Source organism: Carassius carassius, chromosome 9, assembly GCF_963082965.1.
Source record: "Carassius carassius chromosome 9, fCarCar2.1, whole genome shotgun sequence".
NCBI lineage: Eukaryota > Metazoa > Chordata > Actinopteri > Cypriniformes > Cyprinidae > Carassius > Carassius carassius.
Window position 1 is genome coordinate 9,790,463 of NC_081763.1, and position 283,275 is coordinate 10,073,737.

Genomic DNA, 283,275 nt, shown 5'->3' on the forward strand with positions numbered 1-283,275 from the left:
TTTGTCTCCCTTTGTTCATGAGATTTAAGTCTTGTTAAAGTATTCTCCAATGTCTCCTCGTTCCTCTCTAGTGGATTGTGACATAAACATGACTGTTTCAGTTTTTAATCATACTATCTATTGTTCTGACTTGTTCTGTTTTAAAAAATTTTTTTTTTTTTTTACTGAACAATGCAATATAGAACAAAGGTCATAGAACAAAAACACTGTGAAAAGAGAGTGAGGTAACCTATGGTGCCACAGCTCAGCATGTACTCAGGACACAAGTAGTGTTTGATAAAGCTGAAAATGTGCTCATAAATATTTATTTTAATGTACCTAAGCTAATTACACACTTTGCCTGGAAAATGTCACTGTTTATGTGATTAATGTTACTTCATGGGAATCAGCAGGTTAGATAAATACTCCTTGTCGATAGACTCAATAATGAGTTTGTAACTGTTTATGCCTATATTCATTAGCTATAGCACAATTCACCAGAAAAAAAACAAAACAAATTGTGGGTGAATTATTCCTTTCATTTGGTCCTTGATCGGTTGGTTAATTTTGTACTAAAGCCCCAAAACAGACAAGTATTGATTGAAAAGTAGCTACAGACCCTGTTGTGACAACAACTATTAATTTTCAAATCAAAGCAATTAAATTGTCATTAAGGTACATTATGAACAGCACATGGGACCTTTCATTAACATCGACCGTATTGTAATTTTCCTCTCATTATTTAAGCGCATATGCTCTGCGTGAGTCAGCTTAAGTTTGGGTGAGATTTGTTTTCAAACACTGAAGTGTGTTGAGAATATATTAAAGGCATCCACAGCTTCCATCATTTTATTTCCTTAAGAAATGATTAAAATCCTCCTGTCTGACTGAAAAACCCTAGAATAGAGTTGTTCATAATGCATTAAGGTTTACAGAGCAATGTCTTTGTGGAAAAATGAACACTTTTATCACACTAACAAAGCTTGAGAGAAACAATGGAAGAGCGATGATAGAGGGCATACAGTTCATGTTAGGAACCAAATTCCTGTCTGAGAGTGGATTGTGTAAATGAGAACATGAAATTGTTGTTTTGTTGTTTTGTTGTATAATGCAGTAGGAAATATTCCCAGTGCTCAGGGCATCTGTTCCAGGGAATTGAATTCATCCGTGACAGGTCAGAGAACTGCTCCAATTACTGTCTTTCTCCCTTACATACTTATACACTCAGAACAAGTATTCGCATGAAGTAGGCCTATTTGGAAATGTAAATATATATATATATATATGAATTATACTGCATTTCATTTCACCAGATCACAACATTTCAAAACAGGTGGTATCTGCAAACAACTGAGATTACTTTTTTTTTTAGCTGTTTTTGCAATAACCTTTAACCTATTAATTTTAATGACTAGCATTTAAAAAAAAATCTCTCTCTTTTATTAAAGAAATACTTATTTAGCAAGGATGCATTAAATTTGTCAAGAGTTACAGTAAAGACATTTATTATGAACTTTTGAACTTCTTTCGAACTTTCATCATGGAATCCTGAGGGGGAAAAAGTATTTTCCACAAGATTATTAAGAGGCACAACTGTTTTCAATATTGATAATAAGAAATGTTTGTTGAGCCGCAAATCAACATGTTTGGATGATTTCTGAAGGATCATGTGACACTGAAGACTGGAGGAATGATGCTGGAAATACAGCTTTGTTTCACAAGTATAAATTACATTTTACAATATATTAAAAAAAGACGAGTTATTTTAAATTGTAATAATATTTTACAATATTACTGTTTTTTTATCAAATTAAAATAGTTGTAAAACTTTAGTTATAAATAAAAATATATAAATAAACATTAACATTTTTACTCCACAAATCTAAAAACACTGAAAAAAAGTTCTTTACATGGAGTAACAGTTCTATTTAAAACCATATTAGCCTCAAGAACCTTTTTTCCCTCTGAAATGTTCTCTGTGTTGGGGTTTAGAGTTCTTCACTCCTACATTTTTGTTTTTAAATCTGCAAAGATCCAAGATCCTCTCAGATGCAGTACACATGACAAAGATGGCCAAAGTCCTTTTAAGGTTCTAGCAGCAGAACCACATTTTTTAAAGTCATTTTAGTGCTGCTAAATGTATAAATAACCACACTTTGGAAGATGAATAAATTATATTGCATATACAAACAGCATTCAAAGATGACTGAACATGCTACAGTATCTGTACAGTTCTTCTGCTCTGAATTAGCTGCAATATTCTTGAAAAAGATGTGTTGGTGATTGACGGGAGTTGTAAAAAGGTGGGGACAAACTGTATTTCAGAGCATGAGACAGCTGGTGAACACAGCGGGACCCGCAGAGACGCTGCACAGTGAGTCATTATATATATATATATATATATAAAACTATAACATATCTCTTATTAATTCTCAGTTGACCTTCCCCTCCTAGGTGTTGTTTAATGAGCTAATTATTCCAATGGATAAAACCTACACGTAGCCTAATTCCAGGAGGAGTCCGCTGGAGATCAGCACATTGCTCAAGGGCAGAATGGGAACAGAATAGAGAATCCCAAATATGACCTTAGTGACTGTTTAGTTTCATCTGGAGACTGATTAGGTGTCTGCTTGCATGGTCATGCAAACCCCTTTAAATCCAGTAGAATAAATGAATCGCTTCACAATCTTAGCGAATGCTTTAATTCTTCCAGGGGCTCTTTATCATCGCTGACTGCAACATTAATAGCTCGTATTATGACTTCGTATTCATTTATCATACTGATTTTTGCATACTTTGTAGCAGGGATGGATTGCAAGGAGCGTACGTGGAGGAGATGTACCACTTTTATATGGATTGAAATCAAAAGGGCTCCCAAATTGGAGCCAGAATGAATGCTTTTTCAGCAAGGGTGCATTAAACTGATCAAAAGTGGAAGAAGAGACATGTTTACAGTAGAGCTCTATTTCAAATAAACGCTGTTCTTATTCATCTAAGAATCCTGAGAGAGAGAAATTATTACATAAGACGGGGAAGCTGTTTTGAAAACATTGTGCATTTGCTTCTTAAACTGTTAGTGCAGGATAATGATGAATAAATTATTCAGAAGCCATCTCCCCCCAGGCTAACTTTCAATAGGACGTTTAAATTATTTTTGACATGATTCTTTTTCATATTCATACGTTTTTAAAAATGTCATTAATGTAAAAAACTAAATCAAGTGTTCTGTTTAGAATAGTGTTTCGACAGTTTAGCTGAATAACTGAAGAACCGATGACAGGCGAAGCAGAATCCAGCGAAAACAAACGTAGTAACAACACTTGGGGCTGTCTGTGATTTGACATTTTGAAGATTTCTGGCTCTCCTTCTTCTCCAGTAAGGACTTTGATAGCATGGCCTCTTGTATTTGACTCATTTCGAGATCAAGACCTAGAGCTTGTGTAACCAGGATGACCCGAAACACTGTGGATCCTGAATGTTCATCACATTGCCTCACGATGGAGTGTGACTCAACATGAAAAACACTTATTGATTGCTCAGAGGAAGAGAGGCGGTGAACACAGTCTACAGCGGCGCTTGCAGACTTGAGTCATGCCAATATTTAATGAGGTTTGGCCAGATAACAATGCCAGATTTTAATCATTGTAATATGCTTTTCAAAGCTTCGTGCTTATTGTACTCAATGAAATGTGATGAATGCAGACAGTACTTCTTTCCTGGAAGCGCTCTGTGTTCTTGCAGGTCTGTAGTTATCTTTAAAACAGACCACCATCTCTCTGCTGAAAATCCTCAATCATCGTTTATCAAAGTTCCCTTCAGTACTTCAAACTACTCCTCCGCTCCTGCTTTATTCCACGGGGAACTCACAATAGTTTAAAAGTAGATTATTTTAAGCTCACCGTGGTAGTAAATAAACTGAAAGAAATGAGTTACGCAACTCAAAGCCACTGAGTGCAAATCTTGGGGAACATTTGGACGATTAAACTACCGGTTGTGTGCATCCAGCTGATGTGTTTTGTCCACTGAGGATTGTGAAAGCTCATTGCTAAACTGTGACCGAAATACAAAAACTCTTCTCAAAATAACTTTGACAGAAGTGGGCTGTATAATGCACTTTCTTTTCTAACTGTAATAGGAAACCCTATTTGACCTCTGCATTCTGGATACATTTATATCCTGCTTGGATAGAGGAAATAAAGCTTCTGGAACTTAGATTCTTTTATTTCGAGTCTATAAACTAGCGTTCAAATGATTTGGGTTGGTAAGATTTTATAAATGTTTCTGAAAGAAGTCTCTTAGGCTAGGCTGCATTTTATTTGATCAAAATTCAGTATAAAACTGTAATATTATTACAATTTAAAATAGCTGATTTTATATTCAAATATATTTTAAAATGTTAGTTATTCCTGTATTTTCAGCATCATTGCTCCAGGCTTGGTGTCACATGATCCTTCAGAAATCATTCTGTTATGATGATTTGCTGCTCAACAAACATTTTTTATTATGATCATGGTTTAAAAAACAGTGCTGTTTGTATTTTTGTGGAAATCATGATTGTTTTTTTTTTTTTAGATTCCTTGAAGAATATAAACTTCAACTTACCGACATTTGTTTGAAATATAACTTTTTGCAAAAAAATAAATAATAATAATAATAAAAATGAGTGTCCCCAACTTCATAGATGGCATATAGTTTTTACATATTAACATTAACTCTGTTGAGTTGTAGTGTGTCTATGACTTGTAGAAATTGGACCTCTAAAAAAATATTATTTATCTATTTGTTTGTTTGTTTATTTGGTCTTTGAGCTGAGATATGTAAATGGATTAAATACAATTATCAAGTCACCTTTATTTCACTTTATTTCTTAAGTGCTTTATACAACACAGATTGTCAGCTTATGACAACAATTATGACAATTACTTTTTTCTTTTCTTTTTCTTAGAGAGAGAAAGAAAAGGAAGTTGTCATGAAAACACTGGTATTTCAGGCAAGCTCAGGTTGTTTCTTTAAAAATGCCCCAGTATAGCGAACCGTGTCTTCATGATCTTTCTCTTCTCAAGCTTCTTCCCTTGCTTCCTTCCTTTTCCACTTCTGTCACAACCGATGAAACCCTAAAAGAGTGTGTGAAGGTGCAGTGAATGTGTAGTCAAACTGTTTGTCTTTCCTCTTCCTCGGCTGTGCTGCTCCTGGCATACATTACTGGCAGTAGATTCATTCAACTTTTAGCCAACAAGGATGACGTAGGTTCCCTATTACTCAGTGCTTTTACTTTAGTGTGTTTTGTGCATGCATAAGATCTGCAAAGTTACAAAGCTTCAAGTCTCCCACAGACGGGGTTTTTTCTGTCTTAAGGAGAAGGCTGACACAGACCGGATGAAAACACCTCGACTGAATTCAATCTCACTTATCTAAGTCACTACTTATACATACTTGCATAATGCCACCAAAAACGATTGAATACCTAAGAGGTGTCGCTCGACTAGTTTTGAATAGGGAATAAAAAACTAAAAGAGTGTGTGAAGGCAATGTAATGTACTTTTAGAATAAACTATAGAGGATCTGCACAATATGTGAAAAATAATGGATGTTTTGAACATTAAAGCATTTCAACATATTCTATTACACCCGAGACACTGACTAATGAGCTTTGAAAATAACATCATATGACCCCTTTAATGTTCTCAGATCTGATCGAATCATTTCTGAAAGTATTCCTCGCATGCGTCTTCTTTCTGTCTTTCTGTGTGATTTATAGATCTCCTCCATCTCCACAGCCCTGTTTTCTAATGGAGTGCGATTGTTATGCACCGTCTGTTTCAAGATGGTCAGACTGTCATCTGTCATCTGTAACTCCGCCACACTTAAAAACCCAGGTTCCTTCTACAACTAATACCGTTCTAGCGGTCAGTGCGCCAAAGCACTTCAGTGTGTTGCTTCTTGTTCTGGTGGGAATGGGCGTCTGTAAATCTCCAGGACAATTGAGAGGAAACAGCTTTCAGTGGAGCTATCATGATCCAATAAGAAGCTCAGTGCTTCTCCTGGCTGTTGTGCTCATGAATCGAAGAATTCATCACCTGTTGTGAATCAAGAGTATGGATGGAATTATTAATTCATGTGGAAGTTGATAAATGATTGATGTGGGTGGTAATTAATGGACTGCAAGTTGCAGTTTCAAAAGATTATTCATCCGTGACATGTGCAGCATTCATAGAAGTGTGCAGGTCATAAAGTTACCCAACACATTTATTTTTTGTCAACACGGATGTAAGCCACTTTCTGTGAATGTGCGAGACTTTCGGTTCATTAGCTTCTGTAGGGGAATAACTAGAAGAACGGCAAAGTGCTGTAAACGGTTTGGAGTACAAACCAGTGCGTTCATAATTCATAATTAAGATAATATATTAAAATAATATAGAAGGACACACCAATTTGAAACATCAAGCAACTAAACGAGCTGTTTTTTACTGCTAAATATAACTGGTAGGAGAGGAGACTGGAAGCCAGACACAGGAAATGTACAAATAGCAAAAAATATGATGGATAAAAAAAACTTCAGCAGCAGAAGTATCACCTTGAGTGTGCATTTTCTTCTCTTTTTTTTAAATTATTCAATGTCCCATTGTCAGCTACTCCTTGTATAAAATAATGTGTGTGTGTGTGTGTAACATCACGATGTTGAAGGAAACCTTGCTCATCTTCTTAAATACAAGTCAGAAGATGAGCGAAGCCTAAGCTAAGTTGTCTTTCGAAACTGATTATACCTCTCCCCAATTTCAAAATAAAATCCTCCGATAATTCTATAATTCGTGAAATTTCACAAAGCATAATTTCACTTCCACACTTGCAGTTTTCTGTCATCATGAATGGTACCCAAGATGTTTCTGGGAAAGCACATGAAATCGTTCTGTCTAGGATTTGTTAGTAGTGAGGAATTTATGAAGTGTCAGGAGAGAACCTGGCAAAGGTTTTGAGGGATGTCTTGCTTCGTCTTAATTTATCCATCACTGGGCTGAGAGGTCAGGTTTATGATGGTGCAGAAAACATGGGAAACATTCAGGGGCACAGGGCATCATCAGAGACTCCCAGCCACTTGCATTATATGCTCACTGTGTAAATTGCATGCTTGCAAAGCATCTCATGTTATTCGTGACTCTTTGCATTGGGTTCATGAAGTGGGAGTGTTGTTTGGACAATCTGTGAAAATTAAGTCAATATTGCGAGATATTTTAAAAAATCAGAAAGTCAGTGAGTGGATCTGTCAGAGCCATCAGACCTTTGTAGGAGGGAGAATCGCAGAAACAATTTCGGCAGTTTCAAGTAGCTAAAAATATTGAGATGTATGATAGCTTCTGTGTAAATATGTTTCTACATACAGTATACTTAAAAATGTACTTGCACTTTACATTAACTATTCCTAAACTTAACTTGAAGTATACTTCTTTTTGGTAAGGGTATCTATCTTCTTTTAGTGTTTTATTACTAATTAAATATTTAGTAAAATATAGCAAGTGTTTAGTAATATAGTAAGATTTAAGTGAAACATTAACCTTGCTGTGGCTTGGAATTCATTAAATGTTAATTAATATCTTTCCATTGCTGCACAGTTTTGCCTCAAGGCCACAAACCAAAGGGAAATGTGTTTTGATTGTACTAATTAGGCATGATTTATGACTATAACGTTGAATAAAACATTGAAAATCGAATGTGTCTTCATGTGTCTCTATCTGAATGAAGCACATTTTTAAGGTTACCAAAAAAAACATTTTTTTTTTTTTTTACAGTGAACCAATTTATGTTGCATTCTTTGTATCCATGCTGTGAATACTGTTTTTATTGTGCATTTATGTTGATTGTAACACTTGTGAAAGTGTCCATCAGTGAAGACATGTGCATGATGTTTGCCTGCTTCTTTAGAAATTACAGTAAGGATTTTTCCACTTTACATGGTTAAACAAAAGAAAGAGTGAATGAGCTCAATCAATATCAATCAAAAAGAAGAAGAAAAGCTTCTATTTTGTTAAATAATGGTGGCTGTTACTCCCATCGCCCCAAAAAACTGCTTTATACAGCCCAAGGCTACAGATCACACTCAATGCACTTCTTAGAAAACCTATCATTGCGTATTGTTGCAGATGCAGACCACAGCAATCTGTGCCATTGAAGCTGTCAAGGAGAAGCTGTCAGAAACGATGGAGATAGAGAAGAGATGGAATGCCATGCAGTCTACACAGAGAGTGAAATGCACTGCAGTGTAGTCAGGACCGAGTCTACTGCATCATCACTCATGATGAACAAGAACACAGCGCTTAAACTTTCATTTATTATTCCTATCATTTTTAATGTTCACACAGTTTTACATTTTTCAGTTCACATAGTGTCCTGCTTCATTTTATTCTGAATATAAAAACAAAATGTATAATTTATTACCATTTCCATCAAGGAATTTTAAATGTATTTTTTGTTGAAAGTGACTATTAATTCTTTTAAATACTGAACACCTGAAAAGTTTAATCATATATATATATATATATATATATATATATATATATATATATATGTTATTGATAATATATATGCATGATGCAATGACTGACATCAAATTTTATGTAAATGAATTACGTTTATACAAATATCCCATTTATTGTGTCTGGAGAAGTGCACACTGTTGGTTGCACTGATTGGCATCAGTGCAGGATGAGTCATCAGTCTTTTTGGTCTGTTAAAATGCAGCTTTCTAGCTTAAAGCAAGAGAAACAACTAATTTACATGTCCCCGTTAGCCATTGATTGAGCAAAAAACATTGGTCGAGTCATTGTTGTCGTGTAGAACTATACTTTTTTGAATTTCCCTATTGCCACAGAGACACAGAAATTAGTTTTCGATCAAATCAACCTAAGAATTTCTCTGCGTATTAAGATGCCATATGAAAGCGTAATACTAAAAACCTATCCAGCCAACAAAAATATGTTCCCGTTATGTTATGAAAACGTTATTTCTGAATGTTCAAATTGTCCTGATTGTTAAATGTTTATACCAGATCACTTTGAGCAAACATTCTGATAATGTTACTGGAAGAATGTTTGTTCAGAACTTTGAGAGAACCTTTCCAGAGCCAAAGTTCTGAGAACATTCCCTACACACCTGTTTATACTTCTACACTGTAGTTACATTGATACACTTATTCACGCACTGAATTGTTTGAAGCAATTTCTCACGCCAAAACGGGGTAATTTAGAAACTTGCTGGGTGAAGAAATATATACTTAATATCCTCTATAGTGTGTCAGCGACTAAGCAGCTCTTTATTGCAGCATTTGGATGAGCACTAACTAATATCCATATCTGATACCCTTTTTTTTTTTGATGGTCCAGTATACTGATAAAAGGCTTGAAACTCATGGATATTGGCACAACCGTCGTGAAAGGACGGCTCATTTCTATAACACTGTTTCAGGCCCTCATTGCGTCGTGAAACAGACACGACACGAGTTCACAGCATTTCCTAGAAATAAAACTGAACTCTGACTCAGGCTGGTTTCCTGTGGAAACACTATTTACACATTCATTATGATTCTTGACATGTATTTAGTTCACATATGTTCAGATAATTAGTTCCTCTCAATGGAGGCGCCTTTATACAGCCAGAGGAAGTTCATTGTATGTAGGCTAGGTGTTGCCTTTATAATGAGCCCTCATTAACAAGCATATGAAATAAAATCATACATTCATAGACAATTCTGCAGGCGTGTGTGACACTGGAGGGGGTGTTATGAAACTGCAAGACAGTCCTGTTTTTTCACTGCAATCTTGAGGAAATGGAGTGCTTTGAACTCCTTTGATGAGAATATAGCCTTCTTTTTACATTGATTTCAATAAAATAATATGCCCATAAAATGGGTGAAAACAATTTTCCATCCAAATTACGTCATCTCTTTTCAGATGAACAATGGCTATGTCCTATATTATTGTAGATCTGCATGCACACACACACACACATATATACACACAACTTTGCCATAACCTACTGTATCTTCATACCAATATTGAGTTCAAATAAAGGACATGTTGTGTGATATTTACATGTAAAGACTATTTAAATGATTTAATACACTGATATGTTTAAAGAGGACAATAAACATGTAATATCAAAAACAAGTAACATCACATACACATTTACACTGACATCAGAAACAAGAGTTGTGTTTCAGAACAGCTCAGAAGAACCATTTTCAATGACATTACAATACTTTTTCTTTTGAGGAAGAAGATGTGACGTTTGTGGACACAAGGAGAAAATAGACCTGTCATATTTATTTGCCTCTATTTTGCTTCTAAAATTATTTAGCTGCAGAGGAAAATTAATAATATAACTATTATTCATCAAGGACACATCAAATCTATCAAGATTTCTCTTTCAAATAAATGCTGGCCTTTTGAATTGTCATTCATCAAAGAATACTGAAAAAAAATGCATCACATTTTCCACAAAAATATTATGCAGCACAACTGTTTGCACCGTTTATATGAATCAGAATGTTAGAATAATTTCTATGTGGCACCGAAGACTCAATAAAGAAAATTAAGCTTTGCATCACAGGAATAAATACATTTAACATTTATTTTAAATGTATAAAATGAATCAATCAAGACTTGGTGAGCAAACGAGACTTTCAAATAGCCCTATTCTATAGAAAACAAATGGCTGTAAATGCTTCTGCAAAGTAACAGGGGTATGCCAAGAAAAATGTGCCTCTTCACAGATCCTATCAAACCAAGAACTGTTAATGAGCAGTTCTGTAAGACTCTTCATGACGTCTTTTGACCCGCATGCCTATTATAGACACAGAAAATGAGTTGAGCGTGAGTCAGTGGCATTTCAATGCACAGCCACAGTAACCGGCAGCAGCTCGCGGGAGGACTGAGACTGCTGCGCTCCATCAGGGGCCAGACGGAGACTCACACTCCCGTCGGCCAGGTCAACCCGGAAATCTTTGTGTGCTGGACGGATGGCTACGATGAACTGTCTTTTGAAGGTTTCACTCAGCATGATGTAGAGCAGCGGGTTGATGCAGCTGTTGGCGTAGCCCATGCTAATGGCGACGTTATAGGCGTACAGGAAGGCATAACTGGGCCGCTGCACGCTCAGATGTGCCAACTGTAAGATGTAATGAGGCGCCCAGCAAATGAAGAACGCCAGGCATATGGCCACAGCCATCCGAGTGACCTTTCTAGTGCGCACGCGAAGGCTGCGCTGGGGAAGCGGAGCCACCGTGGCAGCCATGTTCTGGAGGATCTTGAAAAACACCACGCAGATGATCACCAACGGCAAAGCGAACGCCAGCACAAACTGGTAGAGAGTAAACCAGTACGTATCTGTAGCCGGATTGGGAAGGAGCAGAGCGCATCCCACCGATCCGTCCCGTAGGGGCATGAGGCCGGAGAACATCCACACCGGCGTGATGGACAGCAGCGAGAGGATCCACACCAGGCCCACGACCGCCACAGCCACGCATGGAGTGCGCATGTGCTTGAAGCGGATGGGATGCACCGTGGCCAAGTATCGATCCAATGTCATGACCGTTAAAATGTAGGTGCTCACGATCTGACTGTTGGAGTCCAGCGCCGTGATGACAGTGCACATGGTGGCACCGAAACACCACGAACCGTTTCCCACCAGCTGGTGGATGAGGAACGGCATGCCCAGGAGAAACAGAAGATCAGCGATAGACAGGCTGAAGATGAAGATGTCAGGCACCGTCTGTTGTGCTCGGAACTTGTTTTTTTTGACGATGGTGTAGATGACGATGCAGTTACCAGTTATACCGACGAAGCAGATGACTCCATAAATGCTTGGCATGAGAACATTGTGATACTGTTCGTCAGTGTCTGCAGGAGAAAAAATGGAGGATTTTCTTAGTTTTATTTTAAGAACCATTCAAAAAAAAAAAAACATTTTCATAATTTTTTTAATTTTATTTTTTATTTTAGAGTTCAAACAAGCTTTCTGAGAATATATATATATATATACACACACATACTGGTCAAATGTTTAGGGTCAGTGAGATTTTTTTTCTTCTAAAGAAATAAAACATTTGATAAGATTTAGAATATTACGAAAGATTTTCCTTTCACATAAATACTGACCTTTTGAGCTTTCTATTCATCAAACAACTATCGCTGTTAAAAATATATCACTGTTTCCATACAAATATTGAGCTGTTTTTAACATTGGTAAAAATAAGAAATGAGCAGCGAATCATCATATTTGCTGATTTCTGAAGGATCACTGAAGACTGGAGTAATGCTGCTGGAAATTCAGCTTTACATCACAGGAATACATGACATTTTAAAACATATTCAAATAAAAAACAGTTATTTGAAAACATAATAATATTTCACAATAATACAGTTTTTATATCAAATAAATGTAGCCTTGGTGAGTCTAAAAGACTTCTTTCAAAAACATTTTTAAAAAATCTTACAATCCAAACTTTTGAACAGTAGTGTAAATACTTTTAATCACTAAATATGTATTTGACTGTTGTCCCGGTAATCTTTTTTTTCCTTTTTTTAATACATAACTGTGGATGAAAAAGAAAATCGTATGTCTTGTGTGCTGTGGTCTCATTATTTTCACATAATAAACTAATTTTAACAATATTTCTAAGCATTATGTGATAAGTAATTAGCAGGATATTATCACATAATAAACCCTGTCAAAATGACTCAGGTCCTCTCCGTCTCGGGGTCCTGATCTTCCTGCCGGGGTTTATATAACATAATGACTGAACATTATCCCAGCCACAAAGCCTGTGAGTCAAGAGCTCGACACAAGCAGAGAACCGCAAATTAATCTTTTCAAGAAAGTGAAATAAAAAAGTAAAATAAAATGACTTTTCTTGGTCCTAATTAGTCACATACAATATATGCTTGATTTTAATATAATAGATTCATTTGCATGACACACTCACACACAGAAATATAATATATTTACCTTCATTTAAATGTTGAGATGAGTTAAGCTCATCACTAGAATTATCAGTGGGGGTCACGGCGAAATCCATCACAATCTTGACCATAAAACACAATACACACAATATTAATAACAGGCTTCTATCAGTCATTTGAGACATGATTATGTTTCAAGACATTACAAGTGACATATTTAGAAAAATGCTTTCTGTGACGTAAATTAAACATATCTGTCAGGATATCTGATTACATAAGCTAATTCATATTCGTAACATATCTTTGTAAAATCAAATCTGGATTTTAAAAAAAGACTAGTTATCTTATGGATTTGTCCAAACCTTCAAGGCTTCTCAAGAATATAATTTGAGTTTGATTTTTGGATCATGCTTGCTGTTGCCTGCAGTCTGTTTTTTTGGTTTTGTTGTTGTTTTACTGACAGCAGTGTTCTGGCATCTTCACTTTTAGATTTTCACACTGGGGACTCACAGGGGGCCACAAGGCGGTGTCCACAGAAAAAATACAAAGATTTTATAGGGCGTCCGAGTTAAAATTGTAAAGTACTAATTAAATGTTCATTTTCTCACCTTTAATCATGCGAATCATGAAATCAGAATTAGTTTAACAATAAAATAAGGACAGCTGATACTGAATAGAAAAAAAGATGCACTGTCAACAAACAAAATACAATTTCTCAGGATCTGAATCGTCAGTTTTGCATTTAGTACATTATGTAAAATCAATCTTACTATCTAGCTCAGATAGTGTAAATGGGTCTGTGCGTGAAGATTGTATAGTGCCTTTCCTTTTAACTGACATATCATTTATACCCTCGCAAAGACATACACACAAAAAAACAATATTCATATACCATAATAGATGGTTTTCAATCATGATTCCGCTCTGCAAATTTTGCATGTCTCCCTTATTTAACACACCAGATCATCAGTTCGTTAGGAGAGATTTCTTGAGTGTCACAGATATAAAGAGCGGTGGATCATCAGAACTAGCACTGAAAGCCACAGTGAGCTATAAGGTACTTCAAGGAACATGGTAGTCTCATATTAAATATTAAACGATGAACTAATGACATGGTCCACAAACACTTTTTGTTTGCGTAAAACATCAGATGTCATCTCATTCTTCATGAACCTACCTTTATCTGATTATCTCCAGTGCTTTGGAGAACACTGAGGTCTCTCTTCGCCTTGGAGGTGTCCTCACAAACACACGAGAGCTCCTCAAACGCGCTCTAGACGCACCGTGATCTCCAACATCGCCAGGACGCACACTTGAACGCTTCATGGACTGATTAAGATGTCTCTCCGGCGAGGTTAAGGCTCTCGTCCCTGTCCAGGTGACAGAACATCTGTGAGGAGTTGTGTGTGCTCCTGAGGAGTCTGATTCGGTGCCTGATGGTGATGATCCTGCTGACGTGACGAACATCACCCATCTGGGCACTTTCAGCTACAGCACGGTTTAAAGAAAGCATAACTGCACACAACTGCTTGTTCGAGTTCATTTACAGCAACTGGTGCCATTTGGGATGTCATTTCAACAGCATCATTTGCACGTCTTTCCACACTGGGACTGTCCTTCAATTAGTGAGCGGTTGAAGCGAATACGAAGTGGAAACATGTTTACGTTGTTTTGCTCTAAACCAGGGGTTGGCAACCTACGGCACGCGTGCCAACAGTGGCACGCAGAGGGATAATCGCTGGCACGCAAGCAATAAGGAAAACTGTATAATGACGAACAGTTTGATGTAATAACTTCTCATAGTCACACAGCCTGTTAGGAGCTACAAATACTATTAAAGTGTGAGAATTAACTTGCATGGATGCACGTGCAAACACTGCACATACTAGGTGCTTCAGATCAAAGCCTCGGTCTAACAGCACTAGTCAATGTCAAAATCACTGAGATGGCCAATCAGATCAAAGTAGGCGGGGTTTACTGTTCACAGAAGCAGAGCGCGAAGCGTCAGTTTAACGTTAAAGAGAGTGAGGTAAGATGAAGCTGCAAATCAATTAACATTAGTCAACTTTTAATAATACGTTTTACCATAGAAATGTTAAATGACCTAAAGCTATATCCAGTGATGAAAAATTTTCTGAAATATGGCCATTTTGAGAGAAAGAAAGTGGGGGGGGGGGGGGTAAATTGTCTCTCTCTGCAGACAATGAAGCGATTTTGCCCCTTTGTTGTTGAGAAATATAATGTAGCGATTCAGTATCGATTAATAAAAGTAGCGTGACAACACTCATAGGTTTATGAGCTTCTGAATGCTACTTTTTGCACAGCACGATCTCAGATCTCTGTGTGCGAGTGGTGTGTGTGTGTGTGTGTGTGTCTGTGTGTGCACGTTCATCAATTAAAGCAGTGCATTAACGTTGATTAAACGTTAAAAAAAACTTTTTTATCGTATAATAAAAAATTGGGTATGTACCGTTTAAATACAGAATTATATCGGGGTGTGGGGGGGGGGGGGGGGCTGTGCACACTTGGCACAGTGGTTAACCATAAAAATAAAAAATGGCACGTCATGCCGAAAAGGTTGCTGATCCCTGCTCTAAACTAAAGCATGAAGAGATTGTTCAGCCCACGCGTGAAGCGCACGCGTGAAGCAGATAATCTATGCCTGGAATATATTTTCTTTAATACCTGCATAAAAGTGATAGAAACAACAAGACGTTTGCATTTTTACAAAAATGTTTCAGGAAAAATGTCATGCAAGTGTTATAGCTACAAGCATTAACTTTTGCCATTAATAATCCTACACATAGCCTATTAATATTCCACATATTAATCATAACTTTGTGTCTTGTAAACATCTGAATATACACTGTAGGTGAATGTTATTTTTAGTTATTTATTTTATGTGCGCATGTCCGAAGGTATAATCTGGGTAGACCTAATTACATAACCATAAAACGAAAAAATATGTGTGTAGATATAATAATTAAAATAATAAATCCTTCTATGATCTAAAGGGTTTCAGAGTTTATTTGTTATTTTTAAACTCTCAGTCAGCATTTAGCCTCTTTGAAAGACTAGCTATGGGGGGTGATTTTGCAGTTGGATCACATGCGGTGGTTTTGGTCTGATTTAGCATCATTTGAAAATAATTATTGGGCAATATAGAGGTTATATAGAGCTTAATCAAGTTAGACGTGAGGCTGTGATGGTTGACTGTCACGCACTGTGTAAAGGCCAGAACTCATTTTCAAAAATGTTGTTTGAAGTTTTGAAAGTGTTTTACAGATGCTTGTTTCCTTTGCTGAACAAACGGGATGCTGTTAAACAATGTGCGCACTTTATCCCGCATATCCTCGTTTTCAATCCTGTCAAATATGACTGATTCTGACAGAATGATCAAATTTAGCACTCTTAGGGAAATATGATAATGTTTTGTAATTATCATTTAAATCTGACTCATTTTCAAATTGATTGTCTTAAATAAACATCTCAAAAAAATCTGAATATGACTTTTTATGATGAAACAGCATCATTTTCATATGTGTTTTCTGCAGAGGACACCAGGACAAGCATCATGTTAACCAGACATCTTGGGAGAGACACAACAAGTCAAAAGGGAAAGAATATTATAGATCAATATTCCTATGAAATATGAGATAGTCTTATGAAAATGTTGCCAAGTTATTACTCCCATTATTACACTTATTTTTCATTAATATGCAAGAACACATTGATATGCAAATGTGTATAGATACATTGTATAAAATGGGAAAACCAATTTATGGACATTTTACACACATATTCCATAAAGTGCATCAGTAAGTATATCAAATCATTCTGTTATTTCTTTCATAACATAGTTGAGAATCATCTTTGTTCAAAGTCTGGCTAAAAAAGACCTGAAACCTAAAAACTGATTGGTGAATGAAAAAATAAAACTTTGTTTTTGCCTATACATGCCTTTTAATGTCTATTTATGTTTTTGAATAACGTAGTCCTGGCCTCCTCTACAAAAGACATAGAATAAAATATGAATAAAAATAAATAAAAAATTTCTCCATTTGTCTCTTATGCTCCAACCAATGTAATGACAAAGACAAATTCAATTAAATTCAATTAATTCACAAACTTGTTTTCTGGTTCTCAGGAGGCTATGCATTATGTAGAATACAAGTTCCACAACAATGCAGTGGGTAATGACAAGTATACACGATAGAATTGACACAATGAAACTGTGGAAGTTATTTCCAGTCATATTCAGACACTCTTTATGTTTGAACAGAAGATGGGGCTATGCTGCAACCTATTGGACATTATTGAGCTCAGTTTCGTGTAATGACACAACTCGTCCACCAGGGGCAGGCGGAAGCTGAACTCAAAGAGGAAACGGAAACAAACAGAAAATACAGCGATTTTTCACCATTTCAAGTCGGACTAGGTACAAGAGCTCAGCCTAATCAACGATTAAAGAGCAATTAGAGTGGATTCCGAGTTCTTTGAAACGAGAGAGCGAGTGTTGGCCCTCACAGTTGTTCTCAAGAGTGAGTATGTGACACTACAGCTGTTCTCTGTCTGCCAGCGTCAGTGTTTTTATCCTCGTTAACATCAGCAAAGGCCATAAGGCCTCGGTGCTCTTCTGTACATTACCACTATTCGCTATTGTTTATGGTAGTGAAGTCATGGATTTTATGCTTCTAGGCATGTTGACAAAAAAAGCTGACAGAAGAAACTCAGTCTCGTGTTGTTTATAAAAGTTATTTGACGAGATTTTTAAACAAGAGCCTTTGGAACTGTACAATGTTTTTGTTTAAACTATTAATAGAAATACTTGAACAGCTTTAATATAATATTTAGACTTTGAAATTGAGTTTTATGTTGCGTTGCTCTATATATATATATATATATATATATATATATATATATATATATATATATATATATATAATGTTAAACAATGTCACTCATTTCCGTTTTAAGTTAATATTTATTTTCTATGAATGTTGTTAACATTATATGGTTCTGTTGTATGATGGTAAGTCTTTGTTTCAAGATTCAAGTAGCGTTAGATAATAAACGTCGTTGTCAAATGCTGCCTGTTGAATTGCAGTAACGTTACTCTATAAGATAACAATATGATTAAAAGGTACGATAATACAGTTGCATGCTTTAAATAACATCCAAAGCATTTCCGGTGTCATTTACGCAATTTTCTCCGCTAGAAATCCGATATCGTTAATACATTACAGCTCGTCTATACGTTGACTCATGTCTGCGCAATTATTGATATTTACTAAAAATCTACTAATATTCTGTGGACGTTCTAAAGCTCTATGACGTGATCGAGCTGTGGGTTCGCGAACGCTGCGAAATTCTGACCGTTTATTGGTCGAGCAACTGACGGAGCGAAGCCAATTGGGTGTTGACGCCCCTTCTCGGGCTTTGATTGGCTGACGCCGTTTCGACGCGCTAATCTGATTGGACGGTCCGCTCTAGCAGCGGCGCGTAATTGGCCGCTTGAGACGTCAAGCAGACGGGTTTCCTTCCTCTATAGGGAGCGTTTGCTTTTTAATGCCAGTTGTATCGCGGGGCGCGGCCCATTGAACAATCTAGAACACTAGATCAACACTATCGAGCCCTCTCGGATTTTCTGAAAGACTGAAAGTGTTTTGTTCTCAGGTTTCTCGCCGTGGTCTTTATGTGAGGATCGCGACGGGAGGAGAGAGAGAGAGGCAGGTGGAGATCATTGTGTCTTCTTGGATCTGTGCTCATCATCGCTGTTGAGTTGTCATTGTCTGGTCCTCTGGTCCACAACAGAGATAAAACCTGCACTAGGAGGCATCTTCCACTGCTTTGAACCTAACCACACAGGTGTCCGTCAGGCTGAATCATGGAGGCCATAGCCAAGTATGATTTCAAAGCAACTGCAGATGATGAGCTGAGTTTTAAACGTGGGGAAATATTGAAGGTAAGTCATGATTATTTGAATGTGTGTTAATATAGATCCACGTGAGCACGTAACGTTAGTCGGGGCTTTTTATCTTGATCAGAATGTTTGTAAGTGCTTTATAGACTCATTACTAATTAACTACTGTAACAGTACTTACAGGCTATATTGCATCTGGACCATTTGTTTTGTTAGTTATTGATTAATTTTATTGTTTGGCCTTCTGTTCATATGACAGGAAAATGATTTGCTGTTTTGTGAAGTCGGATGAATGATTATGGTTTTGTGAATAAGGAAGTACTTTAAAAGTGTGTATATATATTTATTTTAGAAGATATTATTGTCTAAAGTGACTTTTGTCTAAAGGGGATTTTCCATAAAGCAGTTTATCGCGATCAGCATTTGAAATGAAGCATTTTACAGCATTTGTAAATCATGAACAAAAAGCAGTTTGTTGATTTTCTAGGACAAGTTCCTGTTTATTTCAAGATATTTCTCACTTCTAATAGGTTTCCCCCCAAAATTAATATTGCATATTTATGAACTCGCCTTCATGTCGTTCCTTCTGGAAAACACTGAAACATTTTTCTAAATATCTTCTTTTGTTTTCTGCAGAAGAACGAAAGCAGAAGAAATATGGTTTTTGAAATGACGAGCGCAAGTAAATCACGACACAGTTAAATTTTTCTTACTGTGTTTTGAAATGTGTCTGTAAGATTACATTAGCGCACACTGACATCCTTTCTTAATTTTTGCTGATCGCGGGTCACATTAATTCAGCTTTGTCTTTAAAAACTGTTGAACCCTGTCAACAAACGCTGAGAAATGTCATCGTTTCGTAAAGGACTTTATAGTGTTCAGCATTTAAGATTGAAAAAAGCATTTGTAGGTATGAGTGCAGAAATCATGAACAAAAAGCCATTCGTTGATTTCAAGTTCCTGTTCAAGATCTTTTTGTCATTATTTCCTCACTTCTAATATCTGTTTTGTGATATCACTGCAGGTTCTTCCGTCCAACCAGCAGCTTCTCAGTATGAGCATTTACGCAAGCACATACTTTCTCTTTCCTCTTGCGTCTGAATGCTAATCTCAAGCACAACATCTGTTAATCTGGCCAGACCTCACAGTTGTATGTCGCTGTCCAGTTTATGTAAAGCTGCGATCTTTCCTTCTCTCCCTAAGGAGAGTTCAAGCCGGCCCTCTTTGAGCTGGATTGCAACATATCAGCTGTGCGGAGGAAAGGGCTTGTACTCAAGTGTTCGGAGATTTAAATGCAATTATTCTAATCTCTCAGGTTGAATTTGAGGTCATCTTTCATGCATCATGCATGCATAAGCCTGTCATAAGCACGTCAACAGCATCATTCCTTTGATTTGATTAGCGGCCGAGATTATCATCAGGTCTTTGTCTTTGCAATGGGACGGGAGAGGCTCTAAATGAACCACGTCCTGAAGTAGTCTGGAGAAAAACCGGCAGGATTATGGTGTTCCTTTGGTCCTCTATGGGATTTTTTGTCCTCGATTTCAGATTATAGTGTTGGATAATGCATGCAGAACAGAAGTGTAGTTATGAATAATGCAACAAGCAATCATGTGTGTGTTTTACATAGCATATAGCCCGCTTGTATTAAGATGCCTATCTGACTTTATTTTGTGAGTAGGAAACTGTCTACGCAAGCTACTTCACCCAAAAATTAACATTGCGTCTTTGTGTACTCGCCCTCATGTTGTGTCAAACCTGTATTTTATTTTTTTTTCCTGTGGAATGCAAAAGAAGATATTTTGAAGAAGGTTTCTGTTGTTTTTGTCCATGCAGTGAACGTCAGTGGGTCCACTAACACTTTCTAAACTTTTTTTTTTCTGACAAAAGAACAGAGTTTCTGCAGGATTTATAAAGAGGCAGGGTTTTATTTATAGTCCTTTTTAAGACAAGTAAAGAAATCTAAGTAAAGAACTGAATGGATTCAGTACATTAGTAACTAAATGTCTTGTAATATCAATGCTTTAAAAGTTGGAAAGAATTTCCAATAGATCTCTATTACTTTTTACATTTATTTTAGCTGTGCTCCCAATCTCCAAATGGGGAAATAACTTCTTCTGGTCCTCTGCAAAAACTGCAAAAAAAGTAACGTTCTTCTTTGTCTTGGTTTCTTAAATCAAGATATATTTACTTGAGAAGCAAAGTGACATAAACTGTCTTGTTTACTGAGAAACTGATCAAAATGAATTGAGTTTATGATAAAAACAAGAACAAATATATGGCAGTGGGCTCAGGAAACTCAGAAATCTTAATTTGAAGGGATGACAAGTTCTAATTCCCCATTGACAGATATCTGTTCCCACTCGAAGCATAAACTCTATTTTTTCCTTCATATCTTAAATTTTCATCTCAAGTTAATGTATCTTGATTTAAGGGGAAAAAAACAAAGAAAAATGTAATGCTATGACTTTATGAATAAGATGTTCTGCTCTGATTTCTTGACCAGCTTAGACCTTAATTTGTGGAAGGGCGAATCCAGACTTTTTAAGACCCTTAGAAACCCTGAAGAAAGAGTTTGGAATGACATGAGGGTGAAATTTTGGGGTGAATTCTTCCTTAAATGTTTTGAAATGCATCAGGAAGAAAGCACACTAATATAAACCCTGCTGATCATTGACACAATTAACTTTATCTTTAAAAACACGGTTTGCTCAGCCTCGTCAGCGAGGAGTTCTGGATCTCTCTGACATGTTTTATTAGTGTTTATGAGCTAGTTCACACGAACCCAACAGCTATTGCAGTTTGGTGTTTGTTGGAACATTGTGCAGTAAACATCAAGTTACTTTATCGTTACAAACGTCATGAGTTTAGGACACTTACTGGCTCCGAATGCCTCCACTTCCTAGTCTTCTTTTTCAGTCTAATGAAATGTCCAAAGAGGAGCTTGTCAACACGTTCTTGTCAAGATGTTTAGTGCTGTGCGCTCTGATTTTTATAAGGAAGTGATTCTTCAAAGCATGCAAAAAATGGACCATAAGTCAAATATCCAGAAGCGAGAAGCTATCTTTAATATCCTCTGTCAGCGTTATATTTGAACTAGATTTTCATTCTGAGATGAAATGCGTGTGGTGTGGTGTTTGCACATGCAGAAATCACCACCACAGTTCAGCAGTGTTCTTGGTGGTTGTCAAGGTGATGCTTTTCTGTTGCTAAGGTCCTCTGGGTGGGTTTTTAGTACATCTGCTATGTAGGCTTTAGTGTGGTGAAGTCTGTGTTTATGCAAAGTGCCTCCGACTTCTGTACCTGATGATTGCTGTTCATCTCTTTCTTTAAGAACTTCTCTATCTTTGAGCTTATCAGCCTCTCATGTAAAAAATATGAAATCTAGCATAATATCCACGTCTGGGAATGGCGGTGATGTAGAAAACCCGCAGGTTATCTGTTGGTCTGTAGAGCTGGACCGACCCTTATCACTGTGCCCTAATTTCTTTCAAACTGAGGTTTCAGTGGCGAACGAGCTCAAGTGGTCTTTTATTGGTCTCTGTTATATTGCATAAGAGTTTTTCAATGTGGTGTTTTTATCAAGAAAAAAATAAAATATAACAATATCGTCAAATTAAAAAAAAATAATAATATATATATTATTTGCCTGCTGCCACAATAAGAGGAACAGCCCGGTTTTTCTTTTTAATGTACTTATTATTAGTAAGGTAAGTGTTGTATCCTCTCATTTTCACTTTCCTCTACTTGTTTCTCTTTTTATAGCTGATTGGATGGCAGAATGATTTTCTTAAATGGACAACAGTGGCTGTTCTTGTAATATATTGCAGATTAAACATTGATTGGCTGATAGCTGTCGCTGAAAGGCCAAGCGTTTTTGAATTGCCCTTTTCATTCACTCTATTAATTTCCTCCGTGGAGGCTGATTGAGCAGGACTGCTCGGTTTATTGGCTGTCTCATGTTTGATGAGATGGAGAGGGAGTCAAAATGTTTGCCCGAGGGGTCGTTGTCCCGCTGACACAAATGGGCCGAAGAGTTTGCACTGCTGTTGAAAAACACCCAGTGGCTGTCTGCAAGTCTTCCTGGGATAGAAGCGCTCTTAAATGAGTCATTATGCTCCAGACTCTTTATTCTAGAAATAACCTGGAACATTTGCTCCAAAAGGAATAGAGAAGGAAGAGAGTTTATTGCTGTAATCTTGAGTGATTCAAAATGCAATACAGCAGAGATAAAGGTTGCACTGAGAAGTTAACCCTAAGTGTTAAAGTTCAGCACGGAACTTGTCCTGCATTTTGTGTTGCAAACATGAACGATACTTAAATTTGTGTGTTGAAAACCGTTTTTAGAAATTGAAATGAACCTAAAATAAAATGTAAATAGCAGATTAAAAACAAATATTAGAAATGTTGCCTTAGAAATGAAATAAAATTAAATACATTTGTTGAATTACTAAAATTGCTAATACAAAAAAAAAAAATATATATATATATATATAAACTTAATTTTTTTTTTAAATACACCACACAAAATGTTTTCCTTGAATAAACATATGCACAATTGACTTAAAAAATATATATAATATAAAAATATATAAAACTAATAAAAAAACGAATAAAACTGATAATATAACATTTTATTCAAAATATGAATAAATGCTATATAGTAAAGTATAAATGAGTGTATATAGTAAAGTAAAAAGTGTATACATCAACATTACGTGTAGTGCTGGGCGGTTTGACCAAAAATGTATATGACGATTTTTTTCAAAATTATGCCGGTTTTCCGGTTTATGGTTTTTTTTTTTCCATGCATAATCAGGTGTACAATGCATCTTCTGCTGCTTGATATTCCAAGATGTGCTTGCGGCTAAGGTGCTAGAGCAAATTGTTCGTGTTGCCGCCTTTGGCGACAATTTTAGCCCGACAGCACTTGCATAAAATGGATGTTTGGTTGACGTCGGATTTTTGGAAACCAAAAACCCTCCAAACAACAGACCAGGCTCCTCTTTTTGGCTGTAACGCCTGTTTCACACATAATCTGCCTGGGGTGCATATGCAGTCCACAGCACGGACTCATTGTGCTTTCACACAGGACGTGTTTGCAGTCCGCTACTGATCCGCGTCTGTTTAGTCCACAAACATAACATTTGTTCATTGTTTTGATTTCATATCATGTGAAAAAAAAATTATATATATATATTAGTCTTTTATCACAGAACAGTAACAATCTTTCATATAGACATTAGTTTAAACTCAATAAATATAAACAACGCATTATTCATGCATTTTACTTCTAGGTTTGTATAATAAGCTGCTCAAGCAAGCGGCAAAACATTTAAACACAATAATTAGCCTACTTTTCTTGTTAAAATATTTAAAATTAAAACACCACAGACAGAAACAGTCTCGTGCATTTTGCATTTAAATCTTTATCCCAAGCAATCCCACGGGTCTTAATGAACTTTGTTTTTCTGCTTCCATTAAAGTGAACATATATATTGTTATCCTTGTTTATCTAAAAGTGCCCTTTTTCTTGTTTTAAACCTAGCCAAAAACCCATGTGTTGCGTGTGAAACACGGTAGGCTTTAATTAGTATACATTTATTGTGAAATGACTGCGTTTCGATGTCAATCCATGTTAATTTTTCCCACGAACAATGCGCTTTCACTTTAATTCAGCGTCTGCAGCACAGCAAAAATAGACTCAGTACGTTAACAATCGCTGCACTGCTGCAGAGCACCGCTCCTTGAACGCACTGTAGACCGCAACCTCGTGCAGCTGGAATCCGTTAATACACACTGCAGACGGAGTATGTGTGAAACGGGTGTTATAAAGTAACACCAGAGCACTGCTGAGTTTACCCTCACCACGCCTCGCAGTCGCTGTTTAGAAGTGCAACATTGTAAAGGGTCCGTCTGAAACAGTGTCCCGCGGCGCAGCATTAAATACACCAGTATGGCAGTATATTCAAAATTAATATCATTAACGAAAATATACACCGGTTCTCGGTATGAACTGTATACCGCCCAGCACTAATTACGTGTATATAATACATTGCCACAATACATTTTAATATTGTTATCAATATATTCCTAATTCATGCTGTGCTTTTGTTATCTAATGACTTTCTAATGAATTTTCCTGTTGGGCCAAAAGGCTGAAATAAAACGATGATTAAAGCCTGATTCTGTGTTTTATTGTTAGTAATTGGAGTCTGTCGGTTTGATCGTTAACACTATCACTTGTTCTCTAATCAGGGGTTAAACTGCTGCCTTTAAAACACGCTCAGAGGATTTTAAATGAGTCAGGTGTCAAAAGTCAGTCACAGGTTTACTAATGAGTTGTTGCAGATGTTGTCTGTTAACCTGGCAGACATATTTTTGGGGGTGTCATTTTATTCATCCACATAGTTTCGGTTTCTCCCTCGTGAATAAAGAAACGTTTCAGCAGCTGCCATTCAGCGTCCCTTGAGTTTGACCCCTGATGACCTCTCAAAGCTGCCGCACGCTTTATGAACAGTGCGCTAATGTCTGTCATTTGCTCTTGACATAGTTTGGTTTATCTGTCGGGACATTTGCCTCTAGCTGTGGAAATGAGCTAAAGTAATCACTGAATTTATAATAAAGTACCGTTTGCTGATGCCGCAATAGACTGACATCAATACCCTACACTTACTTTCAAGTGGTGAATCTTGCTTTCCTGCTTCATCCGTCTCTCTCTCTCTCTTTCCTCCCAGACTGTGACACATGCTCTGATCTTTTCCTTGAGATGAGTCAGTAGAGGCCAACATGATTTAACAGGCCCATGCTCCATTGCCCTCGGCCTCTAGTCAAGCTGAATTTAGCATGTCCGCTATTAGAGTCGATGGCTTCCCTCTCAGTTCATCTGCTCTTGTCTGCTCTGCTAGGAAGCTAAGAGTATAATTGGGGTACAAGCACACACACATCTAAAAAACTCTCACTTGCCTCGATTTGCTCTGACAAAACAACCAGAAGTCATTGGTTTTCAACCTTTGGTGGTGTGTTGACAAAGTTGAGCAGAGTTAAACATTACGCAGATGAGCAGCAATGCAACGTGGGTTAGGGGTGGATGGATACTAAAATGTTGGCTTCTGTGCAGTTCCAGCCCGTGGCATTAAATCAATACCTCAGGCAAAATATCTGCAAAAACAGTCTTGCGCAACCGATGAAATGAAACCATGAGTGTCAGTAGCTTCAGTAATGTCCTGTGCATTTTGAGGTTTTAGCAGCTTTCATCTGAATGCAGGAAAGCATGATCTCATATATATATAGGGCCTTTCGCACTGCATTAACCTTTTCATTATCCAGACTATGTCAGACTTCATACTTCAGCTCAATTTCAGTTAGCTTCTGTACTGAGTCTGAGATAGCGAACTATCTCCCAGTTTTCCTCTGGCTCCAAAATAGCCGGCCAATCAACGAACAGAGGGCGGGCTGAGAGCAGTGACGTAGAGGCCAAGCGCCGAATTTAGGATTGTAGTTTAGGTTAGGGAAATCGAAAACTGACACGGGATGCTATTCGCTCTGGTGGAGAATATCCTTGGCATTTCCAACTGAAGCCCGAACAAGAAGAGTGTTTGTTTAACATTTTGAAGGGAGGTGAAGTTGTGGCCCTACTCCCGAGTCCCGACAGGTTTTGGGAAAAATTTAATTTATCAACTGTTACCGATCGTTAGCAAGAAACTGGGGAGGCCAAAGTCCGGCAAGGCGATACTTGTGTGAACTGCCATGTTCACTCCGGTATTTCGCTCGATGGTTTTGTTTTCACAGCATTCCTGTGTTTACAGCGGAAGTTCAAGGCGGCTGAGCCGGTGAATAACACGCATCATATTCAAACTTTATGTGATTGGCTTACGGGTAACCAATGATTTTAAACTTTAGACAAGCACCCCCCACGAGAAAGAAAACGCTTGTCAATTATGCCCTTCCAGACTCTCTCTACGAAGCAAAGCAGCAGAGTTTGGTATTACCAGGCTACCTTTTCATAGTAACAGAACTAAATGTGGAGCTTCCCACTTTTGGGTGTTTTCGCACCGCTGGAACTAGGTATGATTTTAGTACCAAACTGCCTTTTTTCGAGAACCAAATTAGCTCCTACTCCGGAGCAGGGTCTAACCAGCGCAACTGATACAAACCGTGATGTAAGAATACATTAATTCGCCAGACGTGTTTGAAAACGCCCTCACCCGCCATGATTTAACACGCCATGTAACATACTGTAAACATTGTCAACTTATTTCACAAGTATGATGAACAGATATAAATATATGGATGCTGAAGTGCAGGCACTTGTGGCATATGTAGCACTGCCAGTTGTTGTTGGAGATTCTTAATACACTTTTACGTTCTTTCAATCGCTTTACGTATACGTTGACATTCCATGTCCATTATTGTGAAACCTGCGATACCCAACAAAAACACCGCTCCGATCACGGTGTCCTCCATCCTCCTGTTGTTTGTTGTTCTTCTTTGTTAACGTTGTTGAATGGTGTGCACAAATGACATTGCTTTTGACCGGCTTACATCACGTCCTAGTACACACTGTTGCGAATGCAATCCTTTAAATGGTACTGGGAAAGAGTTCACACAGAATCGTCACAGTACTTTAGTACTGTACATTTAGCTCTGGAACTAAAGCGGTGCGAAAGGCCCTAATGACGGAAAGTTCTGTCAAAGTCTGGGAAACTGTTAAAAATAGGTTCTTAATTTGCAGCTGTGGTTCCATTTAAGAACCTTTAACTTTCTTGGAAAGTCTCTGTTGCACAAAAGGTTTGTTTTAGTGAAAAGTTTTTTTATATTTTTGTTTAGATTAAATGTTCTTCAAAACAAGGAGACAAACGGTACTTTTAAGAACCGTTCAGTAAAAGGTTCATTGCGGAGCCAAAATTTGTTTTTATATGGCATTACTGTGAAAACCCTTTATGAAAACTTTATTTTTAAAATCCCTCTACAGTCACCAATTTTATCCTTTAAAACTCATCTTTGATTATCACAATGACACTTTTAGATGTTTGGTTCCTGTCGGGGGAAAATAAAATGCTGCATGCCTTAAAATGGCTTGAATATAACCCTACACCCTTACATCATTTAGTATACACGATTTATGAACATGCAAACTAGTCCCCGCCTCCACCCAGTCACACCAACTCAGACTTCCTGCTCCACTTTTACTAGTTTAACTGTAGTAAACGCTTCACAGTGGCAAATTACATTATTGGATTAATTCAGCTTTATATATTTCTACCAGATACTGATTCTGAAGAAGAAGAAGAGAGAATTATACAGGGTTGTATACAATTTTATGTACATCAGAACAACACTAGACAGACATGTAAACAATGTTTAAAACGTCATTTGTTTTTTACGACAGGGGGTCTTTAAGAGTGTTGTTTTGCATGAAATAAAGTATAAAAAAATTACACGGTTCCTGCATTTGGTTAATGCAGGAACATCAGCTATCAACCTATCATCAACATGGCAGCAGGCTTGTGGTTTCTTCCACCTGTTCTGGCATTTTCTGCAGTGTCCTAGATCTGGAGGTGGGGGCTGTTACCTCTTCAACCCAGCAGCATCCTGAACACATCATTCCTGTACAGAGCAGCTTGCATTGCAGGCGGCTTCAACGGGTTTGTTGGGCGTCAGAAATATGAAGTGAAACACGTTTTGATATTTAATTTGAATTTGATTTCTTTTTTTGCACAGGAATGCTCTTTGAAGTCTTTGTAATGAAGTAGGGGTGGGCGATATGGAAAAAATATCATATCACGGTTTCTTTTAAAAATAGCACGATTCACAGTTTTTACCACAATTCTTTGTCATGTTGGTTTTACCATTTTGCAAGTTGTCTGAGCATTACACTAATTTCCCTATTATAAAGACAAAGCCTTTCAAGGTAACAAAAAAAAGGAAAAAAAAGAAGACCAAAGGCCAAAGAGGGTGAAGATAAAAATCTTTGTTCTTATTTTTTAATAACAAAGAGTAAAGAATGACAAAGATACAACTACACACATTATACAAATAAAACAACCAGTGCTTTATTTTCAGGTACAATTTGTGTATTTAGCAGGAGCATTCAAGAAATTGAATGAAGAAATATAAAAATAAAACACTATATAAACTGATTCCTAAAGCAACTGTATAAAATGTCTTCAGTCACGAGCAGTGAGGGATTTTTCTCTTTGTGTTTTGTTGTTTTAATAACGTTAAATAGTTCACCCAAAAATAAAAATTGTCAGCTGTCTGTCAATTCTGCTATAGTGTTTTATATTTATACCACCATTTACTCACTCAAATGTGGTTTTAAACATGAATGAGTTTCTTTCTTCTTCTGAACATGAATGCTATTTTGAGGAACGTGGAAAACCAAACAGTTACTGGTCTACAGTGACTTACATAGTATTTTTTGCTGCTATCAAATTCAATATGGACCAGCAACTGTTTGGTTACCCACATTTTTCAAAACATCTTCTTTTGTGTTCAGCACAAGAAAGAAATTAATACAGGTTTGGGACAATGTGACAGTGAGTAAATAATGACTAATTAAATTTTGGGGTGATCTATCCCTTTAATGACAGTTGCATGTTTAATAGTCCTACTGTCCCTTTAAGACCTGCACACATATAATATACAGGCACGTATATGTTTTTCTCTCAACTGTTTACTTTTCATTTTAAACATGACCAACTGAGTCTACATGTAAAACTTGTGTGTTTTTACAGTATTAGCGCAAAAGATAACTTAGTTCAATAATCAGGCGCTGTTTGACAGGCTTTAGCGTGCGTGCTTCGGGTGCAGAGACAGACCAGTGCGCGAATGAAACATTTAAAAGCACATGCAAATAATGAGAGAGTAACTGTACCACTGAGTTAACACTGCTGTGAATGCATGTGGTGTTGTACAGTATACGATGGAGGCTCCAGAACTACAGCTGATAGAATGTGCACTGTAGCACCATACTACGATATTTCTTTAAAAGCAGATCGTGGAGACATTTTTATCGTCCACGATCAAAAATCGTCATATCGCACACCCCTATAATGAAGTCAGAAGCACTTCAAAGCTGTTTGTAACGGCTTAAGTAAACAAGAAATAAAAACTGTATGTAAGTTATATTGTATTACATTCCAAAATAATGCAAAACATTATAAAGAAGTATTTTAGTTTGTCTGATTCCACTAATCCTTCAAACTTAATAGTAATCAGAACAGGAGTTAGTGTATGTATGTATGTGTGTGTGTATGTATGTATATATATAATAATAATAATAATAATAATAATAATAATAATAATAATAATAAATAACAGTGGCATTCATTATAAGCAACTTTTTATAAACACCAAGCCTAAGCAAATTTATTCAAAGCGATACTGAAATTTCCAGCTTGTTGCATGTATTGCATGCTTGATATTAATTGTATTATATAAGTTGCTTTTGCAATACAAGTCTCAGCTCATTTCAGATGATTAAAAAACTACTTATTTGGAAAAAAATGTGCATAGTAATAATAATAAGATAACACTTCTCACTATTAGTTGCTTATCATGAATATAACTAGCATATTGGGTGTTTACTTATGAAGTACTCCTTAATTCCTTATTCTGTATGACCATATTCTACATCCCTCAATCCTACCCCCATACCTACACTTAAATATTAATGATCAGCAAAGTTGATAATTATTTAATTGTTAGAATTTGGACCCCAAAATAAAGTGTGACCAGTAATAGCATTATACATTAATAATAAAACATTATTGGCGTGTAACAATTCACTTTTTTCAATGCAGTTCTGACAATGCATATGCATCAATTTTGAAACCTGGATAATTGAATTGCAGATCATTTTAGTCACCATTTGATTTAAAATGCTAAAAATCGAATAAATTGCCAAATTAAAGTGTCAATCAAAGATTTTAAAATATATAAACATTTACTTTTTAATTCTAATCTATCAGATTTTAGATTTCCAGTCAATTTTGTAAATGTTGATAAAAGACATGGTTTCTACTGTGCACTTGGGGCTGGTCAGGTTATATTTATGAGGATAGGTTTGTGTAAACTCTTAGGATGATTGCTCGCTCAACAGTTTTACCTTGATTTTATCTGTGATCAATAGAGAGGCTCTTCGAAACTGATGGTGAGGCTTTGGCCTTGTGACCTACTCTGATTTAAATGTCCTTTCCTCAGCTGTCTTTGAGCAGAGCTGGATGTGATGGGGAACTGTTGGAAGCGTCTCGTTGCTTTACGTTATACTTGAGTCAGGACTGGCTGCTTGCAAACCACTTTTATGTTTGTTGGACGGATTTCATGCCACTAAGCTTTTCTGTTAATTTAGATAATGCATTTTGGCAGTGTCAATTATGCACAATTAAAAAAACCTAATTCAGCAAATAAAACTTTTTTTTTTTTTTCCTGCAGTGGGTAAAATACACCTTTTAAATGTACATTTAAACTACATTAGGTCATAGTTAGGTAATGTTGACATTCCTCTCGGCCCAAATTAACCACATCCTTTAGTTTTGGGTTGCTCTGTGAGCTGGGGTCCTGAGACTGAAGGCTTTCACGCTACAGGTGCACATATCTAAAAAATCCCCCTGAAGTAAGTCCGACACGCGGCCGTCAGTTCCTCCACTTCAGCTACTAATACTGAAGGTTGCTTATTACTGATCAGCCTCTTAGAAAGAAACTGTCATCACTTGTATCTGGAACACGGTCGGATTTTCGTCACTTCCCCTAAAACTGTCTTAAAATGTAATAAAGGGAAATGGAAAATGCCTTCTTGGGCTTAATGGAGGTTCTCTATCTTTTGCGCTGAAAGCCAAGTTTTCTTTTAAACTATTCATTACCTGTTGTGAAGAGCAGGAGCGAAAGATAAGGATATTAAGTAGTTGAGTGGCTTTGGATTGAGGCTGAAAACTCAAAGCTAGTTCTCTAAAGGTCCTAATGTTTAAAATAACACTGAGGTTAAGGACAGGAAAGAGGCGGGACGATGAAATGTTAATGTGTTCGTGTATAAGAGCGTTATGGAAGATGTTGTGCTGTTATTGAAAAGAGCCGTCCGTTCATTAAGAATTTTGGCTACTGTGATTACCTATTAAAATTAGAAACATTTTTGGTTTTGGTTTTGACCAAAGTAATTTTAGCATTTTAAGATGTATTTATAGGGGTTTTGCACAGGAAACTTATATATTCTGTAAAACAGGTGGCTAATTTTTTCCCCTTTGGCATTAATCGCTTCAAAGCTGAATTGAACAAAGCATTGAAACAGCAGATTTTTCAAAGCATGACTTTCAGATTTCCAGACCAATTTTTGTAATCCCAAAGCTGAAAATGAACCTAAAGCTGACTGTCAGTTTAAGAGAAACTTCTTATCGGTCTTGTTATTGTCAATAAGCCTTGTGTGATGTCTGCGTTTGGTGAGTTGACTTCCGTGCAACAGTCTTCTCGACCCATCTGGTTACAGACCACATTTCAGAGGCTTTTTAATGTAGATCATCATGACTGCTTGGGGCTCTCCTCTCTGAAGCAGACGTGCAGTGGTAACTGTGGCACAGCTTACCTATGTAAATGTCTTATGACTGTGCAAGTTATGATGCACTATCAATGTCTTTGGCAGTTCCTGTGATAAATTTGGTAGCAGTTTTTGTGTGGCACTAGCCAAATAAACCGCCCTGCTGGTGCTTTGATTAAATTGTTCAGCTCTTTAAACTCCCATTCTTTTGTTTTAAAATATATCAAGGTGGCCCCTACCTCAGTTTTTCCCCTCTCTTTCTTAGCTCATTTTTTAATATTCATTTGTCTGTATAATGAGTGTTTTGTAGGTCTGTTTTCTCCCCTCTTCACTCCCACTTTTCCACAGCTTTACACGCTCATTTCTGGAGTCTTTTTCAGATCTAAGGTGTGAAGGCATGATGTTTTGAAGTGGCTGTCATAATCAGATGTCATGGTGTTATCAGAATGATTTTTCGGACTTTCCCAAAAATGGACTCTCGTGGAAATTCTCAGCACAAGGCTCTTGTGGTTTTGAATCACACTGCCAGCAGAAAGGAGGAGGAACTCGTCTGGACGCACATCAGCTGAGCTCTGTTCTGATCAACTGTGCACATGTTGTAATTACATTCAGTGCTTTTGAACTTTTATTGAGATTCACTCATACACCCAGTGAATGACTTTCTACAGCATGCTTTTCATATCAGTTTTATCTCTCTCTTTTTTTTTTTTAAGTCAGTTTATTGTGGATATGTTTAGTCATGGAAAACATTTTGTGATTTATTAAAAATAAATATATGTAGACAATATGCATTCTTCTACTTTCAGTTGGCTCCAAAATGGTTTGAAATTTTACTTTTAAATATCAAATTATTTTTCTGTTTATCACTTCCTGACCCAGGCATTCTGGGAAAGAACATCAGCCTAAAGGGTGACTGAGCGTGAGCAACGCCGCCCTGGTGACATCAGCATGTGAGCTTGCAGACTTTGTTCTCACTTCCTGTTGGTGGGTACAGCTTTCACCCCAGCAACTTCCTGTCTCCGGCTCCACAGAGCTGCAGTGGAGTGCATTCGGCACACGCTTCACTCTCTAATCACGGTTCAGACATGTCCCGTCCTGCTTCAGACTCGGAACAAGTTGTTTTTTCTTTCTGATATCCTCCAGGTATTATTGGTGTTTCACGAGCTGTGCATTCATGGAATTTCTTGCCATGTTTATTCAAAGACTAGATTATTAAATATGCGGTGCATATAATTTGATTCTTTTGGTACAAGTACTTAGCTATTAGCTCAAATTGATGTAGAATTGTAAATATATTTATTTTTGATTGTACCCAGCTGAATAGTGGTATGGAAATGAATCCTTTTTTATGTATTAAGCACAGTTCATAACTGCTCCTTTAATTTGCTGTCATTAGTTTGTATGATTCGTATTTCAACCATCACACTTTCTCTAGTATCTAGTCATTAGTCACTGAAAGAGCCATATTGGTTGAGTGCTAGTGTGCATATTTATATTATACTCTTTAAATTCAGTGTTACTGTGTTTATCTGCGTTTATATGCATGCATGCTTTAGTATTTTCACAGTGGACATAATCTGTCTCTGATGTTAAAGTCGTTGAACAGCCTTTCTCGCTTTAATCTTTTCTATGTGAAGCATAGTAAAAGCTCTTGTGTGACGCATGAGTCTGTGAGCTCTGCATTAGCAAAAGCCGCTCTCATGCATTCTGCATGAATGTTTGCTGAAATGATGCATGCACTCAATTACCTTGCTGTGTTTCAAATGAGGCTCTAACCCGACTCGAGAAGAGAGTGAGTTATAGGTGGCGTCACAGATGAAGGATGAGGCTGCTGCCCTCATCAGGGCTGTTTCCAGGAGCACAGCAGTGTTATTGGCTGCCGGTATCTTTAGGGACTGAGTCATCATGGCGAGACATCCCTAGTAAGCAGTTAAGGTGACTCAAAGACGGCTCATTAAGCAACTCGTCGGCTCTTTGTGTCAAGAAACCACAGCCAGTCTCAACTAACAAGTTTCACTTTTTTTTTTTTTTTCTTTTTTTTTTTTTTACATTTTCTGAACTTGTCATACTTTGATTTTAGTCTGTTAAACTTTGTTTAGTCTGTTAAATCTCTAGAAAAATCTCTTTAATTAGGGGGAGCACACGAGCCCTTATCATAGAGACTTGTAGGGCTAGACTTTCTTTCTGAAAAGACTTTCAGACTTCATTAATTCCCTGAAATCTGAAGAAATGGATTCTCGGTGCACGAGTGCAAGTGAGCTGTAATTAATCAGCAATCACAAGTCTCCCAGCGGGAGAGCTGCGAGTCGGGATGAAAACGATTACTGCTGATCGACTCGTGCAGCAGTCTCTGATTGCTGAGCTCTGTAGTGAGTGAAAATGCTAAATGCCATTTTAAAAGTCGAGACGGACTCGTCATCATCTTCATTTAGAGTTTCCATTTTAGCATTTCCCTGTGAATGTTTTCTCCAGGGTCAGCACAAAAAGCATCGCAACTTCCCAAACAAACCCAAGTATAACAATGCCATTTACCCATAATCAGAGCCTGGTAATTGCTGTGATTTGCAGTCGTGACGTGACCTCGGCCTCTTCATCTGTAGGGTAATTCAGCGCAGTGACTTGACGTCTGAGTGCTAGTTCAGTCAATGTAGCCTCGGTAATGTGGTCAAACTTTATAATTGCGCCAGCTTCATTTAAATGGGTTTAAAATGGGTTTTGTCCATTTGTCCCACTGCCTGCAGTAATATGAGCTTTTTGAATAACATGCTGCCATCAAAAGTGCTCGATCTCTCAGCGCTTCGCTCTTTAAAGATTAAGATGAGGTGTTCTCGTGATTAGTTGATGTATGGGAGTATTGGTCAGATTGTTTAATCAAGACATTTCTCTCCATTGCTCTTTCTTCAGGAAGCATGTGCAGAACTGAACACTAGGGCTGCACGATATTGGGAAAAAAGGACATTGCGATATTTTATTTTTCTGCGATATATATTGCGATATGAAATCTAATCAATTTTCTTCTTACAAACAAAAATGGGGTGAGCTCTCTCGCTCTCTCTCTCTCTCACGCTCTCTCTCTCGCGCTCTCTCTGTCTCTGTTAGGGGTGTAACGGTACGCAAAAATCACGGTTCGGTACGTACCTTGGTTTTAAAGTCACGGTTCGGTTCATTTTCGGTACAGTAAGGGAAAGAAATGCAAACATTAAACTGCAGGTTGTTTATTACTATAAACTTTTTTTTAACAATTAGTTTTTTTATACTTTTTAATAAAATAAATAATAAAATATAATTTATAATAAAATAAAAAAACGCGAAGCAACTGACACGCAGCAGAAACGCCACGCTCACGCCACGCAGCCAGTGTGTCACCGGCCTTAGAATCAGCAGCAGTGCGGGATTTGCGCTGAACACGGAGACTTCCGCCACTTAATATGTTCGTTTGGAAACACGAAAATGTACTTATGTTCCGCAAACAAAATATTACTGAACACCAGAAGCAGCCCAGATCAGATACTCAGCTGGATGTGGTAAGTTTTTGTTTGGAAGGGTGACTGTGTTCAGATTGCGTCCCAGGATCAGGCCTGAGGTACTGGGTTGAGACAGATGACCTCGTATGGCTAAATGTATTCATTTTTTATTAAGTCTGTCTTTGATCCGTTCCCTTTCACTGGCTGTGATGTTAAAATGTCATGCTGAGTCTTTGAGCGAGTGTTTAACAGCCTGACAGCGGCCGTCCAGTCAGGCATAAGCAGAGGCTGACACTATACTGGTGTCTTTGTGAAAGCGGACGCTGGGATGAAAAGAAACCTTGTTGTAGTGCACATCAACGTCTGTGGTGGTGCAGCGTGCCCTGACCCTTTGTGAAGTCGTGGATGGCAGTGTTGATAACCGCACTTGGCTCACATAACAAAGCTCATTTCCTGCTTCCATGTCACCATTATCTGAATCTTAATTTTAATTTGCTTCAGCAAGCATCACTTTTATTATTGCCCATGCTTTGGGTCAACCCCAAGCATTAAACGCTGTGACGTGGTGGTTGGTTGCCACTGCCACCGGCGTCACGCACTCTAGAACAAGCATAAGGTTTGTATACAAGTATAATAACAGTAGTAGTTGCAAATTATTTTATTAAGAATATAAGTTTATGGTAATTCACAAATGACCTCAAACGCCATACACAGCATTTCCTTTAGATTGGCAGGTTTAAGCGCAGGAAAATACAGTTTATGCATTCAGCAAATTAACTTTCTTTTGGGCGATGGACCTTATTGGGAAACCAAATACTATATTGCTGTGTTTGTACAAGTTCTCCTGATCGCAGACGCCTGGCTGGTCAGGTTTGGTGAGGCTTTCTCCAAACTGGCCAAATATAAACGAGACCGCTACTTTCTTGTTTAACTGTATTATTTCGCGCCGGCACTTTGTGCTTGCAATTGAAGAGCATGCACTGCGAGCACAGGACCGTAGCACAGCGTGGCGCTGAAGTGAAAAATAGCACGCGTCTGAAACGTCTCTTGTTCTCAGTCAACCTGCAACTGAATAAAAGCACCTTAGAAGCAGCAGTTGTGAGTGGAGTGGCCAACCCTAGCCCAGCCCCTGCGTTAATTGCTTTAAATATTTTTAAGCGTTAAATTGAAAAAATGAATCGCCTGTGCTAACGTGCTAATTTTGACACCACTAATATATATTAATTATATATAGGCCTATACATTTATATCAACACAGCACCACCATCACAGTCCTATTTAATTTGAGAATTTATTGCATTTTATTTTTGTATATTTTTATTCATTTTTTTTATTACTATTTTAATATAATACTTAGGGTTAACTCTAAATATTAAACTTTAGAATTTCTAATTCAATATTTTTTAATTTTTTTTTAATTTAGATTTTTATTTTTGTTAGTTTACTAGATTTAGATCATTTTATTGTTTTAATTAGTTTGTTTTAATTAGTTTCTTTACATTGATGTTTTAGTTTTTATATTTAGGACAATGTGTTGTTCATAAGAAGTTGGCATAGTATTTAGCCGTTTAATGTTCCTGAATTGATCGCTTTTTGGGGGGATGGTCCACACACCACATTAATCCACACATTGAGAGAATCTACTGCCTTCATGCTTCGCAGTCCTCTCAGGATTGCATTGCTGCTTCTCTGTCAGTCTGTGAAAACTTCAGCCGTTACCCTCATCTGATGACATCAAATTGACCGCAAATGCGTAATTTCCAGCAGCCTTCTTATTCCAAACCATTGCCTCATTGAAACTGATTCAAGTAGAGGTCGTTGCGGTGCATTGTGGGTATCCTGATATGTCTTCTCATCTCAGACTGTGAAGCAACGGCTGTGGTTGGAGCAGAAGGCCACGACAGCTGTGGATGAGATTATCTCTGCCACACAAAACGAAAGCACCATTACTGTTGCGCCATAGTCTGATTAAAAGCGAGCTGAGCGCTGACAATGGATAGAGATTGTGTTTGTAAATGAGATAGAAAGTGTAGGCCGTGTAGAACGCTTGTGTCCACTGATAAAACTGCCAGCAAAACAAATCGTTCTCTTTCTCTCTGATGAGATGCTTCATGTTCAGCTGTGTGTATTGGGTGAAAAAAATATTACGGGTATTGAGTGACCGAGTTTTTTCAGTTAGATCTGAAATAAGTGACTTCATAAGGGGAGGAGTTAAAAGAGCCAATCACGTTTGTTTACCCTTGCATGTTCATTATCTCAACTAAAATACTGGGCTAAGAAAGCACAAATACCATTTTTGTCAGATTATTTTCCGAATTTGAAATCTGCTAAATGCAGTGATCTTAACCTACTTGTTGCAGTATACATCATTTCAAAATATAAAAATATAATTTTTTTTTTTATTTATAAGCTATACATTGGTTGACCACTTAACCACATCTTGTTTCGGTTGTAGCCACTTGTATTACATTGACTGCTTTTAACAAGTAAATGAGCAAAGTTTCTTTTTATTTTCTTACTACACTTTTAGTTAGACTTTTCATTGTATTTTTGCGGTAACTTGGTTTGTACTGGGCGGTAAGTTACTGTAACTACTTCTTTACAGTATCTTACCGCAAGTTCATTTTACAGTATGATGGCTTTACTGTATTTTAGTTTTACAGTATAACAATATTAAAGTAATTTTACTTTATCTACTGTTCATTTATATAAAAAAAGAATTACAGCAAGACCAAAAACATCATAAGTCGACTGTTATGATGGACAGATATTATTTAAATATGTCAGTTGTCACATATTTGTAAAGAAAATAATACTGGCAATTAGGAAAAAGTAAATGAGCTGGAGTGGCTGTGCAGCGCAGCAGAAATAGAAAAGGCATGTTTATCAACTAAACGCATCAAGAAGTGGCACGACTGACGCTTGACATCTCCACTGATTATAATTGGCACGATCTAATTTTGATCTGTCACAATGTAGGCGTAGTGTTATTTCTGTGTGTGAGAAGTGCAAGTAATGATAAGCTCCCAGCATTGGTATTTGAAAAACACAGGCATTTTGTTAAATGTCTTTGTTTTGTAGTGACATTCAGAACTTGATTGGGGGATAAACTGCTTGCTTTTGCATTTTCCATAAAAAGTGCACCATATGCAATATTGTGTGCAGATATTTGCAGTATCGTCAGTGAAATTATAAACTTTTGTGTATTTAATAATCATAGCAAAGACTTTGAGTAACCTTTGAGTGTATAAATATCGGTTTTCAACGTCCACTTTGTAACATTGTTGCTATTCTCTCCAAAGTCTTCTGGAAAGGGGCTTTGAGGTTTTGTAACAAATGCCATTTAGTTACTCTCAGTCTGAGGATAGTCTGCCTTTATGTTGACAGAAAATCTCAAACAAAAGAGATCTCATGCTTTTGCGTAGAAATGTTGAAGCTTAATGGCAGTTATGCAAGAACACTTGTGTAGTTCCCATGATGCACTTTTTAGGTTACTTTCATTTCCTCTCTACGATCATTCTCTCTCAGACGAGCGACTGAGGCCACTTCCATGAAGCTTGTTGGCTTGATGCTCGTTCACTCATAATCTTCCATATTGTTTCATTTGCAGCTGGTCCAGAAACTTAAGATCGAAGTATTTCACTTGTGTGAACACACTCTGTTCTTGCTATTATATTAAATGAAGCTTTGCAGTATTACAATACAACCATTTGGCCCCTAGACCTTTACACAGTCTTTCTTGATCTTGTGAACTTCTGCTCTTGGTCTTCTTGTTTTCTGGCCACTTGTCTAACAGGAAAAACTGAATTTGCAAAAGAGTTTAATAATGCACCTATCCATTTAGATGTCTACACTCGAGTCTTTCCTGTAAATATATATATTTTTATTTTAAATGAAAGTTTTAAATCAAATCACTTTATATGCACTACAGTTTTGGCTTATGATTAGATTTTCACCCTTTGTTGCTTTTTGTCTTTTTTTTTTGTCTGAGGCCTTTATTATGTATTATTTATTTATGCATTAGAGTAAGAAGGCTATTGAGAATTACTGGAGGGATTTTTGTTGTTTAATTGTTATTAAAATAGTGAAAATCAGAACTTAAGTTTGATATCATTTTAAAAGCATTATCCTAGGTTGTAGTATGAAAGGCTTCATTGAAGTCACTCTAAGGTCATGCGTGAGAAACATGTTTGTTGTGCGTGTGGTTGGGTAAATGATCTGATCCAAACATGAGGCAGCCAGTTAGCGAGATTGCGCGCTCTCTCTCTCTCTAAATAAATAATTGATGGCCATCTCTAGCTTTCACTCCAGATTGAAGCCGCTGAGTGGATGGTGTCAATCTCGTCGTTGTCTTTTGGGTTTAGCTGAGAGCTGTTAGCGCCCGGTTCTGTTTTAAGTATGCATCAGGGAGAGGAGTGCACGATCAATTCTCTCTGTATTTCTCCATGTGGGTTTGTTGCTGCACTGAAAGTGTCCCGTGAACCGCCCAACACGTCTTGTTTTCTCATCTTTTGCATGTGCACCCACTTAATTCCAGCTTTGAACACGGCAAATTGTATGCATGAGTCAAAAAACGACAAACATTGTTTGCAAAAATAGTATGATGTTTCCTGGGCTTTTTTTTATGTTAGTAGTATTGCAGAAAATAGTCAGAGATTGCATTAGTCAAAAATAACTTTTATTTTACATCTTAAAATGTGATTTGAAATTATCTGACAATGTTTAAACATTCGTTCGGTAAAAAGCTTGCATGTATGAAAACTGCCATATTTCTCACAGGTATAATTCGGCCTTCAACGAGACTGTTATACTAGTTGGATGGTAGATAGTTTTTCTCAATTCTTCACAAGCAAAAATATCAAGTAAAAGTGAACCACAAAGGTGCTAACCAGTTGCTTAAACCTCATATAGAAACCACTGCCATCATTTTCTGTGATCATGTTGCCATATAGAGTGAAAATGGGCATCAGGTTGGACATTTAGTGGTGGTTTCCAGATGATTGTAACCCATTTTTGGTCAACTGTCCATCCCTTGTCATCAGACGGTCTCGTTCTGTCCATTTCCTTTGGTTGTCTACCCATCAATCTTTGCAGCGGAAGGATGTTGCATGCTCTGTTTCCTCCAAACCGCAGTTTTGAGTCTGTTTTCTGGCAGACATATGGTCCTCCACCTTCCCTCCCACATTTGACTGCTATTGAAAAAAGCACTGTGTTGATTAATTCAAATGTAATGCTTTGCAGCGATTACATTTTTTATAAATCAAGGAAACACAATTTTGAGTAGAAATATTACCAAACGTAAGAATTAGACACTTCGACAATGTGCCAATGTTAACAGTAAAGAGATTCATGAATGAGACGCAACAGTGGAAAAGCAGCGCAATTGAATGAAAACCTGTAAAGAACTACTACTGTATGTCTGATATTTCATGTTTGCATCATGGTGACAGCAGGTTGAGAGCTGCTGTTTATGGTTTTTTACTGGTGTTATTTCAGTCATTTTGAATCTGAATAACCTTGACTTTCAAAAAAAAATTTAAAGCACTTTCCTCCTATATTCCTTTTGTTTCTGAACATATATATGGATGTAGGACAAGTTTGTACTATATGTAATTGTAGTTCATTGATCTTGTTTGTAAAGATATTCAACAGGTGATTTGTTTAACATGTACATCATGTTGACAACTTCATGTGTGCTGCACTTGGAATAGAAATGTTTTTAACTAGAGGGTTAATGATGAAAAATGACTTGAATCATGTTGTAGTTACATTTTCAAGTTGAAAATCGTAAAAATCAAGAATCGGTCAAATGGTCAAAAAAAAAAAAATCGATTTGGGTTTTTTGGTTTTTTTTGCCATATCGGCTGGCCCTACCAAATTTATTTTTTTTTCTTTTTGGTAGCATTTTTGCATTTTGAGGACTTTGTTTTCTTGGTGTTTTCTCTGAATTTATTTTTCAAAAGCATTGTTTATAGACATTGACAAAAACTATTCATTTTCAAATTTTGATGTTTAAATTAAGAGCCGCGGTACAAGTCAAAGATGAAACTGTTTTTCATGCGCTTTGCATGAGTTTCTGATCTGTGGAATCTGTGAGTATGTTATACGTTGCACCTTTAATCAGAGGGATGTGGTTCTCTAAAACCTAAACAGAAAAAGCATCAATCTACATAAATATTTAGCATCCAATCAGATTTCAACACCTCACCCCACTTCATGTTCACATGTAGGGATGCTAAAATTAGATAAGATGACCAGAATGCAGGTGGCTTGCACTGGGTGTTAGCATGACTACTCTTGCATTACACTTTCACACAGATGTTTGAAATCTTCAATGCTGGTCTGATGTTTCACTTTTTTGATGGTGGTCTTGATTAAAACGACTTGTGTGCTTGTGATAATTAGTCATGTTTAATCGATCTTCTCTTTTATTGGCAGGTATTAAATGAAGAGTGTGATCAGAACTGGTATAAAGCAGAACTAAATGGCAAAGACGGTTTCATTCCTAAAAACTACATCGAGATGAAGGCGCATCCGTAAGTATGCTAAGACACTTCAGCCACCACAACCTGACTTCTGTTTACTCCTCTTGCTATAAAACATAAGATCATTTACAGCTTTAAAGATGAAGTGTGTGTCATGTCTGTCACCAAAGCAAATGACACACAGTTCCCCTTTTTCCACCTTGAGAAATATTGCTTGTTTGTTTTTAGTCAGAATCACTTTTCTTTATAATTGTCTAAGTGACTTTGCTGAATCATGTGTCATGATTCAAACTCCATCCAACACCTCTCTGACATGACGTCTCTTCCCTAATGAAGGAGAAGCTCCTGTGATGTGCTTTCCTTCATTGCACACATCTGTAGTCTTTACGACTCTGCCAGTTTTATCGAAGAGCTTAACTAGAATCATGTTTCGAAATCTTTTAGCAGCAGTTATAAAACAAGGGACTGAGTGTCTCAAGTATCGCTCAAGAATTCAAACTGGCTTCAGAAAGCAAAATGAAAGTCAAAGTGAAGAGACTGCGTTCTTATTTATCAGAATAGCTTTAAACAACACCCAGACCAGCGAATCAGTGCTTTGAACTGATTCCTGGAAATGAATGGAACTTCCAAACTCCAAAGTTTCAGTAAAAACCAATTAAAATGACTGCAATATTTGCTTTCACAGCAGACCAAGTGTACTTTCTCCTCTGTCTGATTTGAGGCTGTCTTGTGAGCTCTGATCCGAACATTTTAATGATTACTTCTGGTTTCAGGTCACAGATTCTCATTCTCAAAATCTCTTCTTTTTTTTATCAGTTAACATCCTGATCATTTCCGTGGGAACGCTTTGTTGCCCTTTCAATACAAGACTGCTTGTTTGTATGTGTAGATGGTTTGGTTTGTTCCTCCCGCTCTCTTCCTCATTGGTCTCAATGCGAGTGAGATTCATTATTGTCTTGAACAGTAGCAAAGGCGGAAGGACGAATGAATGTATAATTGACTTATATTGACTGGAGAAATATTGAGAGAATTGAAACCCATGTAATGACACGCAGTGAAGCTCGTGAAAACACGATCCACCATTCAACGTCCCTTTTCTAAAATCTAAATAAATGTTGCTTAAAGGCACAATATGTATGATTTTTGTAATAAAATAGCCAAAAACCACTTGCACAGTGTGATAGTGTGATATATTTAATGTAGTTTTGTTCTTACATCATCCCAAAAGTTCCCAAGGGTTTGTTAATCCAGAGAAATTCCATTTTTAAATTGTCGCCCATCAATGACGTAATATCAGCACTGTGACAACACGCATGGACAAAAAGGCTGATGTACACTTACTCGAAATGCATTACAGCTGTCGTTAATAAAATGACAATGAAACGAAAAGTGTTGACTGCAGAATTAAATTTGGATCTGCTAAATGTTGTAGTTGGTTCTTTTTACGTGTTTTTACAGTGTTGTGATTATAACCAATCAGACGCGAGTCTGTTGAGCTTCTGAATGAAATGGCCAATCAGAGACACCAGAGATTTGTTCAGTGCGCACGCTCGCTGAGGGAATTCTCTCAGTGCAAAGTGCAGATGTACTCATGATGTAAGTAGGAGATTAATCAATCAAACAGTGTATCGACAGCTTTACTGAACATAAAGGGAGTTTTTTGAGAGTGCTTAAACTCGCGCCAGACTGAAGTCAGTCTGTTGCTTTCTCTGTAGAACTGACAGAGTTCAGTTTCAGAAACCATCTCCGTCTACACTACATAACAGAAAACGCATGTCATGTCACCATTCATGCACACTTGTTATGCGCGTAAAAGTTTAAACAAGAAGTCGGTTGCTAGTCACTAGCAGGTTCAACAATGAGCATGATGGCAAAGAAAAGCAAGGACGTCTTTGTGTGGACAGATGATGAGGTGGAATTGTTAGTCAAAGTAACTAATGATTACAAGGCAGCTGAAAATGTCTATGGGGAGTCATGGCAAAACAAATACAGGGACATACTCGACAGAGACATGATACGGTTACACGGTCATCAAGGATACATAGAGATCACGTGGGCAGCCACGCCATCGTTTTCAAAAGTCTCCGTTTTGGTCCGTTTACATTGAAATGCAACCACAGAGTTTTCTAACTTCAAACTTTTTTGCTGGCCCAAGTCAAATCAGCCAACCCTCATTTATTTATTTTTGCAAATATATATATATTTTTTTTACTTGAATAAGCACTTGTAGATGCAAATATCTGAAGGCCGCATTCCTTTATTTTAATATAGTTTGATTTATTTACAATAATAAGTCATGTTTTCTATAAAGGGGAGTTAATGATATTTGTTTTTCCTGTGGTGTGCTTCAGGGAGGCTAATTCAATATCGATCATTTGAATCCCTGGATCTGAAAACACAATGGCTTTTCACCATCAAACAACAGGTACACACGATTGGGCAGGTTTATGGTAGGAGCAGGCGGATGCCTCTCATCACGTGTTCAAGCATATTGTTGAACGGGATGCGGCGTGCAGACAGCGGTCGAGTGGAATTTGCCCTAAAGTGTTTTAATGCCAATTCCTGGTCACATGCTCTTTGTGTTTGTGTGTCTGTGGCTTTTGCAGTCCACATCAAAGTGGACAGGACAGATTAGGCAGGTACAGCGCAGACAGCCTGTGGTTTTATTCCTGACTCTCTAGGAGCAAACATTTATTAAATTTCGCATCTAAAGTATGAAGTAAAAATATCAGCTTATATCATTGATTAAACTAGATGTCCATTACTTCAATTTCATTTAATAAGGACATATATTGTTGGATGGTTTTTAAAATGTCTTGCAGCCAGCTTTCTTCTTGAAGAAAGAAGACATTTAGCTGCGTTTACATGGAAACTACTAATCCGATCGTAATAGGACTAGAAGCACAATCCGAATAAAAATGTCACATGTAAACACATCAATCGGATTGAATTGGCTTGATCCGACTAAAATTTCGATCGATTGTAAGGGGTGGTTTATCCCTTTTGTAATCCGAGCGTGAGGACATGTAAACACTTGATCGGATTGAAAACCGAAACTGGAAAGTACTGCGCATGCGCAGTGACATAGAAATAGCGTAATGACGTATGACGCTGAACGAGGTGTTCTTCCTGGTGAATAAAGTGTCATAAATAAGTGTCCGGTCATTATAAATCTCCCCTTTTCTCTCAGCGTATGTGAAGTGGAACAGGACCACGTCCCACCAGTCCTCGTTTAAGACTCATCAACAGACGACTAGTTTTGAATGCGGTGTTTGTTTGTTTGTTTTGCAAAGTTGAGCAGCACAACCATTCATGTGCAGGTCGTTGCCTAATTAGGACCAGAAGTAGATAAATATAACGTGTGCTTTTTAAAACAGCAGCGGGAAGCTCTGTATATTCGTGCAGTGTGCGCATGTCAAAAGAGTAAATCCGATCAGAAGCTTGTGACATGTAAACACGCACATATCAACCCGATCACTTTATTCAGCGTTCATGTAAACACTACGTTCGGATTCGTCAATCAGAATGAATTCTTTCCGATGGCAGCTTAAAGTGTCCATGTAAACGCACCTACTGGCAGACGTTTGTATGTCTGTCACAATTCACACACACATGCTGTCATGAAGCACTCTGTGCTGATCATCCGAACTTCTGTGTTTTCCTGATCTTCTAAACGTAGCTGTTCTTCCAAGCTGATTTTTCTCTGCGCTGCCCCTTTATTTTTTTTTATTGTTTGCACTCATCTTTGCCCGTGTTAATTGCTCTCTTGGCTTTCCATCAGACAGAAAACTGGCTTCTCAGTTTCCTAAGTTGCTTCTCTAAGCACCAGGATCTTCCCTCTTTCTCTTCATCCACACCTCCATGTAAATCAGTGAGAATCATCTTCTTGGCACCTCTTCCGTTTGCTGTGTCTTAGTTGTGATGTTGGTGTGTGTTCACAGGTGGTTCTTCGGGAGAATCCCCAGGGCCCGGGCGGAGGAGATCCTAAACAAACAGAGGCACGACGGAGCCTTCCTCATTAGAGAGAGCGAGAGCGCGCCTGGAGACTTCTCCCTGTCCGTCAAGTACGTCAACACGCCTCAAATCCACCTCTACTTATTCCCAGAATCATTTCTGTGTGCACTGCAGGCTTCATTTAGTCAGCGTCCTGGCCCGTATATACCTGTATTTCACCAGTGAACAACTGTATTAAATAAAGCTTGAAGTAGTCATGCAGGTTATTAGTGTTGTGTTGATAGTCAGAGTCTTTTATGTTGTTGTTGAAGGTTTGGCAATGATGTACAGCACTTCAAAGTGTTGCGTGATGGGGCTGGAAAGTACTTCCTGTGGGTGGTGAAGTTTAACTCTCTCAACGAGCTGGTGGACTATCACCGCACCACCTCTGTTTCCCGAAACCAACAGATCTTTCTACGAGACATCGAGCAGGTGACTCAGGTCTGTATGCTAGCTTTAATCCATGAAGTTTATGTGGATCACCATTAGTACTTCAGTAATAAGAAACAGGATATTCGGCCTAAGGGACATCCACAGAAAAGGAAAGTAGATTCAAAAGGAAGAGCAAGATACTACGTTCTGATTAAAGATTAGTTATTTTTCTTTGGAATAGCCTGCACTAGAATAGCTGTGTGCAATAAAAAAAAAATGTCCTGTAGACACTAAATGCTTTTTTTAAATCAGTAAATTAATGTTTTTTGAATCAAATGTAGCCTTTGTGCACATAAGAGACTTCTTTTAGAAACGTGGTGTTATTTACACGTGTCTTTTGTTTAACAGCAGCATCCAACATACGTGCAGGCCCTGTTCGACTTCGACCCTCAGGAGGACGGCGAGCTCGGCTTTAGACGCGGAGACTTCATTCAGGTCCTGGACAACTCTGACCCCAACTGGTGGAAGGGCGCCTGTCACAGCCAGACGGGCATGTTCCCACGCAACTACGTCACGCCTGTCAATCGGAACATGTAAAGGAAAAAAAACCAAGTGATTAGTGAATAAATTATAATTAACGTCCCCCTCACATTCACCTACAATCAGACTACCCTACATGTCCCCGTCAACACCCTTAAAGTCCGGTGAAAGTTAAAGAGGCGCCGAGGAATGGAAACCGTGACTGAAAACAAGGAGAAAACAAAAAAAGATGTCGCGGAGAGCTGGAGGTTTCCTCCTCTTCTGTGGTGCCCGGGCGAAACTATTATTCCTGAGAATTGTGATGTCTTCATGAACGCTTACAGTCCAGACTGAGCTGTTAAGAGTCTTAGCTTAGTAAACCACACACCAATTAAAACAACAGTGATTCTGTCTGTAGATTCATCCTGCTGCTTCTGGCTTCTTTTCTAGCAGTTAGAATAGTTTTTGTTCATTTTTTTTTTGTTTGTTTGTTTGGGCTGCATGTTTAAATCTCTTTACAGTAGTAAATCCTGACGCTGTTTTTAAAAAGGAAAAAAAAAAACATTAAAAAAATATATAAAAATGTAAGAGTAAGAAATTGCGAACGCATTGTACATCTGGGCTGTGGAGAAGAAAAAAAAAAGTCGCCTATTAAGAGAATCCATTTTTTTAAGAATATATATATTATATATTTGTATGTGTCTGTCTGTTTTACCTTTCAACAATTTTTTTTTTTCCAGTTGTACATTGTTAATTTTTTGGTGAGGCTGGATGAAAACGGAGTAGATCTGAGACATGCTAATTTTATGAGCATCTCAGACATAATGCCATAGTATTTAACGCATCATGTATTCCTTTTGACATCATTCTTTGTTTGAGAACCAATAGGTGAGTGGCTCCTTGGCAACAGCAATGCATCGCCGGGGAGCTTCCAATCATGCAGGAGTTGATCTAATGTGAAAAACCAGATGGCTAGCCACCATATTAAGCCCGATGTATTTATTGCAGCCACTTTTTCTTTGTCTTGGGATGTGAATGTAGCCAACATCACTCTGTAAGGACGTCAGATCGGAGAGCGGAACCACAGTTTCGTGATCTCAGAGATGCGTCTGTTTAATGATGTCCATGTGGAAAAACTGTCCACATAACGAAACGATTTCAAATCACGAGATCTGGGATTGAAAAACTGGTGTGTGCCAGTAAGAAGTAAGAAAGCAGAGAGTTTCCGTGTATTCGGAGTCGTCACATCGACTAATTTGATGCGTTCCGTTTGTTTTCTCGGACCTCTTTTGTCTTTTCAGTGTTGTATGTTTTAGCTGTTATGGCTCCTGGTGTATTATTGACTGACCCGCTCCTCCTCCTCTGTGCTTTTCTGTGATGTTCTCGTTTTCTCTCTGGATTAGTGCCTTTTTCTCTGGTGTGACAGTGTCTCAGGCTGGCTGCTTTAGCCTGGGCATTGGGCTGTGTGAGAAATCATGAACACACCTGCACACAGTCACTCCTATTTAAATGTCTCGCCTTTTTCTTAACCTTTTTTTGTTGCCTTTTTCCTTGTTTCTTTTGAATAAATGAAAAGAAAACACGTCTGTGTCAGATAATTTATATTGTGTGAATGTGGTTTTTCTAGCTTCATGTAATATACTGCAGATTCCTTTTAGGGTCACTTTTTATTTTTTGTGCCAATTCAGGTTTTTGGAGTGAAACTAAATTTTGTGTTCTGTGTCAACACTTACTGTTGCTTTAAACCTGTTTGCGTCACACTTCAAATTTTTCTGAATGTATTGTTTGATTATGAATTGGCCTTATTCGTTTCAAGGAAAATTTGACAAAAAAAATTAAATTAAATAATTGCTAAAAATCTACTCCCTCTCAGGCCATCCAGGATGAAGATGAGTTAGTTTCTTCATTGGAACAGATTTGGAGAAATGTAGCTTTACATCACTTCCATTACATCCACACGACTCCAGTCCATCAGTTAATGTCTTGTGAAGCAAAAATCTGTTTGTTTGAAAGAAAACAAATCCATCAAGGCATTTATTTATTTATTAACTATTGTTTCTGGCTCAAATATGAGACCATAATCCATAATACCGCTTTCTTCAGTGAAAAAGTTGTCATCTGAATCAGGAGAGAAATATGCACAGATCAAGGACCATGGCAAGCAAAACAACTCATAAGTTACAAACAAATATGTTGTCGATTTTGATGTGAGAGGACAACGGGATGACGTTTACACTGGAGGAAGTGTTACAAACTCTTATTTTGGCCAAAAGCGATAGTTTAATGTTAAAATGCTATAATAATGGATTTGTTTCTTACAAACACAGCTTCTCTTTTCACAAGATATTGATGGACTGGAGTGGTGTGGATTATTGTGATGTTTTTATCAGCTGTTTGGACTCATTCTGATGGCACCCATTCACTGCAGAGGATCCACTGGTGAGCAAGTGATGTAATGCTATATTTCTCCAAATCTGATCCTCTGAACAAACAAACTCACCTACATCTTGGACGGCCCGAAGGTGAGAAAATGTTCAGCAAATGTTTATTTTTGGGTGAACTATCGCTTTAAATTGCAAGTGTGTCACGCAGAGACCTGTGGGAAATATTTTTATTCAAGCCAACATTGTCAATTATATTGAATCTAGAATAATCTTATAGAACATATACAGTAATATTTGACAACCACAATACTTTTTTGACTTCATTCTCAACAGTATATCGTTTTTTATCGTTTTAAAAATGTTTGTTAAATGACTTGCTTTTTTAATGCACGTTTTTAAATGCGATTTGTGTCAAGATACTCTTTGAAACTCTTGTATAAAAAAAATGACAAGAAAACATCAGAAATCATACTTAATAAACGATCTGAAGCCATTATTGTGTTTCGGAACAAAAATGACAGCCCATTGACATTGTACTTAAAGTTTTTAAAATGAACTGGCACATAAGACAACTTCAGAGAAAATTATAATAGTAATGTATTATTGTCTTTCATATCTAAATCCTTGTCACGTGAAGTAACTAAGGCTTTAAAACTGTTAAAGCAGATACATGTATTTAGATGCCTCAAGTTTAAAGCGACTGAATATGTTACAGAGTCTAAAACCGGGTCAACATGACTCACAAACTCACAGACATGCCAAACTCAATTAAAGTTAACAGTTTGACTTTAAAAATGAGGATCACGTTTAGACTGAAGAGAAGGAGAGCCATCAGTACACAGCCAATAATATCGCTTTCTAAAAGGAAGCGAAACAATTCTTTACGATGAAAAACCTACACTTCCAAGCGTGGGGTCGGTAGGTTTTTTCATTTTTATTTGAAAAAAGGGTCTCTTGTGCACACAAAGGCTACATTTACTTAAAATACAGTAACATTAAAAATTATTATGATTATTTGATGAATCGGAAGTTTAAAAGAACAGCATTTATTTGAGATAGAAATATTTTGAACCGTTTGATAAATTTATACATTTCTTAAAATGATATTTTGAAATGATAATAAAAAAAACTTACTGACCTTAAACTTTTGAATGGTCATATAAATAACCGATTATTTTATATTATATTATATAAATAATTTCTGCCAACCTTTTCTTGTGGTTACCTTTCCTGATAGACAGCACGGGCTCTTGTGTGGAGAGGACACGCGCGTGTTGGGGTCACGCCAGGTGAGCAGCGCGTGCTCAGTCTCTTAGAAGACATAATGGCCCGGTTTCACAGACAGGGCTTAGACTAAGCCAGGATTAGACCATAGATCAATTAGGACATTTAAGTAATTTTTATAAACATGCTTAGAAAAAAAACATTACCGATGTGCATCTTAAAACTAAAAAGGCACTGATATATTTTTAAGATCAGTCAGTGCAAGTTTATTTCAGTGGAAACAGCTCAGACTTACATTTTAGTCTAGGACTAGTCTTAAGCCCTGTCTGTGAAACCAGGGGAAAGTGTTCCATTTCAGAATTGTGTGACATCATGAGGTGAGACAAAGTAAACCATGTGGACTTGTCAGTCGCACCCTATGCAAATGTGCTCCTAAATGCAAACGCTGATCTCTGGAACATTTACTTAACGTGTTATATACCTAATAGGTCATTCAGATATAAACACTGAGCCCCACAATATGAATTATGATCTTAAAGGGTTAGTTCACCCAGATAGCAAAATTATGTAATTAATAACTTACCCTCATGTTGTTTCAAACCTGTAAAACCTCCGTGTATCTTTGGAACACAGTTTAAGATATTTTAGATTTAGTCCGAGAGCTCTCAGTCCCTCCATTGAAGCTGTGTGTACGGTCTACTGTCCATGTCCAGAAAGGTAAAAAAACATCATCAAAGTAGTCCATGTGACATCAGAGGGTCAGTTAGAATTTTTTGAAGCATCGAAAATACAGTTTGGTCCAAAAATAGCAAAAACAACGACTTTATTCAGCATTGTCTTCTCTTCCGTGTCTGTTGTGTGAGAGTTCAAAACAAAGCAGTCTGGATATTCGGTTCGCGAACGAATCATTCAGTTCACCAAATCGAACTGAATCGTTTTAAACGGTTCGCATCTCTAATACGCATTAACCGGATATCCAGACTGCTTTGTTTTGAACTCTATCACACAACAGACACGGAAAAGAAGACAATGCTGAATAAAGTCGTCATTTTTGCTATTTTTGGACCAAAATGTATTTTCGATGCTTCAAAAAATTCTAACTGACCCTCTGATGTCACATGGACTACTTTGATGATGTTTTTCTTACCTTTCTGGACATGGACAGTAGACCGTACACACAGCTTCAATGGAGGGACTGAGAGCTCTCGGACTAAATCTAAAATATCTTAAACTGTGTTCTGAAGATAAACGGAGGACTTGCGGGTTTGGTACATGAGGGTAAGTTATTAATTACATAATTTTGCTATCTGGGTGATCGCTTTCCAGTTTTATTCGCAGTAAGATGACACGAAGGCGCCACCTGCTGGCAACTGAAATTATATATATTACTTCATTTACTACAACTACAAATGTCAAATCTGTTGTTCTTAATTAGTAATTAATTAGTAATTTTAAAGATTTTATTACAGCTAAACAATGATTTTAAGGTATTTATACATGAGGGTAATATTGAATTAAGATTCAAATTACATACAATTATGTTAATTAAAGAGATTCATTTTCATGTGTGTCTAACGTACATGTTTTGGACGTTCCTTGTCGTCCGTTCTCAATGCAAAAATGAAAATATTTCGTAGTCGGCAGGATTCGAACCTGCGCGGGGAGACCCCAATGGATTTCTAGTCCATCGCCTTAACCACTCGGCCACGACTACTCGAATACCTTCTGGGAATTGTATCAAAATAATCTCAATATTCCCCGGATATAATTACTTATGTTGTTGAGATTCGTTATCACTGTTCATAAGAAAATTTCTTCTCACTACACATTAATTCTGGAAGGACATGGAAGCTCGCGCACAGTGTAGTGTGCTTGTTACGTCATAACCGGCTTTAATAATAAGAGGCATTGTAGCTCAGGTTCAGAAGTTAGATCTGCTGGGTTCAGATCTACACACACCAAATAAAAGCGCAAAGCTCGCCATATGAAGCTTGAGACATCGTGCAGTTTATTTGACTATTATATATTTTTCCACACCTGACAATCCCAAGATGACCAGCAGAGGTCCCTGTCACTGCAGTATGATGACTGCTCTCTGTTCTGTTGCTGTGACCGGCTTCATGTCTGTCTTCATGGTACAATTGCTTGTGATTTATATAATGCTGCTGTTTATGCTGCTTCTTCTAGACCTGTGTGTAGCAGCTCTGTATGTTGGATTTCCTTTTTTCCATGTATTTCGACTCTGTTACACGACTTTTGTGTTGTAAATTCTGACATATTCTTGATCAATTTTATATAAACAAGCCGGACCAAAGGCTCAGCCATACACGTTTAAGTAATGTAAACACACACATACAAAAAAATCAAGTATCAAAGTTTTACACCCAACATCCAAGAAGCCATTCTGTTTCCATTTAACAAAAAAAGAAAAAATGAAAAAAAAAAAGAAATCTAAATAATAAACACATTATTGCTTTAAAAAAATAATAAGTTTGAAAATTCTGTTTTTGTTGGATACAAGAAGTGTTGTCTTCAAGGTGTACAGAAAGCTTTTTCAGTACTTTTTTTTTTACAAATAAAAAAAAACAAAAACCTAGCTACGTTCCAAACATATGAAACAAACATGAATATATAGATATATCTGCAGTGGGTATAGAAACGAATCAGCCCCCTTTAAAGGGTACATATTTATACACAGTTTCACCTAATCTCATGTTGATCTTGAGTACCTATAGAGTAGTACTGCATCCTTCATATCTCCAATAAGTCTTTATTTTTATCATATTGATAAAATAAATATACAGCTTTTCGATTCTTTCCGGAAAAAGCCGAGCTCCTGGAGGCGTGCCTTGAGCGGAGCTATAATACTGATGTTTCGTGTTGTTTCCATTAACATATATTCACTTATGTGCTGATTTCCAACAAAATACAGAAATCTGATGCAGTTGTACTTACATGAATGGAGTCTTTTATCACTGGGATCACTTGATGTTTTTAATAGCAAACAATGTGCAAATCCAGTGGCAACTTGGGCCTTGTTTATAAAACATTCATCACTCAAATGACCAGAACACAGAAACGCACTTGATACACTCCGTTGCTGTCCCAGAAAAACAAACTGCATCCACTGTTCATGTAAACGCTGGGTTCCGCTCTTGTCTACGTCATTAGATCCATGATCGGAAAAAAACACCCGGAACTTGTACTAACCCGGAAGTAAGATTTTCGGCACAGAAATTCTCAGTTATTCTTCTAAATTATTTTTTTAAACTTTGGCCATGTTTAGCATAAGAATCCATCTCTTTAACACTGTGAACAACTCTGAGCACTCTTTGTCATAAATTCCTGGCTGTAGCAGTTTCCTCCTGCTCTTTTATCCAGTTTGGAGGGACGTCCTGATCCAGGGAGGGTCAGTGTTGTATCTTCCACTTCTCTAATAGACTTCACTCCGCTTCTAGACACTGATAAAGCCTTTGAAATTGCTTTGTATCCATCTCCTGAATTGTGCCCGTTCACAACTTTATGCCGGAGATCTTTTGACAGTGCCATGTCACCCCATAGTTGATTGTTTGCTTCAGTTGCACTACCAAGGAGTGAAATGCTTCAGGAAAGCTCTTTTAATGCTGAGCTAATCTGTTTTCCAACTCAGTGATTCTGGTTTTAAAATTTTTTCCTGATATATTGGTGTTAAATATTTAAATCTTTTCACTTTCATAAGTAAATTCAGCTGGATAAAATAAAAAATGTGTCTGGATCTGAAAAGTGAAAAATGCTGCCTTCGGAGGTCGCATTCCAAGGTAGGAAGGCATCAAGGCACGTCCGAAATCAATGTCAGCTTAATTTCCTGTCTCCTGAGATGCCTTCGTCTGGACGGTTTTTGAAGGCAGCATAGATGTATCCCACAATCCTGTGCGTTCCATTCTGTGAGAGTTAAGCCAAAAAATAAATATGGCATTTGAAAGTTGCGGTCGGTCAGTTTGAGTGTAAATGTATGTTTTTGATCAACGTTTTCCACTTTTTATGTCATTTCTAGCGAGAAATTAATATTGCAGTAACAAAATATCCACTTAGTTATCACCAAAGCTCTCTATATTTTGCTGTAGATCATTAAACCATTACTCTGCCTAAGAAGCCTGTCCAAAATCAGTTTAATGAGGTGCCTTCATGCAAAAATGCTGCCTGTAAAATCATTGCCTGATGAGGCAGCAAGTCACCTGCCTAAGTTTTCAGATGCAGCCTGTGTCTCTTCATTTCAGTCTGCAAAGAAAAAAAAAGTGATAATTTTGAAGGGGGCTGATACTTTTCTATTCCCACTGTATAGAGAACCGAATATTCATCATCTTAGACAGCCGAACCACTGATCAACACAAGTGGCAGATATGATGTGAAATTCAGCATGGAAAAATCAAATATGATTATTATTGAACATAATTATTTTTACATAACATGAGAAAGAACGTTTAGATCAAAATAGGCTGCTTCATATACACATACAGAGTGCGTCATTTATATATATATATATATATATATATATATATATATATATATATATAAAATATAAAAAACAACATGTTCTTTAATACCATAAAAAAAACATACTTATAAATATTTACATCAGTATGTTACTCCATTCTATGGGTTTCTGTCAACCCTCCATCTCGAAGTTAACGCGTAAAGGAAAATGGAGAACAGATGACAAGAGCCGCTGCTCCAAAACAACTCTAAAACAAAGCGATGTACTCGCACAAGCACATTTTCACGTGCTTAAGAGCCTAATGATAGTAACACGCGCTCAGGAAGCGTGTTGACAAACGCGAAAGGAAACAAACAGCGCGGTGAAGGCGGCGAGCATCGCGTCGCAGCGCGGGTCACGTGACTCCCGCACGGGCCTGCTGTGTGTTGTGAGCGGACGGAGACGGAGGAAGAAACATGGCGGACACGAGCGATCTGAAGCGGCGCGCCGGGCGTTCGGTTTGAGCTTTCTCGCGTTAACCGAGACCGCGGCTCCGCGGGACTAGTGCATTCTTACCTGCGCGGGATCAACTTTGCAGTAGTGCCCGAAATTCCGGGTTTGGTGCGTGTAAAGTGCAGGCAAAACGCGAAACGGAGGAGAATAGATTTTTATCCATAATGAGGGGGAGACGAGGCAGGCCGCCCAAAGCGCAACTAACGCAGGAGCCCACGGCGGGGCCGGTGCGTGGTCTGAGACCCCGCCGGGGCTTGAGGGCGAAGCCAAAAGCGACCTGCGATGAGGATTATGTCACCCCTAAACGGGGCACCCATCATCATCCAACACGAGGCCGGAGGAAAGTGCGCTCCGCGGCATCCAGGGGCAGAGGAAGAGGCAGGGGGACGGCCAGGAGCAGGGGGCGGCGGAGCACCGCGAGCGGGGTGGTGTACGACGACCACGAGAGCGACGACGAGGACGAAGACGTGGTCAGTTTGAGATCGGAAGAGGAAGAATACACGGAGGAGCCTCTGACGGACGAAGAGGAGGAAGAAGAGGAGGAGGAGGAGGCCAACGACGAGTCCGACTACCTGGAGGAGCTGAACGATCTGGAGGAAGACGATGCCAGTTACTGCACGGAGAGCAGCCACGGCAGCAACGCAGGTAACGTTACGGTCGACTCAAGAGACCCCACGAGCGACTGACCCGCGAGGCGCGACGAGCGCGGAGTCCAGGCCGAATGAGCGCGCTTCTGTTGAGCAAAACACTCAAAATAGATCCCGGTGCTTCCTGAGCTGCCGAAGGCCGCGGGTTTAGCGGTTAGCTTGAGCGCGACAGGCGTTTATTGTGATAATCACATACACGGGACGTTATCAGCATAAAAACAGATTTAGAATTAAACACTGAACTTAAATATCGCATCTTCCCATTGTATAACAGTTAAGCCGTTTGTAATACATCATCAAAAAGTTCGCTTTATCTTTCAATTATGTATGTGCTAGCGTTAGCATCTTGGCGTATAAAATCAGACACATTCTGTAATATGTTTTAAACATCACTAAATCATTCCTTCTTGTTGTGTGATAACACTTTTATTAAGTTTAGACTTTAAAGAAAACGCTTTTTAGTTCACACGTGAGCACAGCGAAAGTTACGTACGTTCGTTAGCCCGTGATCTTGCTAATTGATTTCGAGTTGATAAGATAATTTATTAACAAAATGATCAGCATGTTCCACAGACTTTGATTAAAGTACGAGCAGATCTTATTTTCAATAGTCTCACTTACTCTCCAGCCTCATTTGCATGAGTCTGTGGCAGTCTGACTGGTGTTGTGGAGCACGTAGCCAAAGCTGAAGAGCAGCTAATGACAGGCAGCATGCGGCCGATTGTTTTGAAATCCAGCGCCAGCGCCGCTGCTCCTCACGCGGGGAGGAACTTTGATTTCGACCCGCGACTGTGTCAGGCTCGCATGTGACGTCATAGAGCCGCTTATGATGGAGCTTTTAGTGCTTGTCACGATTAATGACCCGTCTATGTAATTTAAATGTCTAAAATGTAATTTATTCCTGTGATAGTAAAGCTGAATTTCCAGCATGACTTCTGGAAGTGCCACATGATCCTTCAGAAATCAGTCTGATATGCTGATTTGATGCTCAAAAAAACATGTATCATCAGTGTTGAAAACCGTTTCAATTAAAACAAAACATTGATAATGACGAGATTTTTTTTTCTTGAGCTCAAATTAGGAATATTTTGAGGAAACTGACTTCAGAATTCTTTTTTTAGAATTTATTTTTATTCAAATTTATTTTTACAAAAAAATGTTTAGAATTTATTAATATATATATATATATATATATATATATATATATATATATATATTTTACAGCATTCTAAATGTCTTAGTGTTGCTTGTGATTAATTTAAATCAACACATTTATTTGTGGATGTACGGTTTGTCTGAATCAACAGTGTTTTTTTTCTGAAACTGGACATTTTATGCATGTATTATTGTATTCAATCATAAATCTAATAAACAGACACGCCATAACAACATTAGAGTTATTAGTATAATTGCAAATCGCATTGCATTATAAAATTGCATGGAGACTTTACTTTCCTTCTTAAAAAATGTAATGATGACTTTCTTCTGGGCAATCAAAACTGATTCTGACTCTTTCTGTTAGTAGGTCGTAAAAGACCAAGACCCAGGCGACCACCTTCTCCTATTCTGGAGCAGAAGGAGATTCCTCTTCTGGAGCTGCCCAGTTCCTCCGAGGACCTTCTCATTACCAACGAGCAGCTACTCAACGCTTCGGCTATTTACGAGGTCCTTCGCAGCTTCAGCACGGTCCTGCGTCTCTCTCTGTTCCGCTTCGAGGACTTCTGCGCTGCTCTGGTGGGACAGGAGCAGTGCACGCTGATGGCAGAGACGCACATCTGCCTCCTGAAGGCCATCTTAAGGGAGGAGGACACCTCCAACACCACTTTTGGACCGGCGGACCTCAAAGACAGCGTCAACTCCACGCTCTACTTCATCGACGGTATGACTTGGCCAGAAGTGGTGCGTGCGTATTGCGAAAGCGACCCCGAGTATCACCACGTGCTCTCTGACCTGGAGGGTGAAGACTATCCGTTTAGCCCTCTGGAGAACAAAGTCAAGGTCTTGCAGTTCCTAGTGGACCAATTCCTCACCACCAACCTGGCCCGCGAGGAGCTGATGTCCGAGGGGGTCATTCAGTATGATGACCACTGCCGGGTGTGCCACAGGCTTGGAGATCTCCTGTGCTGCGAGACCTGCTCGGCCGTGTATCACCTGGAGTGTGTCAAGCCTCCTCTGGAGGAGGTGCCCGAGGACGAGTGGCAGTGTGAGATCTGTGTGGCACACAACGTGCCCGGCGTGACAGACTGTCTGACCGAGTTCCAGAAGAGCCGGCCGTACATCCGGCAGGAGCCCATTGGTTACGACCGACATCAAAGAAAATACTGGTTTCTCAACAGGAGGATTATTGTGTGAGTTTTTGCATTGTATGAATGTAAAGATATGGTATAGCAAAAAAAAAATGCATCTCACTTTTCAAGCTAGGTTTTCATAAAAATATGGTTTAAAGTCCATAAAGGGGTCTGTATTAAATATATGTGACCTGTGCGTTTTGATCTGTTTCAGAGAGGAAGATGGTGAGGATGAAAATAAGCAGATCTGGTACTACAGCACTAAAGTCCAGCTGGCCGAGTTGTTGGAGGTTCTGGATAAAGAGTACTGGGAGAACGACCTGTGCTCTGTGCTGGAGGAGATGAGGGAGGAGATTCACTCTCACATGGACATTACTGAGGAGCTCACTAACAAGGCCCGGGGGAATAACAAGGCATACCTCACCGTTGCCAACGGTAAGAAAATACACATCATATAGCTCATCAATCAAATGCAGATTCCAAGATGGTAATAGAAAAAAAAAATGAATGCACATTCAACATTCAACGCAGTCTGTTTTTTTTTTTATCCTAATAAGCATGAAGCACTTTTTTTGGCAAATAATAATTTTAGATTTATTTTTGTAGCATTTACTTAAAATAAAATGCATTAAAGGTTTTTGTTTTTTTTTTGGTCGCAATTTTATGAAAGTATGAAATCAAGTTTATTATTTCTATTTATTTATTTTTTAATACAAAAATACATGCTGATATCCTGTACTTGTTTATTATATGCAGGTTTAATCTAATTCCATTTTAAACTGTTGTGTGAAGGCAGAAAATAATCTTCCTTATTTATTTTAATATGACCAGTGATAACCAATTAACATTATGCACCTCAGACGAGAAACTTTTTATGCGTTTTGACTGTTCGTTTACACGGAAATGGCATTTTGCGGACTGAACATGCATATTTTTAAAAACAGGTTTCAAAGAGCAAGTTTTGAAAATGTTGTGTATATGTGTAACTTTTTAAAAGCAAAAGGCAAAAACGTTTCAGTTTTTGACTACATCGTCATGTAAACGTAGCCTGAGTTTTTGCGTTTTTAAGCAGGCGATCATTCCTAATCTCTTACTAACTGAAGAACTTTTTTAAAGGACACACAGGTTGTGTAGACCTGTTGCAAATAAAGACTTCCAGTTCACAGATTTATTGTTAAAACAAGTTGTAAATGAAATTAATGTTCTATGCCTTCTTTTGATAACCAGAAAAATATGTAAATAAATACACAGCAGAATTTCTGAGGGGGAAAAAAACTCATAAGGCTACTCTAAGAAAAAAAGTGAATAAAATATTTTTTATGCATTCAAATAATTAGACATGTTAAAACACATAATTTGGCAACAAAAATATGGAGAGGCAAAAGACATCTCACACTGCCCTAAACATCAAATTTTTGTTATACTTTTAATAAATGTATAATGTTTCATGATTTTAATTAATTAGACATGCTTTTTGATTAATACAATTTAATAAAACTATTAAAAAGGAATCCAAAAAAAAAAAAACAGAATCCAGAAAAATTTATGTGGCATTTGAAAATAAAAAAAATAAAACAGAATTTGGGAAAAAATTAAGTTGATTTTATAGGGCCCTGTATACAGTAACTATATCTGACTCGAAAGTAGTTAATGTGATGGAGTATAGAATGATACATTTGGTTGTTACGCTAATCACTGTAAGGTGTCTTTCCGTTCAGCTATTTTTAGCAGTGCAAAAGCAGTTCCACCTGCACTACGGTGAGATTCATCTTGTGAAGTTTTTGTGGGAAAGTATTTATCAAGCTGCAGATGTTTCATGCATGCATTTTGCTTCCTGCATGTGAACTTTGATTCATGTGGTATTTTGAAATGCTAACTCGAGGCAAGCAAGTAGTTATTTTAAAACGTAATAACTTGTAAGCCACTGCATGTCAGTGAGTAAAGTGATAGTTCACCCAAAAATGAACATTTCGTCATCATTTACTACACCTCAAGTTATTCCAAACCCGTCTGAGTTCCCCTTTAACCAACTTAACGTGTGAGAGAAGGAAACGAGAATGATTTGTTTAGAGAAACAGGTTGGACAGCTGTTGTGGTGTTTCAGTATCTTGAGAGTATTCTTCTGTCCATTTCCTCCAGATGTGATCCTGGACCGTCTGAAGACCAAGCAGGAGGCGGAGCTTGAGGAGGTGAAGCGACGGGCCGCAGAGGAGGCTGAGAGGGCCAGACAGGAATCAAAACCTGTGGCTGGTGAAGCAGCTGCAGCCGATCAGATGAACTCGAACGGATCATGTCCACAACAAGACTCCAGTAACGGCAATGCAACGAATGAGCAGACTTCTGCAGATGGTGAGAGAGATTCCTGGATCTATTAGCCATATTCCATGATATTTCATGTGATTCTGGTCTGTTTAATTAATATTGTGTACATTTTTGTGCACATCATCTTCAGTATAGTGTAAAATGTTGTAATGTAGGGATGTAATGAGCCAGTTGAAAATCAGTACAAATCTTTGATGATTCAAATCAGTTGAGATTTTAAACGAATACATTTGCGGATGAGCGTTTATGTGAATGTATCTCTGAGGGGAACTGGCTGTCTTTAGAAAAGTTTAGATGATATTTTCTTTTCATCTTGTCTTTGTGTAATGCATATTAATGTAGTGTTCATTGTTGCGCTGCTTTGTTTATGGCGGTAACCAATGAAACGCTGTATCACTGCTGTTCTATGAGCACCACCTGCTGTCAGAGAGTGAATCTGCGTCTCATTCAGATCGTCTGTTTCGGTTTCGTGCAGATGTTTTATGTAGTTTAGTTTCACAAAACTAAAGTCAGAGCATTCTGTTTTTGTTTTAAAATTTAGATTTAATTTAGATTTAAAAACTGAAAAAAAACTCATGCTGGATGTATTCAGCATGATTCAAATGCAGTGGTTGCCTCTAATTTTGAATGGAAAGAGCACAGGTAGCCTTCGTTTATATTCTTTTTTTTATTACATTTGGTGTTTGTTTTAAAATTTCAATGTAGTTTTGTTATTTGACATTTCTGTTTCACAAAGAAAGTTGTTCACTGATAAGCTGCGCAAAATATGCACAAAATATGATTGTGGTTTTGCACAGCTTGTCAGTGAACAACGACTCTGTGTAGTAAATGCAGCTCCATGTGAAACCACGCAGGGAGTGATTTACCGATTACAGAACCGCCTTAACTGACAAGATGCGCATTGAACATCGCATGCGATTTATCATGCAGCCCTACAAAGAAATGTGCAGCATTTTGTCCAAGCAATAATAAAAGAACAACTTTTCATTTATAATTCTCTCTTTCAAAGACCTCTTGTATGTGTGCCTGCTTTGCTACAGAAAGTTTTTCTTCAACATTATTTGAATACTTGTAGTATATGTGGTAATCTTAGCTCCTCTCAAACACAGCTACGACCCTCATCATTTGTATTTGAAACTACAACCAAATCATTGCATCTCTCATCTGTTAGTGTTAAAACACTGAACGCAGACATTTGTCCATTCATATTTCAGCCTCAGTCTCCGCTGTCCCAACTGGTGAGGTGGGCAGTGCTGATGTTCCTGAGCTCGCTGCATCCATAACGATTAAATCTGACTCCCAGAATCCCACGGGAAATACCGTGACACTGTCTTCCAGTGGAGAGGAGAAAGGGGAAGGGACTGAAGAGGTGAAAGAGTTGTCAGGTAAAACGACGGCTTTTCACACGGTTCAAGTCACACGCTGTTTGTTACATTAAGTAACATGAGCAGTTTTTTTTATTTTTTATAAAAGATTATCTTTTGGTTTCACCGTATGCAAAAATAGTGTATGTGTTGTGGGAGTCTTCTACTCTCAACACGGCCAAAGTGTCACACATTACTAATGTATGTAATATATCTTCTGTCACTGTGTGTCCGTAAGGTAAAAGCTCAGAGTCTGCCGGTCACGGAGAAGGAGATTCTGTACTAGAAACTGAACCTGCACAAACAGCGGATGAGAACAGCTGCAGCAGTCATTTCTCCATCTCTGAATGCCTGCGAGGTCCAGAAGAGCCTGATCTGGTGGACCGGTCCTCACAGTCTTCTCTCAACAGCCAGGACGATACAGGTGTCTATGCACCCACATACACACCCATAACATGATTCTTTACGTTTGTTCATATTGTACACTTATTCATGTTAACTTTTTAATCTTAGGTGAGGGTAAAGCTAATGGAGATAGCGGAAAAACAGGATCGTCGCGCATGATTACACGACTACGAAACCCTGATAGCAAGCTAAGCCAACGCAAGGTCATGCAGGACAAAGATGGCAGCTCTCAAGATGGTAGCAGAGCACTTAAAGAGGTGGGACTTTATACTTTTGGTCATTAGTGGTGTTTGCTGAGGAATGAATCAATGTTCCTGTTGCTCATATTAAGCAAAAAAGATAACAGAGGTCTTGCTGTGAAATATATTGCACTGTAAAATTATGTGTGTGTTTCTTTTCAGACTCCTTCACTGTCATCCTTCGGCTCCTTTAAGAGAGATTCAAACAAGAGCAGTGGCTTTTTCAAACTGGGCCAAGAGGGTAAATTTCGTGTCTACCACAATCAGTACAGCACTAACACACTTGCACTGAACAAGCACCAACACCGTGAGGACCACGACAAACGCAGACACCTCTCACACAAGTTTTGCATGACCCCTGCTGGTGAGTTCAAGTGGAACGGATCGCTGTATGGCTCCAAAGCCCTGACTGTGTCCACACTGAGATTAACCATCATCCAGCTGGAGAACAATATCCCTGCGCCGTTCTTGCATCCCAACTGGGCGTCACACAGGTAAAAGTCTGACATGTGCCAGTAGGACTTTTATTTTTAGTTTCCGTAAGCAGTGTTTATCCATGTCATCCTGTAACCTTTTCCATTGCTGTAGGTCAAACTGGATAAAGGCTGTCCAGATGTGCAGCAAGGCGAGAGAGTTTGCTTTAGCTTTGGCCATTCTGGAGTGTGCAATCAAACCAGTGGTCATGCTCCCTATGTGGAAGGATTCTCTGGGTCACACAAGGTCAGTTTAAGTATGGATATTAATCTTTTTTTATGCTTCGAAAAAAAAGTGATGCAACGAAGATGAGCAGAGTTTAAATGTATGCAAAGAAATTCAATATTCAGACTGCCAGTAGGATTACAGACAGTGAAGCTCACATGATCTGATGCCACAGCTGTTTTACAAGTCTTTCTATAAAAGCAGCCATTAAAGTCTCTAATGGTATAAAATGGTTAGAATGAATATAAAAAATCATAAGTAATATTTGAAGGTCATACAAACCAGATAGATACGTAGATTAGTAGATTAAAGTGTGTATGTGATAAAATTGTAACTGAGTTGAAAATCATCTGAGCTATTTGTCTGTGGGATTTTTGAGATCTGCAACTGAATAAATCAAAGCATCGTGCCGAGTCTAGTGGATTGCAAGTTTTAGGAGTTGTTATAGTCGCAGGATTTCACTAGAAGTTTGTAGGATCTTGGCCTTGTTTGATATTCTGCAAAGGAAAAATTTCAGTTCGGTAAGAAAGTCATAATAACCCAAGTCATGTCTGGGCTGTGTTTGGTGGGTATAGCTTGAAAGCTTAAGAAGGATTTACTGTCAGAAAGAGCTTAGGGATTTAAAAAGAGAGAAAAAAGAATCCTACAGCCACAATTTTTACAATAGCAGTATGTTGGCTTTGTTAAGCCTACGTAATTGTCATTTGCAGTTTATTGTCAGGGAAATGACATTGTTGCTTCTAAATATGAAAGCATTTGTGTACTTGAACAAATTTCATGCTTGGGGCTTTACGAAAAAGTACAATGGGACCTTTATGTCCCAGTTTTGGTGAGCTTTGTTTTTTTTTTGTTCTTCGTCTTTCCACAGGCTTCATCGCATGACCTCTGTGGAGCGGGAAGAGAAGGAGAAGGTGAAAAAGAGAGAGAAGAAACTAGAAGATGAAGAGACTATGCAGCAGGCCACATGGGTGAAGTACACTTTCCCCATCAAACACCAGGTACGTCTGAACACTTGGCAGATGAGTGTTTCATTTGAACATTTTAGGAAATCACATCAGCTCCAGCCGTCTAGCTGGAAGCATTCAGTAACTGTCTAAACTTCTTCTGTAGGTGTGGAAGCAGAAGGGTGAGGAGTACAGAGTAACTGGGTATGGAGGCTGGAGCTGGGAGAGTAAGACGCATGTCCATCGCTTTGTCCCAAAGCTACCTGGAAACACCAATGTCAATTACCGGAAAGCACTTGAGGGTATGTTGTGTGCTCATATATAATTCTACAAAATGTAATCTGGAACAAAGAAGAGTCTTCCATTGGCAGAATTTCTCTCATACAATTCTTTTTTTAGCAGCTAAAAAGGGAAAGGACAATCAGGCAGTTCTCCCAGAAACTTCAGTTAAAACAGAAGAAATTTCATCTCAAAATGTGCCTGAAAAGAATGACGCCCAGGACATGTCACTGGATCCTTCTGAAGAAAAGCTACCTGTGGAGAAAGATCCCGGGTTAAAAGATGAAGAACCAAATGAAGAAAAAGAGAATGAAACGGCTGAAAAAAAGTGTGCTGAGAAAAATGAATCTGTGGAAGAAATGGATACCAGCACCTCTAACTCTGTGAATGATGAAGCAGGTATTTGCAAAGTTTAATATTCACTGTGCTTTAACCCATTCCAAGAACAGAAGTATATCAGAAATGATATAGCATGTATTGTAAAAAAAATAGTTCTCTTGTAGAAAATAGTTGCTAACGTGTCTCTGTTTTACATATTTGCAGCTAACATCACAAATCCTTTGAAAGGAGAGCCTTCTAGTTCTCTGAATCAACCCCAGCAATCCTTCTGGCATGATGTTGTGAATGTCAGTGAAGGCTTCTTGCTACGCACAGCATACAAGAAATTGAAGACATCAAAACTTGATGGCCTTTTGGAGAGACGGGTCAAACAGTTCACTGTAGAAGAGAAGCAGAGGCATGAGAAACTCAAGCAGGCCAGCAATTCAAAACCCTTGACTGAAGAGATAAAGGAAAACAAGGAGACAACCTTTGCTGCTGAAGACCAAAAGGTCAAGATTGAAGGAACTATCTCTGAAACACCAAAGTCTAGACAGACAGAGGGGGTAGCATGTCTAGCGATCCAAGAAAAAGACAATGTGGTCAAAAAGCTTGACTTTAACCAAGAGGATGAGCAGGTGAAGACAAACATTTCAGGACAGAAGAACATCCTGGATATCAGATTAAGTGACTCGTGTGACTTAGCCCCTAAAGAACATCAGCAGAAGTCTCCAGAGCCAGAACCTAAGACTACCAGTAGGGTGGCAATGTCTGAGCTTAATGGAAACTCACAAAGTCTGGATCAAAGCTTGAACGCTAAACCTGATAAAACGGTTACAGAAACTACATGTCCGTCTGAAGACTCTGAGAGAAAGGACATCATTGAAAACAATGAGAACGATCAAGACGTAAAGAGAACAGGGCCTGTGCAAGTAAATGGGAAGGATGGTCTTGTTGACACACAATGCAAGAATTTGACTGATAATGTTAACACAAAGGAGCTGACCAATACCGTTGGGGTGGAAATTAAAGCAATATCACCAAAGGAACCAGTGAAGTCACTAATGAATGGTGACGCCACTCAAGAGTGTCTTAAAGAATGGACTAATAGCACGCTTCCTCAGGTGAATTCGGATGAGGAGAAAGGACTTACCAAGCTTGACCCAGATTGTCCACCACCTCAGAAAGTGGCTAAGTTGGAAAACAACATCGAAGGACCTGTAGACTCCTCGGTTGGTTCCTCTGTACCCAAACCGTCTTCTTTAGCTTCCGAGCCAAATGCAAGATCCGAGGTGCCTAGTCATAGCTCAAAGGTGGAGCCGATGCAAGTTGAGGAGGCAAAGCCTCCGGTTCCTTCACCTGTCCCTTCAGCTGAAGAGTCCAGCTTAAGCAGTGACCTCACTGAAAACAGCAACAGCGTTAGTGAGATTATGACCGTCATTACTCAAGTCACCACAACTACAACCACAGTGTCCACAGAGTCTCGCATGGTGTTGACCTCACGTGACAGTCTTGCTTCCAGTAACCAGATCAGTACATCTATACCAGCAGATTCTAAGGTGGAGTCTACCAGCTCTGTTTCGACACTCTCCACTAAATCTACCACTACTGTTACCAAGGTTATGAACTCATCCCAGGAAGCTACTCTAACAAAAGAGTGCAAAGCCACTGTCACGAAAACACTGATCGATTCTATGTCTGGTCCTAGTGGTTCCACTGTAAAATCTATGACAGTGAGTCAAGAATATTCCACCAGGGACAGGGTACGACTGTTAAAGTTCTCTTGTACCAAGAAAACAAGGTCCGGGACGGCCTTGCCTTCGTACCGCAAGTTTGTGACCAAGAGTAGCAAGAAGAGTATCTTCGTTCTTCCAAATGACGAGCTGAAGAAACTCGCAAGGCGCGGTGGCATCCGTGAAGTTCCTATCTTTAATTATAACGCCAAGCCAGCTTTAGACATCTGGCCCTACCCATCCCCACGACCAACATTTGGGATCACATGGAGGTCTATATGTTCTTGTTTTTTTCCTCTGATCTTTGTCATCTCTTTTAAACGTTGTCTTTCTGAAAACATCACTATTATTATGGCTTATACTTGGGGTTAGAGCATTGGGATGTCCATTCCTGCTCCTGGATGGCCACCTTTCAGCAACATTTAGCTCTAGCCCTAACCAAACACACCTGAACCGACTAATCAAGGTCTTTAGGGTCACTAGAAACTTTTAAGCAGGTGTGTTGGAGCTAAATCTCGAAATTGGCCCTTTAGGAGCAGGATTGGACATTAGGATAGAAATTTGAACAAGCCCCTAAATTTAAGTATTAACTGTTATGCAAAAACATAACTTCAAAACTTTGTGTCTTGTTAAATAGACGTGTGCCATCACTTTCTATGCAGTCATTCACTTATGATTTTGCCTGGTTTATGATCAAACTGATCGTAGCATGTCCTGACTTGTAACTTAAAACAAGAATATCATAGAGGTTGGCTCTTTTGACTTGGACCAGTGAGCAGCCGCCTCCCAGTCTCCTAGCAACCATCGAGAACATCCTAGCATTGATGTAGCAATGCGTTAAATTATATCAAAAATCTTGGCAACCCCCTAGCACTTTCAGTGGCAGATTCACCTTGAAGAACCACTCTCTTTTTGTTCAGAGAATGTAGTAATCTAGTTTAACATATGTTAGTTTCCTTAAGGGTCTTTGAAGCGCTTTCCTGTTTTATTATTATGTTCTTGGTCCCAATTACTGGTATTGTCTATTCTCAGTGTTACTTTGGTGTCCAGAAAAAAATAGGGGTATTGATGCTAGCAGCCTTTTCTTAAGAATAGTAATAGTTTGCATGAATGCTTAGTTCTTTTAAACCTGGTTTGTAATGCTAATGAGCTGGAGGTTCTGTCATACAGGTATCGACTCCAAACGGTGAGATCTTTGGCTGGCGTGAGCTTAATGCTACGGCTGCTTTGGGCCTGTCTCAGATGGGACGATATGTCTGTCAAACCCTCACCCACAGGAGGAACAACACGAACAGGTTGGCACTTAACTGCTTGTCACATGTCACTTTATCATTTGGTGCTAAGCACTCAACCTTTTTTGTGTAACATAACAGAGACATCTGACACCGATATCACCACCACTGAGATCATCAAGCGGAGAGATGTTGGTCCTTATGGTATTCGTTCTGAGTATTGTATCAGGAAGATCATTTGTCCCCTTGGGGTGCCTGAGACTCCCAAAGGTAAAGCTGACTCAAAGAGTCCCTATGCCTGACAACCGATTAGTGCTTGTTTTTAAGACATTGAAAGTCTTCTATCTTGCCAGCCTTGATTGACCAGAAACACACTGATATTTGATCTGTCCATCATTCCTTTGAGCAGAAACTCCCACTCCACAAAGAAAAGGCCTTCGTTCAAGTGCTCTGAGGCCAAAGAAGCCAGAGCCAGCTAAGCAGACTGGGCCTGTTGTGATCGAAACCTGGGTGGCCGAGGAAGACTTGGAACTCTGGGAGATTCGAGCCTTTACCGAAAGGTGGTAATTACCTCTTTGTTTGTGAATTTACAAACCCTAAAACCAAATTTACTGATTCCTTCTGTCAAAAACTCCATCAATGCTTTCTCTGCAGTGAGATGAAGGGGGGTTGTAGATGAGACATGAATATATGCATATATTAGCTTATTTATTTTAAATATATTTTATGTTTCCCAACGGTCAGTGTGTCTCAGTTTTCTATGTTTTATTTGATCATTCGTATTCTTTTAAAGATTTTAAAACCTTCTGACTTCACAGGGTTGAGAGGGAAAAGGTGCAAGCAGCTGACCCAACTAAGGTTAGTGTGCAGAAGAAAGCAGAGGAAGTCAAGGCCCAATTGGAAGCTCAGCTAAAGCAGCAGAGATTGGCAGCCCAGCAGGTGGGAATGTAGACATGTGCCCACCTGGGGCGCCCCTTTTTATTAACCTGGGGCACAATATTCAATGAAATGGGTGTTCTTCCCAGTGGGCCTTATGATTTATTTATTCATTTTCATTTAATCATCATTTCACTCTTAATTTGGTTGGGTAAATTCATATAATTGAATGATCTTGATTTTAATTTTAACTTTATCTTGTGCCTTGTATCTTTGTTTATACTGTGAACTGTTCAATGACTATATTGCAGAAACGGCTGGAACAGCAGAAACCTAGCAGCACCAGCAACACGTCCACCTTGACCAACACGCCTACAACCCCTGGGACCACTACTCAAAAGGTGGTGGTGGGCTCGATTAGCGGTCAGGTAACTTCAGCGCCAAAAGTGGTTATGACCACCAAGTTGGGCCCTCCAGTGACATTCCAGCAAAACAAGAACTTCCAGCAGTCCTTTGCTTCCTGGGTCAAGCAGGGCCAACAAGGCAACTCAGGTCAGTCTATATAATGTTATGAGGAGGCATGGTTAATGTTGCTTGATGGCCTTTAATTGTAGAGGTTGTTGTTTGTTTGTTTGTTTTTGTGTTTTTCGCACGTCGGTGTATTCGGTTGGAAATTAGCTCCATTTTTTTCTGCCGTCCTGTTATGTTTTTTTTTTTTTTTGGTAAGTGTATTTGTGATGGTGTTTTTTTTAGTGCTTGACATCGTTCCGTAGTCCGTGGCGTACTTGGATTCAACCGCTGCTGTATTTCTTTATTGAGATGTGTATGTTAGGGTGGTGATCAGACCTGTGTCTTGCAGTCTCTACCAGTTCGGTTGTGACTGTGGCGGCGAGTAGCGCCACCGCGTCTGGGCAAACGTTCCACATCACTGCTGCTGCGGGGTCGATGGCCGGCAGCGTCATCGCTGCTAAACTACCTGTTCCAGCCAACAGCAAGATAGTCACAGTAAACGTGCCAACCACTCAAGGAGGTACGGCAGGCCTCCAACATCCATTGGCATGTGATTTTGCTTTAAGTTAGGCCTGCCTGCACGCAGAGATACAAAATATTGACTTGATTTTTTACTTCGTTTCAAATGATGAACAACATATTGTGAGCATCACTTAATACAGCCTGTTAGTTGTGTAAAAGGGTGTTCAGAGTGACAGCAGTTCGCTGCAACACTGCAATCGAAAGGCATTTAATTTCGATGAGAGGTGGTGGTTTAATCAAACATTCAGTTTAAATTGCTGTCATTGTGAACATCCACTAAAGTTTGGTACAATCTTTGTGTTTTACGGCTTTAATATTTTGAATTTAATTCAGTTGATTATCGTTGTTGAATACAAAAGATTACTGTATTTTTTTAAATGCTAAATTGTTTTGCTGCTACATTTACATTTAATCATTTTAGCCGATGCTTTGGACAAAAGCAACTTACAAATGAAAAGAGCAAATAGAAGCAATTCACACCAATAGGAAGGCAACAGTATACAAGTGCTGTAACAAGTCTCAGTTAATCTAGCACAGCACACATACAACCCCCCACCAAAAAAAGAGAAAATAGAATAAGAAAATCATTATAAAGGCAAGTGCTGATGATAAAGAAGTATCTGTAGACGTTTTTTGAAGATGGCTCTGTTTGTCTCACATTTAACTTACATTTTCCAGCATGGATGCATAAATAGTTTAAAAGTGACAGTAAAGACATTTCTAATAATATGCAGTAGAATTTATATTTATATATTTATCAAAGACTATATTAAAATGAAAAACGTTTTATTTCACAATATTGCTGTATTTCAGATCAAATAAATGCAGCCTTGGTGAACTTTCGAGACTTGTTTTCGAAAACATTTATTTATTTTTTGTAAATCTTACCAACTCGAACTTTTGACCAGCTATGTATCTACGTAATGCAGCATTCTTGGAGAAAACTAAATCCACTCATGGTCTCGGCAGGCTTGGTGCAGGTACAGCAGAAGGTGGTGGGCATCATTCCATCAAGCACAGCGGGCACCGCACAGTCCTTCCCTGCATTCCAGCCCCGTGCGGCCACCGTCAACATCAGACCCAACACAGCCACCTCCACGCAGCAGGCATGAGCTCTCAGTAAAATAATCCACTCTGGGGAAACTCAACGTTTTTTATTCCTGCAATAATGTTGTATGTTATGGTGTATGCCCAGGTCCTTACGACTGGAAGTGCTCTCCGACCAGGGATGACTGTGATACGCTCTCCTCTGCAACAGACCACCGCCCTGGGCAAGACCATCATCCGCACGCCCCTGATGGTTCAGCAAGGTATTCTCAACCAGGTTTCATCCTGGAAGTGAAATGATTATTCATTTTTTACATTTAATTCATTACATTTAATAAACCATTTATTCAATAGTATAATAGAGACAGGAAATGATAGACTCCCATTCAGTTAGTGGTCATTGTTTAAAAGATACAATTAAAGGTCTGTAATATTACTGATTTATCTGTGCAGCCGCTGTTGGATAAGAACACAATTTGAATCGTTTTGAGCTGAATAATAACACTAACTTTGCAGCATCAACATTATTATTGAACTGAAGTGAATCAGCATTGAACTGTCTTGAGCTGAAGCTGAATAATGTCACTATTGTCTGCCATAAAGCTGCTTATAGCTGAATTGAACTTTGCAATACTGACAATAACTGAACTTTAACAACACTGAACTGAATACAACCGAATAATGACACTATTGTCTTCTGTAGAGCTGTTTTATAGCCGAAAATTAAGTTTTTTTCATAATTGATCAACTTTGCAACTGATAGTTAGTGAGCTGTTTATTTCGTAATTGATGAATTTAAACATTTACACCTGTTCGTTACTGAAGCAATCTGTATTGCAAAAGTGCTGTATAATAAATGGGACTTTATTTGATTATACACACATATTTGACTGCATAATGCTACAGTTGTGATGTGCATATATAAATATACCACATTGTTAGAGTGTAAATGTGATTTATATCACACAGGTCAAGCACAACAGACAGTGCAAACAAGTTCAGGCGCTCAGGTGGTGGGTACTCCTCGCCTTTCCTCCCCAAACCAAGGCCAGACCCCACAGACAGCCTCTTCTCCCCGACCACAGCAGGGGCAGGTCAAACTCACTCTGGCCCAGCTCACACAGCTCACTCAGGGGGCTCAGGTTTGTACCAGTTTTAAGTCAGCTTGTTTTAATGTTCTCATTACTGCAGAAAATAAGCTCTGTGACCGACAAAGGTTTTAATGATTCATACACGTTTGGTTCATCATTCTTCACTCATTAACAACTTTTATGAATTCTTAAGCCCAAATACATTCGTCAGGATTAAAAAGCTGTATGTGGTATAATTGATGCATTTTATGTTGTAGAATAAAACCTGAAAATATTTTGAGCTTGTGTTAACCACAGACATTTTGCAAGCATTAAAAAGCAGCTTTGTGTTGTCGTTTAGGCCACACAGGTGATTGGTTAAAGTTAATATTGAAATAAACTCCCTCTTTCATTGTCCAGGGAGGGAACCAGGGCTTGACGGTTGTGATCCAGGGGCAAGGTCAGACCACCGGGCAGCTGCAGGTCATTCCTCAGGGGGTCACGGTCATTCCGGGGCCGGGTCAGCAGCTCATGCAGGCAGCCATGCCCAATGGCCAAGTCCAGCGGTTCCTGTTCACACCAATGGCCCCTGCACCTGTGTCTGCCCCCGCTGCCCCCTCTACAACAACCTCATCAGGCGTCCCAGCCACAGCTGCACCCGCTGCTGCCACCAGCACACCTCCAGCACACATTCAGCCAGGTCACTGTTTACTAGACACTTCATTCACACAAGCATCAGTGTGGAATATTGGCCAGCAATGTAACTTCTTAAGCCAGAAAAATGCAGATGCTGATTTACATAATCTCCCCCCAAAAAACGCATTAAATACACATGAGTGGATCTCAGAAGATATATGGAAAGAACCAGATTTAACTTACTAAAATCCATTTCATGTCTCGCGTATCCAAACAATCAGTGTTTTAGCTGAGGAAATATGACAATAAAACAGCTTGCTGTAAACAATGTCTCGTAATCACATAATTTTATTATATATATGAAATACTGCTGTCATTTTAAGACCTAATACACAGATCTAATATTCTGATACATATGCATTTTCTTTCTTAACGGATTACCTTCACTTAAGACATAACTGTCTATTTTAGAGTATACTCACTACGATGGGTGTTTTGATATAAACCTTTGGTTTCTACTTGCACTTGAGCAAATAAATACACACAAAATTAATATTTAAGATCATTAATGCAGTCCTTATTGTTTTGCTCTGTTGTTTAGACCTACCAGTTTAAATTTGTTGCCTGTTTCTGTGTATTATTGCTATTCCAATACATTTTCTCTTCTCTCTTTAGCTGCTCGTCTAGCTCCTCTGCCCCAGCCGCTGACCTCACTTCCTCCCACATCATCTGTCCCTCCATCACTGCCGGCTCAGCAAGCCCCCACCCCAGTCCCAAACACAGCTGTTCCCCAACCGATTCCATCAGTTCAGCCCCATCCACCCGTACAACTCCGACCTCAACCCCAGGTCCCTCCTCAGACTTCAGTCCCGCCTCCTACACCTGTCCCCACCCACCAAATAGCTCAGGTGACGGCCAGCGCACCTCTACAACAGGTCACCACCCTCCCCATCGCCCAGACCACCGTTACCAAAGTCCAGTCCCAGATCCAGCTTCCCCCTCAGCTCCTGAGCGTCCCCGGGCTCCAGCAGCAGGTCATCTCACACATCCAGAGTCAGGTCGCCGCCCAAATTCAGGCTCAGGTCCAGCAGGTCGGGACCACGGCCGGGATGCCCCAGCAGATCAAACTGCAGCTGCCCTTTCAGATCCAGCAGCAGGGCGGAGGGCAAGACCAGGCACATCAGATCCAGAATCTGGTGACCATCCAGACGGCCAGCGTACAGGAGCAGCTCCAGCGCATCCAGCAGCTCTGCGAACAGCAGCAGCAGAAGAAGAAACAGCAGGAGGCTAAGAGAGAGCAGACCCAGCAGCACGTCAGCCAGAGTGATCTGATACAGAAACAGGTCAGGACCCAGATCTGTGACTCCAGAATCATTTAGTTGGAGTTTAAGAAACATGGGATATTGTGTGAACCTTAGGTTACTTTCACACAGCAGCGATATACGATTGGTCATGATGGCAGTGTTAAGAATGGCTCTGTTCAAAATGATTTTGATCAATCAAATTTTAAGAGTGAGTTCAGCTTGTCTGTCACTGTTGTTTGAGGCATTACTCATTAGATGTATATGCATGTGTGAATGAATACACTGCATTGAGCTGTAGTTCTTCAAACACATGAACGTGTCGTCAAAATCCAATTTTGATCAACCTTTATTTCTTATGTATTGATTTGTTAGTACATAATCCAATTTAAATGCATATGTGTTTGTATTATAAATAAGATATATTTTTAAAAAATTAAAGTTTACCCTGTGATGCAAACCAGTATCTGAGATACCAAATGGATTTGGAACTTCAAGTCCTGTCCTACTTGATTCCCCACGAAATAAATACATTTACTGGGGAAACATGACATTACAGTAGAAACTATCTAGACTGATGGCGTTTCATGTTGTTTTAAAATGTTCCATCTTTATGGAGCATTAACATGTTAAACACTCGCTTTTTCCCACTTAGGTGGCTCAGAAGCAGAATGTGGTCATAGAACAGTTGAAACAGAAGAAAACCATGACTCCTGCTGAAAGAGAAGAGAACCAGAGGTAAATACTTTCTAGATGTTGTCCATCTCCCTTTTTTCCACTGTCCAAGTGACTTTTAGTGCTAAAAATTCACTCACTTTAAATGGCAACTAACATGAAGTATTATTTAGGCTTATTGTATTTGTGACGCGTGCACCGCAGATAAACCATAAGCAACTGAAGCCGTGTTCATGGAAGTCTCACTTAAGAATAGACTGGCTTTAATCAGCCCAATCCATTGTGTTTGGTCTGTCTGGGCAGGATGATCGTCTGTAACCAGGTGATGAAGTTCATCCTGGATAAAATCGATAAGGACGAGAGGCAGGCGGCCAAAAAGAAGAAACGGGAGGAGTCTGTGGAGCAAAAGCGCAGCAAGCAGAACGCCAGCAAGCTGTCGGCTCTGCTCTTCAAACACAAAGAGCAGCTCAAGGCTGATATCCTGAAGAAAAGAGCTCTGCTTGATAAAGAACTACAGCTGCAAGTGCAGGTGAGAGGAACAGGAAGTGCGCTAACTTCATCAAATGGATCTGATTTTCACTGATCTGAGATGTTTTTTTTTGTAGGATGTGTATACTATTTTTAACAAAATAAATTATTACGAATTAATAAATTCAGTTAAGTCATATGCATATGCTTTATATAATAACCAAATTTCATTTACAAATTAATAAATACAGCCGATAATAAGAAATGTTTCTTGAGCAGCATGTCAGAATGATTTCTGAAGGATCATGTGACACTGAAGACTGGAGCAATGATGCTGCAAATTCAGCTTTACATCACAGAAATAAATAACATTTTAAAATATTTTCAAATAGAAAAAAGTTGTAATAAATTGTAATAATATTTCAGAATATTACTGTTATTACTGGATTTTTGATCAAATAACTGAATCCTCGGTGGCATAAGAGACTTCTTTCAAGGACATTTAAAGCTTTTGACAGGTAGCGTATGTTCACGTTCAGTAATTAAGGAGTGTTTTCCCCATTTATGACAATCTTAGCAGTGGGAATCTGGCAAAAGCAACGAATGATTTCATTTCTCACCCAGATCTCAGCTTTATTCACACACACACACACACACACACACACACACACACACTATTAACACCACAGCAGACTTGGCAAATAGACAGCAGACGCTACATTGTGCTACAATGCTGAGTCATTTACATGTTTCCTTTCACTGTAGGAGGAGTTGAAGCGCGATCTCATTAAACTGCGGCGGGAGAAGGAGAAAGCTCAGGCTGCGGCTGCACAAGCTGCAGCGGCTGCCGCGGCCGCCAGCACACGTGGGCACAGCGGTCTCTCCTCGTACACGGCCACGTCCCCCTCCTCCACACACAAACGCAAGCGGGACGAGGAGAGAGACGCCTCCAAGTCCAAACGCAAAAAGATGATCTCCACTACCTCAAAAGACAGCAAGAGGGACATCAAGTTATACTGCATCTGCAAGACGCCCTACGATGAGTCCAAGTAAGACAATTATATTGGCCTGCAATTTTAAGGGGTTATCAGATGGGTTTTTGTTTCAGTTAGCTATTTTTTCTTTTCTTTTTTTTTTTCAAATATATATATATGTATATATATATATGTGTGTGTGTGTGTGTGTGTGTGTGTGTGTTTTAAATCACATCATTTTGAATCTCAAATTTCTGCCTTGAAAAATATAAACACATAATTAGATTTTAAAAGGAAACAATATACCCATTTGTCAGTTGTGTGCGTGATTTGTTAGATCATTTATTTTATTAATTTATTTTATTATTATTAATATTGATCATTTATTTATTTATTACACTATGTGGAGTATTTACATCACAAGTTCAATTTTTTGGCATAAAAAATATAAATATACATGAAGTTTATATATATATATATATATATATATATATATATATATATATATATATATATATGGATGTATGGTGTTATTTCCCTGTCAAATGTCGAGAGCGCATTATTGTAGCGCGAAAGTACATTAATATAATGCGCAAGCGCGAATCTCTCTGCTCGCGCACGGGAACTGGGCGCGCGCTCTCAGATACACGTTGCTCTTGTAAGAATTTTCTCTGGGCTCGCTCAGAGAGTATGCCTGAACTTAAAACGTGTTCATACACGCTTACTTTAAGCGAAGAGGAGAGATTCGCTGTTGCACTGAACACGTTTTAAGTGCAGGCATACTCTCTGAGCGAGCCCAGAGAAACTTCTTACAAGAGCAACGTGTATCTGTTCTGTGTATTTTGTTTCTGAGCCTCAAACAGTTGAACACTAAATAAAAGCATTTGGCTTAATTTAAATTTAAATCATACTACTTTTGCTGAAGCCGTAAAAATATGCATATGATTTTTTGTGAAAGACGTGATGTCTAAGAACATGTTGCTGCAGGTTCTACATCGGTTGTGACCTCTGCTCTAACTGGTATCATGGAGAGTGTGTGGGCATCACTGAGAAAGAGGCCAAGAAGATGGATGACTACATCTGTTCAGAATGTAAACGAGCTCAGGAGGGAAGCACAGAGGAGCTCTACTGCATCTGCAGAACTCCCTACGACGAGTCCCAGTAATCACATACCTGCAGTCTCACCACACGGCTTTCAAGAGCTGCATGACGAAGCAGAGTTTCTCATATGATTCATCTGCTTCTCAGGTTCTACATCGGTTGTGATCGCTGTCAGAACTGGTACCACGGGCGCTGTGTGGGCATCCTACAGAGCGAAGCCACACATATCGACGAGTACGTGTGCCCGCAGTGTCAGTCTACAGAGGATGCCATGACGGTCCTGACGCCGCTCACAGATAAAGACTACGAGGGGCTGAAGCGGATCCTGCGCTCCTTACAGGTTCGGATGGCAGCTTCTCAAGGCTGTTTGGAATTTTAGTGCAAAATTGTTTGATTGGTTGATTTTAACCCTTCATTTTGTTTGGTTATAGTCATAAAAAAGGCAAGCAATTGTCTGGTTGTAATGAACTTGACCTCTAAGCTGCTTTACAGAAAACCCTTGTATGGTATTGCACACTATTTAAATCACAGTTCACCCAAAAATGACAAATCTGTCAGCGTTTACTAACCTTCAAGACCATATGAGTGTCTTTCTTCTGTGGAACATATATTTTGAAGATATTTCAGTTCCCATCAGTTCAAAAAATGTAATGGAAAGCAATAGGAACGGAATCTTATAATCATTTTATATGTTTTATGTATGTTAGTCCCATAAAATGGCGTGGCCATTCCTGGAACCAGTGGATCCAAATGATGCTCCAGATTATTATGGGATCATCAAGGAACCGATGGGTAAGAGTGCTTGTTCTTCTCTTTTGTATGACCAGAATTATTTTGTGACTCGTATAATATTCTATTTGGTTATATGTACATTTCTGTTTAAGTTTTAAGGTAATTCTTAAACTGTTAATATACTATTTTAGATTATTTTTTATAAATAATTAGCATTTTGTCTGTGTTTTAGTAATGATTTTCCTCATTTTCTGCTTCCCTTGTGTGGCTGTTATCTGCAGACCTTTCTACAATGGAGGAGAGGATACAGAAACGCTTTTACAGCAAACTCACAGAGTTCGTAGCGGACATGACCAAAATCTTTGACAACTGCCGCTACTACAATCCCAGCGACTCACCTTTTTACCAGTGTGCGGAGTTCCTGGAGTCTTTCTTTGTACAGAAACTCAAAGCTTTCAAAGCAAGCAGGTAACGTCTGCTCACACGCATATCATTTAGGATGGTTTTTAGGATATTTAAGGATTAGTTCACCCAAAAAATTTAATTTCATTCACTTACCCTCATGTTGTTACAAACCGATATCAATTTAAGACCAAAACAGATGCAGATTATGTTTTAAGTGTCTCGTAACCGATATCCTTAATTGATTTGAGTTTTTCCTTCTCTATTTTTTTTTTATTAATTAAAAACATTCATTCATATTTATTTAAAATGTTAACCTAAATATTTTGAGTAATTACAAATGTCGTAAATATCGATTTTAAAAAATGGTCAAACCGATATTTCGGTTTACATAAAAGGGTATAACAGTGGTTCTATCACAGGTATGATTTCTTTTTAGCCATAGTGTTAGTTTTTTGTACTAAATTTGTCTGTGTTGTACTGTTTAGTTTGCTCTTGTGTTGATTTCACAAGTTCCATTAGTCTTTTTCATTGCATTGGCTTACACACATCCAGTTTTGTTTTGTATCTGCTTGTCTTCATGTCCATTGTTTTCACACTATGAATGTTTCTGCTTTAAATATATTTTTTAATTCAGAGGCAATTTAGTTTAGTTATCTAACCTTAGATTTCTCTTGCTGGCATTTCATCCTCTTGTTCCTGTCCTTATTTCATGACTGTATGCTAATAACATAACTGTTTGTGTTTCATGCATGTCATTCATTCAGTCCATTATCCTTTCTTGCAGATTATCATAAGTCATAGTGGCTGAAGGGGCGGAGTCATTCTGTATTAGAGAATCATGGAACTTGCTGTTTTATTAACAGTGGAAGCTGATGTACATTTAAGTCAAATGAGTAAAACTGTTTGGAGAACCTGTCAATAAAAGCAAGCCAAGACTCCAGTGAAGCCTTTGACAATCGGCAGCCATGTTGAACACACAGAAATCAAGGGAAATGCTGTCTGTGCATTTATGATCCTGTAATTTTTTTTATTTTTTTTACCCATTACGTTTGCTGATCACATGATGTTATTTATGATGTTTACATGAATGCATGATCATATTTATCACATGGATTGGCTGATTAAAGGCATTTTAAGACTTCTGTTCGTTTTTTTTTTTTTTTTTGTAATGTGCTTAATGTTTGTTTCAGCTGGTTCGCTGATCTGTCCAAGTTTTCATTGAGAGGACTAATGAATTTGCTGAAAATTTGTGCAACTTTATAACTTGCGCAGTTTCGGTTGGCTTGAATATGTAGCAAAATAAAGAGTTTTAAATCCTTTTATTAGGATTTCAATGTTGAAATAAAGGACCATGCTTTAAAAAAAAAAAGTTTAATTTGTTTTTAATTTCTTTTCAATTTGGAATTGAAACCAGCACCATATAAATGACTGAAGGCATTCCCGTTGTATTATGCCAACATGGCTGCCATTCCTTTAACCCCTGAGGCTATTTTTCCTCTGTGCTGTAGATTCAATTGTCCACATTTATTTGTGAATGTTCAATAAAACCAAAGGGCTTTTAATCTCATTCTCTCTGTATTCTCTAGGTCTCATAACAACAAACTACAGTCATCAGCCTCGTAGAATACAACCACATGCTATTCTAAATAAACATTGAACATTTAATTCAAGATGGAGCTCTATGCCAGTTAGCCAGCATCGCACATAGCCACAGCGTTTGGTGGGATATTGGACGTGAAAGCTGTGGGTTTGGATCAAGAATGGACGGTTTACATTTTTGGTTGTTGAAACAATGAGTTTAGACTGGGATGCTCTCCTATTGGATTTATTTGAGGATTAAATGCCTACAAAAAAAAGTTTTGTGCGTTTTTAAAACCCTCCGGGATCATGTTCCCATTTTCCAGGACAGCAGGAGTCTATCATGGGTGCACCTGTTGTTTTTTTCCCCCTTTATATGATTCAGCATACTACTTCAGAAGTGGAATGGGGACGCAATCTGCTAACTGGTTTTTAAGCAATGGGGTTGATCAAGGTACCTAAACTAAGAACGTGTTGCATCGAGGGCTGATGAAAGTACTAGTCAAGAAAGTATCCTGTTTGTATAACTTGTCTTCTTTTTTTTTATTACAACTGAAGAAATATTGATGTATATGAAACGAATAAATGGAGGGGACAGGATTCTCTCTTCTACATTAAGATGTTTCTATATTCTCTTCATTTGAAAACGTTTAGACCCCTAAACAATCTGGCAGTTCAGATTAAAAAAATAATAATCCTACTGGATTTCTTTTTTAAGATGGTGTATTTCTAGATACATAAATGATCTAACACGATTCTTAATGTTTTGTCTAGATTTTGGTGTTAAAAGGCACAAAATGAACCACATATTTTCTCATGATTATAGTTAAGGATATTCTAATTACAGTACCTTTTTTTGTGTGTTATATTTTTAAAGTGCACTTTTCCCATCTTACAGAATTTGTATGGCAATAACCATGTTTTGTTCCTATCTCTGATCTTAATAGAATTACAATACTTCTATAAAGACTTATTTCTCTTATTTGTTTGTATATTTTGGATCATTTGTTTCAAACATAGAATCCTATGCTTATACACGTATGATCTTCAAATCGTAGTCTAATGAATTGATTTAATGAATTAAAAGTTTCATTTACAACTGGCAAGTTGTGTGTTACCATTAACTGGTTTCTGAGTCGCTTTGACTATCAAACAAATAATTGCCTATTATAAAAATTATAATTACGCCAAAGAAGGGTTGTTTAATTTACAGGAATACTAAATACCTTTTTATTTTCAGTAAACAATGCGTTCTGTATACTGTAACGCGTGGTGTCAAAGGCTCTCTTTCTTCTCTTCCATCATAATTTTTTTAAATTTGAGAAAGCCACGCGTGGTCGCTGCTGACCAATCAGAACTAAGCTTAGAGCTGTTTAGCTCCGCCCCTTGTCACACGTAAATTTCCAAAGTGCTTTATACAGATTTATTTTTTATTTCAAACAGAAACAGTATATTTAATAATCATACCAGCACAGCACATCCTTTAACAGCCTTTATATTCACACAAACTGCAGTATTGTTTAATGTCATGATTTAAACAGTGGGTTAAAATAAAAATAAATAAATAAAAACTATTTGAAACCACTACTCCAGAGTTAACTGAAAACTTTTTAAATAATCAGGTTTTTGTAAACAACCCGTCATAAATATTTATAAGAGGTCATTAATTCAGATGAGCCGATGTCAATAATAAAAATGTCAAATATGAAAAATCCTAAATAAACAAATTAAGTGTTTATACAATAACATGTTTATTCGAAGGTCATTTCTTTCTAAATGATTAAATGACACCCTTAAAAAAAATAAAACACCCTTAGATAAACTAAAAAGAAATCTTATTTGGCGTTCTCGCCAAATCTCGCGTTAATACGTCAGCTCCGTCCCCACGCCAGCAGTGTGATTTTTCAAAACGGTCCAATAGGAAAATGCTTTTGCTCGAACGGACCAATGAGAATCTTCTTAGAGCGAATTTAAAGGTCTGTTTCATACTTCCACCGCCACAGTCCCTCGGTCAGAAAGAAAGGTAAGTGTCTCTTTAGTAGATTTATAATTATTATACTTTAATATATTATATTATAATTTTATGTAGTTTTTATTCTTATGTATCTAATTTCAGAACTGCGTGTGATACAACGTATGTTGATATTTTCGCAACCGTGTTTCACTGTTTCAGGTTGCGATATTACACTGTGATTAATCAGACCTCATTAAAATGTCTTCTGCTAATGAGAACAGCGCCCGACTCACTCAGTTCAAAAACAAAGGGAAAGATGCAACTGTAAGTAACTTTGCAAAACGATAAAACAAAAGAAAAAGCGTTTATATCGATTGTTTTCTTTCAAATGTGCCGCAGTAAAAGATAAATAAAAGATGCCGAATGCTTTAATGCAGGAGCTGAGACGTCGAAGGGTCGAAGTCAATGTTGAACTTCGCAAATCAAAGAAAGACGAGCAGATGTTGAAGAGGAGAAACGTGAGCAGTCTAGCGGACGAGGCCACCTCTCCTCTTCAAGAGAAGAGCCAGAACTGTCAGGTATGTGAGGATCCTTATTAATTCAGCACGTTATTATTCGGTGCTGATGAATGTATATGATATTTAGGTATTAGTCGTCATTAGACATGATTGTGTTTGACCAGGCTCCGCACTGGACGGTGGAGGAGATTGTAAATGGTGTGAACAGTAATAACTTGGAGACTCAGGTCCAGGCCACCCAAGCTGCCAGGTAGAGCCTAAAAGATGGCATTTGCATGCACCGAAATATGCATTCATTTAAACTGTTTTACATATGATTTGTCCATCTGAAATGCAGGAAGTTGTTGTCAAGGGAGAGGCATCCACCTATTGACCGTATCATCAGTGCTGGTCTGATTCCCAAGTTCGTGAGCTTCCTGAGCTTGGTTGAATCTCCTCCCATACAGTTTGAGGCAGCCTGGGCTCTGACTAACATTGCGTCTGGGACATCTGATCAGACCAGCGCTGTGGTCCAGGGAGGGGCCGTCCCAGCCTTCATCGGCCTCATCTCTTCACCACACGCTCATATCAGCGAGCAGGCAGTCTGGGCCCTCGGAAACATTGCTGGTGGGTGGCCAGTAGCATCTCTGTTCAATGAGATGTAGTGATTTTTGTTGACCTGGTTGTGTGAATTTATTTTTGCTCTTTTGTCCGTGTAGGTGATGGCTCTGCATACAGAGATAAAGTCATTAAACATGGTGCGGTTGCCCCCCTCTTAGCTCTGCTGGCTGTTCCTGATTTCTCTGTATTTCCTGTAAGATGATGATGATTATTTTTATTTATTTTTTTAATACAAGATGGTTCTTTTAAATTGATTTAAAATATAAGATTAGTGTTTACTCATTAAATATGGAAATTGTGTATGTATATGTGTGTGTGTATATGGTTTAAATATTACACATTTAGATGTTTTATTTTTTTAATGATGAAAATATTTATTAAATTAACCTTTCATAAAAAAAAAAAAGATTTATTTTTAATTAAATTAAACTATTTATAATAAATCTTTACTATTTTAAATAAGCTGACTTTTTAATTGATTCTTAACTGGATCGTTTTATCGATTCTTAACAATTTTGTGTGTGTTAATGGATGTACAAAAGAATTTTGAACACCGCTTTTACAGATTGTAAAACAGTTCATGATGATTTTACAATTTTAATGTTTCATAGTTTAATTAATTGGATTTTTTTTTTATTTATATATTTTGGTGTTCAGCACTATTGATTTTAAACCGCTATTTAAATTGTAGTGGGTATCCTTTACCAGAAGGTGGCCTCAAAGCTTCAGTAATTTTTTTCCTGACTAGTCTTTCTTGTTCTGCAGTCTGGTTACCTGAGGAACGTCACCTGGACCCTGTCAAACCTGTGCCGCAACAAGAACCCTGCACCTCCTCTGGACTCCGTGAAACAGATGCTGCCAACTCTAATCCGCCTTCTGCATCATGAAGATAAGGAGGTGTTAGCGGACACCTGCTGGGCAATCTCATACCTGACCGATGGACCCAATGATAGGATCGAGGTTGTGGTGGAAGCTGGCGTGGTTCCTCGACTGGTGCAGCTGCTGGGATCAGGGGAGCTTTCCATTGTGGTAACTTGAAGTAGTGATATGCTCAAAATTATATTTAAAACAAGATTAAATATTTAATTAAATGTTTGTTTTCCCATAGACCCCTTCACTGCGTTCCATTGGTAACATCGTCACTGGTACAGATGAACAGACCCAGGTGGTGCTCGACGCTGGCACTCTTTCCATGTTCCCAGCTCTGCTGCGCCACCATAAGAATAACATTCAAAAGGAGGCGTCCTGGACCCTGTCCAACATCACGGCTGGCAGAGACTATCAGATTCAGGAGGTCATCAATGCTGGCATTGTGCCTTACCTGGTGGAAGTTCTCAGACGGGTACGTTGCCACAAGAATACAATCAAACACTTGTGCGTGAAGCTGTGTCCATGATTTATTTTGAACTCCTTTTTCTCCCATATTTCTGCAGGGTGACTACAAGACCCAGAAGGAGGCCGTGTGGGCAGTGACCAACTACACCAGCGGAGGCACAGTAGAGCAAGTGGTTTTCCTCGTTCAGGCCAATGTACTAGAACCCTTGTTGAACCTGCTCTCCACTAAAGACAGCAAAACTATTCTTGTCATCTTGGATGCAATCAGCAATATCTTTTTGGTATGATTTTCTTTTGACATGGAAGAAGTCACGCCATCTATTTTCTGAATGCATGTTATATATCTTGAGACCTGCACAGATGAATTGTTGGCCCAAGTCTCAGGAAAAACTGATGCATAGAACATACATTATTTTATTTCTTTACCTCCATAATGTTTCTCTTGGATGTACATGACAATAGTTCCATCATAACTTTAAATATGGGATTATATTTACTTATTTTACATGTTCGGCGTCAAACCTGCCATTTTATTCATTGTTGTCTTTTTTTTTTTTTAGGCTGGCGAAAAGATTGGTGAGGTCGAAAAGCTGTCCCTGATGATCGAGGAATGTGGCGGCCTGGACAAAATCGAAGCTTTGCAGTCCCACGAAAATGAAATGGTCTACAGGGCCTCCCTCAACCTCATTGAGAAGTACTTCTCTGGAGAGGTTAGTTGAACGTTAAATGCATGGTCATGCATTATCAGAATCCCTTCATTAGCCACGTGCAAAGAATGTGACCAACATAAAAAATCTCTCTCAAAAAAAACCCACATCTATGGACCATATTATGCATCGTGTAGGTGCATGTTAATAATTGACTCAAGAAGTCTCTCTCAGCTTCTTCAAAGTGGTTTGACTAGCTTTCCTCGTGCTTTTTGTTTCTTATATTTCTTAGAAAACCTGCTTTTCCTAAAGTGATGCTTTTATTTCTGTTTCTCAGGAGGAAGAGGACGAATGCGTTGCCCCCGAAGTGACGACCGACGGCTATGCGTTCCAAATCAATGAAAACCAAAGCACTTTCAACTTCTAATTCTATAAACTGTGGTATATTCGTATGATTGTTCTGAACATTTCTGCCCAACACTTGTCTTGTTCATGTTTGTCTTTTGTGAGGACCTCATGTTCTGAGTTGTACATACAAATCTGTTTCAATTTTATTTGTTGTAAATAAAAAATGGAAAAGAACCAGTGGTTTTTCATTCGTGTGTGTATCTTCGTTATCAAAGATTTGAAGTCTAAACAAATGAGTGATTCCAGTCCAGCAGATATATATACACTCACCTAAAGGATTATTAGGAACACCTGTTCAATTTCTCATTAATGCAATTATCTAATCAACCAATCACATGGCAGTTGCTTCAATGCATTTAGGGGTGTGGTCCTGGTCAAGACAATCTCCTGAACTCCAAACTGAATGTCAGAATGGGAAAGAAAGGTGATTTAAGCAATTTTGAGCATGGCATGGTTGTTTGTGCCAGACGGGCCAGTCTGAGTGTTTCACAATCTGCTCAGTTACTGAGATTTTCACGCACAACCATTTCTAGGGTATACGAAGAATGGTGTGAAAAGGGAAATACATCCAGTATGCGGCAGTCCTGTGGGTGAAAATGCCTTGTTGATGCTAGAGGTCAGAGGAGAATGGGCCGACTGATTCAAGCTGAGAGAAAAGCCACTTTGACTGAAATAACCACTCGTTACAACCGAGGTATGCAGCAAAGCATTTGTGAAGCCACAACACGCACAACCTTGAGGTGGATGGGCTACAAAAGCAGAATACCCCACCGGGTACCACTCATCTCCACTAAAAAATAGGAAAAAGAGGCTACAATTTGCACGAGCTCACTAAAATTGGACAGTTGAAGACTGAAAAAAAATGTTGCCTGGTCTGATGAGTCTGGATTTCTGTTGAGACATTCAGATGGTAGAGTCAGAATTTGGCATAAACCGAATGAGAACATGGATCCATCATGCCTTGTTACCACTGTGCAGGCTGGTGGTGGTGGTGGTGGTGTAATGGTGTGGGGGATGTTTTCTTGGCACACTTTAGGCCCCTTAGTGCCAATTGGGCATCGTTTAAATGCCACGGTGTTTCTGACCATGTCCATCCCTTTATGACCACCATGTACCCATCCTCTGATGGCTATTTCCAGCAGGAAAATGCACCATGTCACAAAGCTCGAATCATTTCAAATTGGTTTCTTGAACATGACAATGAGTTCACTGTACTAAAATGGCCCCCACAGTCACCAGATCTCAACCCAATAGAGCATCTTTGGAATGTGGTGGAACGGGAGCTTCGTGCCCTGGATGTGCATTACACAAATCTCCATCAACTGCACGATGCTATCCTATCAATATGGGCCAACATTTCTAAAGAATGCTTTCAGCGCCTCAGAATTAAGGCAGTTCTGAAGGCGAAAGGGGGTTTAGGTGAGTGTATGTAAGTGAGGATCAGCGAGCGCTATGAAAAAGAAGTGGGTGTGATGTCACACTGGGCGGTTTTAGTGGCTCAGCAGATGCCAGACACCCTACAAACCACATTTCCTCAATTCCGTCGCCTGTAGCGATACTACTTTTCCCTCGAGGTCTCGCTGCACCGGCAGCAGAACCCGTGCGGGGACATGCGAAGAGCTTCTGGAGGTCTTTGTAAGCGGATTGTTTGAGGGGACGTAGGTTTGGTAGAACTACGAGGAGCGCGTGAAAGCCGCGGCGCGAGCGTGTGTTTATGTATGTAGACATGGCAGGGCTGTGCACATCCGGGCCACAGCACCGTGACTCCATTATTTTCTGTTCACTGTGAAACTGGCGTTGAGGGCAACCAGAAAGCAACTCTACAGCACATTCGACTCGTTTTCTGTAATAATCAGCCGGGATAAGGGTCAAGGACATGTCTAATCAAGGAGTTAGAAGAAACGGGCCCGTTAAGTTACGTTTAACAGGTAAGGAATTTGTCCCATCGTAGAGTTTCATCTGAAACTGGCTAGCTGGCTAGCAGCTATTGCTGTAAGTCATCGTGGGTTTCAATCTTTACATGTGGGCTTCTGTTTAGTAGGACTAATATCCAAATAATACTTACTTTATGGCGTATGCCGTGTATGATGTTAGCCAGTCTGTGTAACGTTATAACGGAGCCGCGCGAACGCAATAATCTCCATTTATTTTGCGTTCATTGTTTAAGTTGGTCGCCAGTGTCGTTAACGTATTTATTAAAACGAATACACTTCGCCACATACTCGCTGATCGGTGTTTTAAGATTAGCCATTGGCGCTGCGAATAGTGTGGCTTATTGACGTAAATTGTTCATAAGTTACTTATTTAACGTTACCGAACGCGCGAATTTAATGCGTAATGTTACTTTTTATGCAGTGATTTGCCAAATCAAATAAAATAAAAAATGTGGGTGTTGTGTTAATCACTTACGCTAGGCTGTTTAATCTCATTTTTGTATTGGAAATGTTTGTACCATGTGGCTCTGTAAACTATTACACTAATTATCTTACTGGTTAGTGGGGATTAACCAAATATTGTCGCGTGACTACACTGGTAAATATAACTGGGTGTTAGTAACGTTATACTGACCGATATTTTGTATCTTTAACGGTTTCTTAATATAGCTCTACTGATAAATCTGTTTTTTTTTTCTGCACCTTTGTCCTAGTTATTGTTGGCATTTGTTTACAAATTGCAGTTATTTACATGTTTAATTTATTAAAATATCCATACTGTATATGCTTTTGTTATTTCTTAGTTATTGTTGTCAAAGTAGTAAATAGTATTTCGAACTTAAATCTTTGAATTGGGTATATATATATAAAAGCAGGTCACACTGTAATTTGTGAGTACTATGAATCTTCACAATGTTATCATCTGTACCTGTGCAGTACAGGTTTATTTAATTATTAAAGATGTTTAAATGTTTTAACCAATGTATGATTAAATGGCCCTGGGGCCAGTTTTGGACAGTAGATGGATTTGTCACTGGTCTTATTGAGAATTGCTGTGCCCTGTGTCCTCCCCACTAGTGCCGTCAAATAATTAATCTGGTTCTGTGTGTTTATTTATTATGTGTATATAAATATACACACATGCATGTATATATTTTGGAGATATTTACATGCATATATTTATAAAAATATTTAATATATAAACATATTAGTCTTAAATATATACGTGCATGTGTGTGCATTTATATATACCCGTATATTATGTAAACAACTTTTATTTTGCATGCGATTAATCGTTAGTTATATTTGCACATGTTTTTAAAGCTTTGCCCATTTAAGCATTCAGTCAATTTAAAAGCATTAGAAGACATGAAAAGCACACAAAGCTTAAGGCATTATACACATACAATATAAAAGATTAATCTTTATATTTATACAGTAAAGAATATGCAATGTTATTTTACATTTAAGTATTTCATATCTGTACTTGAACACCTCCAAATCTAAAAATCTTAAGCAGTGGTTTTATTATTACTGCTATTGCTTGTGATTTGTTCTTATTTATTATAATCTTATAATGTTGGTGTCATATAAGCTTATTTATCAGAATGCATGGTAACATGGATCAACAACAATAACAACACTTTTAATGTATTTGTGTGTGTGTGTGTGTGGCAGGGCCAGTAAAAAAAACTGAACCACTGGCCCGACCAGGACAGTGGAAAAAAATCCTTATCCTTGAGCCATGCATAGTATGCGTTATGGATATTACACTAATAATCACCAATATTTTTCAAGTTTATTTGGCCTGCTGTGAATATTACATTTTAATTTAAAATTATTTTTTTTTACTTCATAATGAAAGTCTGTTGCATAAAAGATGAGCAATTTATGCAAACAATAAGTAAGTTGTGTTTCCTGTGAGCACTGCTGTTTCCTGTTGAACTCTTAGTTGTGTTGTTGTTGGGTGATGTTCTTTCAAGACCCACCAAATGGTCCTGAGACCAGATGTTGAAGAACCAAAGATGTGAATGTCGACGAAAATGATTGGTCAACCCAATGGTCAGACTGGCTCTATGAAAGATTTTGTTGGTGACCTCAGGGAGTGCTTTCCACAATGAAGCATACCGTGCAGTGAAATCAGCCTCCAAGTATGCAGCAGAATGTTGTAGTATTCATCATGACCCAGCGGTGCGGTTGTGGGAGGAAGCAGCAGTCTGTGAGACTGGGAGATTCGTCTGTGGGGCTCTAGAGATGTCTGGCTCTCACATATAGAAAGAGCTCATTTTCCTCCCTAGTTGCTGTTGCACCTTTAAATGAGCTATTTTCACTGCGCTGTGGGTTGGAATGAGGATAAAACTTTTACAATGACTGACCTGCTGTCATCTCACAGCTTCCCTCCGGCTCCCAGTGCTGCAAAATATAAGAGATTAACCTAGTTGCACCACAATGCAGCTCATTTTTCTGGAATCAAGACGTCCTGATTGGTTGAAAGCATTTTAATGTCTCTCTGATGTGTTTCTTTTAGTATTAAAACCTTTTCACAATGGCTGTTGCACATGTAGATTTAAATTTGGTGTAGAAACCTATTACGTTACACAAACAAATCTGTGTAATGTACAGCTTCTTTAGGCTACTTGATTCCTGAGCCCACTTTTAACTATGTCCACTTCCTAGTGATCTTACACTCTTTTTTACTTTGTACCATTTTGTCATTATTCTTTATTACGTAAAAGGCTTGTTGTCCCAGAAATCAAACTTAATTTATTCACCCTCACATCTTTCCAAACCTGTACGACTTTTTTTTTCTTCTTCTGTGGAGCACAAAACGAGAACATCAAGCTAAGCACAAAAAAAATCCCAATAATGCACCATTAAAAGTAACTTGTGAGTTGTATTTCAAGTCTTCTGAAGCTATACAATGGCCATTCCGTTTGAATGGAAAAGAGCAGATTAATATAAATATGTTCTTTTGTGTTCCACAAAAGAAACTCGTACAGGTTTCGAAAGACACAGGGGTGAGTAAATGACAGAATTTCAATTGTTGGGGTGAGCTAAATCTTTAAACCAATGCTTTGTATAAACACTCGAGTACAGCTAAGCTAATTCTTTCTTGCTTACTGAATCGTGTTGGAAGGTGAGGAGGATCTCGTGCTTTCTGAAACCATCTTGGTCTTGTTGCTAACAGATGACAACATTTCTGCTGTGATCCTCTAGGTCACTTTTATTTAGTTTGAGTGGTTTTGATGCAAACTGCTAAACATACACTAGGGGATGTTGAGACAGAGGAGCGCGGCCATGTTTGATGTGCCTCCAGGATCAGCTCTCCGGCAAATTCCAAGTCTTTCCACTCGTCGCGAGCAGCCAAATTAAATATTGAAGCTTGCGCTGTGTCTGATGAAATGAGGTGGAGAGGAGAGGACAATTAGAGCTGTAGTCTTGTTTACTGCAGCAGACTACTGTTCAGCGTCTGTTTCTGATGGTTAATAGCTGATATCATGACTCGGGTATTTTGTGGTGACGAGGGGCATCTGTGGAATGCAAATTCACTGAGGAAATCAAAAAGACTCCCCTTACCCTTTAAAAAGATTGCTTGTGTGGATTGATACAGATTCATCATTGTTTTATTTTAGGTCTGGACTGCATTGACTTCACGTCCCTTTGGAGTAGCTTTAGGTTAAGTGTCTTGCTCCATGGTGGTAGACGAGATTGTAATCTCAGGATCTCTGCTTTAGTTCTTCAGTTACATTTACTTGTTATTGCAACATTTGCATAACTAGTTACTTGACATTTAGCTACTGACAGTATGTGTGAATCTCACAAAGCCTGTTTGGATTTAGTCTATATCAAATGAAATCATCTTTTGCTTAAAGGAAATGAACTTTATTTTAGATCCATTTCAAATTTTAGCTATTGCTTTCTCATTGCTATAATGTAAAATAAACGGGATGGATTGATCTTGAAATATAAGTCATTTTGGTATGACTGTTTTTGGATTATTAAAGGTGGCTTTTAAATATAATGGTTATTATTACCTATGTTATCCTCAGAAACCGCCCCCCAAAAAAGTCTGTGCTTGTGCTTAATAGTTCTTGGTATCAGGTCAAAAGCAAAGTAAATGGCATCAACCATCTCTAAAAAACAAAAAATATTACTGCAGTACTTAGTTATTATCAAAGTATATTATTAAAATTGTTATCATACATCCTTAAGCATTTTATTTCGCTATTAATTTATTGTGATTACAAAAATACTGTGTAATAGGTAGGATTAGAATCACCATTGAGAATTATGGGAATTACACACAAATTCAGCATGGCTGCATTACAGTAACAAGATTTTGTGGCAAGCATGTTTAATTGTCATGAAAATAATTTTAAAATGTAAAAATCTCAAAGGTCTAATGAATAGGCTTTATTGTCATTATGCTAAAATATATATATATATATTTTTAAGTCTGACGACATTCGTCTTTTTAGTTGAACGCATGTAGAAGATGCAGAAGGAAAGGACTTATAAAAAAAAAAAAGATGAAAATTTGTCATATCCACAGAGCTGAAGATTTTGTGTGTGGAATTCCCTAAAGTTATCCATCACTTCTGTCATACATTCAGTGTGACTACGACAAGGTAAGGCCAGGGATATGCCTTTCATCTCACTCTGAGAAGCATTGTCATTCAGAGGTTTGTTGTGTGACTCATGGTTTGGCATCTCCTTGTCATTTCCTTCTCTGTTTCACTTTATGCCTCTGTTCAGTTGTATGTTACAATTATAGTTGTCTGGGCTTGATTTAGCATAAATAGTGTCCTTGTATTGTTACTTCCAGATTTAATAAAAAGTCTATAGGAAGCCTAGCGTTTTAGGTTTTAAAAAAAAATTCTAAAGCATTTGAACAAGCATTTGGCTTCGTAATCTTTAATCAAAATGTAATAGTTTGCGTCACCTCTGAAACGAATTTCCTTGTTGGGTGACATCATCAAGCCCTCTTGTTTTTCAGCCCCTCCCCCAAGCAAATCCTGCACAACATTGGTTTTGCTCATGTTACTCTCAGAGATGCATCATATTACTGAAGTAAATTGGGTTACGCTGACTGCAAGGATACAATAGCCAAATTTCCACTGTTGGGCCAGTGCAAGCCAGGGCTTAAAATGGGCCGGGCGGGGCTAATAGCCTCGGCCAGTAGCTCCACTGCACTACACTAAAACCGGCCCTTCACACGCCTCTCAGGAACAACGTCACGCAACCTCGTCTTTTCACCAACAAAGAGAGGTTATCAGAAAACTAAGAAATAAGTCACTGGAACTAGCACGATCACAAAACGAACACGATAAAAGCGGCCGTTTGTTTGCATGCTTTAAATTATCAAATTCAAAAGCATCGATGTTTTACTATAGAATAAGTGATACATTGATCATAATGAATTAATTTATCAGGACTCAAAATTAATCACACAGAAATAAATGTATTTCTATTTTATTTATTTTTAATGCTTATGAAAATAGCCTACTTATTCAGTCAAGTCTGTTTCTGTTTATTTGTAGCCACAGTATCCTATATACGTCACATTAAGAATGAAAGATAATATCTCTATTTTAATAAAAGCTCCCGAACAAAAAACTTTATTATATTTTTTTTGATAGGAAACGTGGAGCTAAACTCTTGAGACGAGAATTATGACAGATAATGTTAAGTTACTAAATAATTACACGATTGTCATAGAGAATAAGAAGCTGATGTCTGATTTCTCCTGGTTGCATTTACCATGTTTACTATGGTAACGTTAATGTTTAGCGTGCACAGTCTTTTACATCGCTTATAAATATTTCTGCGTTGTTTTGTGATTATAATCCACATTGGATCAAGTTATTTCAAACACTCGCTGCTTACTAAGAGTGAGTTTTGAGCTCAATTTATTTTACAATGTTTTTAATGCTGGTGTTATTGCTGTTATCTTTCTGAAATGATCCAATGGAGCTGATGCTCTCCAGACGCAGAGAAACTCAGCCTTTGTTCAGAACCACTCCTCTAACCCCAGCTGGCCCGCTTTGGCCCAAGGTTTTCGTCGGGCCAAAAAACCCTGGCCGTTGGCCCCGAGAAAGCCCCTACAAGGCACGATCAAGGACTGGAAGTGACAGTGGAAACGCGACTGACCCTGGCACGCGCTAGCACGCCCGCTTTTAGCCCGACAGTGGAAACACGGCTATTGTAATCTTAGTCCAACATGAAATTCTTATCTATAGCTGGGGTCCAAACATTGATATTAGAAAAGAAACTCAGTGTAGAGTATCTATCTGTAGGCATCAGACTGCTGTCTTTGTCTAATGTGATGTAATAGTTAATGGAATGAAACGAAAGTCATTTCATGTGGGTCTCCAGACGGAGCGGCTGGTAAAAACACCATGTTTAGCTGCATATGGCTGTCGACTCGGCTGCCAAATTTCCGAATTGCATTCTAGCTGAGAGTTTAAAGGGCAGGAGGGGAGAAAAAACAATAAATCGAAAGCAGGCAAAAAGAAAATGTAATAAATGCACGCCATTTGTAAACGTTTTCCTTCTCTCAACCGAATGATTGAAATTGTTCCACCAATTAATAGACTGAGACTGGATTTCCTGTTGGTTCAGCTGCTCTGCTGCAAAGCAAAGGCAGAGACGATTGTGCTTACAAGCCATTGCATCTGAACTGCAACTGCCAGATAAGCAAGACCGCTGCGAGACAATCGCAGAATCAGGCTGTTTAACCGCTGCGCTGAGCAATATTTCAGACCAGGTGTCAAGATGCCAGGAGTGTTTAGGTGTGTTTATCACAAATAATGATGTCTGTTTTTCCTTCTCTTTCCTTCTCCTTTTTTTTTTAAACCTTGATTGACCAGATTGGACTGGGGGAAATGTGATCCAGGATCAGGATCTGGCTTGTGGTCCGATGCCAGCTGAGACAAGTCTGCATATGACTTCCACAGCATGTCTGGCTGAAAACAAAAACATTTGGCGAGACATTGGCACGCTTTAATTCTGTGGGTCAGGAACCACTTTTTTAAGACATTTCACACGGTTTTGTGGTCCGGCAGAAAAATTTATAATGGTAAACATTTGTGTGTATAATGCATATATCTGCGCATAGGGATTTTGTTAAATGCACAGTGCCTGAATTTTTATATACCGGTTATAGGCCTCATTTTACTTGAAAAAAAAAAGCATCTCTCTTTTTGGTGTCTCTACCTACTTGATTGTGTCAGTAGTTGTGGAGCAAAGCAATCCACCTTTTGGGAAAGATTTGTCACTTTATCGTCAATTCGATATTTTCATAATATTATTATATTGTAGCTCATTTTGCCAAATTCGATCTGTGGATTACACAACTGTCCTAGAGCAACCCAGTCCAATCCTGCTTTGAATTTTCTGAAAGTTGTTCATGGAAAAAAGACAAATAATTGGAATTTTTTTTTTTCATTTGTAATCATTTTTAAAAAATATATCATGATGTTTTGTCAATACTTTGCCGGTTGTTTCCTTGAATTACAGTGTATTTCTAAGGTGACTTGAAGACCTAATCTAGACAGGTTTTGTGAGTTCCACCCATTTCGTCAGTAGTTAAATGTCAAGTAACTAGTTATATAAATATGTTTTGTTTAGTTCTGTTTCTGGTTTAAGCACAACCCTTAATACATTTTTTTAGATTTACACTTTAAAAAAAAACTATAAAATATATTCTTGTTTTTATTTAAAGTAAAATCCTATACAGGTTCTCAAGTCAGAAATGTGGTTATTGGCGAATGCGAATAGTTCAAAATTGGCTGTTATCATATTCTTCTTGTCGGTCAATTGGATTCATTAGTTCTTTAAGAGCAGTGCTGTTTATTGTAGATGACACTGATGGACTGCTAGGAAAATGAACTCTGCTAAACTACATGCTGTTTATGGGTGATTCAGATGGGAAAGTAATGCTGTGTTGATCAGATAGAGGCAGTAAATGGTTTACAGTTGGAAAAGCATGCTGGGTTGCTCTCTAGCTGGAATTAAAGTGATAAATGGCAATAGACTAAAATACACATCTTCATTTGACAAACTAGATTTTATTAAGCCTTCCGTGCTGGAAGATCCAGTTTAAACTGCATTGAATTTTGTGTGTGTGTGTGAAACAATGAAACGGCAAGTTACACATTGAATTGAATTTAAAATTTAGCAGTAGTATTTCTTCGTAAAACGTACCAGTTCTTTTATTTACAACTTATAAATAAAAAATTATAAACAAATAAATAATTTTTCACATTGTAGTTGCTTTGGAATATGTGAGCTGTTTTCTGATCTAGCTTTTTAAACTTCTAGCTAATGTTATTTTTGTAATTATTTGTTTTCATAATTAATAATTGACAGAAATCATAAGGACTGCGTAAATGTGCCCTATGAAATGTTTTATTTTTTCTCGCCATATTTTTAATTGTTACCAAATTCTGTGTTTTAGCATGTCTAATTATTTGAATGCATAAAACAACTTAATTCATTCAATAATAATTCAAGTAGCCATATGATAACCCCCCCCCCACCCCCGTAATTGTGTTTTCTTGTTAGCAAATGACGGCATAACACATTAATTTAATTTATATTTTCATTTTTAACAATTAAGCAAACTTAATATTTTGGCAAACAAAGAGGATTTACTATTAAAATGGAAAAAATGCTGTGTGATTATTCCTTTAAAAAATTATGTTTGTTTTATTTTAGTATTTGCAGTAGGCTATGTACATTCTACTGAAAAATAGTATTAGGCACAATGTCTTCAAATCAAACCGGACTTTTATTTTGACGGGTTGCTGCTAATACCTTACAGTTCTGTGTATGTGATGTGACATTAGTTTTACTCAAATCAAACGGTAAAATGCTCTTGAAGTGACTCTCGGAGCAGTTCTGGAGATGATGTTCATGTGTTTGTGTCCTCAATTAGTAAGACACAGCGAGCGTTACATGCTCTCCAGTGTGTGTGTGTAGTAGAGGTCTACACGGAGGACCAGAGACCTGACCCGGGATCTGTACGAGTTCGGGGCTCTATTTTGAATGGTCAGCCAGGTCCTGGTCGGGTCTCAATTAGGGATGGGCGTTTTCCACAAATATCACATTCGAATATTTGAGCTCACAAAAAACGAATATTCGGATATTCGTTTATTTAAATTAAGTTTAATGAGTCAGACTTTATTTTTCAGCAACATTTGTTTTTGTCATTTTAAACAAGCTTACAATAAACTTAAACATTACACATCGTGTTTTGTAGCTGAAAACCTTTAACAATGCGTGCAAACAAACAAAAGTACAGATTAAAAGCAAAAAAAAAAAAGTGAACAAAGAAAAAACGTAAAGCAGCCTGCAGCAATTAGGCTATTGTACAGAATGTAGCTTACACTTAACTTTTAAACTGTCAGCAAATCTTTTTTGCTTTTTTTTTCTATTGTTTCAAATGTTCTTGTTAAGAAATACGGGCATGTAAACATGATCGGGGGAAAGTCGGCTCCTTAGCCTGTTAACAATAAGGCCGGCCGCGGAGAAAACGTGCTCTGACGGCACAGACGTTGGCGGGACTCACAAATAACGGTGTGCTAAGCGAATAAGTTTTGTGAAGCGCTTCGTGTTCTCGTTTCACCACTGAATGGGATCCTCATCTGGTGGAATACATGGCTCCAGCAAGAACTGTCCCCACTCGTCTCGGCTGGACTCTCTGTAATCATCGCTGAAGAACTGACTCAGCCTTTTCCGACGAGTGAGCATTGCATCTTCATCGTGGCGACTGCATCCGCACCACTCGCATCAAGGAAAATGTTCTGATAATGTTCAAAAAAGTTTTTTTTCTTACTTCTCTCATGTTTTCATCGAGAAACCTGAGATGTTTGTGCCGAGGGTCTAGGGCAGACGCGAGAAGAGGAGTTTTCACTGCATTCTCCAAGTTAGCTGTGTTTATTCGTTGCTTGAGAGATGCTGCAACAATGTTCTTGGATCACTTTCTGTGACTCTCCACGGCATATTTGAAGTACTAGAAGACCGCAGTTCTTTTAGGGGGCGTTCACATATCGCGTCTTTTGCATGCTCAAGTTCGTTATTTCCAATGTAGGCGCGCGGTATGCGCGCTCATAATGTTTTATCGCGGTGCGACGCGGTCCCGTTTTTTTTTCAGGCGCGTCCGAACAGCATTGAGTTAAAAACATCTCAACTTTCAGAATGCCGCGAGCGCACCGCAGGTCATGTGACAAGAACTAAACATTCAGCTTCATCCTTTCCCTTAACAACGTTGAAAGCTCAGCCAAGATGAAGGAACAGCTGATCATAGCTGTATATGGATTGCCATTTTGAAATAAATTTAGTAGCAGAGCTACTGAAAGCGATTTTTTTTTTGTGCTGCAAATCCATTTATCCTTTGCTGAAAGTTCCGCGTCTTCATGGAGAGAACGCGTCGCCTCAGGAGCGCTTCTGACCGAGCGCTTTGGAAAGAAGGAGAAAGCGGCGCGCATAGCCTATTCCACGCCTTATTAGGCGCGATATGTGAATTTGCTTGCATACACCTTCAAATATGCCGTGGAGAATCACAGAAAGTGACCAAATTAGGTTTTATTGTGAACTTTTTTTTTTTTTTTTTTTTTTGCGAAATTCGAATATCATTTTTATTTATCGAATAATTAGAGCAGAACGAATATTCGAATGTTCGACTATCCGTGCACATCCCTAGTCTCAATCTATTACTTCGGGTCCCTGGTCTGTTTAACACTTTGTGTAATACCCGAGTCGATCGGATACTGAGAACACCTGGCTTTTATTAGAGTCAGTCAGCGCTGTGCGTGTGTTGTTTTGTAACTTTCAACTCGTAAAATTAGGATGAGAAAACTGAGAGTCGGTGACTTTAAAAAAAAGGTGAAAACAAAAATAAGAAAAATAACCCCAATGCAATGACTTTACCTTTGACAATATTTAGAAGGTGGGGGCTTCCATACCATCTCCTATTCTTATAATAATATTATAAACGAACTATCTTGTTGTGTTTATATATATATATATATATATATATATATATATCTTGGCTCAGAGAGCACAGAGATTAAAGCAAATGAATAAAGCTAACGTCAGCAACCATGTCACTGGACGAGAAATCGTTATTATAATCCAAATGGGCAAACAGTCTAGGTTATTAGACAAGTTGACTCGAGATACAAAAAATGCAAAACTGTGGACTTTTGAAGCTGGAATAATGAGTGGATTAAGCATTTAAATTGGCAAGAGAGTAATAACACGGATAGAACTTTCTTGGCGAGGAGAATTGTGTGCATCACAGTCAGGTACAAGGGAAAAGGCTTCTTACATTAGGTAAGACAAAAGTAAAATTTTCGCAACTAGGTTATCGACTTGTTAACAGCAATTTGTTGTGGAATAAGTGCCAATCCTGTTCTGTCCACTTGTCCTACCCTTTCAAATTGTGCTACCTCCCATTAAAACAGTGGCTAGTACAGTTCGACAATGAAAAATGCTACCTGTAAAGTTCTGGTTTATTAACGTCTACACCTACCACATCCCTAAACATATCCTTACAGTAATACAAATACAGTAATGATGTTTTATATTTGTGGTTGTAGCCAGAAGGCATACAGCTACAGGAAACAACAATAAATAATTTTATTTTTTTGTTTGTTTTTGGGTTTTTTTCACCTTATTTCAAATTACCGACTCACACTTTCCATGTTAAATTGTGAATTCCGTTTTTATGACTGGATTCCACGGTTCCGTCTGTGTTTTCTACATCACAGAAATCATAGGGCCCTACCTTTGCACTTCAGAACATTTTCCAAAGCAGTTTGTTTTTCATTAATACCATAACAGCAGCCAAAGGGCATTGCTCTGGGTTGGGTGGATTTAGTGTTAAATTTGATTAAATCCACCCTGCTGTGATTAGATGAAACATCCTCCATACCTTCATTATTTTAGGTCATCAAGTTAATCATTAGGTAACTATGCTTAAATTTTCATTCAACCTGAGTGTGAACAAACAGGCAATTTATTATTATATATATTTTTTTTGTACACCTCCAATAATGTTTTGTGGATTTTGTTTGGTTTCACTTCAACTAAAGTGTAAACGTTTCCCTTTTAAGACAGTTTGTGTCTTAATTTTGTCAACTCAACTTTTTTTATTCATAAATTGATTATTTTTTGTGATTCATAAATTTTTGTAGCCCTCTAAAATGCAGTTAAATCACGCATATGTGACAAAATCTTCACTATGAGCGACTAAATGATTTCCTCTCTTAGCCATTAGGACTGCAACAAACGATTATTTTAATAATCGATTAATCTAACGATTATTAGTACGATTAACCAACTAATCGTCAATTATTTTACTCAATCTGTTTGGACTTTGATTATTTAGCTTTTGCAATTAGTTAAAATATTGAGTTATGATATTCTAACAAATAAATATAGGTAATCACTTCAGCTTTTGAAAATCATTATTTGTAATCACAATTATTATACAATTAATTTATACAAATAAAAATTTGATACAAAATGAGATGACCGACAGAGAATTTCTCATTCACCATTTATTTCACTATATGAAAAAGTCACTAAATGACATCATTCTTCCTGGCATCTCCTTTTGTAAGTCATATGGATAAGAAACAAAATAAAGGTAAGTGATAAGGCATTTTATTTTTGGAATTTTATTCACAACATAATCTCTGTTAAAATACCTTATCGGGTTATGTAATCAAAACAGTCCTAAACTAGATCAAGTTTTGATCTCTGCAAGCCTAGCTATCACTTTAATTAAATATTTTTTCCCAGAGTCAGTAAAATGATTCAAACGTCCCATAACTAGTTTGCTCTGAAGTGCTGTCTTCTATTGAATTGCATCCGGGAGGGCTGCATTACAGTCTTGCGTTATACTGTTCAAACGTTATTGCAGGGTCTTAAACTTGGTCATATTAGATCAAACAACTACTCAACAAAAATATTTGTCAACAAATTTTTTTTTTGTCAACGTTGTCAACTAATCGTCTCAGCCCTATTAGCCATTGGCTTATAAATTCTTATAAAAAAGGAGCACTACAGTTTTTCTCTCTCTGTTAAGCGGTCTGTGCTATTTTTCAGTTCATTTCAATGAATGCGCAGCGTACCTGTATTTGACGTACCATAAACTCTAGTTTGATGGCGCACGACTCCCCGTCAATTTGCTGAGAGAGCTATTTCTCACACTCACAAAGACTGAGAGAGAGAGTCTTACATACCATGCAGAATTGACAAGCTACATGTAAACCATATTCTTTGTTGTATTTTCCTGTCAAAGTTATGAAGTTCATGTGGAAATCTTCAGCTTTTAAGAACAAGCATAAGATACGCCGGTTGCTCTGGTAGTGGGTGGAGCTAAGATGCAGACAGCAATCTCATTGGTTGGCGCTCATCTCTTACTGTCCCTATTTTGATTTCAGCAAATCAGTTCAAGCTAACGCAGACAACATGATGAATATTCATCAACTTAGCAGCTCATTAATCCATAGTGCGTTTTATATTTGTATTAGTAGTACAATTTATAGTATTATCTTATCAGTATTATTTTGTTTTTTTACCCTTTGTTTACATAAACGCTGAATGTCCATCAATATTTTACGTATTACCACCAGTCCTAAGTTCAGTTAAAACGACAGTTATGTATTCATACATGGTTAACAAGTCTTAATTCTAATTACTAAAGAATCAGCGAGTAAACAAAATTTTATACTAGCCAATGGCTATTATATTGCCAAGGTGTACGTAGAGGGTTGCACTGGTGATTGAAAGCATTGCAGGAAGGTTATGTTGTTGCAGTAAACCTATTTGTGACTGTAATTTTTAATATTGATTTACTTCTCTACAGTTAAACCACAATTTATGGTGCATTTCTGCTTTTTTGTCACTCTGTCAGTAAATTATAATTTTGATTGACTTGTCAAAGGTAAATGTGCTTGATTCAGACACTTTTCCTCCAAGTGAATTAAGTACTAAAGGTGAAAATGTTCTCCTTTTAAGCAAGCTTTCAATATCGCTTGATTTGCAGCCTGAAAGAACTGATTCATAGTCTGAGATAGAAACCACAGAGGAATTCTGGGATAGCCATTGATGGTCCTTAAGTCTCTTTCAGTCTTATGTGGCCTTCAATTTGTGACTAAGTGGTCTCTCAGACCTCTGACTAAGAGATTGACCTTTGGCACTGTAAAGAAGTTGGTGTAAAATGGATTTCAGAACTACGATCCAATCCGATAATGTATTTTTGTGCCTCCTGTAGCACTTATGATAACAGTATCTCGATTGGTCACTGAGTTCCCCGTTGATAAGCGCACATCTTGACTCAGATTTGAGCTCGGCCAAACAGGATGCCAAGAAATGGCCCTAATGAATGAGATACCAATCCAGTGAGTGAGAAAGTAAAACTAAATCCTTCCTTACTCACGAAAATCATGAAAGGGGGGAAACCGGAGAGTGTGGTAGCAGGAAACGAATTCGAGATTACACCTAGCTCTCCACTAACAACGAGACGACCTCTCCACCCTTCTCTCCTTTCCTCCGTCGTCTTTCCTGTACTGTTTTAAGAAACGAAGTAGGAAGGAGGTGCGGAGAAAAAGGAAGGTTTTTGTTTACAGACGAACAATGCTGCGAACAAGGGCGTGTGGCCCTAGACCTGGAGACAAACATGGCTGCAGACGGGCAGGGCAAGGCTGGGCCGCTCCGCAGATAGTGCGAGGGGAAGTGGTTTAAGAGAGAGAGAGACAAGGAGGAAGTAGGCCTGCATTCCAGTGAGATGCCTCAGCCTGTTTGGACTGGAGTGACTGGATTATACATTCAGAAAGTCATGGATGAACTCGTGAGCAGACCATTCAATAAGGCAAACGTTCAGTCAGACATCCATTTTGTTCCACTACAAAAGACCCCATGAAAACAAAATAGTAGCTTTGTGGCTTTTAGTCCATGTTTGTTAGCTTCTGTATGCTTCTGTATGCTAGTGACACAAACACGCAGATATGTATTGTATAATGTGTTATACAATATATATTAAATATAATCTGAAAAATACAAAAATTAATACATGTGTATTCGACGCGTGATTGCGCATAAATTGCAGTTTCCGTCCTTGTAACTCGAGAAATTCCAGGAAATATTTCTGTGCGAAAGATGCTCGGGACAGATTATGGAATGTATCATTTGCACATTACAATTTTTAACATTCAAATACTCAATTCAGTACTTGGACGCTCTCTGTGTGACTACAGAATAAAGTTGTGTTGCGCCTTATTGTCCATAAACAGCCAAATACATACAAAATAATGTAAAAATGACCGTGTTGATGAATATTAATGTAAACAGTCAATTTATACTAAACATGGTCACTATATAGGCTATTAAGTGAATGTAAACAGTTGAGAAACAAAAAACTAAATTCAGGCCCTGACACAGTCGTAGCATGGAAGACAAAAAATATCATGGCCTTCCATTTTCTTGTTGCTTTCTGTTGAAGACAGTCCATCTTTTTGTCCCTGTAGTTGATGGAAGGTCAGTTTTTCATCAAACGGTAATTACAGGACAATCTTACATCACACTAAACCATTTGAGCTTGTTAGTAGTTGAGCTTTGTAAACCTTTGAGGAACACTTCTCAAAGGAAAGGTGGGATTTGGTGGATTGTAGTATGGTAAATTCTCTTCACAAAGTGAATTGTCAGTATTAGCTGACAACGGTGACCATTGAGCCATAGCTGGCATGATTGGTGTGTTTTGACAGTATACAAAAGTGTTTTTCACAGCTAAGATTTGTGTTTTTGCTCAAGCGACGGGTCCAATCATATCCACTTCACCTCTTCTCTTTTCTTCTCTCTTGTTTTTGTAATGTATTCATGGAAAGCATGACACCAGACTCCCAGCATGACCAATAAAATGTTGATGTGCTGCCCCATGTGTGTGATAAACTCCATTGTCTTCTTTTTCCAAAGAAAGCTGTGATCGGCTTGACAGGAAATTGCCTAGTCATTGACGAGGAGTCCAATGCACAAGACATGAAGAGTGATAGCATCTAAACTTCAATGCTATTTTGAGCTCCTGTTCTACCTGATGACTTGTTATATGGATTAAAGTCAAAACCGTTGAGTACGTCCTGTTTTTCACTCGTGTTTAAGTTGTTTAGATGAGATACTTGGACATAGGAACCATCTCAAAGAGTTTCTCTGGCAGAAATCTTCACAGCATGATGGTTTCCTATCTACACGTTTTGTTGTCACATTTGGGCTTCGTTAAAATTGGTTTTCCGCATCACGTTTGCTTTTGTCTAATTCCAAGACTACTTGAAAGAAGATAAAACATTAAAAAAAGCAGTTCTTTCGCCACTTACAGAGTATGCATGTGATTCAGAGAACAAGAATGCACGAACATGACATAGAAAAAGAAAAGCAGAATGGAAGTAAAGGGCCACGTGTCATGTGAATGATAATGTATGCATCCTGTAGAGCTGGAAGCTCGTCGTCTGTGGGAACGAGGCCCTTTACAAAGTAGTTACTTTTCCAGAAGTCTCCGCAGAAGAGCGGCTCTTGTGCACCTCAGCTATTTTCACACTGCTTCTCGATGTCGATCCGTGCACGTTTGTTTTTCTGCCTTTGTTTCATTAATGCTTTCTTGTTTTTTTTTCCTCACTCTCTGTGTCTCGCAATTGAGGTCTTGAGATCTTCATCTTCCAGCCATACTTGATGTAAAAAAAGGCACACATTGAAGCCACTTTGTCCAGCTCTTCTAGACCCCTTAATGGGCAGAGGACAGAGCGATGTATGCTCGTACTGACCATGTCACTTCCTTTTCCCGGTACCAGACTGCTCTCTGTCCACCTCAGACCACTACTCTTTGCTTCTACAGCCTAAATTACCTACTATCTTGCCCAAGCACACACACACACACACACACAAAGCCACACAGAGCTGGACCAAGGAGAACAAATAGAGCTGTCTGACTCCTGCCAAGTTGAAAATGAATCTGAAAATGGCTTTGTCTTATTTAGTGAGTCAGTTACATCAAGTACCCTAATCATCTATCCAAGAACTGTGGGAAACCTGAAGCTGCAGCTCAATTTAAATTTTATCACTGCATGTTGGCTCTTTACGATGTTTTGTGAGACATTACCATGGGTATATATTCATTTAATGGCCTTTTTTAAATGGTGTTTGGCAAGACAACGATTACTATAATTATTGCTCCATGTATTATACTGTAGCAACACTTTTTGTTTTTTTTTTGTTTTTTTTTTAAACAGCATTTAGGTTGTCACTATATAAATAAACTTTCATTGTAAATTTTTTTATTTACTTACATTTGTACAATTGAGATTAATTTAATGCTTTAATTTTGTTTGAAGTTATTTCAAGATACATTAACTCGTGTTGACAAACTGAGCCTTATTGTGAAGTGTCACTGAAATAGATTTTAAATATATTTTGTTTATGTTCAGTTCAAAAGTATTTCTTTGGCTATAAAATATACTTGTCCTGTCCTCACAAATGACTGAAAAAAAGCCGATATCATTTTAATTAAATTTAAAATGAATATTTAAGAAATTTGAAAACATTTGACAATGGATTAAAAAATGTGTAAAATTAACATGCATTAGATGACAAAGTATTTTTCACCAATAAATAAATATTTGTGGGGAAAAAAGGAAGTAAACTGTAAACAACAGGGCACTCAGTATTCTGGGAAGTTTGTGTGCATTAGGAATAATATTTTTCAAATAAAGCAAGGGTAACACTCATTTTACATACAGCACACAGAGAAAATTACTTGAATATGACAGTGGGCAAATGCAGAAAGTGCATCTTGAAATCATGAGTTTAAAGTTTAAAGCATTCAATTCACACTGACACGGAGAACACATGATCATGCTGGATACACATACACACTTCACAAGAGCTGGATTCAACTAAGTTTGCAATGTGAAATTAAATATTCATTAGTCATTCATAGATTTGTTTAAATTATATAAATGCGTATTTGCTTAACGCTGATGGCAAACGAGAAAGTATTATAATGTTTGCCTTTCTGTTACTAATAATATAAAAGCAATCATTATAATACTTTTTGAATACATTAATTCCTTTGTTTAACCATTCTATCTGATTATTAGACAGACAGGCCGATATATCGGCCTGTCTGTTACTCCACCCCAAAATGAAAGTTTTGTCATTAATCACTTACCCCCATGTCATTCCAAACCCGTAAAGGCCGGGACACACCAAGCCGACGGGTTGACGGCGAGCGACAGTCGGGTAGTTTGTTTGTTGTGTTCCACTCATCGGCTTTTGTCAGGCTCACGTCAGTGGCAATTTGCCCAATTTAACATCTTGAATTGGTGTTGGGCGGTCAGCATGGGTGAGAGCTCTGATTGGATGTTCAGTTTAGAGAACGAGTCATTGCCCAAAAATTAAAGTGAAAGTGATGAAAACAAGCATGTGCACATCACCTGCTTAAAAAGATTAAAGTTAACAACATTATTGCTATTCAAAATAAGAACGCGCTGCTTTGTTAATGTTTTGTATATCTGCGTTTATCTCATATCTTGGTTTAGGTTTCTCCTTTTGAATGACGAATATATACTATTGATAGCTGCTGATATAGATAGTTAATTCTTCTTATGCATGATCAGAACGCACGTGTTAGTTTTGCTGTCGCTAGTTTCTTGAAGTCGAATTGACTTGTCCCATCCTTAAAAGCTTTGTTCGTCTTCTGAACACAATTTAAGATATTTTGGATTGAAAACCGGGAGGCTTGTGACTGTCCCATTGACTGCCAAGTAAATTACACTGTCAAGGTCCAGAAAAGTATGAAAGACATTCTCGTTGCTTCGTAATGTTACGGTTGAACCACTGTTGGCAGATGGACTATTCTGACGATGTCTTTCATACTTTTCTGGACCTTGACAGTGCAATTTATTGTAGGGCTGCACGATTATGACAGAAATCCTAATTGTCTATTATTCCTTGAAATTGTAATTGTGATTTATTAGTTAAGATTATCACAATTTACACTGAATGATGTTTATACCATTGTTTGATACAACTGCATGCCGTATTTTTATATGAAAATAAACAAGCTGAAAACACTAACTTAACTTTTCTATCATTTTAAGCCTCAATTGTCAACTATACAACAGATTGGTTTCTTCTTTAAATTAATGTTATACTAAAATTAAAATAACGGGAAAAACCCTAAAGATAACATGTTGAAAGAAAAAAACGCATCTTAAGCACACAGATTAACATAAGGCCACCCTTAAAAATATTCTTGTTTGCCGTAACCCGACCGACCCTGTCAATTTAGCACCGAATCAATTTTTTATTTTTTTTTTGCTTTTAGTCCGACCGACTTTTCGATTGTAAATTTGCGTTAAGACCGACCAATTTTTTTTACTCTTCAAACAACTAATACAAAAGCAATAAAATACTATCAATTATATTTAAGTATTGTAAATATATAAATTGCCTAGGCCTACATACAAATGAAGGCTATCTTCTTTAATTAAAAAAAAAAAACCCCGTGTCGTCATCTATGTTTACACTATTGGTTAACGGATGTCACACTATGTCCTGTGCGTTCGCTTCGTCTCCATAGTTCGTCTTATACCCTCAGTCAGAGTCAACGGTTCGCGCTTGGTAATGATGGCTGCGGCTGCAGTAAATAAAATGTTCCCGGTCTCTGTTCAAAGCCATACGGGTTCGGGCACCATAATACATCTAAAAAAAATGCATTAAAACAGCTCGACACCGCTTTAACTTGGCACGAAGTTCTGGAAAAACTGTGCCCAGATCTTTTCCCATCCCTTCTCCTATAGTCTAAAACAGTGACCGTGTCGACTGTCACTTTTATGTTCGAAAATCTATTGCACGAATCAAGCACGAATCAACCAACACAAGCTTCGAAAACGAAAATATGAAATTGATTTTAACGACCTTCTCTCGGAGCGCGTCCAGGTTTTTATTTATTTTTTCTTCTATTTTTTAATCAGGCGTCATAGAGCAACTGCAGCTTGGGCACCCTTTAGTTTTCTATTTAGCCAGGACACACATATGCATAACAGCAAAGAGTACTTCTGCACAATGTTTCTCTTTTTACAACAGAAATGTGAATTCTGCCGGTATTCAGCCAGTCTCATGCATACAGATACAGATTCGGGCTAGAATCGCCTAGGGCTGTCAAAATAGCTGAAAAACTCAATTCGAATTTTTTTACTTAAGTATGATCAAAATTCGAATTGTATTCAAATTTAAAATGCATAATTTCAGTTAGGGTGAAGAAAAGTTTTTGCTTCTCTTCTGAGGCCTCAAGATAGCGCATCGAGCAAAATATTACTGCACGTTTATTCAAAGCATTAGAATACATGACTGTGAACAAAAAACATAATATTTAAAATAATGTTTATGAACCGATTATTATTAATTAAGTTGCTTAAAGAACTATAAACAGCGTCATGTATGCATGCATTGTTAAATAAATAAAAAGGGCGGAAAACCAGTCACACAATAAATTTTTTTCATTTAAAAACATGAGATGCAGTGGGATGGGGAACAAAAACCCAACATAAAGTCTCGAGATATTTTTAGAAAATTAAATTAAATACATTAATTTTACATGTCTTCTTGTGCGAGACGCGAGTCCAACGGTGTCCCTCTAGAAAATGCGTGAAATATGCGAACGGCTTGGTTTCAATTTTGATGTAAACAAGATCTTCTCCACATTGATGTTCTCTCTCTCTCTTATTTTTATTTTTTTGTAGTGGCTTCAACTGGATAGGCTAACATAACCTTATAATGCAATGCCACATACATCGTCATCGCATCTCGTGCACCACTGATAAAGATCAAGTATATTTCGGCCGTCCGCACACTGTCCGCATTATGTACTTTTCGTCATCGGTGCGCGTACACGAGGTGAAAGATGAGACAGCAGCTACTGCGTGTCGAGCTCGTCCGCCTTTGAAAGTTGTGTAGACACGGCTGTGCGCGCGGCGAGATTGAATGGAACACGGACTGTAAAGTACCGGGGCTCATAAAGCAGCTTCCTTAATGCACACCTAAAATTCGAAATGCAACGTTTTTGCATTCGAATGTGGATTTTTATTTTAAATTCGACGAATATTCGAAAAACTATTTTTTTTGACAGCCCTAGAAAATCGCCTATACGATTTGTTGTTGTTGGAACTTAATCGTAAACAGCCATGTTGAAGCCTGCAGTAAATGTTTTGCATTATGGCAGTCCACTCTGCTTATTGTTTTTCGAAAATGTTGCACTCCTGTTTGTCATTGTGCACGTTACTTCACGCCAATAAATCATCAGAAATATTGGTCTTTACCAATATATTGAATCTTTACATTCCTCCTGCCTGTTGTCCATGGATTCACCTATATTTGGTGTTATTTGCCGTATAAAACTTTAGACATGCAAAATCGATTTTACAATGAACGGTCTCTCATTTGTAGGTTGCATTGACACGTAGCGGTGGATGCAAGTAAAACAGTACCTCTTTTTTTTTCTTCTCACCTGAAATTCATGCAATAAACATGTTTTTGACAAAGATTTAAATTTGTTTGTGGTCTATATAGCCTGCATCAAAATGAGGTTTGCAATGATGCGCCCGAAGGCACGGGTTGAAGACCCAGTCAGTGACGTCACGATATGCTAATTTGTTTAAATTCATACCTACGTCATCACAATCACAAAAATTTACTTTTTTTTTTTACATTGAAACTTGAAAAAAAATATATAGACCGACCTACCGACCCTTTAAAAAAAAAAAATTACTGTTACTGCAAACCAAAATATTTTTAAGGATGGCCTAAGTGGACTTTTACTGAGTGATTAATTGCCGCTTTGAACAATATGCGATTAGAAATTAAATTAATTGTGCAGCCCTAGTCTCAAGCCTCCCGGTTTTCATCCAAATTTACAAAGCTTTTATGGGTTTGGAACGACTTATGACAAAATGTTCATTTTGGGGTGGAGAAACCCTTTAAACATGAATATTTGGCCAAACAAACCCCTAGTATTTAATAAAATTAGATTTTTACTTTAATAAACAGTTGTTCAGGCACAGTAAAGCATCACAGAGTTCCTTTCTTTGTGTCCATCTGTCAGTAGGGAAAGCATTGCTGTCAAGTGTTCAGTGTTGGTTTTGAGTAGTTGTTGTTATCTGACGTACTAAACTAGTGTTGCAAACTTCAAGAGCATCACAGAAACTAGTTAAACCTTTTTTTAGTTGACTTTTGAGACAGGAAGGAGATAAACACTGACAGAATCTAAGCCAGGATTTTATCAGTGGTTCGCTGACAGTACAGTACAGCGCTGTTGTGTCTATTTATATGAGCTCACGCATTGATGTTTTACGTCTGATGAATTGATAAGTGTGTGTTAGTGGCCGTGAATCACTCTATTCATAAATGAACATCTGTGGAGCAGCAGATGCTGTTGCTCAGAGGACAGATGCGTTGGAATTTCACTTTGTGAGTGATTCACAGCCAGGCTGGTAAAACTTATACGTAGGAATGAAGATTGACTGCATTACACACTGCCAGTTCACTAAACATCTCACAGAATTATTGATCTGTCACTGGCAGACCACAAGAAATGGTGCTTTATCAACTAGTGCTGTTACTTCCTCAGCTGTGAGATGGATGGTGTGTTTCGTTAACTACTTGAGTGCATTTCGCTCAGGGAATTTGGCATTGCTCCAGATCTAGGAACCTCTTCAATCAATGAATGACTTTTGTAAAAGGAGTTGCCGTATTTATAGTCAAAATTAAATTTGAATTTACTTATTTTCTTTAATACACAGTCTTACTGTAAACTTTGGTCCAGGTTATGCAAAGGAAATTTTAAATGTTTCACTAAAATTAATTGCAACTTGCTCCACCTTTTAAATGACTTTCCTTACAGATGACATCACCAGTTTCTTATTTATTTATAACTGCTCCGCTTTAACAGGCTCTATTATTTCATTTGTAGCATACACTTTTCCAATCAATTAGCATTGTACTTAATTTGTCTTGTTGAACGTCCTGTTTCTCTTGGAAATCACAAGAAAATTTGGCATTACATCGATTGCTCCATGTGAAAACATCATGATAATCCACAAGCAATCCACACGACTCCTGTCCATCAATTAAAGCTGTGTTAGAAAGAAATCAAAAAAGCATTATGAGTCCTTGATCCATAATAATGTTTCCTCCAGCGAAAAAGTAATTTCCTGTTGTCCTTTTACATCAAAATCCAGTCATTTCCTGTTGTCCTTTTACATCAAAATCCAGCAGCATATTTAGAACAGTTTTGGACTGTTTTTGCTTGTAAATGGTGCTTGATCTGTGCATTTTTCTCTTCTGATTCAGACGAGATGGGTTTTCACTGGAGAAAGCAATGTTATTGGTAGAGGACTTGTATTTTAGGAGGAAGCAGCGGTTTGAAGTCACGCCTCATTGATGGATTTGTTTCTTACAAACAATCAGCAACTCACAAGGATGTTAACTGATCACCTGGAGTCATGTGGATTATTGATGTTTTATCAGCTGTTCGGACTCCCATTCTGACGGCACCCATTCACTGCAGAGGATCCATTGGTGAGCAAGTGATGTAATGCTACATTTCTCCAATTTTGTGAGGAAACAAACTCATCTAAATCTTGAGGGTGAAGATAATTTTTAGCAATTCCTTTAACCACATCAACTCTGGGGACCCACCGGTGGGTCCAAAATTGCATATGCCTAATTCTCAAAAAATCTAAATAACAGCTGAAGTGGTTAAGTGTCTACTCCAAGCCTATTAGAAGAGCAGTTGCTACACATGCTGAATGCTACTGTGCTCATGAATCAGTTGTTTTACTCGTATTTTAACCATGTTTTAAAAAATTTTAAACTCGTTCATAAATGCTCTGCTTCTAGTTCGATGAATTTGTCTCTAATTCAGGCTCTGTTCCTTAATGTCAATAATTAATAGAGTTGAGTGAGGATGAAGAGGGTGTGTGTGTGTGTGTGTGTGTGTGTGTGTGTGTGAGAGAGAGAGAGAGAGACTTCCATACACTGAGAGAGAGATACATTCCAGATGGTGGAATGATGAGGAGGGTTTCACTGGAACGTTAAACATTCCCAGGGATGTTTGCAGAGAGAAATTCTTCCTTGACTGAAGCAAGCATGTTTCCTTTTTATCCGATCCCTTCCTCTCCTCTTTCTCTCGCCATCTCCCTCCTGTCTCTTGATTCGGACCGTGGCTATCATCACCTGCTAAAACTGTCCAAACCCTGCATGCATACGAGTCTCTGCGCTTTTCCTGACACACTGGTGTGATTCATTTTTAATTTTTTACATTTCTAAAGCAGTTTTTAAAAGTTAGGTTGTATATATATATATATGTGTGTGTGAGTTGAGGGTTAGCCGTGGTCGTGCCACAGACAGAATCAGTAGCAGTCTCAGTTATGGGTGTTTCCCAGGAAGTCTGCAGCTCACCTGCTCATGAACATTTTCTCGGTTATTATTCCAGTTATTCCTACCATCTCAGCTTTCTTCTATCTGGAGGAGTGAACTGCTTTAGTTTTTTTGTGTGAATACCTCAAACATTGTCCTCCTGCTCTTTAGTAGGCCTTCATTCTTGCCGTCACATTTTCTAGTGCAGTCTGTCCTCCATTTTTAGTTTATTGTCTCTCTCCCTCAAATACCTGTCTGTCCTTGTGTTCTTTTTTCTTTCTCTGTATAACGCATCTCTCTATGTCTCTCTTTCATTTTGTATTAGTGATTCCTGGTATTTTTTTTTATTGATTGATCAATATTGCATATATATCTGTTGATATTGTATTGTTAATGTTCAGGCTCATTTTCCCGTGTTTATATTTAGATGAACTTTTCCTGCTGTGTAACGCATTCTTAATCTAAAAAAAAAAAAACACTTAAAATTCAATTTTTTTAAATATGGTTTATTATGCTTAAATTCACTTTTATCATTTAAATGCCCTGTTGGTTATTGGCTTAGCATCCCTACTTCCATCTTTGTCCTCTTCAGGCATTTCTTGCTCTGTCAGTCTCATTTCTCATTGTAATTATCTACAAGTTCTCCAACTTAAAAAGTGTTTAAACTGATATTTCTTGTTGTTAACTGATTGCTCAGGCCAGTTTGAGGTCAAAAGAACCTCATTTTTTGTTTTCAAGCTGAATGTAGGCCAGCGGTTGGATGGGATGTGGATCAGAGGGTGTTTATTTATTTCTTTTATTTTTTACTTTGCATCTCTAATACATTGTGAGCTTGATCTGGGACTGCTGAGCGCCGTAAGAGCCGTGCTATGGATTTAAACATTTTCTCTGACGCTGAGATCCTAAAAATACAAGACTCGGAAATTAAAAACACATCTATGCATCACTGTGCTGTCAGCCGTTATGAGACATAAATCCCCCTGGACTCATTTTGTGCACCGCAGAAAATCATTGAATTAGTCATTTTCTTTCATTTACATTGAGCAAAATTGCATGTTTCGTTAGATGTTAAGTCTGTATTTGTTTTCAGAGAATATGTCTTGAATTAGGCTAATTGTTCTTATCCTAAATGTAAATTGCTCTCTCGTTTAAAGCATAAATAAAAAGTATTTTTTTATTAACTAAATAAAAAGGGGTATGAAATAATAATAAAAAATATATATTCTGTGTGGGGGGGGGGGGGGCTGAATTAGCCGTTTAATTTAAATAAATCTTTTTTTTTTAAGGATATTGAGAGATTTACTGGAAAACAATAAAAGTTGTACATAAAAAATCGCATTCTGACTCAACTGTGTTTTAAAACTTATTTGACAAATCTGTTTTTTTTTCTAAATGTCCAAGTAACAATTAATTTTTTTGCTCTTTTCTCTCTGCAGTTCTTTGCGCAAAGAACCTGGTGAAGAAAGACTTCTTCCGTAAGTACCCGACCTTCATAAATACTGAGAAAGTGTGTCTGGTAACAGACTGCGAGAGCGCTCTATTCCTGTCAGTGTATCTCAGAGCAGTGTTTCAGCGGAGGCTCATCTGTTAAAAGTGTGCAGAGAGAGATAAGTGCTCTTCCCCCATGAGACACCAGAAATGTGGGTCAGTTCGAGGAGACAGACGCATGTATACTGCTCTCGGTTTCTCTACCCTGATGAACACAAACAACCAAGCCCAAATCTGAATCGCCGAACAGATAGATATCAAAGAGAGAGACGGACAGTGTTGGGAGCTGGGGAGAGAGACAGGTACAAGCCAAGACTGATGAAAAGCAGGAGAGAGTCAAAATGATGAGGGATGAGGTTTAGCAGACTGTATGTGGTTAAATGAAGAATACAATCCCTCTGCTCTTATTTGTAAACCTGCATGAATATATTTCCCTTCCTGCTCAGCCTGCAATTGAATTGATGAAGACAACAATATCAAAATAAGTAAAAAATAAAAGATTTTTGGGGAAAATGTGTTTGTTTGGGATAAACTAATATTATAATTCTGGGCCGTGCTTCTGTAATGGCTGATAATCTATACATGGCCAATATTAGATTTGTTTAGATTAGAACTAGATTAACATGTCTCATAAAAGATAAAAAATTGTATTGTTTTTGCCATGAAGATACCTTAGGTGGCAATAAAAATCAAAAAGTTAATTGTAATCAAAAAGAATTCAGAACTATCATTAAAAGCAGAAAATGTAGCAATAATAATACAATTAGAATAAAAGTATTTTAAAGCACTTTATCATTCGGCTGTAACATAACAAAATGTGTAACAACAAATGAAGGGACCTTAATGCTTTCCGAATGCACAGTAAATAGTATTATTATTGTGTGTGTGTAGCACAGTAATCTAACAAGTTACTTGATAGTCACCATTTCCAGTATAGGTCCGTCTGTAATAATTGGAGTGTTATATATTTTTTGACTTCTCTGCAACATTTGCAGGTTTCAGGTTTCAAATCAATTTCAAACCACATTATAAACTCGGTGATCTTGTATTCAATGCTGGCTTCAATTGCTGCTCAGAAGTCTAAGTAAACGACGTTTGTGTATTTTGCAGGACTGCCAGACCCCTTCGCTAAGGTGGTGGTGGACGGTTCGGGGCAGTGCCACTCAACAGACACAGTGAGGAACACGCTGGATCCCAAATGGAACCAGCACTATGACCTGTAAGAGCTCTTCCTGGTCTGACTGCATTCAAACCTTGCTTCCCTTTGCACTGATCCCAGCTCTGAGACAGTAATGTTTAGAAACCACAATCCAGAAGACCACCATTTAGAAGCAGACCTTGTTTCGAAGCACGTGGTCATCTGTTCAGTTGGGTCTTAGTGACTTGGCTTTCTTTGCTGTATTTCTTTTCTGTAGGAGCTTAAGAGTGTCAGACTGTATCATTAGACGCTTATGTGTGGGTTCATTTTGGCCGTTTTTCTGCGTGAGTCACCCAGAGAGCGATTGAGCCTGGTTTTGACATCACATTTAAATGTGTTTATGGATTGTGGTTCACTTGAGTCTGGGTTTAAAACAAAAAAAAGGAAGAAAACTAACAAAACGAGCTAGTATGCATCCATAACATGGAATATTCAAGCATTAAATAATATTGCCATTATTTTATTGCCATTGTGTTCTTTCAAATCTGTATATAGTCTTCTGTGAAAAACAGATATTTTGGAGAATGATTTTCCATACCAAAAAAAGAAAAAAAGGGGGAATGGTGAATTGTTTTTTTTTTGTTTTTATTGTATTTTGCTTTTTCTTTTCAGGCAAGCAGCATAAAAGAAAAACACACTACAGAAGTTGTTCATACGAGTTGTGTAATGTATTTCAAGTCTTAACCTCCAGTCTCTTTCGGGATATTATGCATGTGACACTCAGGAAGCATTACTGACATGCAAACCAAGCATGACACGTCACACAGTATATTTGAATTTACGCAGTTGAGATTTGAATGCTGCGATGGTGGGGAAATCGCCAACAAACACTGTTTGTGTTGACCACTTTTATGGTGTTTTTTCCTTGATTAAGCTCAACAATAAAATTACCAATTTTCAACATATCTTTCATTTCCATTCAAAATTTGATGTTCATCAAAAGAAAGAAAATCATGAATGGCTTGACAGTGTGTAAATAATGATACATTAATAATAACATGCACTTTCAAAAAATCCCAGGGGTTTTTCTTGAACCAGTGGTGTGTGATTTCTTCCAATCTCTTGATCAGTGTAGCCCATCAGTAAAGCTCCCAGCATGCTTTGAGGATTTAGGTCACCTTCTCTGGAGTCAACAGCTCTATCTGTGCAGGATGGATTTCTATGGGTGCAAAATCCCATATCCTTTTGTTATACCGTATGCTTCTAGGTTTATTTACATTTTTAAAGAGATTTTATCTCCAAATATGAGTATCAACAATTTCACAGCATGGAATAAAAATTGAATCTTTCCCTCTCTGCAGGCTTTTCGTTTTTCCCACAGACCGAAAGCAAAACTTAAGCAAGCAAAGCATTAAAAAACCCAAAATGCTAGGAAAGATCAAAAAAAAAAAAAAGAAGGGCAGCAGATTTCCAATACTTGTCCCGTTCTCATGTTGAGCTGACAGCCGGCAGCTAAAGGAAGCACACGTCTCCGTTTATTTGGCTGCTAGGGCAACCGTAGACTAACCCTCACCCCCCGGACGGCTCTCGAGTTAGCCAAACATGTCACGTCTGTCAGCGGAAAGTAGGCCGCCGTTTCCACAGCCTGCCCCGCAACCCGGAATAATGGGCGGGGAAGAGAAACCAAGGAGATGTAGCTTAAACCCTACATCCTAAATACTTTGGGATTTCTGTTCGCCATCTGGGTTTTAATAAGTGCTTTTGAACTCATAAGTTCATAAAACTAGGATTCCCATGATGCACATCACAGGGATTCGGTTGTCTCCTCGTTGGCAGGGAACGCAGTTGAAAAATCGCCATCGTTGAAAGGTTATTGAGCTATTTGGTAGTTTTGTTATTTTCCTTGAATGTCAGGACCAGCAGAATGTCAAAATCATTTAATGATGAAAGACTGACAGGACTAAAAACCTCCTAGGGCTTGCATGCTGGACTGAAAGATAACTCCTAATGTGCATAGTTAAGAATAACACAGAATCACTGGCTGATAACCAAAAAAAACTATGCCAATTATATCTGATGGCTTTGTCCATATATAAAGGCTCTATGCTCTTCTAAAGCATCCAAATCTATGTACTGTAATCAATTTGTGATGGGGCATGAAGTCATGGTCCTCAAAGTAGTATTAGTACATTTTCAAACCATTTTCAACTGATCATTTTCATTATTTATTTATTTATTTGTTTCTGCTTAAAGGTCAATGTTGTATAACTGTTTTGAGGTGGTAAAATTCAGAAATGAAGTCACAATTAATTTTAATAGCTGTGATCTTATTTCTTGTGTTCTTACTTCAGTGCAGTGGTTTTGCTTTAAACTATTAATATTTTAGAAAAATAAATGAAAACCCCCAAAGAAAATCGATATTTAAATGAGTCTTTTTTTTTTTTAATTTAACACACAAGTATGAGTGTGTGTTTGTCTCTAGTTTATGTGTACGTTGACGCATCTTTTTACTTGAATATTTTGCTATGTATTCAGACATGTTAAATTGAGTGTTTTGGTCAAAAGAGTTTCCCCAATATTGCCACATAGATTTAAAAGGAATATATTGTCATAACTATTTGTTGTTAACCCATTTACCGAATCGGTGTTTTTCCTGGGAAAGTTCAGAAACAATCACTGAGGTTCGATGACGGGTTATCAGAGAAACCGAAAATGCACTAAACCATAATTATCTTGACAGCACAGGTTTCGGTATATTGTCTTGGCTTTCGTTTTGTCCTGTCTTCTTTTGGTCCCGTTGAGTAACTTGTTGCTACAAGCTCTCGTCTGGTAAAGTAAAATTTGGCGTAAAGACTCTCTGAAGTATTGTGTATAAGGGCTGCTATGAGCTGGTTTTTGGCTCTGTAGGCAGTTGATAAATGTTCTCCAGATCAACACTGATTGTTTGGGTTTGGTTGGACTCATTTTGGTGAGAACATCCATGCAGTCATTGGTATTCGGCTTTTTCTGCCCTTTCTCTCTCTACTCCTCTACCTCTTCGATTGGTTTTCCATCCAAACAAGGTCTGTTGCCCGGGGATTCTGTCCCGTTGGCAGGCTGACAGAGCATTCAGACTTTGCTTGGACATTTTTTGACAGCCTGGCTCCTTTTGATGTCCAGTTCTGGAGGTGTTTCTGTTCCCAGAGTTTAAGCGAATCGTTTGTTTTGTCTAACGCCATGCCAGAACATTCGGACAAACCAGCTGAGTTTTATGTAGGACTTGATGAAATGCATACGGTGGTGAGGGAACAAGAGAACTGCGTGGGATCGCTCAAAGTTCTTGAACTTCTTGGGTAGGTTTGCTGAAGGTATTAAGAGTTCAGGTGTTTTCACCCTGTTTAAAAGAACCCAACAAAACTAGGCATATGTTAAGGAGTGAAAACAAACCCAGTTCTCTTTGCACTCTTACTCCTTCCTGTTCTTATTTTCATCTTCATCTACTTCCTCTTCCTCACCGCCACCTTCATTGTTTTCAATCTACTTTGACATCTTGCTCTTCTTTATTATCATCTTCCTCCTCCTCTTTGTGGTCTTCTTTCTAATGACGTCCTCTTCATTTGTCTTTTTCCTCTTGCTCTTCTTCATTTTCATCTACTTCCTCTACCTCTTCATCTACCTCGACCTCCTCTGTTATTCTTTCACCTCTTTGTCATCTTCCTCTTCCACAACATCTTCCTCAACTTCCTTTTCCTTGTGTCATTTTGACCTACTTTTGTCATCTTCTTGCCCTTCTTCCTCTTCTTAGTCTGCCATCTTCCTCTTTTTTTCCCCCTCATCTTTGTTGTTTCTCTTTATCTTCTGTCTTTTCCTGTTCTTCCCTCTTTTCTCCTATTTGCCTTTTTCATCTACTTCCTCTTTCTTGTCATCTTGTGCTTCTTTGTCGTTTTTCTCTACTCTTCATCTTCTTTTTTCCTCTTCTTCTTCCTCTGGTATTTATTTTTCATCTTACTGAAGAGTTACTTGTCTTCATAATCATCTTCAGTGCTTTCGTCTTCCTTGTTATCCTCTTTGTCGTCTTCTGTGTCATTTTTCTGGCATCATTTTTACCATCTTCATTGTTTTTTAATGAAGTCCTCATTGCTCGACTTAAAACAGTTCTTCTCCTCTGAGCCGCTGTGTGTAATCATGCTTCATAATACATGTTTTACACAAACACCATGGGCTTTCGAGACCGATATGGTCTGAGTTTGAGACATGAGAGAAAATGTAGAAATCTGACTCGAAGTGACGTCTCTTGTTATTTGTTCAGGTATATCGGGAAGTCGGACTCCATCACCATCAGCGTGTGGAACCACAAGAAGATCCATAAGAAACAGGGAGCGGGATTCCTGGGATGCGTACGGCTCCTCTCCAACTCCATTAACCGACTCAAGGACACAGGCTGTGAGTGTGGGTGTATATTTGTGTGTGATTGGCTCAGAAACAGTCTGTTAGTGTGTATAATTAGCTCAGAAAACACAGGTCTAACTTGTGTGTAAAACTGGCTCCGGCACATTTCAAGTGTACTTGTGTGTGTGTGTGTGTGTGTGTGTGTGTGTGTATAAATGGCTCACAGAGGTTGTATGTACTGTATGTACTGTAATGGCTGTGTGTGTTGAATAGACAACTTTTAAGTAAAACACAACAACAGTGTTTTTAAACGTAATAATATAGACCTATCTATCTTTGGCTGAAGGCCACTGTCTGTCTCAGGTAAAAGACGTCCTGTTATTTGTGCATCACTTTCCTGTCGGCTACACAAGAGTCCGTATGTTTAGGGTCCTGAGGGCCCCCAGTCACAGTCTGTCTGGCTGCGTTCCAGCCCCACTTTTTTTTTTTTTTTTTTTTATGAGGATTTAAAAAGCAGGCTTTCCCTAGAAACCCTCCAGCGTGACCACTGTCCTGGATAAGCACAGGAAACCCACAGCCGCTCCCACAGCTGGAAGTGATTCAGTTCACCATTTCCTGTTGCACCCCTTCTTTCTCTGTCTTTTTTCATTCTCTCTCTTTCTCTGTCTCCCATTCAGTCTGTCAGTAACAATCGGGGTCTTAATTATTATTTAATGGAAATGATTTTGGTCTCTGTCAATATTACCTTTTTTTGTAATTAATATTAATTCACAAAAATATCAGATCTTGCTCTTCCTCTTCATTTTGCTTGCACATGTCATCTACCTATTTTTCGTCATCTTCCTCTTGTTATAAGTGTCTATATATTTCTATATGTATTAAAAAAAATAATAATACAGGGTTTCCCAAACACACAAATAGATTTTCCAAAAGGCTTTGACTTTGTTGAATAAACATGAGCACTGCACGTTTCAAAGTCAAAATGCGCCACAGGTGTTTTTATATAAATGTAGATTTTTTTGAAGGGAACCGATTGTCTTCTGAAAAGTTTTGATGTCATTTTCATTTCATATTTCCTATAATGCCTGATAAAGCAGCGTTTATGAGCGCAGCGCTGTATTGTTAACAGCCATAACCGGGGAAAACGCTATTTCTGCCTTTCCTAAAGCGCCTCCTGCTGGCAGAGAGTGAATTTGCACTTTCAATAAATGTATATTTCTTTAAGTTTAGATGATGTCTGTATCTGTTTGAGCTAATGTTCTTTATTTTCCTGATATATATATATATATATATATATATATATATATATATATAATAAATATAGCTGTAGCAGATAGCAATATCTGCTTAGTCCAGTATTAATTATTTGTTGCTATAATTACTAGGGCTGGACCATAATATTCGATTATTTGAATATTCGTTCGGTGTGTTGGCATTCTGTTTTTTGAGGTTCAAATATTATTATTATTTTCCACGAACACCTGGCATCCCCCTCGAAACAGTTCTCATTCGTGCTTGAATATGAATTGCCAATGAGTGAAAGTCATGAATGTCATGATTCAGTTTATCTGGAAGAGCAGTGATGCAGAAGACCAAAAATGCAGAAGACCTCAGCTGTGTGGGAGCACTTCACATTGAGTGAGGACAAGACAACGGCAGTGTGCCAGAAATGTGATTTGAAACTGGCCTACCACAAGTTCTGCAAGTAGTACGTCTATAGTATAATGTTGATGTAAAAAAAAAAAAAAATTATTAGTTTTTTTTTATTAGTGTAGTGAAATAATAGTAAATATATTTAGAAATCATCTACACAGGTGTTTGACCATATGAAGGGGTTTAAGTGTGAATCGAGTGTCCAGCCCTGTTTAGGCTAGCTGTGCATCCTGATCTGACTGTGTGTGTGTGTGTGTGTGTGTGAGAGAGAGAGAGAGAGAGAGAGAGAGAGAGAGAGAGAGAACAGATAGTGGCCTCTCTAATGTCTCCAGGCTACTTGTTATTCCTGTCTCCCTCTTTCCGGCAATGACAGAGAGCCTCAGCGTGTTTCTGGAAGCGTCTCACTCCTATCAGCACATCTACAGTCTGAGAGGAATAAAGCAGCCTCTGTGTATACACATACACACACACACACACACACACAGTGCACTGCAGTGTATGTGACCTAACACATGAAATATGGAGAATTTTAGGCAGTTTTTCTAAGTGTCCGATGGTTCGCAGAGTGAGAAGGTCAGAGGTTATGACACAAACGCCACGCAGGCTCTTTGGTTTCTCAAGTGAACTTTTTTTCTCAACCATTTTTCTTTTCCCCTCTTTGTTCATTTACAGATCAGCGGTTGGACCTGAACAAGTTGGGGCCCAATGACAGCGATACCGTGAGGGGACAGATAGTAGGTGAGTCACAAGCTTTGCTGGTTTTGAGTAAATCGCTCTCTTTGCCACATCTGCCTTTTATCCCATGAGTCACACCAACTTCAAAGCTTGTCATTAATGGTGGTTAAACCCACACATTTACCTTTGACGCCCCCCTAAAAATGTTGCTCGGTTGGGACCAAAGGAGGAAAAAGGCACTCATTCTGTATGATTTATATGTTGCGTTTAGCTATTCCATTGCAAATTTCTTTCATGCTCTTAGAGCCGCATTGTTCCTTCATCAAGAAAGAGTTTTGGTGGTGATGCTTTTGCACTCCGGGTTTCATGTCCCGTAGCCACACCGCAGTTTTTGCAAGCAACCTTTCATCAGAAGATGAATGCTTTCCCATGGCTGAGAGTTTCAGACAACCCTCTTATTTGTCTGCATGTCTTCATGTCACATCAAGATTGGCGTCACGTGTTTTGAGTCACATGAATGTAAGCAAGCACGTAGTTATTAACCTCAACCCTAAGGCAATTTTTACTATTACTATAGCTTATACTAAACACTTTGAACAAACCCCTAACCCTGAATGTATCTCATTGCACACCATTTGTGGGGTGGAACGGTTCTCTGGAAAAAATCTAACCGTATCGTTCTGGATCTGTGCATTGACTTAAAGTGACAGTACTTTCTTAATGTTAATCAAACAACAAAAGACAAGGACATCACTCACTGCTCTTGATTGAATAGCTTTTGTAACTTTAATAGGGATTCATCTATAATTTTTTTTTACAGTCAAATATGCAATGTTATTTTACATTTGATTACTTTATTCAATTTCTGTACCTAAAAACTGTTAGACATACTTAACCTGAAAAGCACCGTTTATTTTATTTGTGTCTTTGCTCTGTTGTATTTATTTGTGCTGTTGCTTGTAATTAGATTATTTGTTCTCATTTTCTTTATTTTTATTTGACAATATAGTCTAGTGGTCGACCGATATTGGTTTGATGCCGATATCTTAGAGAGCAGGGTGGTGAACGTTTGAGAAACTTGTGATAATTTGAAAGTGACCTTTATATTAAAAATAAAAGTGTAAAATAAACATACTTTAGAGGATGACTTCCTGATTCTATAATTCTATTACAGTATTTTTCACAAACAAATAAATATTTTAAAATATATAAACAAAAAGAAAGTAAACACTGTAACCAGCAGGGCAAGTTTGTGTGCATTGGGAATCAGATTTTTTCAACTAAAGCCAAGGTAACACCCATTTTGCATGCAGCACTCAGTAAAAATTACATCAAAATGAACGCCAAGGCCGATATATCGGCCAATATTTATTATTATTAAAAATCTGTATTTGACAATATGGGTTAATGTTTTTTTTTTTTTTTTCATATTCATTGATTATATCAGTATCTAATATTACACCTTTTGGTGTCTGCCAACATTTGTTAAACATTTGAATAACACACACACACATATGCATACTATCTATGCAAAATATCTGTGCAATGCATGTCACTCGTGTTGACATTTCTGTCACATATTCTCTGTCATTCCATGACACTAAAACCTTGCACAGATGGGACCCCTCTAACAGCCTGTGTTTTTGCGTTTGTCAACAGTGAGTCTTCAGTCCAGGGACAGGATAGGCACCGGAGGGCCAGTGGTGGACTGCAGTCGTCTGTTTGACAATGACCTGCCTGATGGGTACATGAAACAAATCTTTAAAAGCAACTATAAATGAGTGCTTAAATATAAAAGTGTTTAATCTTTAGCAGATACTGAACGGTAGCAGCCAACGTTCTTATCCAACCCCTGTGTTTGTTTCTGCGCCATGTGCGTGCGTGCGTCTGTCTGTCTGTCTGTTTGTTCATCTGTATGAATGTCTCTTTGTGCTCTTTCTGCAGCTGGGAGGAGAGGAGAACTGCATCTGGCCGGATCCAGTATCTGAATCATATCACACGCAGCACCCAATGGGAAAGACCTACCAGGTGGGATCAGGTTTCCTTTGTTGAAGTCCCAGTCCACTTTTTATTTGATTTGATTTGATTTCGGTTTTATTTTATTTATTTGGTTTGTTTGTGATTTTTTTAATTTATTGTTATTCCTTTTTACTTTTGTGTTAGTTTATTTAAATTTTACTTATTTTATTATTTTGTTGTTTGTTTTTATTTATTGTAATTTTATTTATTATTTTATTTTTGTTATTTGTTTTATTGTATTTTTTCTTTTTTAGTTTAGTTAGATATCTAAATGGCTTTCTAGACGAAGATCTTGAAAAAACTTTGGTCTGGGCTGTGTTTGGTCTCTACGATCTACTTACGATACATTTGGACTCAGCCCAGGACAGCAAGGACAGCGTCTACAACACCAGTGAATAAACCTAAAAAAAAATAGAAGACGTGTGAAAACTTTTTTTTTTCGTTCAGTTTATTTAGGGTGCATAAAATGCTAGCAATAAAATTAGCCCCCATTTTATTCCAAATACTGAGCAAAAAGTTCCCATAGTTTAAGAAACACCCATAAACTCTTGTTTCTACTCTACAGTGTCTATATTTCTAGTCTTTCCTACGTTACCGTATACCTGTGGGGATTTGGTTCAATTTAGCCATAAGTACGTTAATGAGGTTGTGTGTCGACACTGGCTGACTAGTTAAAAACATAATTGTCATACTGACGTTGTTTCCAAAGGCCGTTTTGAACCTCTGATGTGTTGAAACCGTGTGGAACTGAGGGAATATTGAAAGCGAGTACAGGCTGTGTTTATGAGCTACATGATTCAGCACTTTGTCCTCGCTCGGTGAGCTTCACGACTCAGCTGCTGAGATGTTTTCACTTCACAATAACAGCACTCACGGTCAACCTGGGCAGCTGGAGCCGGACAGAAATTCACTCCCTTGTTTGGAGAGGTCTTTGACTTTGTCACATTGAAAGTCACTCAGCTCCTCACGGCTTTGCTTGCCAGTGTTTGTCTACACAGACTGCAGGGCGCTGACACGGTTACATTATTCATTTAGTATACAAAGCACCTGTACATTTAGTACAACTGATGTTTGAACCTCACACCAAAAGGTCACACTATTGTGTGCTTGGGTTTGCACAGCTAATACTTTTTTGTGCTGTTTTAATATGAATCTGTAACCCAGCAGAGCAACCAAATTGTTACATGATCCTTCTAAAACAACAGCATAAACCAGCCTAAGATGGTTTTCAGAATTGTTTTTATTTTTGGTTGTTGTTGTTAGAGATGCAAATGGTTTGCAGACTGAAATAAAGTCTTAAAAGATCATGGCATTTTGGCTTTCCTAAATTACTGTCCAGGTCATTGACTTCAAGGTGGTTCTGTTGGATAGAAGAGACCAGGCTAAGATGACTTACTGGTCCTAGTCTTAAATGTTGGCTGTTTTTTTGAGGAATTTGGGATTTTTTTTTCAGATGGTCAAGCTGGTAGACAAGCTAAACACCTGCTTAGCCAGACTGAAAGACAATTTTAAACCAAGACCAGCAAACCAACTTATATATTTATCTATTTAGGGTTTTTAAATATACTTTTGTATTCTTTTCTAGTTTTGTCAGAGATGTGAATGGTTTGCAGACTGAAATAAAGTCTTGTAGGATCAAGGCATTTTGCCTTGCCTAAATTACTGTCCAGGTCAATGGTTTTGACATGGTTTTGTTGGATAGGACTGGCTTGCTGGTCTTAAGGGCCGTTCACACCAAGCACGATAACTATAAAGATAACGATAAAGATATAGTTCTAAAAATTGTTCTCAATATTAAAGAATAGCAGAATCCACACTACAGCTATATATAGTTGGAATCACTTACAGAACAATTTTTTTTCTGATGAACGATAAAAACATCAGAAATTTTTTATGATTTTTTTTAGTTTGTCGAGCTAATCACCAACTAAGCAAGTCTGGGAGACCATTATAAACCAGTTAAGACAAGCATAATTTATTAATTATTATTAATAAATTTATTTATTTTTGCCAGCAAAGTCCATAGAATTAGGAAATGGCCATGTACACATAGACTTGATTTTTAAATTTGTAATAAAATAAAATTAGATTTTCATATGTACATTTTACTTACATGTTTAGTACACACTTTTATTCAAGGGACATAAAACTTTTTATTCGAAATTTGCATTCAATACCTTGCTTGGGGACCCAACCCATGACGCTAATGTTGCCAGCGCCAAACATTTTAACCGTTTTAGGGGCCGTTAACATGTCACACCTAAAAACGCGTTGAAAATGCTAGGTGTGCCGATTTCTGATTTTTCCCAAAGTGTTCGGGGCTTGCGCTCCGGAGGCGTCTGTTGGTCCCAAGAAACCATGACCTGTGCTCTCCATGAAGGGAAGCTTCAGCAAAGGATAAATGGATTTGCAGCACTAAAAACTTGAAGTAGCTCTGCTACTAAATGTATTTAAAAACGTCTCTTCCTGTACAGCTATGATTAGCTGTTTCTGCATCTTGGCTGAGCTTTCAATGTTGTTATAGGAAAGGATGAATCTGATTGGTTGGTTATTGTCAAAAAACCGTGGTGTGCTTGTGGCATTGTGAAAAGTCAAAATGTTCTTCTCGATGCAGCGCGGACGTGTCTAGAAAAAATGAACATGTTGCAATTGCGTCACTTCCATTATGAGTGCGCCTGCTGCATGTTAAATTACATTTAAAATAACAATCTTGAGTGCCCAAAAGACACAACATGTGAACGGCCCCTTGATGTAGTCTGTTTTCCCTGGTGTTCTCATTTACTCTTTCACACACAGGCCTGCATCCGAGTACTCGAGCCCCGGCCGGCCACTCAGCTGCATTGTGGATGAGAACACGCCCATCATGACGCCCAACGGGGCAGCAGGCGTACCTGTGGATGACCCCCGGGTGCAGGAGCGAAGGGTTCGCTCTCAGAGACACAGAAACTACATGAGCAGAACTCACCTACACACACCGCCGGACCTGCCCGAGGGATATGGTTCGTTCAAACACACACACACACATCAGTTCTTCCATTTAATACTGGCCAGCTTGCAAAGGTCAAAAATACACCCTGCAACATACACTCTTGAGTTGCGTGCGTGCCCACACACACATGCACTTGCACTGGAAATTTGTGCTGCAGCAGGAGTCATTATAATGTCTCTTGAGCTGTAGACAAGGAACTCGTCTGAAATATCTCCGACGTGCCGTCAGCGTCAGCTGCTGGGTCAGACGGGTGACCTGGAAATCCTGCTATGTCTGTGTGCATGTGTGCGAGTCTGTGGAGAGATTATAGAAGGGCAGAGGTTATAGAAACAGGTTAAATAGAGCTCTGTGCTCTCCTCTGCTCAAGTATCTGAATGTGGGTCTGTAGACATGGGATGCAGGTCAAGTACATGTGTGGAAGAGGGACTGTGAGATTGGTCAATATACGTCGTGATTAAATTCACTATCAATAATAAACTTACAAATATTTTCCTGCTATATAGCCTACATCTTGATGATCTGGTTTGTGAGTGGCTAAATAGTTTCATCTGCTTTACATACTCAAGTGCATGTGATGGTAGTGTTTTCACTGTCTACAGTTTAGTGAATTTAATCTCCAGAGCTGCTCTGTGAGTTCACAAACATATCACCAATTTATTTGATCCGAAAATACACACAGAAACTCAAAGATATTCAGGACAAACCAGCAGTTTGGTTTAACTTGAAGTCATTGACAAAAGTGCATCACTGTTGTATAGCAGAATGTACTATTTCATGTAATAATAATAAATGCAATGTTTAACTAAACCGCATTATTAATAATTATGACGTTTTTTTGTAAGTTATTTGTTATATCATAAACGATTCATTTAATTGTTAACATTCTATGATTTCCTTTAATTAAACAACATATTCATCCATTATTTCCTCTTAATGTGGATTAATTTGTGTGATGTGGTCATAGTTTACAGTGATGGATCAGATAGAATGAAAGTATTACTACTGTACACACACATAAGCTTATAAACAATGACTGAATTCATGCCTCTGGTCATTTTTGTCACATTGTGAATGACCGATGGTGCCCTCTGGTGTTTGTTCACAGAGCAAAGGACCACGCAACAGGGTCAGGTCTATTTCCTGCACACACAGACGGGCGTCAGCACATGGCACGACCCCAGAGTGCCCAGGTACCTCATTTACCTCTGTGTATTTGACCTGTTTATTACTGTTCAAATTATTTAACTTGTTTAGCTTGTGCCTTGTCTTTACCATACGCATAATTTTTTGTGATGAAATCAAAACATTAATGTGTAATACATAGCTATGTTTTCTTGACCAATGAGATATTGTGTGCAAAAAAAAAAAAAAACGATGCTGTTAATTGGTTTGGGCAAAAACTGAGAAGACGTGAACTTGGAGAAACGTGGAAATATGCGGAGACCGTTTAGCCGCTATTTGTGGAGGGAAAGCTGCTTGTTATTTATCTGAGAGCAGAACATGATTGGAAAAATGAGGGCGGGCGACGGGTTATTTTTCTAGTCTGTTGAGAGTTGACTTTGAGCATTTTTGCAGTGTTGCACATTTTTTGCTCTATTAGTTTGATGATGTTTGGCAGAAGCCTGAAAGAAACATTCCTGGAGTTTGTTTTGTCTCGTTTTTTTTTTTTTTTTTTTTCATTTTGATCTTTGTTTTGTCTGTTTTCTCACTTTGTTCTTGTTGTTTTTATCTTCACCTCCACATGTTTACTTGAATTTCAGTCAAAGGAGCATGTTAAAATATAGTTATACTATATCTATTTTATAAATACTAGGAATATTCATTTCCACCAATATCATTTCCACTAGCAAATTAGGATTATCATGATTTAAATCAGTTTGATATTAATATATATTATTATTAATAATATTATTAATACATTTAATGTGTCCTGCATGTATAGAAAAAAGCAATAAATCATTTTAATTAAATAATAAAAAATATATATATTTAAAAATCAACTCCTTAGCATGAAACTTACCTTGCTGATGATGAATCATCCCGCTAAAGCAGGGGTCTCCAACCTTTTTGTGAGTGAGGGCTCCCTGAAGGGATAAAATGGTCTTGAGGGCTACTTGTTTGATATAGGCACACACACATACACACACACACACACACACACACACACACAAAGTTTCAAGTTTTGAAAAATACAACAACAAACAGTAATATTGTTAAATATTATGACTATTGAATATATAATTACTGTATATATACAGTATACAGTCTTATACCCGAATATAAGACAAGTTTTTTTTCCTAAAAATAGGCTTTTTTGTCCTAAAAAATGGGGGGTCGTCTTATATTCGCGATATAGACAAAATCACGGGGGGAAAGGGAGAAAGAACAACGGCATAAATATGAAATAGTGATTGAATGATATACTTTACATACTTGCATGTAAAATTGGAAAAGCAACATAATATCTGTGTTTAACTAAATTAAAACGCTACTCCTCTGCCGCGCAATACGCAGAGAGAACAAGAGAGGTGCGCACACGAGACGCAGAGCGAGAGAGAGAGACAGAGAGGTGAGCGCACGAGACGCAGAAAGAGAGAGATAGAGAGACGTGCAGATTCTAAATATTTTAAATTATTGAATTATTTTATTATGTTTTAATGGTATATGAAATGTCACCAATAGTTATTTTCTCATTTTATGCCATTATCATAAAAAAAAAAAAAAAATGAAAGATTACAATTCAGGCTATTTATAGAACGTGCTCGGCGGGCGACTCAGAGACTCCAACCGGGCTACCAGGTGCCCGCGGGTACCATGTTGGAGACCACTGCGCTAAAGAATATGCCAGTGTCTTTGAAAAATTTGATATAAAATATAATCTAATATAAACTATAAAATACAATTAATACAGTTAATATTATAATTAAAGTATTATAGTCATTTATCATTTCAACAAGGAGAAAACTTCTGTTCTGTGGGCAAGAGCCCACAATAAAAATCAGAACAATAATGGTATTATGATTATTTAAATTTTATGATTACAATAATTATAATACTGTATAACCATATGACTAAAATGAAACTGTAGTAATTGGTTTCCGCAGGGATCTCAGTAATGTGAACTGTGAGGAGCTGGGCCCATTGCCTCCAGGCTGGGAGATCAGAAACACAGCCACCGGACGCGTGTACTTTGTGGACCACAACAACCGAACCACACAATTCACAGACCCGCGTCTCTCCGCTAACCTGCACCTCGTCCTAAAGTGAGTCGGTCGCAGCGTCCTAAGAAAGAACCAGCCGCCATGTAATCTAGAGAAAATGTGAAAAGTGAGTTGTGCTCTTGCTGAAGTCTGATCTGGTCGTGTTTCACCTTTATCCCAACAGTCCCAGTCCGAACGGCTCCCGTGGTGCTGTTGAGGCTCAGAGCAGGTAAGGAATGAATCGGAGTCTCTGCTGTCAGAGAATTTGATTCATAATATATCTGCATGTGCATGTATGCGTGTGTGTGTGTCATGAGAGCCAGAGGAATGCATTAATGGGGAGAGATCAAGTTTCTCTTTTCCTGTCCTGACAGATCAAAGTACGTGTCCCACATTCTGCATCCCACTTCATGTTGTTCTTGCAGTAACCAGAATATTCGGTGGGGTACTGTACAGCATGCATGGGTGAAATCTCGGGGAATATCTGTTCGTGTAGAAGCCCGCAAACGAATGGTTGCACCTGCATAGTATTTAATCTCAATATGAAGCATCTTCCTTTACAGATCTATATGACTTTTCAGTGACCATTGGCAATATTTAAACTACATTTTGCAGTATTTATTAAAAATTATTATATATTTTTTTTTTATCTTTGAAATCCAAACCTCTGTTAATCAACCAAGCAGGTGTAGTTATCGCCCTAAAAGTATTAAATAGAGAAAACAAATTAAGTAAGTAAGGTACTTAGAAAAAGAGAAACAAGGTAATACTTTCAAAGATCAAGTTTAAGATGAAAAATAAAGTCTGAGTTGTGAAAAAATTACTTGGCATAATCTATTTTTGTATGAATTCTCTATTAAATGAAGCCAATGAAGCCCATTTTCTTTTATTTGGTAGTTAACGTTTTTCAAATGTTAATATTATATTTAAAAAAAAAAAACACTTGAAAAAAAAATTATATATTTAAAAAAAAAGTACAATTAAATAATGTAAACATGCCTTTTTTGTAGGTAGATCCCATCTTCAGTACTATGGAGCTGATCTTAAAATGACAAATAATGATCTACTGCTAGTTTCCATTAGCTTTTTGAGAATAGTACAAGGGATATTTAGTTATTTGGTCATCCCAAATAAATATTGGTTTAAAGGTTTTGCCACTGAAGAGCTTATAGCATTACAATTATGATCATGTTTATGTTTCATGAAATTATATACAGCAGTCCAGCAAGAAACAATGGTTTTAGTTGACATTTTTCACAAAATGTTTATGTGAAACGAGATTGTCTTACTTTCAGAGCAAGTGTGAAATGTGCTGTAGCTTTAGGCCAGCACATGCATAATTATTTCCAAAATTCTTTACCTGAAACTTAATGAGCTATGAATGTAATGCAGGTAATAGAGCAACAAAACAATATGCACTATACCACAAGACAGAAATCACAGTATGTTCATAACCTAGATTTTTATTTTATATGGCATCGTCGTGTTTTCCACAAAGAGATGCCAGACTTCGGTCAGAGCAGATCAATTGCATTGAGACGTCATCCGTCAAGCAAACGAACTGTCAAAGTGAATCAGTCTAAATGTTACTGGCGCTGCCGTAGTTCCAGATTTGGAACAGGCTTTAGACAGATTATGTGGATATCTGTCGAAACATCTGCCTTATATCAGCACAGAAAATCTCACCTCTCTGTCATCAGTCAAAAATCCTCTGCTGTGTGCTTTCCTCTCAGCCTTGATGGGTTTATGATCTCACGATCAGTGGGTAATTTTAAGTGCGTGATGAGAGCTTCGGCTGGGTGGGTGATGGTCATGCATGTGTGCGTGGCTGTGCGTGTGTGCATGCTTGAGTTGCTGTTGTCTTCTGATGGATCCACCCCCTTGATCCACATCCAGCATTTCATAGGGTCACTAATGGGTTACAGTCAAAAAAAAGTGATTGTGGTTTTGACCAAGATTTCTCCTTATCTTGTCATAGTGCCTATGAATCATGAAGTTATGAATCATGAAGTTAGGATAATGCACTTTTTAATGCACAAAGCAGCAGTAAGAAGAACCCACCTAGACTGTCTGTGTTTACATTGATTCAGATTCAAACCAGATCTTAGACCATTTATTAAGTCCTTTAAATACAGCATGAAAAGTGCAGGCAAGAAGTGAGTTTCTGCGTGTCAAGGAAAACCAACAGGAGCAAGGGAATATTTGAGGAATGCGGGTCACGTGCAGACAGAGAACGAGTGTGAGGAGCCATGTCACATGGATGAATGAGAGTCTGAGAGTGTGTTTTGGTATTAAAGAATGAGTCTCATGTGACCACATCGTTTGGCATTCTGTAATTTAATGCAGTGACATTTAAACATTTGAAGTTCAGAAATCTCCAGTGTTTTGGGTTGATTGTGTATTCAGCATTATATATCAGTTCAGGACCATGTCGGAGCTTGTGAAGTGAGCTCATGTCATTTCTTGTATTTGGTCGCTCTTTGCATGCATGCTGACAGAACATTTCATCTCATTTTATCACCCCCGTTTCTCTTCTACCCTCGCCCTTTCTCTGCAGTCGTCCCGCACAGCTGAAGGAGCAGGCTCAGTCTGTCGTGTCTCCCGCAAATCTGCCCGAGGACCCTGAATGTCTCACGGTGCCCAAGTACAAGCGAGACCTGGTGCAGAAACTGAAAATCCTGAGACAGGAGCTGTCCCAGCAGCAACCGCAGGCGGGACACTGCCGTATCGAGGTCTCGCGTGAGGAGATCTTTGAGGTGAGACCCTGGACTATTTTACCTTGAAACAGTGATACTCAAAACTTTTTTGAGCCAGTGCACCCCAGCCATTATCCAGGTCCCTCACCACCCTCCATCAAATAAACCAACATAACAAAAACATAGTAATAATTAACAACATCTACCTACAAATATATTACAAAGTCATTTTAATATATTCAAAATATCATATAGAGAGACTTCCTTGAACATTCTGATGGTGATGCAAACAAATCATTAAATCAGAGCTTTGAATCAATTCATTGAAGCACACAATTTAATTCATAAAAATGAATTTTTAACTTACCAACTCTACAGCTGTTTTAGCTAATGATCCTCAAATCAGATGCCATCTTCAGTATTTTTGTCATTTTTGTCAACATTATTAAAAAGTACATTTACTCCGTAGACGAAATGACAGTATCTTTCCTAGAGTAATCCAAGGAAAATGGTATCTTTTACCTAATGAATTAAGTTTTTTTAATTTCATCTCTAAATTTCATTAGATTCATCTCGTTTCTTTGTTTCTGAAGTAAATGTATAATGTTAAGAAATAGTGTAAAACGAGACTGAAATATTAAATGGTTTTAGCAGTCTTGACGCTCGTATAATCTTAAATCATCATTTATGTGGCACAAGTGTCAATCCCCCCTAATGCTCTTTTTTTACTATCCCATTCTTGCCTCTTCTCAACATATTTATTTTCTCTCTCCTGCATGTATATGCAATAAAGATTCAAATGGCCAAAATAAATAAAATTCTAATTTCTTTATTTCGTTGGGCTGTTTTTTTTTTTCTTGTTTTTTTTTTAATAGCCCTGCAACCTCCCAAGCAATCACACAGCAGCAGAGAATCCACACTGATGTTGACTCAGTTGTAAAGGCTTTTGAGCTCTGCTGGATATTAGCCACGAATCCGTTTACGTGTGGAAAAAGCCATAATGCTTCAAGCATGTTAAACTTCATTTAGCATGCTGAGTTCAGCTAATTTGTGTGACGTGTACTGCACATGTTTCTGAGCCCCATCTCGAGCCTGTTGGAAAAACATTTACGCCCCCCTCTCTCTTCGCTCAGCTTGAAGTGATTTTTGGTCTGGTCATCTGTTTTTAAGTGTTTATGGGTGTTGAGCTGGATGTGCACAGACATTTCTAGATGCTGCATTCCAACATGCTACGCTCTCTCCCCAAGGACGAATCTGAACGTAAACATCGGGTTACGTGGACCCTTCACACGAGTTTGGGTTCTTTCGAGTTTATTGGCAAGGTTATACGATGAAAGATCAACTGTAACAAACTGACGCATCTCCAAAGGCTCGTTGCAGCATAAGTGGCTGCTAAGTTACAGCTTCAGTAATGCAGATTTGTGTACACATTAAGCACAGTTGAAGTGTATCTTGTGAAATCAAATCAAATGAAACCTGCTCTCAAAAGATTTACAGGAGACACAATAACAAACAGATGGGGAAAATGGTAAATGAACTGGAATACATCAGTTTTGTGTTTCCTATTTATTTTATTATAATTAATTTTATTTGTCCGTGATTAGTTGTAAATAACATTCTTTTAATACTGTTTATGTATTTTTAATAATTAATTTTTTTGTCTTCTGCATATACCAGGCTTATTATAGTTAACCCAAACTAAAACCATAAAATAATAATAATGACTTTGACTGAAATAAGACACTTCAACTTATTTTATTTCAGGTAGTTGCCAAGGAAACATTTTCATTTTGGTTAACTCGATGTACTAAAATAATTAAAACTGAAATCAAATTGAATAAAACGTATATAGGCATTATAATCTTAAAATAAATGAATAAATTAAACTTATAAAAAGGATAAGAACACACAACAAAATTACTAAAACTTAAAAACTAAAAAATGAAAAAAAAAGAAATATAGCAATAAAACGGGCTTGTACTCAATGAAAGTTGTTTATCGCACTTGACAGTTATATGAAGCTAAATCAGTCTGAAACTAGTTTGTCAGATCAGTTACTACGCCTTCAGTGTGAACTTTCCATCTTAATGTACAGGTGCTGGTCATATAATTAGAATATCATCAAAAAGTTTATTTCACTAATTCCATTCAAAAAGTGAATCATGTATATTATATTTATTCGTTACAGACAGACTGATATATTTCAAATGTTTATTTCTTTTAATTTTGATGATTATAACTGACAACTAAGGAAAATCCCAAATTCAGTATCTCAGAAAATTTGAATATTACTTAAGACCAATTCAAAGAAAGGATTTTTAGAAATCTTGGCCAACTGAAAAGTATGAAAATGAAAAGTATGAGCATGTACAGCACTCAATACTTAGTTGGGGCTCCTTTTACCTGAATTACTGCAGCAATGCTGCGTGGCATGGACTCGATCAGTCTGTGGCACTGCTCAGGTGTTATGAGAGCCCAGGTTGCTCTGATAGTGGCCTTCAGCTCTTCTGCATTCTTGGGTCTGGCATATCACATCTTCCTCTTCACAATACCCCATAGATTTTCTATGGGGTTAAGGTCAGGTGAGTTTGCTGGCCATTTAAGAACAGGGATAACATGGTCCTTAAACCAGGTACTGGTAGCTCTAGCACTGTGTGCAGGTGCCAAGTCCTGTTGGAAAATTAAATCTGCATCTCCACAAAGTTGGTCAGAAGCAGGAAGCATGAAGTGCTCTAAAACTTCCTGTTATACGGCTGCGTTGACCTTGGACCTCAGAAAACACAGTGGACCAACACCAGCAGATGACATGGCACCCCAAACCATCACTGTGGAAACTTTACACTGGACCTCAAGCAACGTAGATTGTGTGCATCTCTTCTCTTCTTCCAGTCTCTGGGACCCTGATTTCCAAAGGAAATGCAAAATTTACTTTCATCAGAGAACATAACTTTGGACCACTCAGCAGCAGTCCAGTCCTTTTTGAAGCGAGACGCTTCTGATGCTGTCTGTTGTCCAAGAGTGGCTTCACACAAGGAGTGCGACAGCTGAAACCCTTGTCTTGCATACGTCTGTGCGTAGTGGTTCTTGAAGCACTGACTCCAGCTGCAGTCCACTCTTTGTGAATCTCCCCCACATTTTTGAATGGGTTTTGTTTCACAATCCTCTCCAGGGTGCTGTTATCTCTATTGCTTGTACACTTTTTTTCTACTACATCTTTTCCTTCCCTTCGCCTCTCTATTAATGTGCTTGGGCACAGAGCTCTGTGAACAGCCAGCCTCTTTTGCAATGACCTTTTGTGTCTTGCCCTCCTTGTGCAAGGTGTCAATGGTCGTCTATTGGACAACTGTCAAGTCAGCAGTCTTCCCCATGATTGTGTAGCCTACAGAACTAGACTGAGGCCTAGTCCACACGGACACCGGTATTTTTATAACCGGAGTTTTTCCTCCTGCGTTTAAAAAAAAAATCCCGTCCACATGAAAATGCAAAAACGTGCTATCAAGCGCTGTCAAGAGCATGCCACACCAGCAGGCGGCGATATAACCCAAATTGTAAAGTCACCTTGGCCAATCAGAAGCAGTAAGCAGCGCACAATCTGACGTCAAACACAGCGGATAACGGCGCACACTCTGACGTCGCAAGGCAAAAACCCTGGTTATACTGTCCACACGACAACACTGCAACCGGCGTTTCTGAAAATGCTCACCCTGGCCGTGGTTTTCAAAAATGTTCGGTTTCGGTGCCCTGAAACTGCGTTTTCGTGTGGACGAAAGGCCGAACCGCGTAAAAAAAGTCACGGTTATAAAAATATATAACCGTGTGAACAGGGCATGAGAGATAATTTAAAGGCCTTTGCAGGTGTTTTGAGTTAATCAGCTGATTAGAGTGTGGCACCAGGTATCTTCAATATTGAACCTTTTCACAATATTCAAATTTTCTGAGATACTGAATTTGGGATTTTCCTTAGTTGTCAGTTATAATAATCAAAATTAAAAGAAATAAACATTTGAAATATATCAGTCTGTGTGTAATGAATAAATATAATATACAAGTATCACTTTTTGAATGGATTTAGTGAAATAAACTTTTTGATGATATTCTAATATCTAATGATATTCTGACCAGCACCTGTAAATATGACCGTATGGAGGATGACTTGCATTCTTACAAACGTCTGTATAACATATGACCTTTCTGTGACCTTTCTTACATTTTAACACCATCTCCACTGTTTGTTTAGGAATCATATCGGCAGGTGATGAAGATGAGGCCGAAGGACCTGTGGAAGAGGTTGATGGTCAAGTTCAGAGGAGAGGAAGGTCTCGACTATGGTGGAGTCGCGAGGTACGAGTTTGACACCCAGACACAAAAGCTTGATGCTGAGCATGAAATCATGTTCTTTCTTAACACATTTGTTGGGAATGATCCATCTGTGAACATCATTCAAAAGAAAAACATCTCATTGTAATTTGGATGAAAAATGTACATTTCAATAATGTGTAACTATCCACTGATGAACCATCTGTTATCATTTTCCACAATGCAATCAATTCCCAATGGATAAAATCAACTTCTGGAATACATTTTTGGATGATATCCTATTTCGCTAATAAATGTATCACAATATGGAAGTTAAATGGGTTATGAATGCAACTTCCTGCTGTCTTTTAACGCTTGTGTGTCCATCTAGTGGTAGAATTGGAGTATAATAATGTCACAGTAGGCCGTGATAGACTGAATGTCTGTCAATAATTTGTGCCATTACGTGTGTTTGTGTCATAGGGAGTGGTTATACTTGCTGTCACATGAGATGTTAAATCCATACTATGGACTGTTCCAGTATTCACGAGATGACATCTACACGCTGCAGATCAACCCGGACTCTGCCGTTAATCCTGTAAGTGGCTTCCTCATGAGCTTCCCATTTACTCAGACAACTCAACACTCATCTATTTGTTTTATTTGTTTGTTTCTTAGGAGCATTTGTCTTATTTCCACTTCGTGGGGAGGATTATGGGAATGGCTGTTTTCCACGGTCACTACATAGACGGAGGCTTCACTCTGCCCTTCTACAAGCAGCTGCTGGGGAAACCCATCACTCTGGACGACATGGAGTCAGTGGATCCAGATCTCCACAACAGCCTCGTCTGGATCCTGTCAGTGTGCTTTATACGTCCATTTATAGCGCTGTATAATATACAGTCGTGGTCAAAAGTTTTGAGAATTACATAAATATTGGAAATTGGAAAAGTTGCTGCTTAAGTTTTTATAATAGCAATTTGCATATACTCCAGAATGTTATGAAGAGTGATCAGATGAATTGCATAGTCCTTCTTTGCCATGAAAATTAACTTAATCCCAAAAAAACTTTCCACTGCATTTCATTGCTGTCATTAAAGGACCTGCTGAGATCATTTCAGTAATCGTCTTGTTAACTCAGGTGAGAATGTTGATGAGCACAAGGCTGGAGATCATTATGTCAGGCTGATTGGGTTAGAATGGCAGACTTGACATGTTAAAAGGAGGGTGATGCTTGAAATCATTATTCTTCCATTGTTAACCATGGTGACCTGCAAAGAAACGCGTGCAGCCATCATTGCGTTGCATAAAAATGGCTTCACAGGCAAGGATATTGTGGCTACTAAGATTGCACCTAAATCAACAATTTATAGGATCATCAAGAACTTCAAGGAAAGAGGTTCAATTCTTGTAAAGAAGGCTTCAGGGTCGTCCAAGAAAGTCCAGCAAGCGCCAGGATCGTCTCCTAAAGAGGATTCAGCTGCGGGATCGGAGTGCCACCAGTGCAGAGCTTGCTCAGGAATGGCAGCAGGCAGGTGTGAGCGCATCTGCACGCACAGTGAGGCGAAGACTTTTGGAAGATGGCCTGGTGTCAAGAAGGGCAGCAAAGAAGCCACTCCTCTCCAAAAAAAACATCAGGGACAGATTGATCTTCTGCAGAAAGTATAGTGAATGGACTGCTGAGGACTGGGGTAAAGTCATATTCTCCGCTGAAGCCACTTTCCGATTGTTTGGGGCATCTGGAAAAAGGCTTGTCCGGAGAAGAAAAGGTGAGCGCTACCATCAGTCCTGTGTCATGCCAACAGTAAAGCATCCTGACACCATTCATGTGTGGGGTTGCTTCTCATCCAAGGGAGTGGGCTCACTCACAATTCTGCCCAAAAACACAGCCATGAATAAAGAATGGTACCAAAACACCCTCCAACAGCAACTTCTTCCAACAATCCAACAACAGTTTGGTGAAGAACAATGCATTTTCCAGCACGATGGAGCACCGTGCCATAAGGCAAAAGTGATAACTAAGTGGCTCGGGGACCAGAATGTTGAAATTTTGGGTCCATGGTCTGGAAACTCCCTAGATCTTAATTCCATTGAGAACTTGTGGTCAATCCTCAAGAGGCGGGTGGACAAACAAAAACCCACTAATTCTGACAAACTCCAAAGAGGTGATTATGAAAGAATGAGTTGCTATCAGTCAGGATTTGGCCCAGAAGTTGATTGAGAGCATGCCCAGTCGAATTACAGAGGTTCTGAAAAAGAAGGGCCAACACTGCAAATACTGACTCTTTGCATAAATGTCATGTAATTGTCGATAAAAGCCTTTGAAACGTATGAAGTGCTTGTAATTAAATTTCAGTACATCACAGAAACAACTGAAACAAAGATCTAAAAGCAGTTTAGCAGCAAACTTTTTGAAAACTAATATATATGTAATTCTCAAAACTTTTGGCCACGACTGTACACTCAGAAATGAACTGTAATACAATTATTATTTTGCCTCCGTATTTTCAGAAAAAGAGGGTCTGGTATGATGCATGATAATATGTCTATGCTGTATAATAATAATAATTAAATATACAGTCGTGGCCAAAAGTTTTGAGAATTACATATATATTAGTTTTCAAAAAGTTTGCTGCTAAACTGCTTTTAGATCTTTGTTTCTGCTTGCTGGACTTTCTTGGACGCCCTGAAGCCTTCTTTACAAGAATTGAACCTCTTTCATTGAAGTTCTTGATGATCCTATAAATTGTTGATTTAGGTGCAATCTTAGTAGCCACAATATCCTTGCCTGTGAAGCCATTTTTATGCAACGCAATGATGGCTGCACGCGTTTCTTTGCAGGTCACCATGGTTAACAATGGAAGAATAATGATTTCAAGCATCACCCTCCTTTTAACATGTCAAGTCTGCCATTCTAACCCAATCAGCCTGACATAATGATCTCCAGCCTTGAGCTCGTCAACATTCTCACCTGAGTTAACAAGACGATTACTGAAATGATCTCAGCAGGTCCTTTAATGACAGCAATGAAATGCAGTGGAAAGTTTTTTTGGGATTAAGTTAATTTTCATGGCAAAGAAGGACTATGCAATTCATCTGATCACTCTTCATAACATTCTGGAGTATATGCAAATTGCTATTATAAAAACTTAAGCAGCAACTTTTCCAATTTCCAATATTTATGTAATTCTCAAAACTTTTGGCCACAACTGTATATTAGTGCTGTCAATCGATAAATAAATAATAATAATTACCCTTTTTTTCGGAAATTAATCATGATTAATCCCACCTAACATTAAAGTTTGTAAATATACTTTTATAATGCAATAATTTCACATTCAATCTTCAAATGCATGTAAAAATCAACATAAAGAAAATATATTTTTGATATTTGTTTAGTGATTTATTTATTTTTTTTGTAACTGAAGGCGATACCAATGCTACTGATGTCTCTAGGAAATAGTTTTTTCTACTAATATTTGACCATTTATATTAAACATTTTAACTGAAGCAGCTTTTTTGGTAACTTCATGACTTAACTGACGACATAACTACGACATTGCTTGCTCGCAGTTAGTTTCAATTCTGCATTAATATGATATAGCACTTTAATATAATAAATCGTGTGCCACCATATTTGAAAAGCATGTGAAACGAGCACAGTATAACAGCTATATTGATTTTTACTGACATAAGATAACATCTCATCTGAACGCAGTTCACTGAAGCTTCCCCATCACTTGTACCTTTTCCGTGCTTGTTTCACTAGCAGCTGGCACTGAGGTGAGGTTCGAGTGTGTTTCTGAATGTCTCCCATTTGATGTGGTCATAAAGACCTTCTGTGTATAAATAAGCGCAATTCTTGTCAAGAAAATAAGAGACAGAAGCAGCAGTTAGGAACTATGTGCTTAGTGTGTTCATGTTGAAATGCAAAACACATTTTCTGCTTTCAAGGTGGGATTAAAGTAGATCCAGAGAGTTTATGCTATTAAATCCTGCAATTAATGTAATCGTGCAATTAATATTAAAATGATATAACTTAATTAAAATTGTTTTTAAAATGCAAAACACATTTTCTGCTTTCAAGGTGGGATTAAAGTAGATCCAGAGAGTGTATGCTATTAAATCCTGCAATTAATGTAATCGTGCAATTAATATTAAAATGATTTAACTTAATTAAAATTGTTTTAAAATAGAATATATATTAAAATAATGCATGCATAATAAATTGTAGAATTATTATTTTCTTTTTTAATGTCTGTGTTTAGAGATAATGACATCACTGGGGTGTTGGACCACACGTTCTGCGTCGAACACAATGCATACGGAGAGATCATTCAGCACGAGCTCAAACCCAATGGCAAGAGCATCCCTGTCACCCAGGACACCAAGAAGGAGTATGTGAGGTGAGTGTGGACTTCAGCTGCTTTGACCGCTGAACACCTTCCTCCTCCCTGTCTAATGTGTCTCTGCAGATATCATAAGGGCTGTTCAGATTTCAGGCAAATCAGATTCTACTCAGATCAGATATTTTCAGGCAGACTGTATGCACAATTAATTGCAAGTGATCAAATCAGATTTGTGTGTCCAGACATGACCAACCTATCTGCATGGGTTGCTTTGGTAATGACATAGAAGTACCCACATATGTGACGAGGCTTTCAAAACAGATGCAGGATAAGCAGAGGTGCTTCAGCTTCGTTTGAATACAGTATTAATACTTTTGAACTTTCTGTCCCCCGTTTTGATGTTATCATTGTGTGTTGTGTCATGTTAAGAGTGATGCAAAAGACTATTTGAAATCTGATTCGAGCAGCCAGAATGCCCAGACTGAGACGCATCTGTAAAAATCTGATTGGAATCAAGTTTCAAAAAAACTTTTAAATGTGGTTTGAATCAGATTTGGTAAAAAAAAATATTTTTCTTTTTTTGGGACTGTTCAGGCTTTCAAAAACCCATCTGGATAAAATCTGGATATGCAAAAACAATCTTTTTTCTGGAAGTACAAAAATAGCCTAAGTGTCTTGTTCCTGCTTTTGTGCAGACTTTATGTGAACTGGCGGTTCCTGAGGGGCATCGAGGCTCAGTTTCTGGCCCTGCAGAAAGGCTTTAATGAGGTCATCCCACAACACCTACTCAAAGCGTTTGATGAGAAAGAGTTGGAGGTATGAAAACTTACTTAAGAAAATAAATATGCCCATTTGCTAAAATAAATCCAATTCTAACAGGCTGATAAATGTGTAATGGAGCATATTTTTAGTTGCTATTTTCACTGATAACAATGAGCAGTAACAGAGCATGGTTAGGGATTCAAGTGTGTCTCGTACTTTCAGCTTATTGTGTGTGGACTCGGGAAGATCGACATCAATGACTGGAAGTCAAACACCCGTCTGAAGCACTGCACACCTGACAGTAACATCGTGAAGTGGTTCTGGCGGGCCGTGGAGTCGTATGATGAGGAGAGGAGAGCCAGACTGCTGCAGTTTGTCACCGGCTCCTCCAGAGTCCCACTACAAGGATTCAAAGCCCTGCAAGGTACCTGATATACTTTAGCACAAGTTCCCCATGAAGGTTCTGGAAAGGAAGCTATACGTATAATCATCAGAGCTGGGAATAACGCATTACACAGTAACGCATTACTGTATTCTTATTACCTTTCTTGATAACGCAGTAATATAATGTGTTACTTTTTAAATTAATGTAGATTGATTACAGTTACTAATGTCAGTAAAATGACATTACTTAAGAAATAAATGCAGTGTTAAGAAAAAATATGGAGTAAATGCATTTTAAAATCATGTCCTTTAAATCACCGGAGAATGCGAGGTAAAATGCTGACTAGTCGTACAACACTTAAATGCAATTAAATTTAATCATATTTCAACATTTTGCACTTGATTAAACATATTTTAGTCTGGCATTATAGTTTGGGAAACGTCCAACTCGTAAAATGCGTAGAAGTTTGTCACAATAACACAAAAAAAGTAAGATTAACTGACTTATCAGAATGATCTCCTCCACTGATCCAAGACGATCTTGATGAATTTTCAGGCTTTGTTTACGGAGGTTATGTGTCGGTTTACAGGCTTGCATGTCTCATGTGGATGATTACCGTATGAATAGGGTGCGTTGCTCATGGGCATGGTCACATTACAAATAATGAGCTCAGAGTGGAAAAACTGGACCTCGCGTTGGTTTCATACGGATTACTTTATCACCGAATATTTGTTTTAGACATGACTGACTTAATTTAAAAATAAACACTTCAAGCTTTAGATATATCTCTTGTCTGTGTATGTAGTATTCGCTGAGTTTTGGTTCATTTAAAGTGTATCAGAAAGAAGTTTGCAGAGACTGAGACAACAGAAAGTGCACCATTTGTTTTCTTTAGTTTACAAAAGCACAATGTTTTGTTTATATTGTGAGTACACACAAAAATAAATTCAAATGATGTATTACACTTATCTGTATGATCAAAGATGACCGAACATTTTAAGTTATTTTCCCTGAAAAATTGCAAGTAATCATTCAAGTTGTTGTTTCGATACTTAAGAAACTTTTCAGGCAATATTATATTACTGAATGATTTTCTTTGTAGTGTATTTTTTAGGTTTGACAACTTGAAAGTAATACTTTTTTTTTAAATGCCGTAATCAGTAATGTAATCAAATTGCAATTAATAAGTAGTATTTTTTCATTTGTAGCGGATTGCTTTTTTTATGCTAATCATTTATACATGTTTGCTCTCAAATGCTTGATGATCCAGGTGCTGCTGGACCACGTCTCTTCACCATCCATCAGATCGACGCCAGCACCAATAACCTGCCCAAAGCACACACTTGGTGAGCACATCTCTACAGACTTGTGATCAACCAGTATGTTTTTTTTTTCCAAAGGAGAGAGAGCAGTGTAGTTAAAGCTCAATATAATGAATATATATATATACACACACACACACAATATATATATGACTGATAGTGAAGAAATGAATACTATTATTAAGCAATTTAATTGTAAGTGATACTTTGTGTATTTTTTTTATGATATATATGTGGGTGGGTGCATTTCTGCATTTATATTTTAAATTTTATGTTTTTTATTATTATTATTATTATATTTCTTTTTAATTAAATTATATACATATTTAAATGTACACTGTCCTTTAAAGAGTTTGCAGTTAGTAAGATTTTATGAAATTATTACTTTTATTCAGCAAATGTACATAAAATTATTTAAAAGTGACAGCACAGAGACATTTGTAATAGTATAAAAGATTTGTTTTAATTGAATGTTGTTCTTTTGAAATTTCTAGTCCTAAAATAATTCTGAAAAACTGTTTGCCACATTAACAGTAATACAAAATGTTTCTTGAACAAAATAAACATATTAAAATGATTTCTGAATGATCATGTGACACACAGAGACTGAAGTAATGATGCTAAAATTGCATCACTAATTAATAAAAATAATAATAATAAAAATAATTCACCACTGTTCATTTCTTTTCAATTTGGGCTCAGCTTCAACCGTATCGACATTCCTCCATACGAGATTTACGATAAACTCTACGACAAACTGCTGACGGCCATAGAGGAGACCTGCGGCTTCGCTGTGGAATGATCGTCCACCGTTGGCGCTCGCAGAGGAACCTTTCTCCAGGCGGGACGGACCTGTCAGTCAGCCGGCAGACGCGTGGGCCTCACGAGGAGCTCAGACAGAAAGGCTGAGGCAGGGTGGATTATACAGCAGCACTCCACGCCTGATGCTGCTTTACAGATCTTTCTGCATTATTTGAAAAGAAGAGAAGAAAACAACGTATCTTTTCAGCTGCTAGAAACTCTTGTACTTACTATTTTGGAACCTCCTCTTCCTTTTTTTTTTTTTTTTTGCCCATAAGTTGATTTTTAGCATTAAGACAACATATTAACAGTATTTCATGTAGCATTTTCACAGACTAGACTAAAGGGGAAAGGGGCACGCAGAACAAGAGCGTTCATGCATAAGCTAACGCCTAAGCACTACTGTCCTTACCGAAGACTAGACGAGAGGAGGAAGCCAATGTCAACAAAGACTAAGTTTGTCATTTGGGACTTGCAAAGGGTGCTGATCTTCGGCCCACTTGGACTTCAGCAAGCCGTGAGATAATTTTCCTTTCGATCAGGGAACTGGGCTCCTCTGGCCTCTTCAGGGCCTGCCCTACACCAGACGTCATCTTGACTACCTGTGCTCCATTCCTCAAGACTGGCGTCATCCGCAGACTGATTTATAAGCTTGTTGAACGTGAACGAATGAATACATGAATTCATAGGTAGGTAGGTAGGTAGTCTAGCTTTATTTTTTTACGGCGTGAGAGGACGAGGTAAAAAAGAATAAAATTATACAGATATAATATATTGGCATCGTCACAGGAACTGATGGCTGCCGATGTTTCCAGAGCAGAAAATGAAGTTGTGCCCATTGAAAAAAGGCTTTAATGAGGTTGGCATTGGCTTGCTTTGGATGTTCACTTTTTTTTTTTTTTGTAAGAAAATTTGTGAAGAAAAACATTTTAATATGTTCCATTATTGGTGTCAACTTTTTGGTGAACTGTATTCTTATTTGTCTCGGATGTCAATCAAACCCTTTAAAATATTTAAATATGATGCATATCTATGAGCATGTTAATGAGATGTGAAGTGTCTTCCATGTCATACCTTCTCATTATATTGTTACGGTTTATTTCCTGGGCCTGTTTATTATTATTATTATTTCATAAAAGAAGAAATGTAACTCTACCCCTAGTGGAAATCAAGGGAGAGTAGTGTCTGTATTACTTGTTATTTTTGTAATTTATTATTAACCCATTGTAGTACCAATTTACTGAACAATTTGACCATGAAAAATGTAACTGGCCTTCAGTGAGCATTTACAGACACACTGCAAGGAGTATCGCTGTATTAAACAAGAAACAATTCTATCTTTTATAGAAATGCATCAGCTTTAGCAGAAAACAACAAAAGCATGTCTGATGTGCTCTTTGTAAGCCTCTGAAATGCACAGCTTGAAAACCTGTTCCTTCAAGATTATTAAAAGAAACTGCATAAATAAACACATGCAGATATATATATATATATATATATATATATATATAGTTGAATGTGTCTGAGATGCTGCCTGTCTATAGCAATCCTCTATGACCATGGACTGTTGTTAAGAGTTTGCATACGCTGAATATGAGCTATACATCTTTTGTTATTTTTTTTTTTTTATAAATTTGAGTGTGAAAGGTGAAACAAAAATAAAAAAGCCTCTGGATGGATAGTTATAGAATATCATTCATATATGTGGATGACTGACTTTCATTTATCTTTAAATGTATTTAATTTGAAAGAAAAATACATTTTGCACACACACATTATATAATGGCTGTATATAATAGGCAAAATATATATATACCGAACTCTTTATGGACTAATGATTATATATTTCATTTAAATCTGGCGCACACAAAGATCTCTTACTAGCAACACTTCTAACTTTCATAGCTGACCAGTGCAATTTGCTAAATGTAACACACACTATAATTTTTTTTGTAAGAGTTTTTTATTTTTGTGTAATTAGATCTGATTAAACGTGCCTTCCTGATGGGATCACTGCTTCTGTATAACTGTGCCCTAATAATCCATAAAATATATTGTTTTAATGTTTTTTATTGACGCATCAACCAAACAATTTCAGTAATTGAGTTAAAGAGGGGAGAATTTCTATCACTGATTCTGTGTGAATGATTCTGTGTTACATCCTTGATGCATCATGTATTTACCATATTATTAAATGCAGCAAGAATGATTGCAAACACTAGCTTTAGGTTCAACAGTGTGCCAAGAGTATCCTTTTGTGACACCAAGGTGGGCTGTTAAACATCACCTTGGCACAAAGGGGGCAGATGTCCCTATTAGAATAAGAAAGAATGTGTCCTCTCACTTGAAAAGTGGAGGGAGGTGAAAATATTCCCCTTTTGGTAAGATTTCTAAGTGTCTAACTCCGTTTGACCAAATCTAAAGACAACACGGTAACCTTTGCTGTTTACACAAGGTTATGGAACCCAAGATTACTGCCAACAGAGTACAAATAAGTGTGCTCCATTACTTAAATTATAACATCCATGCTTCTCTTTTTAACTTTCTACACATTTTGTAATAATACTTAAGTCACTAAAACCGAAATAACACATGAAAAGTGTTTAGAGACCAAGAAAACTTAAACGTGAGCACTATATTATATATTTGAGCTTTTTCTTTGTATACACACACACATGTAAATTAATTCAGGAAAAAGGAAATATGCATGGGCCCAATCTATATTTGTCTACAAAACCGATAAAAACAGCTGTAGAGTTTAATAGAATTTGCATTTTCAAACCAGTGTAGTTTCTCATAGCTTTCTAAAATAACAATTTTGCGTTTATAAATAAGATAAATGTGGTTATGGCCTTATAGAGACATTTACAGGGTTTAAAATATTTTTGAAACACCAGATCCAATTACATTTTTTTAAGTTTTGAATTGAACTAACGTTACTGTTTACCAAGGGGGGGGAAAGTGCGATCATACAGATTTTTTTTCATGGGGATATCATGGTATTATTTTCAGTTCAATGTAAATACAATGAGATAGAAATATCTAAATCATGTATTACCATCTGTTTTATCATTGTACCCTCACAATATTTTGTAAGAATTCTACAAGCAGCCATTAATCTCCAAACGCGCATGCTCGGCGACGAGAACGCGCGCGACGCCTGAACGTCAGAAAGACGTCAACGATTTTTCCGGAAGTCCCTTCCTCTTCATATAAAACCCGGCGAGTTCACGCAGTAATCGGCGTTCACGAGCACCATCACTGCGACTGGGGGGATAAAAATAACGTCCGATTATTTAAATTTTAATTTATCATTTCAGATTACAATATGCCAGGATATTCAGACCGAGACCGCGGTCGCGACAGAGGGTAAGATGGGTTGTTTTTTTTCGATGAAATATTTGTGATCATTTAAAATATTAATCGACGCTATTTTTGTAATTACGTGGCCGTTGATCGATTGTTTTCACTGATGAATAAAATTATTTCACCATCGTTTTTGTTGTTCGGGTAACGTTAAATCCCATCTGGGCGGATTAGGCGGACGAGTCGGTTACGGATCCGTTTACACGACAAAAATCGTGCGGGGGAACGAGCTTTTGGTGTTTTAACGTGTTAAAGACATCATAAATGTCGAAAAAGGCACGTTTGATTGAAATGCAACACAAATCTCGTGGATTTATTCCGTTTAAAGGCCTCGTGAGCCATGTGACCGTGCTGTTGTAAAATGCCGGCCGGTTTTTTTCCTCTTTGTCTCTGCCGGTAGAAGATAAAATGGCAGCGACGTTCAAACGTGGCGCAGACAAGAACTCACGATGTGAAACGAAACCTGAGCTTTTTTCATCTATCATTCAGGCCTTCTGAGTCCTGCTTAACTGACCTTTTGTTGTTTTGTTCGAGGATAGGTACTAAAGTAGGTGTGTGTGTCTATGTATGTGTATTACCACGGTACATCAATGATATAACGTTATGCGACATAAAATGACACCGTCCCATGATAATGCCATGTCATGCATTGCTATCTACACGTGTTGCTATCAGTTTTTTGTAATACACGATAAAAGATATATATATATATATATATGAGAGAAATATATATATGAGAGAAATATATAATTTATGTTCTGATCAAAACACTAAAATGCCAGAACCATAGTTCAAGTGCCATTTTCGTACCATGGCAGTGCTGATAGATGGTACTTTTGATCCGTATTCACAGATGAGCTGGACAATTAATTTTTCACTGAGCCTCAACTGTTCTAAAATGTCCCATTTTTCTACTAGTAGTTACAATAGTGGCCCCCCACGCTTTGGAGGCAGCAGAGGTGGACCTCCTCCGGGCAAGAAGTTTGGGAATCCTGGAGAACGTCTGCGGAAGAAGCACTGGAACCTGGATGAGCTCCAGAAGTTTGAGAAGAACTTCTACCAGGAGCATCCTGAAGTTTCTCGGAGGTCAATTGTAAGTGAACTCTCACTGCAGTTATATGTGTATGAGGTGTTTTTCGTTTTCATTTGCTTGTCTTTTAGGGTTTAAGATGTGATATGTCTTCTGTATTGCAGCAAGATGTTGAACACTACAGAAGAACCAAGGAGATCACTGTGAAGGGTCGAGACTGTCCCAAACCCATTGTAAAATTCCATGAAGCAAACTTTCCAAGTAAGTAAATGTTTTAAAATCTTGAATATTGAGCCTTGCAAGGTTAAACTAACCATTTGTTCCTTTTTGTAGACTATGTGATGGATGTGATCGGTAAACAGAACTGGACTGATCCGACTCCTATCCAGGCTCAGGGGTGGCCAGTTGCACTGAGTGGCAAAGATATGGTTGGCATTGCACAGACCGGCTCTGGAAAAACACTCTCGGTATGATGCTTTTAAACTATACGAACACAAGTTACCTGGTTTTGACTCCTTTAAACTGGTTATAATGAATCCCTTCTTTCTACAGTATCTGCTTCCCGCTATTGTTCACATAAACCACCAACCATTCCTGGAGCGAGGCGAAGGTCCCATTGTAAGTTCAATGACCTGTCAAGTAGAAGTTTCAATCTGTCTTAAAGTTGGTGTTTTATTCGGATGTTTTGATCCCTTTAGTGTTTGGTGTTGGCACCCACCCGTGAATTGGCACAGCAGGTCCAGCAGGTGGCGGCAGAGTACGGCAAAGCTTCTCGTCTCAAGTCCACCTGCATATACGGAGGCGCTCCCAAAGGACCACAGATCCGGGACCTGGAAAGGGGTATGAGTTGGAACAGAGCTTGAATCTCTTTGGAGTGCTTTTTTTAAGTGGGTGGTAAATGTCTAACTTTTTTCCATTGCTGTTGTCAGGTGTCGAGATTTGTATCGCCACACCCGGAAGACTTATCGATTTCCTTGAAGTTGGAAAGACGAATCTCCGCAGATGCACGTATCTTGTGCTTGACGAAGCTGACCGGATGCTTGACATGGGATTTGAACCTCAGATTCGAAAAATCTTGGACCAAATTAGAGTATGCAGTGTTTTAGATGACTTGAGCCACTTGCATCGGCTGTTTATTTCAAAAGATGGTAACTCTTGAATCATTTTCTCCTGTAGCCGGACCGACAGACTCTTATGTGGAGTGCTACGTGGCCCAAAGAGGTGAGGCAGCTGGCGGAGGACTTCCTGAAGGACTATGTACAGATCAATGTCGGTGCTCTGCAGCTCAGCGCCAACCACAACATCCTACAGATTGTAGACGTTTGCAATGATGGCGAAAAAGAAGACAAGTGAGTGCTGGGAACATTAAAAGTTTGGTTTTTAATTGTTGTGAGGGAACGCATGACGACAAACCTGTTCTCTCTCAGACTGATGCGTCTGCTGGAGGAAATCATGAGCGAGAAGGAGAACAAGACCATTATTTTTGTGGAGACCAAGAGAAGGTGTGACGATCTCACCAGGAGCATGCGTAGGGATGGGTAAGAAGACCTACTTTGCTTCACAGTTTCATGATTGCTTTGTATGGGTCTGAAATGGAGAAATTTCACTTTTTTTTTTTCTCTCTCTTCTGTTGCAGGTGGCCAGCAATGGGCATCCATGGAGACAAGAGTCAGCAGGAAAGAGACTGGGTGCTCAATGGTATGTGTTTGCCATGAAGGTCTCGGATCATCAATGCATTTTTGGTTAATTAACATGATTTGATCCACTTTTTCCCCTTCCTCAACAGAGTTCAAATATGGCAAAGCACCCATCCTCATTGCCACAGATGTTGCCTCCAGAGGACTAGGTTTGTTATTGAGATTTAATATGTCCTTATCACTTCATATTGTGTATACTATACAGTTCTGCCGTTTCCTTTTAACTGCTGTGCCTTTCTGAGCCCCTCTCACCTGAAGGTGGAGTCTTGGAGGCAGGACCTTGGCATGACGCGTCCAGGTTCACCAGGAGGGGGTAAGGAGCTCCTCTGTGGAGTTCTACTTGTCTGCCAGCCAATCAAATTGCATTCAGAGGTGTTCGGAGCTCCGTGATTGGGATGTAATCCAAGGGGCGGCTTACCACGGAGGAGTGCTTTGCCGTTGAGTGGTTGCACTTGCGTCCTGCTCTCATCTGCTCTCGCGCAACAGCTTGAACTGTTGAACTTTTAAGTTTAAGGACTGGGAGTTTTCTCTAGAGGAAGTGCGTTTGAAATTTTAGATGTTTTCCTTCGAGAGCAGTTGCTTTAACCTACATGCCTCCGCACTGAATGCGATTACCCGGCTGGTCGATGCGTGCCCTCCTTTTGCTGGCTTCAGTCATGTCGAGTCCTGCCAAAGAGAATCATATTTTCTTTCAAGTGAGCACCGGTTGGTTGGAAAGCTTGCGTCAGTCTTAAAATTTAAGCCCTTAATCGGTCTCGTTTTTTTTTAAAGCGAGTTGAGTCTTGGCAAGATGCAGCAGTTTGTCCTGTCGCTTTTAATAGAGGACATTTTGTTAATTGTCATTTGGATCCTTAAGGTCCTGATTTTAACCATCCTTTCCTCAGCATGGTAAGTCGATGACCTATCGTTGGTTGTTTCCCTTGCTAACACCTCCTGTCCTCGCTGCTATGGCGGTGTGCACCCGCACTCCTCTATTCCTGCCATGGCGCGTCCGTTTTCTCTTAACAGATGTGGAGGACATCAAATTTGTCATTAACTATGACTACCCCAACAATTCTGAGGACTACATTCACCGCATTGGCCGTACGGCTCGCAGTCAGAAAACCGGCACAGCCTACACTTTCTTTACACCCAACAACATGAAACAGGCTCACGACCTCGTCTCGGTCCTCCGCGAGGCCAACCAAGCCATAAACCCCAAGCTCATCCAAATGGCCGAAGACAGAGGAGGTAAATCCAATTGGTGAGATACAAGAACTGTGGTTTACCCTCAGCCCGTTTTGTCCTGCATTATCTCTTTAAAAGGGTACGGTTCTTTTACATAGCTCTGATCGGTTTACGAGTCCAAGTTTAACTCCGGTTTCTCTTCCAGGTCGTTCCAGGGGAGGTCGAGGTGGAGGGTATAGGGATGACCGGCGCGATCGCCACTCTGGCGGCAGGCGGGACTTCAACAGCTACAGCCAGGATAACCGTAACAGTGACTCTTATGGGCAAAAGAAGGTATTTGGAAACAAAACTCAAAACGGATCTAGCGGTTACAACAGCAGTAGCAGCTTCAACTCGGGTTACAGCAATAACGGACAGGGTAACTTCGGCAGTCAGTCTGGTGGGTATGGAAACCAAGGCTATCAGAGCCAGCCGTTTGCTCCAAACCCAGCTCCCGTTCAGAACAGCATGAACCACCCTCCACCGTTCCCCTTCAACCCCCAGCAGATGCCACAGACCATGCCGTTCCCCATGGCTCCTCCCACATTCCCTCAGTAAAGTTTCATTTGCTAATCTAAATCTTTAACTGTTCCGTACATGTAACTTTATTTCTTCAGAGCAGGTTGTAAAATGTACATGCCGTCACAAGAGTCAGAGTCTGCTGTGCAGGATTTTTTTCTTTTCTTCTTTTTTTTGTTAGATGTATCTTGTTTTTTAGTAACTTAAAGTTATTTTGTACTGTAGAGCTAATGAAGGATCTACACTTGTAAAAAAAGTCAAGAGCCATTGCATGGTCCTCAAATAAACTCTTAAAAGTAACTTTTTTTGGTGTCTTAATTTGTGAGTAGCAGAAGTTGCGGCTAAGACATCTTAATATTAATGCATCTCGTTTCTTTCTTTTACAGTGTAGTATTGAGTCATTATGTTGCAGGAGAGCAAAGACAATTGTGTTTTGGTAATTATAACTTTAGATTGCAAAGGAACTGATTTTGATTGTTGCAAATGAAACCTTTTAAAAAAAGAAGAAAAAAATTCACTTTATAGTTATGGCACAAATCTTAAGTGGCTATTCAAGCTTATTGTTCAGTTCTGTTTTGTACTTTATACCTGTATCAATTGATTGTATTACAGATGTATTAATTTCTCCAACTACTGGGATATTAAAAAATGACTTGCAAAAAGGTTTTAACTCCTTTACCTTCAGTTTAAAGATTATTAATGTCATTTCATGAGGGCTAAAATCTATATTTTTAACTTTTTGAATCTTCCTGTGAGATTGATCCAAGACTTGTATCAAGGTGTTTTTTTTAACATTTGATAACACCAATGACCGGGATAAACTATTAAATGTATTGGCAATAATTCTTAGCGTTTTTCCACAATATTAAGCCGCACAATAATTTCCCACATTAAAGGTTTCCTGAGTGTCTGATTGGCATATTCGAATGATTTCTGAAAGATCCCGTGACACTGAAGACAGGAGTGATGATGCTGAAAATACAGCTTTATCACTGAAATAAACTACATCTTAAGATCTATTCAGATACAAACGTTATTTTAATTGCATTTTGGTTAAATAATTGCAGCCTTGGTGAATGCAAAAGGCTGGAAAAAATTAAAATAAACTAATCGTGCTGACACCAAAAGGTAAGTGTTGTACTAAGATGAAGGGGCAAGGGATTTTTTTCCAGCCGCCTGGCAAATTCAATTTGAAATCATGTTCATTTTGTATTACCTTTTATAATGTTAGATTATAACAAGACTTCTCAGGCTGTATTTTCCATTTGATGTGACCATTAGGATTTTAGTGATCAGATTTAACACTGAACAATTTATTACAAGTAAGATTTGAGGAAAAAGATCACACCTTGATATAGGTGATATAAAAACACCTTGATAAAAAAAATAACGTTTGCTATATGTATCTTTACTGAGCCAGTATTCATGTGGCCAGACATGAAGGAAAAAGGTTCTTTAGATTATTAAAATGTAATTCACACAAAAAAGAAAGGTTCTTTCAATAAACACTAAAATGGTTATTATATGGCATCAAAAAAAAAAAAAGTGGTTTTGAAACGCGTGTCCAGGACACATCAACGTAGGGCCAGCTGTAGCATTTTGGGAGCCCTAAGCAGAATTTCAAAATGTTTGTACACCTCTTACACTGAAACATTATTGTAAAGTAATATTGCTTTACTATCATTCAGGTAACGTTATAGTTTTTGTTAATATTTTGAATTATTTTTTTCTTTTTAAAAATTTTAAATTTAAATTATATTTAATATTATAATATTATTAATATTATTTCCTGCTATCGTTTTCATTTTAGTTAGTTTTAGCCATTTATTGTTTGTTTTTGTTGTTTTTTTATTAGATTTGTTTTAAAATTTCTACATGTTTTGTCTTTATTACATTTTATTTCACTTTTTGTTTTAGTTATTTTACAACATCAAGATCAACTAAATGAAAATGGAAAGTGCTTCCTTGTCAACTGGCTGAAATAAAACTTTTTTTTTTTTTTTTTACAATTTGGTTACTCTGAATTTAGTCTGAATCACTTAATGCACAGGTTTATTTTTGACATCGGCTTCTCAGTTAGTTCGTTTCCTACAACACAGTTTCATCAACAATTTAATCAATTACTTGCGGAACAATTTAGAGCATTCACTCGTGTAATTTTTCACACTCATGTTTGTCATTCCTGAAACTATATACGGTGTATACAGTATGGTCCTATTAGACAAACAAAAAACATCATTGTGAATGGATTATGTGAAAACCTGATAGCACAGCAGGTTTTGACAGTTGACTGGAAATGACTGAGCTGGCTTATCGAAAACCATGGTACAGCATTCCATCACATCGCCTTATACTGAGAAAACTATCTCAGCTATACCAAGAGACCAAGATAAAGTTACAGGTTGAAGAAGTCTAGAAGATGGCAACAAGAGTAGCATTGATGTGTGATGGGTGGACAAGAAGGACAACTCATTCAGGCCCGGGGCCCACACACTCAGAAGCGTTGCCCTCCCGGGCCCACACTACATAACATTATATATTTTTGTTTTCTTACTGTGTGCAAAATCATGCTCCTACAGCTACTTCAATTAGTGTACAATATTCAGCAGTCAAATATTTATTTATCAGTCACTGAAAAAGTCCTGTTATTACCTGTTATTAAGCAGGTTTTGCGGTAATGATGCACCAATCATCCAGGAAATAAAACAGGGTTTTCATGACGATCTGGTCAAGAGATGCACAAGTGTGGCAGAGAAGAATATTTTTCTGACAGTTTGCCTTCGACCACAGATATAAATAACTGCATTTCCTCTCCAAAGATGAACAAGTCATACACTTTTATAAGGCTGCAGCACTTGAGGTAACTATACATTTAGAACAGAAAATATTTAAAATAATTGTTTATTAACTTATAATACATATTTCACATGCACGTTATCAGTTGCACACATCTGGTGTCCACGGGGCCCTGTGCAACTGCTTACATCTATTAGGTCTGGCCAGGGTCCTGATATCTTATCCTATACCCGTCAGAGCTTCTACCACTGCGTATGCATACATTAATATTGCATCCTTTTTTTAATGCTGAACAACATTTAATGTATCTTCATTACTTTAAGGGGAGGTTTAGAGTTGGGGTATGTGTAGACTTTAATAAAACACAATTTAATAGGTAGAAGAAAAAAATATATTGTTAGTTTCCTGTAACTGTATCCCTTCTAGCTACAACCACCAGTATAACATATAATTAGTGTATTTGCATGCCTGTAAGGCTAGGTTTAGGCTTGTGGCAGGTGTAGACGTCATTAACCATAGCTTTACAGGTAGAATTTTTTTGATGTCGAATTGTACAACCCACTGTTTTAATGGGAGGTAGCACAATTTGACAGAACACCGGCTCAACGCCACGCTCTGTCCCAGTCTGATAATTTTTTGACACGCCAATAAAACACTCAAACGTTTGATAAGGAGAGAGTGGGAGTGGGATCGTTATTTACACTAGGAAGTCACGCTGTCTCTGTTCCCCTCACTCCGGTGGCGCGCGCGAGCGAGCCTGCGCGTGTGTTCAGATAGTTTCTTGCGCGAGTTTAGACAACAGTCAAGCGCGCGACCACACAGAAACACTACGAGCTGACGGACACATGCAGGAGCAGCATGGGAAGATCACACCTGTCTGTCAGGTAAGATACCTCACCGCTAGCGCGAGCTGTGCTGCTGGAGAGAGATTCGCTGATGTTGTTCAGAGCATGCATTTCATTATACCTGGGTGGATTATGAGCTTCTGCATTTAATCAGTTGATTCACAGAGGCGATTCTATGGTTTTATTTTAATAAATAAAGAAATAAAAGTTTGTCTAATAGGGTTAGGGTGGTATACTAAACCTATTGCAGTATTCCACTATATTGCATGGGTATAACGTTTGAGTAATGAATAAACCAAATAGCAATTCTTCCTGATCACACACACACACACCTAAACACAAAATGTTTACCCGTTTGCATTTCTAGTACAAACTTCTTTCTTTTTGACAGTTTTGTTCCAGGTTTAAATTAAGTTCCTGATTTTTTTCTCTGAGTTCAGCTAAAAAGCAGAATTACATAAAAGGAAAAAAGTGATTCATATCCTGTTGGAACTGTTTTTAACAGACTCTGAATGTTTACAATATCACACAACGAAACTCCTTTCTATGGAGTTCTATTCTAAGTTTCTATGCAAATTTAATGTAACACAATCTTTGCAAATGTCCCTTACAATCATCTCACCTTTTTGAACATCACACATCCTCCAACTCAGACATCATAAACACAGCTCATCGCAGAAACTACAGAGAAACTTGACCTTGGCTTATCTGTCAATAAGAAGCTGAAATGTTCCATTCTTTCATTTTGTAAGAGCACCAGCAACATTTACTTATTTATTCCCAATGTCTTTCTCAGGATATTTTGTCAAGTCTTTCAATTTTGGCTTGGCAACATGAAGAGGAGTTTTTTTTTTTCATTGGAACAGATTTGGAGAAATGTAGCATTACATCACTTGCTCACCAGTGGATCCACTGCAGTGAATGGGTGCCGTCAGAATGAAAGTTTAAAAAGCTGTTAAAAGCATCACAGTAATCCACACGACTCCAGTCTATCCATTAACATCTTTTGAAGTGAACAACAATCATTGCTTCAGGCTAGAATATGTATTCTCTATACATAATCTTTCTTTCTTCAGTAAAAAAAAGTAATCAAGTCTGAATCAGGAGGGAAATGTGCACAAATCAAGGACCCTTTACAAATGAAAACAGTTCTAAAAAAAAAGGACAGGAGACAGTTTGGTCTGTGGAGGAATCACTTGCACTTACTGCGCTTATTCTGTTTATTTTTCTTCAACAGATGTGCCATCACTTGCACTTACTGCGCTTATTCTGTTTATTTTTCTTCAACAGATGTGCCTTTTTTCCGTATTTAACGAAGTAAATATCAGATAAAAAAGGAGTCCCAAAAGCAGAAATATCTGATCATTGTCCGTATCGCTGTTTACTTTAAACTTTCATTGCCAAGGCAACGACTGATGTATTTGTTCTGCATTCCAAAGATCTCCGTTGTCAGCACTACAGTGGAAAATTAAACCGTGTCTGTGCTGTCTGGCCCGGATTGGCAATTAATGGAACGGTTCAGCAAAGAGAACCGTTCGGTCCGATAGTGGAAAGTCTGTGAGAGAACAAGAGCGGATGGACTTTTTGTTATGGATTGTAGACTTACAAACAAACAGCCTTTCACTTCACGAGATGTTAGTTGATGGCTGGACTTACTAGTGGATTATTATATGTTTTTATCAGCTGTTTAGACTCTCATTCAGACGGCACCCATTCACTGCAGAGGATCCATTGTTGAGCAATTGATGTAATGCAAAATATTTCCAAATCTGTTCCAATGCAAAAAACAAACTCATCTGAATCTTGGATGGCCTGAGGGTGAAGGCCTGTGAGTTTGAAAGGCCTGAGATATATAGTATGCAAGTATGTGAATGCAACAGCTTTTATCTACATAAGCTCAGCTATGGCATTAGACATTAGCATTTGAGCCATACGTTTGTACTTTGGAGATGATGCATTGCGACAGTGGGGTTTGTGAAAGTTAAACTGTTATATGACCAGCAGTTATACAAGATTTATGTTGTTGCAACACACTCGGATGTTAACACCCTTATGCCACGTTAAGTTAAGTTACAAAATGTTTCAGATCAACTGCTCTCATGCTCAAGCTAGTGTCTTGAAAGTTAGCTAAAGTTACCATAAAATGAGTATAGACCATTTGATTATTTCACAGATTTGACTCCGTAATCAAAGTAGAGTTACAGTAGAGTTGTGTTTGCTGATGTCTAGTTAGCTTCTCCCCAGAGAAAAGCAGTATTTTTGAAATATTTGAAGCCACAAACATTAGCAAATCCAGTAAATAATTGCTCAGTGTGTGTACACATGGTACCTTTTAAACTCAAAAGAAACCATGTGCATCAGTCAGATAGAAATTGGCTATTTCATGTTATGTTTCCTATTTTGAAGTGCAGTATGCTTCAGTGAATTGATTGTGGGTGGCCTGTGGTGTTTTAAGCAACACAAGAACATATGTTGTTAAGCATGTTTACAACAGGACCACCAGGTGTCCACATCTGAATATATAAAGATGATAACCGATTGGCCAACACAATTTCTCTGAAAGGGTAAGCCTTTCAAACAATAAACCCTTTCACACATACAGACTTTTCCGGAAAATTACCAGTAAATTGACGTAAAGAGATCATGTGTGAACAGGATCTTTTCAAAAATACCGGTAAATTAGTTTCCGGCAATTTACCGGTATGAGAAGTTGTAACATTACCAGTAAATTGCCGGAATTCTGCTGTGTGTGAACGCAGAAGGAAAATTACCGGTATGAGCACGTAGGACATGACCGAAAGGACAAGATCCCGGATACAGGCGGCCGAAATGTGCTTTCTCCGCAGGGTGGCTGGGCGATCCCTTAGAGATAGGGTGAGAAGCTCAGTCACCCGGGAGGAGCTCAGAGTAGAGCCGCTGCTCCTCCACATCGAGAGGGGTCAGCTGAGGTGGCTCGGGCATCTGTTCCGGATGCCTCCTGGACGCCTTCCCGGGAAGGTGTTCCGGGCACATCCCACTGGGAGGAGACCCCGGGGGAGACCTAGGACACGCTGGAGAGACTATGTCTCCCGGCTGGCCTGGGAACGCCTCGGTGTCCCCCCAGAAGAGCTGGAGGAAGTGTCTAGGGAGAGGGAAGTCTGGGGTTCTCTGCTTAGACTGCTGCCCCCGCGACCTGGCCCCGGATAAGCGGTAGAAGATGGATGGATGGATGGAGCACGTAGGAGTTCAGAACACGGTGACGTAAGACGTCTACTCCGGGCCAATCATAACAACTACTCAAAACAAAGTAGTAGTGGAAGTATTTCTTGTTCCTATTATGACTTTTGTCAATCTATTTGGGGGTCCTGCTACTCCACAAATCCTGTAGCTCTAAACCAGTGGATCTCAACCCGCGGTACGTCATGAAATCACCCTGATAGCACACGTACATCTAAGAGACGTCTATTTGACGTGTGCATTTACATCTGCAAGACGTATTTTTAGAGTGTTTGCTCAACTGCAATATGTCTATAGGACGTTTCCTTTTAGATGTCAAATATATGTCTATTAAATGTCTTTAAGATGTTTATGATTTAGAATGTATGCAAAACTGACATCTGAAAGATGTCTGTCAGACGTTTGTAGACAGCAGATGCTTTCAAGATCAAGAGATCTTTAACAGACATCTTGCAGATGTACGTGTGCTATCTGTGCACATGCGACCCACCATGCCGAACACAATAAAAAATAATAATAATGATAACTTTAAGTTTTACAACTTATTTTAGTTTTTACATAGGGAAAACACATTGGGTACAAACGAGAAGTCGGAGCAGTGAAGAAGAGTGCTGGACATTCGGCATCAACTTTCGGTTTGTCCCGCAACTCACTTGAGGTTGTTCATCCCGTCTTTTTTCCCAATTCTCCCAAAACAGCTTATACTACTGTTTCAGCTATTGAAATAGTTAAGTTTTGTATGTTTGGAGCAGTTTTTGATCGTTAAACAGGCCTATAAGTTTTGTTTTTAAAGTAACAAGCGACCAGCACAGAGAGGGAGAGTTGATCATAGCCTAAGTTTAATCAGTTTAGCCTTCTCAAATCATCAAGAATTGTCTAAAATTGTCTAAAAATCTCAATACAATCATAATCCATATAGAATGCGCGTCTAATGAGGAGAGTATGAGTCAGGCAACTTCATCCTTGGGACACGGACTCAGAAAACACTAGTTTATTAGTAAATAATATATTTTTACTATTTCCCTCTGTCACATTCATGGTAATTACTTTTTCCGGTGCTTTGCAACATCTTTCGAACTCAATTTGAATGCAGAACTGTTTATCTGCGCTGATGACTATTTGATATGAATTTGGATCAATAGGCTGCATCAGTGGCGGACTGGGACAGTAAATCAGGCCGGGAATTTGATTCCACCCCAGGCCACCTCTCTTGCTGCAGTCACCACCACCCAATTCATGTGTCCACCAGACTGCTAAACTCTTTGGCTCTTTTAGTTGTTTGAATTGGGTTATACTTAAAAAATAAATCAAAATCCTTAGTCTGTGGACGGGCAAAATAATCAAATGGAGTATCAAGAACTATCAAGGCATTCACTCTTCTATCATCTTTCCCTTAACCCCCCTCTCTCTCACTCTGCACATTGAGTTTCTCTGCAATATGAAACAAGCACTTTTAATAATCTATATTAACTATGCAGCCATCAACTGTATGTCCCCATGATCACAGTCCTACTATTGATGACCTTATAAATCATAAAAGCACATGAGTATAGCCATGTTTAGTTTTGCTTATAGCTTAAACTTTAGCTGAAGGTTCCTGCTCGGACTCGAAAGCTGAACTGTCCACCACTCTTGTTCAACAGCAGGAGTACTAGCAGCACTAGTGCTACTGTTGCTTCCTTCATCATCACCTTCAAAAATAAATAAATACACATTGTACACTAGGCTACATAAATGGAAAATCAATAATTTTTTTTTGGCACTAAAAAATACTGTATCTTCATATGTAAAACAGTGTGCTAGTTTTTCATTAAGATGCTCTTTTAAAACATCTATCATTATATATATGTTATATATATATATATATATATATATATATATATATATATATATATATATATATGAATTGATGAATTGCATAGTCCTTCTTTGCCATGAGAATTAACTTAATCCCAAAAAAACTTTTCCACTGCATTTCATTGCTGTCATTAAAGGACCTGCTGAGATCATTTCAGTAATCGTCTTGTTAACTCAGGTGAGAATGTTGACGAGCACAAGGCTGGAGATCATTATGTCAGGCTGATTGGGTTAGAATGGCAGACTTGACATGTTAAAAGGAGGGTGATGCTTGAAATCATTGTTCTTCCATTGTTAACCATGGTGACCTGCAAAGAAACGCGTGCAACCATCATTGCGTTGCATAAAAATGGCTTCACAGGCAAGGATATTGTGGCTACTAAGATTGCACCTAAATCAACAATTTATAGGATCATCAAGCACTTCAAGAAAAGAGGTTCAATTCTTGTAAAGAAGGCTTCAGGGCGTCCAAGAAAGTCCAGCAAGCGCCAGGATCGTCTCCTAAAGAGGATTCAGTTGCGGGATCGGAGTGCCACCAGTGCAGAGCTTTCTCAGGAATGGCAGCAGGCAGGTGTGAGCGCATCTGTACGCACAGTGAGGCCAAGACTTTTGGAAGATGGCCTGGTGTCAAGAAGGGCAGCAAAAAAAGCCACTTCTCTCCAAAAAAAAACATCAGGGACAGATTGATCTTCTGCAGAAAGTATAGTGAATGGACTGCTGAGGACTGGGGTAAAGTCATATTCTCCGCTGAAGCCACTTTCCGATTGTTTGGGCATCTGGAAAAAGGCTTGTCCGGAGAAGAAAAGGTGAGCGCTACCATCAGTCCTGTGTCATGCCAACAGTAAAGCATCCTGACACCATTCATGTGTGGGGTTGCTTCTCATCCAAGGGAGTGGGCTCACTCACAATTCTGCCCAAAAACACAGCCATGAATAAAGAATGGTACCAAAACACCCTCCAACAGCAACTTCTTCCAACAATCCAACAACAGTTTGGTGAAGAACAATGCATTTTCCAGCACGATGGAGCACCGTGCCATAAGGCAAAAGTGATAACTAAGTGGCTCGGGGACCAGAATGTAAAAATTTTGGGTCCATGGCCTGGAAACTCCCTAGATCTTAATCCCATTGAGAACTTGTGGTCAATCCTCAAGAGGCGGGTGGACAAACAAAAACCCACTAATTCTGACAAACTCCAAGAAGTGATTATGAAAGAATGGGTTGCTATCTGTCAGGATTTGGCCCAGAAGTTGATTGAGAGCATGACCAGTCGAATTGCAGAGGTCCTGAAAAAGAAGGGCCAACACTGCAAATACTGACTCTTCGCATAAATGTCATGTAATTGTCGATAAAAGCTTTTGAAACGTATGAAGTGCTTGTAATTAAATTTCAGTACATCACAGAAACAACTGAAACAAAGATCTAAAAGCAGTTTAGCAGCAAACTTTTTGAAAACTAATATTTATGTAATTCTCAAAACTTTTAGCCACGACTGTATATGTGTGTGTATATATATATATATATATATATATATATATATATATATATATATATATAAATTTGTTTTTTTTGTAGATTTTATCTATTGTAAGTCGCTTTGAATGAAAGCGTCCGTCTGCCAAATGATTATGTAAATATTAGGGTGGAACAGTTCAACTTTTTCACAGTTCGGTTTGTTTCACGGTTTTAGAGTCACGGTTTCGGTACCGTTGTATGTGCTATGTTTATGGAAAAACTATACTTTCAAAAAATATATATATTATCATATTATTAAGAATATTCTAACTACAAGCAACAGCACAAATAAATACAATAGAGTAAAGATATAAATAAAATAAACTGACTTCCAGATTTCTTTAGGTAGGTCTTGCATTAGTTTTTAGGTACAGAATTTAAAGTAATCAAATGTAAAACAGCATTGCATTTTGGACTATAAATTAAAGATTATTCTTTATTAAAGTAAAAAAGCTTTTTTAAACAAGAGCAGTGAGTGATTTCTTGGTTGTTGCTGTTCGATTAATATAAAGACTGTCACTTTAAGAGAATGCACGGATACAGTGTTCGTATTAGTATTGAACAAGAGTCTAAGATTTGTAGAGGTTTTTTTTCATCGCTGTTGTAATGTCTGTGAATCCAGATTCCAGAATGCGCTTCCATCAGCAGAAACATATATTAGCTGAACCCTGTTTGTTTTACGTGTTATTTAAAGAAAACCATATTACAGATGCTTTGTCAGATTTAAGTTGAACAGCGGTCTCAGCGCGTGACGAACCGTGTGTGGTGAACTGAACGGTTCGGTTTTTTCAGTGAACCGTCCTATCCTTAGTAAATATAAATGTAATTCTGACCGACCTGCTCCCTTACTGGCGAACATGGCTGGGATTTTGCACCAATTTGCTGCGTCTGTGGCCAGGGCTTTTCTCCTTTTGTATACGTTCCCTCTCTGCTCCTCCTTTGCGTTTACGCTCCATTTTTTGCGTGATTTTCTAAGATAAAGCCTGTCTCTGGATAAAGCCAATTAGGCAGTGCTTCGCTGATTTTTGGTCATGTGGTGGTGTCATTTTCACTCCGCGATCGCCTGATTCGTAGATTCATAAGACCGTCAATTAATTCGCAGTTGCATACCAGCCTAGTCAGTCTGATCGACTGCACAGCGGCAGCCAGCAGGACACAATGACCGGCAGGCCACCGGGAAATGTCCCGGTGCTCCCGATGGCCTGTCCGCCCCTGGGCTACATTTGTGAACGCACCTTTTCTGCAATGTCGCGCGTCTTACAGACTGCAATTTACAATCGCAACTTCATTGTGCTATTAATCCTTTCAAGCCGATTTTCACTAAATTGGTCAACTACCGACAGCATCAGGTGTTTTATTAATGGTGAGTATAATTATTTAAACCAGTCGTCGATTACGATGTCTCTGTAACAAAAGCAGTTGCATGAATACTTAAGTTTAAAAAACAAAAATGAAACCATCAACAGAAATACTGAACACGTATTACCCTCCATGTTTAAAAATACAAGCGCAGCGGTTTAGAGGTTAATGACGTCACAGAATTTACCGGTATTTTGGAATGCATGTGTGAATGGTGCTTTACCGGAAAAAAGACGGAATGTCGTTGACTGTGTGAACAGCGCCTTTTTTAATTTACCGGTAAAGTCGTTCCGGTAATGTTACGTAAATTTACTGGTATTACTGTGTGAAAGAGGCTAATGAGTCAAACTGTGGTTTCTAGACCGGTTTCATCGTTTCGAAATGAGTACAAAAGCTCTCCTGAACAGGAAACACCTGCTTTAAGCAAACAGCTCTGGCTGTGATTGCAGTTTTTAATGAGCTGTATGGTTTCTGGTATATATTTATATATATATATTCTGTATGCAGATGAAGGGGGTGCCTGTGTGCCCACCTGAAATAAGCCTGTTTGTGTCATGTTTGTGTGTTCTTTATCATCTTTCTCTTTTCAGTATCTGCATCTTTGTAAGAACGTACAGAGAAGGGTGTTTGGGTATTTTTAGTTTGTGCTATGAACATGATTTGTATAAAATCATGTGGCTTAATATCTATTCATCTACTATTCAAAGTATATAAGCCTTTACAGCCTTTTTTAAACCTTGGTTGGTTAAGCCAACATCAGTGTTTGTTTTGATAAGCCATTTCATTTGAATTTTCAAAATTTATTCCTATTCCATAAAGTCACCGTTTATCTTCCTTCACAATTGTTCTATATATTTTCTCTATGTAAGCAGTACTGAAGTGATGGTTTTGCTGCAAAGTATTTTTTGCTTGGTGAAATCATATTTTTGTCCATCAAAAGTGACGGCATTTGTCTAGTGTCAAGTCTGGTTTTACAACAATTGGAATATGCCAAAAAAGAAAATGAAGAATTAAAAATATCTATAGAAGATTTACCCATATAAATTCGTCTTTGTAAAGAAATATGTAGCTTTAGAGCTGCTGCTGTGCAGACGCTTCCAGTGTGAATACTCTTGCGAGTCTTCAGCTGCACTGACGGTGTATTTACACCCGATTTTCCTTTGATTTACAGTCGATACAGCCGAAAGTCTGTAGATTTGAAGTGACATAGAAAATCATGTGGTGTTTAATGGTCACAGACTCTCTTTTTTTAGCTTAAGGGATAGTTCACCCAAAAATGAAAACTCTGTCATCATTAACATGTCGTTCCAAACCTGACTTCCATAGTAGGAAAAAAAAATACTATGGTCAATAGTCAATAGCAACTGTTTGATTACCAGCAATCTTCAACATATCATCTTTTATGTTGAACAAAAAAAGCAACTCATACAGGTTTGCAATGACATAAGGGTGAGTAAATGATGATGGAATTTTCATTTTTGAGTGAACTATCTTTTTAAGACTATGATTCCATCCAGTTGGAGGAGACCAAACATGCTTGATATTTTGAGTCACTTTTAGAACATACGTTGTTTTCATTTGTCATGCGTTTCCTAGCAACAAGGTGCATGAATCTGCGTGAGTTTGTTGTGATTGGAACAACTTTAAAGTCTGTGAGTGTGAGATCCTGTTGCCAGTTTTCCTATGTGACTACAAAGCTGGTAAATGTATGATGCCCAGTGTTTTCAAATCTTTTCAGATTTTAAAGTCGTATAGTGTATTCCAGCCTTTACCCTATTGTCTGTCTCTGCTAATTTTGGCAAGCCTTAAAATTTTGACTTGAAATCTGAATTTCTATTCCTATGTAATTGGTCAACCATGTTCCCACACTATAGCAGCCATGTCCCAATGTTCTGATCAGTCTTCTGCTGGGAAACCTTGGATGGCATTCATGTGGAAGTTAAAGATTGTTGAAGACCACATACACCCGTTATGGCAATGGTGATCTTGTCATTGGTCTCTTTGAGCAGGATATTGTACCCTGGCACATTGCAAATATAGTTCAGGAATGGTTTGAGGAAGATGACAGAGTTCAAGGTGTTGCCTTGGCCTCCAAATTCCCCAGATCTCAATCCAATTGAAAATCTATGGTATGTGCAGGCCTAAATTCATGTCAGAAAGCTTTATTTGTTAAAAAAAATTCACCTTTTTTGCAAATAGGGGTTGAATAATTTTGAGTACAACTGTATATACATATATATATACACAGTCATGGCCAAAAATATCAGCACCTTTGGTAAATATGATCAAAGAAGGCTGTGAAAATTCATCTGCATTGTTAATCCTTTTGATATTTTATTAAAAACATTCAGAAAAAATGTATCCTTTCATTGGATAATAAGAATTTAAAATGGGGAAATATCATTATGAATATTTGATATATGCCACAATTAATGGCACCCTTTTATTCAATACTATTTTAAACCTCCATTTGTCAGTTTAACCGCTCTAAATGTTCTCCTATAATGCCTGATGAGGTTAGAGAACACCTCTCAAGAGATCAGAGACCATTCCTTCATCCAGAATCACTCCAGACCTTTTAGATTTCCAGCTTCTCCTCTTCAGTTCACTCCCAGTCTCCGAGGACTGGAATGGCTATAGCAGAAGCTTGGTTTTGATGTCAGTGACCCATTTCTGTGTTGTTTTTGAGGTTTGTGTTTGGATAATTGTACGGTTAGAGGATCCAAAAATGGCCCATTATAATATTTCTAACAGAGTCAGTAACTTACTGATTTTTCATCTGTTGGTATTTGATAGAATCAAAAATGCCATGTATCTAAACAAGACGTCCAGGACCTCCAGCAGAAATATAGGCCCACAACATAAAAAATACAGCAGTATATTTAATTGTACAAATGGGGTACTTTTTTATCTCTGTGTTCAAAGCTATTTTTTAGTTTCATCTCAGCATAGAAGCCAGTCCCATTTTAAGTTCCAGTCATGTCTTTTAAATTAATAATCTTTAGTTTGTTTTTGGATGAGCTAGGAGAATTTTTCTCAAAACCCTCCCAAACAACATGTGGTGATGTAGGTTCTGTTTGACAATTTTTTTTAAAGGTTTTCTGAGCCTGAGACTCAACTATTATCTGCAGTTCTCCAGCTGTGATCCTTGGAGAGTCTTTAGCCACTCAAACTCTCCTTCTCACCGTGCATTAGGACGATAAAGACACACGTCCTCTTCCAAGCAGATTCGTAACATTGTCTGTTGATTGGTAATTCTTAATTATTTTCCTGATGGTGGAAATGGTAATTTTTACTGCTCTAGCTCCTTTCTTAAAGCCACTTAACTAATTTGTGAAGCTCAATTATATCTTACTGCACATCAGAAATATATTCTTTGGTTTTTCTCATTTTGATGGATGATTATGGGAGTTTGGGCTTTATTTTCCCTCCTCTTTATATTTCTGTGAAACATGAAGCCATGGCTGGATAATTTCATGTTCATAATCAGTTAATAAATAGTGAATATGAATGGGAATTAGGGATATGCCGGTATCAAATTTTCCTGTTGCAGTTAATTGATAATGCTTTTATCATGGTATACGGTATTATCACGGTATTGAAATTTTGTTTTAAAAAAGTGGTCATAATACAGTACAACAGGTTAAATAACTTTTTTCTTATAACAAAAATAACTAAACATTTAAAACAATAAAGAAATACAAAAAAATATATAAAAGTTAAATGTTTTACACATTAAAGTGCAAAAGAACTATAAAAACCAATAGGTATCACTTTACAATAAGACCTCATTAGTTAACCTTAGTTAATGCATTAACATTCAAGGCAAGGCAAGTTTATTTATATAGCACATTTCGTACACAATGGTAATTCAAAGTGCTTTACATAAAAGAAAGTTAAAAAAAAAGTCATGAAGAAAAATAATAACAAAAATAAAACAAGCAATTCAAGAACTTGAAAAGGAAAACGATTTAAAAATTTACATAAAATGAATTTAAGACAGTTTAAAAATAGAAAATGATTTTACATAAAATACAGTGCAATACATAAAATATAGTGTAATCAGTTCGGACATCGCATAGTGCTCATTCAATAAATGCACAGCTAGACAATGAGCAATAGATACATTAACTATAGATGTTATTAATCTTTGTTAAAAAATACAAGTCTTAGTTCATGTTAGCTCATTAAATAACACAGTTGCAACTTTCAATTTTAACAATGTGTTATTAAATATTGGGATATCTAAGATTAATGAATGTTCAGAATAATTTTTTCATTGGCAGTTTGTCAACTAATGAAGCCATAATGTAAAGTGTGAATGAACAATAAAAAATCAAAACACTTTCAAACAATATCTAGGGCATTTGTAGTCCAGATTTTAAAAAAAAATAATGTTTGAAGATAAATAGCCTATTAAGACTAAATATTTCAGTAGTTGGCTCTGTAATAAACACCACAGGGAAAACACAAATCTGAATGGTTATTTTAAATTATTTAAATATGGTTTAGAAAGTAACAGCTGCTTTATTTACTGTGTTTACAGGGTAAGGGCTGCATTTTAGCGCCATCTGCTGGCAGGGAGTGAATGTGCTTTCATTCAGCACGTCTCTCACGTGTTCCCTCATGTGCTTCTCATGCGTGCTTGTTCACATCAGAGCACATGCGCTCATTCAAGCAGCATACAGCGATGTTGTGCATTTTAAGCAGCTGATGGGAATACTATTCTTAAAATGCATTCCAAATTCTGAATAATTTGTAATGTATATTTATTCACGGTATTTAGAAGTGCCCACGATAACAATATCGTGCATATTAATCACCGCAATATATTGCATTACCGAGTACCGCACAAGTCTAATGGGAATATACTTCAGAGATATTTTGCTCATAAGAATTTCTAGGGGTGCCAATAATTGTCCAACAAGTATTTGAGAATTTTTTTTTTCATAATGATATTTACCCCCATTTTAAATTATTATTATCCAATGAAAGGATACATTTATGTGATTAAAAAAAAAAAAAAAAAGATCAAAAGGATTAACAATGCAGATTCATTTTCACAGCCTTCTTTGATCATATTTACCAAGGGTGCCGATATTTTTGGCCATGACTATATATATATATATATAAAGCAGCATTATGTATGCAAGTATTGCGTGGCCAAACATAACTTTGTTTTTAGGGTTAACATTACCGCTTAGATACAAACAAACCACAGTGCTTCCAGAGAAGTGAATTGAATTTGCGAAAGAGGAAATTAAATCATCTTTCTATGTTGAGTGCTACAGTATAGTAAAAGAAGTTGCTGGTTTGCTCCATCTGTGTGTGCGTGCTCCCAAACCAAGAGAAGAAAGCTTCTGTACAGGTTGAGAAACATGTTGACATTTGAGAATCAGAAGAGGCGGAGTCTGGCAGAAAAAAAAGAGCCATTGTGCCCCTGGCATTGGTGCCCTTTGAAGAAACCCACACATGCACACGTGCTTACACTTTGTCAAGCAGAAAGTGTAAATATCAGGTGATTGCTAACATTATATTTTATTCTGTTCTGTAAACAAGCACTAAAGATAAGAGGGGTCTTGCCTTTTTTAAATGTCTCTGAAATTTTTTTATAAAAAATGTTTTAATGTGCACTAAAGACACAGACACACACACACACACACACACACACATATATATATATATCTCTCCATAAGTTTATTAAACCGTATTGCTGGATAATGATGACATGTGGTGCAAATCATTTCTGATTTACGTAGAAGCTCAGTTTAATTGTAAGCACTGGTCTGATAGGTAGGTGGACTGTTTCAAATTCCCGTTACAGTAAATAACTGTAAATCTCTTTGCATCATGGGAATTTTCCGTGATGTCATACACCACATACAGAGAGTTACTGTATTTTTTTTTTTCATGTATACTACAGTATTTGCCGTAACAGCCTCTTTAGCGCCATTCCAATGATGTTTTTTATTTTCCTAATTTCTTACATTTAGATTGGCAGGATTTGCCTTAATTCAATTCAAGTTTATTTGTATAGCGCTTTTTACAATACAAATCATGGCAAAGCAACTTTACAGAAAATTAAGTTTCTCCAATATTTAGTAGTAGCTTATAAGTGGTGAATGTCAGTTTATGTGCATATGACAGGAATTTTCAGAAAACATTTATACAAGACATATTCAACCAACACTATTAACAGCAATTATAATGTGATTGCATATTAAGTTGCAATATTTGTTAGTTCTGTTTGTTGTTTCAGGGTTAGCATCATCTGAGATCTTCTGACGGGTCAGCATCATCTCTTCTCAGGTGTTCTGGATCGAGATTGGAGCTTGTGTAAATCCTAGTTACAGAGAAACAATTAGAGACATCAATAGCTGCTGTTCCAACAAAGTAAAATTAATTAGTTTAACCCAAGCTAAAGAATCAGAATGCGCATTTGAACAGATACAACTGCAGTCTCAAATTATGAGATGCATTATTGAATGCTTGGTGAAAGAGATGTGTTTTTAATCTAGACTTAAACAGAGAGAGTGTGTCTGAACCCCGAATATTATCAGGATGGCTATTCCAGAGTTTGGGAGCCAAATGCGAAAAAGCTCTACCTCCATTAGCGTTTTGTGACCTTAGGTAGCGTGATGGGTTGTAGCGTGGTATAAGGGTAGCTAGTTAGGCCTTGTAGGTAAGTAATGATAATTTGTAACTGATACGGAACTTAATAGATAGCCAGTGCAGAGACTGTAGAATTGGGGTAATATGATCAGATTTTCTTGACCTGGTAAGGACTCTAGCTGCTGTATTTTGGACAACCTGTAGCTCGTTTATTGAAGATATGCAGGACAATCACCTAGAAGTGCATTACAATAGTCCAGTCTAGAGGTCATGAGTGCATGAACTAGCTTTTCTGCATCAGAAACAGGTAACATGTTTCATAGCTTGACAATGTTTCTAAGATGGAAGAATGCAGTTTTTGTAACATTGGAAATAGGGTTTACAAAAGACAAGTTGCTGTCTAATATAACACCCAGATTTTTGACTGTAAAGGAAGTAACAGTACATCCGTCTAGTTGCAAACTGTAGTCTACTAGATTCTGTGTACTGTTTTTTAATCCAACAAGTAATCTCTCTGTCTTATCTGAATTTAATAGGAGAAAATTATTGGTCATCCAATCTTTTACATTTTTAACACACTCTGTTAGCTTAGATAATTAAGAAGTTTTATTTGGTCTCGTTGAGATATATAGTTGAGTATCATCAACATAACAGTAGAAACTAATCCCGTATTTTCTAATAATATTACCAAGGGGCAACATGTATATTAAAAATAGAAGAGGACCTAGGACAGATCCTTGTGGCACTCCATATTTTACTGGTGATAAATGAGATGACTCCCCATTTAAATAAACAAAATGGTAGCGATCGGACAGGTAGGATCTAAACCATCTTAGAGCCTGAGAGACATCTTAGAGTCATTTGTAATTTTAACAAGTGCAGTTTCTGTGCTATGGTGGGGCCTGAAACCTGACTGAAATTCTTCATACAGATCATTACACCATATCTATAACACCGCAACAGCTTGAGACTGTCTACACTGGATGTGTTAAATCGCTTGTAATGATTGGCAAATCATTTTGTCCTTGATGTCAGAAATAGTGCGGTGCTTGGAGTACTACTGGGGCATCAGTCTACTGGCCGGCATCCATTGTAGATTAGACGGGGGCAGCTGCAGGTTGGAGTCATGGCCCTGGCAAATGTGCCAAAAGGTGTATGCTACAACAGAAACTAACCTCTAACCCTAAACAATTAGAAAGACCTTTTTTATCCACACCTCTACCCTTTGACATGCCCTATTCTTTCAGCAAGCCCACTGCTCCAGCCTGCAGTAAACCCTACTTGCTTGCTCATGTCCGAGGTAGACAAGACAACAGTGTTGCCAGTAAGTTAATGTGTTACCTTTGAAATGTTTAACAGTGCACACTAATACTGCTTAAATGTGGAACAAGTAAGAACAAGGTTGTAATCTGCCCCATTACCTCATCTGCTAAAAAGAGCTTTGTAACAATAGGTTTGGTACATGTTTAAGCTCAGACATATATGTCCTGAGTCACACCTTAACAAGCAGCATTGTTACCCCACCTGTATTTCCTGAGAGATGACCAAAACAAGGCCTTCAGTCAGATGATAAGAAGGGAGCCAGGATATAAGACATCATCACAAGCTCAGGCAAGCACAAACAACGCCTGTACTTGCAGGTCGTCCTGTGAATGGAACTGTGTGATGTTTAAGATTCAGCATGTTGTTTTGGAAGAATGGTTCAAGTCTGTCTGGCAGCACACTCTCAGGGCCATGAATATAAACACATACAACCACATAATAATTATATGGTCAAACTGACCTTCGTACCATAAACATGATGATTCTTGATATAAATTGTGGTTCAGCAATAGATTCTGTTTGTCCTGTTCAATATTTACACTGTGAGGTGAGAAAACTGGTGATAAGAGAAAAACTGAGCTCAGGGATCAGGTGAATTATTCACTCAGCTTCTGTTTAACTAAGTTAAACTAAACAAAAATGAGAAATGTTGAAATTAAATATATTTTCTTTCAGTTTATGTTTGTTTAAGAAATTAAAAAGGTTTTTATTAATGGTAGTTACTGATAAAAACCCTGGTTCATGCCTATCTCTTTTCAGTGTTTGTAGGTTTTTTTTCCCCTTAATCAGTCAATCAATCAATCTTTTTTTTGTTTAGTTTTTTTGGAATATAACAGGTTGAGTCAGTAAAACCACTTTTTTGATTCAAAAGATTTTATCTGGCATGGGAACATCTGCTTACTAATTTGTGCAGCATCACATAGTGCATGAAGACGTTAAAGAGAATTATAACAAAAATTCTGTCATCATTTACTCACCCTCATATCATTCCAAACATGTATCAATGTCTTTCTTCTGCTGATTAAAGAAGGTATTCTGAAGAATATATATTTTTCAACAGTATATTTTTATGTTTAACAGAAAAAAAGAAAGTCATACAGGTCTGAAAAATCTTGAGGGTGAATAAATAAGAAATTGCAATAGTGGGGTGAACTATCGCTTTCAGTAAAAAGGACATGTTCATAGACACCATTAGCATGTCATCGATATGAGAAAGCTTGGAAATGTTGCCATTAGAACACTTTGGATTGGCCCATTGCTTACTGTGTGTTTTATTGTGACTGTAAGTTGAGGGCGGATCTTTACTGGTTGTTGGAGACCGGTTTAAGAACTATCTGTGTATTAAGGCCTTAAAGTGGTTTGATTGTGAGATTGCGCACACAAGGTGCTGTTCATCCGTTCATGGGCTGAGACAAAAACACCTCAGTAAGAGAGATAAATATATGATTAAGGACTAAATCGTGTTAGTTCGTCTGTAATTGCTTGTGAGCAACTCTCATGATCTGCTGCAAAAGATATTGCTAAGTGATGTTAGCTTGCTGCTATTTCATTAGCTGTTATTTTGATTTTGATTTTGAATTTTGAGTGACATGCTTACGTTTTACATTAACAGATTTCTTTCTGTGTTACAGGAGGAGAATACGAAGGTATAAAGTCCTCCTGTTGTGTTTATTGGGGATTTGTGTCATTTCCTTCCTTCATTACTACAAAGCCCTGCACAATATTTCGCTGCTACAGGAGCTGTTGTCTCCCTCCACTCTGAAGATGTTCAGTGATATCTTCTGGAATTTTCTGGCTGCTGATTTCGACTCACAGCAAGACCTTCATAAAGACAGCCACTGGAAGGTAGAGCCAATGAGGGTCAACAGGGAATGTCTAGAGGTCTAAGGGTTTTAGTCTGAGCTCTTAGTCTGTTATCCAACCTGATAACCCATTGAGATTTGGGCCAGGTTTTAAAGTATACTTTAGGTTTGTGTTTAGTTTTACATTAGGTGTGTAACGGTACACAAACATCATGGTTCACTATGTACCTCGGTCACGGTTCGGTACGGTTTTGGTACAGCAGGGGGAAAACTAATATATATTTCTTAATTAAACAGTGGTTTACTGAGCAAATTGCTCTTTCTTTAAATAAATTAAATTATAACTAAATTTGTCTTAGGGATAAAAATCTACCCTTGCTTACTCTCTAAACTATAGCCCAAACTTAAATTTAATGAATTAAAAAAATTTAGTTACATTTATGCATTTTATTTTATTTATTTTTATTTTATTTATCCTTTATTTTACCAGGTGATGTCCCATTGAGATAGTCAAATCTCTTTTACAAGGGAGCCCTGGAGCAACAATACACAAGTTACACAGAATCACAAAAACAGACACAGCAATCAAAACTGATTTACAGTACATGTAAAACAATTTAAAATAACATAAAAAGGCTTATTGAAAACATGTGCATTGTTCAAATTTCGATTGTTTAAGTAATTGTTTAAAATGTTTAAGTGGGATAAGAACAGAAAGCTTCAAAACTTTTTGGAGTAAATTCCAACACCAAGGAGCAGCATAACTAAAAGCAGTCTTGCCAAATTCAGTTGTTACACGTGGGATATTTAGAGCCAGAATATTAGCGGAGCGAAGATTATAAAGGTGATGATTCCTGGTCAACAAACTAGAAAGATAGCTGGGTAAATTACCATTAATGGCTTTAAAAATAAAAATGTGCCAGTGGAACCATCTACGCAGGCCTAAAGAGCTAAAACCAGTTTCCTCATAAAGACAACAGTGATGAGTACGTGACTTGGCATTAGTAATGAAACGTAATGCACCATGGTAGACTGTGTCAAGTGTGTGCAGCGTGGTAGAGGCAGCATGCATATAAATAACATCCCCATAGTCCAAGACTGGTAGGAAAGTGGCACTGATCAATTTCTTCCTAGCTTGGATAGTAAAACAGGATTTATTCCTAAAGTAAAAACCGAGCTTCACTCTCAGTTTTCTCACTTATTTTTCAATATGAACCTTGAAGGTTAGCTAGTGTGGAAATGGCTAGGGCGGTTGATGCGGGTACAGTGCGAGACTTTGAGAACTGCATCACTTTAGTTTTACCAGCGTTTAATACCAGTTTAAGTTCAATGAAGGTGGTCTGTAATAAATTAAAAGACTGTTGTAGTGATTGATAAGCTTGAGCTAAAGTGGGGGCGGAACAATATAGTACTGTATCGTCTGCATGGAGATGTATTTTGCATTTATCTGCTACATTTATGCATTTAGCAGACGCTTTTATCCAAAGCGACTTACAGTGCATTCAGTCTAACAATTTTTACCTATCATGTGTTCCCGGGGAATCGAATTCCTAACCTTGCGCTTGATAGCTCAGTGCTCTACCAATTGAGCTACAAGAACCCTTAAGGACTATTTATTTTTAAACATAATAATCAACACTTATCTTTAAAACAGTTTATGCAAAACATGTACATTGCACATAATGCAGTTTTTAAATTAACTTCTAAATTATAAATATTTTATTTGTTGTTGAAATCATTTACGCAGTGGCTCTCAGAACGTTTTTATAACAGATTTATTTAAATATACATTAAATAATTAAGACATCACTAACAGGTAAAATATAATGATTATAAAGTCTAATATTTCGTGACATGCTCTTCTGCACTAACAAGCTGTGGACACTGAGGTAAATGAAATGCTATGTGACATTTTGTTTACAAGCTGTTTTATTGCCGTCTTTCCACAGCTGGAATGCTGATTGAGCGATTACACGAGGCATGAGATGTTCATTCATGATAATTTCATGTTAAAACTAGTAGTAAAAGAGAGTTTACAGGGCGATCTGTTGTCCCACAACATAGAGCTCAAAACAGCTATTGGTTAATGTTTTAATTTCCTGAATTTAAAAAAATTGACATCATTTGTGAGATGATACTTTGTTTTTTATAAAAAGTAACAATATAACTTGAAGTTTCCAAATGAAGTTCCACTCGTGCAGTGGTTAAACCAATGCTGTGTTTGAACCGAAAGACCTGTATCGAAAATTATCGATATGAATACGTGTACCGTTACACCTCTATATATATATATATATATATATGTATTAATTTTTATTTATAATACTCTTTACTTCCAAACAGGGCATTGTTGACTTAAGTGTGATCCTGCCAGATCCTCCAGATGGGAAACTTCATGAGCGTACCTTTGTACTTCATGATGATCTCACACCCTTTTTCATCCACACTAAATCCGGAGCAGTGTGCTTCCGAGAGGGGACGAATGTGGCCGCCTTCACATCTCACCGCAGGTTACAGCAGCATTACAGCGAAATCAACCCCAAACACAAAACAATCAATGCCGACAAGATGGTGGTCCAGTGTCCCTGCCGGCAGGGTTGGCACGGCCCTCACTGTGGCATCCCTACCATTGTGTATCATTCCAATCTCCCATCCAAGTCAAAAGTAGCACCTAGAAAAGTTCCACGTCGGGTCATCAATGCCATCAACATCAACCACGAGTTTGACCTATTACACGCTCGATTCCACGAACTTGGGGATGTTGTGGATGTGTTTGTGGTCTGTGAATCCAATTTCACCGCGTATGGTGACTCAAAACCTCTTGTCTTCCGCCAGCAGATCCTAAATGGAATGTTTGACTATATAAAGCACAAAATCTTATACATCTTCCTGGACCATTTTCCTGATGGCGGCCATGCGGATGGCTGGATTGCGGATGATTACCTTCGCACTTATTTGACCAAAAACGGAATGTCGAGGCTTGAGGGCCTCAAAGAGGATGATGTTTTCATCATCGATGATGCGGATGAAATTCCTGCTCGAAATGGAATCCTTTTCCTCAAACTCTACGATGGCTGGACGGAACCGGTCGGGATCCACATGCGCAAATCCCTGTACGGATTCTACTGGAGGCAGTTTGGAACACTAAACATTTTATCTGCTTGCACGACAGCTATGCTTTTTAAGGTTTACAACGGTGATGGGATTCTTCTTCGACGGCGCTCGTATTATTCCATGTCGGGATTCCGGGAATATGAGAACTCCACGGGACGCATTCTAGTACCATGGGCCATCGGAAGCCCCGTTCACTACGCTGGATGGCACTGTTCTTGGTGTTTTAAACCAGACGGAATTTATTACAAACTCATATCGGCCCAAAATGGAGACTTCCCGCGTTGGGGCGATTACAGCGAGAAACGGAAGATGAGTTATATTATAGAGTTAATACGGACAGGGGGTTGGTTTGATGGGTCTATAACAGACTATCCACCTTCAGACCCCAGGGAGCATATGTTTTCTCCCAAATACCTGCTGGACAACTATGAAAAATATCGCTACTTGCTGGAGAACCCATACACAAAAGAGAAACATTAAGAGAAATGGGTCTGTTTCAAGTGGGCAGCTTAAAGGTGCACTAAGCGATTTTTTTCTCAACAGTGTTGATATTCTAAACAGAAATGCCCAACAGGACCACACCCATATTTTTATAACTCCGCCCCACACAACACTGGCACCAACGACGGCGGTATCTGTGAGATACTGGTCCTCACTGCAGAACACAAGTCAGGGGGCATCCCACCTGACATATACCTGAACCTACCCGTCTCCACCCCTAAACCTACCAATCTCCACCTGTAGATGTGGATCCAACCACGCCCCCTGGATCTTGTGTTCCACAGTAAGAGGCTACCGCAGCATATTCAAGCAAAAGCCAACACAGAAAAGTTGTGTGAAAAAGCAAAAACAACGTAACTCACCTATCAAGAAGAAACAAAGCAACCTCGGCATCCGCTTGCCTTCCGCTCCTTGAGTTCTTTCCACCACTGGAAACCTGCGCCAATTTTTATGTGGTTCTACATCTTGCCTGATCGTAATCCTTCATTTTAATGTTTTGTTTGTCTGAAATTTTCATTTTTAATTTATTTATTTATTTTTTTAATCTGCCTTCTCTCGCTATCTATAGTCGATCTGCTAATATCTGTCCTGTGCACTCACTGAGCACTCTCTTCTCCCTACTATTATTATACACGCCCCTTACTGCTGATTGGATGCAAGTTTGTTTTGGGACTCATTCCCACACAATGGTCAAAGGCGTTTTTCAAAAAGCACTTAGTGCACCTTTAAGTGAGAAGTGAAACTGGATGATAAGAAGTTTCACAGCCTTTTGTGGTTCATGATTGTATTTTCAAGTTCCACAATTTTTACGACTTCACACCACATCACAGGCACATCATAATAGCAACAACTAAAAACGCCAACATATCTTACCTTTTCATCAGATTTATTTATTTAGACTCTCTCTAAGAATGATACAAAGTGATTTAGTCACTTCATGGCTATAAAATTGTTTTTTATGGTTTAAAAACAATTACAATTAATGAGAATATTCTCCATATACACCGTCAGGTGATACCAAGGTTAACTCCAAGGTTATTCATATGATGTTTATTTATATAAATGTTTACTCCATGTGAATGATGAGCACATAACTGGCTTAAACCCCCATGTCCAGTAATGGTTTCTGTATTCATAAACGAGATCTGAACAGAGTATTTCAGTCATATCTGGACTAAATGGATTATTTTCATTGATGTTTTGATATAAAATCTGATATTTGCACCATATTTGCACACATACATATCTATATTTTACTGGGTTTTTTTTAACAGGATTTTATGAATTTATCTACTCTATATATATATATATATATACACACACACATTTTTTTTTTCAATTTGTTAGCTTTAGACAGGTAAAAAAAAGTAAAATATATACTGTGAGAATGTGTTATCTTACAACATTTTGCAATTAAATAGTCTTGTAAAGGTTTAAGATTTTGCTGATGACTTGTGTTTCAAAGCTTTCAAAGGGTCGGTCACGCTCCGTGTGCTTGAACATGGGTACGTGGATAAGCATTAGCCATCAGCATCCCTGATGTGGGTCTGTAAATTGTGCTTTGAAACCGGATATCCTGTCAGGAACCGAGATTATAAGAGCCTGGCCATGTGCCAGCAAAGTTAGCAGCAACAGGAAAGAAATAAGAGCGCAAACCTAAATAGAAGACAAATATGGAATGTTTTATAAAGGAGGAAGTCAAACCTTGAGGTTTATAATTAAAGGGACAGTTCACCCAAAGATGAAATTTGTCATAATTTACTCATATCTTTCCAAACCTGTATGATTTTAAAAGCATGAACAGAAAACACAAGAGAACATAATTTGGTTACCAAATTAGGATAAAAGTTAACCAAATGAGGTGTTACTCCTATTTCACTAGTGAAAGATCACCATAATTATAGTAATGTATGAAAGCAAATAAAACAAATTGCACTTAAATTGACTCAATAATTTAATTTGAAGTTTATTCATATGAATATTTACTTCATATGAACCCTGTGCACTGATGATCTAATGATGTTGCTTATTTACATAAAGTTATGTGTATATGACAGTAGACAAACATGCATATCAGCATGGAAAGGATATGTTGAAAGGTGGTTACACTTTTTTTCTGCATGTTTTGTCATACTTGTGTGACATTTTGTGAAACATCTCCTTTTATTCTGAATATGATGATAAAACTGTCATTTGTGGGTAAACCTTTTACAATATGTTTACATGATATGTGAAAAATATGCACTCGTAGGGCCAGCATGTTAAAGGGATCAAAAGGTTTTTTTACCGTCCAACACATCACATAGGGCTGTTTTTCAGATATCCATCAGTCAAATGTTAGCACACTGGACGTTGCACAACTGCAGTCACTTGTTTTCTTCCATTGGTTGATGATTGCTGTGCAATTACTGATATTTCAGCTTGTGTTTTATAAATGAATGTGAACGAATTGTATTTTTCATATGTCTGTTTTTGTGTTTTTGGGGTTGAACAGTTGTAATAATGTGGATAATTGTACTCCGTGTTGATTAATGTTGTGTTTGTCAAAATATAGTTGCTTTTAAAAATAAGTCACTTAGGAAGCGATTTTTGTATGCATTTGTATTTATAGGGATACATAAAATTGGGGTTTTCTCTTTTTTAAGTCATCTTTTCTAAATAAAAGCCCAATATGATTATCTGCATTGTGATTTAAATGAAATGCATTCCCCTCTCACCACTAGAGGGTGCTAGAACACAAGCGTTTCTCTTTATTCCTTCAATAAAAACTGTAGCTGTGACTGATATCGCATTGAACCAAGTTTAAAGGAATAAAGTCGAAAATAAAAACGTGGTCTGTACTTAACCCATATTATGGGTGAAACGCAAAATGCTAGGCAGAATGTTTTCATTTTTAAAGTGTATGCAGATTTGTACTGCTAAGAACAAAAATCAACAACAACAAAAAGTAATCCATACAGATCCTTCACGGAATAATCCAAAATCTTTTTGAACCTTATTATGTTTTATGGACGAAAAAAAAAAAAGTTTGGAATTTGTTGAGGTTTAAAAAACAACACCACCATAATTTTATTCCTAATTTTCATTTATAAGGAAGAGGAAAGTTACAAGAAAATGTCAATTATTCAAAAAGACATCAGTGAAATGAAACCTTTATTGTGGCATATAAAATAATCAAAGGAATGCTAGACATCCACACAGTACATTAACATTAAGCACCATTGAGTTAAAACCCAAAACCTTTTAAAATGACTGTCAAGTATGTAACATATAGCTCTTACAAATCATTTTTAGCATCCGATTCATTAGAAACAATGCAACCAGATTTAATTATTTTTTTCTTAGCACCATTTCTTTACTTGTTAATATTGTAGAATCTCTACATTCCTGAGATCCAGATTCTGCAGTCCAGACTGAAGTGGTTTTAAGATATAAAAAAAAAAAAAAGCTTTTATTGAAGAGTCTTTTAAGTCATTGATTGGGGCAGAGATTGGTGCCTTGTGGTTTCAGAACATTTAATCTCACTCTCCCTGTCTATATTTCTAAGATGTAAGTCTATCAAGTGGATTCTTGCTACTGAAAAAGGAAAGCCACATACATCCTGTTTAACAGCAACAAAACGCCCCCTCCTCCAATAAACAGAGCCAAACACAACCACATACACTCAAAGCAGATCTTCTCAGGACCTGGCCCATTTAAAACCAACATTTGCTAGTTAGCATTGACCTACAACACTGTAGCAACCACATGCTTCAAAGTGAATTTGGTTTGCTATGACTCCAGCGGCCTGTCGATGTTTGAAGGGACCAGAAGCAGGTTTAAGTAGTCTGTCACACCGTGTAAACATCCTATCACCACTAACATAAACCCGCCACCACTTCCCAGGTGCTGCTGATGGACTTTAAGAAGACCCTGCCTAAACACAGACCTAAATATCTGCGCTACATCAGTGGTTCTCAACTGGTTTCATTTAAGATCTGGAGGTCTGTTTATCGTCCAACAGTAAGCAGAAAGGTCACTGAAGTCAAACATTTTTGATAATAACACCATGAAATTGGTCAGGACCCAACCACAAATCTGATGTACCTTGTAGACACATTTTATTTTGCTTTGCACACAGTTCAATTGTTTTTTGAAGATTATATCACCTCACACAACCTGACCATGTCGACGTCTGCCTAATTTTACTAGCTTCCACATGAAATAAAATGACACCAAACTACTAGATAGATAGATACTAGATAGTTTGGATGCATAGATTTTGATGTCAACCACAAAAGATCTGGGTGTTTTTTCCTCCTTTTTTATGTTTATAGCAACAAACCAACAAAACAGACCTACAGCTAATTTTTGGCTCATGATCCATCAGTTAAGATCTGAATTTTGGATACTGTTAAGATGCGGTCATATTTACCTTTGCTCTGAGACATTTGACGGGCGTTCTCGAATGAGTTCCCCACTCAATGTTCAGACGTTAAATTAATGTTACAGAACGTTGAAAGAATCTTGCTAAAACATTAGCCAAAGTTCTGAGAACGTTCCCTGTAATGCCTGGTATGCACTGCACAATTTTTTGGCTGTCCCATATGGAAGATGTCCAACGTGAAACAGTCGTGGTGATTTCTGTGGTCATGGCTCATAAATTGTCGTACTTTACTGTGAGAGAGGCTCAAAGATGGCTAATGTCACGGTCTTGGAACCAAAAATAGCCTGCGAAAATTTTCTGAGTGTCAGAGCATCTCACAGTGTGTTTGCTGCTACGACTTATGTCTACCGAATAGCCAATAAAAATTAAACATGAAACAACGCATTGATCAACACAACATGACGCTAAAGTTTAAATACCATACCAAATAGGCTAAAAAAGGAGGAACACTGGTATGCGGAAACCTATGGGAGGCCGTTTGAGACAAAACCAATTGAAACACTTGCAATACACATATGTGCATTGCACATATGTGTATTTCAAAGTGTATCGCAAGACATATTGTTCTTGCGATACAATTTGAAAACTTATGATACACATTGAAAACGTGCGATACACTTTGAAAACTTGCGATACACATTGAAAACTTGCGATACACACTGAAAACTTGCGATACACACTGAGAACTTGCATACATGTGAATAACTTGCGCGTACATGTGAAACCCTCTGTGCATATATATGAAAGACATGCGGTGACATAGAAACTATTTGCATAAACTGTGCTTCTTTTTCCAAATGAACTAAACTTCTAGTTGCAATGAAATGACTCCCGGACACACTGAAAATGCTTATGCTCTCTCACACGCGAGAATGTTTGAAAGTGCAGTCTTTGTGCAGGTACAAGTGTCTCACATGTATGCGCAAGTGATTCACATGTATGCGCAAGTGTCTCACATGTATGCGCAAGTGTCTCACATGTATGCGCAAGTGATTCACATGTATGCGCAAGTGATTCACATGTATGCCCAAGTGTCTCACATGTATGCGCAAGTGTCTCACATGTATGCGCAAGTGTCTCACATGTATGCGCAAGTGTCTCACATGTATGCGCAAGTGATTCACATGTATGCGCAAGTGATTCACATGTATGCCCAAGTGTCTCACATGTATGCGCAAGTGTCTCACATGTATGCCCAAGTGTCTCACATGTATGCGCAAGTGTCTCACATGTATGCACAAGTGTCTCACATGTATGCGCAAGTGTCTCACATGTATGCGCAAGTGTCTCACATGTATGCGCAAGTGTCTCATATGTATGCGCAAGTGATTCACATGTATGCGCAAGTGTCTCACATGTATGCGCAAGTGATTCACATTTATGCGCAAGTGTCTCACATGTATGTGAAAGTGATTCACATGTAAGCGCAAGTGTCTCACATGTATGCGCAAGTGTTTCACATGTATGCGCAAGTGATTCACATGTATGCGCAAGTGTCTCACATGTATGTGCAAGTGATTCACATTTATGCGCAAGTGTCTCACATGTATGCGAAAGTGATTCACATGTAAGCGCAAGTGTCTCATATGTATGCGCAAGTGATTCACATGTATGCGCAAGTGTCTCACATGTATGCGCAAGTGATTCACATTTATGCGCAAGTGTCTCAAATGTATGCGAAAGTGATTCACATGTATGCGCAAGTGTCTCACATGTATGCGCAAGTGTTTCACATGTATGCGCAAGTGATTCACATGTATGCGCAAGTGTCTCACATGTATGCGCAAGTGTCTCACATGTATGCGCAAGTGTCTCATATGTATGCGCAAGTGATTCACATGTATGCGCAAGTGTCTCACATGTATGCGCAAGTGATTCACATTTATGCACAAGTGTTTCACATGTATGCGAAGGTGATTCACATGTAAGCGCAAGTGTCTCACATGTATGCGCAAGTGATTCACATGTAAGCGCAAGTGATTCACATGTATGCGCAAGTGTCTCACATGTATGCGCAAGTGATTCACATGTATGCGCAAGTGTCTCACATGTATGCGCAAGTGATTCACATTTATGCGCAAGTGACACATGTTTGCGAAAGTGATTCACATGTAAGCGCAAGTGTCTCACATGTATGCACAAGTGTCTCACATGTATGCACAAGTGATTCACATGTATGCACAAGTGTCTCACATGTATGCGCAAGTGATTCACATGTATGTGCAAGTGATTCACATGTATGCGCAAGTGTCTCACATGTATGCGCAAGTATCTCACATGTATGCGCAAGTGATTCACATGTATGCGCAAGTGTCTCACATGTATGCGCAAGTCATTCACATGTATGCGCAAGAGTCTCACGTGTATACGCAAGTGATTCACATGTATGCACAAGTGTCTCACATTTATGCGCAAGTGATTCACATGTATGCGCAAGTGTCTCACATGTATGCGCAAGTGATTCACTAGTAAGCGCAAGTGTCTCACATGTATGTGCAAGTGTCTCACATGTATGTGCAAGTGTCTCACATGTATATGCAAGTGTCTCACATGTATGTGCAAGTGATTCACATGTATGCGCAAGTGTCTCACATGTATGCGCAAGTGATTCACATGTAAGCGCAAGTGTCTCACATGTATGTGCAAGTGTCTCACATGTATGTGCAAGTGTCTCACATGTATATGCAAGTGTCTCACATGTATGTGCAAGTGATTCACATGTATGCGCAAGTGTCTCACATGTATGCGCAAGTGTCTCACATGTAAGCGCAGGTGTCTCACATGTATGCGCAAGTGTCTCACATGTATGCGCAAGTGTCTCACATGTAAGCGCAAGTGTCTCACATGTATGCGCAAGTGATTCACATGTATGCGCAAGTGTCTCACATGTATGCGCAAGTGTTTCACATGTATGCGCAAGTGATTCACATGTTTGCGCAAGTGTCTCACATGTTAGCGCAAATGAAATGTCTCACATTTAAGCGCTAGTGTCTCTCATGTATGCCCAAGTGATTCACATGTATGCGCAAGTTCTTTCAATGTGTATTGCAAGTTTTCAATGTGTATTGAAAGTGTTTTAATGGGTTTTGTCTCAAAAGGCCTCCCATAGGAAACCACAAATACCAACACAAGATTTATCTTGACTTTTAACTTAACTTTTAACTTTAACTTAGCCTACAATTCAATAGGTGTCATCATCGTACATCATAAAGTCTACATATTCATACCCAAGATTATTAGATCCATATCACACAACTGAAATCGCAATCTGTAGAAGGCATTAGCTGGGAAACTTTTTTTTTGCCTTTTTTTTTCTCTGCATTAGGATTTTTTATTTTTTTTTGGACTGCAGAAATCTAATATGAAATGTTTGGATGATTTTCAGTTTTGTTAAAGCTGCTCCACTAATCAAGCATTTTGACACATTTTCAAACTTCATGTCCCGTCTCTATTACTGGTCTCACTCTGTTTCTGGTTTGACGAGGTATCCGTTAAAGGTGATGTAAATGTCCACATCATCGCTGTAGATGGCGTTCTCGCGCTCACGTTTGTAGAGACGCACCCAGACCTCGTCGCCCGCCTGCAGAGGCAGCATGAGGCTCTGGCTCTGCATGATGGAGCGGTCGCTGGGCTGAGAGTAGACGATGGCCTTCTCACTGTTGTTCTGCATGATGTGCAGGTACGTCTCCTTGAAGTTCCACGTGTGGATGTTCACATTGAAGAAGTAGATTCCTGGGATTTGGCAACGGTATTTCCCGGCAAACATGTCAAAGTGTTCGGGGGAGTTCACGAAGATAGTGTCAAAGATCAGGGCCTGGTAGTTGTCAATGCTGTGAAGGGACTTACGTCGGCCCACTGAGAAAGCAGAATGCTGGGACTTGCAGGCGTCTCCTGGAGCTCCGGCTTGTCCCTTATCTCCTTTGGGGCCTCCAGACCCCCGTGGTCCCAGTGAACCCTCAATCCCAGGCTTCCCAGGTGTCCCTCTTTCTCCACGGTCACCTTTGTCCCCTTAAAACCAGACAACAAGTGTGATTATGTGAGATTTAACAAGATGTGAGATTAAATGAAAAAGCACTAAGAGCAATAATAAAATGATTTTTCAGGTGGATATTATAAAGAGTTCTGCAGTGTAACTAACTCGAACCCTATAAAGCCTACTGTATCACTGATACACAAGCTCCTAAGACCTCTAAATGATCAACATTATTAAAAGTTTCCTGGTGTTCACAATCTAATAAATGCCTTCTGTCAAAAAATTATTTAGTGTTATTGTAAAAACGTCCCACTTTAGATTGTGGTAAACATTTTTTAAATAGATTTTTTTATGTTAATGTAAGTAAATTTAACTCTAAGATGAACCTTTCATTATTAAGTAATGTTTCAAGATGAACACTCACTGGACTGAAGCAATGTAAATTTAATTGACTGACAATAGATAGTTTTTTTGAAAAAATCATGTTAAAATGTGATAATCAAATATGGTACATCAGGCTTTCCCCAATCATCATTTTATTGCATTGCATTATATGTTTTCACCCACATTAAAAACTACAGAGTTTTGATGATAAAACTGAGCATTTAGATATCATCCCAATAAGACAATTGACAATTGACAAGTGACAATTGATATTTATATGCATTTTAGTAAGTATTAAGTGTAAGTAGTGTAGTATACGGATATAAATTTCATTGATTTATATAAAAGCTATCAGAATTCCATCTTTATGGCTGATAAAATATCAGATGCTGCACCAAACTGAATATCTTTGCTTAGTCAAATAAAATTTGAGTATGAGCTGCATATTCTTCTGTACACTATATATACAAAAGCTTGGTGTATTAAAGACTCATGCCTTTTTAGTATTGTAAATCCTACTTGAAAAAGCACAAGCACAAATTCTGGCAGACAACAATTATTTCCCAAAACCTTAAATTACAGCTTCTAAAATGACAAAAGACATTCTCAGACACTTATCTCAGGTGGTTTTTTTCCCTTTGTATTTTGTCATCATACAATTTTGGCACTAATTGGGACTTCAGCTCAAAGTTTCCAAAGACCAAATTTCCTGCAGGCTTCATTCCCGTATATGCAACAAACACATGCACATATGTGCATGCACAGACATGTTAAAACAACTCTCATGCGGTTCCAGCCACATCAGCACCTTTCCTGCCAGGTTTGTCACTTCCTGTCCACCAAGTATAGGCCTCCAGTGGAGCAGATATTTCTGAGCCAAGAGAGGTTAACTGAGGCTCACAGAAGGGAAGAGAGCAGCTGAAGACACATATTCAAATCATTCAACCCAATGAATGCCTTATTTTCCATCTGAATTATATTTTGCAGTTCAGAACCAATATCCCACAGCATTAGTGCCAGAGAAGCAATAGATTGGGAAACAGGGAAAACTGAAATCCAACAAGGATCATTGGTGTCTACAACGACATTCAGTATTCCCTAAAGTTTGTACTGATGTTATTTGACTCTGAAACATCGTGTACAGATACTATGGATGCTTTCAGTGGATTAAAAGAATGGTTCACCCAAACTGTAAATTTACTCACCCTGAGGCCATTAGTTTTTTTCTTCATTGGAGCAGATTTGGAGAAATGTAGCATTTCATCACTTGTTCATCAATGGATCCTCTGCAGTGAATGGGTGCCGTCAGAATGATAAAAACATTACAGTAATCCACATGACTCCAGAACATCATTAAGACATTTTACCTTTGATCTGTCACTTCTGCTCAAAATATGAGTCCATAATCCATAATAATGCTTCCTTCAGTGTATCATAATCCATCAAAATGTTTGTTCAGATCTGTTTTGGACTGTTTTTGTTTGCAAACAGTAGGCTTCTTGATTTGTGTATTTCTCTCCTGATTCAGGTGAGACTTTTTCCACTGGAAAGAGCAATATTTTGGATAGAGGACTGGAAGGAATGGTTCAAAGTTATACATTTCTTATGCAGCTTTTTTCGTTTCACAAGACATTAATCGATGGACTGATGTTTTTATCAGCTGTTTGGAATCTCATTCTGACGGCACCCATTCACTGCAGAGGAGCTGCTGGTGATCGAAGAAACAAGTTCATCTTGGATGGCCTGAAGAGTACATTTGTATTTATTTTTTTTTTATAAAATTTTCATTACTTGTCAGGCCAAAAATGGCAGATTTTTCAATAAACAGTTACAGGGTTTGCTCCCAAAGAATGGAGATCGACAGTAGTAGCAGCTGTGCTCGTGTAGCTTTTTAACTACACAACTTGTCTTTGTCATGTAAGCTGAAGCACTTCTTGAAGACTTTGGTGTACCTTTGAGAATGGTCATGTTGATGTATGTGCGGACCTCGGGCATCGCAGGCATGCTTTCTTTGAGGGTCGCAGCGTCCTCTGGTGCTGGGAGGTGCTCACAGCATCGACGGCAGGGCGGTGGAGGTACAGAGACAACCAGATGTAGAAACAGACAGGCAAGCAGGAGAGTCCCAAACATTGTGCAATCTGAGTTAAAAGAATATAATTGCTTTCATTTCATGTGCATTTCAGTCACTCCCTATAATAACTTTCCACACACTGTTATTCTTTCACTTATATGAGATTGTGGAAGCATCCGTTCATTTATTTTTGGGATCATTAAGGTAGACTAGATAGAGAATAGAAAGAGAGGGGCTTCTGAGTAATGCTGAGAGTGGAATGCAGCCTGACAAATGTAGGCCCCTTCAAGACCCAGATTAATGTTTCTGTTGGACCGAGTCCAACCTGCACATGATTACAGCTAAAGTAACACAGTTCAGTCTGTCTGTGTCTCTGCTCGACAGAATCCAGCTCGTATCTTCCAGAGTTCATCTGATAACTTGAAATATAACTTTAAAACACTTCCAAATTCAGATCCACTGCTGAGGTTTAATCTTGATGTTTATTTCTCATGTCCCAGCTAAATGTACAGATACTATTAGTAATCATAGGTTGATTCCCCCAAAAAGTGAAAACAATGAGGCTGTGTTTCATTTCCATGGATCATATCAGATTATTTAATTATTTGCAATTATTTAAATTACTTTTTGCCATGCAGCAGGTTTGCCACAATGCTCTATGATTATGGTATAATCTATTTTTAAATAAACTGTCCCAAACAGCACATAAAAGAAGAAAAGCTGGATGCTTTACAAGTAGGGCAAGTTAGCAGTTCTTGGCCAAAAAAAGCTGCAAGTAAACCCTAAATCATGACTTAAATCAGTGGATATAAAATATATCTGTATATAGAAGTGTCTGTATTACATCAGACTATAACAGGCTGCTGGGTCTGACATGTTGAGACCCATAAGAAAAGTGAAGCTTTTGATAATAGCATAAAAATTAATGTCTGAAGGGGTTAGTCGTAAAACTTTCAGTACTGGCAATTTCCACGGCAAAAGTGACAGACATAGACATGTTTTGAAATATGATGAAATAAAGCACGACTCAAATTCACAACAAAAATCACATTCTAATCCACAACAACCAATTATTCATTAGTTGATTAATTAATGAATTAGTAAAAATATAGGCATATGACATTAATGCATTTTAAGAAGCTAACATTTCTAAATGTTTTCATTTAGTACAAATGTATCAAGCAATTTTTTTAATATAATATACAAGTATGTGCCTCTGTACATCAACATGATTATTTCAATGGATTTGCCAGGTAGGCATCATCATAAAGAATGCAGCTGCATGAATATGCATGTTTTTTTATTTATTTATTTTTTTAAACCAGGCTTTAAATGCAAGACCATTTTAGGACTTTTTAAAAATATTTGAAGACCCCGTTTCTAACTTTTCATTTTCAGTGTAACAAGGTTTTAATAACCTGCAGCAAAAAAACGTGTCTGTCTTCCTTGTATTACTGTAGTGTAAAACATGCAGTGCAGGCGTGTGGGATACATCGACAGCAGCGTGGCAGCTCAAGAACGCTTTGCACATGCTCTCTGTCTCAGAGGATGTCCAGCTGCTAGCAAGATGTTAACTAGCTCACAAAAAAACTGTTTTGAGCAACTTACTCGTAATGATCATCTTAATGATGCTCCTATTTTGTTACAAAGGTGCCATTAAACTCATTTTACTTTATAAAAAGCTTAAATATATAAAGCACAATATGCCTGATCTTTCAGGTGTGGTTGTAAGTGTATGTGTGTGTGTGTGTGTGTGTGTGTGTGTGTGTGTGTGTGTGTGTGCGTGTGCGTGTGCGTGTGTGTGTGTGTGTGTGTGTGTGTGTGTGTGTGTGTGTGTGTGTGTGAGCAAAACTTACAGGACTTGTTGCGCTTGCAGCTGCAGTTGGGTCAGTGAACTGAGAAGAGAAATAAGGAAAAAGAAAAGGAAAAATCTTTGGTCAGCTTATTTCTCCCTCCCTCTTTCTCTCTCCCTCCCTCCCTTTCTCTCTTTCTCATTCACCCTGGAAATATTAAATGCATCACACACATGTCTTTGAATTCACACACTCATCTGGTTTGCATTAGTATGTCTGGGTCACTGGTTGAATTCTTGTTCCTTATGCAATAGTAATCATCTCATTCTATTCATATGGAAAGAAAATTAAGGTTTGTCATTGACCTTTGATTGGCAAAAAGTTAATTTTTTTGTCCTCTGCTCAACTCGTGCTGCATTGCTCTCCACCTCCTGCCTCATTTTCCTCTCAACATTGTTGTCCAACTTTGTCCTCTGCAGCTTTGCACGGATAATTATTCTCCGTTAATTTCAGGTAAAACGTTATTATGAAGCTTTAATCACTGGGTTTAGTAAGAACTTTCTGGAATGTTTAAATATTTATAGTTCACCCTGATTCAATGGCTCAGTAGTTCACCCATCATTTTGCTTGAGAGGAACACATGACTAGAATAGACTTCCAAAAAGTAATTGTGGTTTGATTTTTCTTCTTTTTGTTTCAACCCCTGGAACTGCACATGATTAGCCACCCTGTCTCAATTTTCATTGATTTGATCTATTATTAACGTGTATTGCCCCTGATTAAATAAATAAATAAATAAATAAATAAAAAACTCACCCATTCCAATGTCATTCAAAAGTGGATTTCTTGAGATAATAGGCACAGTGTCCGTGCTGCTATTTTCCACTGAATAAAGTATAATTACAAATGATGGTTTGCTACTTTATTTATTTAGAATTTATTTTTGTGTTGTCAAAGTTGACTTTTCAGCATCATTACTCATTCCTCCAGTCTTCAGTGTCACATGATCCTCAGAAATCATTCTAATATGCTGATTTGCTGCTTAAGATATATTTCTTATTATCTTAATATATCTTTTAATCTTTTATTCTAACATTATAAATGCTAACTGTCACTTTTGATTAATTTAACGCATCATGGCTGAATAGAAGCATTGAGTTTTTTCTTTTAAAAAATCCTACTGACCACAAACTTTTGAAAAGCAGAGTAAGTATCAAAGGCGGGAAAACTGCTATATAGTATGGTTCCATTGTATCCCATTCAAATTCCCAGAGGTGGAAAGTAACGAATTACATTTACTCGCGTTACTGTAATTGAGTAGCTTTTTTGTGTACTTCTACTTTTTTAAGTATTTTTTTTAATCTGTAATTTTACTTTTACTTAAGTATAATTTGTTTGAAGTATTGTACTTCGCTACATTTTAAAACACATTAATTACTGAGTAAAAAAAAAAAAATCGCTCCCTGGAAGCTATGTCAGTAAATAATGAGCAGGAGGGCAAACTGGCGCTAAAATCACAAGAAAGATGCAGACGGACAAAACAGGCGTTAGTGGTGCAGACACCGCTGAAAACGAAACCCCGTAATATTCTGAAGTTGAACTCAAGGAAATGAAGTGAACCCCTGGCCATATGTATGCTCTATTATGCTGTGTATGCTGTGCTTGCCTAGGGAGACCAAACTAGCAGTTTATAAAATCTCGACAAGACATCAACCCCACGTAAGCATATAGAGGTGAGCTAAATAATTGCGTCATTGCATTGGTGGTTAAAATGATGCTTTGACATTTTAGCAAGAGGTTTTGCACAAATTAGCCAAAAAGACTGGTGCGGAGTGTGCGATATATATTGTCTGCGATAATATCATAATTGTTGTTTTAATGATGTACGCGCGCATTTAGAGTGTTCTTTCACTGTGTGATTCAGTCTGTTGAAATGCATTTAGAATGAAATCAATCAAAATCATTTAGAATCAAAATCACACAAAGAATGCTGTCTTTTCCTCTAAAAATCATAATCACACACACACACACACACACACACACACACACACACATATATATATATATATATATATATATATATATATAGATCAGTGGGGATTTCTTTAAGACTGCAAGGGAAGCTCAGCTTCCCCTCTAATGTAAAAAAAGAAACCCAACGGTCAAATATGTACTATTGTGTATTATGTATTGTGTTAATCAGCTACATGTCGGCTGACTCGATTTTCTTCTCATACATTCCCGTAGCGTCACAGTGCATTTCCCTGTTGAAGCCGAGCGTCCATTGACTTCGATGGGGCTGCTTTGAACAGTTTTTTTCAGTGCTCCGAAGCTAGACGGTCATTGGATAAATGCTGCGATTATGTCCCGCCCACGGACGCTCAGCGTCTCTGGAGGTGAATGAAGACTGGGCTTCCGCGTGATGATTGGAGGATCTGTCGATCTCCTTTTGACTGACAGCGATCTGCACCATAAGAAGTCGGTGAAGCTGTTTCACACTCAGTCCCATGATCGCGGATTTCTCAAGTGTATTCGAAAGACAAACTGCGGCAATATTTCTTGATATTTGTAAAATGCAGAACCACCACAAAATTAAATTGGTAACTAAGACAGATTGAAAATGTGCGCGCGCACACACACACACACACACTATAGCCATCTAGTGATTTATTACAATTTTTAAACTGAATTTCCCCAAAAATGGGCAAAAATCTTACATTAAACCTTATAAAATTATCCATGGTATCCCCATGTATGAAAGTTAGAAATCTGGGTCTTTTATGAAGTGAATTTTACCTGAAAGGCTTTTTTCTTTTTTTGTAAAAAAAAAAAAAGCCTATTTAAATAAATATTTATTTATTTATAGAAATGTAAAAGATTTAAATCCTCCAAAAACTGTACAAAGTTTAGTAAAAACATAAATGAACAGAGTAAAATTATATTTGTAAAAAATTTAAATATTTTACTATTACAAAATGAAATGTTATTGTCTGGGGTCAAAAAGACCCCGAGTGTCACTACAAATGAAGACCATCAGAGGGTTATAATGTAGGCCGAAAATGAGCTTCCCCTCTTTGAAAGACCAGCAGCCGCCACTGATGTATATATATATATATATATATATATATATATATTTTTTTTTTTTTACAACAGGACAGTAAACTAAGAGACTTGCGTTTTAGACACCATATTGCCATTGTTTTTGCTCTATTTCTACAACAAAAATTTATTCCAAACACAGCCACCAAAGCAAAATTTTGCATCTCTGAGCAACATGACAGTGTTTCGTTTCTGAATGAATCAACCGTTTAAATGATTTGGTTCAATCGCAATGACTCACTTATTAACAGTGACTTGCTGACACATACTGGCCATTTTAATTTCACATTTAAAGTATCTTTTGATTTTTTTATTTTTTTATAATTAAGTTTTTACAATTTCAAATGAGTATTCAACATTTTATGTCTGGCATATCAAAACATTATTCATGCATTTGTAACTGCAGGTTAAATGCATTCTTCTCCTGCACTAAACAGTGTAATACATCTAAATGCCACATCCGATGAAGCTTTTGCATTTCCTCTGTATTGAAAAGATGAGTTTGTTGATACTGATTTGCCAGATAACAGCCCAAATGTTTTATTATTCTAAATAACTGATTCCTTTAATTAAAAACAACTAGTTTGAGACTAATAGACCTATTCCAGGGGTGTCAAACTCAGTTCCTGGAGGGCCATAGCCCTAAACCTGCTCCAGCACACATATCATGTAGTTTTCAAATAAACCTAAATGATTAGATTAGCTGGATCAGGTGTGTTTAATTAGGGTTAAATCTAAACTGTGCAGGACTGTGGCCCTCCAGGAACTGAGTTTGACACCCTTGGTCTGTCCCATTTTTGACTCCCTCCCACTGGTTAAAATGTAACTAAGTAATTTTTACTCTGAGTAAATTTTAAATGAGCTACTTTTTACTTTTACTTGAGTGGATTTTTTAGACTGGTACTTTTACTTGTACTTAAGTAAAATTTCATTAATGTAATGGTACTTTTACTTGAGTAGAATATTTTTGTACTCTTTCCACCTCTGCAAATTCCTACGAGAGGTCTGTTACCTCCCAGATATGTCTCAGTTTAATTCATCCCTCAGTCATGAGCTCTCTGCTGCCTTCTGGTGGGAAATATCAACAGTTAGAGCGGGTTTCCTCAAAAATAAGGTCAAATTCAGGCACATATAAAGTCAAAAATCTTATTGATGTTCCCTCTCCTCCTTCTCTAGAAAAACGACTTTGGTATGGTTCACTGAGTTCATTTTTCAGGCCACGCAGGGGAGATGAGCTACACAAGCCGCGCTCCACAGCGGTGAACGGAAACGGGCTGGCACTTATAAATGTCAGACCACATGCTACCTGCAATAACTCTCGTTCACACACACACACACACACAAGATTTTTTGTGTAAACAACATGAAATTCACATCATCATATTTTGGGGAATTTATTCCATTCCAAAAAATATTCATGAATACATAGGAAAATAAACTATTACAACAAAAAGTAACAAACATAAAACAAGAATTATGTAATTGCAACAAATACAAAATGAATTGCATTCTTTGATCAAATCAAAATGCCTATTTTACTAGTTTAGAAAAAAGTGAACACAGATTAGTTTAATGCTAGAGCTCTCTAAAAGGTATGATCCAGAAATGCTCAAATAATGCAACTAAAGTCCTCATAGCAACTGTATGTATGTTTGTTTTTAAACCTTGAAATATCCGTTTTAAAATCATTTTCTTTTCCATGTTCTCCTTAAATGTCTGTTCTGGAAGCATGTAGGTTTGGTGAGCGGGTAAGAAACTCACCAAGAAATACACTAAACTGCATACAGTTGCTTTAAAACGATCTGTTAGAAAACGTATAGATATGAGTATACAGGAGTATTGTAATATCTCTAGCACCCCCCCCCCCCCCCCCCCGAACAACCTCGAGGCTTAGGTATTGATGGATTTGCCATGCAGTCAAAACAACTACTGTTCTAAACAAATAATTCACATTTGACAAAAAAAAGCAGCATTTATACCATGTTCATAGCAGTCAGAGTGAACATGAAATAGTTATTAATTATAGCAGCTGAAAAATCAAGCAAATGCTCTGCGCTCGATTTTGAATACCGAAAGTGTTCAGATTGGAGACTTGAACAACTAAATAATTTTTGCCCAGTTATATTTCACCAATGAAAATATGAAATGGAAGCAACATGAAAGGTTCCCCAGCAATTAAAGTTAACATTCGCTAAATAAAACCATATTAAATCAATAAAGCAAGATGTGTTAAACACAAATGCTTCAAACAAAAGCATAACAATCACTTAACAGAAATGTTCTGGGTTCATATCAGCATCTGACAATCAGTTCAACTTGACCCTTTCCACACAAAAACATGTTATCTGAGCTGGAACTTTCTTTGTATTGTCCTTATTACAGTGGTACTGACATTCAAGATGCCTTTAAATCTAGCTTATCATGTTGCTGCACCAAGGAATCGAACAGTTTTTTGTGAATATTAATTCTAAAAGCATCTTAAAGGTACACTACAAATTTAAAAGTTTGGGGTCAGCACATTTTAATACTTTTATTCAGCAAGGACGCATTCCACAGATCAACAGTGACAGTAAAGACATTTATGTTACAAAGGATTTCTATTTCAAATAAACGTATTTTCATTACAGAATCCTGGGGAAAAAATAGAAGACGGTGTCCACTAAAATATAAACTGTTTTCAACAGTGATACTAATAAAAATGCTTCTGAAGGATCGTGTGACACTGAAGACTAATAGCTGCTGGAAATTACAGGAATAAATTACATTTTATGTACATACATGTGAATGCTAGAGGCTTCTCCCAAAAACATTTACTGACCCCAAACATTTGAACTGTACTCTATCTGTCTGTACAGAAACTGATTTTCAAAAATAAACCTGACCTGAGTTTTATTCTACCCTGGTCTCACTTATACACATAGACAGAAATGGACTAGGCCTCTGTTCAGATGGATTTGTTGCTGTATTTCTGCATCTCCTTCAGGGTCAGATATCCACTGCCGCTGGGCTCAATCATGGAGGAGGGTCTGATCCCAGCGCCCTCTGCAGATTCAGAGCTGGAAACGTAACTAGATGCTCTCACAGGTTCAGACCACGGTGTGACGACGGGCGCTGGAGTGAAACGCTCTGCTAGGTGAACTGCATCATGGGAACCCTGTGACAGCGACATAATGAAGGAAACCAGCGCATGTCCTTCAGCCGCACATCTCTCCGCGCCGCTGATGTCTTCATGATCTTGGTCGTCCTCTTCAGGCATGTCGAACCCTGAATCTGGGCTCATGGGCTGTTCCGTCTGGTAACTTGGGGTTTGCAGACATTCGTATGAAGACCCAGGGAACGAGAGAGTGGAGCTTGAGCCTTCCTCAGGGTGGTAGGTAAAGTAGACGGGGCAGGTTTCGAGGTGAAGAGAGCCTGTGTTGGATTTGCTATAGAAGTAGCCCATGTTAGAGATACCAGATGATGATCGACGACTAGTGCCGCTGTTGTCCAGTCCAGAGTCCATTTGATTGGAGCGAATGAGCGCGGTAGCAGACATCCGAGCATTTCGATCCATCAATGACACGTCCCAAAAGTCTGAGACCTCCACAGGTGAGATATCGTCACATGACTGAGGGGTAAGAAACGGCCCGACAGAATTCTGACAGCCCAGCCATTTCTGTGGACAAGTAAGAGGAAATGCATGCGGTCAGTGTGTGTGCTTTGTGGCTTGCTGAAAGAAGACACGAGTAGGCATTTGCAAGAAATGCAGGTTTCAGCCACATCTGTTAACATGGGTGTGTTTGAGAGTGTTTTTATGGGTAGGGTTTTGCATAGGAAGAGCAACGTGTGAATCTGAGAGTGTTGTTATTATCATTAACATAAAAAAAAATGTACTGGCCTCAAATTTAGTTTAAACAAGCACTTTGGAAACTAGCATAGTGCACATGCAACTCACCCGGAAGTTTCCACCATGAACCGTGTGAAGAGGCTGGAAGTATTTGGAGGGGTCTGGTACATGTAGATTGTTCGGTTTAAATGATCTGTAAAGAAATGTGATGCACAAACAAACACAAATATCAGGTACAAACACCAACATAATGACACGGAAATACTGTAGGTAGAAACGCACACACACACACCTACACACATATGCCCATACAGCACTTACACCACAAATAGAGTCAAAACTAGGGCTTGTACGTCTTAAAAAATGAGGTCAAATATGTGTTCTTCTCCAACAAAGGGTCAATAACAAGGCTTTAAGCTTTAGAAAAAAAGGAAGGGCCATCAAGACATCAAGACATATCACATGTACATCTAATACTCACCGTCTGCTTTTCTTTGACTTATAGATGCCCAAACAAAAAACAGCAATAACAATCAATATGTGGAATCCAATGATCAGAACAACAGAATCATCAGCGACTGAAAAAAAAATATGGTCATGAAATATATTATCATCTAAACTCACAGACAAATATAACAGGGCCGGTCAAGAAGCCCCACCTGGTGAAGATGCATCGTTTCCTGATTTCACTGGCAGCCCAATCTCAGACCTCCAGGACGCAGCAGGACTCCAGTCACTCCATTCCCCCCGAAGATAACCATGATTTAGGGGCTCAACAGGCTTCACACGTACCCTGGCCTGGTACTCTTCTCCTACAGTCAGTTTATTAACGTCCAGCTGCACGTATCTTCCATGAGAGATATTCATATATGCTGCCATCTATAGCGCAGAAGCATGCAAAAATAGGCAATCATACACATAAACACAGAAAATACATTTAAAATGAGGCCTGTATTTGAGCAAGTTACTAAAGATTTAAATGCATGTTATTGTATGTCTTTAAATAGTTAGTTAGTAAATAGAAAGTCAAACACAATTGCTCACTTACCTCCCAGTTTGTATTTGCGGCTTTAAACTGCAGCTGAGATTCATAAGAGTTTAGGAATTTTGGAAAGTTAAAGCCTGTACTCCAAGTTATGTTGTCCCCGCCTACAGTGGGCTTATCTGGTGGTTGTGTCTTAACTGTCATATAAAAACAAAAATAAAATACAAACCACCATGAGGAACGTTTACAATGAGCATGGTGCTAGCAACAGCAAAGACATGGGTTTCATTCATAGGGAATGCAGGGACTGATGTACACTTTGACTGTGATGTAAGTTACAAATGCTTAAATGTAAACTATACAAGTAGCATCCTTAAATTCATACATAGCAAGCAGCATACGGATAATGGGGGGTTTACAGTGACTGAAACCTCTAATAATGGCTTAAACACACAAACACACACACACAAAACTCAGAATATGTATATATATAAAACACTGGATATGTGCAATACACACGTTTAATTCTACACATTATATAATTTACATTTCAGTGTTTCCATCAATCATAGATTTCACCAAGTTTGTCACCTAAATTCTTTGTGTAAAAGGTTTTAAAGTGTTTTTCTAATTGTGTCAAGGATTAAAAAGACCATTATCAATCCAATTTCTGAAGTTCACATGCTTTTCCAACACAACTTTGCATATGATCTATGATTCCTTTTATTTGACTGCTATACTGTATGTGTGTGTGTGTTTAATTTTTACATTTATCTGGCATTTTAAATATGTCTAAAACCCAACAATAGCAGAAATTCTTCAACTTACTGTGTCTGGCAGGATGATAATGCAGTTCAAAAATGGCAGATCCATTACAGGTTACATTCAACCAGATTTTGTTCTTGAAAAAAAAGTTCTGTTAAAGAGAGGGGAATGTAGGAAGAGAATACATGTTAATCAGTGTCGATAATAATTCAACTTAAATCTCAGTTATTTCTACTCACACGACTGTGAAAATTCAAAGAACAACTTCTCTTATGATGTTTTTGACTGCTCAGTGGCACCAGCTCACATGATCTACAAACACATTTCAATTCAATTCAGATTCAAGAAGGTTTGTTGAGAAATGTTAAAATCTTCTATTCTGAGACTTGAAACTGAAACCTCAAACCTTTTTGTATCACTTTTCCCCACAAGCTCACATTGCTGGCCGGAGAAATCTGTAGAGTTCCACCACACGCACGAAATGTTCGTCACGTAGTCATTCACACAGGTCAGACCTGCTGTTTATGGTTGAACCAAGAAGAGATAAGAAAACACATGCTTTGAATTTCAATATTCATAACGCTAAAAACAGAGCTCCCTACAAAACAGATGAACGTAAATATACCAAACTAACATTACTTGGTTTTCAGAACGTTCTGGAAATGTTAGTTTTTGGTTCCCAGAACGTTCCAAAAACAAACTTTTCTTTTTCTTTTTGTAGAAAAAGAATGATCTTTTTTTCTAGGTTTGCAGAATGTCCTGGTAAGAATAATTATTAGGGAACATTCCGTATGAGTTATTTTAAGGTTGTCTAAAAAAATACTCCCTGCAACATTCTGGAAACATTATTTTATTGTTGTAAAAATATAAAATCTAAACGGGAATGGTATACTAAAGCTAGGGGGAACGTTCTGTGTTTGCTAGGTACCTCTTTGCATGGACTGGCCAGTTCCATAAAATACGATGAAGATGAAGATGAAGAGAGGGGTATGCCTGTAATCCTGCATCACTCCTTGGATCTTAAACACACATGTAAAACACAATTCTTTAAAAAAGTTTAAATTTAAAACATCTACATTACAGAAAAGGTCTGGAATGACATGAGGTGAGGAAATGATGACAATTTTACTTTTTGAGTGACTGAACACTCTAAAATATATCAACACAATATATCAATATTCCATCGATGCGTGCTGCACACTCCATAAGTGCAGCACATGCTACTGTAAGCATTTTAACTCTAAATCTGGCTTCTCTTTGGCATCTAACAACCTTTGACATCCATCGTACCTTTCCATTGCACAAAATCATTTCCACTTCATAGTGGAAAAGGGTTTCTTTAGAATATAAAATCGAATTTTGGAACCTTTATTTATAAGATTGTATGGGGTTAACACTTGGTCTCAATGCAGCACGACTGTGGTTACATTAATCTATTGCCTAAAAATCTATTTCTATGGTTTCTATCATATTTTGTGAGGTAGTCAGATGATGTGATCGATGGTGTTCTGTTAATAACTCCAACTGTCGCTATGGAGACTATGACTAAGAACGAGACCGCAAATGTTGCTGGTCTTTACCTGTGGCTGAAAGTGACATATAGAAATGCACAAAATTAGACCATATTGCTCCTGGGAAGCAAGACTTAAGTTAGCCACACTGAAATGGGATGATTAAACAAACCAATGTAAATTAAATTAATGCATTTAGCAGATGCTTTTATCCAAAGCGACTTACAGTGAACTCAGGCTATACATTTTTACATATCATGCGTTCCTGGGGAATCGAACCCCCAACCTTGTGCTTAATAGCACAATGCTCTACCAATTGAGCTACAGGAAAGTATAAAATTATTTCCATTTTGTCATCTGCAAGGCAAAATCGTGTGGCCAATCACTTAAATATATAGCACAACTTTCCTCACAAAGCTGCATGATTTTAAGTCCACATTAAAGCCTGTAAAACCCAAGAACAATAACTATGATGTGGACGATAATGTTCTGTTTACTGTATCACTCACAATTCAATTCAAGTTTATTTGTATAGCACTTTTTACGATACAATCATTGTAAAGCAACTTTACAGAAAGTTTCTACAATATTTGGTAGTCGCTTATCAGTGGTGACTGTCAGTTTATGTGCAAATGACAGGACGTAGTCAACCAGACGTAGTCAACCAGATGATGAACACTCAAAAAAAAAACACATTAAAATCCTTTTATGATAGTTTAAACTAACTTCGGTCAATGTTTACTCACCCTCATATGGACGCCTGTTTTCAAGTTTCTTGCAATTGAATTTGGACTATTTTCCTCGCAATTCTGAATTTACGTCTCACTATTCTGAGTTTGTATCTCAAAATTCTAACTTTTTCTCAGAATTCTGAGTTTACATCTTTAATTATTATATATTTTTTTACAATTGTGACTTTTTATCGTAGAATTCTAAATTATTCTAATTCAAAGAATTGTGAGATTATATCTCTGCCTTGCACCGAATCGCAAGTTTATGTCTTACTATTCTAACTTTTTTCACAGAATTCAGAGAAACAAAGTACGAATTGTGAGATAAAATGTTGCAATTAATTTTATTTATTAATTTTTTATTCCCTGGCATAAAAAGGCTTCCATACTCTCATATTGTTGCAAACCTATAAAAGTTACTTTCTTACTTTCGAAAGAAGATGCGTTGAAGAATATCTAGAACAATAAAAGGTTGAAATGTTGGTGTTATATTTCCCTATATTTCATAATAATGCAAACAGCCAGTCAGCCAAAAGAGCTTTAATTTTTAAAATCCAGACTTTCACTTTTAAATGGCATTGCTGTGGTTTTCTACCTGACAGGATGTTGCCCAAAAAATACGGTAAACTGCAGAGCACGCATATTGAATTCCATTGCAAAATTTTTGACATGAACTTTAGATGAGTTTAAATCTACGTATATGACGCAGGCTACCTTTGGCTCTTTTGCTGAGTGGGCCATTGTCAGCAGCGCGCCCCTCTTTGTGAGTGGGTGGTCAAACTATACACAGGCAATTTCCACTAACACTACAAAATGACACCCACAGACAACAACAGAAACCCTCAGCTATAACCGTAAGGTGACTTCTTGTAAAGAGGCGTTTTTGTATACCAACGGCCAAAGCGATGAGAGATATCAAACAATGACAGGACAGTCTACAGCAAACACTGACGGTGCGGTTTCACTTGAACACATTTAAAAGTGGCTGACAAGTAATTCCGATACAGTTTATTTGACACAGAGGTTTAAACCTCAACTCCTTATCTGAGTGATCGCTGCAAACATATGGTTCACACTCTTGGTTTCACTAAATGCTTCAGCATTTCCTAGCTTTTGGGTTATTATTCTAAAGAGCACCTGAAGATTAATAAAAACCAACTTGTATATTGCAAGTCCACCGTAAACATTTTATTTTTTTAATCAATGCATAATGAGTATTTACCACTAATTTATTGTTGACAGAAATGATCTGGACCCCAAAGTCATTCTTAAAAATGTAATTTGTTGCATTAATCAACAAAGAATCTGGCTAAAAACCTTTTTTCAGAACTACAATTCTACTCACTAGTCATTTTGCGATTACTTTTAAGCAGCAGGGTGATTTTTTTTTTTAGCAGATGTAGTCGATTTTCCTCGTGTTCCAGAATGAATTAGAACTACAAAATGTCACAATCCAACAGTATTTCCAATGATTTATCAACAAATTCCTTTTTGTGAAATGTTTTACATGAAATGAATGCTGCTTGTTTTGACAAATAATGCAATGACATGCATTTTTAACAGAGGCTTAAGGGTTCAAATATATTTTAGGGTTACTGTACATGACATTACGTCATTTTTTATGTCAGATTAGATCAGATCCTATCAGATACAATACATCATTGCTCAACCAAGCAGTTATTTAATAGTGGTAGTATGAGACTTACCCTTTGACTTCAGCTGTCTGAGCAGGCACCATGGATGCTGAGGTCTGTCTGTGTACCTGACCCCCAGCCCTTCATCCTCCTCCCTTCAACGCTCTCGCTCTCTGCTCCTCCCCTTTTACCTCCATCTGTCAGGAGGATCTCTTTCTCTATCACTCTACTCCTTCCTTTCTGTTACTCATCCGATCTCTCTCTTTCTTGCTCTCTCTCTCTCTCTCTTTTGACAAATGCATATTCTTCCTCTCTGCTCTTTGTATGACTGAGTAACCACAGAGTTACTCAGACAAGTCTACAAACCATGAAACGCTAAATCAAAAGGTCAGAGGGCCTGAAGAGAAATAAGACCGTCTCAAAACTGCAATTCTCGGAAGGGTGTTGATCTTTATTCTTATTACTTATGTCTCATTTATTGTTATGTCTTGAGTACTTAAAGTATGTATAGTTGTGTGACAGTCTGAAGTTTGATTTTGGAGAAATTATAGATTGCTACAAGTTTTTAAAAAGGCCTGGAAAGACTGAATTTCATGGTTTCTGGTGAGAATATAAATATTAGCCCCCTGGGCCCCATGTTGGGCTCGACACACAGCGCCTGAGCGGTGCTCAGAGCACAAAAGTTTGATGAGGACCACATCCTGTTTCACACAAACTTTTATACCCACAGACTATACACACAAACATGCATACAAACAAACAAACACATGCATAAGTGCATGCATGCAAGAATCCACATGCAATGACAATTGGGCTCTGCTGAAGTGTAAGGATATCCAAAATATATATATTAAAAAATGCATCTTGAATAAATCTGTACTTTTATCATCTTTTATAAGTATGCGTCTTATTTAGAATGCATAAAATATATTTTTTTGAAAGTCCGCAACACTTCAGCAAAACTTGTCAACACCCAAATTTGTCCAGTATTAGCATACCACAAACCAGTAATGTTTGTATGTTTTATCAGGCATTTATACACACCACAGTTAAAGTGTGTAATTTCTGCATCACTAGAATCATCATACATAATTACGAAAAACTAGACTTGATTTTTAATTTTGGACACAATCAAATAGATCCCGTCCTAAACTCATAACAGGCAAAGGAGTCAGTATTGTTGTGCTATGATGGTTGTGATGCTCAAATGAACAAAACAATGCTTTGATAGTGCCACAGAGCTAAAGTGTAAACCAACCCACACTCATTTTGATAATTTGCATGAAATGTTTGGGTTTCTGCAAAAAAAGAAAAAAAAAAGTGTGAATTCTTATGCAATCGACCAATATATTTGTTTAGAAATGGTTTGGACTGTCTTCAAACGGTGCTCGATCTCTGCGTATTTCTCTCCTGATTCAGATGACAATACTTTTTCAATAGAAAGCAATATTTGGGGTAGAAGATTTGTGTTTCAGCCGGAAGCAACATTTTTAAGTTAAAACATCTTAATGATGTATTCATTTGTTAGAAACAAATAATTTCTACCTTCGTTGGAGACATGCGGATTATTGTGATGTTTTTATCATCTGTTCGGACTCTCATTCTGACGGCACCCATTCACTGAAGAGGATCCATTGGTGAGCAAGTGATGAAATGCTATATTTCTCCAAATCTGCTCAAAATTTCTCCAAAACAAAGAAGAAAAATAAACTAATATACATCGTAGATGACCTGAGGTTGAGTAATCATTCATTTTTGGGTGAACTCCCTCTTTTTTGTGCAGGTAGACTATGCGAAATGTCACCAAAAAGCAAAAATGAACACCAATGGTTGTCCAATAATTCAGCCTCCCTCACGAGCCCATAGCTCAACCTTTTTGTTAACAGTCTGGTATCTGAAGGTTAACAGTCTTGTACTATGATGCAAGATGTTTTAGGTGAGAACACAGAGTTTAAAAAGGTACTCAAAACTTACTAAGAAAAGTAAGCATGTGATGTATCAGAACAGGAATTTAAAGTATGAGGTGAGCCGATGAGTCACACAACATGCTTATCTGGTAAAGGTCAGTTGTCTCTGTGAAGGGAAGGGGGAGGGATTGACACTCGAGCAAAACAAGAAAACAGCCTCGAACTGCAAAACCACAAAGAGTGGGTGTTTGAGGGGTCTTAAGAAGGTGTTAAGACTTGTGTGTGGGTGTGTGTGTGTGTGTGTGTGTGTGTGCATATGTGTGGGTAGAAACTACAACCTAAATACAACCATGCATTTTATAACTTGACCAGCAATACCCAAAATAAACCAAATCATGCTTTTTACAGCTTCTTACAGTGGAAAAGTATCATTATATTACCATTAGAGTGACATCACATCCATGCATCACTTAGCAATAAGGCTGCATATTAACATTGGCTAACACCATAAAAATATCTTTACAGCATTTACGCTTATAGATTGGGAATAGATAGTTTTTAGCAGATTTCTAAAATTTTACATATGTTACTGCATTATGAAATGACATTAAGATATTATAAATGCTGTAGAAATGACTGTTCATTTTAAATCTACTCAACAAATCTACTGTAAAGTATCACCATCATTTGAATCAGAGCTTATAAGTCATCAGAAATTATTTTCAGCTTTTGCTAACGCAATAATTTAGCTCATTATTACAGCTTTTCTCGTTCTATTCCGCATTTCACTTCTGCTCTAGCTTATGCACTAATCTAGCTAATGACAAATATTGCTAGCTCTTATGACAAACTGCTTGTGATCGTAGTCTTCAGTTTGTATGTCACTTTGGATAAAAGCGTCTGCTAAATCAATAAATGTAAATGTTAAACTACATAACATTCAAGAATGAAATCAAGAGTCAAGAAAGAAAATAAAAGAAATAGTCCATATTCAATACTCACAATACAACAGAAAAAAACGTCATCCGTGACATCCTGTCTATTACCACATCCTGTCCATTAAACTCATTTTGCATCTAAATTACACACACACACACACACACACAAACATGGACAGAAATCACAGAATGTAACTGCATAAATACTCAAATATAGTCTACAAATCTTTCACAAATTATATTCTGAAATCAGTAATGAACATTCCTGTAAAATATTCCTGTAATATACTCCTGGAATATTCCTGTAAAAATCAAATAAACTGCACAAAATAACTTTTTCAAGACTTGTGTAAAGTTTGATTCTGTCTCTAATCTTTCTTTCCCCAGCAAATAAATAACTTCTTATTTTAAAGTACATATAACATAAACATACATTGTGATTTTAATCCATACCTACGGATTTATGGAATGTGATATGTTGAAATTATCAAAAACCAATCTCGTTGGCCAAAAACTCAATTGCACTACAAAATGTGAGGTTTTTTTTAGGGATGACAATGAGATTTAATTGAATTCTAATTAGTACTGTTGCTGGTTTAATTTAAAGACTTGTTCTTATGAGGAAACAAAGAAAGAAAGAACGATGGAAGGAAGGATGGAAGAAAGGCAAGAAAGAAAGAAGAACGGAAGGAAGGAAGCCAAGAAAGAAAGAAAGAAAAAGCATTGAACTGAAGATTGTGTTACTTGTGATACATTAATGTTTACTACTGTTATCTTAATGATTCTTTGCTGTATTAGGGAAACTGGCTTAAAATATTACAAAACAGATTAAATAAAAATCAGTTATTTAGGTTAAGAACAAAGCAATGTTGAGTATTCTATTGAAAAAAAAGGGAAAAAAAAGAAAAAGCAATGCATAACTTTATGATCTAAAAGGCTGGTGTGCTGTTTGTTACATCTTCACTGGAGGTGTCACGCAGGTGTCTGTTTGCGAGAAGAGTAAATAGAGGAAAATATGATGCAATGGAGCATGGATCTTACGTAATATATACATAACCACCACAATTCACTAAAATGCACTGAATTCTTGACAAGAATCTGTAAAACTGGCCTCATTATAAGCTGTCATCATTGTGAAATGTTATAACAGTCACTTTCCATGTAAAGAACCAAAAATGTTCGCTCTAGTATTTGTGTACTCGTCGTGTGCCAAAAACACGTGAATCAGTCCTGGATTCTGAGTGTGAAAAACCACAGGAACAGAGGTATAAACATCTGTGGTGATAGCAACAATTATTATTTTTTTTTATCTGATCCGATATGACTTGCGGTGGTTTATTGAAAGATAAATAGATAAAAATGGGGAAAATGAGGAAAGTGAACGTGAACTTTTCAGAAACACAAATATCTTATCAACAAACATTTTCTTTTCTTTTTTCATGTAACTGTGCATTTTGCATTTTTAGCACCAAAAATGATCGTGGTATAATCTTTTTACCACCTGATACCAACTCTTTGACATGGTACCACCACAGAATGTTTTGTATTGGAGTGCACTATACCGCATGTTTTTGTGCTGAGTGGGTAATCAAAAATACTTGAAAAAAGTGTTGTTTTAATTATTTTTAATGGCTCCGATTTGACACCAGATTTTCAGGAAGCTCTACATGAAAGATCAAGCCATCACAACCGGAGAGGGGAGAAAAACTGGTTTCAGTGGTTTTTAAGATCAAACCACGCAAGTGAGGCTGTCAGTTTTACGTTACATTCATACCACATCATACAGCAAAAAAAAAAAAAGACATCAGTCGTGGAAACTTTCCCCACAATAACTCGCCAAATGTCTTTAATGTAGTCTTTATCTGACATATATGATTTGTTTTTATCAAAAATTGCTTCGACTGCCATACAATCTATTTAAAAAGATATAATGATACATTTGGCAGATTATTTCGTCCAAAGTGAACAACATTGCTTTGAAGGTACGTATCAACAGTTAATGCACTCCCTGGGAACCGAACCCTCAGTTGTCCTCAGAGTGATGAGATGGATCTCAAAATCATACAGTAACATGTGCAGGAGCTGGAGGGTTTTTCTGAAGAACAGCAGGATGTTGTACTGTTCAGGACAAACAAGGGACTTATGAACAACTAATACAAAACATAAAACGTGGATCATCCAGAAAATTACACAGTAGTAAGATTTAAGGGTATGTAAACTTTTGAAAGGGGTAATTTTTTTATAAACTCAGTTATTATTTTGTCTTGTGGAGTATATATAAACATCCATTATGTGAAATAGTTTATTCAAGACAGAACTATTCTGTAAGTGGTATGTAAACTTATGAGCACAACATGTATGTATATATATATATATATATATATATATATATATATATATATATATATATATATTGTCACCGTTCATGGGTCAATGCGCTCATCTTGCGTCTCTGTCTGATTGTGTGTGTCTGTTAACTAGCAGCAGCTGCGTTAATGAGCACCAGCTGCAACTCATTTGCGCTGCCTTTAAGTTTGGCTGGCATTCCTGTTCGTGTTGTTGGTTCGTTGATTTCTCGTCTGTCTTTCTTGTCTAGTTGTGCTCCTGTCCCTCCAGTTGGTATTCTCTGGACCTTATTCCTTGCCCGCCTAGGATTCCTGCGCTGGGTTTGAGTTACTGCTGCTTGAGTGGTCTGGACGTGATTCATCTGGGGTTATGCCATCGTCTTCCTACGTTCACATTGCTGACTATCAGAGCTACAAATAAACCATTTTTACCTCGCACTTGGATCTCGTGACTCGGTCATTGTGACATATATATATTTTACATGTTAGGTAAAAAAATAAAATATGTTAGCCTGAATGCACTGTAAGTCGCTTTGGATAAAAGCGTCTGCTAAATGCATAAATTTAAATCATAAATCATTAATTGCGCCTACTTGAATATGAATATTAAAAGGTAAGATTAGATGATTGATTAGACAGACAATTATTATTTTCACATTTTGTACGGTAGAGGACTGTGACATTAAAAATACTTTATGGTGGTTCAGGGTTTTCCTCTTGAAGTCTGGACATGTTTATATTTTGCCCGCTAAAATACCTGCTAAAAACTAACAAACAATGTAATTATTCTAAGCGCCCTCATCATGAAATCAAAGTTAACTTGCCATTTCAAAGCTTTAGTTGTCTTTCCTTGTCACAAATATTTTCCCCAATTTTAAGTGTTTATGAAATGCCTTTAACATGCAGATTAATAATGCTTAAAAAAAAAAACTTCTTGTCAAAAGCCTGGTTTATTTAAAGGGGTCATATGATGCTTTTTTAAAGATCATTATGTTGTGTATTTGGCGTAAATTGAATATGTTGAATATGTTGACATGCTTTAATAAAAAATAAAAAAACAGGTTAATTTTCAAATACTGTACATTATTGTAGGTCCTCCCCTGACTCTCTCAAACTGTCTTTTTCTACAAAGTCCCTCCTTCTGACAAGAGCAGTCTGCTCTGATTGGCCAGCTGACCCAGTGCATTGTGATTGGCTGAACGCTGCAAGCACTCGTTAGTAATGTCACGCCCCTTTCCAAAATCACAAGCGTCATCTTTCAAAATAACTGTTAAGACAGTTAATAATGTCCTTAGTTTTACCATCAGTTCAAGCCCGAAAGAGGAACAGAGTGGCATGACAGACAGTGATGAAGCCATGGACAGTTAAGACAGCTGACAACACTGTGTGACCCTGTCTCTCTCTCTCTCTTCTTTTCCTTCTCTCTCTCTCTCACACACACACAAACACAAACAGGCGCGTGTGATGCCAAAACTCCACATTTGAACATTCAATAGCAAATACTTAAAAGGGGGGGGTACAATGGTGTTTCGTGTATTCAGAGTTGTTCACAGTGTTAAAGAGATGGATTCTCATGCTAAACATGGCCAAAGTTGTAAAAAATGATTTAGAAGAATGACTGAGAATTTCTGTGCCAAAAATCTTACTTCCGGGTTGGTACAAGCAAGTTTCGGCTGTTTTTTTAGATCGTGGATCTAATGACGTAGACGAGAACGGAAGTCCTTATATGAGCATTTCTTTTGGAAAAGCGCACCTGCGCACACATTAACCAGAGGAAAGCGAGAAATCGTCGGCAGCACTGCATAGGATTTGTTTGAGAATGCCTCCAAATAAGTGTGTTTTGGGATGTGAGGGAAAGTTTACTGTTTTCAGCTTCCCCAAGAACCCAGCGTTACACGAACAGTGGATGCAGTTTGTATTTCCGGGGCAGTAACGGAGTGTAGCAAGTCCCTTTGTCATTTGAGTGACATATGTTTTATAAACAAGGCCCAAGTCGACGCTGGATTTGCACATCGTTTGCTATTAAAACATCGAGCGATCCCAGTGATAAAAGACCCCATTCATGTAAGTACAATTGCATCAGATTTCTGCATTTTGTTGGAAATCAGCACATAAGTGAATATATGTTAATGGAAACAACACGAAACAGTATTATAGCTTGTATAATTTGTTGTCTGATTGACTGATTTGCTTCTAAACTCCTCATATGCATGTTTAATTCAGAATGTTTTTCGTCCGTGGTTTGAAAATTATCGCTGTGAGATGCTTCCGAAGTGAACGAGTCTCCAGAGAGTCTGTGAGAGAGCGCGATACGCAGCCTCCCTGTTGCCAGACTCCGCTATTATAAGCGTTATTTTAACTTGCCCCCCCCCACTATATTTAACACTTTAGAAAGTTAATAAAGTAGGAAGTTGCGGTTTAGGGTCAGCGATAATTTTGTCTTATCTAATTTCCGAAATATTTGAAATAATTTCGGTTTATTTTATTTATTTATACGTTTATGTTTATTTTAATAGCAATATCTGGCAACATTTCATCGCTGGCATTAATCTGGCACAGAGCCGTTGAAAATATATTTAACGGCTCTGGTCTGGCAGCAATCAAAAAAGGCAGCGGCTATTTACACTAAGTGCAAATATCTATAGATTCTATTTATACTATGTTAAAATAGCAGGATTTTCTGCCATTTTAGGGGTGTGTGGCAGAGTCTTTACTTTGATAAAGAATATCTCTTTTGTATTTGAGACTTTAGTCTTTGCAACTTTACAGATCTCCCTCATGCATCAAGAGCTTGTAACACTCCAAAGAGGAAGGAAAAATTGAGATCGCTTCATATGACCCCTTTAAATGGTCGAAATTACATATGGCTAACAGATGAAAATAACTGTATTTGCTGCATTCTTGTTTTCTGCAGTGTTTTAGCAAAAGTATCCACCTGTTTTGCTGCTCACCATGTTTCTGTTATAACCCCGTCATCTGCAAAAAGAAGTTACGGGCATTATGGGCCCTTACATTTTTCACTATTTGTTAAATTGTTCATTTAAGTTAATTTTTTTTCCTCATTAATGTACACACAGCACCCCATATTGACAGAAAAACACAGAATTGTTGACATTTTTGCAGATGTCACTTGTCACTTGAGTACTTTCCGTACCCACTGACCACTGTATATATATATTGATAACTATGCGTGACATGTCTTAGGGATTGTATAGTCTTTGATTCAGCTGCTTCCATTTCTTCTACAGTGGAAATTGCTGATGCTGATTTAATTTGATTAGTAACCCTAATCCACTAATTACATTAACAAACATTATTTATAAAACATAAGAATTTGTAATGAAAGATGACACATACAGGTGCATCTCTAAAGTTCTTTAATTTTTGTAATTAAATTCAAAAAAGCAAACTTTCTTATATTCTAGATTCATTGCACACAAACTGAAATATTTCAAGAGTTTTTTGTTTGAATTCTGATGGTTCTGTGCCTCTCCAGTCTTCCTCCATACTCCAGAAATTGATTTCCAAATGAAATGGTAAATTTACTTTCATTTGAAAAGAGGACTGTGGACCACTGAGCAACAGTCCAGATCTTTTTCTCCTTACTCCAGGTGAAATGCTTCTGATGTTTTTTCTGATTCAGGAGTGGCTTGGTTTTAGGAATGTTACAGCTGTAGCCCTTTTACTGAACACGTCTGAGTCATAGACTGTATAAAAACAGGTCTGAGTGTAGTGACTTTTGATGCGTTGACTCCAGCTTCAGCTCACTTCTTGTGAAGCTCTCCCAGGTTCTTGAATCTGCTTTTCCTGACAATTTTCCCAAGGATGTGGTCATCCCTGTTGCTTGTGCACCTTTTCCTACCACACTTTTTCCTTCCAGTCAACTTTCTATGAATATATTTTGATACAGCACTCTATGTACAGCAATGACCTTCTGTGACTTACCCTCCTTGTGGAGGGTGTTGATGATTGTCTTCTGGTCAACTGTCAAGTCAGTAGTCTTTCCCATAAATGTGGTTGCATGTTCTAAACTAGCCCAATAGGAACCCAGTATTTATCCTAAAAATTAATCAAACTAATTAGGGTCAAAATGGAATATAATTTTTTTTTGAGATACTGAATTTTTTATTTTCCTAAGCTTATTTTCCTAATTCATAACCGTCAGAAATAAACAAAACAAAAAAACTCTTGAAATATTTCAGTTTGTGTGCAATGAATCTAGAATATATGAAAGTTAACTTTTTTTAATTAAATTACAAAAAATAAAGACCTTTTCCATGATATTCAAATTTATTTAGATGACCAAATAGAAAAACATCACCACACCTCAAAAGCTATTTTTTCTGTTATTAACGCTGCTATTTCTCTTCACTGCCCATCTCTGACACTTTGTGAGGATTTTTCTAGTTATTTCAGTAATAAAGCTGAGTGCCCAGTTTCCTATCTCCAATCAGGTAATACCAACAGAGATGAATTCACCTGACCTGTAGACTTTTTTCAATCCTGTCTCTCTGCATTATGTAAAGGAAGTAATGCTTAAACTCAAACCCTCCTTTAGTTCACATGACACCATACATCTTTACTATTTGAGACAAATATTTGACACTGTCGGCCCAGGATTGGTGTCGCTCTTTAACAAATCCTTGTTGTACCATCTAATTTGAAATTGCCACGGTTACACTTGTTCTAAAGAAACCCTCACATGATGCCTCTATTTTATAAAATTTTGTCAAGATATTGGAAAAAAAATGTTTTTTTTTTTTTTACAGCTCCAGACCTTCCTGACTGATAATCAGGTTCTTGAGAAGTTTCAGTCTGGGTTTAAATTACTGTACAGCATAGAAACCACTCTTGTAAAAGTTCTCAATTATATTTATATGGCAACAGATTCGGGGGACTCATTTTAGTCATGTTAGACCTGTCCTCTGCTTTTGATACCGTCAATCACTCAATCCTTATCTCTGGAACATTGCGTTGGGTTGGGGGGGGGTGGGTTGTTTTAAGCTGGTTTAGATTTTTCTCAGTAAAAATAGGATATTTCTCTTCTTCTCTTCTTCCTGTGGTGTGCCACAAGGCTCTGTTTTAGCTCCCTTTGGGTTCCATTTTTAGGAAACCTAATGTTTCATTTCATTGGCATGCTGATTATATGCAAATCTATATGCCTGTGTCTAGGAAAAATAACAGTTCTCTAGGCAACCTAACAGCATGTCTTCAGGATGTGAAAGCTTGGCATGCCAAGAATTTTCTTTTTCTGAACTCAGACAAAACAGAAGTCATTGTTTTTAACTCCTCAGAATCCAGGCCAATAAATCACCTTGACCTTGAATCTCTAAATCACTTCATCTCTCCAGAAGTACGAAATAGGTGTGATGGCAGATAGGTGCCTCAATTCGACAAACAGGTAAGCAAGTTCATTGGGTCCAGCTTCTTCTCTCTTCGCTCTTTATCAAAAATCAAATCTTTTCTTCCTAAGCATTCCATGGAGACTGCTATCCATGCTTTTATTACCTCTCACCTGGATTATTGCAATTCCCTGTACTTTGGTATATCTAAGTCCCAAAAGGCACGCATACAGGTCATTCAAAACGCTGCGGCAAGATTCCTGAAGGGAAAGAGGAAATCTGATCATGCTACCCGTGTTTATCATTATTTACAGGCCTCCAAAATACTCTCCAGCCTTTGAGGTCACAGAAATGTTATCAATAATTTCCTCAGAGTTTGACTGTTTTTTTATTGCAGGGGATTTTAATATTCACATAGATCATGCAGAAAACAAAACTACAAAAGAAATGATAACGGTTCTAAAAATTTTGACCTGATTCAGCATGTGCATGGACCCACACACAAAGGTAGACACACGCTAGATTTAATCATCAGTAGGGGTCTAAACATTTCATCCATTGTTATTAAGGACATAGTACTATATGATCACTTCTGTATTTTATTTTATATATTGATCTCTGCTACCACTGAATCTAGATCTGTCTCTGTCGGAACGAGATGCATTAACGAGAACACACGTGTACTATTTATGGAGGCTATATCTTTAACACCAAGCATTTCTGCAGACTCTGTTGATATTCTCCTTGATTCCTTTAACTCAAAAGTTAAGAATGTTATTTATGATATTGCTCCAATAATAGTCAGTAAGAAAACAAACAGACAGAAATCAGTTTGGAGAAGATCAACAGCAGTTCAGACTATGAAAAGACAATGCAGAAAAGCCGAGCGGATGTGGCCGAAGATGAAACTTGAAATTCACTATAGCATCTATAAAGACAGCCTTCATGCTTTTAATGTGAAACTAGCCACAGCTAGACAGAATTTCTTCTCAAACCTTATAAACAGTAACTTAAACAACTATTTTTGCCACAGTTAAGAGACTGACAAACCCCCCAAGTCAGATTCCCAGTGAAATGCTCTCAGACAGGAAATGCAATGAGTTTTCTTCCTTCTTTTCTGAAAAGATCATCAATATCAGGAAGGCGATTAGCACATCCTCAAGTAATGCAGAGGTCAGACAGATTTGGCCACATTATCAAAAAGATACAATGTCTACTTTTGAAGCAATTGGTAGCAAATTCTGGAAGCCATAGTGCAGCACCTAAAATCATCAACCTGCTGTCTTGACACACTTCCCACATCTTTTTTCAAAAGTGTGCTTAACTGCTTAGAAGCAGATCTCTTAGAAGTGGTGAACACCTCACTTCTTTCTGGGACATTTCCAAACTCCCTGAAAACTGCAGTTGTTAAGCCCCTCCTGAACAAGAGCAATCTTGATAACACCATTTTGAGCAATTTTAGACCAACATCTAATCTTCCTTTTATAGGCAAAATTATAGAAAAGGTAGTTTTTAATCAGCTGAACAAATACTTAAACTCAAATGGATACCTGCACAATTTTCAATCTGGTTTCCGACCGCATCACAGCACAGAGACAGCACTCATTAAGATAATAAATGATATTCGCTTAAATTCTGACTCTAGCAAAATATCAGTGCTGGTATTGCTAGATCTCAGTGCTGCGTTTGACACTGTTGAGTGTTCAGTCTTAAATTGTTTTGCTACTATTAGTGTACTTTATAAGTGTTTTGTTTTAAACAATTTTGCTGTTTTTATATGTGCTTTATAAATAAACTGAACTTGAACTTGAACATTTACATGTTATAAGGTTAGGGAAAACTGCCCTTTATATAAGCAAAAATCACCTATAACTCAGTTTAAGTAAATTTTAGTATGCAGTAAATTTAATCATATAAATTTCATGCTATGTTCCAACAACAATATTGTGGGCAGTGAAAATTCTGAGTCGCTAGTTATTTTGGAAAACCATTAGCAACAGTGACTGTTGAGAAAATATGTTAAGTGCAAGCCCTGTTTACCTAACAGTTGAGACAGCTAACACTAGCTACTGTACGTGCTAGCTAACAGTCGTAAACCCCACAGGAGCACAAGGTAGCTAATGTTTTCACTTATGTGTGTCTGTGTCTGTCAGGAAAAACTACAAGATTGATTTCACAAAACTCCATGGAGGCATGTAGCATGGGTCAAGGAAGAACACGGTCAATTCTGAGCATTATCCACACAGTGTAACTAGCTACTACAGTGACTGTTTCAGAAGGTTTTCACCCTGCAAATGTGTAATGTATGTGTGTTTGGACTTGTGAAGGTGGTACATTGTAGTAAATCTTTTCCTCCATCAAAAAGCTAAGATACCAGCAGACAAGCTAATGCAGCACAAATTAGTACATAAAAAGTCACTCAAATTAAGTATTTGAACCTCTGCACAAAGGTCCACTTAAAAAAAAAAGACCCCCTCAGGCTGGCTATGGGCCATTGACTTGATTAATAATAAGCACTCAAAAGGATTATATATGTATTTATCCTAATTTCAACTGATTGAATAAAATTCTCATACAGTAGTCAACAGTTGAAGTGGGTTATAAAAGTTGAGAGTTAAGAGTTGTCCTAACAGGCATTGTTTTGGTTTTAGGACAACTTTGATGAAAGGTTTTGATCCACTTCAAATGTTGACTACTGTATACTATTAGTAGACATTAGTAGAAATTCATCAAGGCGTCTCTGTGATGGGACAAACTCATACTCAGAACACTGATATTGTTTTCTATGTCTGTACGTTAAAGAATATAGTGATTATGGTCTGAGCTTCTCTTCTTCTCTCTCTTTGAGAAGCTGCACACATTGTCTGTGTTTTGGGAATAGTACCTGATAAGAGTAAGAGCCTAGCTACTCAACCTTGAAGTAGATAAGGGTTTCTTTATTTATGTGTGTTGGTATCTGTCTGTGCTGTACCAGTCTCCAGGGGGATCTTAACAGCACCCAGGCTCGAAGGCTCATCTGGACTTCTAATCACATGTCATCTAAACAAACCTTCAGAGATATGTTTTGGACTTTATGTACATCTGTCTGTTAAGGTTTTACATGTTTTCCCACAATTTAACCAATTAGAATCCTTTTTACCTAAGTAATGACGCAGTTAGTGACCTCTGTTAAGAGTATTATTACTGATGTATTGAGAGTGTACACAGATCAGCTCCAAGCTGACTTCTGCTGATGAAACGGCAAACTATTTTATTTGGTCAATTTTCTTCAGTTAATAGTATCTATGACTCCTGGTCTTCATTCATCTTTGGTCCTTGGGTCTTAAACTGTAACCAAATCCCCTACCTTTCAAAATAGTGTAGCCAGTAACCAGTTTTTTTTTATTTTTTATGGTCTGGCTCTATGAAACAAATTAAATATTGGTTAAATACATCATTGCTTTATTACATGTAGCTAACTGATTTCTGATTATGGTCTGGATCTATGAAAGAAATTAAATATTGGTTAAATACGTCATTGCTTTATTACATGTAGCTAACTGATTTCTGATTTTTCAAAGCATAGCTGTATTTGAAGCACTTCATATTATATATATATATAAAAAATGTCCAGTAACTGACAAAGTTGTCTTTGTTATTGGACACTCTAATTTCCAGGCGTACATTACATTAAACAAAAATCAGCAGGGTGTTCGTATTAATGGTAAGCTGATCAGCTGATTCAAAGTCAGTTTCATTCACTGCATTTGACTCAATTGTAGCTCAATTGGTAGAGCATTGCGTTATCAAGTGCAAGGTTGTGGATTCGATTCCCCGGGAACACATGATAGGTAAAAATTGATAGCCTGAATGCACCGTAAGTCACTTTGGATAAAAGCGTCTGCTAAATGCAGAAATGTAATTTTAATTTGATATAAATGGCAAAGAAAGAAAGACATTTAGTAGCTGAGTGTGAATAGGAGGGTCCACATGTGACTACAGATGCTCATGTGTGGATATATATGTATAGACAAGAGTGTGTGGGTGTTGTGATAACACTTCTCTGAAGGTGCGAATGTTTATTTGCTGCAGTTTTCAAAATCGCAGGCTCATTTGGACACACCCTTGAACTCGATTTCCTTCAGCAGCTTTTGCAGTTGTTTGTAGAGAAAGTTCTGCTCCATCCATTTCACTGCAGGGCGAAACGAGAAGGAAGAACAAGCGAGATGTGGCCATAAAATTCCTAGAATTATATGTGTGTGTGTGTTTATGTATGTATGTATGTATGTATATGGATATTTTCTATTTCTAAGTCTCCTTTTTCAGAAATCCTACTACATTTCTGATATTGTGTTGTTGCTATAGTATTCTGAGTGTTTTTTTGTTTTGTTGTGTTGCTGTGCAGTTACTAGGGGGGACTAAGTGGTTGTTCATTGGCCTACTTCAAGAGATTACATCTACAGATCGATGATATTCTGCTCTCTCTATGGGATATTTTCACATTTCGTTGACCAACTCCTATCTTATGCCTCTAACGCATAACACATCTAACACACATTTGTAAATTTGTTCTATTTCTGCATACATTTGACCTACATTAAGAACAGATCTTCATTTGAGTCCTATAATGACGACCTGATTAAACTCTTCCTGAAAATGACAAGTTAATTAGGGCAGTGTTTTTTTTTTTAAAAACCTTTTTGATTCAGCCCATAATACATATATATATATATATATATATATATATATATATATATATATATATATTTCTAGGTAATCCCTTATATGGACAAAGGCATCTAGCTGGCACTGTAGCTGAATAAAATGCGGAAATAAATGTTTTGTATGATGAAATATGATGAGAATCAGCACACGATTACAACAGTATAGGGTTGATCTGGGTTCTTCAAGCCATTTCGGGTATTTTCATATGGATAACGTAATATTTATGCTGCAATGCTGATTGATATAGTCTTCATCGCTGCATAGAATCACTTCACAGAAGGAAGTCATTTCAAACAATCATTTATTCTCATAAACAGTGTCTTATTTGACACAGTGATAAAACTAATAATGGTTAATATTTTAGACTCTTCTCTTCAGTGTAATTATTCCTTTTGTAAACAATGGTGTGATTCATTGGTCAGTAAAAGACAAAATAAGGATTATTTTGACTGATAATGTGGTTTATTTATTATTCTTCTTATTATTTAATTTTTCAAGATTTCTATTGATATCAAGTGGGTATAGAAAATAATCACCCCCTTTAAAATAACCACCAGGATAATCGTGTAATGAAAAGTCTGATATCGCGACAGCCCTTAAAATAGTGAGACATTTTGACGGGTTCCACCTAACACCAGGTAGCGGAGCGCGTTGTGGTCGACCGCATCCTACATTCTCCTAATGGGAAAAGTTAAATGTACATATAAGGAACAGCTGGAGGACCAATTTGCAACTTATTAGGTCAATTGGCAACATGATTGGGTATAAAGAGAGCCTCTCAGAGTGGCAATGTCTCTCAGAAGTCAAGATGGGCGGAGGATCAATTCCCCCAATGCTGCGGGGAAAAATAGTGGAGTAATATCAGAAAGGAGTTTCTCAGAGAAAAATTGCAAAGAGTTTGAAGTTATCATCATCTACAGTGCATAATATCATCCAAAGATTCAGAGAATCTGGAACAATCTCTGTGTGTAAGGGTCAAGGCCGGAAAACCATACTGGATGCCTGTGATCTTCGGGCCTTTAGACAGCACTGCATCCACCGTGCCATTCGCTGTTGCCGGCTAAAACTCTATAGGTCAAAAAAGAAGTCATATCTAAACATGATCCAGAAGCGCAGGCGTTTTCTCTAGGCCAAAGCTCATTTAAAATGGCAGAGGTGTCAAGTAACGAAGTACAAATACTTCATTATATTACTTAAGTAGAAATTTTGGGGTATCTATACTTTACTTAGTAATTATTTTTCAGCCGACTTTTTACTTCTACTCCTTACATTTTCATGCAAGTATCTGTACTTTCTACTCCTTACATTTTAAAAATAGCTTCGTTACTGCTATTTCATTTCGGCTTGTTTTCATTCCGGCTTGTCATCATCAAAAAAAAAAAAACTATCCAGATAAATCGCGCCATCCAGATGAAGTGAATTGGATTGTGGTTGGATGAGAAGTATAAACATACACCATTCAGACAACCTATTGGTTTGTACGCGATCGCACCTGCACATGACACAATTCACATCACAGTGCAGCAAGGACATAGACAGTTTTGGGTTCGTTTATCAAAAAATATATTTCTTAAAAATAGGGTTGGGTATGGAACCGGTATGCACCGAGCCGAATAAGGATGTAGATTTCGGTGCCTTTTAAATGCCTGAGCGATCGATTGAAATTTGTCCTGGTTCTCCGAAATGTACACAAGAAGCACGGGCGTCGCTATGTTTTTTTAGCCCGGCTGTAGCATTTAGCTCCATAAACTGTACACACAAATTTGCGATTGCCTGAGAGTCAGTCCCCTTAAATTTCATATGAAACCGGCGTCAGACCGGTCTCCTCCCGTCTTTCAGCGTGCTCTTCAATCCGCAGACAGCGAGTGGAGCAGCGCATGCGCACTTAAACACAAACAGAGGACACGAGCTATGTGTTTATCGACAGATTGTTAGAATATCTGTATCTGTGCAGTTCTTTGTCATAAATACGGTTTACAAAAGGTCATGAGGGAGCAGTCGGTTAGGTTTCTCATCTACTGTGAAGTTTTCGCTTGTCACAGCTGTTTCCTCCAGCGAAAATCTAGCCCTTAACACATATGAATGAACACATACTTTAATTACACTTATTTAAATATACTTAATTTAATCATACGTACTTTATACATACACTAGCTACTGTGCAAAAGTCTTAGGCACGTTAGTATTTTCACTTAAAAGAATGGTGTTCGGCCAGTTATTTATATATTTTGCTGTAGTGTGTCAGTATAAAATATCAGTTTACATTCCCAAACATTCATTTAGCAGTTGTCAGACTGCTTGTGCATTCAAAATTGCACTAGATTATTGTTAAAATGAATGGCAAACTGATATTTCCTACTGACACACTACAGCAAAAGATATAAAATAACTGGCTTAAAACCCTTTTTGGGGTGAAAAAACTAATGTGCCTAAAACTTTTGCACAGTACTGTATTTTACAAACTCCATGGTTTCTACTTTATAAAGACTGAGCATACAGTAATTCACAGAACTGATTAAAGACTGTGACAGACAGCAATCATCTTAACTAAATATCAGAGAGATTGACAGGGATACAGTAGAAACATTATTTGTGGTTTTGTATTAAATAATGACCCAGATTGTGAAATACATTTATTAGCCTTAGATTAAGGGAAGCACAACTTGGGAAATGAGAGCATCCAAGGTGAAAGCTATGGATTTATTTTAAATATTTCTAATGTTCTTTAATGTTATTCATAGTTTTTTTGTGGCTCTTTTTTTTTAAGTATTGGTTCAGGCACCGGTAACATTTTAAAAGTGTCGAAATCGCACCGGACCCTACTTTAAAGTTATTATTTCTCACTACTGGCTTATGATTATGAGTTATTTTTCATTTTTAGTTTTTGATTAATGACTTGGATTAATCATTCATTTTGACAGCACTAATGTCTATTGTATATAGACAACCACACAAGGGTAATTGTTACTAAGCCTGCACCATTTTTCTTGTCCATTGCCCTCAAGATTCCTGCAGCTAAGCTTGGATGTACATTTACATTCCATTAAAGGTTATTGATGACATGCCTCTAAAGTTTGACTTTTTGCACCATTACAATACTTACAGGCAACTAGTCATCATATCTCTAGTTCTTTAATGTATTTGCATTGTACTAAAGTGCGTTCATTTTCAATGGGCATATATGCGGCTGAAACAGGTAGCCTAGTGCATCCCAAATTTTTCAACATGAACATTTTAATATAACATTAAAAAAGTGAGTGAAAGTGAAAGTGGGAAAGTCATTATAGTCATTATGGCCTATGGCCTTTAGAAAAATGTTTTTTTTGAGGAGGTGGTGTAGTGCACAATAGGCCCCTGTGGTGCGGCCTAAGTTTTTGTTCTTAGTTAATTTTTTTTCCTTCCATTACTTTTACTTTTATACTTTAAGTAGTTTTTTAAACCAGCACTTTTACTTGAGTAAAAAGCTCGAGTTGATATTTTGACTTTTACAAAAGTCTTTTTAAACCCTAGTATCTATACTTCTACTTGAGTAATGAATGTCAATACTTTTGACACCACTGAAAATGGACAGTGGCAAAGTGGAAAACTTCCAAATTTGAAAACTGGGACACCATGTCATCCGGACTAAAGAGGACAAGGACATCCCAAGTTGTTATCAGCGCTCAGTTCAGAAGCCTGCATCTCTGATGGTATGGGGTTGCATGAGTGCATGTGACATGGGCAGCTTACACATCTGGAAAGGCACCATCAATGCTGAAAGGTATATCCAAGTACAAGAACAACATATGCTCCCATCCAGACGTCGTCTCTTTCAGGGAAGACCTTGCATTTTACAACATGACAATGCCAGACCACATTTTGTATCAATAGCCGCTTTTCTACTGTCGGGCCAGTGCGAGCCAGTGCTTTAAACGGGCCGGGCGGGGCTAGTAGCCTGGGACCTGTAGCACCGAGGCCAAAATATCGCTGTGTTTCCACCGTTGGGCCAGAAGCTCGACTGCACTTCACTAAAACACGCCCTTTACACGCTTCTCAGGAACAACATCATGCAACCTCATCATTTCACCAACAAAGAGAAGTTATTAGAAACCTAATAAGAAATAAGTCACTGGAACTAGCGCGATCACAAAAATGAACACAATAAAAAGCAATCGTTTTTTTGCATGCTTTAATTATTTTAATAAAAAGCATTGATGTTTTACTATAATAAATGATAACCTACACTGATCAATGAATGAATTTATCAGGATTTAAAATTAGTCACACAGATATAGCGTTATAAACAGTCAACTGCTTATTCAGTCGAGTCTGTTTCTGTTTGTTTGTAGTCACAGTAGCCTTCCTACATCACATTTAGAAAGAATTATCATTTCTATATTTTTATAAAAGCTCCCGAACAAAAAATATATATATATATTTTTATGATATAGACTACGCAGAGTTAAACTCCCGAGACGAGACTTATGACAGATAAAATATATTACTAAATAACTACACGATTGTGATAAATAATAAGAAGCTGACGTCTGATTTCTTCAAGCGTTCACATTTACCATGTTTACTATGACATTAATGCCTATAGCGTGCACAGTCTTTTACTTCGCTTATAAATATTTCTGCCTTGTATGGTGATTATAATCCACATCGGAAGTTATTTCAAACACTCGCTGCTGACGGAAAGTGAGTTTTGAGCTCAGCTTATTTTAAAAAGTTTTTAATGCTGGTGTTATAACTTAGCTTTATGAAATTATCCACGGTGCTGACCCTCTCCAGATGCAGAGAAACTCCGCCTTGGTTCATAACCACTCCTCTAGCCCCAGTTGGCCCACTTTGGCCCAAGGTTTTCGTCTGGCCAAAAAACCCTGGCCGTTGGCCCCGAGGACCCCCGACCAGGCACAATCAAGAACTGGAAGTGACAGTGGAAATGCGACTGGCCCTGGCATGCTACTAGCACACCTGCTTTTGGCCCGACACTGGAAATGTGGCTAATTACATCATGGCTGCGTAGAAGAAGGATCCGGGTACTGAAATGGCCAGCCTGCAGTCCAGATCTTTCACCCATAGAAAACATTTGGTGCATCATATAGAGGAAGATGTGACAAAGAAGACCTAAAACAGTTGAGCAACTAGAAGCATGTATTAGACAAGAATGGGACAACATTCCTATTCCTAAACCTGAGCAACTTGTCTGAGCAGACTGTTATAAAAAGAAGAGGCGATGCCACAGTGGTAAACATGGCCTTGTCCCAACTTTTTTGAGATGTGTTGATGCCATGAAATTTAAAATCAACTTATTGTTCCCTTAAAATTATAAATTTTCTCAGTTTAAACATTTGATATGTCATCTATGTTGTGTTCTGAATAAAATATTGACATTTGAAACTTCCTTATCATTGCATTCTGTTTTTATTCACAATTTATACAGTGTCCCAACTTTTTTGGAATCTGGTTTGTATAGACACACACACACACACACAGTAATATTGGCACCCTTGGTAAATATTAGCAAAGGTGACTGTGAAAATAAATCTACTGTATACGCAAATCTTCTTCTATGCTGATTTGTGTTATCTTTAATTGATTGTAACTTCTTAATAATTGCACTGATGGTGAAAACTGGGATTTTAAATGCTTTAGCTATTTTCTTGCAGCCACTTTCTATTTTGTGACACTCAACAATCGTGTTCTGCACATCAGAACTATATTCTTTGGTTTTACTCTTTATGATGGACGATGAAGGGAACTTTGCCTTTGTATTTACTGTGGAACAGGAAGTCATGGCTGGAGAATTTCATGCTACTAGTCACCCTGGTGTGCTAAGAAAATGTAAATATGAATGGGAATCTTCAGAGATATTTCACTCAGAATTTCTAGGGGTGCCAATAATTGTGGCTAACATGCATTGGAGAAAAATATTTATTTCATAATGTTATTTTACCCCTGCTTTCCATTGTTTTACTTCAATGATGGGTAAGAATTTTGTTACATTTTCAAAAAGATGAACAATGCAGATTTATTTCCACACCCACCTTTAATTTTATTTACCAAGGGTGCCAATATTAGTGGAGGGCAGTGTGTGTGTGTCTGTGTGTGTGTATATATATATATATATATATATATATACATATATATATATATATATATTCTTCATAATTTTAAGAAATTTTAAGGAAATGAGAGAATGGGAATATAATCTTCAAGCCGTGATCTGTAAGAACTACAAAGATGCAGTTTGTCTGTATGTTCAAGACACACGTGGGAAGACGTTTGCACGCAGATAGTGGCCCATCATATTATAGGATCTGTGCATCCTGAGCCTGTATCTGAGTAGTGAGGAGCACAAAGCAGAGGAACATGTGGGTTGTGCACTCTGCACACCTGACATGCACATAAATACACACATATTCATATTAATTATAATGCTCATGCAACCGCATTTCAATGTTCTAAAAAGGATCAAATGGGATTAGTTTTAAATATTGTATTACATTCCTTCTCTGATTTGCCAAAATTGTACCTTTTGGGGTACAACAGCTTGTCAGTGTAGCAGTACTCTTTAAAGGACATATTTAAAGGTTACTTTTATTTAGCAAGGATGCTTTAAATCAATTATGATGATAAAGACATTTGTAATGTTACAAAATATTTATATTTACTAAAAAAAAAAGGAAACCTGGATTTTTTTGTTGTTGTAATAATGTAATAATAATAATCATCATAATAATAATAATAAATGTTTCAAGCAGCAAATCAGCATATTAGAATACTTTCTGAAGGATCATGTGACACTGAAGACTGGAGTAATGATGCTGAGAATTAGCTTTGAAACCAGAGGAATAAATTACATGTTACAATGTATCCAAATAGAAATCAGTCATTTTAAATGATAAAGATATTTCCCAATATTGCTATTTTTGCTGAATAAAAGAAGGCACAGTGAACAGAAGAGGCTTCTTCAAAAAACATAAAAAACCTTTTGACTGGTAGTGTATTAAAACAGAATTTCTAAAGTGCATAAATGTCATAATTAGTACAACATATTTGTTGAAAAATTGTAATACTGAACACAAGTTTTGGGCAGACACATTGATCAACACTGCCATTCTTTGTTGACTAGTTTCATTATCGATTATCATGGATTTTATCGATTAGTTGTTGCAGCACTAATGATAAGTTTAGTTAAGATAAGTTAAGAACTTCAGCCAACGATATTTTCATTATATCAAATAGTGGCTGGACAAATTTATAAAATTAATAAAGCAATGTAATTGCAACTTAGCACTATTATAACTTTTAAAAAATTATAATTGCAAGATACTCAAAATTGTGAGAAAAAATAACTGCAAGATAAACACTCAAAATTGCGATGAAAAAAATAGCAAGATATAAACTCACAATTTGAAAGAAAAACAGACTCCTGAAGGCTCGGAATGGTGCCTTATTAAACGTGGAGGATCAGGTAGAGGGACGGAGGGCCAGGTCCATGTGGAAGTGGAGTGGTGGGGGATCGGGGCAGAGCCAAGAAAGCAAGAAGCCAAGGTGGAGCGGGAGGAACTGGAGCCCTTCCTGGGCCTAACATGGGGAACAGGGGCCCACCGTGGGCTTAACTCGGGAACAGGAGCCCACCAGGGCGGAGCAGAGGACCAACACTGCCGAGCCGATGAGACAGAAGCCCACCAGGGTGGCGCAGAGGACCACCACTGCCGTGCAAACGAGACAGAAGCCCACCAGGGCGGCGCAGAGGACCAACACAGCCGAGTCGATGGCACAGGAGAGCAAGTCTGGTCAGATAGGACTGAAACAGAGAACATAAACAAGTTACTGGCAGCCTCCGTGGCCGTGATGAGATGGTAGGTGGCCGTGACAGGGCAGGCAGTGAGTTCATGGATGGCCTCCGTGGCCGTGACAGGACAGACAGTGAGTTGGTGGATGGCCTTCGTGGCCATGACAGGACAGAACATGAGTTTGTGGATGGCCTCCATAGCCATGACAGGAATGAACGATAGTTCATAGATGGCCTCCATGGCTGTGACAGGCGGGGAGTTCATGGATGGCCTCCGTGGCCATGACAGGGCAGGCGGTGAGTTCATGGATGGCCTCCATGGCCGTGACAGGACAAGCAGTGAGTTCCTGAGCGGCCTCCGTGGCCATAACAGGACAGGCAATGAGTTCATAGGCAGCCTCCAAAGCCGTGACAGGACACGACGAAAGTTCATGGATGGATACTACTGACTCCTCCGAAGGTTCTGCAGTAGTTGCCGCCACCTCTGGAGGTTCCACAGCAGTAACGGTCTTCTTGACAGAAATGACAGGCTGAGAGAACATTTCTGGGTCTGGCAGTTCAGCTGAGTCGTAACGAGATTCTGGAAGTTCAGCTGAGATGTGACGAGGCTCTGGATGATCTGTTGAGATGTGATGAAGTTCTGAAAGATTGGTAGTGATTAGACTGGGCTCATAAAGATCAACTGTGGCTTGACTTTGTTCATGAAGTATAACTGTGGCTTGACTTTGTTCATGAAGTCTAACTGTGGCTTGACCTTGTTCATGATGTCTAACTGTGGCTTGACAGTGTGTTAATGGGGACCTGACTTGACTCTGGAAAGTCAACGGGGACCTTACTTGACTCTGAAACGTCAACAGGAACCTGACTTGGTTCTAGAAAGTCGACGGGGACCTGACTCGACTCTGGAGAGTTGACAGGGACGTGACTCGACTCTGGAGAGTCGACTGGGACCTGACTCGACTCTGGAAAGTCAACGGGGACCTGACTCGACTCTGGAAATTCAACGGGGACCTGACTCGACTCTGGAAAGTCAACGGGGACCTGACGCAACTCTGGAAAGTCAAGGGGGACCTGACTCGACTCTGGAAAGTCAACGGGGACCTGACTCGACTCTGGAAAGTCAACGGGGACCTGACTCAACTCTGGAAAATCAACAGAGACCTGACTCGACTCTGGAAAGCCAATTGTAATTGCCATCTTGTGCAGTGGCTCTAGGTTGGTGGCCATCTTGTGCATTGGCGCTGGGCTGGTGGTCATCTTGTGCAGTGGCGCTGGGCTGACGGCCATCTTGTGCAGTGGCACTGGGCTGGCCGCCATCTTGTACAGTGGCACTGGGCTGGCGGCCATCTTGTACCGTGGCGCTGGACTGGCAGCCATCTTGGGCAGTGGCGCTGGGCTTACGGCCATCTTGTCTGGAGACACAGGCGTAGAATCAGCCATCTTATCTGGAGACACAGGTGTAGAGTCGACCATCGTGTCTGGAGAGACAGGTGTGGCTAGTGTATCCCATTGATTACGATGGTGTAGGTAATTGGTGAAGCCCCAAAAGTCCAGTATTTCCAGCCCCTCCATCTCCCATTGAGGCAAAGGGTCATCCAGGCAGTGATTAAACAAGTCCTTCAATGCATCATGTTATATTCCAGCCCTACTGCCATGGTCCAAAACACTTGAGCCAGACCACCCACCTCACACCCCCTTTGACGAAGAGCAGTCAAATCCTGGTGTCTCCTCCTCCACTCCTCCATGGTGGCTGGGGAATGGATTCGAAATCGCACACTGCAGAATCTAGATGTGATGGAGTCCTTCTGTCACGGGACGCACACACAAACAGGTAGATTCAAAAGCAGTGTTTATTAGGGGAATCCAAAAATCATATCCAGCCAGGCAAAAGTCAAAATCCAGGTAAGCAGTCAAAACACGAAACATGAATGTCCGAAAGGAAACCCGAAACACAGGGTGACATGAGACAAGGACTCCATCACAATGACAGAAAAAAACAGGGTATATATATAGACAGGTGCAAACAATGTGAGTGGGAACAGCTGTGTGCAATGAACAGTGATTAGTCCAGATAAAGGCTAGTGTGAAAACAGTTCCTGAAGTGGGGTGACGATATGGGGAAGTGAAACCTCTAGTGGACACCCAGGGATACACAGACCAGACACTGTGACAGTGGGCCTGAGGACAGCTAGGGCAAACCTATTCCTTGGCATCAGAGAGGCTAAGAGACGATACTCCAGGAGGATAGCCCATCGATTCAGTGACAGCAGAGACACTTAGAGCCTGTGGCAGGGGATACAGACCATTACGGACTACAAGCCCCCACAGCGGACCTGTGACAGCACCACCTCCCTGCTGAACGAGCTGAACACCTTCTTTGCTCACTTTGAGGCACAAAACAGCATCACTGCACAGAAGACTCCACCTCCTCTTGGCGACCAGGTGATGACATTTTCAACATATCACATAGTCAGGCTGTTGTCCCCACATTTTTCAAATCTACCACCATCATTCCAGTCCTGAAGCTGTCTCCTTCCTGCTTCAATGACTACCGTCCTGTTGCACTTACTCCTATCCTCATGAAGTGCTTTGAACGGCTAGTCATGCACCACATCAAGTCTGCCCCCCCCCCACCCCTGGACCCCTTCCAGTTTGCATATTGGTCCAACCGCTCGACCGATGATGCCATCACCACTGCCCTCCATTTAGTAATCACACATCTAGAGAAAAAAGACTCATACGTCAGAATGCTGTTCATAGACAGTTCAGCATTCAACACAATCATCCAACAGCTCATTCACAAACTGGTCCAGCTGGAGCTCAACACTTCGCTGTGCAACTGGCTGTTAGACTTTCTGACAGGAAGACCTCATGCAGTATGGGTCGACAGCAACACATCCAGCACCATCACACTGAACACTGGGGCCCCGCAAGGATGTGTGCTGAGCCCCCTCCTCTTCACTCTTCACTACTGACCCACGACTGCACACCGTCACACAACTCCAACCTCTTTATTAAGTTTGCAGATGACATGACTGTGGTGGGTCTCATTAGCAACAGAGATGAGATAAACTACAGGAGCGAGGTGAGCCGCTTGGCCAAGTGGTGCAGTGACAACAATCTCTCTCTGAACATGGAGAAGATGAAAGAGATTGTTGTTGACTTCAGGAGAGCACACACTCAGCATGCTCCTCTGACCATCAACGGTGCGACTGTGGAGAGAGTGAGCAGCACCAAGTTCCTGGGTGTGCACATCACAGAGGACCTCTCCTGGACTGACAAAACCGCAGCACTGGCCAAGAAAGCACAGCAGTGTCTCTACTTCTTCTGCAAACTGAGAAGAGCCATAGCCCCAGCCCCCATCTTCTTCACCATCTACAGAGTCACCATCGAGAGCATCCTGACCAGCTGCATTACAGTGTGGCCTGGTGCCTGCAACACATTCTGCCAGAAGACCCTTCAACGCATAGTGAGAGCAGCTGAGAAGATTGTTGGTGTCTCTCTCCTATCCCTCCAGGCAGAGCCGGATTATCCATAAGGGCACTTGGGCCAGTGCCCAGGGGCACCAACCATTCACAACAACTAGGGGCGCACCACATGACACAAGCTTTAAAAATATTTTTCGTAAATTGTTTTATTATTAACTTGAAATTCTTGAAGGACCATACATAACTCGTTTATGAACACTAACTTAACAATAATAATAATAATAAATTATAAATAAAGATTACATGACCACTATCAGTCCCCCCCTTCCGTCCCCAATCTGTCAGAGTTGAGTTGGTCCACAACAAGTATGTGCAAATGTGTCTCTTTTTTAACGGCTACAGAAAATGAATCAAAATGGACAGACGTCAATTGAGTGGTTTTGCAAAAAGAAAGTTAAAGAAAGACAAGGACGCTACAATTCAAAATGTTCCAGGGATCGAAAGTTTTTTTTTAAAAACGAGTTAAGAATGAGCTCAGAACGACAATGACACAGAAGCAGAATTGACTGCACTCTCCCCGAGTACCATTGAAGTTAAAGTTAAAACATTACCGTCTACAGCCGCTAGAGGGCGCTCTATGCTGCTCCGTGCTCCTGTAGTCTACCACTGAAAACATAGAGCGCCCTCTCGCGGATGTAGACGGTAATGTTTTCTCTTGGTTCTAAATAAATGCGACTTATAGTCCAGTGCAACTTATATATATTTTTTTCCTTGTCATGACGTATTTTTGGACTGATGCGACTTATACTTAGGTGCGACTTATAGTCCGAAAAATATGGTAGTTGGACAAGTTAATAAATTACATTTGAGAAATCACCTTAATTATGTCTGAAGGGGGAGGGGGCTTTTGAGGTATAGTGCCCAGGGGCACCACACTGTCTTAATACGGCCCTGCCTCCAGGACATTTATGGAACCCGTCTCACCCGTAAAGCCCTCTGCATCACAGGTGATCCCAACCACCCATCACACAGCTTCTTCAGTCTGCTGCCATCAGGAAGGAAGACTGCGGAGTCTCCAGGCCAGGACCAGCAGACTGAAGGACAGCTTCATTCATCAGGCTGTCAGGGAGCTCAACTCCCTCCCTCCTGCTCTCTGAACTCTTTACACTTTAATCATACTAAATAAGCTCTTTTGCACTACAGTCATTTTATCTGCACTGTTTGCTTACTTCATTGGTTTGCACTGCCATGTGCTTTGTGCTGCTTTATTTAACTTTATTTTTTTTACATGCCCTTATTTGTATAGGTATAGTATATATGTAATCTGTATCTATCTGTATTTTATGCTTAACTGTTAGTGTTATCTGTATGCACCAAGGGTCTGAGAGTATCACAATTCCAATTCTCTGTATGTGCTGTACATGAAGAAGAATTGACAATAAGGCAGACTTTGACTTGACTTTGAAAAAATTAATTGTGAGATAAAGTCTCAATTACCTTGTTTTGTTTTTTTATTCAGTGGCAGAAACAGGTTTCCATAGCTTTATGAGAACACGAAAGTCTCAAAACCTCTGAATATTTTATTTTCTAGAAGAGGTGATAAAATAATGTAGATGAAAGATTATTTTGAAGCAGTCAGTGCAGACAAGACAGTTTGTGTGAGTGTGTGTGTGTGAGTTAATGTGAGTGTTTGTGTGAGTGAGAGAGAAAGAGAGAGAGAGAATGTCAGATTGATGAAAGGATGTTGGTTGCCACTTAGGGTAGGATGAAATAGAGAAAATGTAATATCCGTAACAGTTTGTATATATGAATGTGTGTGTGTGGTAGCGCGAGTATGATGCATACACACATGCACAGATCCAAGGCCTTTATGTTCGCAAGCACATATGTACAAATGTGAGCATAATCAACATGCTCAAGAACACTAGTTGTTTCTCTTATTTTCATTCTTCGCCATTCACTTTCAACGGCTGCGGAACACCACAAGAGTGACTTTGAGCCATTTTGTTTTTTTTAAAGCATTTCCAAGCAAACTTCCTGATTAAACATTAAAGGACACAAGTGTGATAAAAAGTGCAAATTTTCAAAAATTTCTCATATTGTAAAAATTATTACAGTTTTATTTTTCACTCCAAAAATTAGGTACCTACTCGCAGATAAATGAGGCATAGCATTAATCAGATGCAAACTGAAAACATAAAACCAGTCCTAAATGAAAGAAAACAAGTTGACAAAAAGATTGAACACAATATTTGGTAATAATAACATAATGAGAGATTTCTAAGCAATTGTTTGGAGGCTGGTTATTTTTGACCAGGAATCCGAACACAACCAGAGTTTTAAAGTTGAGAGGTGGTTTGTACCTACCCACCGGCAGTTGGGTATGTTTTGTTTGGTATGGGCGAAACTCTACCTGCGATATTAAATAATTGACTTCTACAGAGTAGTCAGTGGTTACGAATCCTGACGACATCATTAAAATCACACAAACATGGTTTGTTAACAATTAAAACTACCTGAAAAAAACAAGATGATACAGGTGGAAAAAAGGAAACTGTTCAACAACCCACAATGCTTGTAGCAACCATTTTTTTTAATTTCAAATTATACATACACTCATTACATATATTATGGCCACATGTTTTATTTAATGTAATGAAACAGTAAAAAAGTAAATAAAAGTAAATAATTTTCAATATCAATTCTATATATACACAGAAACCTTTACCATCTCTGCGTAAAAGTTGTTTCTCAGCAACCGATCCCCAACACGTTTCCTCACCAGAAAAAAAAAGTAAATAATAATAAGAAAATAAACAAAACAAGCTTTTACCATCACTATATAAAACACTGGTCAATGATCAGCAGCCAACATTAACTCGTCTTGGTTGCTTTCATTTTAGAATTGTTTTGCACCCATTCTCATTCAGTTCTGTGCTGAAGCCAACTTGAACATCTTTATTTCAAATCACAACTGCAGTTTTGGGGGTTTTATTGAGTGGTGAAGGATTCTGGAGTATCAGAATGACATCCGTGCAGAATTTTTTTGATTGTGCACATGCTGCTCTATGTAGGAGCGAATCTCTTAGCTTGTGCCCTCACACGCTTTTCATAGTCCATCCTGTTTTGACTGCGAGAGAATCAGTGAGAGAGAGAAAATCAATAGCCACGTTTCCACTGTCGGACCAAAAGCAGGTGTGCTTTTGTGTGGCTAATGTTGTGGGCATGGTATCAGCTAAAATAATAAAATAATATATAAAAGCATGCAGGTGGAATTTGGCTGCCCTTACCAGTATATCGTATAGGCCTCCGCCTGCGCTGGGTCCTGAATGTTGGGCTCATTAAGGAGCTCCTGGATGCCCAACAAAATCTACAGCCACAACATAATGACATGAAATGTTTGTTCAAATGCCTAACCTTATGAGCAACTGTGATCCTACCATATTCCTATAATAATGTTAAACTGTACACATTCAAAGGTTTGCAGTCAGTAAGTTGTGTTTATGAAATTAGTACTTTTATTCAGCAAAGATGCATTGAAATGATCAAAAGTGTAACATTTATAATGTTACAAAAACATTCTGCTTAAAATAAATGCTGTACTTCTGAACTAAGTTTTTCAAATATATATATATCGCAATTTACACAAAAAATATTAGGCAGCACAATGTTTTTTTAACATTGGTAATAATAAATGTTCCTAGAGAAGCAAATCAGCAAATTAGCATGATTTCTGAAGGATCATGTGACACTGAAGACTGGAGTAATGATGCTGAATATTCAGCTTTACCATTACAGAAACCATTTTAATTTTAATATACATTCAAATCGAAAAAAATGTATTATAAATTGTAATAATATATTACAATATGACTGATTTTTACATTATTTCTGATCAAATAAATGCAGCCCTGGTGAAGATTGTTGTATGTCTTTGTTTGTGTGGTTTTGTTGCATACTTGTTTGATGGTGATGGCTGGTCTCCAATCCTTCTCTTCCTCCAGTATGGACAGACACACTGTACCTGAAGGATAGACATTTGGATGGAAGATTGGAGGCTCAAACTTGCCTTAGAAGAAAATGAACAAATCAGGGTTATTTTCACAAAACGTATTGTTTCAAATCAGCATTACACCAAGTATTTCTCAGCATTTTGTGGTCTATAAACACTAGTGAAGAACTATACAGGAAATGTGTGGACATTTAGTGACAATGACAATAAGAAGCACTCTATAGGGTGCAACATTTCTTGTTGAAGAGAAAACTCACATTTGGGTGGTGAAGACGGGTAATCATCCTTGAAGAGCATTCTCAGTTTGTACAAGCCTCCCTCCCAAAGAGTCTACAGGACACAGAAGGATACAGAAAACGCAGATTTTAAAATACTTCATTTAATATCATTCGTTTAACAGTTTAAATATGATATGACATGCATCTAAGAAGTAATCCAAGAGACCATGGATTCCCTTTTGTCCACAGATTGGGAAGTCGTATCAAAATGTAATATGCTCCCGTGAGCCAGGCATAGACTCTGTAGAGGATTATATTTTAGTGCATTTCTCTGAGACCCTACATGCCACAGTTTTTAGTCTGGGTGTCCTGTACTGACCAAATTCAAGGCTTTTAGACATATCAACTGTTTGGAGGACACAACAAGCCAATAGGGAAAGAAATTATAGATCAATATTCCTATGAAAAATTTTATGAAAATGTTGCCAAGTTATTACTCCCATTATTACATTTCTTTATCATTATGGTTTGCCCCAAGAACATATTAATATGCAAATTAGATGAAATGTATAGATACATTGTATAGACTGGGAAAACCAATTTATGGACATTTTATGCACATATTCCATACAGCAGTATATACATTCATTCTGTTATTTCTTTCCTAACATAGTTGAGAATCATCTTTGTACAAAGTTTGGCTAAAAATAGCCTGAAATGTAAAAACTGATTGATGAATGAAAAATAAAACATTGTTTTTGCCTGTAAATGCCTTTTAATGTTTGTTTATCTATTTGTTTAAATTAGTCCTGGCCTCCTCTACAAAGGACATAGAAAAAAATATATTTTTCAAAAGTTGTTTTTTTTCTCTCCATTTGTTTCTTATTTTCTTTTCTATATATACATATACACACACACATAAATATGAGAGCATGCAAGCATAAATGTTAAAGACAAATGAGCATAAAAAATACCCTACAAACCTACAGATTGAGACACTACTTAGAACTCTATGCAACTTATTCTAAAACATACTTTAGATAAAGTTGTAAGATTGTTAAGAAGGATACTAACCCCCTTTTTTCCAGGTATAGCACACTCCCAGTTCATGAGATTCATAGTGCCATCTGGGTTTTTGGTGGGTACAGCCACAAAACCCTACAGAGAAACAACCAAAAGTACAACAGCGCAGATTATAGACATTTTTTATTAGGAATCACACACTGATTGAATAGTTGGCAAGTCTAACTCAAACATTTTATCGCGTGTATGTGTCTGTTTGTCCCTTACAAAAGGATGATCTTTCCTCCAGGCTTTGCGCTCCTGTGACAGTCGACTCAAAGCTATTCCTGACATGACTCAACAGCGCCACCTGTGGACAGAAAAACATACACCACCAACCGTACATCCGTAAAGACACAAACATCACAACAGGCCTTATATGAGTATAATGTATTTAGATACAACACATAAAGACTGTATACAATGTTTTCAGCGCTAATTTACAACACGCATTTCATGGTATCATTAACATGGTAACGTTATGTCACTCGCTGTCCGTTAGTCGCTTCCTTGACTCACCTTTAATAAATGTTTTAAAAATTCCTTTTAAGCCAATCCCAAGCTATTTTAGTGAAAAACGAGCTATTCAATAAAAACTGGGAACGTTAAAAAGAGCCAAGGGTAAGAGGAGAATAGCTCGCGACCCAACCTAGCGTTTGATATTCAACGGTTTGATTTTTAAATCTTCAACTCGGACTCGCAGTGAATTTGCCCAACTGATCGTATACGAGTTTTAAAATCACACCCAGATTTCGTCTAAAACGTCGGGGAAATAGTCAAACAACGTTCGTCCATAAAGGCAGTGGAACGGAGAGTAGCGTTTGGTTGTTATTATTCGCAGGACCATCAGGCGATAACAGAGTCAACTAAAGGCGTCGTCGTCTTCTTCTTCTTCTTTAGCGTTTTAGGCGGTTGGCAAACCAACTAATAAGTGTTTTACCGCCACTTGCTGGACTGAAGAACAAAACAAACAAACATAAAAAAAAGAAAAGAAATTACCTGAACATATGTTTCCCCTAGTTCTGTTCCAAGTATATTTTCCAAAGCAAATTTAAGTTTACATCTTTCAAATACTAATTTCATTCTATTATGATATGTTTTGCTGCTTCAGGTTGTTTACAATATTACATAAACCATGTGTGTGTTTACCTATTAAATGCAGAGGTTTTTTGAGCCCTGTATGACATAATCAGAGACGAGTAATGACTGGTTCCTCCATCTGATTTATACCCATTTCTCTTCCTACACCGACTTTGCTTTGAATATTATAAAAATGACTTCCTGTATCATTAATATCCCAGTATTCCTGCCATGGAGTTTGTGTATGTACCTTTATTATAGTCTTGGCTTCAGCTTAACTTAACTTACTTAACCTCTAGATCTATTGTTTGAGATTTGAGAGATTGTTTTGCTAAAATTTCTACCTCTTCATTTCCTATCTATCCAAAACTCCTACAATTTGATTTATTATGTTCCCAACACTCTTGTACTCTTGTGTGTAACCTCGCTATGCCCTTGTATGTTAACCCAATATGCAAGCATAAGCATAAGTCTTCTAATGCTAAGAGGCATCTCCCCAATATCTAGACGTAAAGCTGCTGCTGGAGATGATTTAAATGCTCCATTACATATTCTTAGTGTTTGAGCCTCCTCTGTGTCTAATTTCTTTAAGTTTGTTTATGATACTGACATATAAGCTATACACCCATAGTCAAATGTTGACCTCATTAGAGCCCAGTATATATTTCTCAATGAAGGCCTAGTCACTCCCCGATCTAATCCAGACAAACAACGCAAGACAAATCAAAATTTAAGAAAATTAATAATATCAATATGCTCTTTCCATGTCAGCTTTTCGTCTAAAAGAACCCAAAGAAATCGAATTACCCTAGCTTTTTCAAGTTCTTGGTCATTTAACTTTAATGAAATCTTCTTATGCTTCTTAGAAACCCCACTTATGTGACCACATTCCCACTGCAATAACTGCTGTCTGCATTTTCTTTTGCATATATTCCACAGTTCTTCCCCTTATCCAATCTGCATATAATAGTTTTCCAATTTGATCAGTTTTATCAAAAATGTCATTAACCATTATATTAAATAATAGCAGACTGCATACACCACCTTGCAGTGTAACATTTTCTACAGACTGCATCCTTTCCAACCCTTACTTCAATAATCCTATCAAATAAAAAGTCTAATACCCAATTATACACCCTATACCTTATTTATTTAACTTAATAAAGAGTCCCTCTTTCCATATATTGTATTCTTTTTCAATGTCAAAAAACACAGCTATTACACTCTCTTTATTTGTTTGAGCTTTCCTAATTTCTGATTCAAGACATAATATAGCATCCATAGTATTTGATACATTTTCAGAGCTTTGGATCTTTACTAGCACTTGCGCCGACATCTCAGCTTTTTGTCATATCACTAATTGCCATTTTCCTGGTATTTCATATTTCCTTTTTATGCCAGTTATTCTTTTAATCATTCCCCAAATATCTGATAATTGTGTCTCTTCCTATTGTATTATAATCATTTTTCCAATACACACGCACATATATGTGTAAGTTGACAATTTAACAGTGAGGGAGCAATTTGAAAATGCCCCTCAGGTGTAGAGTGAACTGAAATTTTGAAAATATAAATATTTAAAAATTTTATTTTATCGTTATAAACACTGGCACAAAAGACAGGAGCTGTTTGTGTTTACAGTATATTGTCTTTATTATATAAACTCTGAAATGTTAAAACAGGAACAACTGAGTTAAGTCACACATTTTAGTTTGTTTTTAAAACTTAAAATAGTAAAGATCACATTTCTATTGCCTAAAAATTAGATGTGGCATTATTGATTACTAATATTACCTTCTTTAAGGCTGTGGTGCTAAATAATTCACTTATATTGATATGAAGATATAATTTTAACATCATATATAATTACATTCTAGAAACTTACTCTGAAGAATTGTTTTCTTCTGTATTCTTGACATCTGATTTATGAATTGCAAAAGCATAATTGTCTGCTTATGCCTTCTTTTAACTCTCTTCCTAGATTTATATAACTGTTATTTCAACCAGAACAGGGGCTTTAATGCATATGCAACAGTAGTAGAATAGTGCAGCACTTAATAGTCTTTTCATGCAATAATTTCTGATACAAATGAGGCCTTGATTAAAACTCTAGTGATTCTGTAAGTCTTTATTCCTGTGAAATGGTGTCATGGCTGTTTTCCTTTTCCCTCAGAGATCACGTGTTCAGGTGCAGCTCTGGTGAACCACTCGGCCCACGCACCATCATACAGACAGACCCCCGGGTGGCCGCACAGGTGAGCAGCGAGGGCGATGTGACAGGCCGTCACACCTGAGCCACAGGTGACCCAGAAGGGCTTCTGCGTGTCAACTCCGGCCTGCTGGAAGAGCTTCTTGAGTTCCTCCACCGGATGCTCTAGACCTGACGTCGAGTCCAGGAAGCTGGGGAAAGGCATGTTGATCGATCCAGGAATATGACCAGGCTCGGTGTCTAAGATAAAGAGATACTGTATAAGCCAATTGCACTTTTGGTAAATAACATTTCTCTTATATTGGTACATAAATCTTTGGTTGTTTTACCTTGTGTTATATATTCTATAAAAGTACCTCACAAATAACTTAGAAGTCTGTGTGAATGTCGACACAAAATGCAAGTATACTAATTATATTAAAGTATGTATGAAGTATGGCACTGTGTGACACTGCTGTCACAGCTTGTCATATTAACTACCATCTACTGTATTACTTGAGAATATTAAAAGGCTATCATGACTATATACACACATTTCTGCAAAGTCCTCACAAAGCGAAATATGGCAAAATGCATGAATTCCCAGCCTGAAGACGTTTGTCTTATCTGTCTTGGTTATTATAACTAAAATTAAAACCATAAAAAAATTTTCATTACTTGAAATAATATTTCAGCAAGATTTTTCATTTTTGTGATTCTAAAATAAGTCAAACTAAAAAATAAAAATGTTATTGATATAAAAAGCAGTTATTAATTTGTAATTTTGTCTACGTGTGTACTCATACTGTATTACTGCAGATAATTAAAAGGCTATCAGGTACTGTATGAACAAAATTTGTGAAAAGTGCTAAGTCTTTGCAAAAGAGTAAGAGGGGTAACATGCATGGATACATTTGCAGACCTAATATATCATAACTTAAGTAGTAAATGCTACCCGGTTTTACAGAGAAATTGTGTATCAATACGCACTCTCCCTTGGCTCTGGTTCAACCCCACGAAATCTTCCATTGGCTCTGGCGTCGACCACTTGGAATTCTTTGGTTTTAATATTGTTCAAAACCTCTCCATAAGTTTTGACCCAAGACTTGTTAAAGGACGCCCTGAACTCAGCGCATGCTGGTTTACTATATTGCTCGGTAACAGGGTGACCTCCCGTTAACCAGTTCTTGAGCCCGCCGTCCAGAACCGACACCGAAGTGTGCCCGAACACCCTAAACATCCACCACACCCGTGGAGCAGAGAACGAGCCGAAGTCGCTGGCATCGTAAACGACGACATGAGTGTTGTTTCCTATTCCCAGATTACCCACGTAGTGTGCGAACTCGCCCTCTGTAGGCAGCATGTGATCAAACTCGGAGCTTTTGTCACAACACTCGTCGATGTCGAAAAACGAGGCTCCGGGAATGTGAGCTTTTTCAAACTCGGCCCTGGGATTGCGTTTCATTTTAGGTAGATACCAAGATGCATCTAATATCCGCAGATTTGGTCCCACTCGGTTGCTTTTGACAGCGTCTGCGAGCCATCGCGCCGCTACGAGAGCTCGAGCTTGAGCAGCCATGTTTCTCTCACGCGCCCCTTCCGTGACGTTAACCTATTGTTGCAAATAGCTAGCAATGAATCAGAGCTCGCATATTACGTCGATGTGATATTTTGTGGGATGGAAAAGGGAAAAAAATCAATAATTTGTTTCTTGCTAATTTAAAATAGTCGTTTTTGACCACAATTTAGGTGCGACATACGGCGATATATTGTGGAGACATAGCACTTAGAAGTGTGAGGGGGTATAGCTCAGTGGTAGAGCATTTGACTGCAGATCAAGAGGTCCCCGGTTCAAATCCGGGTGCCCCCTTCTTTTTCTTTTGTTTTGCCTTTTAGAGTAGATCATATAAAATTGTGATTTTAATGGATTTGCAGAAGTATTTATGTTCTCTTTTGTTCCAAGCCTGCTCCAAAACACATACCGTGTGGTTTGCAAATAAGCCTGAAGTACTTGATTAGTTGTAACTACAGGGCTCCAGCCCTCCAGGAATTGAGTTTGACACCCCAGCCTTACAGATTGCAATGCTATTCAGTAAAGAAGCACGTATGATACATATGATTGCATAGGCATAGATTTATGGGGCAGGTTTGTAAGGGTTTTATGACAGATACATGATTGAATGTGACCGTTTAGTCCATTCCAAACATAAATAGCCTTATTTTCTAAACAGTATGAAAATGCATGAGAAATGCATACATATAATCAATGATGGAAATAATTGAATAGAAGCTATGCAAGTGATGTTTTTAATGTCTGCAAATAGTGCATTGTTTCTGAAATCATTTAACTGAGTTTGCGTTGTAATGAATATATGGACGTAGAAATTATTGTTTTATTTGTTAAACATACTGCCCTATGTGACTTGTTGAATTGGAGAAAGAGGCACTGTTTTCTTTATCTGAGTGTTGTTATCAGTTTGTGAGACTTTCTTCAGTAGCTTGTCACAAGGTATGCAATTTTGTGGGAGTGAGTGTTGGTCATGAGAATAAAATTACATAGTCAATAATGACGGTTTTAGCAAAGCTCTGGTCCTGTTTTTGCCAAATAGTTATTGCCACAGAAGGGCATAGCTGTTGCCCTTTGATCTTGATCATTATCTGTTTAGTGGTTTTCATTCTGTTATGGTGTTAGCATAATTATCTAACTACATTATACATGACAAGAATTGATATCACATGTTTGGAATGACAAGCTTGAGCTTAGTGTTTAATGATAAAACAATTAAAATAGATCAAGGGTAATTTATATGAATTTTATTATTATACTTTGAAATAGCGTTATAAAAGAGTCTTACAATACATTTTATTATAAATCAGCAAGCTGGTTTGTAATGCATTCATATAATATTTTAAGAAAGTGTTAAATAAAACAAGGAAAGAGAAAAAGATCCAAAGATAGAGTTAAACAATTTCAGCATTTCTATAAATCAACCTGTCAATCAAGCCAAGCTCAAAACATAAAAAAATCTGTTGTCAGAAAATTAAATATGTAACAATCTGAAATGTTGTGTAGTTATAGAATAACTTTTATTTCAAAATTCCATATCCTTATTCTCTTGTGCTATAGAAAAACATTTTGACATGACTTAACTTGAGAGTATGTTTGGCATTGATTCCTTGCTTTATATTGCTTTATAGATACAGCACTTGGGGACTAATATATACCACTTAAGGCATGAACTTTTTGGCTTTCATTCTGGGTATGATTTGCATGTCCCTGACATCTTTGTGCTGCAGAAGCCAGCATAGATATCTCTCTGTGCCCATACCCCATCCACTTGTAAGAAGAGGGATGACTTGGCGCATGTTGATGTACCATTTGTATGAGTCCTCTGGTACAGCATGGTGTTGTAAGGCCTCTCGTACCATTTCAGGTGTAGAATGACGTTCCCCAAGTCCTATTGTCTCCCCTAACCCTAAAAGGAGGTCAGCTGCCTTGGCTTTGCTCCTGTCTGAACCTTCAGTGTATGCTTGGTAGAAGGGCACTCCAAGATGGTCCATTTCTGTCAGCCAAACAGCACCTCCATAATGTTCAATTAGAACTTTTTCTCCCTTTCGAGTTAGCTTTCTTCCAAACTGTGGTTGTCCCTCCTGAACCCATTCAAGGCAATCAGAGGAAGGCATAATGTGAATGGCTTGATCCAAGGTTACTCTTGGAAGGGGTTTTTCTAAGTTCTTCAGTAGTTCTTTGGCATGAGATAGTGTACCAGCTGTGTTTAAGATAATGTTGGAATGTTCCTTTAGCATTGCCTGGGTCAAATGGGCAACATAGCCTTCAGCTATACTAATGGCTATATTCATGTCACCTAAGAGCTCACATTCCACATGGTAGAACTGGTTTAGATGTGTAGCATCAGGATCTTCCCCTCTGAAACTGGGGGACACATAGTAAGTCCCTGGAAGACCATCGTGAAACCTCATAAAGTACTCTAAAACAAACTGCATAGAGTCCGCTAGATATACATCTTGGCCCAGCATGTTGACAAACACAGGCTCAGAATCTGACCCCAGACCCATTGGAGAAGAGATTGTATCAGTTGTGATAGGGGTCAGTGCATAAGCATACTTGCATTTGTTGTTGAAGTACTCTACCGTGCTATGAAACAGGGTGTTTTGGATTTGAAAGAGATTGCGATACCATTTACTCTTAATGGCTGATGCAGCATGAGTCTGGGGGTCTTTCCAGGACTGAGGGGCAGTAGGCTTTGTGATCTTGGTGTGCATCTCTGTAAGGTCCTCTTTGTTAGCTGGGGGCCCATCAACCGATGTTACATATCCTGCATAAGTTGGGCAGAACTGAGAAGCCACAGTTGGAGGTTTTAGGTCATTAGGTTGAGGTACTAATGGAATCAGTTTGGCATGGGCATAATCAAATTCAAAGCCTTCAAATATGAGTGCTACACCATGGGCATTCATTCCTTCTTGCAAAAGATGAGCAACCTTTCGTATTGCCACAATTAGGGCTGTAGTGGAACTCTCATTCAGATGGAAAATGCCACTGGTAAGCGGTTTTCTTGGCACTAGAACTGTAAAGCCTGGTGTATTTGGAAAAGGAGTAAGGAAGGCCACATGTTCATTGTCTTCCCAGACACGCCACTGTTGCTCTTCACCACGAATAATGCGTGGGAAAAGGCCACCATCAGAGGGATCCCCATGGAAGTCGAAGCAGGAAGGGGCATTGGGTGTTGGAAGTTGAGAGCGAATCTTTGCCTGCACCTGGTCGAGATGTATATCTTCACATCGTGGACCACATTTGGAACTACAGTATCCAGGATCATAAGGATTGAACTCCATTTCCTCAGGTAGATGAGGCTTCCAGTTTGGTTCTAGGCCATGGAGAGGCAAGACTTTGATGTAGGCTGGCTTGTCGAATTCTGGCATGGACACAAGGGCACAGCGGTGCACACCAAGTTTCTCGCAAAGGAGATTGGCAACAGTCCTTGCCCCCTGCATCATTGCTACATAGTCAGGCAACACTAACTGAAAGATGCTTCTAGGTCCATTAATGGTTTTTCGAGTGAGAATTGTGGCTCCTGGGGTCCAAGGATTGGGCTGTAGATGAGCTACCAATTCATTAGTCTCCCAAATCACATTTGAAAACCCCCTCATAGGTCTCAAAGCTTCAGTTCGAGGAATGCCATTGACCATTGAACCAACAAAAATGACCCCAGCATTGGTTTCAATAACGGTTTCACCATGATGGTCTACAGCAATAATTCCTGCACACTTTTCCTCTAGATAATTATGGATAACTTCCCGACAAGCCTGTCTGAGACTGTAACCTTTGAGGTTGTACAAGCTGGCTACTTTGTGAGCAACTGACTGGCGTAAGAATGCATCACCATCACCAGAGCATGCCACGGCAAGTTTCTCATCAGCATATACTCCTGCCCCCACTATAGCAGTGTCACCGACTCTGCCTTTCCACTTGCCAACTAAACCTCCGGTAGATGTGGCTGCTGCTAACTTGCCCCACTTATCCAACGCAATTGCACCTACAGTTTGAGGATGGTTATTCTTGCCATTACCTGACTTCATAAGCAACTCCTTATATCTTATGTCAGTGTCAAAATACTCTGATTTCAGTATTGTGTCTTTCTCTCCTTGACTGTCTAGAAACTCTTCTGCACCTTCTCCAATTAGTAATGAGTGCAAACTCTTCTCCATAACACACCGGGCTGCTTTTATTGGGTTTTTCACTTTTCGCAGGCAAGCCACAGATCCAGAGTTATTTCCATGCCCATCCACAATGGTGGCTTCCATTTCATGGTTCCCATCTCTGTTATATACTGATCCCTTGCCAGCATTAAACAAGAAACAATCCTCCAATGCAACTACAATTCTTTGTACTGCATCCAGACTACTACCTCCATGAAAAAGCACTTGGGCTCCAAGAGTTAGAGCTGTTTGAAGAGCAAATTCGATGGTCCCAATCACATTTTGATTCAACATAATTTCCTCTCCTGCCCCGCCATGAATCACTAAAGTGAAATCTGTCTTCCTGATTTTGTTGTGTCCTTTCTGCTCTACATCTTTGACTGCATTATCCACTGAAGATCCATTTACTAGTTTTTCTTCATTATCTTGCAGGAGACATTCAGTGGCTCCCATCTGCCCAGCAATGGCATACCTTAGTGCCAGAAGCATTACTAGTTCTAGATTGAGCTCAAGTCTTTCTTTGAGATTTCTCAGAATGTTGGCGAAAGTACCCTTCCCATTCAGCACTAGACGTACTTTGTCCTTCCTTCCTAGATATGTGACTGCCAGTTGGTCTGTAGCATACACATTACCTACAGCACACTCAACTCCCTCCATCAGATCTGATCCAGTCAAGTAAATTGAAGGGCATCCAAAAGGGTCAAGAAACTTTTTGAGTGGGTTATCTTGAGACATAGATCTGCGCAAGGCTGCCAGATGAGGCCCCACACCAAGGCCAAGTTTTGTTGCTTTAATTAGGTTTTTGTGCTCTAAAAAGGCAAGGTGAAAGAGCCTGAAAAGCTTATTTGTGTACCGGGGAACCTTGTCTGGGCCAATGCAGGTCACTAGTGCTGTAACAAGCTGGTGAGATCTCACAGTTGTGGAGTATGTGGGATCACAGCGGCCGTGTTTGAAGTGACGCATGTGAGTAGGTGTCACCATGATAAGTCTAGTAGCTGCATCCCCAAGTGTCTGCCTCAAGGATAGCTGCAAAGTAAAATTAATCCATGCATCATACAAACCTCTGTGGCCCCTTAATGTGGTGAACACATCTGGGTAAGATGAAACTTCAAAAGTCATGACAGACTGGCTGGCTTGTAGAAGGCTAGAAAGAGACTGATTTGGCATAGTTATGCCTTCCAGCGGCATTTTCAGAGGTTTAGGATGAAGGGAACCAGCATTTGAGGGTGGAGCTAAACCATTGGTTTGGTTGTTTATCATTTCTATGTTTTCTGATTCTGAGAGCTGCCACAGACGTTCAACGATAAGTCCAGCTACCATTCCATCCAGGGCACTATGCTCGAACAACATGCCTGCTTGGCCATCTTTAAAAACCACCAAGTTCACCACCTGTTGATGGAGATGGTAAATAGTTATATCATTCTGCCAATCATATCTAAACATTACAGACAGTTGAGTTAATACTATGTATTAATCCCAAGTAATTAATATTACTTTTTTATTTGAAAAAAGTTTTAAAAGCTTTGAAGTTTGATACAGTTCTTAAATTCTGAATCTTGCCAAACCCTGATTAGCATGGGATCTTAAGCTTCCTACTACACAGTACTAATTATAAAGCTCTCATTTTAAACTTCCTATTTAGTTTTTACATACCTTATCGTAGTATCTCAAGGATCTGCCATTTTTCTCTCCTAGCCGGACAGCATTGAGTATATTTGCAAGATCAGCTGGTGCTGGGTTGTCATCAAGGGAAACAGCCAAAATTGCACTCTCCATCATTTCAAGCGAAACTGCTGCTTCTCCTTCTGCATTTAAAATATCCATTCTCACAGAATGCCAGACTTGGCGATGAAGAGAAGACAGACCACAAATAGTAGACGGGTCTTGTTCGGGGGATGCTCCTGGGTGACTCATTGCATGCATCAGTTGGGCATAGATGTCATTGAGAGGTAAAGGAGAAAGAGATTCCCCTGGACTTGGTTGCCATAAAATTTGAATCGGAAATATACCCCCTCGACAGGTCAATATGGCGTGAAGGCTGTCTGGGTATGTCTGGAACATTAAGGCCAAGAAAATATGTCATTAAAATTGAGTCAGAATTTCTAAAAAAATACATTGCTAAAGAATCTTACAATAGAGAAAACTGGAAGTTAGATGTATAAAAATAATGGAACCAAAACTTCACCTTTAGCTCATCCTGAATCTTGCCTGGTAGGCGACTAGCCGCAAAAACCTGTGACTGTTGTGTTCGCTCAGTTGGTACATCCCCTTCTACCAGCCATGGTTCACTGTACAGCTTAGCAACTGCCCACAGCAGGGTCGTAGCCCGCTCTGTTTGTGCAAACTCCCCCTTTAGCTTAGAGGAGGGCAGGACAGAAGGAATAGCAGTGGAATTGGGCAGAGGATCGTAGCAGGAGAGCAGCCGCTTTTTGAATTCCTCAGTCACCCAGTTCTCATGTCCAGAGATGTGTTTCTTCAGCTGTTCTTGGACTTCCTGGAGTGCATCTTTCTGCTGAAGAAGGGCAGTTTTGTAGTGTTGGTATTGGTCAGGATTTAAAGTGAGCTGAAGCACCCGACTGGCCTCCTGGAGCGTAACATCCAGTTCTGGAATAGGATAATCAGGTTGCTCCATCCTGTAGAGTAGAGGATGAAACATAAAACTTTAGACCACATGCTACAGTTGTGTCATGTGATTTAAATTTAAGTCCATGTTTGAATGATTACACCCAGTGCATTCTCTCAGACATTTTTTTTTTTTGTCATGTGTAATTCAATCATTTCATTAGATGACTTAATAAAGTGGCTTATTTCCAGCACAAAGTCTCAGTGTGGCTTGGAAATGTAGTTTGAGTCTACATGCATGTTTAAAAGGATGAACGTTTTTAATGTACACAATGATTTGACAACCTTTACACATTCCAAAGGTGCACATACTCAAAATGACTTTTTGACCATGTGGCCATAATGAGTATAGCATGCTGTTTGTATAGCCAGTTGTCATGGGAATATGTCTTGTGCTGCATGTCCCTAGTTGTATAATTTGATTTTGCCTGATTTAATCACGCCATGCCTCGTTTTGTAACTCTTGTAATGCTGTCTTTCTTTTTCCATTTATGCTCCCTGGTGACATGGAAGTTCATTGTTGGTAACCTTGATCATGTGATGCCATTGATTATTACTGAATTAATTCACCTTAATTAGGAGCAACACCCAAGTAAGTACGATTACAAGTAAATTCATTATTGTTAGACAAATTTGCCTTAGCATACTCCTTATTCAGTAAATTATAACACAATATTCTTACAATAATAAATGCCTGCAAAATATTACATTAGCCTGCTTAAAACAGTTTAAACCACCCTAAACCACACTGTGCAACCAACCTAAATCTTGTTTGGTTTTAGATATATTTTCTAGCAAAGAGATTAATACATATTACATAAAGATCTGACATTATTTGTAATGCATGAATTATATTTTCAGTATTTATCTTCTTTTTTTATCACAAATGAAGCCAGCACTTTTAAATTTAAAAAAAACTTTTTAATTGTATGTATTTTGGTTATTTTGTTTCATGTTTTGTGGCTTTACGACATTTAATAAATGAATAAACATTTTTTTTACATTACATTAAAAAAAAAGGAAAAACTGGAAAAAATCCTGAAAAAAATTAAGTTGTACATTTCAGGTAAGTTATCAGGTGAATGTAATGCAAATGTAAAAGCAGCTATATTTTTAGGACAATTTACATAAATAAAATAGTAAATTCATAATCAGCTGACCATAAGAGGTCAAATCAATTAGCTTCCAACTACCATTTATTTATTGATTTAAAACACAATTGGCTATATCTGTTTGTATTTTGAAATGTTCAGAATTAATAATGAAAATATATATATTTTTAATGTAGTACTACAAACCAATGCGCATGGCTAGTGGGTTAAAGTTGGGTTTACCCTAATTCAGTTAAAACATTTTTTTTTTATTATTACTTGATTTTAATCGCATGCGTTTTCCTCATGAAAGCAAAATGTGATTTCTTCAACTTTTGTACAATTATTTAAGGTTTGACAACAAACATGTACTTCAATGTCAGAGCAGAAATATGATGTAAAAAGCAATATAGAAACATTCAACTCACCTCGGGACAGTTAATAGCTCCAAAGTTTATGTCGACTTGTCAGTGCGATGAGAGCTAGGGTGCAACAAGCTTTTGTTGCAGTGAACAAGCAAGAAGAGGGCTGTAATCTGAACCTAGTGATTCCAATTAAGCAATTTAATTTCCTATTTCCCAATGGACATGGACATTATAACAGGCAGACGGACTTTACTTTTCTGTGTATGCAATAAAAGAGTATAAGCTCAGTCTCATTTACAGTTTCTACAACTGTACACCATTTTTGATACTACAGTTTTATTCTGAACATTAACTCCTGCAGAAGCTACTTATTATAGAAAAAAGTCTTTCTATAAACTGCATTTTGTAGATTGTCTGTGTGCAAACTGCATTTGATCCTTACCAGTATGCTGTAATAATGTGTTTAAATATGGCTTGTTCTCTCATTCAGAAACAGTGTTTTTATAAATCTAATGACCCACAATCATCGTGTTCTTCCTGCATTCATCTTCTTCCTTCATTCAGAAAGACCTGCAACGTGTGAATCTATTCCTTGTACTGTGAATTTAGGCTTGAAGTTAAATTAGTTTAGTATTGCTTTATAATCTCATTAATCAGTTTTAGGATATCATAGTATGACAGTTATATAATCTGGACATTTGGGTTCCTTGTGCTCACTGTAATCTGGTTTCCTGTAAAGGACACTTAAACTAAAAAAAAGTTTGTTTTGTATCAAACTACAAGACATGGTGGAAGAAGGATGGGGAGTTCAGACATGGAAACCTAAAAAAATGTCATGTGATGTACTGTGTGGAGATGATTTTTTTTAGTGTGTGAGTGTCTCCTAGCCGAACAAAGAACGTATTGAGAAAGTTATGCCTCACGTGAGGAAGGTGCTTTTTGCTATAAGACATCCAAATTATGAACAGTGTTTAACTGTGACTTATTCAGACTTATCTATCTATCTATCTATCTATCTATCTATCTATCTATCTATCTATCTATCTATCTATCTATCTATCTGTCTGTCTGTCTGTCTGTCTGTCTGTCTGTCTGTCTCTCTGTCTGTCTGTCTGTCTGTCTCTCTGTCTGTCTGTCTGTCTGTCTGTCTGCCTGCCTGCCTGCCTGCCTGTCTGTCTGTCTGTCTATCTATCTATCTATCTATCTATCTATCTATCTATCTATCTATCTATCTATCTATCTGTGTCGAGAATAACAACAAAAACATCAAATGAACATATAAATTTTTTAAATATGTAAAAATAAAATAGTAGGATAAAATGTGCTTTATATGGGACAGTTACATACATTTGAAAAGCTTTAGAATTTTTGTTGTTTTAATAAGATTCTTGTTAAGTGATCTCACATTTTCCAAATATATTCTGAGATTAGTGTTACAAAATTAATATAAGGGTTCCTTCTGACTTATTTTTTGTCTAATGAAAATAAAAATTGGCTAAAATAATTAAAAAACGAATCATGTATTTTTGCTTTTCAGAAAAAAAATATGGGTTTGGGAAACTCAAACTCAAAATCACATGTCACAAAGTTCTAAATGGAGCGTTTGTTTAATCTGAGCCACAGCCCTGGCTACAAACTTGTTCCAATACTCCCGGAAGTTACTTTCTAGTCACTTACCAATCTTCTTCCGGAGCGGCATTAGTCGACCCCGCACTGAAGACTGATCTCTCTCCACCCTTGACAAGATAAACATTCATCTCTGTCTATTTCAAACGTGAGTTCAAGTTTTTTATCGGCTCCGAATACGAGTTTATGAAGTACATGAGACCTCCGAGGAGGAGTTTATCGGCATATATACAGAGTTAAAGAAGGTCACTGGAGCAGAGGCTAGCTAACGGTAGCATGCAAATAACCGCCGCTCTGTTTATAAACGTCTCATTTTCATACACATTCGCTTGAATTGATTCCCGTATATTTGGTTATTTTTTTTTACCTGATAATCCTAAATATTAGGTGTGGAACAGGCTAGAAATCTGTCGCAGTGGTTACTCCTGTTTTGTTTGTTCAGCTATCAAGTCAGGTGTTTAAAAAAATATATATATATACATTTAATAAATTCCTAGTGTTATTTTTTGTTTGTTTGTTTGTTTGTTTTTAAATCTGAAATGTTTTCTCCTTTTTTTTTCTTCTTTATTGCAAAAAAACTACAGACATACAAAAAAACAGGGAAGCGAGACATAAATACACTCCAACAATCATACAATAAAAACAGCCATTCTGGATTTGCATATCAAATTATAGTTTTATTGATACATAAAAGTGCAAAAATAGACTTACATTCTTTTGAAAAGTTGTCATAATACATCAAAAACTTACCACTCTTTTTGTTATTTGTAAGTCTAAGAGATGAAACAAGAGAATCCAATTCCACAAGAAAAAGGGGGACGGCAAAGGAGACTTAAGCCAATTCGGTTTATGAATGAAGAATTTTGCTTTCTATATAAGAAAATTAACAACATATTCAACGGATAATAGCTTTGGATTTTCATAATAAAAGATAACATCTTTGAGGACAAAGGTATGGGACACATTTGTAAGGTTAGAAATCTAGAAAGGTTAGAAATTAAGTCAACCCATAATTTGTTGGTAAAAAAAAAAAAGCCCTAATGTTAATGAGAAAAACAAGTGGTGATGTTGCACATGTAATTACAGTGTCACCTGACTGAGATTGTGGTCAAGAGGTTCCTCGTTTAATGCATGTGTGTGTTTTGAAAAGACACGCGTGGACTATTCTTGTTTGAAGAAGAGCACTGAATTGTGGTGATCTGAATGCTGTTTGTATGGGTGTGTCAGCTGTTTATTGAATCTGACAACAGTAACCACATCACTTTGTTGTGGTCAGTGTCAGTGAGCTGTTGTCATCTATTGTAGGGTGGTGTTAAAGCGTCCAGTTTCTTTTGCAGTTGCGTGTGAGACGTCAGTCTCTGGCCGCTCTGAGCTCTCCCTGATGGGCGGCTGGTCCCGCAGTGCTGTGCTGCAGCTGTACCGAGCACTGCTCCGTGCAGGCCAACACCTACAGTACACCGACCGAGATTACTACCGGCGCACAGTGACCCGAGAGTTCAGGCGCTGTCAGACCCTCAGCGCCCCAGCAGAGAGGGAGGACGCACTGAAGAGAGGCCAGTTCTTCCTCAGCAGCGGGCTGGGCGGGTTGGTGTAGAAGAAGCGGTCCATCAGTAACAGACAGTCTGACCGCTAGCCGGTAAGAAGGGATTTCTGCATCAGTAACACTGTAGGAAGTACGCATTTGCTGGATGTTTTTATCAGTAGCTAAAACTTTTTGAAGCTATAATAAAATAGATTATTAGTATTGTTCTTCTTATTATATACAAATAAAAACTTGAAATTTGAAATAATCCCATGACACCCATATAAAGTAAATTGAAGGACTAAAATTACTAACTAGAAATGAATGGAAACTAAACATTAATAAAAAATTGAATATACAAGATAATAATAAAAATGACAAAAGCACATAAGAGAATTGCGTAAAACTAAAAAATGTAAAAATAACAATAAATGCTAATTAAAATTATGAATTAAAACTATAAAAGTGTATTAAAACTACTAAAATAACACTGGTCTGTAAATAGCTCAATGCTAAGAATTTTCACCGTCCCAGCCACAAATAAATAAACAAGAATAGTTACTGTTTTTGTTGTTATAACCTATTCAATCTTACATTTATAATACGTTTTTTTTAATGACACCAAAATTTTAGATACCAGTGTAATACCAAGATTAATTCTTATTAAAGCTCAAATTAAAATTCATTCAGTCAAGAGATTTTCTCTGTCTTTGGTTGTTTGATTAGCATTAATGACACAGACAGCAGTAGGTCTATTAGGCTGCTGCCACTTTAACCCTTTAAGACCGAACAGGTATACTGTGTGTTGACACACACTTGATTTTCTCCCAGCTGTTTAAGGGTAAACGGTTAAATAAATGTAACCTTTTTAATATGTTTTGATATATTTAATATTTTCCAAACTGTCTTTCCCTTGGGCGGTTGTTTTATCGAGCCCTGCCATACCTGTTTCTCTCTGTCAAAATGTTTTACCAATAACAACACAAGCCATTGCTGACATAACTAGACCGTGTCATGTGACATTGATTCATGTGATGTCATCACTTAGTGAACTGCAAATAAGCTCTGCATATTGCACAGCTTGCAGCTGATGAGAAAATCAATTTCTAGTCTTTTCTTTAACCTTTACTTTCTTGCTCTGTCTCAGGGAGGGAAAAGATCGATGGCAGGAGTGAACGGGGATCGGAAGGGAAAGAAAGACGACAGTGGGCTTGGCACAGCGATCGACTTTGTGCTCTCTAATGCAAAGCTGGTGCTGGGAGTCGGAGGAGCAGCCATGCTCGGGATCGCCACACTGGCGGTCAAAAGAGTGAGTACAGGAACAAGTAATGCTCTTCGATCCTGTGGGTAAATTAAAGGGGTCGTGTCATAAGGAATCGCTTTTCCAGTGATCTTGAAAACTATACTGTAACTTCCAGTCTTTCTGAAAGAGCTTTTATTGAAACGGAGCAGCAAAAACGACTCGAGTCACAATCCAAATGATATGAAATGGCAGATAAAGTTTAGTTTTAACAGCGTCTCTGATCATTTCAGTTTGATTTAAGCATCGCAGTTCAGTGTGGATTATTTTATGAATCTGTCACAATGTAATTCAGCTTTGCAAAGAGGTTATGAAAGGATGGAAGTCAACTTTTATTTTTATATATTATGGAAGAGACTTGCACAATTTCTGTAGTTTTTTTTTTCCACATGTAAAGGTGTGTTTTAGTGCACCTCTTACAAGTGTACCTCATGAGAAGAAGAAAAGATCCTATTAAGTACATACATGCATAAAAGTACATACTTTGTTATCAGTACCGTAGATATTTTCATTATTATTATTATTGTATAATTGAGTCTGCTTTGTCTCAGATGTACGATCGAACACTCAGTGCTCCATCCAGTCCCACTAAAGCCAACCCATCGGAGCGAAGAAGCTGGGAGGAACCAAGCTGGCTGGGGTCGTCACCACGGACGCTGAACCATGACATGAAACAGAACGTCAGCCGCTCTCTACAGACGCTTCCCACCTCCTCCAGCTCCTTCAAGCCAGGTAATGAATCTCTGGTGCCTTGCATGCTTAACATCCTGTGCTTTTGTATGCAACAGCCTTGAGAAAATGTGTGCTTTTCAACTGTCTGTTTGTTTTAGTTTTGTTCTATTGGTCAACCTATATATCACCAATGCCGATATATCGGACGATATTTGGCATTTTTCAAATACACATTTATATAATTTAAACAAATCTTTGAACAACTAATGAACATTTAATTTCACAAACCCTGCAAACTCAGTCGAATCCAGCTGTGAGATCTTGTGAAGTGTGCATTTTTATCCAGCATGATCGTGTGTTCTCTGTGACGGTCGGTCCGTGTGAATTGAATGCTTTAAACTTTAAACTCGTGATGTCAAATTATGCTGTGCTTTATGCATTTGCCAACTGTCATATTCATGTCATTTTCACTGTGTGCTGTATGTAATATGAGTGTTACCCTTGCTTTATTTAAAAAAATATGTTTCCCAATGCACAAAAACTTGAGACCAAACGCAGAATACTGATTGCCCTGTTGGTTACAGTGTTTACTTTTTTATATATATAATAATTTTATTAAATATTTATTTAATTGTGAAAAATACTGTCATCTAAAGTATGTTTCTTTTACATATTTTACCTTTTTTTAATCCACTGTCAAATTATTTCATATTTCTTAAATATTAATAATAATAATTTAAAAAAAAAATTATTGGCTATCACCCCCCCCCCCCCCCACTGCTTTCCAAGATATCGGCATCGGCTGTCAAAAAACACATATTGGTCGAACACTAGTTTGTTGCATATTATTGAACTGTTTTTTTATAGATTTGAGGAAATTTAATTGTTTTTGTATCTGTTTATTTTTTATTTTCATTCATAATTTGTAATTTTAATGAACTTTTATTTATTTATTTTATCCTGGGTCATCATGGACACGTTTTTTCCTGGTTTATCTCATCCTAACCTGTATCCTTATTGTTTACCAGGCTTCTACATATTGGACTGTCTGCTTTACTTGCTCTGTGGGTATTTAAACCCTTTTTTAACTAAAACGCTGTTTCTGTAGACCCTTCTTTTGTTGTATAGGCATTAGGGATAAGTTTGATAATTTTTGACTAGTTGGTGACTTGTCTGAATTACTAGTCGATGTGAAGTAAGATTGAAGATTGTCTTGCTTTAGGCTGTGTGTTGTGATTAAGTAGAATTATTCTACCAGGTTTTGAACTTTGGAAGGTGTCTAAATGTTTAAGTATGCTAAATTGATGTCATATGTCTATTTTTGTTTTCCTCTGCTTTTTTTGTTTAGATTCTTTACATCGTGTCATGGGCCGGGGTGGTGGCCGCCCTGTTAAGGCTGAACTCCAGAAGGCACGGATGCGCCTCTCACTGCAGGAACACCTCTGGGCCTTCTTTCATGAACGAGTGGCGATCCCCTCGGAGGAGCAGGCCGCCGCTCGCAGGGCTGCGTTGGATATCTGTGCGGAGCTCAGAGTCTTTCTCCATGCCAAACTACCCGATATGCCTCTCCGAGAAATGTACCTGAGCGGAAGTCTATATGATGACCTTCAGGTGAGAACAAGGGTGATCAGTTCTGAGTGTTTTAATTCTGTCACATAATTATTAAGAATATAGGAAAAACATGGCCTTTAATTCAAGTGCTTCTGATAGATGGTAAAGTCTCTTCTGCTCACCAAAGCTGCATTTACTTAATCAAATACATATAAAATATACATTATAAAATACAATAAAAACTGTAATATTGTGAAATATTATTACAATATAATGCGTGCTTGTTGAATTAAAGTATTCATTTCCTATTTTTGAATGATCTTAATAGAGTCTGACCAATATATATAATATATTTGCCGATATAAGCTTGTCGCCGATATATAAGTATCGGTGAATATGCTGAATAAAGTTGAATGAAATTGAATTAAAGTTGAATAAACTTCAGCTTTACTGTTCAGTGCACTGATGTCAGACTCATTTTGGATAGTAAAGTTTGTTAAATTTTTATTGTTAAATTGTTAGATGCCTTGACTCCATCACACATCTCTGTCACATCATTGTAAGTGTTTGATCACATTTGAGTGATCATTGTAAAAAATGTTTATGTATATATATATTCTGTTTATGTATATACCGTATTCAAATGTTTGGACACACGAATGGGAAAGTGTCCAAACTTTTGACTGGTACTGTACTATAATATAAGAATATCTTAAAAGATTTTTTTTTACTCCCTAATATCGGTATCACTCCCGAAAAACCATATCGGTCGGCCTTGGTTTTTAATTCACCCCTCACTCTTCATTTTTCAAATTTTTAGGTGGTTACTGCTGACCACGCCCAGCTAATGGTACCCATGATCCTTGAGAAGAATCTCTGGTCATTCGTTCCTGGTGAGGACACCATCATGAATGTTCCTGGCTTCTGGCTGGTTCGTCGGGAAAACCTTGAGTACTTCCCGCGTGGAAGCAGCTACTGGGACCGCTGCATGGTGGGTGGCTACCTTTCCCCAAAGAGCATCCTAGAAGTCTTCGAGAAGCTTGTCGCAGGCTCCATCAACTGGCCCGCCATCGGTAGTGTTTTAGATTATGTCATCCGACCTGTGGTCCCGTCAGAAACGCTTGCACTAGAAGTGCAGTATGAAACAGACCGTCGCCTTTATGTGGACTTCCTCCCATTGCTTGTTATGGAGGACGGCGTCTCGCTGATCGCCAAACCGCATCGATTGGCCGCTGAACGGCATGAGAACCTGTGGCGGCAGAGTTTTCACATGGCGCAAACAGCAAAGTTGCGTGCACTCGATCAGGAAGACTCTGGATGTCGTTGCGCATGTCTTAAAGTCGTTAAAGCTGTGTGTAAACTGAATCCAGCGCTGGCACGGTTAAACGCAAGCCAGCTCAGTAATGCAATCCTTCTCCTGTGTGAACAGGAGGGCGATTGGACTCAGGAAGCTCTCGCCGATCGTTTCATGCAGCTGCTTCGTGCACTAGTGGGACACCTAGAGGCTGGGAGGCTACCATGCATCCTTAATCTCAAAGTCGATCTGTTCTGTGAGCTAACGCCACAGGAAATAGATGAACTGGGATACACACTCTACTGTGCATTGTCCGACCCAGAATGCCTTTTGAGAACTGTTTAGCAAACACGCTTTCACACATGCTACTACCTTTGAGTTGAGTTGATACACATACATGTCTTGTTCTCAGTAGAGCAGTAACCTCATTGTTTTTTACACATTCATATTTTTGTCAGTCATACCATCATCAGTTATTTTCAGCTACTACAACCTCATCTGTTGGTCATATTTGATGTGGCCTATCTTACATCATTTCAGTGTTTTTGATTGTCCTAATTCACAGTGAAGTGTAATGTTGATTGTTTATTTATCTAGTGGAGAATCAGATTCTGGCTTCAGTGATATTTTATTATAAATTCAAGCACCATCATCTCTTCTGTGTTTGCTGTTACCCAAAATGCCATGAGTTTCTATGACGGTAATTTGATACGTTACATTTGATCTATGAAATTCATGGTTTTATGTTCGGCAGTTATTTGTTATGTGGAAAATTGTTCAGTATTTTCTCCAATTTGTTCTTGGATTCATCAAAAAGCTTTCATCAGAGTGAATTTTGAGAAATATATATATGACATGGGGAGGTGTTTTAGATTAATCAGATGGCAGGTTTTCAAATTATCTTTCAGTTACTAATAGCGTTGCAAAGTGGGGATACATTTCCGGAAACTTTCCAAAAATCCCAGCAATATTCAAAAAAATCCTGGAGAGTTTCCAACATTTTCTGGAAATTTACCACCTTTTTGCAACCCTAGACTAAATTTCCAGCGATTTTTCATAAACGTATTTCCATCTTTCTTGTCGGTTTGTGCCATATATGCAAATTACTTATTATACAAGGAGTGCAACTGTGGTATTATGTTCTGATTTTTTTAGTTGATAATGTAGCATACATGCTTATTTTCAGTTACGTTATCTGAGTTATCTTTCAAAAGTCACTCATAGAAATGTTGAAGAGATATGATGTTATTTAAATGGTTGACACGGGTTATTACCACACTGCTGAAACCAGATGAAGATTAAAACCTGAATTAATAATCAAAACACATATTTAGAATGGCTATACAAAGAGTAGATGGGATTTTTATTATATTAAAGCTGCCTAATAAACCAAGGAAACCCATGCAGACCTCCTTAAATATTTAGAATAGTTTAAAAACACTCTCGGTTCAATGTTTTGAGGCTGTGAGTTATATGGAACGTTTGGGTGAACCGAAAGACGGTATTGTACACCGAAACCTGTAATAAAAAAGACTTCATAGAGACATTTTAGTATTTTTGTATTGATTGTACAAATGTAACCAAAAAAAATCAGTGTGAAAGTATTTATGTATATCTTGTTATGATCATACTTTGTGCTTGGAGAGTGACGTTTGTTCGAACAAAATATACAACAGGCTACGTCTCGGATAAGAAATGCCAAAACTCGCAGGAGATCTTGTTTATGTTTCGAAGCATTTATTTTGCTTGTGTAACCAGAACACCTGTGTCTCCCTGTGTGATGTAGCAGTACCTAGCGAATGATATGAAAGGGCAGCACCGAATCCAAAAGTAGATCTCTAGTGGAGTTTAGCTTGGCCTAGTACTTTGCATGTGATGCTTGTGTACTTGTGTCTTCATTTCCTGGTGATTCGTATTTTTTATTAAACCGCACTTTGTATCGTTTGTTCTGTAAGAGTGTTTCGTGCCTCGGTCTCTGGACTGCAATACTGAACAAAGGATGAATATAAAGTCGACTGGAGTGAAACTGTATTATAGTGTTATTGTGAATTATTTGCGCAAATCCAATAGCTGACAATAGACCACATGGGATTCAACAAATACCAAAAAAGTAAAAGTGGAAAACCACCATCAGTCGAGCAGTTTAGTTCAGGTTTCAGACGAGCCATTTATGAGCATGGCCTCTTTATGACATTTCCCTGTGCATCTAGAAAACAACTTCCTTGAAAATCTTACCAAGTAAATTAAACTCCAGACAGTGTGTCTACAGAACACAGACCAAACACACAACTACAAACAACACTTTATTTAACTTCAGGTTTGGAAGAACCTTTGCTGCAATTTTGAGTTATGAAAACTTAAATGATGATTAGACCGTAAAGAAGTAGTCTTGATCAGCTTTACATTTCATGATAAATCCATAAATTCACACCAATATTATCAAAATGGTTTACACACACATACAAAAGTCAACTGACAAAAGGACACTCAAACACATAAGAGGGCCACAAATACAGTGTGCTATTCTTCTACCGGCAATTTAATCAATCTTTGTAAAAGTTTCTACAAAACCAAATTCATAGCTTAATTATAAAATAAAAAGCATACTTTGACTTAATCGATTGAATCAGTGCAAAATAAAAACAAGCAAATCTTCTAGAGCTCTTTTTCAGGCGTTGAGTTTCATACTTGGAAAAACATCCCATCAGTCAGAAATGTGTTGATTTTCGTTATGTTGCATATTTCAAATGGCAAGAGATTTAACAACTTCAACCAGTGCTTTCTGTATTGCTAATGGTCCATTAGGTCCAGTAAAATACAATAATGCGATTTTCCCTCTTTTCATTTAGCAGGAGCAAAGCCCACGCGGTCTGCCTCCCTGTCAAACACCGTGTAGTAGCGGCCGATGAACACATCTCCCAGAATCCACAGCGGCCCGGCGGGGGGCGGGATATCCATAGCCATAAAGCCAGACAGACAAACACTCACACCCATGTGAGTCACCTGAGAAAAGAGAGAAGCGAGTTAAACTGATGTGAAGTATTCAATTATTCAATGCTTTATCCAGTTCCAAAGGGGTTTTATTGACTGTCCTGAGATTCCATTAGATCCCAAACATAGAAGCAACAGAAATTGTTTGATTTTGATTGGAATTATTTTGATTTTCAGTGTATTAGAAAAAGAAAATCATCCCATGCAACGTCGTCCTTGATGTAATTAAAGAAATAGCTCACGAAAACATGAAGATTTGCTGAACGTTTACCCTCAAGCCATCCAGGACGTAAAGTTTGTTTCTTTATCAGAACAGATTTAGAGGAATCTAACATTAAAACACTTGTTCACCAATGGATCCTCTGCAGTGAATGGGTGCCGTCGGAATGAGAGTCCAAACAACTGATAAAAACATTGCAATACTCCCCCAAAATTGATGTTTGGCACCAATTCATTGCAGAGGATCCTTTTATTTTAAGCAGACTTTCATTTGTTGGTGAACTATCCTTTAAAATAATTGGAGGCATGTATGAAAGTGAAGAAAACGTATCCCAAACCCATTACACAATATAAAATGTTAAATTCTATTCAAACAATCACAAACCATGCATACAAACTGAGCAATTGACTAATTCAAAATGACGTCTTCACATACCAAACATCCATCTTTTAGCCACCATTTTAACCATAATTTTTCACATCAAAGACTCTGGTTATTTATTCCAAGGAACTGCACTTCTAAATAAGTTAAGTTCATCTATAATGTCCCTTTCCAACCTATTTCCAAACCCCACCAGATTCTGTAAAGAGAGCGACGCACCTTCAAAACATAGTCCTTTCCAGTTAAGTTAAACATCTTCCCTCCCAGGCTGAAGGAAACAACAGGAAGTGATGGAATCCTCTTACAGTCAATCCAGTACTGAAAAGGAGGAAAAACATCAAAATATTCACATTACCACTCACTTTATGCTGCAAATAAAATGGCGATGAACATGTCAACAAATTGAAATTGAAGTGGACCAATTAAATAAATGAAAATAAATAAATCTATCAATAAAGAATAAATGATAAATGGTTCATTGAATATGTTTTGATGAAGGTATTTTCGCCGGACTGCTCCTCACCTCTCCCATCAGCAGTGGAATGGCTCCGATGGCCTTCTGCAGGGCCCGCACCTCTTGAACCGGCCCTGTGATCATTGATGTCCCCGTGTCAACAATTGCCTGGCATCCGTTTTTGCAGAGGGTAAGAGTGCCACCCACCTGAACTCTGTTGTGAGATGACCAATATATGCAATAAGTCATCAGTAAAAATCGGATCTGTCACAGTTTCTGACCATCATAAAACTAAAATCAAAAACAAAAACAATGAAGTATATCGGTCTAAATGCCACAGCCTTGGCTGTTGAAACATGGGTGTTATAGTAATAGTGATCACATACTCATCCATCTTTATCTGCCAGTAGGCTTTTCGTGTGACGTTGACGTAATGCAGACCACCGTCAAAATACTTCTGGTCAAAGCCTCCCAGCATCAGCTCACCTCCAACCGCACCTGCAGGGTCCCTGCACACAACATTTAGTGATGAGATGTAGCATGTTCATTAGAGAGCAGTGATGAATGTCACTACAACACAGGTGACTAAGTTTGAAGTGTCTTATATAGACATTTGGTCCCAAAAATGTAAGCGAAGCCTAACCCACATATACACTTCATTTCAGCCATGAATCATGCAATTAGTAAAAGAGGCTTTTTATGCAGACAGAACAATCAACTATAGTGTGATCAATTAGGAAAGCGAGAAGAGGGCGGCGCTGCTATGCAAGCAGTAATCAGAGTCATGCATGACCATTTAACACAAGAATAAATACAATTCTCTCATGCTGAAGGTCACGCATTCTTCACCATTATGAAAGCAAAAAGGAGAAGAAAATAGAGGAACCCCAGATAAGGGACACAATGTCATTTCCAAATTCCTTTCCCAACTCTCCCGTGTCAATATTAAAGGTCTTCCAATTGGATAAATAATCTGAAATACCAGTCAAATGTACGTTGAACTGAGCAGAAGAGAGGCTTACCGGTTTATATAAAACGAGAAGAGATTCTGGGGCAGGATTTTGGCAGCCATGGCCGTGTCAAACAGCGGCGTAATCCCATCTACAGAAATGGCGGGGTATGCCATGCCCAGGATGCCATCAAAACGTGCCACCGCGAACACAATCCCAGGCTGTTTGACCGCCTCCGCAAACTGCTGGTTTGGCACCTTCAGCCCGGCCAACTACAGACAGAAACAAATGTGTGCGTGTTTAGGCATGCTGATGCCTCGAATAGTGTGTTCATCATTAACTAAAACTATTTAAATATAATAATTATGCCTGGCAAATAGTTGGAGAAAAACTGGGCATCACACACTAAATGACTGAGGATCACACACTTCCAATCTGATCTGAACACAAACTCAAGCATCAAAAATTGCTTGAGAAATTTAAACGCTATGTACCCAACACCCCTACCCCAAAAAAACAGTGAATGTCAGTGTTAACTGGGTGGAGTCACAATCTAAAGCTAAAATAAATGAATAAACAAATCAGAGTCTGTGGCCATCATATACTACATGATTTTCTGTGAAATCTGACAACTCTGACTGCCCGAAATCATGCAGAATGGCTCTGAACTTTAACTATTATCTATGACTCTTCCTTGACTGTAAATCAGGACGAAAATCTGTGTAGTGTATTAAAGTACTAAATTTTTTACTAAAACGACAAAAAAAGTGATATTTAAAAATCTAATAAAAAAGACAAATGCACATATGTGACCCTGGACCACAAAACCTGTCATAATGGTCAATTTTTCGAAAATTTTTCCACTGATGTATGGTTTATTAGGATCAACACTATTTGACAGAGACACAACTATTTGAAAATCTGGAATCTGAGGGTGCAAAGACATCAAAATACTGAGACAATCACCTTTGAAGTTGTCCAAATGAAGTTCTTGGCAGTGCATACTAATCAAAAATTAAGTTTTGATATATTTACAGGAGGAAATTTACAAAATATCTTCATGGAACATGATCTTTACTTAATATCCTAATGATTTTTGGCATAAAAGAAAAATCTGTATTTTTTTACCCACATCATATATTTTTGCCTATTGCTACAAATATACCACAGCGACTTAAAGGGATAGTTCACCCAAAAATCAAAATTATGTCATTAATGACTCACCCTCATGTCGTTCCAAACCAGTAAGACCTCCGTTTATCTTCGGGATGACAGTTTAAGATATTTTAGATTTAGTCCGAGAGTTCACCAAATCGAACTGAATCGTTTTAAACGGTTCGCTGTTAACTTTTTTTAAATTCTTAAACTGTCATCCCGAAGATAAACGGAGGTCTTACTGGTTTGGAACGACAGGAGGGTGAGTTATTAATGACATAATTTTGATTTTTGGGTGAACTATCCCTTTAAGACTGGTTTTGTGGTCAAGACAGGGTCACATATAACAACATAAAATAAATTAACTGAAAGTCCATTCAATTTTTTTTTACATAATATAAATGATAATAAAATAACACAAGCCTCAGCAACATTATTAGTTCCTTTTTAAACAATGTTGATCTGTTTTTCACACAAAGTTATCAGATTTCTTTAAGAAGCCTGTAATATAGTGTATAGTTATTTTCAAGATGCTTTTCTTGTTATTTTGAAGCTTTTACAGCTATCATGACCGGTTCCTGAAGTCTTTACTCACAGTGACTGCATCCTGACTGATGAAGCCAGAGAGACTCCCGGTGCCGTATCGGATCGAGAACTCGGTGCCATTCTGAACATAAGTGCTTGATTTCTTAGAGTTGTAACGACGGTGCAACCCTGAGAGACAGCCGGAGTAACAAAGTTACTAAAGAAAAAAGAAATCCATACCAGTTCAACAACCCAAAGCGTCACTCACAGCATGCAATGTCCAGGTAGGAACAATGGATAGATGGAACCCAGAGGTTGGATGATCCAGTGTCAAACAGCACAGTGAAGTCCTGAGGAGGGGTGCCTATACTGATCACTCCAAAATACTGAGCCTGAAATGAGAGAAAGAGAAAGGACAGTCAGAATTCCTATACTCCTCATGCAAAAACCAAACGCATAATCAGTAACTGATGCCACATTCTCTTACATCCATGAAGTTGGTGAGTTTCTCTACAGGTGGGGGCAGTTTTGTTGGTGATGGTGAATGTGTTGTTGTGGCTGATAATGGAAGTTTGACTTCGGAGGTTTTCTGTCTAGCCATGGATTTGATCTCGTTAATAGTCCTCCCATTCTCTGCCAGTATGCGGCGCACAGTGCGCATCTTGTACAGAGGAATTCTAGGGATACAACAGCAATGAAACACCTGAGCGAGTGCACCTGTGTGTCGCATGTATAATTGTGGCCATCATAAAATGACACCGTCGTAACCATCAGAGTTAAAACTCTTGAAATATTTCAGTTTGTGTGCAGTGAATTTAGAATATAAGAAAGTTTGCTTTTTTGAATTAAATTACAAAAAAATTAAAGAACTTTTCCATGAAATTCTAACATTTTTGAGATGCACCTGTGCGGCAGAGGTGTAAAGTATTTGAGTAAATGTAATTAATCACTGTACTTGAATATCTTTTTGGAAACTGAGTATCAAAGATATTAGCAACTTTTACACTCTACTTCACTAAATGTTTGAATAAGCAGCTATACTCTTTACTCCACTACATTTTGTAAGTTCTGAGAGAACACAGAACTGCAGGGTTGCCAGGTTTTCACAACAAAACCCGTCCAATCGCTACTCAAAACTAGCCCAAGTGTGTTCAGGGGGTAAAATACACGTGTTTTGGTGGGGTTCACCTGATAAAATTTGCAATATTGCTGTTATTGGGGTCGTTATTAAACCCATGGACATGAAAAATAACCCTCGACAAGAGTGTTAAAGTAGCCCAGTTCCATGGTAAAACCACAGACTTAGAAACAGTGACTGTGTGTGTGTGTGTGTGTGAGGGTGCAGTCGTGTAGCCATATCCAGTTATTATGTGTGTCTTTTGGACTGGTCTTTTCTACTTAATTTGACACTTTAGTCAAATATAATGCACCGGACTGTTGTTTGAAGACTCTTGAAATATACAAATAGTGAAGGTAAATGTGCAAAGTCATAATGGGGTAGTTGAAGTTTTTATAAGCAAAAATGTTTCATAATTTAATTTTTAAATATGTTCGCATAAAACGCGCTTATAAATCGATAAGACACACATAATAACTGGATCTGGCAACACGACTGCGCCCTCACACACACAGTCACTGTTTCTAAGTCTGTGGTTTTACCATGGAACTGGGCTACTTTAACACTCTTGTCGAGGGTTATTTTTCATGTCCATGGGTTTAATAACGACCCCAATAACAGCAATATTGCAAATTTTATCAGGTGAACCCCACCAAAACAGGTGTATTTTACCCCCTGAACACAGTTGGGCTAGTTTTGAGTAGCGATTGGACGGGTTTTGTTGTGAAGTTTCAATTTAGGGTAAGCATTATCTTTATATTATCTTTTATCTAGAACAAGTTTGTTACATCTATATGCTATTTCATATTGTAGTAAAATTTTCACAAAGTCATGCCAACAACATTATTCATAAGATCACTAGGCAAAGTTATCATCTATATTATAACAATGGTTATTAATGAAAACTAGAACAGTAATATGCCTATGTGTTGATGAATGAATAATAAACAACTGATAAAATGATCTACCCCTACCCTGAAGTAATGGTGCGATGTGATATAATTTAACAATGCTCATTCCTCCAAAACAGAGAAAACATCTTTCACACACATCTACATATCTGTCTCTTTTAAGGTGTTTAGTGTATATAATGAGTTGTATGTGGGGTTATTATAGGACAATTCTTAACCCCACTCAAGACCTCACTAATGTTCAAACCCTGCGGCCATGGTAGCAATTACACATTACATTTTGCATGGCACCTAACATTTGCTGCAGCAGTTTATTTCTGCTATGAAAGAAGAGATATCACCAACTACAGGGCACTGAAAGTACATTATCTTGTGCGTTTTGCACTTATTCACCCAAACTTTTCAATAAGGCTACTTGAATGTGAGTTCCTTAGCAATGAGGCCGAAAACAGCTCATCCAGAACAAGGTGGCTTAGATTTTTTTAATGTCACTTAACTTTTTTTTTCTTCAATATTATCCTGGTTTTCTTATCTGTTATAATTGTAAAAATTAAATTAACAAAATAAGTAAAACAAATAAATAAAAGACACACACACAAAATAACATTTAGCTATCAGTACTGAAGATACCTTTTTGAAGGACTCCTTTTTTGCAATTTTAAAGTTGAGTTTTATTTTGGTTTTTGAAAATAAACGTGATTGCTCTCCTCACAAATCAACTATTTCTGTCTCTTTTACTAGTGCATCTTTGAGCCTACATTAGGAGTAAAATACTTCAGTACTGTTAAAATAAGGTAGGCCTTACGCTTTAGACTTTTACTCAAGTTGTAGTGCAGTAGTTTTCATTGTAAGGTACCTGTATGCATGAATGTCAGCTCCTTTTATTATGAATAAGCGTTTAAATGTTTCTCCTATGAAGTTTTTATTTTAGTTGCAAGCTTACACAATGTTGCAACCCAACCACAGCAGTTCACACATATAACTAACTAACTGACTGAACTGCAACCCTAGAACTTCCTGATCCACACCAGTTGATGCTATATTAAACTTTTATACAATACAGCACTTCAAAAGCAGCACTGTTTATTGCAACATGGCTAGTATTATTAAATATAATGCATCGGACTGTTGTTTGAAGACTCTTGAAATATACAAATAGTGAAGGTAAATGTGCAAAGTCATAATGGTGCTGTTGAAGTTTTTATAAGCAAAAATGTTTCATAATTTAATATTTAAATATTTTAGCATAAAACGCGCTTATAAATCGATAATAAGATCATTGATGCATTTACCTGATTATTGCTTGGCTGTCCGCAATGAACATCCCAATTAAAAACGCGAACAGGTGAAAGCGATTCATTCTCTGCTCTTTAAAAAGAAACAATTGGTTTCACTTCTGATCTTAAAACAAAATATAGACTTGCAGAAGCAATTCTCAAGTGTTATTTCCTCCGCAACCCCTTGTGCGCAACTTATCTTTCCACAAGTGTCTTTCGGACAGCTTCGTGCAAGCTCGGGGGTTTCCGTTCTTCTTCAACCTGATTGGCTAGCAGCACTGATGTTCCTCAACGATTGGCTAAAAAAACATATCGATCAAGTTGAATTTCACACCCCCGCTTCCTCAACAGCTGAAGTGTGGTGTTTCTGGTTCGTTGTATGTTTTAGTGAATTTTAAATGTGCATTTTTAAAAAGCATCGCATCACGGCTTCCAAACGAACATAGTAAGTTACCTACAACCAACAATAAATAAATAGTAATGTAAACAATTATAAAGAAATATCCTTCCTCTTTTCTGAACCGTTTGAAACTGTTGAGGAAATAGGAAGTGGAGTAACCAGCAAAACCCGAACTTCTCCAAGTATGCAGATTACATAATACAAATTATACTTTTGACGTCACATTATAAACTACATTTTGCTTTTGTATTAAAAGTCGTCTTCAAGCTTGATTTAGCATGGATAATATGGCCCCTGCTGGTAGATGGAAAAACTGCACCATGCTACAGACGGCAAGCATCCATCTCCTGACTGTCAAATCAAAATTAGCCATGAATTCTAATGAATAAAAAAATGTCAGCAGAGTTTGGGGGGTAATCATCATTGGCTGGTCGAAAGAAAAACAGGTAACTTTAAAGTTTTTACTTACAAATGAAGAGAAAGTAAAGGTGCAAATAATATTGGGGGAATAAAAAAATATATTAACTCCTTAACTGTCCCAGATCCTCTGGGATTATATAACTGAGTGGTCTGACAGGTGAGGTGAGATTTGTTATCATTTCTTTTTTCCTCTCTGTTTATAATAGATAAACAAAAACAGCGTCTGTCTTCATTTCAGGCTGCAAAGCAGCAAAACTGTTATTTTAAAGAGGTTCTTTTCAATACCCACTGTAAATGGACATGCTAAGGTTTTTTTTTTTTTTTTTTTACACATGAAAGATAGGTCTACTGCATCTATATAGGAGATGTAAAAATAAGCAAAAAACTTAGTCTTTGTTAAATATGTCATTTATTATCCCGTCTGGTTCCATGGTGTAATGGTTAGCACTCTGGACTCTGAATCCAGCGATCCGAGTTCAAATCTCGGTGGAACCTGATCTTTTCCGCTTACCGATAAAACAGTAGCGCTTACTTTACGATAGATATTCCGAGAATACCAACTTAAGTATATTAATGTTTTAATATAAGCAGAATTATAAACTGCTAAGAATTGTTTTATTTACGGGGAAACCTATCCGCTGATTATTAACTAAGGAACTATGCGATCTCACTCACTCTCGCGAGATCACATTAGCAAACATGGCGGCCGCAATGGACGTAGACACCCCAGGTGGAGCTAACAGTGGAGCCAGTAAAAAGCGTTTTGAAGTGAAAAAGGTACAGTGCTATTGAGACGTCAGTGTTAAGTATTAATCTTAAGTATATTATACATTTAAACAGCGTAGTCTCTTTAAAATGTAAACTCTTTCACAGCGGCGTGTTTATAATCCCCGGTTAGCATCGGCGGCGCTACTCTTTCTCATCATCATTATTTATGTTAACCACTTTCCTGTGTTCTGATTATGATTACAGTCAGCTTTTAATATGTCCAGTTAATATGTGGAATCTGATCGACACATGTCATTTGGGCGTTCTTGACGCTTTAGATTTGAACTCTAGTAAATTCTGCTGCGTAACCAGAGAGATTATTAAACTAGGCCACTAAAATAAATGAAGCACTAATAGAAATCACTCAGGAAGTTCCATAACATTACTTTGTAAATTCATTTCAGATACATTCCAATTTTTGCATGTATCTTCCGATCTGTGTGTATGGATTGCAAGATCCGTTTTATTTCCTGATGAATTGAAATTTATATTGGGTTGGATCCCAGTCTCACTGGGAAATGCAACTATTTTGCTATTGTATCTATTTTGATGTGAACCTTAATAACCAATTGGTGAAGCATACAAGTTTAGAAAGGAAAAAAAACTGCATACATGTCAACCACTCAACATAACTGTCACTGAGGGTGTACGCAGATTGTACAAAAATGCACAAATGAGATTGTAGGAGTAAGTAAATGTAAAATAATTCTGAATCGCCATGAAGTTGTGTTGAGAGACCTGACTGGTTGAATTAATTCTCTTGCAGTGGAACGCTGTGGCTCTGTGGGCTTGGGACATTGTGGTGGACAACTGTGCCATTTGTAGAAATCACATTATGGACCTCTGTAAGTATCATCTCCTGTATTATATTGTAGTTTCTTGTTTAACACACTTTCAGCTGCTATTAAGTGAGTCGCCTGGTTCATCTTTCTTCAGGTATAGAGTGTCAGGCTAATCAGGCGTCAGCTACATCAGAGGAGTGCACAGTGGCCTGGGGAGTCTGTAATGTGAGTATGATCACATCTACACCCACCAACTATATTTGATTTGTTGAAATCAAAAGTGTGGACTGTGGTCTGTTCGGTCGTGTTATGATGGTGTTGTTTTTTGGTTTGTCCAGCATGCGTTTCATTTCCACTGCATCTCTCGCTGGCTGAAGACCAGACAGGTGTGTCCTCTGGACAACAGAGAGTGGGAGTTCCAGAAGTGAGTCATTTTGTTTCTTCATTATGTTTATCGTTCAGAAGGGATCATGCATTGTTGATCTAATCCCACATTTTCTGACATATCTTTTATTGGTTGTAAATGTTTGTATTAATACTCATACTCTCTGTTTTTCAGGTACGGCCATTAGCAGCAACTGTACAGCTCAGTGCCTGTGCTTCAGATCTAGGATTTTCTTCCCTGAGATGCATTTTTGTTGTCACCATTCTCTCCCTGTTAAAAACCAAATGGTCCAAATTGAAATTGTTACTAGTAATGTTTTTTTTATTTTATTTTGAGTTATGTGCAACTTTCTGAGCTGTAAGTTACCAATAAAGTCTCTTAATTCAGCTCCATCAGTATTTCTGAAATGTAATTGCATTCTAACACAACTCAGATGTTTCTGTGGTGCTGTTTACTGTAAGGCTTTATGTAAGAGGCTTACCAAGCCCTGTCACTTCATCTCGTGTTAAATAAAAAGTAATCTGGAGAGAAGGTTGAGTTCTGAGTTGAAGGAGCCTGGTTCTAGGTCAGTTCACATTTGAAGAGATACCTGTATTGTACTGTACCTATACTGTATATTACATATAAACCGTTCTGGAGTCTTGCCAGTCTTTTTAACACTAAAAAAAGAATGTTTTGAATAATTGGTGTAACCCAAGTAGTTAACAGTAGCCATTGACTTACATAATATTTTTTCCCCCCAATACTATGGAAGTCAATGGCTGCTGTTGATCGTTTAGTTATCCAAATTCTGAGAAATATCATCTTGTGTGTTCAGCATAACAAAGAAACTCAATCAGGTTTGCAACAACCTCAGTGTGAGGAAATGATGACACAATTTATTTTTGTGTGAACTATCCCGATCCACATTTTTCTTCAACGCAGAAGTAAGCCTATGGGTGAGACTTCTGGTTCATTAGCCGCTACAGGTAAATAACAAGGACAATAATGCATTAAAACAGTAAAACTATTTGCTCTACATAACAGTGTGTTGTTAATTAAGAATTCATTAAAATAATATAAGACACACCAACTTTCAATATCAAGCGGCAAAATTAACTATTGTTCAGTTAAAAATAGTTGGACGGCGCGGTCGCAGATGACACCAGAAGCCAGACCCATAGACTTTGCAAGTGGCCACGCCCATTTTTACCACAAGAAAAAGGTGGATAAGTCAAATGAAATTTCAAGGCCGTAAATAAACAGATGACTTGTATTTGCAACAACCAAAATGTTTATTGAATTAAATCATGAAAACCATACAAGATGCAAATTTGTCACAATAAGAACGTTATTCATAACTGAATTTTACACTGAGGGTAAGGAGAGAAAAAAAAATAACTTGAGAACAAAAACCTTTAAAAGGAACACCCATGAACCCTAAACAGGAAGTGGTTGACTGATTGCTTTGGACAGGGAATATATATATATATGAATAAAATCTAGACCCCATTTTGATCCTGATCCCACTGGATAAGACCACAAACAAATTATGTAGCACACTGAATGGATGAAGGTGAATAGAATTACTAATTCCCTTGAACAACTGGATGCTGAACAGACCCGTTTGTTGGTGTAGCAACTGTAAGCTTTAATGGGCTTTCAAATCTGAAACCCCTGATATTCAGGAGAAGAGACCAGGATCGTGATTGCTAAATGTGTTAGCCTCAGTGAAGCCCACAATATAGTTTGTCCCAAACAAAACATTAAAGGAATAAACCCAATTCTTAGTTCATGTGTCACTCAAGCCCCCCCCCCACCCCACCAAAAAAGCGCATCATCTCTGGTCTTGTTCCGATACTCTTTCATAGTTTCTTCTGCTGTCAACAGCACAGTCCAGACTCGTCTAAAATCAGTAACTCTAGCGTTTCACAAGCTAAGTGCGGTCTGTAATTTGTGGCAAGAAACCATTAGTAAGAAAAAGCTACAGCAGAGTATTGGAACGGGACACAAACCCTTTCTCCCTTTTTTAGGGCTGCTGGCCGCCAAACTTAGAGCCGAGTTTGTTGATCAGGGTCATGACTTTGGGGTTGCTCTGGTACTTGGCGATGTTGGCGGGGTTCTGCGCCACATCCTGAAATGCTGCCATCACCTCTGGGTCCTGGAAAAAAATGAGAATGCATAAACAATTTTTGGTAGCACTTTATTTTACAGTCCTGTTTCTCATGTACATACTATGTACTTATAATAGTAACTATGTAATAACTAGGTACTAACCCTGAACCTGCCCCAAACCTACCCCTACCCCATGTAGTTACCCTGTATTACCAGAACTTTCTTAGATAAATACAGTGTAAGTACAATATAAGTACATGTACTGTAAAATAAAGTGCAACCCAATTTTTTCATCATGTAGAAGCTATAGTCAGCTGAAACGCTCAGGAATACCAGATACAGTAAAGTTTATTATGGACATTTATGAATAGGTTCAATACTATTGCTAACCAACTCAAAGTATGGACAATAGTAATCACGATTAACAATTTAAATTGTTTACTTATTATTACAATATATGTTTTATAAAGCATCTGTGAAACAAGAATCAATTTTCACATCAATTTAAACAATCGGGGTCAGTATTTTTTAAAGTAGTCTGTCATAAGACTTCTACAAATGATTCAAATCTAGACTGATACCAGTGAATCAATATAATCTAACTGATGATGAATCAGTTGAACTGCTTTGATCAAATTGTTGTAAAGGCCAACATAAAAGTACGATTCCATCCTAAACTGGTTATCACCGTGGCTTTGTCTCTACATAAGATCAATACTCAGCCCCGTCCTGGTGCTCGTAACTTTACCTGCATGGCCATGAGAACCTCTGGGTCATTGAACAGCTCATTAAGTCCAGCCATTCCGAACGGAGGAGCTCCACCTGGGAAACCAGCACCTCCTGAAGGATCACAACAAACACTAACATCAATTCTACTAATTCAAACCACAAACACTGCTTGCAGTAACCTCTCTTAATGCTTGACAAATCAATATGGCTTTTTACATAAACCGTTTGATACCTGGGAATCCTGGGAATCCTCCCCGTGCCCCTCCGGTCTGTTGTCTAGCTTCCTCTTCCTGTTCACACAGATGCACATTAACAGGACTGACTCGGACTGTGCAGAAGATTCTGAGGCAGTGGCTTAATGCAAATCAATAGATTTCTTACCCTCTGTGCTTTCTCGTGCTCCTCCTTCGCTTTCTTCACTCGTTCTTGTCGTGCTTTGCTCTCTCGTTCTTCACGCTTGCGCTCATATTTGCGCCGGTGCTCAATGATTTTGTTGGCCTGTGAGGGATATTAGTAGTAGTAATATTAGTACTGATTTTCAATCATTCCCTACCATTCAAATACGACCTTAAGATACAAGTCATTTTAAATACACACTACAGTTTAAAATATTGGGGTGTGTAAGATTTTCTTTTTGTGGATTTACTTTAAAGTTTTTTTTTTTCAAAACTGGCAGGAAAGACATTTATGTTACAAAATAGAATTTCAAATAAATTGTTCTTTTGAACTTGCTATTTAAAATCAAAGAATCCTGGAAAAAATATTGTTTCACAAAAATAAGATTACATTCTGAAATATAATCAAATAGAAAACAGCCATTTTAAATTGTAATATATTATCATTATATTACTGCTTTACTGCATTTATGTCAAGCTTTTGTGAGCTTAATATTCTTCAAAACATTAAAACATCTCATCAATGCCAAACCAAATTTTTGTTTAAAAACGTTTAAAAAATATTAAAGCCATTAAATAAGCTTAAAATTGAAACTATTAGCATTACTATATTATTCGATTAAATTGCATCAATCAATGGTTCCCCAGGTGGCAAATTAATACAACTGTTCTCCAAAAAACTCAGCAGTCTTTGTGGAAGGGTCATAAAGAAGAGTTCAGAGCGGATACCTTCGGTTGGACTTCTTTTAGCATGGCACTGGCCTCTTCATCATAGTCCAGCTTACAGGCCATCACCAAGTCTCGAGCGGCCTCCTCCCAGTGACCAAGCAATCTGGAAGAACGAGAGTCCTCAATCAGCAGCAAAGCACTGAGCACTCAACACACACCTCTTCTATCAAAGTCTAGCTGTGGTCTTTTACCTGTGGGCCTTCCCCCTCCATTTATAAGGCTGGGCTGAGTCTGGGTTAATGCTGATGGCTCGGTCACAGTCTCTGATGGCAGCGTTGGGTTTCTGCATTTTCACAAACACGCTGAAAGACACAAATAGACACGAGTAACCAACAGTCAAGCAAACCAGGTCGCTATATCCAAAGCAGGGAAGGGTTGATACCTGGCTCTTTTGGCATACAAAATGGCCAGTTTGGGGTTGAGTTTGATGGCCTCTGTGAAGAGATCTACAGCTTTCTGTAGGTCACCTGAAAAGTTGGCATGTTTTGTTGAACCTCATGATTTCATCACAAATTATTACTGCGACTAAGGAAACGTAAACTATGATGTCATAATTCCGAGTAAGAGGCAGCTCACCGTCTCCCAACACTGCAATAGCCTCCATCTTCTTCTCATTGGCCTGGTCCATCATCTCATCTGTCACCTGCAATTAAACAAAACATTTCACTATCCCATTTGTATCTCAAGGCAGAACATTACACAACTTTTGCCCAGATTTTTTGCACCAACTCTAGTCGCCAAAAGTCAGAACCAGTCTGTAGGTTTGAGTTGAACTCTTATCTCAAAGGATTATGGGTGTTTTGATTTGACACGATATTGTGCGTTTACTGCATTTACCTCCAGGTTTTCATAATCTCCCATCTCCTGAGGATCATCTGTGTCTGGCTCAATCACTCCTTCATTGTCAATTTCTGGAGAAATGAATGGCAGATGAAGGTCACATAACAGCATAAGCATTAGAAACTGAGCATATTCTCCAAACCCACATTAACAAATGATAAAACTCAAGTACCAAATGAGACTGTGCAAAGTTAAACTTCACGGGCCAGTCAGCTGCTCGCATTTCTAGTGATTGCAACAAGGTGTTACAGCAGGCACTAAAAGTGTTTTTTAATGAACACTTTAATTCAGCTAGAATGCATTCAATAGGTTAACAGTGACAGTGTAGACATAATTGATGTTCGAAAAAATTTGTTTCAAAGAAATGCTGTTCCTTTGAACTTTCTATCTATGAAAACATCTTGAAAAAGTACCATGGCTTCCGAAAACATTGAAGCAATAATAAAATGTTTGTTGAGCAGCAAATCAGCATATCAGAATGATTTCTGAAGGATCATGTGACACTGAAGACTGGAGTAATGATGCTGAAAATTCACAGGAACAAATTACATTTTAAATATATACAATAAAAAAAAGGTTTTAAAAAGGTTTACAACCTAAAACTTTTAAATAGTAGAGCATTGAAACTGGTGATGTAAACTAATTTTAAAGAGGTTCAGCACCAGTGACTATTGCACCTTTTAACAGCTTCTTTACCTTCAGAAGTTCAGGTAAAGTACCTCCACAGTCTAAAGATTTCAGCCTCTAGTTTCTACAATACTGCAAAAAAGACTATTCTAATAGTTTTCATTTAATATTTGAATAAAGGTTCATTTTAAAGCCTAGATATCAGCTTCACCTCAAACGCTGTTGGCAAGCATTTCATTGTCTACTGATTGCCCTAGTTTGAATATCAGAAACAAAGCTGATGTTGCACACTGCCATGGAGCGAGAAAACGTGAGCCAGATGACATCTGCAATAACTGGAAAAAGTTTAGAGAAAGTTCAGAGCTATTACCAATCCAAAAAAAAAAGGCCAGAGCAATGGCATATCAAGATGACATATGAGGAGCAAACAAAAGATATTAAAGGAGATATTGGAGTCAACACACCTAGTTCACTCTCTTCACTCTCAAATGGCGGGGCAGGTTCAGATTCTGCTGCTGCTTTGGGGCCTCCATCACAAGGACAGCTTCCCTACAGACAAATGAAAACACAACATTGGCAATCTTTAGAAAACTATCATGAACCAGCCCTGCCACAGTTGAGATCACGTACAGTAGCATGAGTCTAAAGCAAAGAGTCATTTCAGAGCGGTTCAATCCGAGGAAAAACTAGCATCAAATACACTCTGAAACTCATTTTAGTAACAAACCACCAAAACAGGAAGAAATTGTGACAGGAATAAATTACTATTTTATACTAAAAAGTAAAAAAGAATTGATAATATTTTTTAATCATAAAAATATATATTTTTTTTACATCCACGTTTTTAATTTATGCAGCTCTGTTTGGTCTTATTTGACAAAAAAAAAAATTAAATGCTTTGTTGTAAATAACATATATTCATTTGACTACATTTTTTGAATATGGGTTTCATTGCTAGAGTTTTATAAATTCATGTCATTAGACAAATAAAAAATAAACTGAAAAACAGAATTTAGGTTAAGACAAAATGGCTTTCATGGGGCCTAATTTAAAAGGGAACCTGAAAATCAATCCCGAACAAACTAGTTATGTTCACATTCACTCTCAAGATTTAAGAAACATGTGGAAAGCATGTCCTTCCCCATTAATGTTAAGTAATTATTGTCACAAATACAATGTTGTGTGCAAATACACATGAGGACAGTAAAATAATTCTAGATTTATTTTCCTACCTTGCACGATGAGCTGTCATTCTTTTTTGGTAATGGTAAGTTTGCTCCCATTCTATAATAAAGTACATATGTGCATGTTATATGAGTCATACAGGGATATTTGTGCATCGTGATGAAGCTAGAACTTTCATGTCATGCTGGATGTGGCTGTGACTGCTCACACAGGCTCTACACTTGGGCTATAGAAACTTACATCAATGATTATAATTATTTCAATAGAAAACATAACAACATCACTGCTGAATACAAATATGAAAATATGAAGCACACAAGCAAGCACTGACCCCTGCAGCCAGCTCTTAAAGAAGCCCATCTCTGGCAGATGCAGCACAGATGGATTTTCTTTGCACAGCTGCACAAAGGCCTTTAACTCAGTCACTTTCTGCGAATCCATATTCCACAGCACGAGCCAAACTCACGCAGAGAAAACAATGCGCTGGAAAACAAGGAAACGTGAATTATTATTCCCGTCATATGACGCGTCCGATCAGCGCGCGGCCTTAATCATAATTTACGCAACGCCAAAAACGCACAGGAACGGTATACCTAATGCAACAGTGCAGGAAATAACCAGTAATTAATGCTGTACGGGATTTACGTATACAAGCTTCTTGAAATAATACGCGAAGAAACGCACTTTGTTAAAGCAGCGTGTTATTTTAGATATTATATTATTCAATTGTCTCAATATATGCCCATTCAAAAAATAAAACATCAACACTGTACCTGAAAGAGCTTAGTCCCTGAAACGCGCTTCCACAGCGGTGATTTGAGGGTTTGAGCTCGCTCTGTGAGTGTGCACGCGCGACGCAATGAATGCGAGACTGCGAATTCTGCACAGGCGGGAATTAAACTCCTCTATACTGTGACGAAACGAAAACAACGGGTCCTTTTTGGCATTGCCTTCATTTTGGATTAAATACAGAACAAGACCTACTTTATAGTTGTGGAATAATAGACTCTAAGCTTAAAAAAGCTATTTTAATTAATTAACTGAACTTGATTCAATTAGCCATAAATAAATGTACATTTGCTTATCACAAATCTAACTGCTTAATTGTTTTATTGTGAAACTAGTCAAGAGTATTAGAGACTCTTTGTTTAAAACCTGTTCAATACACCATTGTTTTTCTCTTTTATGCGCTTTTTCTTTTTACCCCCACTTCTCTTTTATAGTAATATAAAATGTTCGATTATTAATAAAGAAGAAAGAAAGAAAGACTTACACAGATATGTTGCTCTTCGCATTTAAATCATAGGAATAACAATTGATGCAAACAGTCCTTTCCAGAAAGATATTATGTGCATAAAATCCTTTGCTATACCCATAAATATTTAATTACTATTTATAAGACCGATTTAAGTTTATTCAAAAATAACAATTTCCCTCTTTGAATTAATGTATAAATTGTAGATACATTTGGAGCCAGAGTCTGGGCAGATTCATTTGGAGCCAGAGTCTGTGCAGTAAAGATTTGTTTGGAGCCAGAGTCTGGGCGGATGCGTTTGGAGCCAGAGTCTGTGCAGATGCGTTTGGAGCCAGAGTCTGGGCAGATGCGTTTGGAGCCAGAGTCATGGCAGATGCGTTTGGAGCCAGAGTCATGGCAGATGCGTTTGGAGCCAGAGTCTGGTCAGATGCGTTTGGAGCCAGAGTCATAGCAAATGCGTTTGGAGCCAGAGTCTGCGCAGATGCATTTGGAGCCAGAGTCATGGCAGATGCGTTTGGAGCCAGAGTCATGGCAGATGCGTTTGGAGCCAGAGTCATGGCAGATGCGTTTGGAGCCAGAGTCTGTGCTGATGCGTTTGGAGCCAGAGTCTGGGCAGATGCGTTTGGAGCCAGAGTCTGGGCAGATGTGTTTGGAGCCAGAGTCTGGGCAGATGCGTTTGGAGCCGGAGTCTGGGCAGATGCGTTTGGAGCCAGAGTCATGGCAGACGCATTTGGAGCCAGAGTCTGTGCAGATGCGTTTGGAGCCAGAGTCTGGGCAGATGCGTTTGGAGCCAGAGTCATGGCAGATGCGTTTGGAGCCAGAGTCTGGGCAGATGCGTTTGGAGCAAGAGTCATGGCAGATGCGTTTGGAGCCAGAGTTTGCGCAGATGCGTTTGGAGCCAGAGTCTGGGCAGATGCGTTTGGAGCCAGAGTCTGGGCAGATGCGTTTGGAGCCAGAGTCTGGGCAGATGCGTTTGGAGCCAGAGTCTGGGCAGATGCATTTGGAGCCAGAGTCTGGGCAGATGCGTTTGGAGCCAGAGTCTTGGCAGATGCGTTTGGAGCCAGAGTCATGGCAGATGCGTTTGGAGCCGGAGACATGGCAGATGTGTTTGGAGCCAGAGTCTGGGCAGATGCGTTTGGAGCCAGAGTCATGGCAGATGCATTTGGAGCCAGAGTCTGTGCAGATGCGTTTGGAGCCAGGGTCTGGGCAGATGCGTTTGGAGCAAGAGTCTGTGCAGATGCGTTTGGAGCCAGAGTCATGGCAGATGCGTTTGGAGCCGGAGTCTGTGCAGATGCATTTGGAGCCAGAGTCTGGGCAGATGCGTTTGGAGCCAGAGTCATGGCAGATGCGTTTGGAGCCGGAGTCTGCGCAGATGCGTTTGGAGCCAGAGTCATGGCAGATGTGTTTGGAGCCAGAGTCTGGGCAGATGCGTTTGGAGCCAGAGTCTGTGCAGATGCGTTTGGAGCCAGAGTCTGGGCAGATGCGTTTGGAGCCAGAGTCATGGCAGATGCGTTTGGAGCCAGAGTCATGGCAGATGCGTTTGGAGCCAGAGTCATGGCAGATGCATTTGGAGCCAGAGTCATGGCAGATGCGTTTGTAGCCAGAGTCTGGGCAAATGCGTTTGGACCCAGAGACATGGCAGATGCGTTTGGAGCCAGAGTCTGGGCAGATGCATTTGGAGCCAGAGTCATGGCAGATGCGTTTGTAGCCAGAGTCTGGGCAGATGCGTTTGGAGCCAGAGTCTGGGCAGAGGCGTTTGGAGCCAGAGTCTGGGCAGATGCGTTTGGAGCCAGAGTCATGGCAGATGCGTTTGGACCCAGAGACATGGCAGATGCGTTTGGAGCCAGAGTCTGCGCTGATGCGTTTGGAGCCAGAGTCTGGGCAGATGCGTTTGGAGCCAGAGTCTGCGCTGATGCGTTTGGAGCCAGAGTCTGGGCAGATGCGTTTGGAGCCAGAGTCTGGGCAGATGCGTTTGGAGCAAGAGTCATGGCAGATGCGTTTGGAGCCAGAGTCTGCGCTGATGCGTTTGGAGCCAGAGTCTGGGCAGATGCGTTTGGAGCCAGAGTCTGGGCAGATGCGTTTGGAGCAAGAGTCATGGCAGATGCGTTTGGAGCCACAGTCTGGGCATATGCGTTTGGAGCCAGAGTCTGGGCAGATGCGTTTGGAGCCAGAGTAATGGCAGATGCGTTTGGAGCCGGAGTCTGTGCAGATGCGTTTGGAGCCGGAGTCTGGGCAGATGCGTTTGGAGCCAGAGTCATGGCAGATGCGTTTGGAGCCAGAGTCATGGCAGATGCGTTTGGAGCCGGAGTCTGGGCAGATGCGTTTGGAGCCAGAGTCATGGCAGATGCGTTTGGAGCCAGAGTCATGGCAGATGCGTTTGGAGCCAGAGTCATGGCAGCTGCGTTTGGAGCCAGAGTCATGGCAGATGCGTTTGGAGCCAGAGTCATGGCAGATCCGTTTGGAGCCAGAGTCCGGGCAGATGCGTTTGGAGCCAGAGTCCGGGCAGATGCGTTTGGAGCCAGAGTCCGTGCAGATGCGTTTGGAGCCAGAGTCTGGGCAGATGCGTTTGGAGCCAGAGTCTGGGCAGATGCGTTTGGAGCCAGAGTCTGGGCAGATGCATTTGGAGCCAGAGTCATGGCAGATGCGTTTGGAGCCAGAGTCTGGGCAGATGCGTTTGGAGCCAGAGTCTGGGCAGATGCGTTTGGAGCCAGAGTCATGGCAGATGCGTTTGGAGCCAGAGTCATGGCAGATGCGTTTGGAGCCAGAGTCATGGCAGATGCGTTTCGAGCCGGAGTCTGTGCAGATTCGTTTGGAGCCAGAGTCTGCGCAGATGCGTTTGGAGCCAGAGTCATGGCAGATGCGTTTGGAGCCAGAGTCTGGGCAGATGCGTTTGGAGCCAGAGTCATGGCAGATGCGTTTGGAGCCAGAGTCATGGCAGATGCGTTTGGAGCCAGAGTCTGGGCAGATGCGTTTGGAGCCAGAGTCTGTACAGATGCATTTGGAGCCAGAGTCCGGGCAGATGCGTTTGTAGCCAGAGTCTGGGCAGATGCATTTGGAGCCAGAGTCATGGCAGATGCGTTTGTAGCCAGAGTCTGGGCAGATGCGTTTGGAGCCAGAGTCTGGGCAGAGGCGTTTGGAGCCAGAGTCTGGGCAGATGCGTTTGGAGCCAGAATCATGGCAGATGCGTTTGGACCCAGAGACATGGCAGATGCCTTTGGAGCCAGAGTCTGCACTGATGCGTTTGGAGCCAGAGTCTGGGCAGATGCGTTTGGAGCCAGAGTCATGGCAGATGCGTTTGGAGCCAGAGTCTGCGCTGATGCGTTTGGAGCCAGAGTCTGGGCAGATGCGTTTGGAGCCAGAGTCTGGGCAGATGCGTTGGGAGCAAGAGTCATGGCAGATGCGTTTGGAGCCAGAGTCTGCGCTGATGCGTTTGGAGCCAAAGTCTGGGCAGATGCGTTTGGAGCCAGAGTCTGGGCAGATGCGTTTGGAGCAAGAGTCATGGCAGATGCGTTTGGAGCCACAGTCTGGGCATATGCGTTTGGAGCCAGAGTCTGGGCAGATGCGTTTGGAGCCAGAGTAATGGCAGATGCGTTTGGAGCCGGAGTCTGTGCAGATGCGTTTGGAGCCGGAGTCTGGGCAGATGCGTTTGGAGCCGGAGTCATGGCAGATGCGTTTGGAGCCAGAGTCATGGCAGATGCGTTTGGAGCCGGAGTCTGGGCAGATGCGTTTGGAGCCAGAGTCATGGCAGATGCGTTTGGAGCCAGAGTCTGGGCAGATGCGTTTGGAGCCAGAGTCTGGGCAGATGCGTTTGGAGCCAGAGTCATGGCAGATGCATTTAGAGCCGGAGTCTGCGCAGATGCGTTTGGAGCCAGAGTCTGGCAGATGCGTTTGGAGCCAGAGTCTGGGCAGATGCGTTTGGAGCCAGAGTCTGGGCAGATGCGTTTGGAGCCAGAGTCATGGCAGATGCGTTTGGAGCCGGAGTCCGGGCAGATGGAGCCAGAGTCTGGGCAGATGCGTTTGGAGCCAGAGTCTGGGCAGATGCGTTTGGAGCCAGAGTCATGGCAGACGCATTTGGAGCCAGAGTCTGTGCAGATGCGTTTGGAGCCAGAGTCTGGGCAGATGCGTTTGGAGCCAGAGTCATGGCAGATGCGTTTGGAGCCAGAGACATGGCAGATGTGTTTGGAGCCAGAGTCTGGGCAGATGCGTTTGGAGCCAGAGTCATGGCAGATGCATTTGGAGCCAGAGTCTGTGCAGATGCGTTTGGAAACAGAGTCTGGGCAGATGCGTTTGGAGCCAGAGTCTGGGCAGATGCGTTTGGAGCCAGAGTCATGGCAGATGCGTTTGGAGCCGGAGTCTGTGCAGATGCGTTTGGAGCCAGAGTCTGGGCAGATGCGTTTGGAGCCAGAGTCTGGGCAGATGCGTTTGGAGCCAGAGTCATGGCAGATGCGTTTGGAGCCGGAGTCTGGGCAGATGCGTTTGGAGCAAAAGTCTGGGCAGATGCGTTTGGAGCCAGAGTCATGGCAGATGCGTTGGGAGCAAGAGTCATGGCAGATGCGTTTGGAGCCAAAGTCTGGGCAGATGCGTTTGGAGCCAGAGTCTGGGCAGATGCGTTTGGAGCAAGAGTCATGGCAGATGCGTTTGGAGCCACAGTCTGGGCATATGCGTTTGCAGCCAGAGTCTGGGCAGATGCGTTTGGAGCCAGAGTAATGGCAGATGCGTTTGGAGCCGGAGTCTGTGCAGATGCGTTTGGAGCCGGAGTCTGGGCAGATGCGTTTGGAGCCGGAGTCATGGCAGATGCGTTTGGAGCCAGAGTCATGGCAGATGCGTTTGGAGCCGGAGTCTGGGCAGATGCGTTTGGAGCCAGAGTCATGGCAGATGCGTTTGGAGCCAGAGTCTGGGCAGATGCGTTTGGAGCCAGAGTCTGGGCAGATGCGTTTGGAGCCAGAGTCATGGCAGATGCATTTAGAGCCGGAGTCTGCGCAGATGCGTTTGGAGCCAGAGTCTGGCAGATGCGTTTGGAGCCAGAGTCTGGGCAGATGCGTTTGGAGCCAGAGTCTGGGCAGATGCGTTTGGAGCCAGAGTCATGGCAGATGCGTTTGGAGCCGGAGTCCGGGCAGATGGAGCCAGAGTCTGGGCAGATGCGTTTGGAGCCAGAGTCTGGGCAGATGCGTTTGGAGCCAGAGTCATGGCAGACGCATTTGGAGCCAGAGTCTGTGCAGATGCGTTTGGAGCCAGAGTCTGGGCAGATGCGTTTGGAGCCAGAGTCATGGCAGATGCGTTTGGAGCCAGAGACATGGCAGATGTGTTTGGAGCCAGAGTCTGGGCAGATGCGTTTGGAGCCAGAGTCATGGCAGATGCATTTGGAGCCAGAGTCTGTGCAGATGCGTTTGGAAACAGAGTCTGGGCAGATGCGTTTGGAGCCAGAGTCTGGGCAGATGCGTTTGGAGCCAGAGTCATGGCAGATGCGTTTGGAGCCGGAGTCTGTGCAGATGCGTTAGGAGCCAGAGTCTGGGCAGATGCGTTTGGAGCCAGAGTCTGGGCAGATGCGTTTGGAGCCAGAGTCATGGCAGATGCGTTTGGAGCCGGAGTCTGGGCAGATGCGTTTGGAGCAAAAGTCTGCGCAGATGCGTTTGGAGCCAGAGTCATGGCAGATGCGTTTGGAGCCAGAGTCTGGGCAGATGCGTTTGGAGCCAGAGTCTGTGCAGATGCGTTTGGAGCCAGAGTCATGGCAGATGCGTTTGGAGCCAGAGTCTGGGCAGATGCGTTTGGAGCCAGAGTCTGGGCAGATGCGTTTGGAGCCAGAGTCTGGGCAGATGCGTTTGGAGCCAGAGTCATGGCAGATGCGTTTGGAGCCGGAGTCTGGGCAGATGGAGCCAGAGTCTGTGCAGATGCGTTTGGAGCCAGAGTCATGGCAGATGCGTTTGGAGCCAGAGTCATGGCAGATGCATTTGGAGCCAGAGTCTGTGCAGATGCGTTTGGAAACAGAGTCTGGGCAGATGCGTTTGGAGCCAGAGTCTGGGCAGATGCGTTTGGAGCCAGAGTCATCGCAGATGCGTTTGGAGCCGGAGTCTGTGCAGATGCGTTTGGAGCCAGAGTCTGGGCAGATGCGTTTGGAGCCAGAGTCTGGGCAGATGCGTTTGGAGCCAGAGTCATGGCAGATGCGTTTGGAGCCGGAGTCTGGGCAGATGCGTTTGGAGCAAAAGTCTGCGCAGATGCGTTTGGAGCCAGAGTCATGGCAGATGCGTTTGGAGCCAGAGTCTGGGCAGATGCGTTTGGAGCCAGAGTCTGTGCAGATGCGTTTGGAGCCAGAGTCATGGCAGATGCGTTTGGAGCCAGAGTCTGGGCAGATGCGTTTGGAGCCAGAGTCTGGGCAGATGCGTTTGGAGCCAGAGTCTGGGCAGATGCGTTTGGAGCCAGAGTCATGGCAGATGCGTTTGGAGCCAGAGTCTGGGCAGATGCGTTTGGAGCCAGAGTCATGGCAGATGCATTTAGAGCCGGAGTCTGCGCAGATGCGTTTGGAGCCAGAGTCTGGCAGATGCGTTTGGAGCCAGAGTCTGGGCAGATGCGTTTGGAGCCAGAGTCTGTGCAGATGCGTTTGGAGCCAGAGTCATGGCAGATGCGTTTGGAGCCAGAGTCTGGGCAGATGCGTTTTGAGCCAGAGTCATGGCAGATGCGTTTTGAGCCAGAGTCATGGCAGATGCGTTTGGAGCCAGAGTCTGGGCAGATGCGTTTGGAGCCAGAGTCTGGGCAGATGCGTTTGGAGCAAGAGTCTGGGCAGATGCGTTTGGAGCCAGAGTCATGGCAGATGCGTTTGGAGCCAGAGTCTGGGCAGATGCGTTTTGAGCCAGTTTTGAGCCAGTGTCTGGGCAGATGCATTTTGAGCCAGAGTCTGGGCAGATGCGTTTGGAGCCAGAGTCTGGGCAGATGCGTTTGGAGCCAGAGTCTGGGCAGATGCGTTTGGAGCCAGAGTCATGGCAGATGCGTTTGGAGCCAGAGACATGGCAGATGTGTTTGGAGCCAGAGTCTGGGCAGATGCGTTTGGAGCCAGAGTCATGGCAGATGTGTTTGGAGCCAGAGTCTGTGCAGATGCGTTTGGAGCCAGAGTCTGGGCAGATGCGTTTGGAGCAAGAGTCTGGGCAGATGCGTTAGGAGCCAGAGTCTTGGCAGATGCGTTTGGAGCCAGAGTCAGGGCAGATGCGTTTGGAGCCAGAGACATGGCAGATGCGTTTGGAGCCAGAGTCTGGGCAGATGCGTTTGGAGCCAGAGTCATGGCAGATGCATTTAGAGCCAGAGTCTGTGCAGATGCGTTTGGAGCCAGAGTCTGGGCAGATGCGTTTGGAGCAAGAGTCTGTGCAGATGCGTTTGGAGCCAGAGTCTGGGCAGATGCGTTTGGAGCCAGAGTCATGGCAGATGCGTTTGGAGCCAGAGTCTGGGCAGATGCGTTTGGAGCCAGAGTCCGGGCAGATGCGTTTGGAGCCAGAGTCTGGGCAGATGCGTTTGGAGCCAGAGTCTGGACAGATGCGTTTGGAGCCAGAGTCTGGACAGATGCGTTTGGAGCCAGAGTCATGGCAGATGCGTTTGGAGCCGGAGTCTGGGCAGATGCGTTTGGAGCCAGAGTCTGCGCAGATGCGTTTGGAGCCAGAGTCTGGGCAGATGCGTTTGGAGCCAGAGTCTGGACAGATGCGTTTGGAGCCAGAGTCTGGACAGATGCGTTTGGAGCCAGAGTCATGGCAGATGCATTTGGAGCCAGAGTCATGGCAGATGCATTTGGAGCCAGAGTCATGGCAGATGCATTT

At 38.4% G+C, this 283,275-nt stretch overlaps 16 protein-coding genes and 3 non-coding genes across 25 annotated transcripts; 10 read left to right on the plus strand and 9 right to left on the minus strand.

Moving 5' to 3' along the window:
• Window positions 1-10,711: 10,711 nt before the first annotated feature.
• Window positions 10,712-14,516, minus strand: LOC132148529 (melanin-concentrating hormone receptor 1-like). The gene is made up of 3 exons (XM_059557217.1): window positions 14,107-14,516; window positions 12,976-13,051; window positions 10,712-11,867 (listed from the first exon to the last, which is right to left on the minus strand). The coding sequence occupies exons 2-3, from the start codon at window positions 13,043-13,045 to the stop codon at window positions 10,858-10,860; spliced, it is 1,080 nt and encodes a 359-aa protein (XP_059413200.1). The 5' UTR covers window positions 13,046-13,051; window positions 14,107-14,516; the 3' UTR covers window positions 10,712-10,857.
• A 2,798-nt stretch (window positions 14,517-17,314) lies between these two features.
• LOC132148888 (growth factor receptor-bound protein 2-like) lies at window positions 17,315-48,818 on the plus strand. Of its 4 annotated transcripts, XM_059557655.1 has the most exons (7): window positions 17,315-17,470; window positions 18,606-18,662; window positions 18,744-18,894; window positions 42,286-42,383; window positions 46,274-46,396; window positions 46,598-46,766; window positions 47,106-48,818. In XM_059557655.1, exons 3-7 carry the CDS (start codon window positions 18,817-18,819, stop codon window positions 47,292-47,294), a joined length of 657 nt encoding a protein of 218 aa, XP_059413638.1. In that variant the 5' UTR covers window positions 17,315-17,470; window positions 18,606-18,662; window positions 18,744-18,816; the 3' UTR covers window positions 47,295-48,818. The 4 variants fall into 4 exon arrangements, with proteins under 4 accessions (XP_059413638.1, XP_059413637.1, XP_059413640.1 ...); XM_059557654.1 differs by having other exon boundaries at window positions 18,606-18,894; XM_059557657.1 differs by lacking the exon at window positions 18,606-18,662 and having other exon boundaries at window positions 17,320-17,470.
• Window positions 48,819-52,456: 3,638 nt separating this feature from the next.
• trnas-aga (transfer RNA serine (anticodon AGA)) lies at window positions 52,457-52,538 on the minus strand. Its single transcript has one exon. It is a non-coding gene; the product is annotated as a tRNA-Ser (tRNA).
• Window positions 52,539-55,658: 3,120 nt separating this feature from the next.
• bptf (bromodomain PHD finger transcription factor) lies at window positions 55,659-80,773 on the plus strand. The gene is made up of 32 exons (XM_059557659.1): window positions 55,659-56,435; window positions 57,960-58,785; window positions 58,940-59,160; window positions 60,865-61,074; window positions 62,262-62,432; window positions 62,650-62,835; window positions 62,925-63,073; window positions 63,218-63,549; window positions 63,644-63,775; window positions 64,623-64,752; window positions 64,865-65,000; window positions 65,098-65,376; window positions 65,521-67,300; window positions 68,199-68,323; window positions 68,402-68,530; window positions 68,670-68,820; window positions 69,079-69,199; window positions 69,448-69,688; window positions 69,996-70,166; window positions 71,138-71,274; window positions 71,364-71,478; window positions 72,185-72,357; window positions 72,706-72,985; window positions 73,597-74,264; window positions 74,878-74,960; window positions 75,201-75,426; window positions 76,131-76,414; window positions 77,327-77,500; window positions 77,588-77,780; window positions 78,148-78,232; window positions 78,454-78,640; window positions 80,164-80,773. The coding sequence occupies exons 1-32, from the start codon at window positions 55,955-55,957 to the stop codon at window positions 80,198-80,200; spliced, it is 8,613 nt and encodes a 2,870-aa protein (XP_059413642.1). The 5' UTR covers window positions 55,659-55,954; the 3' UTR covers window positions 80,201-80,773.
• A 1,357-nt stretch (window positions 80,774-82,130) lies between these two features.
• LOC132148890 (importin subunit alpha-1-like) lies at window positions 82,131-85,791 on the plus strand. The gene is made up of 11 exons (XM_059557660.1): window positions 82,131-82,178; window positions 82,329-82,433; window positions 82,547-82,687; window positions 82,792-82,877; window positions 82,965-83,233; window positions 83,326-83,420; window positions 83,993-84,256; window positions 84,336-84,569; window positions 84,661-84,843; window positions 85,123-85,272; window positions 85,547-85,791. The coding sequence occupies exons 2-11, from the start codon at window positions 82,368-82,370 to the stop codon at window positions 85,634-85,636; spliced, it is 1,578 nt and encodes a 525-aa protein (XP_059413643.1). The 5' UTR covers window positions 82,131-82,178; window positions 82,329-82,367; the 3' UTR covers window positions 85,637-85,791.
• A 1,320-nt stretch (window positions 85,792-87,111) lies between these two features.
• Window positions 87,112-145,865, plus strand: LOC132148891 (E3 ubiquitin-protein ligase SMURF2-like). 2 transcript variants are annotated; one of them, XM_059557661.1, is made up of 20 exons: window positions 87,112-87,545; window positions 113,462-113,500; window positions 114,624-114,732; window positions 118,940-119,079; window positions 121,345-121,410; window positions 123,007-123,091; window positions 123,292-123,375; window positions 126,163-126,365; window positions 127,461-127,545; window positions 129,460-129,618; window positions 129,740-129,784; window positions 132,113-132,311; window positions 136,489-136,592; window positions 137,031-137,145; window positions 137,226-137,404; window positions 140,816-140,953; window positions 141,592-141,712; window positions 141,881-142,082; window positions 143,314-143,389; window positions 144,068-145,865. In XM_059557661.1, exons 1-20 carry the CDS (start codon window positions 87,494-87,496, stop codon window positions 144,165-144,167), a joined length of 2,301 nt encoding a protein of 766 aa, XP_059413644.1. In that variant the 5' UTR covers window positions 87,112-87,493; the 3' UTR covers window positions 144,168-145,865. The 2 variants fall into 2 exon arrangements, with proteins under 2 accessions (XP_059413644.1, XP_059413645.1); XM_059557662.1 differs by having other exon boundaries at window positions 87,113-87,545; window positions 118,940-119,073.
• Window positions 145,866-147,380: 1,515 nt separating this feature from the next.
• On the plus strand, window positions 147,381-152,284 carry LOC132148892 (probable ATP-dependent RNA helicase DDX5). 2 transcript variants are annotated; one of them, XM_059557663.1, is made up of 13 exons: window positions 147,381-147,535; window positions 148,451-148,625; window positions 148,727-148,823; window positions 148,896-149,029; window positions 149,115-149,180; window positions 149,261-149,402; window positions 149,492-149,652; window positions 149,739-149,911; window positions 149,990-150,100; window positions 150,199-150,260; window positions 150,349-150,408; window positions 151,268-151,489; window positions 151,632-152,284. In XM_059557663.1, the coding sequence occupies exons 1-13, from the start codon at window positions 147,495-147,497 to the stop codon at window positions 152,021-152,023; spliced, it is 1,836 nt and encodes a 611-aa protein (XP_059413646.1). In that variant the 5' UTR covers window positions 147,381-147,494; the 3' UTR covers window positions 152,024-152,284. The 2 variants fall into 2 exon arrangements, with proteins under 2 accessions (XP_059413646.1, XP_059413647.1); XM_059557664.1 differs by having other exon boundaries at window positions 151,268-151,502; window positions 151,632-151,806.
• A 2,887-nt stretch (window positions 152,285-155,171) lies between these two features.
• LOC132148893 (beta-1,4-mannosyl-glycoprotein 4-beta-N-acetylglucosaminyltransferase-like) lies at window positions 155,172-177,147 on the plus strand. The gene is made up of 3 exons (XM_059557665.1): window positions 155,172-155,664; window positions 173,138-173,351; window positions 175,652-177,147. The coding sequence occupies exons 1-3, from the start codon at window positions 155,639-155,641 to the stop codon at window positions 176,900-176,902; spliced, it is 1,491 nt and encodes a 496-aa protein (XP_059413648.1). The 5' UTR covers window positions 155,172-155,638; the 3' UTR covers window positions 176,903-177,147.
• A 7,523-nt stretch (window positions 177,148-184,670) lies between these two features.
• On the minus strand, window positions 184,671-188,773 carry LOC132148531 (complement C1q tumor necrosis factor-related protein 6-like). Its single transcript, XM_059557218.1, has 2 exons — window positions 187,659-188,773; window positions 184,671-185,357 (listed from the first exon to the last, which is right to left on the minus strand). Exons 1-2 carry the CDS (start codon window positions 187,834-187,836, stop codon window positions 184,810-184,812), a joined length of 726 nt encoding a protein of 241 aa, XP_059413201.1. The 5' UTR covers window positions 187,837-188,773; the 3' UTR covers window positions 184,671-184,809.
• Window positions 188,774-195,158: 6,385 nt separating this feature from the next.
• Window positions 195,159-202,344, minus strand: LOC132148894 (interleukin-2 receptor subunit beta-like). Its single transcript, XM_059557666.1, has 10 exons — window positions 202,194-202,344; window positions 199,174-199,264; window positions 198,652-198,763; window positions 198,485-198,557; window positions 198,309-198,396; window positions 197,544-197,677; window positions 197,155-197,374; window positions 196,977-197,073; window positions 196,604-196,688; window positions 195,159-196,324 (listed from the first exon to the last, which is right to left on the minus strand). Exons 2-10 carry the CDS (start codon window positions 199,250-199,252, stop codon window positions 195,614-195,616), a joined length of 1,599 nt encoding a protein of 532 aa, XP_059413649.1. The 5' UTR covers window positions 199,253-199,264; window positions 202,194-202,344; the 3' UTR covers window positions 195,159-195,613.
• Window positions 202,345-231,393: 29,049 nt separating this feature from the next.
• On the minus strand, window positions 231,394-234,751 carry LOC132148896 (SUMO-conjugating enzyme UBC9-like). The gene is made up of 7 exons (XM_059557667.1): window positions 234,380-234,751; window positions 234,089-234,170; window positions 233,873-233,956; window positions 232,838-232,910; window positions 232,528-232,637; window positions 231,859-231,938; window positions 231,394-231,698 (listed from the first exon to the last, which is right to left on the minus strand). Exons 2-7 carry the CDS (start codon window positions 234,152-234,154, stop codon window positions 231,635-231,637), a joined length of 477 nt encoding a protein of 158 aa, XP_059413650.1. The 5' UTR covers window positions 234,155-234,170; window positions 234,380-234,751; the 3' UTR covers window positions 231,394-231,634.
• Window positions 234,752-236,568: 1,817 nt separating this feature from the next.
• On the minus strand, window positions 236,569-238,745 carry mpst (mercaptopyruvate sulfurtransferase). The gene is made up of 2 exons (XM_059557668.1): window positions 238,119-238,745; window positions 236,569-237,389 (listed from the first exon to the last, which is right to left on the minus strand). The coding sequence occupies exons 1-2, from the start codon at window positions 238,705-238,707 to the stop codon at window positions 237,088-237,090; spliced, it is 891 nt and encodes a 296-aa protein (XP_059413651.1). The 5' UTR covers window positions 238,708-238,745; the 3' UTR covers window positions 236,569-237,087.
• A 181-nt stretch (window positions 238,746-238,926) lies between these two features.
• On the plus strand, window positions 238,927-238,998 carry trnac-gca (transfer RNA cysteine (anticodon GCA)). The gene has a single exon. It is a non-coding gene; the product is annotated as a tRNA-Cys (tRNA).
• A 1,332-nt stretch (window positions 238,999-240,330) lies between these two features.
• LOC132148898 (uncharacterized) lies at window positions 240,331-247,057 on the minus strand. The gene is made up of 4 exons (XM_059557669.1): window positions 246,988-247,057; window positions 245,032-245,479; window positions 244,500-244,898; window positions 240,331-244,235 (listed from the first exon to the last, which is right to left on the minus strand). Exons 2-4 carry the CDS (start codon window positions 245,476-245,478, stop codon window positions 240,357-240,359), a joined length of 4,725 nt encoding a protein of 1,574 aa, XP_059413652.1. The 5' UTR covers window position 245,479; window positions 246,988-247,057; the 3' UTR covers window positions 240,331-240,356.
• Window positions 247,058-250,047: 2,990 nt separating this feature from the next.
• Window positions 250,048-256,920, plus strand: mief1 (mitochondrial elongation factor 1). The gene is made up of 5 exons (XM_059557671.1): window positions 250,048-250,186; window positions 251,220-251,381; window positions 251,924-252,104; window positions 253,393-253,655; window positions 254,416-256,920. The coding sequence occupies exons 2-5, from the start codon at window positions 251,235-251,237 to the stop codon at window positions 255,232-255,234; spliced, it is 1,410 nt and encodes a 469-aa protein (XP_059413654.1). The 5' UTR covers window positions 250,048-250,186; window positions 251,220-251,234; the 3' UTR covers window positions 255,235-256,920.
• A 259-nt stretch (window positions 256,921-257,179) lies between these two features.
• Window positions 257,180-265,106, minus strand: LOC132148900 (cathepsin D-like). The gene is made up of 9 exons (XM_059557672.1): window positions 264,886-265,106; window positions 262,053-262,242; window positions 261,834-261,957; window positions 261,636-261,754; window positions 259,958-260,157; window positions 259,322-259,444; window positions 259,005-259,149; window positions 258,701-258,799; window positions 257,180-257,892 (listed from the first exon to the last, which is right to left on the minus strand). Exons 1-9 carry the CDS (start codon window positions 264,951-264,953, stop codon window positions 257,731-257,733), a joined length of 1,230 nt encoding a protein of 409 aa, XP_059413655.1. The 5' UTR covers window positions 264,954-265,106; the 3' UTR covers window positions 257,180-257,730.
• Window positions 265,107-266,113: 1,007 nt separating this feature from the next.
• Window positions 266,114-266,185, plus strand: trnaq-cug (transfer RNA glutamine (anticodon CUG)). The gene has a single exon. It is a non-coding gene; the product is annotated as a tRNA-Gln (tRNA).
• Window positions 266,186-266,310: 125 nt separating this feature from the next.
• On the plus strand, window positions 266,311-268,160 carry LOC132148532 (RING-box protein 1). The gene is made up of 5 exons (XM_059557219.1): window positions 266,311-266,467; window positions 267,225-267,303; window positions 267,395-267,465; window positions 267,579-267,664; window positions 267,800-268,160. The coding sequence occupies exons 1-5, from the start codon at window positions 266,390-266,392 to the stop codon at window positions 267,810-267,812; spliced, it is 327 nt and encodes a 108-aa protein (XP_059413202.1). The 5' UTR covers window positions 266,311-266,389; the 3' UTR covers window positions 267,813-268,160.
• A 715-nt stretch (window positions 268,161-268,875) lies between these two features.
• LOC132148901 (hsc70-interacting protein-like) lies at window positions 268,876-275,155 on the minus strand. 2 transcript variants are annotated; one of them, XM_059557674.1, is made up of 13 exons: window positions 274,998-275,155; window positions 274,556-274,707; window positions 274,272-274,323; window positions 273,504-273,588; window positions 272,410-272,483; window positions 272,149-272,215; window positions 271,955-272,039; window positions 271,764-271,874; window positions 271,573-271,675; window positions 270,830-270,946; window positions 270,688-270,738; window positions 270,468-270,557; window positions 268,876-269,765 (listed from the first exon to the last, which is right to left on the minus strand). In XM_059557674.1, the coding sequence occupies exons 2-13, from the start codon at window positions 274,663-274,665 to the stop codon at window positions 269,634-269,636; spliced, it is 1,077 nt and encodes a 358-aa protein (XP_059413657.1). In that variant the 5' UTR covers window positions 274,666-274,707; window positions 274,998-275,155; the 3' UTR covers window positions 268,876-269,633. The 2 variants fall into 2 exon arrangements, with proteins under 2 accessions (XP_059413657.1, XP_059413656.1); XM_059557673.1 differs by having other exon boundaries at window positions 270,468-270,559; window positions 270,681-270,738.
• Window positions 275,156-283,275: the final 8,120 nt, after the last annotated feature.

Coding starts and splice junctions, on each gene's coding strand:
- LOC132148898 (XM_059557669.1), bottom strand. CDS start 245,478: ATGGAGCAACCTGATTATCCTATTCCAGAACTGGATGTTACGCTCCAG. Junction 244,899..245,031: donor AGATTCAGGATGAGCTAAAG/GTGAAGTTTTGG, acceptor TTAATGTTCCAG/ACATACCCAGACAGCCTTCA. Junction 244,236..244,499: donor CCTTGAGATACTACGATAAG/GTATGTAAAAAC, acceptor CTCCATCAACAG/GTGGTGAACTTGGTGGTTTT.
- LOC132148529 (XM_059557217.1), bottom strand. CDS start 13,045: ATGGATTTCGCCGTGACCCCCACTGATAATTCTAGTGATGAGCTTAAC. Junction 11,868..12,975: donor ATCTCAACATTTAAATGAAG/GTAAATATATTA, acceptor TTTCTCCTGCAG/ACACTGACGAACAGTATCAC.
- LOC132148896 (XM_059557667.1), bottom strand. CDS start 234,154: ATGTCAGGAATAGCTTTGAGTCGACTGTCACAGGAGCGCAAAGCCTGG. Junction 233,957..234,088: donor GGAGGAAAGATCATCCTTTT/GTAAGGGACAAA, acceptor GTTTCTCTGTAG/GGTTTTGTGGCTGTACCCAC. Junction 232,911..233,872: donor CTATACCTGGAAAAAAGGGG/GTTAGTATCCTT, acceptor TGTGTCCTGTAG/ACTCTTTGGGAGGGAGGCTT.
- bptf (XM_059557659.1), top strand. CDS start 55,955: ATGAGGGGGAGACGAGGCAGGCCGCCCAAAGCGCAACTAACGCAGGAG. Junction 63,074..63,217: donor GTAGCAGAGCACTTAAAGAG/GTGGGACTTTAT, acceptor GTTTCTTTTCAG/ACTCCTTCACTGTCATCCTT. Junction 71,275..71,363: donor CAGCCACCTCCACGCAGCAG/GCATGAGCTCTC, acceptor GTGTATGCCCAG/GTCCTTACGACTGGAAGTGC.
- LOC132148890 (XM_059557660.1), top strand. CDS start 82,368: ATGTCTTCTGCTAATGAGAACAGCGCCCGACTCACTCAGTTCAAAAAC. Junction 82,688..82,791: donor AGAAGAGCCAGAACTGTCAG/GTATGTGAGGAT, acceptor GTGTTTGACCAG/GCTCCGCACTGGACGGTGGA. Junction 85,273..85,546: donor AGAAGTACTTCTCTGGAGAG/GTTAGTTGAACG, acceptor TCTGTTTCTCAG/GAGGAAGAGGACGAATGCGT.
- LOC132148532 (XM_059557219.1), top strand. CDS start 266,390: ATGGCGGCCGCAATGGACGTAGACACCCCAGGTGGAGCTAACAGTGGA. Junction 266,468..267,224: donor AGCGTTTTGAAGTGAAAAAG/GTACAGTGCTAT, acceptor ATTCTCTTGCAG/TGGAACGCTGTGGCTCTGTG. Junction 267,466..267,578: donor TGGCCTGGGGAGTCTGTAAT/GTGAGTATGATC, acceptor TGGTTTGTCCAG/CATGCGTTTCATTTCCACTG.
- LOC132148901 (XM_059557673.1), bottom strand. CDS start 274,665: ATGGATTCGCAGAAAGTGACTGAGTTAAAGGCCTTTGTGCAGCTGTGC. Junction 274,324..274,555: donor TTTAAGAGCTGGCTGCAGGG/GTCAGTGCTTGC, acceptor ACTTTATTATAG/AATGGGAGCAAACTTACCAT. Junction 272,216..272,409: donor GAGATTATGAAAACCTGGAG/GTAAATGCAGTA, acceptor GTTTAATTGCAG/GTGACAGATGAGATGATGGA.
- LOC132148891 (XM_059557661.1), top strand. CDS start 87,494: ATGTCTAATCAAGGAGTTAGAAGAAACGGGCCCGTTAAGTTACGTTTA. Junction 126,366..127,460: donor GGACCTGCCCGAGGGATATG/GTTCGTTCAAAC, acceptor GTTTGTTCACAG/AGCAAAGGACCACGCAACAG. Junction 129,785..132,112: donor GCTGTTGAGGCTCAGAGCAG/GTAAGGAATGAA, acceptor CTTTCTCTGCAG/TCGTCCCGCACAGCTGAAGG.
- LOC132148894 (XM_059557666.1), bottom strand. CDS start 199,252: ATGCAGGATTACAGGCATACCCCTCTCTTCATCTTCATCTTCATCGTA. Junction 196,689..196,976: donor AAGTCAAAGAAAAGCAGACG/GTGAGTATTAGA, acceptor ATTTCTTTACAG/ATCATTTAAACCGAACAATC. Junction 196,325..196,603: donor TTCATGGTGGAAACTTCCGG/GTGAGTTGCATG, acceptor ACTTGTCCACAG/AAATGGCTGGGCTGTCAGAA.
- mpst (XM_059557668.1), bottom strand. CDS start 238,707: ATGGCTGCTCAAGCTCGAGCTCTCGTAGCGGCGCGATGGCTCGCAGAC. Junction 237,390..238,118: donor TGAACCAGAGCCAAGGGAGA/GTGCGTATTGAT, acceptor TCTTTATCTTAG/ACACCGAGCCTGGTCATATT.
- LOC132148893 (XM_059557665.1), top strand. CDS start 155,639: ATGGGAAGATCACACCTGTCTGTCAG. Junction 155,665..173,137: donor AGATCACACCTGTCTGTCAG/GTAAGATACCTC, acceptor TCTGTGTTACAG/GAGGAGAATACGAAGGTATA. Junction 173,352..175,651: donor ATAAAGACAGCCACTGGAAG/GTAGAGCCAATG, acceptor ACTTCCAAACAG/GGCATTGTTGACTTAAGTGT.
- LOC132148892 (XM_059557663.1), top strand. CDS start 147,495: ATGCCAGGATATTCAGACCGAGACCGCGGTCGCGACAGAGG. Junction 147,536..148,450: donor GACCGCGGTCGCGACAGAGG/GTAAGATGGGTT, acceptor TTTTTCTACTAG/TAGTTACAATAGTGGCCCCC. Junction 149,030..149,114: donor GCTCTGGAAAAACACTCTCG/GTATGATGCTTT, acceptor TTCTTTCTACAG/TATCTGCTTCCCGCTATTGT.
- LOC132148888 (XM_059557654.1), top strand. CDS start 18,817: ATGGAGGCCATAGCCAAGTATGATTTCAAAGCAACTGCAGATGATGAG. Junction 18,895..42,285: donor AACGTGGGGAAATATTGAAG/GTAAGTCATGAT, acceptor TTTTATTGGCAG/GTATTAAATGAAGAGTGTGA. Junction 46,397..46,597: donor GACTTCTCCCTGTCCGTCAA/GTACGTCAACAC, acceptor TTGTTGTTGAAG/GTTTGGCAATGATGTACAGC.
- LOC132148531 (XM_059557218.1), bottom strand. CDS start 187,836: ATGTTTGGGACTCTCCTGCTTGCCTGTCTGTTTCTACATCTGGTTGTC. Junction 185,358..187,658: donor CAACATGACCATTCTCAAAG/GTACACCAAAGT, acceptor TCTGGTTTTAAG/GGGACAAAGGTGACCGTGGA.
- LOC132148900 (XM_059557672.1), bottom strand. CDS start 264,953: ATGAATCGCTTTCACCTGTTCGCGTTTTTAATTGGGATGTTCATTGCG. Junction 261,755..261,833: donor CTACCTGGACATTGCATGCT/GTGAGTGACGCT, acceptor GCTGTCTCTCAG/GGTTGCACCGTCGTTACAAC. Junction 258,800..259,004: donor TTCCACTGCTGATGGGAGAG/GTGAGGAGCAGT, acceptor CCTCCTTTTCAG/TACTGGATTGACTGTAAGAG.
- mief1 (XM_059557671.1), top strand. CDS start 251,235: ATGGCAGGAGTGAACGGGGATCGGAAGGGAAAGAAAGACGACAGTGGG. Junction 251,382..251,923: donor CCACACTGGCGGTCAAAAGA/GTGAGTACAGGA, acceptor GCTTTGTCTCAG/ATGTACGATCGAACACTCAG. Junction 253,656..254,415: donor GTCTATATGATGACCTTCAG/GTGAGAACAAGG, acceptor TCAAATTTTTAG/GTGGTTACTGCTGACCACGC.